Source organism: Eupeodes corollae, chromosome 2, assembly GCF_945859685.1.
Source record: "Eupeodes corollae chromosome 2, idEupCoro1.1, whole genome shotgun sequence".
Taxonomy (NCBI): domain Eukaryota; kingdom Metazoa; phylum Arthropoda; class Insecta; order Diptera; family Syrphidae; genus Eupeodes; species Eupeodes corollae.
Window position 1 is genome coordinate 79,846,636 of NC_079148.1, and position 238,138 is coordinate 80,084,773.

The following is a 238,138-nucleotide window of genomic DNA, read 5'->3' on the forward strand; positions in this document are numbered from 1 at the left end:
TTTTAAATTTGTTTTTGATAAAAAAAAGTATTTTTTTAAATTGTTTTTAAGTAAAAATCGAAGATATACAAACATTAAAACTCGTGGCTGTCATAATCTAATTACACACTATATTTATGGTGATAAATAATGAAATTCACATAACCGATCGAGACCAAAAGCACAGCCATCGGAAATCGCCACTAGTTGACCATACACCAAAACTCGAACTATTGTATTGCATTTCAATTAACCGTTGATATCAGAACGGGCATTAAAATTGCAGCAAGAACACAAAGCAGTGCTGCATATGGTTCAACGCACTACGATTTCCTCAAATAGGTATGATGAGTCAACAATCCTGCCTGTCCATGATGAATTAGCTGGACGTGAAATGTTTTTTGAAGTGAAGTGTGTATAATCACTCATTTTTATTTTACTTCTATAACCTTAACTCAACTTCGGTCCAGTCTTTCAGAGTGAGATTAAATTTAAATCCGAGTCAAGTAAAAAACTAATTGTCAGATAAACCTAGATAACTTGAATATAAGCGTTGACTATTTATATTACGACAATATTTCTTTTCCATTTTATTTAACTAGTGTTTGCTAATTTACTTGCGTGTTTTTCCAATGAGCTGACAAAATAACTTTTTTATAATCCTTCTTGTATAGATAATTTTCGATTGGTTTTCGTCCTTTAAAACGATTTTCTATCGACCCTAAGCACCACAGACAGTGCCATCTGTTGCACATGTATATATATTTTGTATCCCGTAATCTACGAACAAATTCCTTCCATCAGTTCTGATTTCATAAGAATTCAATTTGAAAAATTGAAAACAGGAAAAGAAAAATGAAATATAATTTAAGCCTAGTTCAGATTGTACATGAATTGTAGAAAATATTTGTTTAATGTATTAATTAACAAAAAAAGTATTTAAATATTCAAAATCCATTTCCCGATCAAAAAATGATAGCAACAAAATATGTCACCAAATATTATTTTATGATTAATTTGTAATCTCTTAAACGAACCTGACTTTTCACGAAAAACTTTATGCAAGGAAAAGAAGCAAAAAATAAAAGTGTATTTCTTTTTATTGAAATAGATTTGGACACGAAAGCTGATCCCAAAAATCAGAAATGAATGAACTCAAACTCAATTGCCAAACGAATTGTGCCATGGAGCTGGGTATCACCTAAGCTTTGTATATAAAACCCATAGTAATATTCACTTGGATTCTTATGGGGTTAGCATCGAATGGCTCCATGGTAATACTAAAGATTTTGTATTCAATAATCTAACCAGAATAGGAAAGCACATCAAATTATCACAAAAACTTTAAAATATTATAATAATTTACTTAAGTACATACATACATATATACACTCTTTAGACACGTCCTCTGATCAAACTCAGACAGTCAATTTGCTTTTATTAACAGAATTACCGATTTCTTGGTTCGATTGCCGTGTCGTTCGTAGGTCCTGTGTCTTGAGAAAAAAAAATCATTAAAAGTGAAAAAATTTATCATGGAGGTGGGCAAACCTCCGTCTATTGTTCCGCCAGACAAAACATTGTCAAAATGTTTGAAAAACAAAAAAAAACTTTGATTTTACCCTCATCCCTATTAGATAGATGCCATCAAGTGGCGCTCCCCATCAAGTGCATTTCCAACCTAAGAAAAATAAATGGAGACAGACGCAACCGCGACAGTTACTGGTGCAAGCGAGAGAGTCATTTCGATGACGAGTTTCTACTACCTGAGGACAGCGTAGTAATCGGTAGTACTGTTACTACAAAAATTGATGCAGTGCACAGTGCGTTGACGGGTGGACAAAAATAAAAAAAGTAAATATGAGATTTAAAGCTACAAACAATGCTTTGGAGTCCAACTAGAACATTCTAAATAACTGTTATTGTTTGTTTGGTGGCGGCTTTAATATCAGCAGTCAAGGTAATTTTAGCTTCAGTTGGAGTTTGTAGGTAAAGATTTTGTTGTGTCATAATCGATCTCGTCTAAGAAAATTGCCGCTGTTATCATTTTTTTAGTGATAAATAATTATGGATACCTTTAGAGTTGGTATGAGTTTTTTTATTTTTTAACTAAATTAGTGTTAAAATTAATTATTCAAAAAGAGCCTTGTTTTGAGGCATGAAAAATTCATTTAGGTTGAGTTTAAAAAAAAAAAACATCAAAATATATCGAATACATATACTTTCTAAACAAAAAAGGTTTCAATGTTAACATTTCAATTAAAATGCTATTTACATTGATTGGTGGGAGTGTTTGTAATACAAATTCTTCAGAAAAATGTTATATTTGCGGTGCAACTCCTAAAGAGTTGAATACGGTAACAAAACACCAGAAGCTTACAAAAGAAGAAAACTATCGTTTTGGTTTGTCCACCCTACACTCTTGGATAAGATGCTAGAACATTTCTTGCAGGCTTCCTTTCAAAACCTGGCAAGTGCGTGACTCAGAAAATAAAATTGTATTTGCCCAAAGAAAAAAAGATATTCAAGAATCATTCAAATCTAGAATGGCTATTATCATTGATAACCTAAGCCAGGATTCGGATCAACAAATGATGGAAATATTGCAAGACGTCTTTTTAAAGATTCGGAGACTACTGCACAAATCACTGGACTTGATGAACAGCTAATAAAAAAGTTGTCCATCATTTTAAGAGTCTTGGCTTCTGGGCTTAGTATTGACGTAAAAAAATTGTCTGCATTGATCGATGAAACAAGAGATCTCTATCTTCAACTTTATAGCTGGTATTATTTGCCAATCAGTCTTCATAAGCTTTTGATTCATGGCCCGGATATAATTTAATTTTTTGATGTACCCATTGGTCAACTTTCGGAAGAAGCTCTAGAAGCTAGCCAAAAAGAATTTCGAAATCACCGCAAAGCTCACACTAAAAAATCATCCCGAAAGTTTGCAAACGAGGACTTAATGACTGTATTGCTGATGATGCTAATCTGATCCTACTTTATCACAATATGGGACCACACATTCAACATATATATACAATGGTGTGTCTATGCTTAGAAGTATACTTGTAAATATCAAAGATACATTCACTGATATTTTGGCCCGAAAAAGACGCCTATATTCAACAGATAGCAACGCAAAAAAGGTTGCTAATGAAAGTAACAGCAGTAATCGTTTCCTAAAACTGGAACCTGATTATGAGAAAGCTGTTAACGGTAATCCATCAGCCGTAGGGTCAGCAAATCCGTTAATCATTAATCAACAAAGAAACATCAAATCGCTATTGCCTGTGGAGAGAAAGAACTGGTGCCCACAATATAGCAAAAGGAGTCTCATCCAAGGATCTTCTTAATTTTATAAGTGAGTCTAACTTTAATTCTGATAAATTAAAGGTTAGATTAAAGACCATATGGTCTAAAGAAAATGGAATTCCATTGAATATGGTTGTCTGTTTTCAAGGGGATAAGGAAAGTCTTCTCCAAGTCTTTACTGAGACAAAAAATTAGGTGGAATGCAATAAGAAGTTCTGAAATGAAGCAGTGCAGTGTTAACTGCGGGACTGCAGGGCATTCAGCCAACTACAATAGTTGCCCAAAAAGATCGTTATATCTAAAAAAAGAAATGAAGTGATTTCACGTCATGATAAAAATAACAAGCTCTTTTTAAATAACTCAGTAAGTACCAGTGCTAACAAAAGGTTACCACAAACTGGTAGTCAAAAATAATGATAAGAAAAAAGCAAAAATTCCCTCCCTTGTTTCACCGATGGCAATGATGTTTAGGATTTCATTAATGAGTCACAGAAATTGTTTGGTCTACCAATTGGGCAACTTATTTCAAAGATAAGGTCATTCTGGCCTATATATAAAAAAATGAATGAAAATGGTTCTTTTTGTTGCATCCCTTTCACCAATACCTATAAAAGATGCTACGATATTATTAAAAACAATTCGGTTGGAGGCACTGAAATCCTCGTTAAAAACTTTATCAATTTTTCACCAAAACATTTTTATAATCAAAACATTTCAGCCCCTATTGCCTCAATCTCAATTAAGGTCTGTTAATCAACCAAATCTCTAGCATTATGTCCTGTTTATCACTAGTCCTTCTCTACTCGCAGCACTGAATGATCTTCTTTCTTGCTTTTCAAACTACGGTAAGGGGCATCATCTAGCAACAAATCGATTTTTTTCATAAATTGCTTGTTTAATACGTCTAGAATACGGTAGTAAGGATACGACTTCGGGCTATGTATTAAAAAAGATAAAACAAATAAAAGAATCGGTGGAAAAGGACTAGGTAAACTTACTGATAAAGTTATTCAGAAAATTTGTAATGAAGGTAATTTGAAAGTAATGTCGGTTAAGGGACGCCCTATAGGTCGCGAAACCCGAACATCGCCGATTAAAAGGTAAGTTGAAATTTTTCATAGTTAAGAGGACTTGAAACTTTAAAGGAGTTTTTCTCAAAACTGTGTTTTTCAAACTTTCCTCCATCGTATCTCAAAAACGGCTTCACCGAAGGACTTGAAATTTGATGGGTTGTATTCAGCATGTTTTTTCAAATGTCTCTCAAAAGTCCAATTCAGTATATTCATTTGATGATAGTTCATTCCATGCATTTAGGCTCACAGATTAAAACGCCGTTTACTTTTTTTTGTTTCAGATAAGCTAATCAGCCAATCGTTTAGGAAGTGCGAGCCCATTTTTTCGAGGTGAACTTGTTCACACCGGTGTAAAAAAAAAACACCGGTGTAACTCGTGTTGTTTACAATATTTTTAATTCAAATTTTATGTTTATACTATCGAACTATGTTAATAAATCATAATAAACTTAATAAAGTTGTATCTATTTTCTGGTCATACAAAAAAAATCCTAAAAATTCCTTAAAACACACATGGGATGACCCTCTTAAAGTAAACCCACATGCAGCTCAAGATATGTCAAAACAAATTATTGATGTACAAAACATTGATTCACCCTCTTATTTCTTGTGGTTTCCTGCTGTGGTTTTATATAACTCCCAATGTGGCTATTTAATTGCAAGGGTTTGATTGAAAAATAATTAGAAATTGTATCTCAAAAAGTCGAAGACCGGCAGGTCTTTGGTTCGATCCCTGCCTAAGCCATCTTCCTTTCACGGGTACTGCCTTTTGTAAGGAATTGACAAATTCTCCAAGAGTAATTCTTGTCATGAAAAGTGCTTTCTCAAATTAGCTGTTCAGATTCGGCTTCCAACTGTAGATCCCCTGACAACTGTACTCGCACACAGGAATGGTTGAGAGCCTTAAGTCACAGTCCCTACCTCTCAACGGACTGTGGCGCTACCCAATTTATTATTATTCAGATTACAAATATGTACATATTTACTGATGATTATGATCATTAAAAAAATGTTAAATTTTTATGAAGCAAATTTTCTTCTATTTAAGTTATTTTTTTTACAAAACGTGTTCTTTGAAATTACACTTCCAGAAATAATTTTATGAAAAACAAACCAAATTGCCAAACAGTCATAAATTGCTGAACACTGTTGTGTTATACATTCTACTACAATTTTGGTTCGAAATGTCATAATTTTACATGTGCCTTTTTTCTTGTCAATCAGTTGTCATAAAATTTGCGATTGCTCATTTTGCCATATTTCTTTTTCTATTTCTATCTCATATTTGATATTTTATTTAACTTTTCTGCTCTAGACTGGTGAATATTACAAATTTTATAAAAAAATATATAAATTCCTATATTCAATTTTTGTAGATTGAAGAGACTTGTCAAATATGTCTGGTCGTGAGGGTGGTAAAAAGAAACCTTTAAAGGCTCCCAAGAAAGCTGAAAAAGATGAGGATGAAAATGACATGGCTTTCAAGCAAAAGCAGAAGGAAACCCAAAAGGCGCTGGAGGCAGCTAAGCAAAAGGCTTCACAAAAGGGACCTCTCATTGGCGGTGGCATTAAAAAATCAGGGAAAAAATAATTTCAATTGACTCCGTATTATTTAAAATAAACAAAACTTTGTAATAGACACTTTTTATGATTAATTTATTAGTTTTTTAATGTGAAGTCGAAAATTATTAACCTATATACAATATAATTAATCCTGCATTGTGACATTCAAAAGGAGAATAATAATTGCAATAGAACTAATACACCTTTAAAGTATTTTCCATGGATATTGCACATTGGTTAGGTCGGTGTGAACTTTTTGAGCATCGGGAAAACTAGACTGTGTTCCTGGGAATTGAACTGAAAATGATGCAACTGCACATGCGCCACCAATTTGTTGGTGTAAAGGAAAATCAGGAAAGCGTGCAAGGTAAAATGCTAATGCCCCGATAAATGAATCCCCAGCTCCAGTTGTGTCTATGACCTTTTCTATTTTTTGGGCCGGAATATGAACTATTTCTTGAGTATTGGTCTTTTTCATATATACAGCACCATGCTTTCCAAGAGTTATTATTACAGTGTTAGCACCCATTTCGATCATCCTTAGTAGTGCTGCTCGAGAATCTCTACAAAGAGGTTATTTTTTTAGCAAACGAGTTATCTGGCGTTCTAGCTTACCCTAAACTATTTATAGGAAAGCCCGTCATCAAAGCTGCTTCGGTTTCATTTACGCAAAAGATTTTTGAATATTCTAGAAGTTCTGATGGTGTATTTTCTAAGGCTGGAGCCCCATTCAAAATTGAAATGCCTTTAAATTCCCTGAGAGCTACAATAGTTGCTTCTATTGATGATTCCAGTTGGCAAATTAGTACCTGTATTAACGACATAATTATAACATTTCGTTAGGATGATCAAAGTCCACTTACTTTGGATTCTGTGAAGAGATCAAGTGCTTTGTTCACATCGTTCTCTGAGAGAAGTTCATTAGCACCAGCAACGATAACTATATTGTTTTCTCCTCCTTCGGCAACACAAATTTGAGCTATACCTGTTGTCTAAGATTAATTGATTAGAGAAAAGTTATATTTTTTGTAAGTGCATGGGTACGTAACATTAGTAGGTATCAATAGATATTATTACCTCATCTGAACATATTTGAACGTGATCAGTATTTACGTTCTCTTTTTGCAGATGGTCAAGATATGTTTTTCCCCAGGCATCGCCACCAACTTTTGCAATGATAGCAGTTTTTGCACCCAATTTTGCTGCAGCAACACATTGATTGGCTCCTTTTCCTCCAAATCCTGTTGCAAATGAAGTTCCATGTAGCGTTTCCCCGGCTTTTGGTAAACGGGGGACATAGCTATAGGTTATTAAAAAAAAACTTATTAAGAACAAAAACAGGTGGACGTAAAAACAAATATATATTTAACCAAATGAAATCTACAATTGCTGATCCAAATACAAGAACTTCCATTGACGTAAACTGAACAAAAAAAAAGAAGAAAAAATCACCCTGGCAGATTTTATGCAGGTTGTTATCTTCTCTCACTACACTATCTACTTGTGTTTCGAATTAGGTACCAATTTGTTAATCTACTTTAGTCAAGATAATGATGAAAATATTTATTGTTTGCGTTTGATGTGACATTGCTAACATGCATGATTGTTGTTTTTGCCATTTGACATGAGTGCGTGTTGTTGTCGGAATATGAGCTTGTAACTATACCTGCTAGCAGAACTTATATTAATTATTTCTGTATGTAAACAAAAGTACCTACATAAAAGTATCTTTTCTAAAGTTAAACAAATTTTTTTTAAGAGCCTAAGGCAGAGAGTAAATCCAAATGAGGAAGTTCTGTGACAAATAATAACTACATTAAAATACACATTTTTCGTCAGATTTTTTTGTTCATGTATAACAAAAATATTTAATTGAATTATCAATGTAATTGAACCATTATAATGTTATTGTTAATGATATCCAGAGCATGTATTTACGTAACCTTTTCGTATATCATCCAAGACAAAAATTTAAGAAAGTATCAGAACAATTCTTGGTTCAATTCCATAATAAAGGAATCAAAAAATCAACGTAGATCTGCATATAAAAGATGAAAAACATTCAAGTTACCCAAGTTTTATAATTATTTTCGTTTGTATGTAAAAAAGTAAATTCCAAAATACAACAAGCTAAACAAATTATAGAACACCAAAGACTTGATAGTAATTCTCCATAGTCAGTTTTATGTACAAATTTGTGGAACATGGTAATAAAAAGAAAGAATTAAATGATATTGATCCTTATGAGTTTAACATAAAATTCTTAAAGTCGGAACGAACTTTCACCAATTTTATTGAACTTACTGTCAATCCAATAAACACTAAATTTAATTAATTTTTTAGTTTAAATAATTTCTTTGTTTAAATAACTTTCAAACTTTATAATTTTGCAACTTAAAAGATTAAACAATCTAAAGTAAAAGATCATTTACGGATTACATGTTATTGAAAATATCAATTGCTTTATTTTCATTACAAGTTATAACAAATACATATGCAATCAAAATAAAAGTAAGCATTAAAAAAAGGATTCTGGGAAAAAAATAAATATATATACCAAAAGAAGACGTATATTTTTAAATTCATAATTTTGAATAATATTGTATTCAACCCTTGGATGCCTTTATTTTTGTATGCTAATAAAATAAAAATGTATTTAATATTTTTTTTTACTTTTTGTTAGTTTATTGCGACTTCTTCAAGGGTGGATATATTTGAAAAAAAAAATTAAGTTAACAACTTATCACATTATTTTTTTTGCAAGTGGTTTCATTCATTTAAAATTTCCTTTGCATGGATGGAGCATACCCAATGAATTATGTTATTAAAATTTAATATTACAATTTTTTTAAAATATGGTCAACAATACCAAACTTACAGCATATAACTTTTGAAAAACGAAAGCTTAAAAATTATTTTGTTTACATTTAAGAAGAAAAGATAAAAAACTTTAATTGGTAGATTGTTCGAGGGTAAAATAAATAAAATAGTTTGATTTGAGAACAATTAAGTGGTGATTCTCATCGGCTTTGTTGATCTTTTTGATGATTAAATGAAAACAATTTTCATCTGATTTTTCCCAACGTTTCGACGGTGATTGCCGTCTTCTTTAGGGGATGTATTGATTTAAATATTACAAAAACATTAAAACAATTTAAACAATTAAAACAAATAAAATTTAAAGCGCTTCCGACTTTGAAGACTTGTCACTGTTAAATGTAATAGTGTTTATTTGATTCATTAAAATAAGAAAACAAACAAACCAAACCATTGAAGGGAATACGTTTTTTTTTAGTAAAGTTTGATTATTTGTGGATCAACAGTATCAAACAATTATTACTGATTACTTTCTAATGTCACAAATCATGTAAAAATTAGATTTTAAATCATTACCAGCGAACTGCATGATTTTATACTAATATGAAGTGATGAAAGTGTTTTGTTTCTTAATTTTCGAGTTGAAACTTTAATATATTTGAAAATATTTGCAAAGCGTAAGAAAAATGTGTAAAATGGCAAAGTAGATTTACCATTTAACACATTTCTTGTTAGTTTTTGACATTTTGAGAAACATTATGTAAATCAGTAATCAAAAAACAAATTCTTTTTACTCCTTTAGACGTTTACAATATAACCCAAACTTAAATTGCGTAAGGCAGAGCAATACATTGGCAACAGCGTTTATAACAGGTCGCACAAAAAATGAGACAGCAAATTGATAGCAGAATTGAATTTATGGCGTTCCCCCAAAATGTTACTGTTTTAAGTTTGTTGCACTACTATGAAGAAAAATTAATGATATTTTACCTTGGATAACATTATTCTTGAAGTAAATAAGACCATTATAGGAAAGAAAAGGAACAATTTTTGTTTTTCATATAGAATTTCATTTAAAGTAAATAATTTGTGTACTCAGTTAATTTGATCTACTTAAGTAGTCTAGTGCGGGTTAGGTCTTAAATAGTACCCGAAGTACTCCAATCAACTTTATATCCGACAGTTGGTAGTTCCGTTTTAGAAGTCTGATGGTCGTAATTTCCACCATTTTTCTTTGTTTCCTCCATCACTTTACGAACCGCGGTCGTTAACTGAGCACGCGAGTTGTCAAACACCCAAAAAGAAAAGTTGCAATTTTCTTTGAAGTCCTTTTAATTGTTTAAAATAAAATAAATTTACAGGTATATATAAAATATTCTAAAAATAATTTATTTACTTTATTTAGTGTTATTGTTAAATTGATTATTATAAATAGACCAAGTGTAAATTTTCAATCACCGTTCTTTATTGTCGGTTCGGTATCTACTTGCCTAAGTGGTTGGTTATGTAACCTTTTTCCAGCATTTTTTTTAACATAATTAATTTAATTTTAATGCAGTTTGAAGAGAGAGTATATAATATTCATTAAATGCAAATGTTTTAGACGAGGAATTAATTTTTTTTTCAAATGAATCTTGGATTGAATTGAGTTCTAGTTTCTTTTCTCTGTGTGAGAAAAATTACTGCGGCGTGGACAATTTCTGAAAACTTAGATTTATCAATTACCGAAAGAATATCTTAGTTATACTACTCAATAGTTACATATTAAATTAAAATCTTGTAAAACCTTTTTTGGGTTGAATTTTTCCATGTGACGTTCGAAAAATCTGTAAAAGTTAAGCTTGTGGAATTTTTAACATTCGGCCATTTTAACTACGTCAGCCCGGCAGAATATTGAATGGAATTGTCACGGGATGGGTTTCTCTTCGTTTCGTTTTTGCTATGTCGGTATTCAGGCAACACAAAAGATCTTGCCCTAACTGCTTTTGCTATAGAATTTGGTTTGGATTTTTTGCAAGTTATGCTGTAGGCTGGGGGAACAGTAAATTAAATTTTATAGTTCTTTAAAGTTTCATAAAAAGAAAATACGCATATTGATTGAGTGGTAGTTTGGTTCAGATTTCCAACTTGGTTTGGAACTAGAAGCAAGCGAAGAGAAAAAGTGGATGTGTATTTAAATTTTTGGCTACGTAAACGTAAGATATACATACATGTAAAGCGAACACTTTTTCGCTCTCTTTTGGCAACCACCGCTTAACAACGAAGCAAAGAGAAACTTTCTATTAAATGATCACATTTTGCTGGCAAGTTGAAATTGAAAATAGAAAAGCCTTGAGAACGGGAAATAGGCATGTGGCCTTAGATTTGTTTGAGGGCAACTTCGTATTTGTATATGGGAGCAGCTTATTCGCCCTTTTGCAAATTCAAAAGGTCAAAGTTCTACAATTTTTTTTTCATTATGCAAAAAGTAGGTGTCCTTCCGTGCCGATATGTTGATGTTCTTGTGCAATAAATATGTAATCTGTTAGCAATTTACTTTTTGTAATAGCTCCCCTATAAACTGTTTATTGTAAATAGAAATTGCAACGGGCAAGTGGCCAAAACAAAGTTTGTCTAAACTTATGTAAGTTTTTATTCGGTTATGTGCAAGGAGATAAATAATATAAATTGTATTTAGGACTTTTGATACCTAAACATAATAATATATGTCCATAAATATATGCACAAATATGCAAGTGTGGAAATTTATGTTGATTGTGCGAAAATGTTTTTTTTTGCAAAATAACCCTACTTATTTTATTTCGGCATTACGGTGACATTTAAAAAAAAAAACATGTTATGTGGTTTGGATTTTTTTCAACGGTGCTTAATATTAAGCGTGAAGCTGCAAAATTATAAAACATTCTTCCTGATTTCCTAATTTGAAAAAGTTCAAACTATAGATTGTTAACAATGTACCTGTATTAACTAATTAAAATTTTAACAAGTTTGAATTATATTTTTTGTCTGTTTTGCAGTTATCAATAAAATACAAACCTATAAATATTTTTTAGATAAATAATATAATTTACTTTTACACAACTAATCGGCATCGGAAAAGAATACAAAAAAGTGTATTATCAGCATTCTTAACAAAGCTTTTTGTAGTAGTAGGTACCTCAAGTTTCGAATATTGTGGCAATATTAAGGTTACACATGGAGTTGATCCTTTTTTTCCATTCGTAGAACGAATGAGTAGGCTGAAAAAATGTGTTGTTCTTGTTGATACTAATAATTATTAATATTATTTATTTAATGTGTATAAAGGTACAGACAATATTTGTACAGCATTAGCTACCAGAACTTAGTAATACTATTAAATAAATGTTAACGCTTATTAAATGGGCGGTTGGAAAAGCTAGAGGAAACAAGGGGTTTATCTGCAGTCCTCCGACCGCCCCCTAGCGTAAATAAGGGAGAAATAAGGTCGCATGCTTGTGTTACTTCAAGCGCCTTGAAAACATTTGTAACATTTTATTCGGAATGACCTGACAATAAGGAGGCTAAATTTGTATTAAATAAACTATTTGAAATGAAGTTCACTCTTTGACATTCTAATAATGTTTAAAGGTGCTCGCCAGAGGGAGCAGTTGGGCGGATCCTCTCTAATTAAAAGGTGGATATGGGTAATTTGTATCGAAGTCTTAGAAAACATTTATTCATTTTGGCTATCGCGATTGTTTGAAAGTTGGTGATTCAGTTTTCGGATTGATTTCTAAGTAAAAATCGGTGTATTACGTTTCTGCCGCTGTTTTTGGGAGTTGGATTTTGTTGGAGGTTATCGATTGGTTGCGTCTGTGTTGCATATTTATTTCGTTGTCATGCCTGCTTTTTCTTTCCCATTTATGAAAATGTATCCTGGTACCCAAATTAGATGTAGCTTTGAAAATTGTTTAATAATGTTGTTTCTTTTTTTTGATGAGGGATGATTGGTGCCATGCATTGCGAATGGCGTTAATATTTAAAAGGTTTTAGAACAGTTGTTTTAGTGATTTTAGACAATTAAATTGTGTAATCATAAAAACATTGTTGTAGTATTACCTAAAAAGTAGTATAGTACCTATATAATCTGTAGTTTTATTATCATTTTCATATGAAAAGTATAAACAAATTGTCGATGTGATTTGAAAAGCTCTTATAAAAATGTAAGTTAAGTTGACGGTGTAAATTTAGAGTTTTTACCAGAGGCATACAAAATAAAGGGAGTTTCAGTCAATTGACATAATGAACTTGTCACTAATTAAGGTTCTTATTGAATTTCAGTTGCTTGAGAAGAATATGAATTTGTTCGAAATTATGTGTTTTCTGTCTTCCAATTAATTTTTCATAGGTTGCGCAAGAGAAAGATTACGAAAGATAATGACATAAATCTTTGAGAGCCCTAAAAAATATAAGTCAATAGAAATGTTACTAATGCAAGTATTGTTGCAAGGTAAGATACATTGATGTCGTTAAAAATATTTGCATAAACATAGGTACATAAATAAGTTAATATATTAAAAATCAATATCTTTTTACTGAGTAGATTTGTGGAACGAAAAGATACCTTAATGTTTTGTTATTGATTTTATAACTGACTTAGTAGCGTATCCGGAGCATATAATATGTACGTTTGTATGTCTATAGTTCTTATTTTTATTGAAAAATTAAAATTGACTTGCAAATAAAACCCAAATTGATCATAATTGCATATGTATATGTATTAGGAAAACAAATAATTTATAAGTGGATAGAGGTATAATTATTCTAGGGTTAACTTTAAATCAAAATATGTTTTGTCTTAATTTTTTTTAAAAACCTTCAATAATTTATAGACCTGTAAAAATATGTTGAGATAGTCATTCGCTTTAAATATCTGTCCTTTGTTCGCCAAAAATCAATAATCTCATTCTCGATGTTAGGTATTTTTTCAAGCTCATTTTATGTCAAATTATAAAAGAAAGAAACAGGCTGCATTTTTCAATATATAAGCTTTACTTCCTGGTAGATACTTACCGTAGACTTAATTTATGACATAAAATGTATATGGCTGCTTTTTTCTTTTTGTTAAAGCCAATAGAGAAAGAGGACAAATCAAGAACAACCAAAATTCACCTTGCAAAGCTTTTTAACAAAAACAAAACTGTTTAAAGCTCAATTTTTCTTTGCTTCTGCTCCACGAAAACCTCGAAGAGAAACAAAAAAAAATTGCAAGTCGATTTTACACTTGCGTAATTGTTAAGATCCCCAATTTCCAGTACTTTTCTCATAGAAAAGCTTATTCTCTCCAAAAGCTTAATTTGTAATCCCTTTTACCTTCAATCAAACAAAATAACCATTTTCCATATAAGGTACTAAACTTCACAGTAAATTATGCAATCTTAAAAAAAAAACAACTACAATGTTTTGAAAAATATTTTTTCAAGAATAGACTAAAAAAATGTGTATACCTATGTATATTTGAAATAAAAGAGAGTATAACAAAGCTTTTTGCGTTATTGCCAAAAACCACGCATTTGCCATTGGCATACTTTTTTGAACAAATGCGCATGTAAAAAGTAGCGATAGAATAAAAAAGAGAGAGAAATTTAAACTTGAAGAATCTGCTTCTGCAAATAGATTCAAGAACGGTTCGGTTCTCTCGATATTGTATAGTTTGTTGTATCTTGTATGTCTATAGTCTGTCTTGGTTAGCAATTGAGAATTTTTCAGATAGTGAATCAGTTGCCGGACCGAAGTCGAAGTGTTGTGAATAATTTTTTGCTGCTCTGTGATAAACTAATAATATAGGTATACCTACATAACATAGTAATTAAACGCATATGACTATTTGATACTACTTTTTTCTACTTTTAACTTGTTTTCGAATTAAAGAAAAAAAAGTTTTAATAAAATAAAATGGAAGAACCAACATTTGAATACGAAAAAAGCAAATTTGGTAGAAAATAGCCCATCCTTAACGAAGATTGAAAAAAAAATTTTCCATAGTTATGTAACAGCAACCGTGTCTGTGCGTGAAAAAAAAATTAAACTGCATCTGTTTTGTAGGGAATGTGTTACTTTCTGAAAGGAATTATGTATTTCTAAACATTCGAAAAGAATATAAATTAAATATAACCGAGAGTTTTTGTTAATTTTAATTACACGTGGTTAGTGAAAATAACCGAATAACCTGTCTAAAGCTTAGTTACGTCACCAATAAGCGATTGGACGTTGTCTCTGGGATGGCAGGTGCTACATATGTATCTAAACAGTTATATAAATGCTAATAAAATTTGTTACATTATCTTATGATTTTGGCAAAAACAAATGAAAAAGAAACTTATTTTACATCACCAGTGACAAAACATTTATTTGCACTTGAATTTGTTTAATGTCATGGGGTTTTTGAAATGACGGTGTAGGTATTATATAAAATTATCTATCAAGGTTTTTGAGATAACTTTTTCATGTATGGTCTGTTGTATAATATACACATGAATTTCTTATTAATGAGTTGCTATGCATGAACTTATTACTAAAAGAACAAAACTACATTTATTTTCAATCGATTTTTTCACCTACTATATCTTCGCTATTTAAGACCAAAGTAAACAATAAATTATTTCGATAATATTGTATTATTTTTTGTATGTACCTACTAGATACTATACAATATACAAAGTGTGTGGTGCCTTAGTTTGAAACTTATTTTTATTAAAAGATCACGCACAAGTATGTCATAGTCAGCTTGTCACAGCGTGTTATTCTTTTGCAAATAGTTCATACATTGTACATTATATGTATGTTTATATTATTAATATGTATTTGGTCCAAAGTTTATGTTAAATATATAAATGGATTGTCGTTGAATGATTCTTCTTTTTGTGCGTTTTCTAATCAATGGGTGGGATACAGTATATATGTATTGTTTTATTGTTATAAAACATGACTCGATTTTCAATCTGAAAAAATTACTGTTATAAAATAAAAACTTTGCGGAATTCCTTGATTAAATTGAAGATAGGGGGTAAAGAAAATCAAAAGCGCACAATTAGTGTTCTGGTTTTTTATTTCAGATAAATAATAAACAAGTTTAAAAACATAGTTTATTACGATAAACCGAAATATGAGTATAAAAAAAAATTGTAGAGTAATTATTTATTCGCAAAAAATATGTAAACAAAGGAAATTGCATTAGATCCTTTATATCTATTCTCTTGTGAAATATTTTTTTTATCATTTTTACGTTTGTATAAATTGCAATCAAAAATTATATGATATAGCATTTAATCATGTAATTGAGAGGATTTTTATTAGGTATCTAGGTTTTGTTATTCACACAAATTTATCTATTGTTTCAATAAATTCTGGTTAATGTCTTTTTTGGAGATAATCTTAATGGCTGAATCACATACACGCTTCAGCTTCGGCTTCGCCTGACGTTTACGAGTTCAGCCATAGGAATTCAATGCATGCTATCACAATGAAGCTTCGACCTCACGTTTTGTTTGACAATCGTAAGAAAAAGAATGTAATGTAACGTAATGTGACTCCAAACGGAAGCTCTAGTTCAATTTTCTGAACATTTGCTTTGTCTGACAGCTCATCAGCAGTAAAAAAAATGTCAACAAACAATATATTTGCTCTTTGGAGGGATGAAATATAGAAATGTCATTCAAAGCAACCTCGAAGCAAGCCTAACGTAACGCAGACGAAGCCGAAGCTGAAGCGTGTATGTGTTTCAGCCATAAAATGGACATGATTTTAACGAAAAGATATTTTGATAACTGAAGATTTAAAAGAATTTCAATTTAATAAAACTATACAAATCTTTTTTCGCAGCAAAATGGGTAAAAATTTCGATCCCGTGAGTTTCGCTAAGGATTTTGCCGCTGGTGGTATTTCCGCAGCAGTATCCAAAACTGCTGTTGCCCCAATTGAACGTGTCAAATTGCTGTTGCAAGTTCAACACATTTCAAAACAAATCTCACCCGACAAACAATACAAGGGCATGGTTGACTGCTTTGTCCGCATTCCAAAAGAGCAAGGTTTTGCTTCATTCTGGCGTGGTAACATGGCTAACGTCATCCGTTATTTCCCAACCCAAGCTTTGAACTTTGCCTTCAAGGATAAGTACAAGCAAGTAAGTTCTTTTAATTTATTGTTTTGTTAGTAAATAGTGAAATTATACTTTAAACTGTTCAAATAGGTTTTCTTGGGAGGTGTTGACAAGAACACCCAATTCTGGCGTTACTTCATGGGAAACTTGGCTTCCGGTGGTGCCGCTGGAGCAACATCATTGTGCTTCGTCTACCCACTAGATTTCGCCCGTACTCGGTAAGGAATAAGAATAATATATATATATTAGAAATCTTTTAAATTGAAACTTTATATATTTAAAGCTTGGCTGCTGATACTGGCAAGGGAGGTCAACGTGAGTTCACAGGTCTTGGCAACTGTCTCGTAAAGATCACAAAATCCGATGGTATCGCTGGATTGTACCGTGGTTTCGGTGTATCTGTCCAAGGTATCATCATCTACCGTGCCGCATACTTCGGCTTCTACGATACTGCCCGTGGCATGCTTCCTGATCCTAAGAACACACCAATCTACATCAGCTGGGCTATCGCTCAAGTAAGTCCCACAACATTATATATACAGTTATTTTTTCAATGTTAAAATGTGAATACTAATTATTTTACTTGTTGTTCTAAAGGTTGTTACAACTGTTGCTGGTATTGTTTCTTATCCATTCGATACTGTCCGTCGTCGTATGATGATGCAGTCTGGCCGCAAGGGAGCTGATATTATTTACAAGAACACTATTCACTGCTGGGGAACAATTGCCAAACAAGAAGGTGCTGGAGCTTTCTTCAAGGGCGCTTTCTCGAATGTCCTCCGTGGTACCGGTGGTGCATTCGTGCTTGTTCTCTATGATGAAATCAAGAAGTTATTGTAAATTAATAATGTAACAACTACGTAAAAAAAAGTAAAAACTAAAAACATAAAAATAGTAAATAACGAGTTGTTTGAAATCATTATTTTCCTTCAAATCAGCAATTAAGGATAACTAATACCTGTTACTTATTAGTTATTACTAAAGGCGAAGTGAGAAACTACCAACAATTAGGGGTGGAATCGGCTAAAGTGATTTTTTAGTGATTGTTGATAAATGACAATCAAAACGATCCAATTTGATAGTCAAATTGATACCTAAAAAGCTGTCACAAAAAAATGTGATAGTCAAATTTAAACAAATATGTTTATTCCGAATAAAGCTACCAGACGCTTACACAAAAGACTGGAAAATTTTCTTAGTTCACTTTGTTTCTTAAAAAAAACACATTCCTGTGACCGACAAAGCTTATGATATTTGAAAAAAGCGAGAAAAGTAAGAATTTTATTCAAAATCAGCCAATTTGATACTTTTATTTAGATTTTTATAAGAATCAATTTAAAATTTCACCAAGGCAACAACGAATTTTGACAATTTGACTCTGAAATTGTTCAATCGAATTGAAATTGAGTTGAATCATTTTACACAGACGGAATGAAAATGATAGTCAATTTGACTATCAAAAAATTGATAATCAACTATCACCTTAGCCGATTCCACCCCAGATTATGTGACCCTGATGAGCGAAAGCTACTTTGTTGTTTTTAGATTTATAAGAACTGAATACCATGAAATTAATTTTATGGAATGACGGGAAGCTGTTTTAAATTAAAATTATCGTTGCGGTCACGTTTACTATAGTTTTTTACTACATCGAACATTCCTTGAATTTATCGAGTTTAATAGTACTATCTGCACGTAGAGCCGGTTGCCTTTAAACCAATTTGTTTGAATCCCCAATTTTCTAGAATCCAATTGGTTGGTTTGTCGGAACCAAATCGATTTTTGACAAACGAATATCCAGCTTATCAAATGTTGACAGACCTTGAAACGTATTGTAATATGTATATACTCTTTATCTCTTTTAATATCGTGTTATAATAAAATAAGGGGCAACATCTAGTGATTAATAGGAGAACTCGCTTTGTTAAGCATCTAGTGATTAAGAGAAGAACTCGCTTCGTTAAGCATCGAGAAACATCTAGTGATAGGAGAACTAACTTCGAGAACATTCAGAGCATACAAGAACCTCGAAGGGGAAACATCTAGTGATTAAGAGGAGAACTAGCTTCGTTAAGCATTGAGAACAACCTAGTAGTTTCTCGAACCGATTTGAGGTATATAAATAGGCGCTCATAAGCGAAGCGAGATTATTATTGGCTGTGAACTGCGATCTACATATTTTTTGTGGAACGTCTAGCGAAGACATTAAGGGAGAAATCGATTGCAGTGGGGAGACTTATAAATGCTATAATTTGCAATAGAGAAAGACTATAGTGAACTAACGAAAGTCTGAGTGCGAGGGGAATACACATTTGTTTCTTTGTGTTTGTATTTTGGTTTGGTTGTATTTTTACATACGCAAAACGGTAGACTTTCTATACAAAGATGATAAGACAAAAGTAGGTGAATTGCGATTTCGTGGAGAAATTTTATATTCTTGGTTGAGATTTTATATTTTTGATGATTTGAGAATTGTATTAGGGGATTATAAGTTGAACTATTATAGGCAAGCAAATAATGTGTAGGTATTGTATTGTTATGAAATAACAGATAATAAATATTTTTTTTTTAAATTTGATCGCCTAATCCTTTCTTATAGTTTGTTTTCAAATCGAGAATAAAGAAGTTTAAATCTTCAAAGTCTTAGAACGATGTTTTTTTTTTTTAATAAACAAATTTGTTGATTGATACTAAATGCAATTGTAAAACTGGTTGCACAATTATTGACAAATGACAATTTATAGCGAAATAAAATATTTTGAAACATGTTAAATTTTGTACACATATAAAAATATAGTAAACATACCTACCTATTATCGCATAATTTAAGTAAATTTTAGCTTGGAAGTTTTTTAATGGTAGTGAATTTTTTAAATAGGATGAGGAACTTTTAAAATCTTTTGTTTTAAAAATTAATACAAATAATTGAGTTTATAAAGTACCTAGGTAGTTATAACTTCCGGTCAAAAAAGTGTTTCAAGGATAAATTTGAAGACAGTTTTACTTAAGTTCTTATGATATTATGCTATATGTAGGCATTTATTATAATCTATCTACAATAGTAAGTTCTCAAGAATGTAAGGAAATGCTTTCTTTTATTTTAGTAAACCTACCCTGGCCCATTTTTAAACTTATATAAACTTTGTTTAGATCTTTAATTTTAGAGAAATATTAGACTTTGCAATTGTAATTACCTACATTTGATGACTTTGTTCCAGTAGTAAAATATCTAAATTTTAGCAAATGCAATTTTTTTCTGTCAGATCAATGTTTTTAAATTTGGAGTAATTTTTCTATACATTTGGAATAAACATAAAGTTTAACTACTGTTTTAAAATATCGGTATTAATAATAAAATTAAACTCCAAGACAAATTTACGAAAGAAACCAAACATTTAATGATGCTAAAGATAACCCGAGATAAGTTATGTTGAAAAAGCAGTTTTAAGCAGTTTTAAGTTTTAATGACGATTTCAAATAAGAGCGCCCTTTTATTATTTGGCGGCCATCTTAAATGAGATCTGACTTTGCCAATAGGAACATATTCGTGGTTTCTTTGTTATTTCGAGTAGTAAAAAAGAATTTCATCAATAATTAAATATAATAAATACGTTCACGGAATGACGGACTATTAATGTACGCTCTATGAATAATGAATAAAAAGTTACTTAACATTTAGATATAATTTTTTTGGCGAAAAATACTCTGACAACCGGCTTTGTTATTGTTCTCTTCCTCAAATGCCGATTGACACCGAATGGCTGGATTTACTTAAAATTATTTTTGATGGACTATCTTATGTTCACTGAAATGACTTGTGCGGTATTGAACAAACTATTTTTATATGTATTTTGTGTCAACTAAAATTTTAACCACCATTTTAAAATTGCTATGGTCATAAAACCACCCACTCATCTTTTTTAGAGCCCTTTTCGCATATTTTTGCTTCATTATCTGTATAAAAAAATGTATTTGAAGTCAATATCTCTACTTGTTCTTTAGCTATGGACGACGAAAAAACTTCGCGAACGTACTGACGTAAGAACGAACGTATACACGCACGCACAGACATCTATCTAAAAACCTTTTATTTCAAATCTGAAGACGTTGAAACGGCGAGAAATGTCAATATTTTCAATTCGACAAATCGGACTATTACAATAACTTTCTATGGAAAGTTAAAAATGCCTTCTTCTACACTACATTAAGGAAACTATATCTACTTACTAATAGTTAATAAGTTAAAAAAAAACTTTTAATTGGATTTTTTCTTAAAGTCACACATCATAAAATAGACTAGCTGAAAAAATTGAATTAAGGTACTTACAACAGCAAACAACATGTACATATCTAAATACCTAACTATAGACTACATTTTTATGTTGTTTATGCCCTCTAAGGTGTATTGTTATTAATTAAAAATTATACCTGCAACAAAAGTAGGATTGGAACATAAATAAAAGACAAACATTTCAACTAGGTATCAAATTATCTAAATTACCTGGACCAACATATAGAATTAATTTTTGTTTTTATTTTAAACTACATATTTATAAAAACTGTACCTGCCTTATGAATGTAAATAAAAACAAAAATCGGTAAAAGATCCTTAACAGGTGATGTAAGCATACAAACATTTCATTCATCCCCTTATTGGACACAATGTGCAGCCATTTTTGTTTTACTCTACCGTTTTTCATATAAAAGTGTATTGAAATAAAGAAAAAACAAAAACAAATTCATTGGCCTTCATATGGAAGCTTTGCATATAAAAACATATACAAGGATAGACTCAAATAGAATGAAGGAAATTGTGTAGATATTTTGGGTGGAAAAATAATTATCTCCCTTATTCTGCTGGCTGCTTATGGAAATAGAAATAATATTTTTCTCTCGCTCCCCCGAAATGTCTCCAATTTCGATACTAGCGCCAATAGCTCGGCATCCTGTTGCCCTAAAAAATTTTGCTCATGAAGCCTAGTACATACTTCATCGTGAAGTGAACGTTCGCCAGTGGAGAAAGTGAACTTTTGACATTGCTCACTGGTACACACTTGTGAGTACACGTTGTGAACATGAACAAACCAAATGTCAAAGCTTCACCAACAGTTCCCGTACATTTTGCACGTGAATTGCCCGTGAACGAAAACTCTCCACTTTGTTCTCCACTCAGCTTCACGAGCAAGTTCACGGGTGAACCAAAAACTGAAATTTGTATAGGTTCACGAGATGGTTCACAAGTATGTACTAAGCTTGAGAGTACTATAGTTTTCATATACAAAGGTAAAGGCTGTTTGAAAAGTATTAATTGAAAGTGTTCAATAAATAAGTTTGGAACAATTTAAATAACGTAAAATTGTGTTTTATTTTCAAGTGTGAATAAGCTTTAATTGTCGAACCAAGCTGAATATTACATTGGTGTCAGAAGTGGGATTAAAACTTATTGAGAATAAGAACAGTAAGCAGTGATTAAACTATTTTGTGTAAAGCAGTGAAGTTAAAAAAAAAAATGAGTAAAGTTTTGAAAGACTTAACTATCCCTGAGCTAAAGGCCGAACTAAGCAAACGTGGCTTAAGTGGGACAATAGTAAAAACCGAACTCGTTAAACGGTTGCAGGAATATCTGGAGCAGCAAAATGAAGACCGAGATACGTTTGCTTTCGAATAAGAAGCAAAAGTGGAAGAGGTAAATGCAAATGTTGCCTTATCTAACATGGTGTCAGTTCTTTTAGCCAAATTTGAAGAAAATAATAATGATGTCCTGAAACAACTAGAAGCCCAAAGAAGCGACCAAAAGCTAGAACAGCAGAATATTTTAGAGCAATTCGACGAACAGAAAAACCTTTAAGAAAGAAGGGGTGGAATCGCCTAAGGTGTTTTTTGATTGTCACCTTTGTGATCATAAAAAGTGATCAAACTTATTTTTGCGTCTGTGTAAGGTGATCACCAAATTTTGTTTAGATTTTGGTATCACTTTAAAAGAAAAGTCAGCATTTAACTTTTCTCGTTGAGCACTCTGTCTCCATACAAAGCTGTCGTGAGCACTCCCGCCATATTTTGCATTCATTGCCAGAATTTTTCTGTTCTCGTTGCAGATCTAGATTGTAATAACCATTCGATAAGGCAACAAAAATAATTAATGAATCAAAAATGTCTTCCTTTTCTATTGAAATACATGTGAATCAAAAATGTCTTCCTTTTCTATTGAAATACATATGCTCATTTTGCGAAGGGCTAAGAATTATAATATGACTCCCATCAATGCAACAAAATCCTACCTCCAGGAATTTGATATTTTTCGTAGAAGAACATTTTTGTTGCTTCTGAAGCCGCTTGATTAAATTTGATTGTTATGGGGCACAATTTCCTCTCCATTTGTTTTAAAGTCAAAGAAATAACCTCACATACAGTACTTAGGCCCGTTGGAGCTGACCAGTCAGCGCCAACTTGCCTTTGGTATCCACCACCTCCAAGAAAATTTAAAGTCACGGCTAATAGAAGTATAGAAAGAATGTGTGTTGACCGCATTCCAGCTAACAAATCCAGAAGAAGAAGTAGGATATGTAAAAATGTTTCCTTATTCAATCGAAAGTTTTTAAGAATCTGTTTAATACAGAATATTATTTATAAATAAAAAAACAAGTTATAATAAATAGGTATTTATATGTGAACAAATATATAGCATATATGCGTACTTACTTTGGACTTGAAAGATCAAGAATGTTTATTTTATTGCGGAGGTTAATCCTCAAGAGCCGGACATTTCTATTATGATTAATATTTTCATTTTCAGCATTTTCAGAAGGTAAAATCAAAGGCACAAACACATTTATATTGTCTTGAAATTTCAGCAAACTAAAAATAAAAATCAATTTCCAATGAAAGTCACAACTAAAGAGCTGTCACCAGAAAAAGTCACCAAATCGTGATTGTCACCGGTGACTTATCACCTTACACAGACCGAATTTGTTGATTGTGACTGTCACCTATCACAAATCATCTTACCCGATTCCACCCCAGATTTGCATACTTCGAAGAGAAAATCAAAACTGTCGACGAGCGGGTCGAAAAACAAAATGCACGTTTCGAGAAAATTGACAAACAAATTGAAACCATCACAAATGAATTAGAAAAAGTACGAAAGATGAAACCTCGAGAAGCTTCTGGTGAGTGCTCAAGGAAGAGAAAAGTGAATCCTCCAAGCTTTGATGGGCAGATTCCGTGGTCAATCTACAAGAAACAGTTTGAAATAGCAGCGTTAACAAACGGCTGTTACGATCACGAAAAATACATTGCTCTTACACTTGCTTTAAGAGGATCTGCTGCTGAACTGCTACAAACCATCCCAGCAGAAAAAGAGTGGTGACTTCACAGTTCTGACAAACGCAATCGAACAACGGTTCAGGAATAGCCACATGACGAGTTCAGCTATACAATAGGACACAGAAAAGAGTTGAAACTCTGCAGCAGCTTCAGGCAGATATCGAGCGATTGGTTTACTTCAACTTGGCTTATCCAACAGCTGGTAACAAAATAATAAATCAACTTGCTGTTGAAGCCTTTGTGAGAGCTGTGGGAGACATAAATATCCGAAGGCCTATACGCACTGCCGGATAGCGAACACTACCAGAAATATTGGCTTTCGCTCTGACGATGAAAGCTGCAGAACAAGCTTCCCAATCCCGGTTGAGTACTATGCTGGAACTGCAATAAGGCTGGGCATCTACAGCGACAGTGCAGATTACCGCGACGAAGAACCGCATGGCAACAGAAACAGAAAGTATTCAACTGGTCAAAGTAACACCAACAACTTTGCTATTTATGGCTGGAGCAACGACGAGTTGAATAAAGCTCAACAAGAAGACTCAGATATCGAACCCATCCTCGCATGGAAGGAACACCAGGAAAAGTCAGAATAGACTGATATCTCCGATAGAAGTCCGACTCTGAAGGCCTATTGGGCACAGTGGGACTCGTTTCATGTCCAAGATGGTGTCCTTCGACGTAAATGGGAATCTTATGTAATGCAGCTAGTCTTACCGAGATTGAGAGTGGCTAAGTCCAATAGTAGTTGTTCCTGTTGGTTTACCCTATCAAGTTTAATGTAAATGTTACTCTTCGGTTATACATATGTCAAAATCTTTATGTATGTAAATATTTACTATTCTGCTTATAATAAATCTCTCTCTATCTGTGTCACTCATCGAGTTAACAACGTGTTTTAATTTTTCAATTTTCTTATAGGTTATGGGCCCAGAATATCGAAAAAGAGGAAAAGTTTCAATAATTTGATTAATTTGTCATTTTTGTTTTATATAAAATTTAAAGTTCGTTTTTTATTAAATTAAATAAAAAAAAAAACAGGTAATATTCAAATCGGAATCGAGTAGTAGCATTTCCATTGACAGACTGCGAGGTAGGGACAACTACCTAACGTGGAAAATCTTGGCGCAGGCATTCTTAGACTTGGACACTCTCTGGACAACTACAATTGCGTATGAACTGGATGGAAATGGAAGTCGTAAAACTGCTGTGGATCCCGAAAAAGACAGAAAAGCAAGAAGCAAATTAAAACTTATGATGGATCCCTTGTGCTACGTCCATATTCAAGGGGCCAATACGGCGAAGGAATTGTGGCAACACCTAGCAAGTGCCTACGAGGATAGCCTTTACTCAATTATTACTTTTTAAATACAGTCTTTACTTTAACGCAGTTCACAACCAATAATAATCCCGCTTCGCTTATGAGCGCCTATTAATATACCTCAAATCGGTTCGAGAAACTACTAGGTTGTTCTCGAGGCTTAACAAAGCTAGTTCTCCTCTTAATCACTAGATGTTTCTCTATGCGAGTTCTCCTCTTAATCACTAGATGCTTAACGAAGCACTATATGTTGCCCCTTATTTTATTCTATTATAACACGATATTAGAAGAGATAAAGAGTGTATACATATTACATTGCCCCCTCCTTAGGATTGATCGTCCGGAACAAATCCATCGTTCTCATCACCAATGTATAGCCATGTAGTCGGTCGCGATGTACAACTTTAGGTTTTCCTCTGACTCCCTTTTGTATCCGGTACACGACATCGTTGATTTTTTTAGTGACTGTATATGGACCTTCCCAGTCCCGTTGAAGTTTCGGTGACAACCCTTTTTGTCGACGGGGATTGTAAAGTCATACTCGATCTCCAGCTTGAAACTCTGTTGTTGTCGCTCGTATATCGTAGCGTGTCTTCATTCGGTCACTGAACATCTTTATTTTTAACCTGGTATTGTCGTGGATTTGAAGGAGTCTTTCTCTGAGGTCATCAATGTAGTCATCCTCGGCTTCCGGTTCGAACGTGGGACATCCGAATTTTATTTCGCTTGGCAGTCTGATGTTCCTTGCTATCAAAACCTCAGACGGCAGTCAGTTGAGCTATGTTTTGCACCATCAAAACCAGTGGAATGTGTCGATCCCAATCTCACTGGTTGTCGTCCACAACTTTGCAAAGATGTTCCTTTAGGGTTAGGTTGATTCGTTCGACCATGCCATCAGATTGTGGGTGAAGTGGTGTTGTTCTTGTCTTCTTGATGTCAAGAAGCCCACAAACTTCCTGAAATACATTTGATTCAAAATTCCTTCCCTGGTCAGAATGCAGTTCTAATGGAACGCCGAATCTGCTTACCCAGATTGGTCTGCGACTGTTTTGGCTTCTTGGTTTGGAATGGCGTATGCTTCAGGCCACTTGCTGAAGTAATCCATGACGACCAGAATATAACGATTTCCATTATTTGTTTCCGGAAATGGACCCGCCACGTAAACTGCAATACTTTCGAAAGGTGCTCCAACATTATACTGCTGCATTGGGCTGTGGTTCTTTTTGTTCGGGCCTTTGGTGGCAGCACAGGTATCGCATTTTTGGCACCACTTCTCGACATCTACCCTTGTATGTAGCCAGTTAAATCGTTGTCAAACCTTTTCTAGCGTCTTGTTCACTCCTAGATGGCCAAAACCTTCAATCTCGGTAAGACTAGCTGCATTACATAAGACTTTCCATCTGCTGATTCCCATTTACGTCGAAGGACACCCTCCTGGACATGAAACGAGTCCCACTGTGCCCAATAGGCCTTCAGAATCAGACTTCTATCAGAGATATCAGTCCATTCTGGTTTTCCCTGGTGTTCCTTCCATGCGAGGATGGGTTCGATATTTGAGTCTTCTTTTTGAGCCTTCCTCAACTCGTCGTTGCTCCAGCCATAAATGGGATCGGCTCTGGTTCGTTGGACAGTAACCACCTCTTTTTCTTCTTGTCGTCTGCAATGCTTACAGTCTTGCTTGCATGGTCTCCGAGACAGTACATCTGCATTTGAGTGAAGCTTTCCCTTCCTATGTTGAATTTCGTAATCGTACGTCTGCAGCCTCTCAATCCACCTTGCCACTTGACCCTCTGGATTCTTGAAATTCAAAAGCCAGTTAAGTGCTCCATGGTCAGTTCGGAGAAGAAACTTCTGTCCATAGAGATACTTATGGAAGTGCTTTGTTGGCAAAATCAGTGCAAGAAGTTCTCTTCTGGTCACACAATAGTTTCTTTCCGACTTCGATAGTACCTTGCTGTAATAGACAATCACCTTTTCTTTGCCAATATGTACCTGTAAAAGTACAGCACCTATCCCGACATTGCTGGGATCAGCATCAATTATGAACGATTTTCTTGGATTTGGGTAGGTCAGCACTGCTGCATTACACAAGCGTTGCTTGTGCTCTTGAAAGCTGCGCTCGCACTCACCTGACCATTTAAACTGCTTTCCCTTTTCCGTTAGCTGATGTAGACTCTTGGCGATTCCAGCAAAGTCCATCACAAAGCGCCTATAGTAGGTGGCTAGACCCAGAATGCTTCGGAGCTGGTGTTTGTCCTGTGGTGTTGGCCAATTCTTCACGGTGTCAACCTTATCAGGATCTGTTTTTACTCCTGTTGAGAATGCTGTCTTTTCTTTGTCTTCAGGATGGATTTCGACATGCCAGTAACCACTTTTCAAGTCAAAAGTTGAGAACCATTGTGTTCCTTCCATTGCGTCTAGAGTATCACTGATCCTAGGTAGAGGGTAGCTATCCTTCTTGGTCACATCATTCAACCTTCGATAGTCCACACAAAAGCGGATTGATCCGTCTTTCTTCTTTACCAGGACCACTGGAGACGCTCAAGGGCTTTTAGAGTTTTCGATCAGACCTTCTTCCTTCATGGTGGTTATCAGTTCTTCAATCATACCTTGTTTGGCTAGTGAAAGGCGTCTTGCAGCTTGACGAATCAGCCTTGCATCCACGGTATTGATTCGATGTTGCAATAGTTGTGTTCTTCCATATTTCCCTTTCGATGACGAAAAGATGTCTGCAATTTCTTCGAGGAGACCTTCTGCAGTTCTTCGTTGTTGGTGGCCAAGATTATATGACTTGAGAATGTTCATCTTTATTTAGTTCAGCTCTTCGGACTTTAAGAATTGCCTTAACTCTTCTTCGTTGATCCTTGTTATCGCTGATACAGATTCGCATTGTCCGACAATCTCACCTTTTCTAAGCTTAACTTCATACGGCTTGATGTTCAGTATTCGTACCAGAACCATGTTCTTTAAAGGCCTCACCAGAGTCTTCCCAATGGTGACGTTTTGGGAGAACTTCACAGATGCTGGTTCCACCATGAGGTATCGATGGCTGCCAGGCTTACCCTTCAATTTCGTCCACACGTCTATTTCTGAAGAAGAAGGCAAAGTGAGATCTTCTTTGATGACGGTTTTCACAGATGACGAGGTCTCATACGAGTTAGTGCCATATATCATCGGAATCTCGATGTTTCGAAATTTCACTTGGTTCCCGGTGTCCAATATCACTCCGTGATCTTTCATGAAATCGACGCCGACAATGCACTCGTCGCATATATCTGCTACCAAGAATAGGTGAGAGAATTCCAACTCTACCATCCGGATCTACGGACGTACCTCCCCATAAACTTTAGCGGTCTCTCCAGTTGCAGTCCTAAGACGATAGCTGTTGGTGTTGTGGAGCCATGCCTTCTTAATGAGGTCTTGCCGTATGATGGACGCCGTGGCACCGGTGTCCAAGGTCAGGCTCTTGTTGTCACGTTTCGTTTGAGAAACCTGGATGTTGTTTCTGGGGCCATCGATACCAGAAACCAGCTTCTGCCCCTCAAAGTTGGTTCTTATTCGTTTCCCGGGTGGGAAACAACTTCGGAAGCAATGTAAATGCCCAGTCTTATTGCAGTTCCAGCACCGTGCTGGTCCGTCTGACTGACTCCTTTGCACAGTAGCCTTCTGACCAGAACATTCTTGGACTTCTATTTCTCTTACGCGATGCACGTTTTGGGAAGCTTGTTCTGCAGCTTCCATCATCAGAGCGAAAGCCAATGCTTCTGGTAGTTTTCGCTTTCCGGCAGTGCGGATAGCCCTTTGGAGATTTATATCGCCCACAGCTCTCACAAAGGCTTCAACAGCAAGTTGATTTATTATCTCGTTACCAGCTGTTGGATATGCCAGGTGAACCAATCGCTCGATATCTGCCTGAAGTTGCTGCAGAGTTTCACCTCTTTTCTGTGTCCTATTGTATAGCTGAACTGGGAAGACTTCTGCCATGTGGCTATCCCCAAACCGCTGTTCGATTGCGTTTACAAGAACTGTGAAGTCACCACTCTTCTCTGCTCTGATGGTTTGTAGCAGTTCAGCAGCAGATCCTCTTAAAGCAAGTGTAAGAGCAATGTATTTTTCGTGATCGTCCCAGCCGTTTGTAAACGCTTCTGCTTCAAACTGTTTCTTGTAGATTGACCACGGAATCTGCCCATCAAAGCTTCTAGTATTCACTTCTCTCTTCCTTGAGCACTCACCAGAAGGTTCTCGAGGTTTCATCTTTAGTACTTTTTCTAATTCATTTGTGATGGTTTCAATTTGTTCGTCAATTTTCTCGAAACGTGCATTTTGTTTTTCGACGCGCTCGTCGACAGTTTTGATTTTCTCTTCGAAGTATGCAAATCTGCTTTCTTAAAGGTTTTTCTGTTCGTCGAATTGCTCTAAAATATTCTGCTGTTCTAGCTTTTGGTCCCTTCTTTGGGCTTCTAGTTGTTTCAGGACATCATTTTTATTTTCTTCAAATTTGGCTAAAAGAACTGACACCATGTTAGATAAGGCAACATTTGCATTTACCTCTTCCATTTTTGCTTCTAATTCGAAAGAAAACGAGTCTGGGTCTTCATTTTGCTGCTCCAGATATTCCAGCAACCGTTTTTACGAGTTCGGTTTTTACTCCTGTCCCACTTAAGCCACGTTTGCTTAGTTCGGCGTTTAGCTCAGCGACAGTTAAGTCTTTCAAAACTTTACTCATTTTGTTTTAACTTCACTACTTTACACAATAGTTTAATCACTGCTCACTGTTCTTATTCTCAATAAGTTTTAATCCCACTTCTGACACCAATGTAATATTCAGCTTGGTTCGACATTTAAAACTTACTCACACTTGCAAATAAAACACAATTTTACTTTATTTAAATTGTTCCAAACTTATTTATTGAACACTTTCAAGGAATAACATCTACAGTGTATTGATCATCATCTTCCTCAGAATCGGAATCAAACGTTCGCCATCGTTTCATGTAATCTGCTGCCGTCGAAGTTTGGTTGGGTCCCTCATGTTCTACCCGTGCTTCGTGAAACGGTTGAATTTATAACGCACTGTACCTTGGGAATGAACTGGTACCATTTCAGTGGGTTTTCAATGGAAAGCCGCGTTAATACTTGAATGATGGTTTTGTTCATCCTTTCTGCTTGTCCATTGCCTCTCGGGACGCCAGTTGTCACTAGATGATGCTCGATATTTTTCTCCGAGCAATATGCTTCAAAGTCGTTAGACGTGAATGCAGCTCCTTTGTCAGAAACAATTCGCCGAGGGTGACCAAAAACTTGTGAGAGTAAGTTCAAACGGTTGATTACTTCGCTGGCCGTCGTGCTTTTGACTGGATAGATCCACATAAACTTGCAGAAGGCATCAACGATGACCAAGATGTAACGATAATTTTTTGCTGTGGATGGAAGGGGCCCGAGATGATCAAGATGAAAAGTGTGTAATGGCTGGTCCATCTTGGCAATGGGATGAAGAAACGACTCCTTCTTACCATTCTTTTTGGCAGCGAGTATACAGGGGATGCAATTACTGATGACTTCAGCAATCTTGCGGTCCACCTGTGGAATAAAAAAATCATTTTTAATAAGTTTAGAAACCTTACCGAGACCAAAATGTCCCCTTTCGTGAAACATTTGAATGATTTGCTTCTGCAGACTCTTTGGAACTACCAAAACGTAAACACCATCCACGAATTTATACAGCACATGATAGTCTTCGTAGGTACCAAACTTGGCAAGGATTTCTTTAATAGCACGGCAAAATTCATCCTTCAGTTGAGCATTCTTGACTGCTTTCACAGACCCGTCCTCTATTGCGAAAATACTTGATGGATGACGGCTTAGGGCGTCGACGTGGCGCATAGCTGTCCCGGATCGGTGATGAACTTGGCAATAAAACTCCTCTAACTGAAGTGCCCAATTTGCAATGCGACTATTTAGATTCCTTTTCGCCATAGTGTCTTTAAACGCTTTGCAGTCGGTGAAAATATCAAATCTTAAACCCAGCAAGTAGATTCTCAATCGTTTAAGAGCTTTGACTATCGAGAGAACCTCTAGTTCATAGCTTGTAAATTTTTTCTCCGAGTCAGTTGTTTTAAAGCTTAAAAAAAAGACTGGATGGTACTGACCGTCATCGTGTTTTTGGACGAGTACAGCCCCGAGTCCTTCCTTAGAGGCGTCGGTATGCAGCTGACTTTGTAAATCAGGATTGAAAAGTTTTAACACCGGCTCTTGGCAAAGCAACTCCTTCAATTTTTTGTAGGCATTTTCTTCGGAGGGTCCCCATATAAACGTGGCATCTTGTTTTGTTAGGTCGGTTAATGGCTTTGCGATTGTAGCGTACCCTGGGATAAATTTTCTGAAGTATCCCGTGAGCCCGAGAAACTGCATGACTGACTTGATGTTTTTTAGCACAGGAAAATGCTTAACAGCAAATGTTTTCTCTTCCGATGGTCTTATGCTGCCGTTCCTGATAATATGGCCAAGGAATTTTACTTCCGTTTGGAGAAAGGCACATTTACCCCAGTTAATTATAAGACCATTTTCTTCAGATACCTTCAAAACTTCTTTTAATTTTTGTATGCCTTCTTCTTTGGATCTGGCAGGGATAATCAAATCGTCAATGTAGGCCAAAACTACTCCTCTGCGTTTCAGATCTTGAAGAACGACGTTCACATACCTCTGGAACACAGCAGGAGAATTGCACAAACCAAAAGGGACCTTATTAAATTCAAAATGGCCGTCAGGTGTCACAAAGGCCGTGTATTTCTTGCTGCTTTCTTCTATGTCGACGTGCAAGAACCCATTCTTCAAGTCCAGAATAGAAAAAACTTTCGCATTGTATAATTGCTCCAGCACCTCCTCTATAATTGGTAAAGGGTAACGATCTCTCAAAACATGCCGATTAAGTTGTCGAAAATCAACACACAGTCGCCGCGAACCATCTTTTTTGCGTGCTAATACAATGGGACTAGCGAAGTCGGAGTTACTGTTGCGAATGATCCCGTCTTTCATCCACTCGGAAATTTGCTTGTCTACGACTTCTTTCTCAAGGGGAGCTAACCGCCGTGCTCTCTGGTAAATTGGTGTTTCCTCATCCAGGATTATTTTCATTTGCACACTTGTTCTTTCGGGTCGCTTTGGAGAGTACTTTGCAATTGTATTTTCGACTTGACTTCTGAGTTCTGGCTCTGGGATGCTTTGAAGTGCGTCTGACAGCTGTGATTCGCAAGTGGAAATTAGGTTAATTCGAAACATCGGATTATCAGAATCGGCTTGCTTTTTATAAATAACAGGTTGCCCATCTTCGATGACTAAACATATTTTTGGGAGTATATCTTTACCTAGTAAAAACTCATAAGACAACCAATTATCTGGTACAAAATGACATATCAAATCATAATACTCGCCTGAGATCTCAATATTGATTTTGGAAGCACCTAAAGTTTTAGCCGGCTGGCTTCCAAATGCAATGGTGTCAACTCCTGGATACTGCATGTTATCGAAACTCAACTTTTGTCTTAGACTCTCTCTGGCAAGAGTTAGATCGCTTCCTGTATCGATAAGTGCCTGGAATTCCTGTCCTTTGACCTTGATCGGAGTAGTTATATCTGGAACTAACAACCTGTTGACTTTAGCACTTGTTGTTGCGTTATTCTCTGAACAATTTTTGGCAATGTGCCCAAACTTGTTGCATTTGAAACAACGACAGCCTTTCTCCTTGTTAGGACATGATTGAGTACTATGAGAAAGAGCCCCACAATAATGACATCGAGACTGCTGAGTTGTTTCTTCTTTTCTGATGATACTCTTGTAAACAGATTTATTCGCCGTTGCGTTTTTGGATCGGATTCGATCAGCTTTCATTCGCTCGTACGGCTTAAGTTCTGCCTTAAGCTCCTCTAAGGTCTTCGCATGATAAAGGATACCTTTACTTAAAACGTCGTCTGGTATGCCAGCTATGATATACTCTAATAGATGAGCTTCGTCAATAGTTCCTCTAGAAGCTATCTTTTTCATTCTATAAAAGTATTCTAGAAATGATTCGCTGTCGGATTTTGTTGTCTTCTCGAGTAATTTATGGACATTTTCATGCTCCTGTTTGCCGAACTCTTTTACCAAAAATTCCTTCAAAGCATTCCAACTGCTGATCGTCTTCTCTGACTCCAAAGCAAGTTTGGCCGCACCGAATAACAATCGCCTACAGTACAAGAATTTTTGGACGTCTCCCCATGCGCAGACCAAAGACACACTCTCAAAGTCGGAGATCCATGATTCGATGCTTTTTCCATTTTCACCACTATATTTTTCTAGAGCTTCTTCAACGTCTTTAAATTGAAAGGAATTATGGACCTCAGGTTTTTGTTCAGTCATCTTTTCGTGTTTAGAAGGTAATTCTTTGACGTTTTCTTGAAAAAAAAGTACTTCACTATCTTCGCTTTTGTCTTGTCCTTTGCTTGTGGTTGAGTTTGTTTCGCCTTCAAACTCCACCTCGCTTTGCTCTTCACTCGTTTCTTCGTCTTGTCTAGTTCTCCGTTCCAAAAGATTTCGAACACGCGCTACTAATTCCGTTTTTTTATTATAGCGGATCGATAAGCGGCTTTGTCTCAAAATTGCTGGTAATTCTTTTACTGTAAGACTTTTTAAATCACGTCCGATCGGCATGAAGAAAAAAAACAATGACAAAAAAAACTTTAGCTTATCGTTTACAGGCACTGTGTAGTCTGATTATATAAAAATAATATGTAGGTGAGGGAACTTCTGACACCATGTAGAATACTATTCCCAGAAAACCAAATAAAAGATATTCCTTTAATAGGTATAATCCAATTTTAATGAAAAAAAAAAGTAAATGATTAACAATTATTAATAAAAAAAAAAGAAAAGAAATCGGTTGAATAGGTTAGTGCACAGTGCCGGTCGTTGCTTAACTCAACGGAGTGTCTCTCTCGTGTCTCCTTTTGGCTTCCTCAGTGATAGTTTTTACCTTTGAGCCAGGGTTACCACCCATATTTATATTTGAAGAATAAAGACATTTATTAAATAATAGTTCAAAAGGTAAGAAAAACTGGTTATTGTGTTTTTTTATTTCTATTGGTACTGCAAAGATTTGATATTACAGCTTATCATTATTTAACCCTGGGATTTATATTGAAATCCCCCCAACACCATCAAAACATCAAAGAAAAGGTCTCAGATGCAGAATCTGCAACAATTTTGGTCACATTGCGAAGAACTGTCGGAAAAGTCAAGGTCAAGCAAATAAAAGCAAAAATTACGAAGCTTTGAGTTGTGTTTTGTGGGCAGCGTGCACACAGGATAAAAGAAACGCATGGTACTTCGATTCGGTGGTTGCGGCAAATAGTGGAAAGATGCAGGTAAAAGGTAGTGGAACGACAACACTGAAACCAGCATGCAGTTCGTCAGCACTCAAAGTGAACGATGTCAAATTCATCCCTGATTTATCAGTTAATCTTTTGTCAGTCAGTCACATCGTCCAGCACGGACACACGGTGGAGTTCAACAATAAAAGTGTCAAAGTTAAAAACTCGAAAAATCAAGTGATTGCAACTGGTACGAACGCTTATGAACTTTTTAAACTTTACTTTACACAAAGTAGTACCCGTAGCATGATGGTTAGTGCGTTGGACTGTCATGCAAGAGGTCTTGGGTTCAATCCCTGCCTGTGCCACCATAATTTAAAAAAATAATTTTCGCGGGTACTGCCTCTTGCGAGGAATTGACAATTCCTTCAAGAGTAATTCTTGTCATGAAAAAGTGCTTTCTCAAACTAGCCGTTCGGATTCGGCCTTAAATTGTAGGTCCCTTCCATTCCTGACAACAGTACTCGCACACAGGAATGGTTGAGAGTTGTAAGTCACTAGGCCCTGGTTCACAACGGACTGTTGCGCCACCCCATTTGATTTAACTTTACACAAAGCCGTCAAAAGATGTTGCGTTTGCGAAGAATGGGGAACCTAAACAAAGAAAGTTTAGACAAATTGAACAGTGGACTGGCCACTGGAATCAGTTTCACGAATAAAACTGAAAAAGATTGTAAAATTTGTGCTATCGGGAAGCAAGCGAGGTTGCCGATCAACAAGTGAGGCAACAGAGACAGTTAACTGCTTGAGGTCGTCCACACAGATATCTGTGGGCCGATTTAAAATACATCGCTTGGTGGAAGTAAGTATTTCCTGACTTTCGTGGATGACAAATCACGAAAAATGTTTGTTTATTATCTCAAAACAAAAAAAGATTTCCGTGCGCTCACTGAAAATCAAAGTGGCCATAAGATTAAAACCCTACGTTCTGATAACGGAAAAGAGTTTTTAAACAACAAATTCCAACACGTTCTGCGTAAAAATGGAATTCATCATCAAACAAGTAATGTGCATACTCCGGAACAAAATGGCCTGTCCGAACGAAACAATTGGTCAATTGTTGATAAGGCAAGGTGCTTGCTCGCTGATTCCAAATTGCCTAAGATTTATTTTGCCGAAGCTGTTGGATACTCGGTGTACCTCCTGAACCGGTCGCCTTCAAAGGGAACAGGTAAAACACCAGTAGAAGCGTGGAATGGTAAAGTACCCAATCTAGCACACATCAAAGTATTTGGCATTACGACGATGGCACACATCCCAAAAGCAAATCGAAGAAAATGGGATCCAAAAGCAAAAGAAACTTATCTTGTTGGATAAGACGAGCACACAAAAGGCTACCGTCTTTATGACCCAGTAAAGAATTGTGTGTTCAAAAGCAGAGACGTTTTCTTCATCAACGAAGACTCCAATGTTGCTGAAACTTTAACATCAGAGATGACAAAACCAGTTCAAGTTAAATTTCATGATCACGAAGTCGTCGAAAAAAAAGTTGCAGAACCTGTTATATACCAAATCAACGAAGAGGATGACAAGCATTTTTGAAGATGCCAATTCCAGTGATTCTCCAGACGAAGCAGCTATTTCTAACTCTAACCCACTGCAGCAGTAGGTGTTGAGGCGCGGCGATAGGGAGCGCAAAATACCAGGCAAGTACCATGATTTTGTTTTAGAAAACGATTATTCCTCCTCATTTTCTGACCCTCAAAATAGCGAAAATCCAGAGTTTGACATATCAACACAGCATACGAAGCAAAGTTCATTATAAGAAATGGAATCACTTCATGGTTTCTCAGCACTTGCAGCGTCTCCTTCGCACCAGAATCGACCAAACTTGGTTGCGAACCAGAATGTGTCTAAGTCCAGCGATGTGAGGCGCACATTACAAGGCATGTACCCTGAAAATGAAAATCTTAAAAAAGTTCAATTTACTGCTCCTGATTTTAGACATAATAATCCAGAAAATGCTAAAGAAACAATGCTTCGACGAGATGCACATTTGTGGAGACTAGCTATGGAGGAGGATATGCAGTCGTTAATTGGAAACAACACCTAGACGCTGGAAGAATTGCCAAGGAACCGAGCAGCAATAAAGTGCAAATAGGTTTTTTACACTAAGCTCGATGTCACCGGACAAATTGATCGCTATAAGGCGAGACTAGTGATTAAAGGCTACCCACAGCGAAAGGGGGTAGATTACGACTAAACGTATTCCCCTGTCGTTCGTCACAGTTCGCTGCGTTACCTTTTTGCTCTGGCTGCTGAGTTCGGATTAAACATCTCACAAATGGACGCCATCACAGCCTTTTCGCAAGGACAACTCGCAGAAGAAATTTACATGGAACAACCCAAATTCTACAAAGACAAAAATAACCCTTCAATGGTTTGTCGTTTAAACAAGGCTCTTTATGGCCTTAAACAGTCCAGCAAAACTGGAATCAAAAATTAGACACTGTACTCTAATCATTAGGATTACAGAGATCTAAATATGACCATTGCGTATACCATTCAACAAACGAACATACATATAATACTCTTCGTTGCAGTGTATGTTGACGATCTCTTGTTTTTTACAAACAACGAGAAACAATTAAAAGTGATTAAAGATGAATTACATAGATGGTTTCAAATGAAGGAACTGGGTTCAGCAAAGCAAGTGTTGGGAACGAGCATAACCTACAGCCAAGAATCGATTGCACTGGACCAGGAGCAACACATTGACAAGATTCTTGAGAAGTTCAATATGAAAAATACCAATCCAGTAAAAACTCCAATGAACTCAAGTGAAAAACTGTTCTTAGAATCCAACTTATGGTCCAAATAATTCTGTAGAAGCTGAAGAAATGAAGAGCGTCCCATACCAAGAAGTCATCGGCTGTTTAATGTACCTTTCTCAATATAAACGCCCTGACATATGTTTTGCCGTCAACTGTCTCAGCCGATTCAATTCGAAACCTGGACCCCGTCTTTGGCTTGCTGTGAAGCATCTATTACGATACCTGCGAGGAACATCATCATTGAAGCTGCAATTCAATAAAGGTGGACACGATGACACCGATGCGGACTAGGCATCAAATATTGACGACCGCAAATCCACAACCGGATTCGTTTTTATAGCTCAAGGTGGAGCTATTTCTTGGTGCAGGTTACGGAGGAGTGTTGGTTTACCCTATCAAGTTTAATGTAAATGTAACCCTTTGGTTATATGTCAAAATCTTTATATATGTAAATACTTACTTTTCTACTTATAATAAATCTCTCTCTATCTGTGTCACTCATCGAGTTAACAACGTGTTTTAATTAGAGATGGCAGAGTAGATTACGTCAGGTAATCTTCTCGGTAAACTACGTGTAGTTAATTGAATAAACTACACGTTTGATTTGTTTCATTTCCTACCCTAAATTTGTTACGTGTGCTACCTTCACAAAAAAACGTTAAATTTCAAAAAAAACGAGTGAATAAGTAACGACTAACGATTGAAAAACACTGAACTATACATAAGAACCAAATATGTTGCGTAAATGAATTAAATCAAGGAATTCGAAGTTTTATGAAAGAAAATTGCAAATTTAATAATCATCGGTTTTATTTTTGTCGTTCATTTTAAGAGCATAGTGTATATGATATCTTGGTTAAGCCATATTCCGAATTTCCGAGTGTTCGTTTTTTACACTTTCACAGTTATATTTTCGATGCAATTTGTCAATTTGGTGGTTGAATGGACATTTCAAGCTACGTTTTGACGTCTACCGCTACGTCTGCTACATTTAACTACGTTAACTACATTTAACTACCTCATTTATGTAGCAGACGTAAAAAATGTAGTAAATAAAAAAAAATCGCATTTCTGCCATCTCTGCTTTTAATTTTTCAATTTTCTTATAGTTCCAAAGCCAAATAGTGAAATAAGACTTTGTGTTGACTACACTCAACTAAATAAAGCTGTGATAAGGCCTTACTTTCCAATGCCAAAAATAGACCTATCACTAGCTTAGATAAAAGAAGCAATTTTTTTCAAAAATTGATGCGAATAAAGGATTTTGTCAGATTAAACTCAGTCATGAAAGTCAGTTCCTCACTTGTATTATGTGTCCATTCGGACGATTTATTTTTAAAAGATTACCTTTTGGTATTTCTTGTGCCCCTGACTATTTTTTTTTTCTTTTTCAAAATTCTATAAAGTTCTAGATGGAATTAGTAATTGTATCTCTCACGTGGACGATGTATTCATTTTTGGAAAAGACAGAAATGAACATGATGCAGCACTTGAAAAAGATTTGTAGCAAAGTTCGTCCAAGATCGCTCGAAAAATTCAAGAAAAAGCGTTTTTGCAGATTAAAGACAGTTTAACAAAAACTCCAACTCTTGCTTACTATGACCACGGTCTTATTTGCTTCAAGCTGACGGTTAAAAGACAAATCTTTTGCTATTATATTTTAAAAATGGTTTCGGAGAAGTGTCTGGTTCGACTAAAATTGAGCCGAGAGGCCCAAATTTTAACCACTTTTTGCAGTATGGGACCATGCTGAGGTCTCAGCAATAACGTTATAAATTAATGTGTCACGGGACCCGATCCATTAATTTGCACGATTCGCAAAACCTTGTTCAGGAAGAAGTTATGAACTGGAAAACCGAGTGACATTTGTCACCAGTTATATAAATTGATACTATAACGGGCGGCACCGAGAGGCTACCCTATTTCAGCTTTTTGTTGAACGAGTTGGATAGCTGTATTGAGATTAAATTAAATTAAATTGGGTGGCGCAACAGTCCGTTGTGAACTAGTGCCTAGTGACTAACAACTCTCAACCATTCCTGTGTGCGAGTACTGTTGTCAGGAATGGAAGGGATCTACAATTATAGCCCGAATCCGAACGGCTAATTTGAGAAAGCACTTTTACATGACAAGAATTACTCTTAAAGGATTTGTCAATTCCTCGCAAGGGGCAGCACCCGCGAAAATAATTTTTTTTTTAAAATTAAAGTGACAGTCAGGTATTGAACCCACTACCCCTTGCATGACAGACCAACGCACTAACCATCATGCAACGGGTACTACACTACACGGGTACTGCTGTATTGAGATAGCTGTCAAAAAATAAAAACAACTTTCAGCTGTTCACAAAAAGCAGGACGATAGTGAATTGATAGGTGCGTAACTATTTAATAAATAAGAGATAACCCTAATCTGTAATCTATGTTAAATTTCCTCTTAGCTCAATTGGAATTCTAAACGATTAATAATTCACGTTCAACAGAAAACTATCCTACAATACAACTTCAACAAACATTTTGTATCTTTTTGTTCATCAACAAAAATACATATTTAAGTTTCTTGAAATTCAACCATGTGTTGAATCAGCTGTTTTGTAACATACCTACATACCCCAGAAACTCTTTGATACATTTGGATTCCTTTTTTGACATCTCAGATGTTTTTGACCAGCTGTTATTTTACACGTTAAACACTTACAAAAAGGTATCCGGATACCCTATCTGTCTGAGATTGATTGATCAAATGCAAAAAAAATAAACATATATCAATCGTTGTCAAATAATCTCAGTTGCCGTTATCAAAGAGTTAACAGGAAGTCTATGGAGTTTTAAGAATACAAGGGTCTGTAATATAGTCAAGGTATAGGGGTCAGTTATAGCTATCATTAGTTTTCATTGTAATTTTTTGACAGGGTAAACTACCTATATTACTCTTGCGAGGAATTTGGAATTTTACGGGTTGAACCTAGCTATTCAATTTTGTTTTACTTAACTTTATAGATAAAACTTTCAACGGCACCTTAAGGCTACGGCAAACGATACCAAAAATTGCTTAATGGTTGTACTATAGAATTTATATGCAAAGCTGTCATTGAAGATAATTTAATTATTTAGACGGAACATTTTTCTCTGACAGAAATCTGTCATTTTAAATGTGTGAAATTGAAACAGAAATCAGTGGGACGATTTGTTTCACTTTTGGATATAACAAATCAGGAAAATGATTTTCCACCCTGAAAATAGAAAAATACATTTTAAGCAAAAACTTCTGCACAGCGAGTGGTTTTATAATTTGATTTAAGTGTGTTTATTACAACTTTTCATATGCAGATGTAAGAAATCTTAACATAAATCGGCTAATGTAACTTAATACTCAATCAATATTGCGTGTGCAGTTTGCCCATCTAGGGCTTTATTAAAGCAATAGAACAAATGCAAATGTGTAACCTGGTAAAGTAAGAGAAGGGTTGGTAAACAAGAAAAAAAAGGAACAAAGTACATAGAAAGAACACGTACAAATTGCTCTTGTAAAATTAATTTTAATTCCAGTGCAGCGTAATTTTTTACCACATCAGACAAAAATTAAGTAATTTAATAAAAAAATATAATATACCTAATACCTATAATATTTTATGGCAATTCTAATTTTTAAAACGTGAACAAAAAAAAGAAAAGAAAATTGATGTTTTGTAATGTTAATAAAATATCTATGTACATTATATACATATTCCTACTTTACCTACATAACTTTTTGGAAACCTCTAAGTTTTTTTTCAATTTGTAGTTTTTAGAGCTTCAGAAAATATTATAAATAACAGGTTTTATGTCAAAACATCGAAAGTTGAAGTAAAAAATAGTATAAATCAACATTTTCATTTCGTGTTAACAATTGGCTTAAAAATAATGAATGTTTTCATCCCAAAATAAAAAAGTTTTGTCTTATGACTCGTTGTTTTTGATTTTTTTGTCATTCAAGGTCATTGTGCGATTAATAAATTTTAGAAAAAAGAAGCTAAATGTCTACTGGCTTCCCAATACCATCGGCACCAGAAGTGCCTAACACAGAATACACACCTGCATCTTCGCCATCATCGTCATCAAGTTCGTTTGGCTCACAATCACAAGCAATACCAATTGGATTTAGAACACTGATTGGAAACGAAAAAGAGGCCACCTCATCGGCCGATGGGGCATCCGCATCAGCTAAAGATTCTGCAAGCGATAAGAGCGAAGAGAAACGCGATGACTCTATGTTTGAGTGTAATATTTGCTTGGACACGGCAAAGGATGCCGTAGTCAGTATGTGTGGGCATTTATTTTGCTGGCCATGTTTGCATCAATGGCTGGAGACACGTCCTACACGTAAACTATGTCCAGTTTGCAAAGCTGCTATAAGCAAGGAAAAAGTTATTCCATTGTATGGCCGTGGCAGCACAAAGCAGGAAGACCCAAGGTATCATTATTTAGTTTGTATCATTACGAATTTTTTTCAATAAAAGAAAAGCGATAAAGATCCTAAATCACAATACAGAAAGTAGAAATATTAATAAAATGAGGTGAAAACCCATTCAACTTAACTACCTTCTGGCCTATTTCAACTAGCGTTAAGATTTTAGTATTTGCATACTCCCAAACATTGTAGGAAGAGCGATAGCATGTTTAATAAACGAGTTCTGCTATTAAGTCTTGTTAGAAAAGTAATGTAGAGTAATGACATATTTATATCGGATATTAGAATCATATAGATTGTTTTCCTATAGCAATTGACAACTTTTAAAAAAATTTGCAAGAAATTAGCTGTTAACAAAAGTTTGTGTTTTATTTTACGACGATATTTATGTACCATTTATAAATTATTGTAAAATATTAAATCTAATTAAGATTTACATACAGTTGTGTTCATAAAAATAGCAGTGCTAGTCACATTTTATTAGGTTGTCAATTATTTAAATAACGGAAATTCGTATACAAAAAAATATTATGTTATTTGATCTAACGGTCTTCCGTTTTCATATTAGGGACTTTAAGCTTAAAGTTATACTCTACTTTTCCCGGTGAACACACATTAGTAAGTTCATAAAAATAGCAGTGGTTTTGATTTTATAATTAAAAAGTGTTAAAAAAACTTTTTTTTTATTTTTTTCGTTAAGTAAATGTTTTAATATTTAAAGTTTTAAGTATTTGTAACATACTAGCATATAAAAAATTAATACATATAAGCTCAATAGTAAAAAATGGGATGAGCAAGACAATGCACCGAAGAAATTCGAAAACTTATTAGAAAACAGCGTTTCGAGGGAAAAACCTACGAAAATATTCAAGACATTCTAAAATACGGCATACTATCCACGGTACACTATAAAAACAGTAAAGCATGGTGGAGGAAAAATTATGATATGGGCTTGCTTTTCATATTACGTGGTGGGGCCTATTTATCCCATGGGGGGTATAGGGGATGCAACCGAGTATGTAAAAATTCTCGAGGAGGTCATGTTATCCTTTGCTGAAGAGGAAATGCCGTTGGTTTGGGTATACCAACAAGACTATGACCCAAAGCATACGTCAAAAAAGGGCAAAACCGTTGTTTGCGCAGAAGAAGTTATCCGTTATGGAGTGGCCCGCTCAATTCCCCGACCTTAACCCCATCGCAGATTTGTGGGTGGTTGTTAAGAACGCAGTTCATAAAGCAAAACCCTAGAATTCGAAAAAATTGTGGGAAGCAGTGCATGATTCGTGGAACGGAATACCAGTCGAGAGGTGTCAGGTTTTAGTGGACTCGGTGCCACGTAAATGCGAAGCATCATAAAAAACAATGGTTATGCAACAAAGAACTAATTGTAAGCTAACATTATATGTATTCTTTCATATAACTTATTGAAGTTTTTCTTACTTCTTACATAATAAACCTAGGACTTTGTCATGCACTGCTATTTTTATGAACAGCCATATATTTGAAAACGGTTTTTACTGTGACAAAGCTAACAGTAAAAAATCGATAATTTTTATTTTTTGTTATTATGAACAAATATTTTAGTTTGTTATTAGAAGTTTAATGAAATATATTATGACGGTGATATTGAAGGCCTTTATGTTTTATTTACAGAGCACTGCTATTTTTATGAACACAACTGTACATGGGTCAGTAACATAAAATCAGTTGCAAATTTGTATAAAAGTCTTCTTTTGAAATTCGAAAACGTTGAACAAATCTATAATTGTTTAAATTATTTTATAACAATAAGCAAGAAAGGTTACTTTATCTATCTTAGCAATGGTTTTGACGATATTACTTTGACGAATATTGTATATTATTGAAACTTCAAGCTGATATTTAAGTTTTTGAAATATCTCAAATGCTTTGCATTTTATACACAAAAAAAGTTGCCAACGCCTTATTAAAACACCCGATAAATTACCGTTTTTATGTGTTTTGCCATAATTTTGGGAATATGATGCTCTTTTTTGTACGAGGCATTAAAATATATTGCTCTAAAAAAATGTATTTAGCTCTCACTTGAATAAAAACAAGCTTAAAAGCCTTGCGCTATGGTTACTTACATTTTTTTATTTTGAGAAGGCTTTCTCCAAATTAAAAAAAAAAACATGTAATACCAACAATAATGAATGTTAGAAACTGAAACTAATGTTTATAACTCACTTAATATTTTGAAAATTATTTTCTTCATTCCAGAAACAAGGTCCCACCCAGGCCAGCTGGTCAGCGAACTGAACCTGAACATCAGCAAGGTTTTCAAGGATTTGGATTCGGTGATGGTTTTCATATGTCTTTCGGCATTGGCGCTTTTCCTTTCGGCTACTTTGCGTCTTCATTTAACTTTGGTGAACCAAGACCGGCCGGTAAATAGATTTTGATAACGTTAATACTTTAAATATTAAATATGTATGTTTTCAGCAAATCGTGGAACCACACAGTACGAAGACGAACAGCAGTTGTCCAAATTATTTTTATATTTAGCATTTTTGTGCATTGCATGGCTTTTATTTGCCTAGCGAGGTTATGTTTTCAATTTTCGGTTGTCAAACATTAGAGTTCGCATTCAAAAGATAATATGTAATCATAATAAATTCTTTATAAACATAAACTTATACATAAATAAACGTTTTAAATGGGAAAACAAGTAGCTATCGAGAGCAACAATCCCAAGTACATTAAACAAATATAAATAATAACAAAAGATAATTATTGGAACTTATTTTCACTAATACTTTTCATTTTTGATTGAAAAGTAGTGGTGTTACATTCATATCCATTTTGATTCAGCGATTTAAATAAAAAGCAACCACCAATACCACTAATGGGATGCTTCATGTTGTTTGTGGCTTAGGCCAGTTGGCAAATGTTTTGTACATTACATTCAAACATTTTATAGAACCAAACATGCTGAGTGCTATCGTCGGCGAAAAATTAATTGGATTAGCTGACAGGGTATCATTTATAAAAATGACGCAGAGGGTCGAATACAAAACGGAGCACTGGCATTTATGTGGGTTTCAGACTTACAAACTAAAAACCTTCCAACAGAACTTATGTTGAACAGTTCGAAAGATAGCCCGAGGGAGAAGATTCACCTTTTTTGAGGATTGGCGGAATAATTTCTGTTTTCTTATTACCCTGAATTGGATATATAAAAAAGCATAAGTGGTTTTGCTATCGAGGAAGAACACACCTCTTTGGATTTATGAAAGTGTAGGTAATCTCGTCACAATACTAAAAAGAGGCTAAGAAACGACCCACACTGACAACATCCCATCCCGTCTGTCGATTTGTCTTGCTTAAAAGTTTGTCTATATGTACTCGTATCAATTTTTACCAAATTTGCGTACTATTTTTTGTAGATTTTATTTTTTATGAAAAAATGGACTGTTGGATTATTATATGTATTAAAATTACCGAATATCGAAAACAATATTTTCTGTGAAATAAAATAAGTTTGAAGCCAATATTTTTAATTTTTGAAAAGCTATTTGAGTCAAAAGTAAATTTTACCAACTTTTGTTAAATTTTTTTAGGTTTTAAATTTTTTGTACAAAAACTGTCAATTGGATTTTTTTCAAAATTTTACTGAATGTTGACAACAATTTTTTTGAAAGATAAAAGTAAATTAAAGCCAATAAAGTCGAAAGTTAATTTTTACCAACTTTTATTCATTTTTTTTTTTTTGTAAAAAAACGATTTTTCTCAACATTTTTCAGAATGTTGAAAACAATATTTCTTATAAGATAAAATATGTTTGAAGCCTAAATTTCAAGTTTTTGAAAAGATATTTGAATCAATATTCAATTTTTACCAACTTTGAGTAAATTTTTTTTTCGATTTTGTTTTTTTTTTTTGAAAGATAAAAGTAGTTTAAAGCCAATATCTACAATTTTTGAAAAGATATTTAAGTCGAAAATCAATTTTTACCAACTATTATACATTTTTTTAGGTTTTTATTTTCTGAAAAAAAAAACTGTCCCTTCGATTTTTCTCAAAATTTGTCCTAATGTTGAAAACAATATTTCTTATAAGTAAAAATTAGTTAGAAGCTATATCTCAAATTTTTTAAAAGATTTTGAGTGGAAAATCATTTTCTACCAACTTTTTTTTAATTTTTTTTTCGGTTCTTCATTTTTTGTAAAAAAAAATGTCAATTGGATTTTTTTCAAAATTTTACTGAATGTTGACAACAATTTTTTTGAAAGATAAAAGTAAATTAAAGCCAATATCTCTAAGTTTTGAAAAGATATTTGAGTCGAAAGTTAATTTTTACCAACTTTTATTCATTTTTTTTTGTAAAAAAAACGATTTTTCTCAACATTTTTCAGAATGTTGAAAACAATATTTCTTATAAGATAAAATAAGTTTGAAGTCTTAATTTCAAGTTTTTGAAAAGATATTTTAATCGATATTCAATTTTTAGGAACTTTGAGTAATGTTTTTTTATAAAAAAAAAAATATCAATTCGATTTTTCTCAAAATTTTATCAGTTGTCAAAAACATTATTCTTCGTTGCACAAAATTGTTTTGGAGATGAAATCATATTTTAGTCGTAAAATTTTGGAGGTGACAATTTTTTTTTCAGTTTTTTTTTTTTGATTTATAAAAAAACCGTTAAATGGTTTTTTTTCAAAAAATATACTTCTTTGATATCACGTTACAGTATATTTTATAAAATATAATTCAAGTCTCTAGCGTTCTTGGTTTTTAAGATATTTAGGGTTAATCAAAATGTTCACCTTTTTTTCAAACTGCTATGGTAAAAAAACCACCCACGCAATTTCTTTGAGAGACCTTTCTGCCTTATTATCTGTATAAAAAAAATTATTTGAAATAGATATCTCTTCTGGTACTTGAGCTATGGACGACGAAAAAAACGTCGTGAACGCACGCAGACATCTTTTTAAAAATCTTTTATTTCGACTCTAGGGACCTTGAAACGTCGAGAAGTGTCAAAAAAACCATTTGACAAATCGGACCCATTACAATAACTTCCTATGGGAAGTTAATAAGAAAAAAAAATTGGTCCCATAGAAATATTAACATTCTTAAAAGCTGGGGAGCGATCAATAGAAATACATAATTGAGTGTCATTGACAACAATCGTGTGAACGTGTGAAGTTCGTTGCTAGACGCTCTTACATGTCACGTAAAAATGCAAGATGATAATACTTGGCAGACACGCCACCATTTGTTCTCACAGCAAACTAAATTATTCAATTTTTGTACGTACTTGGGCAGTAAAGCCACTTAATACTTTTATGCCTTCATAGCAAATCAAATCCTTCGATTGAAAGCGAACAATTTTGAAATTATTCACAAAACCATTATAATTCAAAAGGTACAAATTTGAAGATAAAGAGATGTTCTATTTGGACGTCAAAGTTTCTTTATCTAAATGTTACACTTTAAAATCTCAAACGTTCTCGTAAGAAAAAAAATCTAAAGCGTTATCTACATAATTAATATTTTATTTTTTATAATTGTTTAACTTCTCATCGAAATTACATTAAAATATTTTAAAAGCAATTGATTTAAATGTATTTTTTATTGTTTTGTTTAAATTAAAATTGTAAGTCCGATAGATTAATAGGGTCTTGACCTATTTCCTCCGTCATTTCGCATGGGTCCACCTCCACTGTTTCCATCACGGCGGTTGTTACCTCTCATGCCACCACCGCCACCTCCGGAGCCACCACTGAAGCGGTTAAATCCACCACCGCCTCCACCACCGCCGCCGTTCCTATCTCCTCCTCTGCTTTGATAACCACGGTCTCCACCGTAACCACCTCCACCACCGCCGCTTCCCATGTCAGATCCACCACCTCCACCTTCGTTTCCTTTAGGTGTCTTGCATCTTGAATTTCAAAGTTTTTTTTTTAATAAAGATTCATCTTAAAGTCTAAATGTTTTTTTACCTATTGCACTCGTTTCTCCAAGCAAAGTTAGTATTACTACAGCTCGAACATTTCCAGTCTCCATCTCTTTGTGGCATTCCTGGGGCTCCACCGCCACCACCTCCGCCCCGACCGCCCATACGACCACCTTGGTCTCCTCCGCGACCACCTCCTCCTCGTCCTGAGTCACCACCGAAATCATTTCCACCGCGATCAAAGCCTCGACCACCACGATCACCACCAAATCCACCTCCTCCACCGCCTCCGCCACCACGAGGTCCTCCGCGCCCACCTCCAAAACCGCCGCCACCGCGACCTCCACCACCAGATTTACTCCAGTTATTTTGTCTTTGTGCAAGTGAAACTTTAATAATACATCCATTGAAGTCGCGTCCGTCGAACCATGAAATCGCCGACTGAGCTGCGTTTGTGTCGTCATATGTTACAGTTGCTTCACCTTTCGACTCTCCCGTTTCCTTATGTTTGTACAACCAGATCTTTGGCTTCATTGTCCTTTTATCTTTCTGTTTTTAATTAAAATTTTATATTTCAAAAATTGCACTTTTAAAAGAAAAACAAATTTAACTAACCTTAATAATGCCGATTGCACCAAAAAATGTTTCAATCTCCATTTCAGTGGCACTAGGATCCATTCCGGATATAAAAATAGTATCCTCTTGGGTTACCATATCACCACTACCACCACCACCACCACCGCTGCTACCACCACCTCCATAGCCGCCTCCTAGAATTGTAGATGTGTTAGATATTGCAACATTTGACTATATATCTTTAAAAAATAATCTTATTTTTCTTAAAGTACCTAAACTTTAATACATTAATCGCACCCTAAGTTAAATGCGTAGAAAATTTGTTTGACATATAAGATGTATGTTTTAGGAACGGTCAGTTTTATATAATCATATAGTTTGAATCTGTAATGATTTATATTTTTACCGCTGAACGTCGAGAAGATGCAGTTGCATGCAACAATTTTGTATCAGTACTATTACAAACTCAATCTTTACTCATTTTTTACCGGTTAACCTTTTTTAAGAGTCTTATTAGAAACATCGTAATATTTAACATTTGGGGGAAATCATCGTCATTTCGCCAAAATATACCATTTTGATAGAATTGTTACCAAAATTAATACTTAAAATTTTCCTGCACTAGAAAAGGACTTACAACAAAACAAAAGTACTCTTGACACACTAATAAATAGATGCGGTATGTTATTTACGACGAAGAGTCAAATAATTGTGGGGTATATAATGTATGCAATGCATTATCAATTTTGTTTACGTATTTAAGCATTTAATTAATTGTATTTTTCTATTCCAAATCACACCAAACCTTCTTTTGGTAATATGTATTAAATATTGTTAATGATTGGTTTAAAAAATATATAAAATTCTTGCCAGTAGATCCAAATAGTGCTCAGACTAGCAGGTAAATTGCATCTATTTATTAACATGGAATAATATTTAATAAGTTTTCTACATACATAAAGACGAAGGTAGTTTACTAAATTCTGGAACCCAACACGACAGATACAAATAATTTTGTACTCGACTTCGATTTTTTCTTTTAAAGAGCGATTGAAAAGACGAAATTAAATGTTCGTTTTTATTCTCAATTATATCGTTTTCCTGTAATTTTATCATTTTATCTTTGTCAGTATAAAAAAAATAAAGAAAATCTAGTTTATCTTCCAAAAGAAACTAAATTTTCATTTTGAAGACAAAATTTGCTTGGAAACTGAATACAAAGTTAATTTATGTAGATTATAGAGTTTCGATTCTTTTTGAAGTATAAACTTGGTTGAAATATTAAACTTAAAAAAATATCAAACCTAAACAGTTGTTTACATTTAATTTGCTGTGCCACCGTAAACTAAACAAAACTAAAACGTTTCGTTTACACTAACACACTTTTTATTCAAGAAGAACCATTTATCAGCACAAACAAAACTTGGGCCACAATTTCATAAGTCGACCGAGCGGCTAGTTTGGTTCATTTACTCGATGATTGCCTTGACAATTGTCACATTTTTAAGATGGTTTTATCTTGCAAAATAATTTTAAAGTCATTTTATTTACCATATTGGCTTTTAGTAAATGTTTAAGAGTGCCCGTGGACTAAATATCTTTGTGGAATTGCAAACCATTCCAATTTCTTACGACTACAGTTAAATTTAGGTGCCTTAAATATAAAGAAAATTAGTAATTTTAGCTACAATCAAAATACACTGGTCAACGAGGTTATGTAGGTTAGTGGCAATCCGCCTATTTTTTTTTTCCAAAATTGTTGATGGCTCTAGTTCAAATTCCATTTCAACATCAATTCTATCACGTAAAATTTTTCAGATTAATTGAGACTATGTAATTCATGATTTTCCAAATCTACAATCCCTTACTCCAATATTCCGTTAAGACTTAACAGTATCTTATACCTTACCAGCCATTCACAAACCTTTAAACAACCCTTAAACGAAATCTGATTCGGGATCAGTTTTAACTCTAAACGAATTATTCAAAAACAGAAAGGAATTAAATTTAAGGTTACACAAAGCTTCCGTCGATAGAGTCAAATGAAGACCCCTACTAATTTAATAATTAATGAGAAATCGCGAAAAATAAATGAGATACAGACACGATTTAAACTGTTTCTAGAAGATACAAATTCGTACTTTGCAAAATCATTATACAATTTATTTGTAACCCTTTGTTCCAGAAGATGTCAATTACATTTCCAGAAGATGTCAATTACATTTCGCACAAATGGATTTGTTTTTTGTGATGAAAGTACTAAGTTTCTGGTTATACAGAGAACCCAATAGAAAACAAAGGATTAATAGTTATGTTGTGTTTTAACTTAGCTTTAAAAAACAATCTTAATCCTTCAATAAAAGTATTACCTTGTCTGTACAATAGAAACAAAAAAACGTTCATTTGTCGACCATTGTATTTTTTTTATGTGGATTTATTTAATAATAACTTATAATAAAATATAATATATTTATAAAATATATTATATAATAATAAAATGTTGACACGATTTAGTGCCGAAGATATTCGGAAAAGCTAAAAACTAAAGCCATATCAACACCAGTTTATTTTTAAGCACGTATATTCGATTATTAATCGTAATTAAATGTCGTAATGAATCATCTATTAGTGTTTTTTTTATATAAAGTATAGAATATGGTAAAGAAGCAAGTGTACAGTATAGAACAGCCAGCTTAACAGTACTTGCCTATGTGAACCCACCGTAAGACTCTTCCAAACAACACGAAACATACTGTTACACAAGGTTCAACATGGACGTTCTCATTTATCGACATTACCATATGAATAATATTAACAGAGAATACGTTGTCGTCGACGAACGTACACATCTCATTAATTTGAAAGAGCTTTTAATGGTGGAAAAAACTTAAATTATCGCAATATAACATTCTACTCCAAACAAAATACGGCCCAACCATTTTATTTCTATGAAAGAATATTTCATTAAAATTACTTTAAGTATTATTTGTCATAAAACGAAGACGTTAGTGATTTACATCAAAAAGTGGGAAATATTTTGATTGTATTTTCCATTTTTGTTTTGCCTAAAATATGCCAATATTAAATTCTTCACGATTTACAAAAAAAAAAATTACTTATAAAGGATTATAATTTATTTATTTAATATTATATTCGAAAAGATATTAAAACTATACTTTACTCTGAAGCGAATCGCTTGTATATTTTACCTTTATTGTAGCCGTCCTTGTTGCCGCCTCCAGCTCTAGAATATACATTGAATACTCATTTAAATGCATAAAAGATTTTTGTATACACAAGCAAGTACCGTAGAAAGTTGTTGATGTAGTGTAGATGGGGAGAGGAATTATTATAAACCTTAAAGAACTTTACTCTTTGTTTAAATAAAATACCTTTTTTTAACAAAACAAAATATACATACGTTAATAAACCTTTTAAAAAATAACTTCATAGTTTACCATTGCTTTTCTTCTATTATTTCTTTTAAACTATTGCTTTACCAAATAACCAAATACACATTTAAAATTCCTTTTGTACCAGCAGTTTGATTTTTAATTTAATTTACCACATGAATAATTTTTGCTTCTCAACTTCACTTGCCTTTTGTTTGCAGTATTGTAATTTGTTAAGTTAATTACTTTTTAAAGTTTTTTTTTATATATATTAATATCCCTTCAGGAAAACATTTTCTAAATATAACTTATTCTGGTTAATAAATTGCATTTGTTGGAATTAAAACAAAAATTATCTTAAAGATTAATTTTAACCATAGTAATCTGCATTCATTAATAAACTTTAATACTTTTCTTAAAATCTACATTGTTAGTTTAGAATATCAACGTTGGTGTTGATTTGTTAAACTATTTTATTAAAATAAATATTTTGATGACAATAGTATACCACATCTGAAATAAAATTATACATTCCAGAACCCCAGTGCATAAGTTTTTTGAGAAGACAACTCTCTGATTTAATATATTGAACATCGAAAGAACTTTTGGGAGTATCCCACACGCTCCGAGTTCCAATTCCATGTGCAAGCTTAAGTCTCCCAGTTATAATTTAATTAATTTTCAACAACAATTCTTTTCCTAAACTCGTAGAGGTCATTCTTGTTGGAAACGAAATCTGGGGAGTCATTCCGTAATTTTCAAAACGATTATCATTAACGATATCGTCAATATTTGCTTCACGTAACTCTGTCACTAGCATCTCGTCTATCGTTTTGAGTATAAGATAACTTAAATGTCAAAATGAACTCAACGAAAGATAATGCTTGTTCGATAACTTTAAAATGATATTAAACTTGGTTTTTGTCTATAGGGTTGTGAAAATTTGCAACAAATTGCTTTTTACCAAACTTACCAACTTATTTGGTGGTGTTTAATTGTTACTGTTTTTTCTACTATAATTTCAACATCTAAGTTATTTATGTCTGATATCATTGACATTATAAAAGGCCTCTTTTAAAAAACTTTGAACAAAAGTATGATAGTTTAGATTATTTTACAACAAATGAGAAAGAAAAAACAAAAATGCTTATATATAGGTTGTAAGAGATAGAGGTCTCTTAATTGTCTCCATTTTATCATTTTATTTTTGTTTTCTGAGTTTTAATTTTCAAAACTCAATTATTTGACGATTATTGTCTTACGTGAAGTGCGAGTCAAAACGCTATCGTTTGACGATACTCGTTTTACGGAATGACCCTCCTGAATAAATCTAAGGATCAAAATCAAAGTAAAAATTAAAAAAAAAAAAAGGAAATAATTACATGTGCTCTTCCAAATCCATTGGGTTTCAACAATACAATAATGCTCGGCAGAGTTTGATTTAATGATTAACATAAACTTTATTATAACGCTCTTGAAAACCCAATTCTATCAAATTCATTATCCCTTTTAACTTTATAAATAAAATTGATGTGTTTCGTATCAAAAAAATTATTCACAATAATAATACCATTCATAGTCGATCACCAAATGTCTAGTTGATGGTCATAATACCAGTTCAATTTTTTCATATCTATCAAATATCACTTGATGTGGCTGAGAAGCTGCTTTAATTGACGATTTCAACAAGAAATTTAGAAAAACTCCTAATGGAACGCTGATTTACCACCCCAAATTCGAAAATTGTGTTACTATTACCTCGTATAGATGGAAAATTGAATCAGAAATCAGCTCCGTGGATACCTGAATAGTATCGTATCGAAAATATGTTTTTGTTTGTGTACAATGAATCGACAAAATGACGAATTTACTTTTGAGAACTTATAGCTGAGCCAGATTGTCATTTCAATTCCATTTAAATTGATATACCTGGATTGAAATCTCGAATCCTTAATAACTGATAACAGTGGTATATAACTCTCAATGCCAACAACCCTAGTATGGAATGCGGTGCGTTTAGGTTAAAGGCCAAAGGGTATATATTTGGGATGTTATTTAAATTTGAGCATGACAGACTTAGATTTCCAAAGAAAAACCCCTGATGCTTCAAAAAAGCATGGTGTGGATTCTATTATTATTGAAAATAAAACATTTGGAATTAAAAGCAACTAAACTGGTGTATTTTTACTTTTTTTCTATTAATTTAAATTAATCGAGGTGGGAAATAAAATGTTTAACAAATGTACACCTAGTAAAAATACGTAGTTGGGTCTATAATGATAAAATGTACAAATGAACGGGTACAATAGACGCTTTTCTTTAAGCTTAGAGCAAGGAACTGAACTGTCGAAAAAGAGCAATGTTTATTTGTTAGTTCATACATATCGCACTCCGCTTGTACTTGCTCTTTCAATTAGAAGTAGTTTGGAGTGAAGTGACCGAGCAAACAGAGTATAAAGTTAAGCGCAGATAACTTCATGTTTATCTGATAAATAATTTGTGGTAGAGTTAGCCAATGTGTTAAGTTGTATTTCGCTAGTGAGTTTATATAGTTTTAAACCGACGTATAGTATATTTGTTTATAAAATGTCTATTATTTAGAATCATCGCGTTACCAGATTTATAACAATACATAGACATAAAATTACATTTTTTAAAAATATTTATCTCCCCGGATAAAAACCGACATACTTTCCTTTGGATGCAACCTATTTTGTATATTAATTTAATTTGATATTGAATAATATTTACTTAGCTAAAGATATATTTTGACATAAAACTTAACACTACACATACCTAGTTGTGTTCATGAAATATATAAATGCAAATTCTACTTTTATTTACCAAGAAGTTGAAAAGCAAAAATTTAACTAACCATTTACAGAGTAATTTTTTTAATTCGTGTTTACAAATAAACTAAATTTTAACTTTTTCGTAGTTTTCTCTTCTCAGAATACACTTTTAAAATGGTCTTAGCTTGTGACTTGTAATATTTTTTTATGGGAAAAATAAGAAACCAAGGATAGAAAACATGTATGTACATACCCGTAGCCGCCGCCGCCACCACCTCCGCTTCGGTCGTTCCAACTACCACCGCCACCACGGCCTCCTCCTCCTGATTCAACCAAAATGTTCAAGAAAAAAGTTGTTTTAAAAAAGAACATGTATTTTTTATACAATGTAATTTTTAATTACCTCCTTGACTTGGTTTATTGAACGATGGCGGCGGTTCATTGTAGCCACCACCATTTTTCGGTGGTTGTTGAAAGTTTGGCGGAGGAACAGAAAAATTGTTATAACCTCCACCGCCACCGCCGCCTCCGCCATAATTTCCTCCTGCAAATTAATAAATAATTACTTATCGAATATTTCGAACATTAAAAACACAATTTTTCACTTACGATCCATCACGTATTTAGTTTTTTTGATTTAATTGAACACAAATTAGAGAAAAACTCTAAGAAAATTCGCAATTTTCTGCTCTTTAATCTTTACAACACGCGTCCAACGCCGCACAATTTTGGAAAAGAAGTGAGCTAAAATGGCGAAAACAAAAGCGATGCAAGCAAATGCTGAATTGCTGATTATGATTAACCGCCATTTTCTTTGATATGTTTTTTGATGACAGATGGTATCTTAAGCAGCATTCACATGAGCTCGACCAACGAACGACGAATGACTTACAAAATGTGAGTTCATATACGTTTGAAGACATATTTCAACACAAATTCTTAACTATTTCTATTTGATTTATGATGCATACTTATACTTTTCAATAACATTTATTAATAAATTTAAGAAAACAAATTTATTCGTCGCGAAAAAAATTGAAGTAGATACGAACTGTCAAACTTTATTCGCGTTCCACATTATCCACACTCGCAACGAATAAAATAATCGCGCGTACTTAACCTACAAAACTCATTCTTGTTTTGGTTTCGGTGATCAAAGTCAAACTTTATTCGCGACGAATTAAAAACTCTCATGTGAAAAAAATGTCAAAATGGACGAATATTCGTTCATTCGTTAGTCGTTGGTCGTGCTCATGTGAATAATGATTTAAGGTGAGTTACTATTGTTATTGCGTTGGTGTCTCGATTTGATCTAGTCTTCCAATGTTTTATTTATTTTTCGGAACTAGATTTTCAGATATACAGCCTTGCCATAATTACGCTCGCAGAAACGTTGGGAGCTCAAAAATCTAAATGGCTTGTCCGAAATGTCCAATGAACTGCTCGATTGTGTATGGTTAGATGTACCAATTGCTAAACACAATTTTAGGCACAGTGTCGGATTCAATTTTATCAATAAGCTAATTTGTCAACATTTACACTACTTTTACTAATTAGACTTCTTTACATTCGCTTTCAAAAGGAGACCATTGAAGTGAAAAATAACTGAAACACTAAACACAAATATTTATTTGACAAAAATTAAGCTTTGAAATGACGATTTAATTATTGTAGACAAACATCTTGGAAGATGTGGCTGAACCACGGAGTCAAAAAGTGTATACGAAAAATATTTGCAAGTAGTCTAGCTGCTTCCTATTACTTACAAATCTTCCCAACAATAAAACTAAACGGGGTGTTAGCCCTTAACCTGACTATTCTTTTCCATTTACTTTTATAATTGAATAATACCAAAATCAAAACAAATCTTCCCAACAATAAAATTAAACGTGGCGTTAGCCCTTAACCTGACTATTGAAATAATTATTGGTATGGTCAAATATTTAGAGTACAGTTAAATATTTTATTGCGCTTTAATTTTAATTTTTTAATTATTATTGGCAGGACCTAAAATAAACTATCATCGAGAAAACTAAACAAATAATAACACCATGTCAAAATATTTTTTACAATCGTTGGACGTCAATAATTTGGAAAGGGCACTCTAATGTCATCTTTATATATTAAACCTATAGTATTATCATCGTGAGTTTTTATGGGGTGGCACCCAGTTTTGTTGCTTAACTTTTATATAAAAAAGTTACACACTATAGAATTCATATACAAAGATGTCATATTCAAATGGAATAACAGAAACTGTTATACTTTGTAATGAAAACACTATCCAGTGTAATATAAGGGGTTTTTCTTTTTTAGCTCAGAAATGAGTCCTGGAACAGAGTATGAGCATGCTCTGAATATCCTCTGAACGAAGTGTGTTATTTTCCAAACACAACTGAGGACTTAGCTGTCAGTATTTGACATTTGTCATTTTGCTTGTAATATTCTTTTACAAAAACAAGAAACTTTAATTAATAAATAAAAACTAAGGCTAGGCGCGCACATGTAACTTTTAGTTTCAAAACTGTTTGGTTTCTATACTGAGCACTATAGACTTATATGAGAGTCCACGCACATGCAGAAAGAAACCATTCTGTCGCCCATTCGAGTAACTTTTTAGTTTGTGTTTTGGCACGATGTTTGGGCAACTAACGTTCGAACTATTTGGTTTCGAAAAGTTGCATGTGCGCGCCTAGCTTAATTGTAATAAAACAACCATTTCATTTATTTTTTGAGAGAATCGTGGATGAGGATTCTGAATCTTGTGTTCAGCATTCGACTTGGTCTGTTCATTTACTTTTTTTCTGAGCTCATAGAGGATGGTCTAAGCAAGGTCAAAATATGTTCCGAAAAGAAAAAAACACAAGTTGGAAACTCTAGACGTTCAGTTTAAAAAGAAACATAATTTTTTGTTCAACACTTATGACTTTGTTCTGAACCAATAGCTAAACCATTACAATCAAGTTCGGTCGTACTGGCTGTGAAATAATAAATAGAAACACTTTGCTTTTATAAGGCAGTTTGAAGTGTTACCTCAAGCTTTGTACTCGCTTAAGATTAGAAATGTCATAAGCTCGATTTCAACGCCCCATATATATTTATTTTCTATATTTTTGGGTTTGTTTGTTTTATTTCACAATCTGAATGTCTTTCCTGCTGTTGTGAAATTTATTTAAAAAAAGAAAGAAATTAAAAATGTGTAAGTACACTTAAGTAAAATTTCTTTTGAACGCCCGAGTTTTGAAGCAAAATTACGTTTTGCAAATTCTTAGATCCCACTTTATGTCACATTTTATCGTAAAGTCAGTAAGAAGTCAAAATCCCGACAGACTTAATGCGTGCTTGTGGTTTAGCCATAAAAAAAGAAAAACGCCAGTAGAGATAGGTGCTACTCTTTACCAACTAAAAGCCCAAGAAAAACGTAGATCGCAAATTTAAAATATAATTTTCACTGCTGCATGTAAACGAAGAATTAGTTCATTTAAATGATGAACACGTTGTACCCAAACAGCTGTTTACTGTCAATTAGCAAGTTTACGTGGACTCTGACAACACCTAGAGTCATAAATTTTGTTCTTCTTTTTGAATTTTAAACTAAATTATAAAATAAATCTAAACAAAAATGATTCAAGTTACAGATCTCCAAAGTGAATATTAAACAAGATCTATTGTGTATTTCCACACCCAACCACAAATATGTTTTTATATATTTTCAGAAATCGGCATAGGGCTTTCGTGCTTTGGAGTTTCATTTCTCTTCCTAGGTGTTATGTTTTTGTTTGACAAAGGTCTACTTGCAATTGGCAATGTAAGTTTCTTATATTAATTTGAAAGTCATTGTACGAAGCTTATTAATTTATAGATACTCTTCTTAAGCGGCTTAGGATGCGTGATTGGAGTGGAAAGGACGTTTAGATTTTTCTTTCAAAAACATAAACTCAAAGGAAGTGTATCGTTCTTTGGTGGAATTACTGTAGTGCTTTTGGGTTTTCCTATTATAGGAATGATTATTGAATCCTATGGATTTTTCGTCTTATTTAGGTAAGAATATGTACATTTTAAAACGGTTACCACAGATTTGGTGCCTGTTTTATATTTTCTGTTTTTTTAGTTTTAAGTTTTAATCCGATGCATTATTATTAGATACCCTTACTTTTTGTTCTGTTATTTGGCAGTTTAACACCAAAAATTAAGTTAGAAATAAAAGTATATACCTATATTAATACATCTGTGTTCCAATCCAATCTAGTTCAAATTTAGGTAAGAACAATAGATTTATTTGTTAAATTGAAAAAAAAAATTGTTTTGAATTCCAGTCTTACGGAAAAGTTGTATGTTTTGAATAAGAAAGTGTGACAAACATTCTACAAACTTTTAAACAAGTATTAAGTATTAAATTTAGTTTGTGTTTCGTAAAGCCAGATAAAATTTAAATGCAGTTTAAAAAAAAGGAAGCTGAAAACAAATTTAAACGATGTATTTATAACCGTATTTTTTTTTTTTAAATTTAATAATTTCAAAATATCAAGAGAAATACTTTAGCTCTTTATTTAATAAAAACACGACTCCAAATAAATTGTATTGTATTATAATTGTATAAATACACTAAAACAAAATTATTTCAGCGGATTTTTCCCAGTAGCGGTCAATTTCCTAGGAAGAGTTCCAATTTTGGGAAGCATTCTCAGCACACCTTTTATCAACAAGGTATTTAAATTCAAATCACAACTTATTAACAAAAAAGCAACGCAAAAATGTGTAAATCTTTTTCTAGATTATCCAAAAAATTGGAGGCGACACAAACCGAACGAGGGTATAGTAGATGGAATTTCCAATCCAATTTCTCAAATAAAACAAATTGAAATTTACATAAACTTTTTGTAGTAAGTGAGTAGTGCGGTGTGTCTTTCTGTGTTCGCTTATCAGTTAATTTACTTTCACTTATGACTCGAACCAGTCAATGATTTTAAGGGTCTTCAAGACAACACAATCATGGGAAACAGTTTTTTTTTTGTTTTTCACATAATATACAGTTTGTACAAAAATATAAAAATAATAAATTGTTCAAAGCCATTCCTTACAAAAGTAAAAATAATTCCTTATTAAAAAAATTAAATGAGTTTGCTGTTTTTGCATTTGCTATTTTAATATGAACTTTTCTCAGAAAGAACCTTTTAAAATTTTAATAAGTATACTCTTAAGGGTTACATTTTCATTTAATTTATTTTCTTTCAGAAATCCTGCTTCACAGGAAAACACTCTGCTTAAACGCGACGATTTAACATTCATTTCAAATACAGTAGTTTTCATAAAATTTTGCTGGAATGCCATGTTAATATGTTGCAGATAAAGACTATCTGTAAAATAAAATGAGTTAACAAAAAGATCAAAGAAAAAAAGTACATTTAATGTCAATTTACCAATTTCAAAGAACCGACCCAGACTCCATTTAATAAGTGTCTCCAGAGGAAATTCAATAATTGTTCGTTGTATGCTTTTTAATATGACAGTGACAAGGAAAATTGCCAAGCGCAACTGAAAGTTTAAAATTACTTTGTGTTAAAATATTTACTACACGTTTTATTTAAAAAAAAAAACTTACCGTTGTAAAAACTGTGTAATACACCAAAATCGTGGGGAGAAGAAAAACCAAGGAAGCGAAAAACATTGTAGCTAAATATAATTGACGGTTCATGTATTCGTGAGCTTCAACTCTATCTGCAAGAAAGAAAAATAAAAATATACATGCTTCTGTTTCTACATCTGTTGAAATTCAATGCTTTAACAAGAATGTATGTACATATTTCGATCATTTGAATCCGGAGCACTTATTGACTTTCAAAAACTTTTTATATAAATCCAAATCAATCATTGCAAAATTATGAAGGTAGGTACATACTTTTTAGCGGATTCCGGCGTTTTCCCAACACAACTTTCCATAATACTTGGAGGCCTTTGATTTCAACTTTGTATAATCTATTAAAATATAATTAAAAATTAAAAAAAAATTACACTAGCGTTATGAAGTCCTTACACTGCTGTATAAATATAAAAGCTATGAGCATGCAAGCCTACAAGTCCTATAAGATCCGCTAACATTGCAAGCTGAAAGGAGAATCCCATCAAACCTAACAAGGCCATGGGCACGAAAAGCTGTCTAACAATTGGTTCAATTAGTTCTGTAATAAAAATTAATTCGAATCTTACACTTTTGAGCAACCACAAAAAGTCTTACCAAGAAAAGTTGCCCACAAATCTATGTGATAGGTGAAGCAATCCAAAAAGAAATTATTTAAATGGTCATTCAATTTTAAGCCAATTGGACTTCCCTTAAGAGCTCCTAAAAGCTGCCTTAGCCGCTGAATGACAAACTAAACCGCGAATGAATAAAAATAGATGTATGTAATGGTTTCAAAAAATCAAAAATTTTAAGTTTAAGTTAAATTTTACTTACGTGAGAGATTTGAATAAGATCGTCACCTGGTTTTGTTATCAAAAGCAAGAGTATGATCATTAAGACCAGGCCCAATATTTTATCCAAAATAATATTAGCCGTTCTTTTCCTGAAACATCAATATGTATGCGTACTTTTAGCAAAAGATAGATAAATATTTTCTAACTGACCGTGTGGACTTGATCATCTTCCAATTTGTATACTGTTCATACAGAACCAATTTTTTGAAGAACCAACATATTGGCGGATATTCTACAGCAGCAAAAGATCTGTGAATGCATTCCCATATAAATGATAGCAGAAGGGCAAGAATTGTATGCCGACTAACAGCCTTATTTGGCTTATTTTGGAATGAGACAAGTAGATCATATAACATTCGAGTGTCTCCAGGATTTTGGTCGTACTTGCATTTTTTCTGATCTGGATAGTGTAATTGCACAATTTTCTTTGAATCATAAAGGCAGACAATTGGAACCGTTGTACTGGGAGTCTTAATATTAAGTTTAGTTAAATAAATTGATGGATGATGCGAGTCATAGGAAAAGATCATGGACACATCTTTATTTATTTTCTTTCCCAATGGCACAACATAGCCCAGATGTCTTAATTCATTTTGATTTTCATCTGAGACGACAAAATATGAAATAGACTTTTCGGTTATTTGTATTTCACCAAAAATTTCACATTCTTTTTGCTTGTAAAAAACATTTTTTGGTAGAAAAATTTTCACAACACTCATGTTTTGTTTTTAATTTTGTACTTAGTTTGACAACTTTGTTTTTCTGACGTTTAGAATTAATAACCTAGGGGCATTCACTGGGCTAGTGACAACTTAGTCAAGTCATTCTGATTGGCTAAGTGCATTTTTTTCTTATTTTATGTATACATTTTTTGCATCCATTTTAGTTATTTTTTTTAAATAAGAAACGAGTGAAATGAGGGAAGAACATTCTGTACAATTGTAGTACTTTCATACAATTGAATTTCTATGAGTTCAATAGTACTATTTTTTTTATATTTATTATAAAAACTAAATTTATTGGTTTATGGAAAGAAAATAAAGTATTATCAAAATATTTTAAATTCCTTTAAAATAGTTTCTATTTAGATACATTTCTAGTTGTTGCAATATTTCAAAAACATAAACTGAAATGTCATTGTCCTTCGGGACGTCCGAAATTTAGTGTTCAATGATTGTATTTATTCATTTGGAGTCTAGGTGTACACGATTTCTTCATTAAGATCAATCAGGCAGTACTCAAATCTGGGACTACACATTAGTGGGCCAAAAAACATAGTACATGGTGGAATCGACTGAGAGAAGATCAGTTGGTCAAAACGATTTAATTTTAAGATTTTTCAATATTGAACGAACTGTCAAAAGTCTTGCAATAGCATTTATGGCTGAAACACATACACGCTTCAGCTTCGGCTTCGTCTGCGTTACGTTAGGCTTGTTTCGAGGTTGCTTTGAATGACATTTCTATTATTTCATCCCTCCAAAGAGCAAATATTCTGTTTGTTGACATATTTTTACAGCTGATGAGCTGTCAGACAAAGCAAATGTTCAGATAATTGAACTAGAGCTTCCGATTGGAGTCACATTACGTTCAAGCTTCATTGTGATAGCATGCATTGAATTCCTATGGCTGAACTCGTAAACGTCAGGCGAAGCCGAAGCTGAAGCGTGTTTGTGATTCAGCCATTTATTAGGTGATAATTACCAATTTTCTATCAAAAAAAAAGATTTCCGTCTATGTGGTTGGTTGATTTTATCGAAATATTAAACAATTTATTGGTAGAAAATCGGCTGATTGCCGAACATTTTCTGTCTTCCTCTTAAAAACAATTTTAGAAAACAACAACTTGGTAGACTATAAAAGGTCGTAAAAAAACGTTTAAAAAATACAAATAAAAAAAGGAAAGCAATAATAAAGCAGGCAATATAACGACTAAAGGACAAACTATAAAAGACATAACTTAGCATATGCGCGCATAAGTAAACGTGCGAATACAAAGAATCTCAATACGAGTGAACATAATGGAGACTAGCTCCGTTTCGTTCAATTTTTCTCAGTTTCGTTAACTTAAGCAAGAGCGTTCCCAGTCCCTCGCCGCATAAGTAAAATCTGACATGTAGATACGTGAGCAAAATTGCATTATGGCTACCCGCAGTAATTTCACAAACTTAAGTGAATTTTCGTTGGGTTTTTGACATAAGCTTATGCCTATTATAGCTGCGCCTTAACTTGGCGGCTCTGTATATGAAATCTATGGTATTATCATGGAGCTGTTTTTTAACGTTCGCCGTACCAAGGTTTATATACAATATTTAAGTAAAAAAATACTGCACTAGCTAATGTCACCATAGCCGATAGGTACCACCCCTCCATAATATAGCGACGACAGTATTATAGATTTTATATATATTATGTTTTTATACAAGTTTTATTTTAATAAGTAATGAAAATAACTAACAAAATTCTACAATAATTATAATACATGAGGTAAAGAAGAATCTAAGCAAAAACAAGTATGTTAGGATGAGAATGAAAAATTATGGAATGTCCGTGATTTTATGTTCCCGCCAGAATCTGTCCCTTCACAATGACCCTCTGCGTCCAGGGCTGGTACGTGAGGTCTTCTGTCATTCCGTAGGTCAGGGATGTCGTACCCTTAGGGTGGTAACACCTCCCCTTTTAGCTGGTGGTGAGGGAGGAGAATATCTCTTTGTTGCTCTACGCTTTCTATTCGATCGTCTCTGGATAGACGGTGGAGTGATGATTGCTTCTCGCTGATCCGAACCACTTGGATTGTTGTCCCCAAGCTCCCAATCAAATCTTCTGCTATGTTGTGGGCACTCCTCTGAGGCAACTGCTACAGGCTGTGAACTTTGGCTGGCGGCTATCTCCGGACTTTGGAGTTCTGGAATTGGTTTCATGTTGAAATCTTGCAAAAGTGTTGAAAGAGGTATTTGCGCTGTTGGTGTCGATGACGTCTGTGTGGATGATCTCGGTCTAATTTGATTTGTGTGAGACCGCACTAGTCTATCTCTTGTGTTGATGCGAACATTATAGTTGACTGCTCCAACTCTCTCCAGTATTTCACCTGGAATCCACCTGCTTTTGTTTGAGCGATACAGCTTGACGAAAACTGCATCTCCTACAGCGAATGATCTGTGCTTTGCTCCATACTGTCGATTGAAACTCAGGTTTTGTTTTTTATTGATGACTGGCTGGTTCAACTTTGGTTGAATTAGAAGATCCAACGATGTTCTGATTTTTCTGTTATACATTGCTTCAGCTGGTGACGTACTGTTCGGCGTGTTGCGGTTTGGAGTTGTCCTATACATGAATAAGAACTGTTGCAGAGCTTCCTGCATGGTTACCTCCCCTTTAAGTTTTTGAAGAGATCGTTTGAGCGTGCCGACAAATCTTTCGGCTTGCCCGTTCGATTGGGGATGAAACGGTGCAGTTTTCATGTGAAGAATACCTGCTGATTCACAGAAATTTTTGAACTGGTGGCTGCAAAACTGAGTGGGGCATATCCTTACATTGCCATTGGCTTTACGAACGGCAACTATGGGTGCTGCCCACTCCGAAAAATCTATCGGCGTTATAACACCCAATCGTTCCAGTCGGTTCAATTCTTCTTCGACTTGCTGAAGTTCTGCATACGGAACTGGTCGTTTCGCTCGATATATTGGTGTAGCATTCTCTCTCAGGTATAATTTTGGCCTGAATTTAGTGCAATGACCCAGGGCTTCAGTGAAAATGTCTGCAAATTCTTTTTTTATCTTCTGTATATGAACGTCTATAGAAATTGTTGATGTTGATGTTAAACGGAGTATTTTGGATATGTTACTAAATGGCTGATCCCATAGACGAAATTCGTCTATCCAATTTATTCCAAAAAGATTTAAATTTGGAAGGTCAGCTACACGACAAGACAGTTTTGATGTTTTATCACCCAGTTTAACATCTGCAATGAAAGAACCAAGCATGGTAATTATTCTACCCTGAGCATCAATTACCGATTCTGAGTTGTTGTCCAAAAAAAGCTTAGGGCTCCCCAACTTCTCCCAATTATTCTTCGATAGAATTGTGACGTCAGCTCCAGTGTCTAATTGAAGATTGACTGCTAATCCATTTATATGAACTTCTATAAATTTGCGATTTGCGTTTTGAAGTGTGTTGACTGCAACTACATTTGATTTTCGTTGTCTTTTGTTGGATTTGCCTTTGGGTCTTGATGATTGTTGATTGGTGTTTGCTTTGGCAAAGCAAGAACAGTAACCCTCTTTGTGACCAGTACGCTTGCATGATGAGCATTGGTGGTTCTTGAATGAGCAGTCTGCAGCAAAATGCATACCACCACATCCCCAGCATGGTGTACGCGGCAATGTCTTGATAGATGTGGAACTGCCTGATGTGGGATGACTGATGGGTAGAGCATTGTTGTTCGGCTGTTTCTTTCTGCCGTAAGAAACTGCATTTGCTTTGAGTGGTGCAGTTTCGAGCAATTGAGAATCTTGCTTTAGTGTTGCAATTCTCTGACATTCCAATAGCAAGTTCGAAAGCGTAATTTTTGTTTCGTCTCCTGATTGCAGCTATGCAAGTAATCTTGTTCGGACATCTGAGTCACATGAAGCATGCAACCCTTTGACAAAAATTAAGCACTTAAATTGCTCACTTGTCAGCTTTCCAAGTTGAAATTGCTTACAGCTCTTATTGACTCTACTAGTGTAAGCTGTGTAGTCTTCACAACTGCTTTTTGTGATTTGTAAGCAGTGGAAGCGCGGGTTAAAGATTGTTCATCGCATTGACGACCTACTATAGCGATGACACAACAGGAGGCAATGACCAGCGCAACTATGATCTACTTCAACGAATACTGATGACACAACAGGAGGCAATGACCAGCGCAACTTCGATTTGTGTTATTGTTTTTATTTATTTATTTTAATGCTGACATATTTAAATGTTATTGATTGACATAATTTGTATATATTTTGATTTGTAAGGAAATTATTATTATATGTAATCGATACTTTGCAATAAAAATTGTATTATGTGTAATGAATAGTTTAAGTATAAAAGAGACATAATTGTCAACAATAAATGCATTCGTCAGTAACAACCAACCATACCAAGGTGTTTTTATTTACGAATCTCCACAAGAACAAGTTCAAGTGCTTGGATCTTGATTCCTCTTAATCTTATTGTTTATGTACAGTAAGAAAAGTCAATAATTGTATTGAACAATTTGACTTTACAAAACATTTGGTGACCCCGACTTTAAATCGTCAACCTAAAGATTTGGTCAGCGACACATTACGTTTTACTAGCATCAATCCATAAAAATCTGACAAGAAGGTTCACAATGGAAACCTGGACAGAAAAAACAACCCCCGAGGGAAAAGTAAAAACACCTGAGGAAGAAGAACAAACATCGCACGAGGTGCTTACTCTCATGCGTCGCCAAAAGGAACTAATGAACTCATTATCCCGGCTCATTAACGGTCGAGTTAAGGAAGAAGTTCCCATTCAATGCCTGGAGGCAATGAATAAACTCTGGAGCCAAATTGAAGAACTACATTATTCAATTTGGGAGAAGTGCGAAAACCCACTTACAGAAGGTTACGACATGAACTCTTATTCAGAGTTTGAAATAAAAATTCTGAAGAACCGATCGTCACTAAAAGGACCTACCAATAATACAAGGAATGATCATCTGTCAGTGCAGCTCCCAAAGATGACAATCCCGAAGTTTGACGGCGATTATCTAAAATGGCAGACGTTTTCTGACATCTTCACCAAGATGATACACCACCAAGATTTACCGCAAATACAAAAAATGTGGTATTTAAAAACAAATGTGTCTGGTGATGCAGAACGCCTGCTAAGGCACTTGGAACTGACAGAGGAAAACTACACGATCGCATGGAAGACTCTTCAAGACCGATTTAGCAACAAAAGGGCCCAGACGTTGTCCCTTATTCAAAAAATTTTGGGTTTGCCGCAGCAAAACTCCGAAGTAAAAACCATGAGAGAGTTTCATGATACAATTCATGAATCTTTGGCAGCTTTGAAGGCTCTCAGCATCGATACAGATTCGTGGGCTCCTCTGCTCATTTATCTATTAACAAAGAAGTTAGATCGACAAAGCCATCTACTATATGAGCAATCTGTCAAGAACCCTCGAGAACTTCCAACAATAGAAGAATTCCTCAAATTCTTGAAGAGCCGTTTTGAGGCCCTAGAAGCTGTTGGGGGAAAAGACCGAACCAAGGTGGTATCCAACATTGCTACCTCCAACATCGATAACTGCAAGGTATGTGGCAATAAGAACCACCCAATTTTTTATTGCGAAAAGTTCCTGAAGATGTCAGCCGCTGAGAGATTAAGATGGACGCAAAGACAACGATTATGCGTGAATTGTTTCAAGGCCGATCACACAGCAAAAACATGTGTGTCACGAAGCTGCTCCAAGTGCACAGGCAAGCATAACACCCTGTTGCACTTGGTACCAAAAATTCCGCGTCCATCCAACGCACCTACTGGCGCAACTACTTCAGAGACTACAACTGCTAAACTTAGCACAACGAAGACTTCAGAGATTACAACTGCTAAACCTAGCACAACGAAGACTGAGGCTTCGGCACCAATGACGGTAGCTACGATTCAAAAGCTTAATGACAACCAGGACTACGTGCTGTTGGCTACAGCAAGAGTTATCATCACCGCAAACAATGGGCAATCCTGTGTGGTCAGAGCGATTTTAGACTCAGGTTCATTGATCAATCTGGTATCAGAGAGGCTTATCAAACGCCTATCTTTATCACCCAAACCATCATCTCTATGTAGCGAAGGCATCGGACGAAGAACACGAAGCTCCACACAACGAGTCAACATCAAACTTCAATCGTCAATTGGAAAGTTCAACTGCAGAGTGGAAGCATTCATCCTTCCAAGCATCGCGTCACCTCAACCTACGCAGAATCTGGATACAACAACCTGGTCCATTCCTGAAAACATCAATCTCGCAGACCCAAACTTTCATCAATCCGACAAAATTGATGTTCTGCTTGGAGCAGAATTGTATCATCAACTCATACGTCCAGAACAAATACGAATTGGTGACAAGATGCCATTGTTACAGAACACCGTCCTTGGTTGGGTTGTGGCAGGAAAAATTGAAAACGTAGCTTACAACAATGCCACTTGTGCAATCTTCTGCGAAGACGATTCTACTAATGACCTCATTGAAAGGTTCTGGAAACTGGATGACTTCGAAGACTCGCCAAGATCCATGACGACAGCCGAGAAATTCTGTGAAACACATTTCACTCAAACAGTAACCAGGTCTAATACCGGCCGCTTTGAAGTTCGACTACCATTCCGAGAAAATGGTGAAGCCTTGGGTGACTCAAGGCAATTAGCACTCAACCGTTTTATGTCATTAGAAAGACGACTAAACAAAAACCCAACATTAAGGAGCGATTATATCAAATTTATGGACGAATATGAAGCATTTGGACACATGGAACAAATCATTCCAAACCGATATCCCAAAACCTCACTTCTTCATCCCTCATCACTGTGTACTTAAACCTGATAGCAGCACAACAAAACTACGTGTTGTCTTCGACGCATCGGCTAAAACCTCTACGGGTCTATCTCTCAATGACATACTCCATACTGGACCCACAGTTCAAAGTAAACTTTTCTCGATCCTACTCCGATTTCGAATGCATAAATTTGTGTTTACAGCAGACATCGAAAAAATGTACAGACAAATTCTCGTTCATGAAGAGGATCAGAATTATCAACTCATCGTGTGGAGGCAGCAGCCATCAGAAGACATAAAATACTACAAGCTCAAAACCGTCTCTTACGGAACCTCAGCCGCCCCCTATTTGGCAACCAAATGCCTGCAGTTTTTAGCCTCTCAAAGCAAGCTAACACATCCAATAGGAAGCCAAATCCTATTAGAGGATTTCTATGTAGACGACTGCATCAGCGGATCCAACAGCATCACTCAGGCAAAGGAAGCTCAAAAACAACTAAGGTCAATCCTGGACAACGCCGGATTTAAACTTCGAAAATGGTGTGCAAACCATCCCCAATTGTTGAATGATATTCGCCCGGAAGATCAGGAAATCTGCCTTGACTTCACTGACGCAAGCCACTGCACCATAAAAACACTTGGACTCGTTTGGCAACCTAAATCAGATGAATTATGGGGGAGGGCTCAAATAAATGATACTTCATCAATCACCAAACGTGTGGTAAGTTCAGAGCTCGCACGAATATTCGATCCATTGGGACTATTTGGCCCCGTTGTAGTTCAAGCCAAAATCTTCATGCAAAAACTTTGGCATTCAAAACTTTCTTGGGGTGACGAGCTTCCACAACACCTCAAAGAAGAATGGTTCAGCTTCAGGAAGGACATAGCAGATCTCGACCAAGCGAAAATTCCCAGACACGTTTTCAAGGGAAACCCTACGTCTATACAGATTCATACGTTCGTGGATGCTTCAGAGCGAGCCTATGGAGCTGCGGTATATTTACGTTCAACATACCAAGATCGAACAACTATCAACAGGCTACTGTGTGCAAAATCGCGTGTAGCCCCAATAAAACAACAAACACTTCCTCGACTCGAACTATGCGCTGCAGTATTAGGAGCTGAACTCACCCGCAGAGTACGAGAAGATGTGCGACTTCCAGAAGCGGCAGTATTTTTTTGGACAGATTCCCAAATTGTTCTTTCCTGGATAAACTCAACGTCATCTTCATATCACACCTTCGTAGCAAATCGAATCGCAAAAATACAAGAACACTCATGGGGAGCCCTGTGGCGTCATGTGCCATCAAAGGAAAATCCCGCAGACTTGCTCTCTCGAGGAATATCTGCACGAAACTTCATGTCTTGTCACATGTGGCTTTATGGACCTTTCTTTTTACATGGAAATGAATCAGCGTGGCCACAAATATCTCCAAGGGAACAAGAACCTCATTCAAATCTTGAACGAAAAAGAAAACACATTGTTGCTATAGCACTACAAGACGATCCTCCAAGTCAATTCATCTACAAGATACAACATCGAAATTCATTCAAGTTTCTACAAAATACCATTGGCTATATGCTCCGGTTCATCAAAAGGGCCAAGAAACTCAAGGTGAATCCGGAGGGACAGAAGGCGCTTTCACCCAAGGAACTTAACGAATCTCTCATGACTATTATAAGACAGATACAATCCATTGAATTCAAAGGCGAAATTCAAGATCTTAAAAGAAATAAGGGCCTATGCAAATCTAGTGCATTTATAACTCTGGCACCATTTTTAGACGACAACAACGTTCTTCGAGTAGGAGGACGACTAGAAGCTGCATCAATATCATTTGATGCAAAACATCCAATATTACTCCCCTACAACGAATCAATTACAAAGTTGCTTTTCAAATTTAAACATGACTCACACAATCACTGTGGACCGCAAACCTTATTATCCATTCTTAGACAACAATTTTGGCCAATTAAGGGGAAGATCACAGCTCGACACACAGTTCATAACTGCATTAGATGTACAAGAACCAGACCAAATCTAATGACCCAAATAATGGGTAATCTTCCTGCCGACCGAGTTACTCCAAATAGACCATTCCTTATCAGCGGTGTAGATTTCTGTGGACCTCTGTGGGTGCACTTCAAAATCAGAGGTAAGAAACCACACAAGGTTTACTTAGCAGTGTTTTGCTGCTTCTCAACTAAGGCAGTGCACTTGGAAATAGTAACAGATTTAACCACTGAAGCCTTTATTGGGGCCGTGAGAAGATTCATTAGTAGAAGAGGAAGAATCCAGACGCTATATTGTGACAATGCAACCAATTTCGTCGGAGCCAAAAATCAGCTTGCCGAGCTCAAGGATATATTACACACAACAGAAGCAAGAGAATCCATCATCAAGGCCAGCAGCGATAAGGGAATAACCTTTAAGTTCATTCCACCAAGAGCCCCCCACTTCGGCGGATTATGGGAAGCAGCAGTCAAATCAGCGAAACATCTCCTACTCCGAACAGTATCTACAGCCTCATTAACCCATGAGGAACTAGAAACTGTGGTCATCGAAATAGAGGCAATTCTGAATTCAAGGCCACTAACTCCACTGTCAACTAACCCAAATGATCTTGCCGCACTTACACCTGGACATTTCTTAATAGGAGAACCTCTTACCGCACAAATTGACCCCGATATAGTTCCAGAGACCAAAAATCTAAGAAATCGGTGGAGTACCATCTGCTACCTTAAACACGAATTTTGGAAACGATGGTCAACAGAGTACCTCAATCAACTCTAACAAAGAAACAAGTGGAACACGAGCCAACAAAATATAAGAATTGGTGACCTAGTCATCATAAAGGAAGATAACATTCCAACCCTCAAATGGCCGTTGGGAAGAATTGTCGACATCTTTAAGGGACAGGATGACATAGTTCGAGTGGTTAACGTAAAAACACAGTCAGGAATATTAAAACGACCTATTCATCGTCTAGCTCCACTCCTTGACGATAGCGAAGATGTCAACCAGGAACAGGAAGATGAGGACACACAAGCAGAAACATCACCAAAACGACGGAAAACATGCAATACTTCATTAATCACAACGGTAATTCTATCATTATTCTTGCTTCCAATGGTTATTGCATCACCGATAAACATTACAAGATTCAAAAACAATCCTGGACTATACTTCGAAAATCTTGGCTCCACCAACCTGATTGCAAACGAATGGAACCTAGTCACATACTATGACCTAGCACCCATCCGAGCTGAGCTTGAGGCATTCAACAACGGAACAAAGGCTCTCCAATACTTATGTAATCAACTACAGCTTAGAACAACATGTAATGCGATGGTTACCTACCTAACGAATATGAAGATATCACTCCAAGGAGACACCAACTTAATCTCAAGACATCGAAGTACTAGAGCAGCAATAAACGTTGTGGGAAACGTAGCTCATACGTTATTCGGGCTACTGGACTCTGACTATGCAGAAGAATTGTCTAAAACAATCGACCATATAAACAATAATGAGGCTCTTTTATTATCGATGTTAAAAAATCAAACGTCTGTCATCGACTCAACCATCAACATAATAAAGCATGATCAGCTGAAGGTTCGAAATCGCATAAACATGCTTCAAAATCAAGCCAACGAGATTATTGGAAGAATCGGAAACACAACTGACCAGCTTAGAGTATTTCAAATCTTCACTACACTCGCAATGCAACTAATGATGATGGCATCTAATCTTCAAAGGATCGAAGGCACGATTCTTAAGACACTAACGGATGTACACTATGGCAACATCAACCCTCTACTGCTCTCACCTACTCAACTTAAGGCTGAAATCATGAACATAAAAAATCATTTACCACTGTCACAAAAACTACCATTCGAGCAAGAAGATTTGCTCCAATTCTACAAAATATCAACAACGAAGGGTGGTTCCGCAGGAAAACACTTAATTTTCGTAATCACCATTCCACTCGTTGAACAAGAAGCTATTCCAAATAACACCAGTTCCTTTGATACTAAACAACACGCTTCTGAAAATCAATCCAGCCATAGAAATCCTGGCCATAAACCGTCATAGAGACCAATATTTTCCAATGACTTCATCAGAATTCAAGGAGTGCAACAAAGGAAAGGAAATGCAGTTTTTCTGCTCAAACCGAAAGGCAAAATATCACTCCGGTTCACAAGCGTTCAACTGTGAATTCTCTCTTTTTATCAACGACACCGCAACATCATGTAACATTGTTAAATCCATCAACAACATTCTATGGACCTAGTTGAACAATAGAAATCAATGGATATTTGGAGCACTTAAAAATATTCAACTTACAGCTGTATGCAAAACCGAAACCCTTCAAATGGAGCTCTATGGAGCTGGACTGCTCTCAATCGAGAACGATTGCAGAATCCGGAACAATCTGGTTACAATTCAAGGAACCCAGATGACCATAAGCAATGTACATTCATCCTTCATAAGTTTTGGAAACTTATCAGCAATAGCGAAGCCTAGTGATGTTCACGCAGCTTTAGATCTAATCCCAATTTTCAACAACACTCACGTTGACTCACTAACAACACTCCAAACTCAGCTGTCGACATTGCAAAATCAGAATCTCGCAAACCTCAACGAAAAAATATTTACTAACAACATTCACCATTACACAATCAGCTATCTGGCTTTAATCATAGCAGTCTGTCTTGGGATCATATTTCTGTTCAGAGCTCGGAAGCAAGGGACGTCAAACGAAATTCCCCTTCCTTTACCGCACAAGACTCAATACAACGTCTCAGAGGTATAATTCTTGAATGAGTACCCATTCAACGCGGGGAAGAATGTTCATCGCATTGACGACCTACTATAGCGATGACACAACAGGAGGCAATGACCAGCGCAACTATGATCTACTTCAACGAATACTGATTGTTTTGTAAAGTCAAATTGTTCAATACAATTATTGACTTTTCTTACTGTACATAAACAATAAGATTAAGAGGAATCAAGATCCAAGCACTTGAACTTGTTCTTGTGGAGATTCGTAAATAAAAACACCTTGGTATGGTTGGTTGTTACTGACGAATGCATTTATTGTTGACAATTATGTCTCTTTTATACTTAAATTATTCATTACACATAATACAATTTTTATTGCAAAGTATCGATTACATATAATAATAATTTCCTTACAAATCAAAATATATACAAATTATGTCAATCAATAACATTTAAATATGTCAGCATTAAAATAAATAAATAAAAACAATAACACAAATCGAAGTTGCGCTGGTCATTGCCTCCTGTTGTGTCATCAGTATTCGTTGAAGTAGATCATAGTTGCGCTGGTCATTGCCTCCTGTTGTGTCATCGCTATAGTAGGTCGTCAATGCGATGAACAAAGATCGACTCCGATTGTCCAAATATTTTGCTAAGTTTTTCGATTGTAGTACTAAAATCGAAACTAGAAGGTGTATTGGGTAAAATTAAATTTACATACCGGGAGTACTCTGATGCACCCAACTTTCTTAAAAGTAGTCGAACTTTAGCATCCTCTGTTAACGCTCTTGCATCTTCTTTAAACGTGGTCGCGAAACGTTCGAACCACTGTGCAAATGTGACTCCGTTCTCTTCATCGTAATGAAAATCTTGGATGTTTTTTGCTAGCACCTCCATCGTATATTCTGCGGTCGATCTTTCCTTCTTCATATTAAATATGTTCTCCGAGAGGCGCTCCATGAGGGCAGATTGATTAGTCATCATCACTTGGAAGAACGATATGAAATCTTGAGGAATCTGCGGCGGTGGTGGTGGCATTTGGAGGTTAGGTTGAAGTGGATTTTGTGGCGCAATTTGTTGTGGAGGTCGCTGCTGTTGCTGAAGACGTTGTTGCATAGGAGGCTGTTGCTGTAACTGCTGCTGTTGTTGTGGTGGAAGCTGGTTTGGAGGAGGCTGATGTGGCCGTTGATTTGAGTCTGGCATGATGGTTCTTTAATTTTATTCAACGAATCCTCGTCGCCACTATTATGTTTTTATACAAGTTTTATTTTAATAAGTAATGAAAATAACTAACATAATTCTACAATAATTATAATACATGAGGTAAAGAAGAATCTAAGCAAAAACAAGTATGTTAGGATGAGAATGCAAAATTATGGAATGTCCGTGATTTTATGTTCCCGCCAGAATCTGTCCCTTCGCAATGACCCTCTGCGTCCAGGGTTGGTACGTGAGGTCTTCTGTCATTCCTGAGGTCAGGGATGTCGTACCCTTAGGGTGGTAACAATATACAACGTTGGAGGTATATTTCAACTTGTTTTTTGTATGACTTCTTTTTCGTTATTTTGCCAGACGGTGACATCTTAGTTCTATTAATTTTACAGTTTTTAAATTCTTGCAAAATTATCAATTGACAAAATTATTTCGTGGAAATAACTTTTTGTTTTCACTAAACTATAAAAAATTTGAGGCCGATGATGATTTCGCCTGGAAAAAATAATAGAAAGAAGTTACTTTAACTGTTATTCAAGCGTAAGGATCAATTTTTTTGAATGCAAATAGGCCTTTTTGGATTTGTTTATAAGTTTGTTAGATGATTTATATTCGATACTAAACAAAATTTTTAAAATTCATTCGTGGATTACATTATACTCTCTTTGAAAAACGACGGTTGAAATTGCAAAAATTTTAAACTCTTCGAACAAGTATTGTGAATGTAAGTATTTATTTCGTTACATTCACGCATAAGGAAGAAACAAGATGTAGAAAAAGATAAACTTATTCGCGTTTTGATGCACTATTTTTAAGAATATGTAAGAAGTAACCAATCATTTAGAGAACTCCAAAATTAATTAAACGGATGGGATCAGTGACAGCTGAAACAATAAGAAACCAACTTATAGAAGCAAGTCTTCCTGGTAGTAGTCCACGAAATGTACCATTTTTTAACCAAGACAAACATTATACAAAAACTTCCCTTTGCAAACAAACACTAACACCGTTCTTATTGGAATAACGTTCTGTGGTCGGATAAAGCGAAGATCAATTTGTTTACTTCCGATGGAAAAATGTATGTGAGAGTGCCAAAAGACAAGAAGTTTAACTCAAAATACACAAAGTGAGGCACGGTGATGGGAACTCAATGATTTGAGCGTACTTTTCAGCATCTGGAGTAGGTCCAATATTTTGGATCAGAGATAAGATGTGCAATCTTGAACTCAATTATGGTAACATTAACTGGGGAGGTGCTAATCAAATGGGAATTTATGCAGGATAATGACCTGAATCACCCCTACAAATTGGCTAACAAATACTTACAACAAAACAAAGTCAATGTTATGGAATGGCCATTACAATCCCCCAGCCTAAACCCAATTGAACACTCATGGGGCATCCTAAAGCGAAGGATCGGAAATAGTAAAGCCAACAAGAAAAAGACGAGTTATGGTGGAAAATTCAAAAGGAATGGTATTCTATTTACGTAGAGACATGTGCCGAATTGGTGAATTCGATGGGGCGAACAGTGGAGGAAATTATTAATAATAAGAGTGCCACTACAAAACACTCAAAGAATTTGAAATACTTTAACCGTTAAGTTACTTTCTCGCTACAAAAAGAGTACCATTCTAATTTTGTTTTTTATCATTATTTCCTAGTATTATATTTAAAAAAAAATGGTTGTATTTAAGCAATAAGCTGTTCAAAATTTGCCTACTCTTCACAAATACCTTTTTCTGTGTTAAAAAGAATGAACACGAAGCTTGTTCCTATTATTGTTTCCAACACTGTATGCTAGATATAGACTACTAGCAGACTAATTCCACCTCTTTAGCTATACTAGCTCTTTTTTAGGTTTGGTGGAAAAATTATAATTCATTTTCCAAAGAAAAAAAGGATAAATATGTATGTTTGACAAAATACAAAAATCAAGTTTCTCCATACTTCTGCTGAACCAACAGAAGGGCCAGTAGCGTTAAGCAAAGGCCCATATCTAATGGGTTGTGTCTTTATGATCTCTGCAACAAAAATGTGAGAAAAATGGCCCAACCCAGATGATTAACAACAACTAATCCAACTGATAAATCAAAAACATTTGCTATTTTTTTTTAAATCTGTTTAATTCAATATTAAAAAAGATTAGTCGTTTATAAATGAACAAATCATGTATTTAAGATGGCGCTACAATTCTGTGTGAACTGGGGCCTCACCCAATAAACTTCTCCATGTAGTTCGGTCCATTGCTAGATGTCTCCAGTTTCACACTCCAAGTTTGGTGAGGTCACTCTCCACTTGTGCATGCCACCTGATTCGCGGTCTTCCTCTACTGCGCTGTCCTGTGGGTGTGGAATCGAAGACTTTCCAGGCCAGAGCATTGGTTTCCATGCGCTCTACGTTACCCAGCCATCTAAGTCGTTGGACTTTTACCCTTCTGGCTTAGTCTACGTAGCTGTACAGCCCGTACAGCTCGTCGTTCCATCTTTTAAAACCTTTATGGAGCAGCGTGAATTCTCCATGGTAATCCTGCACAAACGGACGAGCTATAACTAGACATGGCTCTATACAGGTCGTCCCTGTAGATGCTGTCATGTGCGGCTTTGAAATCGATGAAAAGATGGTGGGTGTCGATTTGGTGTTCTTGGGTTTTTTTCAGGATCTGCCGTAATGTGAATATTTGATCGACTGTGGACTTTCCTGGTCTAAAACCACACTGTTAAGAACCTATCCGGTTGTTGGCGATGGGCTCTAGACGTTCACATATTACGGCAGAGAAAATTTTGTAAGCGATGTTAAGTAGACTTTTTCTTCTATAGTTAGTGCAGTTTAGAGAGTCTCCTTTTTTCAGGATCGAGCAAACAATACTGAGGTTCCATTCATCGTGCATGCTTTCTTCCGACCATATCTTACAGATAAGTTGGCGCATGCTCCTAACCAACTTATCTCCAGCTGCTTTAAAGAGCTCAGCATTCAAGCCATTCACCTTCGGTTCTAGGTTTCTGCACTTGTGAATTTCGTTTCACCTGTTCATAAAACTTTGAACTTTATTCCTACTTTTGAACCTCTCAACATCTTCGACCACACGCTTCTCATGGTCTCTCTTTTTCCTTCTGAGAAGTCGGTGTTCCTCTCGCCTCTTCTGCTCATAGAGCTCATGAGCAGCTCTCATCTTTTTATGCAGCGCTGCTTTGCGTCCCTGGTGTTCGGCTGCCGACATTCCTCATCAAACCAGGGGTTCCATGTTGGTTGTTGCTTAAAACACAGCATTTCAGAGGCGGCTTCTCTGATTGCATCTTGCATCTTACAATAAGAAACTGCATATAAAACGCCATATCTGCATTTTGCGAACTGAATTTCTTAAAGCTTCAATGAAAATAGTTGGTGAAAGGATCTTTTAAGATAAGAATGCATATTAGATAAATATTGCCATTTTTTGACATAAAACAACAATAAATGATAAAATTGTATGAGGTATTATTTTTGTTATTTTAGTATTAATAATAACAACTTGGCGTTACTCCGATTTCGATATACACATGTTTATTTAACAATATCCCTTTATCTTTATCATAGAGGTTTAAACAAATTTGAAATTGTTTACAAAACATCGATTTGTTTCTGTTTCCGATTTTGTTGTTTTCATTCAAATTTATATCGATTAAAAATATTATTCTTGATGTTTATTTTTGTTTGCCATTTACGAAAAATATGAAATAGAATTTATTTATTGAAACAAAATTCTTCAATTTTAAAAGAAATACGAAAATCGTATGTTACCTACACGTAACTCAAAAAACTATTATGAATTAGTTTTAAATATCTAGATTTTCAAGTTTTTATATTTATCTTCATATAGTATAAAGTTGTAAGTCACTAGCCCCTATTTCTCAACGGACTACACTAATTTTGCCAAAACCTTTGGTAACATTTCCCACAATATCATTTGCATTAAATTCAAAGCTCTTGTCTTTCCATCAAGATTTGCTTTATGGTTGCGATCATACTTACAGAATCGAATCTTCACATCTGGGGTACACCAAGGAAGTCATCTTGGGCATCTAATCTTTGTCCTTAAAGTAAATGATGCAAGTCTTATTTTAAAAGACTCTTTTCTTTTCTCTTTTAATTAAGCTTTCTTACCCATCTGTTTTTATCAAACTTCAAAATTATCTGAATCTGTTTTGTATTTAGTGTGCCAAATATTTTCTGGAATTCAATATAAGCAAATGTAAAAATATTACCTTTCCCCAGAAACGATCAACAAAAATTATAGCTTTCGAAATGAAGCTATCCAAATCGTTGATTCATCTCGGTGTTATCTGTGAAATAGAAATTTATCTCAACTCCGCATTGATCATAATCATTAACAAAGCCAATAAAACGATGGATAAAGCCTATGTAATTAAATATCTATACACCTATCGCTTTCGTAAGACATACTGTTGAATATGCTTGCCTAGTTTGGTCACCTTATTACGAAAATTTTTCCCGCCGAATTGAAAACGTTGAAAGGAGATTTATTGGTCTTACTTTACGCGGTATCCCATAGGATATCATATAACTTACCATAATGGTCTTAATCTGATTAGTCTTCAATCTCTATCTCAACTAAAGAGTGAAATTTATACTAAATCCTTTAATTTTCCGTTACAATATATAAAATAATACAAACTTTACTGTTTACATTTTACTTGTTACTATTTTTATTATTGAAAAACCATCACTTTTTTCTTCCCAGTTTAGGATTCACAACACCATAATTCTTGGAAATATGGTTAACTGGAGCCTTTTTGTTATTCTTTTGTTTAGCTGCAGCCACATTCTTTCGTATGCTACATCTTACCGAAGCAGCACCAGTTTGGTTTTTACCTAGTTGGTGGAATTTTTGTCGTTCTTCTCTAATTTGTTTTAATCTTTTCTTTTCATCCAATAGTTCCTTGTAGTTTTTGCAAGCTTTTTTTGGGGGTTTAGCACCGAGTTTAATTGCCTGGACTATTTGCATTTTCTTTTTATTCTTGGCTTGCACTCCATTGAGAGCAAAGTTGATGACTTCATGTCGTGCTCTCTTAATGTCGAATTCCATGTCGTCTTTTTTCTTTGGCAAATTATTTGAAGAAATAGTTTTTTCGTGCTCACGTTTATTGGCTTCTGGCTTCTGCTCATTTGTTTTCGGCTGTGATTTAGGTTCTTCAAATACAGTTGCCTTAAATACTGCTTTATTCTTTAAAAGCATTGCAGCACGAGTAGGGACAATCTTTAATTCTTTGTTGTCATTCATTTTATTGATAATAAATTAGAAAAATATAATAATTTAATAAAAACAATTTTATCCATGGAACTTTATAAACTTTTGTAAACAAAACATGTGTTTAGTTGAGATGGAAACTTCAAACCTTGTGCCTTTTGACAGGCAGTATTACCAGTACATATTTTTTAAATATACCAAAAAGGAATGGATGTTACCAGATTTGAATTTCCATTTCAAACTGATAGAAGTTGTTTTTCATATTTGGCGTTTTTCTTTTTTAGTTCAGAGCAGAGCTTCCATTTTTTGTTTTAGTGCTGCTATACTTGTTTTTATTGAGGAACTCATTGAATTTGTTTAGATTTAATTTACAAATTATTTATACATTTTAATAATTTTTTTTGAATTCAAGATAGGTGCTTTTTAAATAGAATAAGCGAAAAAAAGCGATTTTATGTATTGTATTCAAATGCAAATGAAATTGTACCCAAACTCGCACCTACCCCAAGTCCTTTAGTAGTCTAAGCAGGAGGCAGCATGTCGCGCATTACATACCTCTCCGTTAGTATGTCGTTCTATTCATTACGTGCGTTTTGTTCGCATTTCATATATAGTAAAGTGAGAAATTCCCAACAAAACGATCCGCAGTGGCTAGATTTTTGTATTTAAAAATTGGTACAACTGAAAGAAGATCTGTCAAAATAATAATAAAAAACTTTAAAAAGAGGGTTTGTTCGTAGACTACTACATTTACATGTGGTGTTGAAGCGAGCTTGAAGATCGCCTCAATTCTTTATATACCTGAATCGAGTTGACATTTATCTATTCTAAACTGAGATTAACCTTTTTTGGAAACATAGCAAAACATAAATATCGTTTCTATTATTTTTTCTTGCAAAATAAGCCCAGTTAGGCTAGGCGCGCACATGCAACTTTTTCGAAACCAAATAGATTGATCGTCAGTTTCCCAAACATCGCGCACATAAGCAACTCCAAAAGTAATCAACGAAATAAACCAATATACAGAAAACATTTATTCACTATTTCTATCTCATATTCAAGAAACAAAATAGTTTCAAATTTGTCCTACTCTTTTGCTTATGAAAGAAAAGAGTAGATATATTGTTAGAATACAAAATTATACAATATATATTTTTTGTTTTTTGAAAGTCAATAAAATTTTCTCGGCATGGATTTTTACGAAATGGCTCTGATATGTGCGTTTGAATTAAAAAGAAGGAATAAACCTGCAATCAAAAGGCAATATTGGGTTCACCCGTTGAACTCACAACGCCTTGTAAAAGGACAATTTCAAAAAATTTATCTAGACCTATGCTTTTTTCTATTGCGATAAAAATAAAACATCTTTCAATTTTGCTTTACTTATTTATTTTTAGTGATAGAAATATAATAGATCTTTAGTAACTAACTTTGTACTTATATGTATATGGAAAGATACATCAAATAAATGAAATTCTTATTAAACGAATTATAAAATGACCTTATTCATTTATTTATTATTATTTATTTATTCCTTTTAACTTAATAAATAATCTTATAAGAATCTCTTACTTTACATAAATACTTTAGGAAAACTGATTACTAAATCACTTATTTCATCAATCACTTGTAAGTCATAATCAAACTGCTCTTAAGCGTATATGTATCCTTCCACAATTGGAGTGGCAGGAAACCCAACTCCAACAACCGCTACCTTACGAAAAGTTTGTGTACGACCTACAGCTCTGTAAAATAAAATAATACAATTTATATACATCACATTTTACAAATAAATAATCAAATAATATTCTACTCAAAGTGACCGCTTGGGATAACTAATATATTTTAAAAGAGAAAAGAATTATATTTGTTTATTATAAAACCAAATATTTAACAGACCACCAAAAAAAAAAAAAATATTTAAAAACAATGAATTTGTTTTGGATACGATTGACACCTATTAATAAATCTTTACCTTTGTTCCAGCAATATAACCACCAGCACTGCCAAAGCTATTTTTAAATTTTCCCATTAGAATATCAACATACAGCGACCATTTGGTCCCATCGCTACCACACTATGCGTCTCATGCAAATACAAATAAGGTTTGTATTTCTTTTTCAATGCAATAACTTTGGACAATCGAACACTCCAACATACTTCACAACGGGTACTGCCTAAAGCAACGCTGTTCAAGCATCTTGTTTCTTTTAAAGTGAACTCAAATGTCGAACCGTAATCCTTGGTTAGCGATCTTTGAGAGTTACCCCCCCCCCCCCCCCCAGTGACACTGCAAATTGGGAAAGTCCAGCAATCTCGGACCTTCCGATAGACATAGCGCGAATAGAAGCTCTCGAAGGCATCGTATAGCGTAACATAGCCCTGGAAAAAATGAATTTCAAATCGTGAATTTCAAATCGATTCAAATCGTCATCTTACCTCTCGATTATTTTCTTTAGCTACTTTTGGAGCACACATCAATTGATTGATGTAGCCTAATATCCTGAGCAGGTAAAAGCCAAGATATACTAGGAAGGCTGTGTGTAGAGGAACCTTTTCGAATGAAGATTTGCTTCGATTAGGATCATCATAAAATCCTCCTCTTCCTGAAACTGCTGCTCCTGTGGGTGCTTTTCCGTTTCAGTGTTGTTTATGTTACTCTTTATTGTATACATTTAGATTTGCAGTCTGGTTGATAGCATTCGACGGCGACAGCGTTGTTTTACTCTTGACATTCTCATTTGTGAGACGCGAAACTTCATGTGAAATAATTGTGCTTTATTCCATTTTTTAAACGATGACGCACTTGATTGAAGTACATAATAATCTGAAAATAAAAAAAATTAAAAAATATGTTTTGTTTTGAGTTACAAATAATAATAACCATCGCCTTTCAGTGCATAAATACATTTGACGTTTAAAAAGTAGCAAATTAAATTATGAAAACAAACTTACGAGAAGGATATATTATTCTGCGCGTCTGAAAGTATCCTACTAGCCTCGTCACACTTTAAAGAATCATTCGACTGAAATGCACTTATACATGCATGCCAAAGAAACTATTTAGTTGCATGTGCGCGCAGTTACGTGTATCATAGTAGGATACAGACATTTTGTATGGGTTTAAGCAACCAATAAATTTTCGCAATCAATGTATGAAAGAGAAAACTAGTGAAATTGAGATGTAAGGTGGTGCTGGAAAACATTGACTCATTTTTTTTCTCTCTTGCACTTAAAGAAAATTGTTCAACTATTTAGTTGAATGTGCGCGCAGTTACCTTATGTTCCTTGTGACACAAACTAAGGAATTGGTTTGAGGTGATAGTTTAGTTTGTGTCAAAACACAAACTAAAAAGTTGCTCGAATGGGCGACCGAATGATTTCTGCATGTGCGCGGACTCTCGTATAAGTCTATAGTGCTCATATTAGAAACCAAACAGTTTCGAAACTAAAAGTTGCATGTGCGCTCCTAGCCTTAGTCCATTTTCACTAACAAAACTAAATAATATCAACAGTAATAGATTCGTTTTTTCCGCAATGGGAAACACACATGATTCCAAATGCAGAACTACTCAACGAACACAGCCATCGAGATACAAATGCAATATCAATCGTACCAACATTTGAGAACGAAATCACATAAGATCCATTCGAGGCTCGTATAAATGTCAAAAACCTATCCATAGTGAGATTCTATTCTAACTTTTATCGGTGTTATTCTCACTATGGATATTGTTTTTGTTATTCGTGTAAAATCCTACTTTACTATGGATAGATTTCCCAACAAATCACTTTTATTATCTTGTACTGTGGTTCAGAAAACAAAATGTTCTTGCTATTTCAATGGAATTTGATAGATTTTGGCATCGAACTCTTATAGAAAATGCGAGAGCATTCGTTTTTAGATTCTTATCCTTGTCATTTGGATGTGAACTACCAACAAGTTCATTTAATTCTGATCTTCACGTAACCTTTACTAAGTGGTCTTTATCCCCTCTGATCTGGCTATAATTTATAAGGTTTTTATTCATTCAAAACTTGAGTATAATTCTCATATGTGAGGTAGTGAATTGAAAAGAAAACTCTAAAAAGATAGCAAATAGCTCTCTTACTGAAAAAATTGTTACTCTTGAACTCCGCTTTAGATCTCATGTCTATCATTGTTTTATCAATGTGGAATGCTTCACAAGGATCTAAATTTCCCACTCATAACAGTTTGCCAACACTTGAATCATGCTGTTTACTTAACAGGTTGCTCGCGATGAGAGCAGCAGGCTTCTGTTGTAGGTATCATTATCTTTCATCAATAAAAACAATCAATTGAACTATTTTTGTATATTGTATATAACGTTCATTGACAAAAAAAATGATGACTGAAATGAACCGGGAAACTATTTGTGACAGAAGTCGTCTACCATTGGACTTGTATAAAATCAATGCTATTATCATGGAGCTGTTTTTTGTTAAGTTCACCGTAGCCTCAAGGTGGCGTTGGAAGTTTTATATATAAAGTTAAGTCAAAAAACTCCAATAGCTAACGTAAACGTAGCCACAAGAAACCACCCCCATTAAAAACCAATGATAATAGTACTATACATTTTAAACAAACATGTCGGTAACTTATTTGCGAAGAGGTTTCTCGGCGTGTTAGTATTAGTTACCCATGGCATAGACAAGCCTGAGTGCTTTGCCTCGTAATTACTAGAGAGAAAAACTTTCATGGACAAATCTAATGATATGACATAATAGCTAAGAAAGCAATTTTCAATTTTCACATATTCTTTAGGTATGTCAAACTAAAATGCTTAATTGTCATTCTTTTAGAATAGCAATTTTAAGAAATTTCTCCTGAAAGATAAAAAGCAACATTATATGCAACTAGTAGGTTCCAGCTTTTATTTTCATGTGATTATTTTAGATTTTCTTTTGTTAAATGTACAATTTTTACGGAAACCAAAAAGAAAATCTTAAAGAAGCTCCAACTACTCTTTCACACCATCGTATAAAAAGGATTTTTCTTGTAGTATGGCAACACAGAAACAAAAAAATAATAGTCAGCTGACAACAGAACGATTATTCTTCGTTAAATAAATTGCGTTTACATTTGTGAGTAGCTAGTTTTTCCTTACCATACCACGGCAGGCTCGGTCAGTAGCCATCGCCATCACATCATCGTGTTACAGAAAATAAATAAAAGAAAAAAAAAGAAAATTGTGCAAAAATAAATTCCAGACGCAAATTACTTATTTAAAATGATGTCTACTGATCAGAGCTCCACGATACACAATCCCCACAAAGCAATTGCTAAGGAATTAAAGTTTAAAGCTAATGAATTTCTCAATTCTCGACGAAATGCGAACAATTTATTAGATATCATTGGCCACCTCGAGGTTTGTGTGTAAAAAAAAATATTCCTTGCCTAGTTTTTTTTTTAATTTGTTTGTTTAAATTTTAATTTTAAATAATTCTTGTGTATTATAAATTATTTTGTCGCTTTCTATTCTCGTTCAAGCAATGTTTATCGCAGAAGCAACCAGTCAATTCGTGCATTCTTACACTGGAAGTTATATTCACAGAACTTCTAAAGCGACGAGAAATGTGCATTGCTATAACACCACTTAAACCAAAAGGTAAGTAAAGTCTTTGAGTGATAGTGACAGTATTTTAAGCAATATCAGCTTTTTATTAAAGCAAATGATACGAATTCACTACATGCTACAAGGCACGTTATTGATCACATTTTGTGTAATAACTTTGAGCACGTTTAATCACAAATTAGATATCAGTACATACAATTGAAGGGATTTATCTTAAATACAGATATTTTCCTTAATCACCCTTGTATCATTTCATCCTGTAAAAATTGAAAGACATTCAATTGAAGACAGGTCAGAAGTTACTTATGAGTTGTAAATCTATGCATGTTTTCATTTTTATTATTAAATCGCACATCCTTTAATTTGTTGCTGAGGAGGGGAATATACATATCTGTATAAACAAATTTAAATCCAAAGAAGCCTTCGCTATGCCAATATTCTATGAAACCGGAATGAGTTCTAACATAAAAACAGTGTTTATAAAAATAATATAGGAACCTGCAAACATAAATTGTACCTATGCTTCGTAGTAATTCTATGTGAGGTTAGGATTTTTGCAGAGAAGAGCTTGCTAGTTTTCATCTCATATACCTAGGTTATGTTGCTTATATTGCTATTGTTGTATTCCCAACTCTGCACTGTTGCAAACCAATAGCTGTTTAATCGTGCTAAAGCTACAATGTCAAACGTTTTAAAAAAAATAAGCTAGGAAGCACAGGTTTATTTACTCTCACTATTGACAATAGATGAAAAATGGAAGAAGCAAATGCTGCATATCTGGAGTAGTTTATTCATTGGTCTAAATATTTGTGATTTTTATAGATTCCATTACAGTCGAGAAATTTGAAAAAAAGCTTCAATGATAACTTAATTATTTCACCTCATAAAAATAAATAAATTAGTTGGCTCAACAGACCGCAGAGGGCTAGTGACTTACAACTTCGAACCATTCATGCGTGCGAGTCATGTCAGGGATAGGGGGGACCTACTGTTTTATGCCGAGTCCAGCTAAATGTCTATTTTGAGAAAGAAATTTTTATGAAAATAATTCCTCATGCAGCATTTGTCAATTCCTCGCTTTACTTAATTACGAACAAAAAAGCTCAACCTTTTATTTTATTGTTTTAATAAAATTCTACAAATCAATCAATAACAAAGTAAATTTGTATAAATATTTATTCTAAATTTAAGATCAAAGTCCAGAAACAAAATACAAAGAATGGCTTCAGGAGCGTTTCGAAGAGACTCTTAAACTTATTCTCGCCTGCATCAACATAGAAAAACCAAACGAAAGCTTACAAGCTTTGGTTACCAGTATGAAACTAATGTCTTGGGAAGGCAAATATCCTCTTGAACAAACAGACTCCTACTGCTTTCCCAAATTTCGATTGCGATACATTTTATTAGCTATGCTGTCAACTGAGAGATCTAATAGACAATTGATCAATCGATTCAAAGAGTATGCCGATTACGTTGACATTGTTTATTATTCTTGGAAAATGATACCAACATTGGCGACAAAAGCTGCTGTCGAAAACGAAATGTTCGCAAACAATTACCTTGATTTAATCGATGCTCTTGCGGTGAAAAAAGAAATGCCTGATGATGCAAAATTATTGTGCTCGTTGGAATCACCGCGACCGGAAAACTATGAATATCACTCAATGAGAAGAGCTATCAATAAAGTTTGGAATTGCATAATGCAGTGGGACATGAAAGAAACCATACACAAGCAGGTTCTAATTGTTTTGCTGGAGAGAATTTTGCCGCATTTAGAAAAACCTATACTTCTTACGGATTTTCTTATGGATTCGTTAGATTTTGGTATGTTAAAAAAAATAGAGAGTTCTGTCCAAATTTACTAGTATCTTTGTTTCAGGTGGTCCAATTGGTTTGTTGGCATTGCAAGGAATTTTCACACTCATTCAAAAACACAATATAACCTATCCGAACATCTACGAAAAGCTGTATTCAATGTTTGAACCTGAAATCTTTCACACTAAGTTCAAAGCACGACTTTTTTACTTGGCTGATATATTCCTGAGTTCATCACATCTACCAGAGAGCTTAGTAGCTGCATTTGTAAAGCGACTAGCCCGGCTTTGTCTTATTGCACCACCCCAAGACGCCATAATTATCTTATATTTTATTGGAAATCTAATTTTAAGGCATCCAGGTCTAAAGCGATTGATTTGCTCACAAATGTCTGTTGAAGGTTAATATATCAATTGCACTGGTATCTATTGTTGTCGTTGGTAATTTGTTTTTTAATCTTTTAGTGTCTCGAGATCCCTTTATTATGGATGAAAGGGAACCCACAAAATCAAATGCTCTTGAAAGTTCTCTTTGGGAGATAGTAACCATGCAAAAGCATGCCTTACCATCCGTTGCCACGGCAGCTAAGTTCATATCACAGCCATTACCAACTACAGAATGGGATCTATCATCTGTGCTAGAAGTTAAAGAAGACGACGTAAGTTTGAATTTCAATTATAACTATTTTTCAATAAACAAATTTTGAAATTTTTATTTAGATCTTTGATCAGGAAATCGCTAAAAAAACAAAACATTACGCTCTTGCGTTTGAGAGGCCAAATTCAATGTTTCTTACAAAAAACGACAAAGTGAAACAATATTGGAAACTTTTTTAGGAACTTCCTTTGAAGTGGGAGATAAATACATGTCCCAGCTCAGCCCATAGCTTATTAAGAGTATAAGAGAAATATATATTTTTATTTCAATTGATTCAAAACACAAAGACAGACATAAGAAACGGGGAAGAACTATAAGATAAACGTTATCCAATAAAACCTATGTACGTATTTGTATTTCGTGTAGACAGAGTAAGAATCTTTAAAGTTAGATTATAGTTATTAATTATATGAGAATTTGCCTAAAAGTTGGCCGTGATTATAATTTCAATTTATTATTGTTTTGTTATCGTTAAATTTAAATAAAAAAGCACGTGGATATATTGCCACAAAAAATAAAATAATATGTAGAAGACAGAAACAATGTAAAATAAAAACATGACTAACTTCATTACGCTTTGATACAAAAAAAAAAAACAATTCTTTTCAATAGATTTTCAGAAAAGCATGCATATACAAGTTTATACGTTTGTATTCCAAATTTATAAATCTGCTTAAACTTCACAAATAGATTATTGATTTAAGTTCTGAAAACTGATTTGATTTGAAAATTCACGCATTTTTGTGTGCAGTACGCACATAAGAGTGTAACTTATCACTGTGATTTTATCGTAATGAACTTGTTTCTACTGTGGAGAAGTTTATTCCTAGAAGAGTTAGTTCTGGAAAGAATTATGCAAAACTCATTCGTCAACACTAGAGGCATTGGAAGATCAACGCATAATGTAAGCTCGTTTTTGAGAATTGCAAGACCAAGTATCTGCTGTCATCAAGAAAGGACATTGAACTCGTCGGGTGATTTTCGACCCCGTCTGCATGGATGGAGAGTGCGGAAGAGAAGATAAAACGCCAAATTGTTTGGATTGTATAACTACACTGGAATAGTAAAAAGAATAGAAGTGCAACGACTCAGATGACTGGTCATGTAGAGCAGATGGACTTCGAAGCTTCAGCTGGGAAGGTCATCGAATCAAATCCCGAAACTCAGGAGGAACAACTAGCTAGGGACAGAGCTGGCTGGAGACATATTCATTCAAGCCCAGGTCCGTCCAAGACTGTAAAGCCGCCTTAATAATTCATAAATAAGTAGATGAGTTCATCCATGTCTTTTAGTAGATTATATTTTTTTTGTTCAATATTCTTGAAAATTTAAGCCAGGGTTGTGAACGAATGTTGAGTATATTTAAAGAGTATATCCTATATTAATTTATTTTATAGTGTCTGTTAGCGGAAAAAAAGTCTTTTGACTAAAATCTTTCTGAACCGGGCATTACATTACATTATAGAATGCTCTCCAAAAGTATATTCATATTAACTAACTTGGATAGAGGCTGTTATAACTATACATTTTTGTTTTTCATTTTTTAACATGTCAGAGCTTTAATTTTCAGAAAAATATGCATGCGATAAGTGGGTTCAGATGTAATGTGGTTTTTTAGGCAGAAACAAAACCATAAAAGGGGTAGCTGCGTTAATAAATAGATGACACCGAAGTTTGCTACTAGCAGTCCTTATTTAGTATGTCAATGGATTTAAACGATTATTAGTAAGACATTTTATTGAGTTGGTGTTTTGTTTTCCATTGCAGTTTTAAACAAAAGTGAACTATTTGATAAACCCCACATAATGCTGGCTAATAAATTGGTTTTTTATATTATACATTTGTGACGTGATACCAAATTGGTATAAATTCAAAAAAAGTTAACCAACGGTTCTTTTATCAAAGAAACCAATACCAATACCAAAATAAATTCTTGCATCCAAGAATAACATTTTTGACGTCTGGTAAAGTTCTTTAGAAAAGTCAAAGGGACAGTTTTTTACAAAAATTCAAAACATGAGAAATAATACTAAAAGTTGGTAAATATTGATTTTCAAATCCAAAGCCTTTGCACTAATTCTGTCGTATAAAAACATTTTATACTCCAGTTTATGTTATTCGTAGATAATTTTTAAACGATAGTCTGGACTCTGGAGTCTAAAAATAAACACGATAGATCCTACATATTTGTAAGCTGTTTCAACTGTAAAATTAAGCAACTGATTGAAGAGAAATCTATCAACACTTTAATGTTTTGCTGGATCTGGAAATGTGGGTGGGACACCCAAAGGGAGCGAAAGCTCTACTTAACCCGAATCGACCCTTTGAAATTGATGACTACGATTTCTATGGAAGGTATCGAAGATAGATTTTTAATGAAAGGTTTGCCTATATCTGCAGGTATGCAAATCTTAACAGTGGTAAGATTTTTGCTGCATACGTAACTGTACCACAATAGGTAAATATTTTGTTACAACAGGCGAGTTTTATGAAATGTCTCAACCAACAGTCAACAGAATAGTTTCAAGAATTTTAATGAAATTGGCTCTGCACCTACCGCATTTTATTTGTTTCCCGCTTCAAGCTCTTTTGTTATAGGTTTAAGTCACGGAACTAAAATTTAAATGGTTTATCAAAGAAAGAAGTCAGCGCACTTCAGAAATAAAAAGTTATGGTCACTAATTGAGGTAAAATAGGTATACCGCAAGGAACAATATTGGAATTCCTTATGTTCACCGACTATATGAGCAAAATAACTCAAAAATCAAAGCTTGTAATGTTTGCAGACGATGGCCTCTTACAGTGACAAAATCTAACACAATGATTAAAATAAATAAATCAAGATCGTAAGAGAGTAAAAACTTGGAAGATAATGAACAGGCTGGAAAACTAAAATTCTCCTGTCACTCCTTGAAATGGCTTAACCAATTTCAAACAAATTTTCGGTAGATCTGAAAAAAGTTTTTATCTGTTTTTTATATTCATAAGTGCTATGGTTAAATTGCATCAACATCGTACACGTTGCAACGATCTTACGATAGTATTCAGTGACGCTATGTATATTGAACAATTGATTGCTATTGAGGATCTTTGCATTATCATTGCCAACTTATCACTCAGTATGTAATCACCAAATTGAAATGCATCGAAATGGCAGCGATTGTTGCTCGCAATATCCCACTAATGAATCAAGTACAGACAACCATTTATCATGCTTGTAGTTTCGGCAGGACAAGGTGGAAAAGTTACTCCAGATGAAACTGGATGCATAAAATTACCGGTCGATTTTTGCACGATTATTGATTTACAATATGCTCCCATTGACCAGATATTTCCCGATGTACACAGACAATATTCCGGCAAAAAGAGCAGCAGCGAAAAATGTGGATGTCAACAAATTAAAAGATACAACATTTGTTACCAGGAGACTTGGTGCCATACAGTTTGTGATGTTACCGAAGCCATAATTCTAAATGGCAAATTCCGAGGTGAAAATATATTATTACCGCGGAATCCATAATATACCCACAGATGTGCCAATTCAATTTAAACGCCTTCAATTTCCAAATTTCCAATTAGATTGGCATTTGCAATGACTATCAATAAGTCTCTAGGCCAAAGAATATCTGTCTGCGGCTTACATTTAAGCACTTCATGTTTTTCACATTAACAATTACACGTGGCATGCTCTCGAGTGGGCAAACAATTCAGTTTGTTTGTATTGGTGAAAGATGGGATCACAAAAAACATTGTACACTCTGTTGCGTTGAGTAGTATTGTCATAATTAGCGATATGTTTATAATTTTAAAGAAATAATTTTTATAAATTAAAACAATTTGTTTGGTAATCATCAATATTTGAATATTTTGTCACCGTTTACAATGCTCTATATCTCTCCCACTTATATACCACATCCTTACACACTTAAAAAAAGGTATTTATTTCTAGAAAAATATTTTCTTGAAATTATTTTTATGACAAACAACGTCAGCTAGTCTGTCTATAAATAATCAGCTCTATCATGAATTAAATCGTAATCGGAAATTTTTACGAATCCCGAAAAACTGTATTATAAAATCCGATCCTAATGCAAAATTTTATGAGATTTTCCACTAGGAACGGATTTCATGATACAGTTTTTCGGGATTCGTAAAAATTTCTGATTACGATGGAATTCATGATAGGGCTGAATGTACTAATTAAAGAAGTGAAATATCTTGGCATAATTCTTGACGATCAACTTAATTTCAATGAACAAGTTGTAACATAACAAAAACAACAAAATAACAAGAATAAATTATATATGTAGACAAATTGGTGTTTCTTTTTTAACATTCGTGCGTCGTGTTTGAAATTTTCCGTAGAGTGCCGAGATGAGTATACTTTGGTTTTTTTATACAATATAAAATTCAGCATTGAAGACGTTTTGTATGAAAGAATTTGCATTGCTCTTAATTTTTGTAGCTAACAAATTAAAAATTTTTGTAGATTATTTTCATTCAACTTCTAGATGCCCCAAAAATGTCTCATTTACAGTGTACCTTAAGTTAAACTAAGCAAGAATCGCTCATGTGAACAAGCCCTAAATAGCTACGCACTGTTTTTCTAGTCACCACTTGGTGCCCAGCCAGAAGAATTTACAAATTGTCAATTTTGACATTTTGCTGCCAGTATGTTTTGTTTTGACTTTTTTACAAACAACATAAAAAGATTATAAAAATGATGCCTAAGCAGTAAGTATGCCTAAATTATAATTAAATATTCTTACTCAACACGTTGCTTTACTTTAAAGATATGGACTTATTATTCCTGGGAAGCAAAAACCAATAGAAACTCCCAAAAGCGACCTTACCAAACCATCGATTTTTGAAGAAAGCAGCGAATCAGATAGTGATCATGCACCTCCGCAACTAAAAATGAAACCTACTCCCTATGGCCCTAGTTCTACTGACAGAAGACTTGTAATAATAATTATTAATAGAGATTTGGTTTTTTAATAGCTTACTATTTGCAGGCGAAAAAATTGCAAGAAAAAGCACTGAAAGAAGATCCAACGGTGTTTCAATATGATGAGCTATACGACGAAATTGAAAATAAGCGCGACGAAGCGAAGAAAGCCAAAAGTAATGAAATAAAGAAACCTAAATACATCGGGCGGTTGCTTCAATGTGCGGAAAAAAGAAAATTGGAAAATGAAAGACGAATCGAGCGAATGGTTCAAAAAGAACGAGAGCAAGAAGGTGAAGAGTTCAAGGACAAGGAATCTTTTGTGACGTCTACGTACAGAAAAAAATTGGAGGAAATGCAGAAAGCTGAAGACCAAGAAAAACGCGAAGACTATCTAGAAGCTATTGGAGATGTAACGAAACAGAAGGATTTGGACGGCTTCTACCGTCATTTGTATGAGCAGAAACTAGGAAAAAAAGATGCAAATAATGAAGATGTAAAGGAATTGGAAAAAGTCACTTACAAGCCCATCAAATCTGGAAAGCCACGAGCGTACCGAAAGCGACGATCTTCTGTGGAGGAAGAGGAAAATAACGAAAATACAAGTCAACCTAAAAAACGGTCACATATCCAATCAAATCTGGATGCCGACTCAGATTTTAGTATTGATTCTTCTTCAGATGAAGATGAGGCGTCTAAAAAAAAGCAAAATAATGTAGTTGCGGATGTTTCCATCAAAAAAGAACCCATAGAAGAAGTAGATGTAAAAGTACCTACGGCTGATGTACCTTCTTCTGCTTCTGATAAAGAAGAAGAAATAAAAAAGAATATTAAAACTGAGAAAGATAATACTGAAACCGAGCCGAAACCATTTGTAGATAAGACTTTGATATGGAAAAAGCGTACCATTGGAGAGGTATTCGATGCTGCTTTACAAAGATATTTCCAGCGTAAAGCTGCAAGAAATGGATAATGGATTCGTATGGGCCAAACAAGCTATATTAAATACATTAAAACATCAAAATAACTTCACACATAACACATTTGTATTCTTTTTTGGAGAAAACACATTTTACCAAAAAAGAAAGAATTTGTTTTTTATGCGCAATAAAATTGTTTTTATAGGAGATTGGAAATAACGTTAGTTAATAAGTAAATTGAGCGGACAAAGTACCCCTATTTCTTTTCTTCTGTTTAGTAATTATTTAATTTTTTCTTGATAGGAACTTTTAAAAATTAAAGTCAATTTTGTTTACAAAAATGGATATGAAATCTTATAAACGATATTTTCAAATTACAAACAAAATCTTTTTGACATAATTTTATCAACTAATTGTATTAGCACATTTGTGTGCATACTATACTTTTCTTCCTTGTGGTCTTGAAAGAAGTGCAACCTTACAACGATAGCAGAAATCTAAATAGACCATACAACTGCAACTCCCGGAATTAATTTTTGAATAAAAAACTCGTTTCCTTCACAAAATTATAAATACCTATTATTTTTAGCAACGAAAAAAAATGATCGCAGATGATTTTAACGGCTATTGGCAGGATCTTAGTTATTGATAAAATGGTCAACACGGTTTTGTAACTGACAAACGAATGTGTTGATTTTCCAAATCTATAAGCGTTAAATAAATAAAATTTTTTGAAATAGGCGTACAGAAAAAAATAAGGTGAAAAACGGGTATTAATTATATTAATTATCGAGTTCTGAATTTAAGAACAGCAACAAAAACTTTTATAAAGTTTTAAGCATTGAATGTTTCAAGGTTTTTCAAAAACTAACATATCAACAATTTTAAATAGGTATATTTCCAAAACTTGACATGATGAGAAACTAAACCATTTACATCATTGACTTACTAGGTTAGATTTTTGCAGAGGAAAACCGTAGTACATTCGAATTCAGAATATCTTTTGATTCTATTTGAAAAAATATACTTTATTGCAACACAAAAATGCTAATTTTGCGCCCGACTCTTTAATTTATTTAAGTGGCATCTGGTGGTTTGTAGATGAAATAATATCATCTTAATATGTTTAGCGACATCTACTGATTTATCATCTATATCAATTCTGTTCCCAGTATTGTTTGTGTCCGACTGTTTAGTTTATTTTTTGCGGTTTCTGGTAGTTTTTGAAGAAGTTTAACGACATCTAGTGATTTTTTCATATAACCAAATTTTGTTAACAGATTTTTCCGATTTTTCAATGTAAATTGAAATGTATGGAAAATCCTGCATCGGGTTTCGATTATGCTTTGTATGTAGTGAATTAACTAAAGTCGGAGTGCGAAACACATTTGTTTCTTTGTGTTTATATTTTTATATACGCAAAACTTTCTACACAAAAGCAGGTGAATTGCGATTTCGTGTAGGAATTTTATATTCTTGGTTGAAATTTTATATTTTTGATGATTTGAAGATTTTATAAGGGAATTATAACTTGAAAGGCAAGTAAATGTGTTGTTATTGTGTTGTTATGAAATAACAGATAAGTAATGATCGCCTAAACCTTTCTTACAGTTTGTTTTCAAATCGATCATAAAGAAGTTTAAATCTTCAAAGTTTTAGAACGATATTATTATTTTTTTAATAAATAAATTTGTTCTTATTTACTTATTTGTATTTAATGTATAAATTCGTAAAGGTACTTACAACAGTAAACAACATATACATACCTAAATATATACTACATTTTTATGTTGTTTACGCCCTCTAAGGTGTATTGTTTTTAATTAAAAATTATACCTACAACAAAAGTAGGATTGGAGGATAGGATTGGAGACATACATTTCAATTATTAAATTATTCAAATTATCTGGACCAACATAAAGAATTACTTACCTATCTACTTATCTCAAACAAATTGCTAAGTGTATGGATATTATCACTGTCCGGATACTAGGTAGTATTAATTCCCTATGAAATTTTATGAAATGCCTTCCTATACCTTTATATCTTAAATTTGAATTTGATATCAAACCTACATCCTAAACAAAAATTACCTTGACATTTATCTACAAAAACAAAATTAAAGTTTAAACAAATCTAATCTTCTAATATTGCAGAAAAACTAAAAAAACTAAAATACCTACCATCCCAAATATACATAACTATATCCAAACGTATAACTACCCCCATATTCTTCTTCTTTACAAAGATCTGCAAGACAAAAATCGCATCGTAGCTTTGTATACACAATACAAACTATTGTGCATATACTCGTATGTATGTATAAAGATCGTACACAAGGAGAAGCAGACTTATGAATGTAAATAAAAACAAAAATCGGTATAAGATCCTTAACAGCTGATGTAAGCATACAAACATTTCATTCATCCCCTTATTAGGCACAATATTGAGACATTTTTTTACTTTGCGGTTTCCATATAAAAGTCCATTGATATAAAGCAAAAACAAAAACAAATTCTTCGACCTTCATATCGAGCCCTTCCCGCAAATTTATTGTAAGCGCCAAAATTAATTTTATCGTAAACAACAAATCAAAAGCTTACTGCTGGTCCTTGAAACAACTTGTACCCATAGTCAGTATTGAAAATTAGTAATTATCCTTAAGTTAAGAAATAGCAATAGCCTCCAAGGTTCTATGTGTTACTAGCAAATTTTAATAATTAAGTTTTGTTTTTTATTGAAAATGTCGCTTACGATAAAATGGCGGGAAGGGCTCGATATTTAAGCTTTGTATATGAAAACATATACAAGGATAGACTCAAATAGAATGAAGGAAATTGTGTAGATATTTTGGGTGGAAAATAATTGATCTTCCTTATTTTGCTGGTTGCTTATGGAAATGGAAATAATATTTTTCTCTCGCTCCCCCGAAATGTCTCCACTATCGATACTAACGCCAACGACTCGGCATCCGGTCGCCCTAAAAAATTTTGCTCATGAGAGTACTTTAGTTTTCATATACAATCAGCCCAATTCTAAATGGCAATTCCCGGGGAAATATTTCCCTTTTCCCTACTCTCTCATTCTAAATAAAAAATTCCCGGGGATTTTGTTCCCTTTTCAAATTTCCTTATTCTAAACAAGTTCGAAATTGGGACAAAATACTCCGGGAAAAAAGTAGCTATTCTAAATGTCGAAAAAAGGGAAAATACAAATTCATTTGGCGCGTGTTTGTTCCCGACAATTGAGCTGGAGAGTTACAAAATAAAATGTAAGTTTTTCTTTTTTTTTTGCAATAATAATTGATAACATTTCAAATATGTTAAGGTCAAAAACAACAAACAAGAGTCAGCTTGAAATGCCACGGTTCCAAAGGATATCCGGCGTCTCCTAAAAAGATTACCAAGTAAATAAAGAAGGGATACGTGACATACATAGTACTAAAAATAACTTACCAAGAAGCCAAAAATTTCTCATGCCATTAAAATACTCCTGCTCAAAATGGGCCCTTAACGCGCTTATATTCCAAATGAAAGAATCATGACACGCGCCTGGATGGGAGGCATCAACGTATTGAATTCTTAGTTCATCATCACAAACTAGCATAACATTTAGGCTGTATGTTCCCTTTCTGTTATAATATAAATGTTTGTTTACAGATGGGCAATGATCCGAACGTGCGTTCCATCAACGCACCCTACAATGCCAGGAAAGTTATGTTTTGAGTAGAAGGCCAGCGCAACTCTTCTTTTTTCTGCGGCCGCTGGGCATACTTTTATCCATTCTGGACATAGTTGCTACTCCAAAACGTTTAAGACTTCGGCAAGCACTTTGCTAAAACTAGGTTGGGCCAGTCCAACATTGTGTCTTTTCCCACCCCCGTTTGGTATCCTCCTTGAGCGAAGAAACGCAAACAAGCACTCAATTTTGTTATTGGTGGAATCGCAAAACTTTTTTTAGCTGGATCACAGGACCTAGAGAGAATATCCAGCAAATAATTGAAGAAAACCTTGTTAACTCTATAATACTTTTGAAACCTAAGAATCAAGTTGTTTGATGAAACTATAGAAAAACAAATTTAGAATAAATCTTTGTGAATTTACAAGTACTTGCAACCATTGAGCCAACTCCAGAGGGTTCGAACTGTCCCTCAAGGATCTTCTAATAACCCTTGGGCTTTGATGTTCTTCTAACTGCTCTTCAAACAAGATTCTTGCTGCAATACTGAACATTTTTTAATTTAATTTACTTATATATGCATTTATTTATGCATAAATATCAATTTCAAAATGTTTGTTTTCCTTTTCTGAAACTTTTGTACACCTATGTACATTCTTGTGTCAAATACTTCGAAACAGCTGTTTCGAACATAAAAAATTTTCGTTCCCGAGTTCGAAGGGAAAAACTGTCTCCCGTGGAATTCGGAATAGGAGAATTTTACTATCGGGAGATCAAGTCTCCTGGGGAATTGTTTTCCCCGGGAATATTAAGAATTGGGCTGAATGATACAATGTACAGAGATGAAAACCATAGTACTCTCATGGTGGAAGTCGAATAGGGCGGCATCTACATATTTTTTGTGAAACGTCTAGCGAAGACATTAATGGAGAAATCGATTGCAGTCAGGAGACTTAAAAATGTTATAATTTCCAATAGAGAAAGACTATAGTGAATTAACGAAAGTCTGAGTGCGAAAGGAATACACATTTGTTTGTTTGTGTTTGTATTTTGGTTTGGTTGTATTTTTACACACGCAAAACGGTAGACTTTCTATACAAAGATAATAAGACAAAAGCAGGTGAATTGCGATTTCGTGTAGGAATTTTATATTCTTGATTGAGATTTTATATTTTTGATGATTTGAGGATTTCATTAGGAAATTATAACTTCAACTATTATAGGCAAGTAAATATGTAGATATTGTATTGTTATGAAATAACAGTAATAAATATTTTGTTTTTTAAATTTTGATCGCTCCTCCGAAACATCTCCACTATCGATACTACCGCCAACGACTCGGCATCCGGTCGCCCTAAAAATGTCTGCCCATGAGAGTACTATAGTTTTCATATACAAAGGATTATGTAACTTCGATTAAAAATAGATTATTATTATGTTGAATAAATGTTAAAGACATGACGTGTTCTGTCGTCTGACTGAGGGGCATTCCTGTATATTTTATATTTACAATTTAAAAAATAATTTGTTTTATTATTATTTTTTTTAAATTTTCATTTCAAATCAATCATTTCATTTTTAATCCTATTTGTTAATAGGACTTTTAGATTAGTTAAATCAAAATAGACAATTTTTTTTATTGAATATTAAAAAGATTTATTTCAAAATCCTTCGCTCCGTTTTAATTTTTGATGGAACAAAAATTAAGAAAGAATCGATGGCGAAAATGTATTTTTTAAACCCCACAAATTGCTAAACTGATTTGAAGGGAAGTATGTATGAGGGGTATGTTGCTTCCCTGCAACCCCTCTTCGACTTTAATGCTTCGGCACACTATGGGATTTGGGGTGATGAGACGTGGAGAGGTTAGGTGAACACAAATTTTTTTGCATTTAGAGTAAAGTGCACAACTCACTGCTTCTTCTGAAAATTGGCCTTATTTGACTTGGCTTTATTCAATAGCACCAACACTTGTATTCAATTAAAACCATATCCATTTCTTATTCATAATTGGAACATTTGTCACTGGTAAGTATTTTTTTGTATGTTGCGCACTCTCAAAGGGTTATTTTTTTTGAGCTATGGAGTTTAATAATTTGTATTTTTGTTGTTTATTATTATTATTTTTAATTTTGTAATTAGTATTCTATAAGAACTGTGTACTCTGCTTCATAAAACATATGTAAATAAATAAATAAATAAAAATTAAACACAGTGCGAGCAGTTAAAAAGGAAGGAAATGAGTAAACATTTTCCTTTCTAAAAAGGATATACCGATGCACATTAGTTTTTAATGTCTGCACATTGTAATGAGTGAGAATTATTGAGTCTGGTAAAGCGTTCCACTTTCGTGTATAGTAAAGCTAAAGAAATAATCCCTATACTTAACAGTACGTCCAAAATTGGGCTCAGGGGTAAACTGATGAACATTCCTTGAAGTGCGAGTTTTACAGCTGAATTGTTTGAGAAGAGGAATGCAACCAGAACATTTTTTGTTAACAAATCGATGAAACAACCAAAGGCAATAAACATTGGACCTGTTATCGGTTTAGTTCTATCGTCAATTAATTTTAAAGCTCTTTTTTGGGTTCTATCCAAAAGACTTACTGTTGTTGCGCCGTCCTAAATAATAAATATTGCAATCTGGTAGGTATTTAAATACAATTTTATTTTTTGAAATAAAGCATCACGTTGTTCGAATCCCATAAAAGGCCAAACTCATATTGTCTGTCAACTAGTTTAAGTGAACGTTCCATAATATCTTGGGATCGACTTACTTCTCGGCTTAGAATTTCACCCTTAGGAGGCATTACACCGAACACCTCGGTGGTAAAGTGACGACGGACAAGCTCGTGCAAATCAATCTCATCCCTAATGGCATCATAAAAAATCAAAAGCATTTTGGGAGCTGTTCTTCTATAAACTATACAGCCCAGAAGAGTTTTTAAAGCGTGGGGCTCTTCATCCTTTCCATAACGCTGGCCGTGACCAATGAGGAATTTAGCCTAATCCAAACCGAGTAATATTTTTGGTTTGGCATTCACAAGACTACAGAGTGGCAGACAACGGAGATGGGGAAAGGAACTCTTTAGACTTTCGACATCAATGGATTGACTTGCAAGACATAAATTCTTTATTGTATGTATATACATTTTTTAAAATAAACCTTTTACGACTTCCAACAGCAGACACGGATAAAGAAGTCCGTCTTAAATCCTCAGGCCGACATACACCTTTATAGTCATTGTAACGTTAGTTGCTCTGGTTGACCATCTAGTCGAAGCTCGTTTAAAAGGTCTTCCTCAACCATCGATAACAAGGACCCATCGTCCAAGAAGGCATAGGTGTCCACAAACAAATCACCATTTCCATGAATTCGTATCGGAGCAATTTTAAACATTATTTTGACATCGGCCCCAACATGAGATGAATGGATATGAGGCTGAGGCACGAATGGAACTGCTGAGGAATTTAAGTCGCTATTTGACGTCTGCGAATGTAATAACGGATGATGCCGTCGATTACAACCATTGATACCGCACATACTTTTCTTCGAACACGTTCTCCACTGATGCTTTGATGGGTCTAAGCATGAAAAGCATATGGATTTCTCTCTCACAAACGTCTGCCTTTGAACCGGGAGCAAAGCTAAAAACTCCTCACTTGCAGCAAGAACCGGATGACGGCGACGAGTGTAAAAAAGCCCGAGAAGATTTTGCCGCAACAACTTGGTGTGCCTTTTTCTGATCAGAAGATCCATGCATCTTTGCCAGATCAGGAGGTAGAGCAATCACCCTTTGTGTCAAGAACTCAGATAAAATTTTAAAAACTGACCCACTGTAAGACTGATTTAGTTTTTTGCCACTCCTGATAAAGTCCCGGACCTAACTTCGAAGCCAGATTATTGAGCACGTACCCGTTCATTAGATCTTCTTCTCGGTTCATCGATTTAATGTCGGCCACGAAACCGTTGATTTTCACTGCCCAGGTTCTAAGCTTGGGATCGGATTTTGACGTAAGCTTCGGAATATTTAAAAGGTCTGATGTTAAGTCTTGAACCAAAACATCATAACGACCAAATATTGTGCGAAGAGATTCCATTATTGCGCCAGCATTAGAAGAATACTTCAGTCGATCACTTACGAGTTGGAACGCTTCTCCCTTCAATGCCTTGCGCAAAACGAGCCACGTTCTCTTTGGACTTCCTTATCTTCCTTCGATGGTCGTCGATTTAAACACTTCCTCAAAGTGCAGCGTTTGCACTTCTCATAGGACACCATTTGATCATCATCTGGACGTCTACAACTCGCCAAAGCGCAACTGTGCAATTGCTTGTCGGCCATATCAAAGCAGGGAACTCGACTTGTATAACAGGCAACTCAAATAAAATAAAATAATGTTGGTGTGCCGTTCCAAAAAATAATAAATATTGCAAGCTGGTAGGTATTCAAATACAATTTTATTTTTAAAAAATTACAACTTAATTTTTGATTCCAACTAACCTCAAAAAAATATATTCACAATTTGGTAAGGCTATGTAATGCGTGCAGCAACATGAATTGCAAAATGAAAATTGAAATGTTGTAAAATGTGGTTTTGGAATGCAAGATAATTTGATTCTGACTGAACGTGCTCTTTCTAAAGGAAAGAGACGACAATTATAATAAATGAAAACAATTAAAAAAAATGAAAAAATGTGTTCAGCTTCCTGAAGACACCATCAACAGAACTGTGTGACTGGATGACACATTTATTTTAACTCCAAATATAATAGTTATATTAAAGTTATGGACGAATGAAGTTTTTTTTTAATTACAGCCAGATCAAAAGGGTTGAAAAACTTCTTGCCTCGACGGAGGAAACCTGAACACTTAGCAGCAGATTTGGCGATGTCAAATATGTGAATCTCATCAGCGAAAGAATTAAGAGGGTTAGAAGTTTGAGACAATGGATTATTAAAAAAAAGGGAGAGAGATAAGACGGAGTGTTGGGACAAACCAGTGTTTATTTTGTGGATATCAGAATTGAACCCGTCCAATAGTACTTCAATTTAGCGGTAGAACGGTAATTTCTAACCCAACAAAGAAGAGATTCACCAATATTAAATGCTCGCTTTTCGTTAAGATGCCAAAATCTATGAAATGCATTTAAAATGCTTAGTGCAATAATCTTTCTTTCTCCAAGATTTGTTACACCTGTGGACCAATTGCTACGAAAGCCATACTGCCGGTCATTAAGAAGCTTTCGTTTTTAAAGGTATTTCTTAAGCTGATTTAGCGTTTCCATGAACTTGGAAAAATCGACATACTTCTAACCATCGTCCAATTGCATTAGAAGGGGAAGAGGATTCGCATTTTTTAGGAACATGTTTGACAAGTGCTGTTTTCCAGATGGAAAAGCTTACACAATAGTTTTGCTAGCGTTGAAGAACAACTGTTCAGAACTTTCCGGGCAACTTTCCGGATTTAACTTTTCGGTGTTTGACTTGGAACTAACAACTAAAAGATAAGTTTCATTTTATAGTTTGGACGGGAAACTACCCAGCAATATTTTTTTCATCGGGTTTGAATGTAAAACTACATTTTTGAATGGACGACTCCAATATGAACAAAATGAACCATCTTTTTCAAAATACATTTTTGGAAGCGTTGACAAAATAACCGTCAGTTAAAATACCCGTAATTTGGGGTATCTTCTAATATGAATGGAATGTAATGTCTAATATATCTGTGTCTCTCGTGAACACTGTGCTTTCATTTACTTCAGGTCAGGTGCTTCCCCACTCATAACAGAACCTGCAGATAGCACTGCTCTATAATCCCAGGATGTTCAGGTGTCTATTAAAATTGCGGTGACCAGTGAGGAGGCTTGTTATTAATCTAAGACTCTATCACTTAAAGTGATACAGGATAAACATTGTTGATGTTTGTAATTCCCCAGTAGTGGTTTAGAATATTTTATTGTAGGGAAGTGTTCATTCTAAAGTTCTGATCTTTTGGCCAATCTCTGGTATGATATTGTTTTTAATTAAATTTTCGATAATGAAAGCATTTTTCCAGTAATTGCATCTTTGTTCTTTTATTTTGTCAAGGAATCTGCTACCGTACTTCATTGCGTCGATCATGGTGTTGGTACCCTAATTTCACGAAAAAAGTCGTCTGAACTTTTCCATTATTTATCAGATTCGGAAACTTCGAAATATTATTCTAGGTAGATATTACATACATAGACTAAAACATCAGTATTTTTTTTTTAAACTTGATTTTGATGGAAGACTAATTTTCTTTATATACTAGATATATGTATGTATGCAGTATACCTATACTATATCGACACATACGTTATGTCTGTTTCCTATTCGAATATTGTATTTCACGCCCGAATTTTCTATAAACAAAACATAGTTATGTAAGCCCCGTGTTCGAACAACTAAGCACATCATAATTTAAGAGTCCGGACAAAAATGAAGCAATAAGCGATTGCTTATAATTTCAGAATCCTCATCTCCTGCTCGACAACCCATTCTCACCATTTATTTAAATCAAGAGTCTACACGTCATCCAGTTGCACGCCTTAAGGCTTGGGGTGCCCTGGTCTATGAAATCACTCCAGCGTAAGCATGGTCTTCCGCTTTGTTGCCTATCAGACTGCTTCCTTTTCACTCATAAGAGGTAGGTCTCTAGCCACTAGAGTCTACAGAGCTTAATTTTTGCTCATCATGAGGGGCCCAAATATTGTCAGCAAGACCATCCTCTCGAACACGCCTAAGAGGTCGGAGCTGTCTCGGATCCATATGTGAGTACTGGCAGAATCATCATCTATAGTGTTTTTCAATAAGGGCGGGAAGATGTTGTGTGTAGATGTCGTGGCGTTGGCTGTGTAGCACGTAACGCTGTCCTGCCAGAGCCCAGTCAGCGAACAAACGGCTTTGTCTATGGTCATGAACTTTGAGTTCCTGGGTCAGTTCGATCTTGTACGGATGTAGGCCCAATTCCCGACGCAAAATTCACCAAGTTGCAATCTGCGAAACCCAGAGTTCTTGTGCGCGGCAAGGAATAGACTGCCTCGGGTTATGCTGTACACTGGTCACCACGTCTACCGTAAAATTGGTGCAATGCGTGCAACGTTCGTGTTAACGAACACTCATTTTGATAATAAAGTTTTATCATTTAAACGTGCCGTTCAATCGTGTAACTTGCCTTGATGAATAGACATAAACAACTGAATAATAAACAAAAGAATTGACAGATGTCACCTAAATGAAATAGCCACAACGGGGCGCTAAACATCTACCCGGGCCAATTTAAAAACCCTATAGTACAGCAGCAGTTTAGAGCAACCGCCCGTGTATTTCTTCTTTTATGTTCTTATTGGCTACTACTTTTAATCTAAGGTATTTGAAAGATAACACAGCTTCAAATTCTTCTCAGCTACCTTGATTGTTTTACCAATTGTTGTTCTCGCAGTCGACGTCACCATTGTATTCCGTTTTTCCTTCTGGACCTAGTGACGTCACGTCGGTCCCTTTTGTTGACGTGCTTTCCCAAACACCAGGTTGAAGAGGAGGTAGGCCAAACCATCACCTTGTCGGAGTCCATGTTTTCTGGCTCAGGCCAAGAAAATTCTTATTCCGTGGTAAAGTTGTCCCAATAATTAAATGCTCTTATAATTATTTACCTTCGTAATGTATACAAAATTTAAAAAATTACTTTTATATCATCTGAACCAAAAGTTCGCGATTTTTCAAATGTCCTTGCACGTATAGGGGAAATTCTATTTACTTCATTTTGTCCATGCATAATTTAAAAAATCAAGCGTAATTGTTTTGAACCATGAAACTCTAATGTTGGTGCAGTGCAGCTGTACTGATCCAGCCTAACCAATTCTATGTTAGGAAGATAACAACACAACCCATAGCTATCTTGTTTGTAAATATTAGTTTTTAAAATCACGTGGGTGATTTAAAACTACCCCTACCCACTGGGTGTTTTCATAAAATGTTGAAAAAAACTACATATCCATGTACTTATTGAAAATTCATATTTTGTAGCCGAGATATTAAACAGAAAATGTTTCCATTTATTTCACTATTTTTGTCTTCATGTAACCATACTCCGAAAACACTGTCAAAAGTGGACTGGACATTGTGTGCGCAATACCAAAACATGTTCATCCTTAAGATGGGGAAAATTCTGTAAGGCAAAAGTTCCTGTTTTTTTCAAGGGCTCAATAGAGTTTAGTACGTTTACCAAGTGTAGTGCCGCACACACATATCTTATTTTCTTCCTTCTTTTGCACTTAATAATAATATAGATACTCTCGCTTCGTAGTTCTGCATATATTTGGGTTAGTTTCAGTTTCAATAAAGAAAGAATTACGTTTTTTAATGATTTACAATAATAACAGTTGCTTAATTACATAAAATTAAAATTAAAAAAGAAACATCTCGTGTACCTTAAAAAAATCTAAGTATTCTATAACAAAGATATAAAAATCTCTTCCTTACCTGTTCTCTTATTTTAAAATCCACTTGTAAATAGGGGAAGTGTTATTCTGCAAAATCTCATAATATAAGAACAAATATTTGCTGCAAGTGATTGTTGGAAGAATGTGGCCAAGTTGATTCTTCTCCTGCACCAGCAGAAGTTGTTGAAATCTTTGAAATTCCTTTACTTCGAGTAAACATCCTTTAGGTTTTTAGTATAGAACGTTGCCTGGAACGTGTCGGTCGTTGTCGTTATACTTTCTCCTGTTTTCTATCTCCGTAATACTATTAATCAACAATTTGTTATTAACTTGTCTGCAATTAAATAAATAATTTAATATTGTTTTTTTTCTAAATGTTTCAACTCATGAATGAAAAATCGTACACCTTTTACTAAAATCTCCGAACAAGAAAAATCACCATCCTTCAAAATACCACGTACGAACACCAAACTTGGATTACGAACACGGAAACGAAAAAATAAATGTAATGGATGTGATAACACAAATTTGTGCATACATAAGCAGTTTGAGATTTATGTGAAAAACCAGTGAAAATTTTCTTACTCTATTAATTTTGTCCTTAAATCCTTGCCGAAGAAAGTTTGGCTAGCAAAAAAAATAATCTTATGAAAAGTTATTAAAAAGCAGTGCAGTTGAGAGAATAGAAAAAAATGCTTTGTTATGATTTTGTGACCTGCTCATGAAAGTTTGTAATCCGTGCGACATCACCGAAGGATACAGAGCAAAAGTACGTACAAGCTTAATGTATAAAGGATGAGGAATTATTGCAGTGCAACATCAGTGAATACAACAATACACTCGGTCGCCCGCAATACTATTTGATGTCTTTAGTCAATGTTACTTATCTTTGCCATAATCAAGGAATAATTATAATTTTCGCGAAACCCTTTTAAGGCATCGATTTGAACAAGAACAAAAATCACATTTTTATGCTCGGAAACATACATACATACATAAATGGGCTTAACAATAGAAGACTTCAAAACTGTATTGAATATTATGTGTTATATTGTTGCTTGTTGCTTTTTGTACTTAAGGATGTTTCCTTAAGTGCATTACGTCCTTTGTTTTACTATGAGCATTATGGTCTCATTCAAGGACAGTACCATTATCCGGAATATCCGGTGGGTGGTGGAAAATTGTAGGTAAGCAGGTTGGCATAGGTAGGTGATGTGTGAGGACTGAGGACTAAAGTTAAATGACTTTTGACTTTTGGATGACATAAATATGAAAATTGTGTAGAAAAACTATAGCTACTCGAGTTGGTATATAAGTTGTATTAAATATTCATCTATCTTCGGGCAGAGTGGGTATATTTCATTTGATATCTGAAGCCCACTTAGTTTGTTTATGTAAATGCAAATTTAAAGCACCTTTGAAAAGTTGCTTGTTATATAAATGTATCCATGTATGTTCATTTGTAGTTGTGCTCCATTCTGATGATGATGTCCTTTGGCGATAGCGTTGTCATCATCAACAAGAAACCCTCATTGTTTATTCAGCTTTGTTTGTTCAGTTTTTCTGATTGTTCTTAAGCTTTTTTAACTAAAATATGTGATTCCATTTTGACACTTTGTTCTTCTATAACTATAAATTCAGTTGACGCGAGTGCGTAGCTGATGGACTTTGGGTGAAATTTTTTTGGTGTTTGAGTTTTATTTTATACGGAAGCCTATTTAGAATATTCAGTGATGTGATCAACGAAATGGTGTTGATTATTTAGTAGGTACTATTATGAATATGATAAATGTTTAGTGCGACGCGACGCAATAATATTTTTGTATACTGTACATATATTCTACATAGTTGCTGTTCGTATAATTGTCAAAATGTGGGACTTTGTCTACGGTCATTACACTAAGAGTACCTAATTGAGAATTTGTCTTTCTTAAACTAATGTTTTAAAAGAGATTGATTGTTTTGTTCTTTCGTTGACATCTTGGAAGCAAATTCTAGTATAAATACATACATGCATACATAAATATAAAAAAGGAAATAAATAACAATGAAGGATCTCAAGTTTTTAAATGTATTACAAATTGAGTTTATGTCATTTGTGTTTTTTTCTGGGCATAAATGTCAAATATAGCAAGTAAGTTATGAAGGCTTTCTATAATTATGCTAGTCTTGATTTTAGATAGTAAATGGGTGTGTCAGACCAATTGAAACCATGAAATGTTTAATTTTACATAGAAAGCTATCGTATTCGGTCCGATTTGTTGAATTAAAAATGTTGACATTACTCGACGTTTCAAGGTCCCTAGAATCTAAATCAAAGATTTTTAAAGAGATGTCTGTGGGTGCGTGTGAACGTTTGTACAATCGTTCGTTCGAGATAACATGTTTCGTCGTCCATATCTCAAGAACCAGGATAGATATCGACTTTAAAACAGATAAATAACATCAAAAGAAGAAGGAAGGACTTTCCAAAAAATTGAATGTTTCTGTTAGTAGGTATAGCAATTTGAAAAAAAAACTGCAAATGTTAGTTGAAATATAAATAAATATCATACGAACCAATATCGCAAGATATTTCCACTAAATTATATATTACAAACACTATAATGTAATACTAAATTGTTATAAATTTAAAATAAAAAATCAATTAACGGTTTCTTTTAATTTCATATTTTTAAATGAACATATATTATAAAACATTTGTAAATTTAAAACATTTAAGATTTTATGCATGAGTTTTAAGAAAAATGTCTTCGAATTATAATTATGAACGAATTACTAGCCAAGAACTTGCTTCTTGAAACTTATTTATTCATTAAAATTTATATTATAGGGTTGATTTATGTTTTCAAGAGTGATTGGCAAACATTTTTTTTACAACATTCTTTTTTAAATTCGAATCAACTCCAAAACATTATCAAAAATTTGCTTCAAATTAAGATTATAACTTGATCCATGAGAACTTCGCTACTGTTGAGAAGTTATATCATTCTTTTTTGGGTTTTGAAAATATAAATTGCATTTGAACTTCGTTGATCTCATAGCTCAAATATTACAAAGATAAATATTTGTTCTAGGCATTTCGAACTTGGACAAAATGTGAACATAATCTTTGGGACTTTATGCAACATGCAAATGTACTGAAATTAACTGAAAAAATTAATTTGTTTAGCTTTATACCCATTGTGTGTAACCCACATGATATTCGAGAGAAGTAAGTAGGAGAAATCAGATCGAATTCATTCAACGCAAAAAGTGCGTATACGATCAAGTGTACCACTGAATTTCTATGGTCTGTCGAGGAGCTTAAGAAAGCTATTTCCCTTAGTGCCTATTCAATAAACTGATTAAGAGCCAATTATTTACTTTATATCCGCGGTAGCGCGTTAATCGTAACCACCTTATGTGATTGTTATAATTCCATGCTTTTTGCAGTAGATATAATAAGTCCGAAATTATTAAGTGATATACTATTTGGTTAGCTGACGAATTTCGAAAATTCAAGTCGAGTACAGCTTACAGCTTTTGGTTTGATCTCAATCTTAAAAAAAAAACAAGTAAATTAAAACATACGTTTTTCGATTTAGAATTACACCAGGAACTCATGAGTTTTTGTGGTAGTAAATATGCGATGTCATATAAAAAGCAAAACAAAAATGACGATTAAATGTTTGCATTTCAATAATATGTGTGTATAAATTTCACTTTTTAATGTATACATATAAGGGGAGTAATCTCTTTTAGGTACTTAGAATACTTGTAAATCTCTCAAAAAATATACCTAAATGTAAATGTGTCTTCCTTAAATTTCCTTTTTAGTATACTTTATTAGTATTTGACCAAATGTTTGTATATGTATGTACATAAATATTATAAACAAATTTGTAATGTGTGAAAAGAATTAACACGAACGAATTATAAAAGTTTCGATAAGATCAAAGTGCCCTTGTTTCTTGTCTGCTTTTACCTTAATAACATTTGTAAGAAATTTTATCTAAAGAGCTTCTAGCACTTAAGAGTATATTTGTGTTTGTTTTTATTTTCCAAGTTGTTTCGCACACATTTAACCCAAATGTTAGGAAAAAGTTTAAATCCGATTTATACGGAGTCCTGGTATACATAAATGGACATTTCTGACATAAAAGCTTTTTTGTTTATTTTGAACTAAAATTTTGAACGTAGGCACATCATACTAACATACAGTGGCGAACAATAATCTACGTACGACCATTTTTTGTAGCTTGTAGACTTTATAGCAACTGTTAACAAAATTGACAGTGGAGTTGTGTTTAAAATATTAATTTTGATGTCATTCCACAAAGAAAAAATCTGTATTATAAGGAGTTTCTTCCTTTATTGATAAAAAACGTAAAAGCGCAATTTAAACTAAAAACAGATGAGCATCAATATATGCCCAACGCGGGCAACTACAAAATCCTCGAAAGGAGCCAATCACTGACAATTTGAGCCGTATGTTTTGGATCATTATATTGAATCACGCTCTATAAAAGCGCTTATTGTGGTATATCTGTAATTAATTAATATACGGGCTACTTAACCTTATTTGTTCATATATACATATGCCTAGCCTACAGAAAAAATGTGAAGGTAAATTATTGCGATTAATGTTTTTCGAGATATTTGAAGTTAAAGTAGTATTCCAGGCAATATTTCTGTATGGATGCCAGGTTTGGGGGAAATGTGTAAAAAATGATCTAAAAAAACTACAAATATCACAAAAAAAGCTTCTAAAAATTATGCTTAACCTTCCACGATATCGTTCCACCATACATGGAAAGCAAATGTTCAATTGATATCTCTTAAAATCAATAAACTGACTAACAACTTCTTGCTAAATTGTAAAATCTCTGAAAGTCCGCTTATAAATCAATTGATTCATTAACCATCTTTCGAATATGTTTTTGTTAGCTTGAATTATTCGTACCATTGTTTAAATATTACTCGTTTATTTTCTATATGCTATATGTTCATTATTAATGTATTGTTTGTCTATACTTATCTATTTATTAATTTATTATTTTTTTTATTTATTTTTTTATTAATTTATGTTTAACGTCTTTTATTTATTTATTTAACAATTTGTTGATTCTTACTAACAAATTATATTTATCACATACGAGATATAAGTAGAAAATAATTTGATGAAAACATTTGAATAAGTTGCTAGTAAGAGTTGTAGCGTTAAATTCTAAGGTAATCTCTTTACACTGAGCTTACTGTTGACTACTAAGTATTAATATTAAGGACTGACATATTTATAGAATTGTTTGCACTTTTCTAACAAATCTTCACAGTCACACAGATTTCTAAAATACAATTTTAATTATATTATATAGTAGGTAAAATAAGGTAAACAAGATTCCGAAAAAAAATTTAAGAGTAGAGGCATTACATAAAATTATTTTAATACAGGAATAATTATGTATAACACCGAAATGTTATACTTTTAAAATTCTTAATAGTTAACTTTTGATTACCGAATATAATGTATCTCCCTTATACATATACTTTTTTGATGTCTCTATTTTCATATTTACCTAAGCTTTTATTTTGTTTTCCTCAATAATGTTAAATTAAGTTTCCCGCGTGTTTAATTGAAGGACATTTACAATATAATCGTTCTACTTTGTGTAAAAATCCATGCTAGTTATTTTTATATCCGGTTTTTTTAAAATATTTTTATCGAAAGCTCAAAAGGTCAACGATTTTTATGTTGTTAGAAAAGATCAGCTATATTTTCTGTAGTATAGGTAAACAAAAACTTATGCTCTCATGTTGTCATATAATGCTTGTCTGATAATAAGTATGCAAGTTATTCCTATAGAAACTCTAAATTACCCTTTTTTGTGCATATTTATCTAAATATTTACATTTTAATATTACACAGATAGAAGTTTTTTTCGTATAATGAATACAACATGTTTAGAGATGCTAGGTTTAGGTCGGAACGCTATACAAAATTATCATTATATCATTAATAGTATGTTAATAAAATGAAGCTATAGTAAAGCGTAGCACAGTCAATTCCAGGATCTTTAATATCAAATTTTTGAAATAATCAAAATATATACAAACAAATGTTAAGAACGGGTATTTAAATTTAATAATTTAATTCTAAATTATGAAACAAATAAAGACTCATAGCGTACTTTGCAATATTATCATACAATTTATTGTATTGTTGCTATTGTTGCAATAGCATTTTTAAAGGGACATATTTTAAAAACCTAAAGTTATAGAAATATTTCGCTGGTTTGGATAAACGTCATTTTTCCTTAAGTTATTGCGGATTGTTTTATTTAATACTTAAACAAAAATAAATCTAATACCCATTGCGTGTTGGATTGTGATGCCAGATGTTTTGGTTTCAATCCCTGTCTGTGGCACAAAAACCTTCCCCTTGCGAGGAATTGACAATCATGGTAAAGTAATTTTTGCATGTGCTTTCTTAAATTATCTGTTCGGATTCGGCATGACTGAAGGTAGAACCCGCTAAGACCTTGAGCAATATGGAAAGCATGACGAAGCGATCTTGTAAGCATTCGGGTTGCAGGTTCGTGAGGCGTTGGATCTGTTCTTTCTCTAGAATGTAATAAACTTTCTTGTTTGTAAGATATATTGGTGGTGATACAATTTAGTTTTATCTTTGTTTCGATTTATAAAAACAACCATTGGCTGTTAATTTTCAATTTATTTTTGTTGTGTGTGAGGTTATAATGCCTAAAATAAAATTTGTTTGAAGTTGATTGCATGATTATTTTATTTTTCTTAAATTGTTTTTCATAGAAAAATCACTAAACAGCTCAAATAAAATTTTTTTGAAGTCCATATCTATGTTGGGTTTTGATTTGAGATATGGAGGACGAACAAATTATTCCGAACGCACGGATGTACTAACGTGCACATGTACCTACGCATAGACACTCTCTTACAACCAAGGATATGTTCCACGAATAATTAAATGTCAAGAAATGTCAGAATTTATAAATTGGGCCCATTGAAATAACCGTTAGTAACGGTAAAATAAATTCATAATTAATATTTATAAAACTGAAATTACGTTTTAAGGAAGGCTTAATACTTTGATTTGTAACTGATAAAGAGTATATACATACATAATCTACATGGATAGAAAATAAACGAAACTGGCGAAGGAAGTTATGTAAGTGAAGATACAAGGCTTGGTTGCGGAACTAGGAGCTAAACTTGATATTATTTTTTTTTTTAAACAAGAACAAATGTATCACATTTCAATTAAAAGCATATAAAAGATAATAATACTCTAAAACATAAAATGCATGGAACTTAAATCATATATGTAAATGTACAAAAATATTATCTAAAATAAAAACAAATAGTCAAAATTGTAATATGGAGAAAAAAGTCACTAAAATCTTCAAAACTAACCACTTTTTAGGAATAAAAAAATGCAGTTTATTTAAATAAAATTAATAATATAAATTTGTAACACAGAATTGTGTTCATACATAAGTTATTAAAACAAAATTTTCAGAATATGCCCGAAGCGTTCTGTAATTAGTAGCAGCTTTTCTTGCTTTTAATAAAAATAGCAAAATCATTTAATTCGTTGGTCAAAAATTAATCTTTGGTAATCAATACGTTGCCTTTTTTGCTGCTTTCGCTTTTCAGGCTTTAAAAATAAGTAATCAGTTTTAATATAATACCTACCCATAGAGAATTCTAACGTAAATTAAATTATTAACAATTAAATATGATTAAGCCAGACGGTAATAGGAAAGATACAAATCATTGATCTTCGATTACCAGTATGATATTTTTCCTAGGATGAGTTTTGTTTTGGGTACGAGGTGCCCCTGAGGTATGGACTGAGATTGGCTGCGTTCCCACTGCCCACAAAAACATTCCACACGGGTCATCCCTTGGTTTATTTGATCATAAGACAAAAAATGTTAAATCAAGGGAAACTAACTTATCTAAACAAATCATTTGTGTATATCATGATTTTATTATAATAAAAATGTATGTAAGTATTTCATCAAATTGTAAATTTGTATTTCATAAAAATACAACACGCACTGTATAATAAAATTCTCTTCCTATTGACACGTTAAAGGCCCAACTATAATAGGCATAAGCTAGCATTTTCGCGCATAAGTAAACGTGCGAATACAAAGAATCTCAATACGAGTGAACATAATGGAGTCTAGCTCCGTTTCGTTCAATTTTTCTCAGTTTCGTTAACTTAAGCACACTTAAGCAAGAGCGATCCCAGTCGCTCGCCGCATAAGTAAAATATGACGTGAGCAAAATTGCATTATGGCTATGAAGTAATTTCGCAAACCTAAGTGAATTTTCGTTGGGTTTTTGACATAAGCTTATGTTTGCTTATGCCTATGCCTATTATGCCACGTATCTACATGTCAGATTTTACTTATGCGGCGAGCGAGCGTATTGAGATTCTTTGTATTCGCACGATTACTTATGCGCGCATATGCTAGCTTATGCCTATTATAGTTGGGCCTTTACTTTTAAAATTGGTTCATTGTGGTGAGAAAAGGGAGACTTACTTACTAAAAACTATACATGATGAGGATAATTAAATACAAAATAAAAATTCTTTAAATTCTTAAAAAAAGTTTAAGTGCTGTGTTTTTATGTATATATTTTAAAACACGAAGTGAGCATTTTTATTGATTTCCAAATACAAAATGCATGCAGTCCTTGAAAATCTGCGGTGTTTTTGTTTATTATTTTGATACTGTATTCTTGAATACTTTATCAGACTTTAGTTCTATGTACGACCATATATGTAATATGATGTTGTATGTATTTGTACATTTTCATACAACGTAAGGTTAAGGATTAAAAAAATGAAAAACGTTGCATACTTTGCTTTAAGTGAGATCGATTTTTGAAAGCAACAAGAGATATTAAAATGATGGTGAATGACAGTTTGCAAAATTCAAAAATATCATAGATACTGTGCACATTCTTTTAGCAAAATATACAGAATAAATAAAGTTTGTGGAGATAAGTCTAATGTATGTATACATATAAATATCATACATAGGTAATCGATTTTAGCAATTTGAATACTAACAAATACGCGATTTCGCCTTCAATGTCAACAACTCTGAACATATATTTATATATGTATTTCTAATGATATATCCTTGCAGGTGTGGTGTGTTGGTATATTATGTTGCAAAACAAAAAGATAGTGAAATTAAAAATACAAATATGGAATTATTAATTTTTACTCGCAATATAAATATGTATGTATGTAAGTAAAAAACAGTCTCGTAAAATGTATAATTCATTAATTTTTAAGATGCAATGAATAGAATTCATAAAAGTTTCAGTCAGATAATCTAAAATTCTGAATGAGATAGTGTTATGACTATACATTTTTAACAACACTAATTGAAACATTATATTCACGTTTACATCATTACAGCTAGCATTGTTTATTCTTATGTTCACCCTCTATAGATATTGGATAGAAGTTCTTAAACGATTAAATAGGTTATAAAATCAAATTACCTGAATTAGCAGCTTAAAAGTAGTTGGTATTTAGTTACGATAAAAAACTGCCTATAAAGAATTTGAGCAAATGACATAAAATGCTGCCAGGTAGAAACGATTATATTTTGTATGGAGAAATGATTTTGTCTTGGATTATCATGTTTTAATATGCTAAATTCGTTTATGTTAATAGCAGCAAATTGTTACTCAATTTGCGTCCACCACGTAGCGTCGTGAGCAACGCTTTGATCCTTACGATTAATTTTTGCATTTAAAGAAAAAATCACCCCTGTCTGATAATGGCATTAAGGTCACATTTCAAGTTCACCACTGTGGGACAAGGCTATCTTTTTTTTTGTCTCCACATATCGTTCTACAACAAATGATTTAGGATTTTCAGAAGCTGAATAACGCACATCATTGCACAATTCTCTCGGGGATGGTCTGAAGGGCATTTCCGCACGCCAAAAGAACCAGATGAAATCTCGTTCTAAAATTCATAGTAAAGATTTTCGTCAAGATGTTTATGTTAACCAAGCAACGATAATCGATGCCCGGCGTGATTCCACCGACCTTACATTGCGTCCGGTTTTACCTACATTTAACGCCAATCTTTGTGCACTACAGCACAGAACGTGTTTCTACGTTTTACTTATTTGATTCCTACTGATAGATCTTATAAGTCACACATAGCGCACAGTTTCCTTAATTTTAAAATAATTATATAAGTAATGAAGTTAATAAGATCACGGTAAACCATTAATCTCTTATTAGGAACATTTAACAGTTCAATGTGTTTATAAAAACATCGATTGATTTAGACATAACGCATTTAACTCAATTATTAATTAATCTTATTCACTTCCCATAGGAAGTTATTGTAATGGGTCCGATTTGTCAAATTGAAAATTTTGACATTTCTCGATGTTTCAAGGTCCCAGAGTCGAAATAAAAGATTTTTAGAAAGATGTCTGTGCGTGCGTGTGTACGTACGTTTGTACGTTCGTACGTTCGCGACGTTTTTTTGGTCCTCCATAGCTCAAGAACCAATAGCTCCAAAATTTTACGACTAAAATATGGTTTCATCTCCAAAACAATTTTGTTCAACGAAGAATAACGTTTTTGACATCTCATAAAATTTTGAGAAAAATCGAATTGACATTTTTTTTTACAAAAAATAAAAATCTAAAAAAAATGAATAAAAGTTGGTAAAAATTGATTTTCGACTCAAATATTTTTTTAAAACTTTGAGATATTGGCTTTAATTTACTTTTATCTTTCGAAAAGTATTGTTGTCAACATTCAGTAACATTTTTAAAAAAAATTAATTGACAGTTTTTTTTACAAAAAATTGAAAACCGAAAAAAAATTAACAAAAGTTGGTAAAAAATGATTTTCGACTCAAATATCTTTTCAAAACTTAGAGATATTGGCTTTAATCTACTTTTATCTTTCAAAAAATATTGTTGTAAACATTCAGTAAAATTTTGAAAAAAATCGAAATGACAGTTTTTTACAAAAAATTAAAACCCGAACAAAAATTAACAAAAGTTAGTAAAAAATGATTTTCGACTCAAATATCTTTTCAAAAATTTAAGATAATAACTTCTTACTAATTTTTACTTATAAGAAATAATGTTTTCATCATTAGGACAAATTTTGAGAAAAATCGAATTGACAGTTTTTTTTACAAAAAAAAAAAATTAACAAAAGTTGGTAAGAATTGATTTTCGACTCAAATATCTTTTCAAAAATTTGAAATATTGGCTTCAAACTTATTTTATCCAACAGTCCGTTTTTTCATAAAATAATAAATCTACAAAAAATAGTACGCAAATTTGGAAAAATCGACAGAAGTTATCAGTGTGGGTCGCATCCCAGCCTCTTTTTTTTATTTTTATTTCTATGAAGAATATTACTAATACACCGTAGTAATCAGAATTGCAAATTAATTGATGAATAAATTCTGATAATATCAGATCCTGAACATTGGAAACTTATTTCAACCTAGTTCTTGCAGTTAATTTAGTAATTAACAAGAATAGTATATGTTCTTTTTTATATTTTTATTAAATTAATTTATTTGTATTTGTTTTTTCATTTCAGATCAGCACTTGTTTTTTTCATATCTAGTTACACTCAATTACAAATATTAATCAATAAAATGAAGGAAAGATACCACTTTAAAATGGAGATCTTAAAAGTAAAATGAAAAAAAATATTTATCTCAAACACACATTAATCTATACGAAGTTTAAATAAAAGCAATTAAAAATCGAAAAATTAATAAAAGTTTTCATATTTAATCAAAAATAAAAATTAATAAAAAATAACGTCTTGAATAGAAAAAAACTAAATCATAAACTTAAATAATGCCCCAGACTAAATACGAAAAATTATAAACAAAATATAAAAAAGATTAAAGTCAATGCAAAACAGATTCAACAACAAGAAATTAAAAAATATACATATATACGTACTGATTTAATTTTCTTAATTAGTTTCTAATTTTAATTTTAATACTATATATAAAGAGTAAGACACAGCGCTATGCAAACAACATCAACAATTACAGAAACAGCAATCGCAATAAAAACAACAACAACAATAACAACACCACCATTCAATATATATTTGAATTTTTTATAAACTACCCCTTGAAGCCTAAAATCCCAGCGTAGTTGATACAAAAACAAAATTCGAAGCGCATGAAATCGTTTCGACTGGATCTTAGCTGACAGGTTGCGGCCACAAAGGTTTCACGGATTCAAAACATAAAAAGGCCCTTGAATGGGTCAGCACTAAGTAACATAAAATTCAGAAGATACTCAGAGGCTAATAAATCTTTGCGTCAGAATTCCTTTTCACACTCACTTTTTCTATCAACCTTAGAGCAAAAAAAAAAATAAAAAAAATCAAACTATACACTCTTGTCAAAAATGTTCTACCTAAAAACCATTATAATGAACTTACTACAAAAACCATTACATGCCCTCTGCTGGATTTTATTAGGATTTGGATCGATACCCGTGCTTCCTGGTAAGTTATCTATTATTTTTATATATTCGTAGTTGTAGTCATTTATCATGTACTGTATATATTTTGTATGTATATATACAAAAATATGTATATAATACTAATTTATGTATACATACATTAAAATATTGTATTAAATTACAATGTGTCCCATTTTATGAGTATATCAAGATGTCAACCAACCCTTCTTATACCTATACGGAGAGCTACTTATTATTTCAAAACAAGCTTTTTTGAATTTTTGAATAATTGCATTATGTTAAGCTTGTTTAAAGTTTCAAATGGCAACATACATAAATATGTCACATTCAAATAGAATTCAATTAAGAGACTTGGATTTAATATATTAATATCATATTGCTTTACGAAATTTTGTATTTATAAGTTCGATTCGTAAGGTTTGCATTCATTTATCCATTGCTCAAGCTTTAAAAGATTTATGTTTTAAATGTAATATTTTACGTATTAAGACAAAATTTTGCAAATTTCCATCGCCATCAATTCAAATGATATTAACTAGAACTTGGAAAAAAGCGTTGGTTCTATTAATGTTGTAATTTCAAAATGTGTAACATCTAATGAAAATCTCATTGTAAAGATTGATTGTAATATACCAACTTGTACGTTACTAAAATAATAAATAAAAGGAGTAAATAGTAATAACACTGCATTTCCATTATATTTACAGTTTGTTTTGCTGGGCCACATGAAAAAAGATTACTCCATCAGCTACTTGACAGCTATAACAGTTTGGAGCGTCCAGTTGTCAACGAATCCGATCCATTGCAGCTGAGTTTTGGATTGACGCTCATGCAAATAATTGATGTCGTAAGTATTTTGTTGTTATAAAGCACATATGTGATTATGGATATGAAATCTAGTCAAGTCAAAATCCTGAAAACAAAAAATCGAAGAAAAACCAAAATCTAAGTAACTAAGAATTCCGAAAACTCACCTAAGATCCCGTAATACCGAAAAACCATTTTCTCCTGAAATTCAGTTTTTGATGCACCTTCGCAGCAGATTAAATAGCTCGTAACCCAGAAAATTTCACTTTTTAGGTAGGTAGTAGTGCACTGGTATTGCAAGTTACTTTCCTGATCAAATGAAAAATACCTTGTTAACCTAATAAGGGAACATTCAATGAACACACGGTACGTGTGATATTTGTACTCGTAAGAAAGCAACACTGAGCTTTGTCTTGTTCCCAACACATGGACCAAATTTAGTAATCCCTTATTTCAATAAAACTTTGTACTACGTTTTAGCTACATAGTATTAAGGTCCCCAATTATTGCATTATTTCTTACAGAATTCCGTTCACTCTAATACAATTCACAAATATGCTGCATTTAAGTTAATACATGATTTTTTTAAAAAGTTGTTCAAAATCAATGTATTTTTTTTTGCAAAAGGCTAGTCGTTATCAAAAATAATAATGACCCAATTAAAAAAACCGAAAGAAGATGAAATGAAGACACATAAAAAACGAACTTGAAAGGACACAAATTATAGCCTATTATTATTGTTATGTGTAATCTCGCTTTCGAATATCTACATATGTATACATATGTACATCCATATCATACAAATAATTTTCTTAAACAATTTTTGAGTTGAAGTAGCTTAATTGACGGGTAAGTAAAAGCAATGTGAATTTGAATGGAAATGGACACAGATATAAAAGTATTTATAAGTCGCTTAGAGACATGGCCTTGAATTCAAAATTAAATTTCATCGAATGCAATGGCTTAGAATAGAAATTGAGCTTTTTTACAAATAAATTGGAAAAATTATTGGTATTATTGGGCTATTACCTCAATAAAAATGAACATTTCCGTAAATGTCTACATCATTTTTTTGCACGTCTAAATTGCTACATATACGCAAAAAGGCAAAATTATTATTGCCTGTATCAAAAGCAAAACATGCATACCAATTTTGTGACGGTATAGCCATCGGCAGAGGAGTTGTGAGTAATGTTTCTATCAGCGCGGGCTTCTCAAACTGTCTATAAATTAGCAAATTATATAGGCATAATTTATTTGATATGCCGCATGATAGAATGATTAAGAAAAAATTTAAAGACAATTTTCCATCAAAAGGCTTTACAATTTAAATATATACTAATCAAATATATCACGAATGAATGTTTATTAACCTAAAGTCTTAGTTACATGGTTAAGTTGATTCAATTATTTAGTTGTTTTAAACAAAACATTTCGTATGAGATTTTTAACTATTTCAAGCCATTGAAAAATTTAATTCAGGTACTTAAAACATAAATACCATTTTGAGTATTACAAGTCGAGTATATAAAGTAAAAAAAAACAACATTTATTTAGACGTTATTTTACAGGTCAGTGAACAGAATTTGTTCAAAACAGAGTGAATATGACGGTATCATATTTTAATGCTAATGAAGAATTTATTTAATCACATTCCATTACAAAAGAACAGCAAGATAAAGAACACATGACAACAGTACGCGGTAGGTTCCAAGAATATACCCCATCTTCCTTATAATCACGCTCTTTGATTCTATATTTAATTTTAATACAGAATCATAAAAACATTGAATAGCTTTAGAAAATATCGGTTTATTGTTTTTGAATAGAAAATAGATTTTGATGGTTGGTTTAATGGATCTTTTACATAGTTCGCTTAAACGTTTCCTTGTATCTAAAAGAAATTCAACCAAATAATGTACGTATTGTCTAAATTATGCCACCAATATTTTAGATGTTACCAGACTTTCTTGTATAAAATGAAAATTCACACATGTAAGCTAGTGTAATCCAGACGAGAAATTTGTCTGAAACCATTTTAACTTTCCAAAGATGAATGATATCTTTTTTCGTAAATCTTAAAAGAAGCAATCAATAGTATTTCTCCAAACTACAAGTTTAAAGCTATATTAGAAATTTTGTTGAAAGAAAAAAAAAGTTCTTACATTCCTTTTCTCATAATATATTGGGCCCGCGACTCGCTGAAGCTTTTAATTAAATATTCACGAAATATGTATATTGTATATGTAGTTCAGAACTTTGATTTATTGTTGAAATTTTCATTTTTGTATGATTATAATTAAACACATTTTAGAGAAGATACAATAGAAGTAGTTACAAATAGACAAATAGTGAGTTACAGTTTTGCGTATAAGTAAATATGACATCAAGTTGTATTGTATTTTTACTCCCTTCACCTTCTTTTAAACAAGAAGAAAAATTAATTTTTATTCGATTTCCTCCTTGCAGGATGAAAAAAATCAACTATTAATTACAAATATTTGGCTTAAACTGGTAAGTAGAGACAATTTTTCTACGCTAAAGTAATCATTTTTAATTAATTTATCGCTTTTAATTAAACTACTTTTATGATAACCTGTACCGTAGTACATACATTTTCCCCATTTTCTATTGCTTATTTAAATTTTATTTAAAAAAGGAATGGAATGACATGAATCTTAGATGGAACTCTAGTGAATTTGGCGGAGTACGAGACTTACGTATACCACCCCATCGTTTATGGAAACCTGATGTCCTTATGTACAACAGGTAAGCCATGTTATGCCATGCCATAGTAAAAGAAAAACATCCTTCGCTTGTTGTGTTTTAATCTGGAGTAGAAAAATGTATACTTTTTTGGAACAATGTTTCTTAGCAAGGATGTCTCATCCTTTGTTAAACACAATTATACGAAAAACGAAAACATTATGAAACAAGTTGAACGACGAGGACAACTGTGAGTTAAGTTCAGGGATCTCATTAAGCTTTTCGTTGCAATTAGTGATGTTAGAAATGTTAATTGTTTAGTTTAAAAGTTGAAATTTTGGAAACTTGGTTATAATTTGTATATATGTGTGTTCATGTTTGTGTTTCTTTTCAAAATTGAAGCGCTGATGAAGGTTTTGATGGTACGTACGCCACTAATGTTGTAGTAAGAAATAATGGTTCGTGCCTTTATGTGCCGCCGGGTATATTCAAATCAACGTGCAAAATTGATATCACCTGGTTTCCTTTCGATGATCAGCGATGTGAAATGAAATTTGGTTCATGGACATACGATGGATTTCAGGTACTAACTATAATCGAATGATGTATACTCGAAAGAGTAAACATACTACATACATATACATTAGAGTGACCGCAATAAATCGATTTTCGAAATTGGGTCGGGGGAACCCCATAAAATGATCAGTCTTTGCAGATTTTTAGCTAGCCAAAATTTCAGCTCGATTCGATAACGCTAAATGCTGCCGACACGTGCTCAAAGTTTCAAAAAACTCTTTTTTCTCTGTTTTGCGAAGTAAACTAGCCCTAGCTCCCAAACAACTGTCCCTATTCTCATTATTTATACAGGGTGTCCCGTAAGTAATGGATAACCCTGAAATGCCGCATAGTAGACTTTATGACCGTCCTGAAAACTAATAAAAAAAGTTCTATCCCAACCACAAGAAAAGTTATATGCATTTTTTTGTTCTTTGCTTTATTTTTTTCTTACTTTACATTTTTTGAATACCACGACTACAAGTGAATGAGTTCCATCATTTTTTTCAGGAATATTTTACATTACTTGGGCCAACACATAAGTAGAAGAAAATTATTATAACTGTTGGACTTTGCGGTTTCTACGATGTTGTCCTAATAATAAATCCAAGTTTTCAACTTCTAGGGCCGAATACATTATTGATAAAAATGTCAAAAAAGTGCAGCTGCCTCCACACGATTTCTTACTTCCTCTAAAGACCTCATCGGCTTGCTGTATATGATTTCCTTAATGCATCCCCAATGAAACAAATCAAGTGGATTTAGGTCTGGTGAACGGGGTGGCCATAAAATTGGTCCCAGACGTAATATCCATCTGCCTGGATATCTGGCATTTAAAAATGCCCGTACAGGCACAGCAAACTGTTGGACAACCATCATTTTGAAGCCAATGGGATTCCTTTAGTTCTTGAGGCACTTCTTCCAGCAAGGTTGGGAGATCGTCGTTTTGGAGGAGTTCCAAATAACCTTGGGCAGTTAAAATCAACGGCAACTCAAAGGGTCCAATTATTTTCCCATTGAGAATTCCAGTGCAATAGTTTATTTTGAATTGGTATTGAGACCTGTCTTCCCTCATGATGTTTGGGTTTTGTAGTGCCCAGAAGTGGAGATTATGGAGATTAGTGTAGCCATCTCCTTTAAATGTCGACTCATCGCTCCAAAGAATTTTGTCAAAAAACTGAGGATCTTCTTCAATTTTGACTATCATTCACTTCCTTCCGAGAAACAGCTATGGACTCTGCGTTAGGGTACCTTTCCCTATACAGAGTCACAGCTTCGTTTGCGTTGCCTTTGCACACTCCATAAATGAAATGTATGTTTGCATATTCTTATGCAGAATACAAAATACGCGGCATCGAAAAAGTTCAATCAAAAGTCTTAATTATCAAAAAGCAGGTTCAGGAAAACAGCTATTTAGACCGTTAATTTTTTTGAAGAATGAACAATAAAAACTATATAAGTAAGTGTTCGTCGTGGTCTTAATCTTATGAATTAAGATCAAATTACAAGAACTTTGGTTCAAAATTTAAAAAACATACGAATTTATGCGGTCTCACTTTCTCAGGATCTTACAATTTACTATTAAAAAAGAAAACAATTAAAATTAAATCAAAAGACTTTTTGTTTGAAGAAAATAACAAATAAACTAATAGCAACCAACAAAATATTTGATGGGTTTGTTAAAGCCCAATAGAACAGGTAAAATTCAAAACAAGCTAGAAAATGTAACCGTTTTTTGCACTTTTTGACATTTTTATCAATAATGTATTCGGCGCTAGAAGTTGAAAGCTTGGATTTATCATTAGGACAACATCGTAGAAACCGCCAATAAATCAAAAGTCTGCTATGTTCAACGCTTGGTATTATTTTAACGTTTACTGTGCTAATTTTGAAAACTTTTGTTTTACTCTAGTATTGCAGATTTTTACCAATAACTTGCTATTGACTCTAGATATAATAATAAGTAATACCATTTTGAAATCTGCATTAAACGCGCATTTTTTTAAATAGTTGGCCATTCAGTTAATGCATTTTTTTTTATACCAGCTATGATTTAACTTTTTCAAAAACTATTTGTTTTCACATTTTGCATTGAAATTCAATGTTAAATAATTTGTTTCTCTAAGAAGTCCAACAGTTATAATAATTTTCTTCTACTTATGTGTTGGCACAAGTAATGTAAAATATTCCTAAAAAAAATGATGGAACTCATTCACTTGTAGTCGTGGTATTCAAAAAATTTAAAGTAAGAAAAAAAAAAGGGATAAACAAAAAAATGCATATAACTTTTCTTGTGGTTGGGATAGAACTTTTTTTATCAGTTTTCAGGACGGTCATAAAGTCTACTATGCGGCATTTCAGGGTTATCCATTACTTACGGGACACCCTGTATAAATAATGAGAATAGGGACAGTTGTTTGGGAGCTAGGGCTAGTTTACTTCGCAAAACAGAGAAAAAAGAGTTTTTTGAAACTTTGAGCACGTGTCGGCAGCATTTAGCGTTATCGAATCGAGCTGAAATTTTGTCTAGCTAAAAATCTGCAAAGGCTGATCATTTTATGGGGTTCCCCCGTAACGAATTCGACAAAAAAAAATTTCTTCGGGAGTTGCGGTCACACTAATATACATATTTATGTACATATGTATAGTACAAAAATTAATCGATATACAACATTTTCAGCTGGACTTACAGCTACAGGATGAAGCTGGAGGCGATATATCCAGTTTCATTACAAACGGCGAATGGGATCTTTTAGGTAAGAGGAAAATATTAAGGTATCATGTACAAAATATCAAAAAGACTCAAAATCTTTCAAAATATAATAATAACATCAACGCATGGAAAACATTTTTTTTAAATGAATAACTAAAATAATATTAACGGTAAGATAAAATTTAAAAATAAATAATAACTGTATTAATACAGTACATATACTTATAAAAACTCAATTATAAATTAAAACAATACTTCATTTATGTCCTTCTTTTTTTGTATATTATACCTACAGGTGTGCCAGGAAAACGAAATGAAATCTACTATAATTGCTGCCCAGAACCTTATATTGACATAACATTCGCCATATTGATTCGACGCAAAACTCTTTACTATTTTTTCAATTTAATTGTGCCGTGTGTACTTATTGCTTCAATGGCACTTCTAGGTTTTACACTGCCACCAGATTCTGGTGAGAAGCTCTCACTCGGTAAGTCGGAATTCATTTTCCTTATGTCTGCATCAATTTAAATGGTCGTAAAACGTTTTAATTAAAATAACCAAACATTAAATATTCTATCTTTAAATATCAATGAAATGATTATAAAAAATGTTGTTGTAGTGTTTTATTTAATTTTAAACAACAAAAAATAGCTATTTACGCTAAATCACTAAGAAAATCAAAGGTGATTTTTTTTTTATTTTTGAATAAATATAAAATTCAATATAAAATAAAAATAATTGAAAAAAAAATATATCGCTGAAATAAACTTGAAATGGACACCTCAAATTATCGGAGGACATGTTAATGTTTCTATCCGTTGATAATTATTCATTGAAGTCAAAAAAGTGTACAATTTTAAAAGACTTTCCATTCCTCAATATCTTTTATTCCTATGACATGGTCGTACAAAAAGTGCTACCAATATTCTTCTCTAGCCAAAGAGATCTATTAGGACTTTCTAAACTATTCCTTATATTGTTGGTCATATGGGATTTACTTTAAGTAGCTGGTAAGAAGTCAGAGCAGTTTTTAAAGCTTGGTATTTTGTGACTTAAATGGGATTCGAATCTTACCCTCGATCTCTTTTCATCAATATGCGTTTGATCAACGGCCTATGTACTTTGAATTGGATCCGTTTGAGTTTTCTGACCTCTCAAATAAATTTTACTAAGTGTAAATGTAGAAGACTTTTAAAATTTTGCAAATATTTCAAAACTTTATAGAAATATTATGTATGTTTAGAAACATCCTATAGTAAAATATAAATAAGTACCTTCCTCATGCTCGAAATAATAAATTATAATGCATATTTAGAAGCCCTTCTCTGCACCATTTCCAAATAGCTGAATGAGCAAAACCGTAACCCAAAGCATTATTAAGAAACAAAAAGTACAAACAAGGTTCTACGCAGAAATATGGTAGTAGTTTTTTATTGCATGTCAACTAAATCTAAGTTTCAAGGTAATTTTTTGGTGAATTTATTTGATTTCAAATTTGTTTTTGTTAATAGACTTTAATGTTGTATGGTCCGTTTAATTCTTAAATGTGAGCGTTGAGTTTTAAATATTATCGTCAAAATAAATATTTGTTGTTGCAAAATAATAATAAAATCAATAATTCAATTTTATAGGAGTAACAATTTTGTTGTCACTGACAGTCTTCCTTAATATGGTGGCTGAAACAATGCCAGCCACATCTGATGCAGTGCCTCTACTAGGTAAGTTGTAGGGCTTTATTGCTTCTCAACTTTTATTTAAGTTTGTATTTTTTGTTAACAATAATTTCCAATTATTTTCTTATATTTTGATTTAAAATTAATATTATTCACTATTCATATGACTTTCTTGGAAAAAAAATATAAATAAAACAATTTGATTTTACTCACTCATTTATTTTTCACGAGTTCACTTAAAAATCACAACCACCTTGATTTAATTTATAATTTATTTTATTTTAATTGTAATATTTTTCTTTTCATAAAAAAAAGAAAATTTAATCAAAAAAACTAAAAAGAATGGTATACACAATATATACATTTTTATTAAAAAACATGTTTAACCATTGGCATTTCATTCAAACACTTCATAACTTTATATAAATCGCAAACATCGAAATCCATTAAAATTATTATACAATATTGTATTTTTCTAAACATACAAAGGAACTTAAATACTACTTTTTACCCAAAAAAGCTACTACCCTCTAAGTCTAAAATTAAAAAAAAGTTAAGTTAGGTTTCGCCATTAAAAGGAAAAGACATATTTTTGACAAATTATTTAAGATACATCTTTATATAGATAGTGTAGTTTGATAATTCTATTACAGCTTTTTTTTTAAATTTCATCAGTGCTGTCAATATTGTATTTTTCTAATATTTTATAAAGTTAAACAAATAACATTATTATGTTAATTTTCAATTTCATATTCCAATAAGAAATTATTTGAGCTTTTATTATAATTTATCTATGTAAGTAAAGTTCTGGCTATCCGACAATAAATAAATATATTGTTTTAAGCTCACAAAGAAGCACTATGCAATCCCCAAAAATTTACGAATTATTAATTTATTTTAGAACTATTAAGTAACGTATCCAGTACCGTTTGCAATTATTCAACTTTAAACATCGATTGATATATTTGTAGCGTGATCATTCTTCAATTGATTTTTTATGAAAATTATAAAAAAAAATCAGAATCTTCGCTTGAAACGGATTTTTTATTTTTGTTTTAATTTTAAATGTATGTATAAAAATCATATCTATTAAAACATTATTTTAAAATTGACTTGACAGATTTCAGAATGCGTTAGCATTTACAAACACCTAACTCAGCTTAATTTTCAATTACATAATACATTGCTTTTCCATTCTAAAAGACGCGACGGTTTATAAATATGTAACTTCATTTCAATTCATATGTTGCAATACAATTTGTTTGTAAGAGAGAACGTATAATTTACGGCACTGATGCTATTTTATGATTTTTGAATTAACAAATGTATAATACACGTTCAAAATTTATTAATTTATGTGATTTAAAATTTTTTAAAACTGGTGAATTATTTAAATCTTTGACAAACTAATCACTTTTCTCTTGCATCGGTTCACATTATTTTAAATTTGTTTTTAACATAATATTTGTTAATTTAATTCATACAATTTGTTCGCATTTAATTTTTTTTTAAATTAAAACTTTATGAATTATATAAAAATGGTATTATACACAAAATACAAAAATAATTTGTTAAGAATAATTTAACATATAATAAAAAATGACGATATAAGGTAAATAAATAAAATGTAAATATTTTTGACATATATACATTACATACTGTACATTTGCCCTCCAATATATAAATTATAATCACCTGTTTTAATTATCATTAACAAATAGTAGAGACCTAGCCGGAATGCATCATTTTAATGTTTTATTTTCAATTTCCTTGCATACTCGTATAGTTAACTTAATTTTTCAATTAAAGTTTTCTTTTCCATTAAAAAAAATATTTTTACTGTATATACCACCTATTAAAAATTAACATACCTACAAAATTTGAAATTTAAAAAATTAATAAAACTTACTCGTAAGCTTTGCCCATATATATAACTTACATAGCACCTGCAACATTTACTTTCATAGCTCTATATGATATCAAATATATACACGCGATATCAACATAATTCATTTATGCCGAAATTTCGTTTGTAGTGTTAATTTATTCTCCCCAAGAATCCTACATAAAAAAGCTTACTCAAAATTTATTTCCCGCCCTTTAATGATTAATAAAAATCAAAAAATTCATTCAATATTCAACAAATGGCACACAAAATAATCAAATAAAATAATTCATTAAAAAGGAAAAATATTCTCGATTTTTAGCCTCTTATGATGATTGCGGATAATTGGTTGAACACAAAATTATTAGACGCGTAAATTATGCCTTCATTGTCCGCATATATAAAAAAATATATGTTAAAATTACAAATCTATAGGGAAACTAAGGGCTCAGTTTAAGGAAATCGTTTCAAATTGTTGATATGTCGCGTAATAGTTTTTTCATATAGATTCCATAAGAAAAGCTTTCCATTGTGTCTTCTATATTTATTTAATTAAACTCATTATTATGATTTGCAACGCTTCTGAAAAATAATTTTGACAAAAACTTTCAATTCCCCCAACACCATTCAAATAAAAAAAATGTATGCTGTCGAAATGCCAGCTAAATTAAAAACATAAAAAATATTTCATTCATAAATAATTGAAAAAAAAAAAAATAGTAAAGAGGCAGCGACAGATTTGACTTAGAATTTGGTCAAACTTCTTTTATGATATCAACGCATTAGCTGGCCGAATATGACCGAAAAAAGAACTTGTAGCCCTTTCTTATAATGACAGTGACAAAAATGATAAATTGATCTATCCCAATACATAAATAATATACATTATGTGTACATATCTACTCGTATGCACAATATAAATAAATAGATTGGGTGGTGCAACAGTTCGTTGAGATCTAGGGCCTAGTGACTTACAACTCTCAACCTTTCCTGTGTGCTAGTACTGTTGTCAGGGATGGAGGGGACCTACAGTTTTAAGACGAATCCTAACGGCTAACTTAAGAAAGCACTTCTTATGAGATGAATTACTCTTGGAAAATTTGCCAATTTCTCGCAAGAGGCAGTACCGGTGGAAAAAAGCGTTAGATGGCACAGGCAGGGATCGAAGCCAAGACCTCTGGCAAGACAGTCCAACGCACTAACCATAATGCCACGTATGCACAATATACCTAGTATATATTTTTTAAACTTGATAAGTTGATATTACGTTATCGTTTTGAAATAAATATGTCTTAGTGAATTCATAAGCAAAGAACGAACAGCCTTTTATGAATAGAACATGAGTTCTGTCAATCAGAAATGGTTTGAAATATAAACCTCAATCATATCGTAGATCACTTTGTTATATCGAAACATCCTATCAATAAGAGGTTAAACAGCGTTGTGGAAACATCTGATTCTTCTTTTTAAAATTGAACATACGGCACACAGCAACTCAAAAAATAAATTGAACACTATGCTGGTTCATTTTTATTTTTATTTTCATTTTATGATTTTAAAAATAAAAATATTATTTTCATGATTTTAAATCATAATTATTAAAAATAATTGGTGTTCAGGAACAAACAGTTCGACTGTTAACAGTCAAACATAAGCTAATAATATGTCATACATTTTATTTAACCTTTTAACAAAAGATGTCGCAAATATCCCACGACGTTAGCAGATTTTACTATAAAGTTTTTAAAAAACCTTGAATTTTTATCTGGTAGTTCTCAATTATAAGGTGTGCAGAACGAAAATTTTCAAAAATGTTCACAATTATTATTATCGCAGACTTTTAAATGTTCTGGTACCAGTAAAATTTCGTGCTCTTTATGACTCTGGCTTTAGATCTACTCGTATATATGTACATATATTTAACACTGTCCTTAGCTCAGGGAAAACAATTGAAACCACAAAATATTATAAATTTTCGTTCGTTTCTTAACGTTATTAAAACCGAAGCGTTTTGAAACTCGAGCAATTTGTTTTATTATTGGGAAAGAGTAAGCGAAATAAAATCAATAACGTAATGATGTAAAATTATTTCTTGGAAGAACTGATTTAAAAAAAGAAAATTACAAGCAGGGTGTCTATATAAATAAGTTTAAGGAGGTCAAACTTTTTTTTTGACAAACTTAGATAAGAATAAGGAATGCATATGCACTTATTTTTTTTAATCGCATTTCGCTCTATCTTTTTTCGTTTGTTTTATTTGCTAATAATCTTTTCATTAATTTTAAATCATTTTTATAAAAAAAAACAGATATTATCCTCGAGGTGAGCGAGGAGAAGAAAACATTCAACTCAATTTTGCTATTTTCACTTCACTTGCTAATAATTTTAAATGCTATCACATTGTTCGAAACAAAAAACTCATATTTTTGCTCCTATGCTACTTTGTTATTTTCTTTTTTCATTTTACTTCATTTCTCAAAATCAAATATGTTTTAAATTATTTTCGAAGAGTGTTGAGAACAAGCTCTTTTGTAAATATGTATACGAGAATCTGAAGTATATTTTGGTCGCTCAAAGGCAATTTGTCTTTAAACTATTGTTGACAAAACTATAATAATTCTTTTCAGAGTTAATAGAATTTCTTTAAGCCTTAAATGACTACACAAATAAATAATACAAATAAGTAAGATTGAAAACTGTTTGGCCCCGCATAATGCAGAAAATACGTTATGGAGACATCAAAATTCACGACAACGTAATAGGTGTATTGAATCAATATTATATATGTTTCAAATGACACCTCACAAAGGAATTTTCTAATAGATAGACATTTTTAAAGAGCGGTTTTCAAGTCATTTTGCTTATTCACAAAAGTTTTTGATTTAAATTTTGTTTCTTAGTAAAATTCGTTAGCCGAAAAAAATATTTTAATTCATTGTTTTCTTTTAAGAGTACGGTTTTTTTTTAATTTTTTTTTTTTGAAAGATAAGTCATTCGTGTTTTAGGGGTTATCAATAATTTGTTACATTTAAATTGAGCCCTAAGTTTCTAAAAAAAACTACTTTAAAACACATAATTTGAAAATTATCAAATTTGTTATGCAGAATCAAAACATTAATATCAAATCACATATCATTACCTTCATAATTTTAATCAATAAACTATAATACTCATAATATGTTGGAAAAGGTTTTGTTTTTTTTTTTAATTTTGTTTGGCTTGAAAGTTATAAAAAAAAGTAGTAGTGGTCAAAATGTTGTGAAATTCTTTTATACTTTAAAGAAAACAATTCAGTAGAACCTTCCCCAGTGTTCTTTTAATCATATAAACATATACATTTGAATTTGAAAATACCAAATACAAAATTGGTCTGTTTTGTTAAAAGTATTACTTGATGAATATTTTAATCTAATCTATACAAATTTTATTTGTAACCAACACTATATGAAATACAACTAACTATGAATTTTGAATAAACTAAATTTGTGCATCTTACTTGTATTTAATAAACTTTGGCTAAAAAATCGATGAATGTAATAAAACATTTTAAAATAATCAAATACTTAATGGCAATATCTTACCTATTCAGGAGAAAAAATACAACTTATCTACTTAAATTAATATTTTTATTTGAAGGTCAATTAACATACATATGTACATACATATATGTATATTTTTGTGCATTTAAAATATCAGTTTCACTTCGGAATAACTTGAAAATATTTGCACAGACGTTGGAGACATCACGATATGAACATACAACAAAAAGTCGCATTGCACGACAGAATAGATTCCAGGTATTGTGTTGGAAACTCCGGTTTCGGCTCATAAAAAAATTCGTGGGGTTAGCATTGTAGATCTGTTAATTTTCTAAAATTTTGCTTCGATTAATCTTATTTATATGAGCAAGTACTTGAATGTAAAAGTGGTTTCAACAATTGTTGTTGAAAAGTTAAAATAGTTTTTTATGGTTGCTCATGTGGATAATATCCTAAAACTCTTTTGTTTGTACAAAAAAACGATGAAATGCTAAAGAGAATGTAACGAAAAACGAAAATGAGGACGAAATTCAATAGAGTTCCTTCCGTTAGAAATGTTTGTCAACCAGATCGGATTTTTGGATCAGAGTTCTACTGGATGATCAAGAAAAGAAACCAGAGTTTTAACTGTCTAATTTGCCAAGTCAAACTATTCATTCATATGTATGGTAATGAAAAAATTTAAACAAAATCTTTTATAATTTGAAGTATTTTGAGATTTTACTATTGAATCAGGACCATCTTTTGTTTCCTTGAACTATTTTATATTGCTTACTTCAATCTAGCAGGACATCAGATTTTAAATATTATATTCGAATCAAGTATAAAACTAAATATTTGTAAAAACAAAAATACTAAAAAATTAACTTTAAGCAAAAAGGATTTGTGCCAGATTACGTGGTTTGTATTTTATCATTTATAATCACAAAATAGCATAACAAATCCTTTTTATTTTTTTTTTATTGCTTTTTTTTCAATTCGTAACCTACAATACACCTACAGCTTACTACTTCACATCAATAAACTTAACCGCACACACATAACACAATACAAACTTTTATGAATATAGAAAAAAATCGTCGACTAAATACTTCATCTAGTAGTCGAAAGTATTTAATTAAATAGTTTTTTTAGAAAGTAATTATATACATAATTATTATATTTTTGTAATAATAACTTTAAAATGTTGCTGAACACTTTGGTACTATAGACAGAACAAAGGTTGGAAACAGGTTTGTATGTTAATATTTAATATTATTTATACGTTACAAAAATGAAATCAAAATACAAAAATGTTCCATTGTTTCGGCTGCTGAACCGCTCATAATAATGATGAATTATGATTTCATAAATATTCAAAATAATATTTAAGACTTTAATAATAATATACATATATGTATTCGTAAGGTTACATACATATATACAAAATCTTTTTAAATTATGAAAAAAATAAAAAAAAAATATTATGACAATGGTCATCTTAATTTCTGGCTTTGCAGTTTCAAAGTTTCGTTTAAAAAGATTATTTGAATCTCATGTTTAGACTTTGTAGTTTCCTAGATCGTCTTAACAAAGATCAAGTCGAGAGTAGCTCGCTTAACATCTACGTTTCTTCCCCCGATTCTTTTCTAAAGTTTTAATAGCGCTGCGTGTTCCTGCCACGTTAATCTAATAAATAAAAAGATACATTCAAAAACTTAAATTAGCCCATAAGGCATAAACTTCTCATTACAGAGTTCCTGTTAAGTTAATCTTATAAATAAAAAAGAAACAATATGAAAAGTGTATCTTCAAAAACTTAAACAGCCCATAAGGCATACATACATATCTACAAGTAACTTCTCATTACAAAGGATGACCCATTTTGTTGTTCCGAAATTATTTTTTGTTTACATTTCAGAATTTTTCTTATTTGTATCAATTTTCAATCAAAGAAAAACCAGCAAGAGTTTGATTGCCAGTTTCTACTCGTACTATTAAGGCTCATAAACATTGCCTTAAATAAAACCATAAGCCGTACTTTTACGTGCGATTTCACAATGCTTTGTTAAAATTAAGTTTATTTCAAGTCAATATCTTTTTTAAGTAAATAAAAGCAAATACATAATATTTGGTTATAGCGATGAGAATTGACAGCGTCCATTTATTTTTTAAGAAATATTGATCACTATTAGAACAAATTGATAAATAGGGATGACAAAACTAATATACACATTTTTCTTCAAAGCCAAAGTTTATTATCTAATGTTATTTTTTTTGAAATAAAATATACTTTAAAATTGTAATACTATTATCTAAATACATAAAACAAAACCAATTCATTTTTCCTTTTAAAATTAAAAGTTGGTAAAACAAAAAGTTTAATATATTCTTCCCGCGTGACCTATTTCTTTTCAAAAATGTTTGTTTTTTTTTTTGTTTTTCAAGATGGAAATGTTTTCTTTAAATTATTCAGAAAAAATCAACTGATATTTATATAACTATACACACATACCTACACATACAAATGTAAGTATTTTTAAGCTTAAGCGGAAAAAGGCCAAAAAAGCTAACCGCAAGTTCATACTCATAATTTAAACATAACTTTAGTTGATATATTTCAAGCCAACATTATTTTAGGACCTATGCTATGTTATGTTTAACCATTTTTAAAATGTAAATATTTTTGATAAATATGAACAATCAATTATGTATATTATTAGATTAAATATGACAAAAAAAAACAAAACCATACAGTTTATAGAGATTTTATATATGTTATTACTTTTTGATACGAACACTTAATTTAAAATGTATGCATAAATAAAATATATACAAAAAGAGAATATTAAGTAAAAGTTAAAACATTTTTTTCTCTTAAATATAGAAACATCCATAAATACCTACTTCATTGAAGTCATGTTTTTCCTAAAGAAAAAAACTTATAATTCTTTAAAAATTCAAGAGAACGAAAGAAAATAAACAAAAAGAATTATTCGTCATTGTAGATTTTATTCTTTTTTTTCTTAATAAATTTAATATAAAAACAGAATTTGTATATTAGTATTTTTTTAATTCTTTACTTTGTCATAGATGTTTGAAAATTTTGATAAAATAACTAAATATACAAATATATATTCGTAGTGCGTAGGTATTTTTGATAGACATGCATATGAATTTATGTATATATACATACAATAATAATAATTGATACATACGTTTAGACAAATTTAAATTCAATTTTTAAAAACAAAGAAATTGGTTAAAAAGAACAGGTTATTCTAAGAGCAACAAAGATTTTATTATAAAACTAAAAATATTAAAGCACATTTCCTGGGTTCCTATCAATGCCGTAAATATTGATCGCCAAAACTTGATAGCTACTTCATAATGTTTATGTATGGCAATACAGGGATGTTCGAGCATAATTTAAAGCTTAAGTGATGATTAAATGGAAAATTTTAAGTGATGGAATAAAAAATGAAGAGCAATTTATGGAAAATTTATATCTTTCCCTGAGCCAACTACGACTAACTATTTTTTTGAATTCGTGTTTATAAATCGTTGATGAACAAAAAATTAAAGTTTTCGAATTCAAATTTTGTATTTGAAATAGTTTACATTTATTCAAAAACCTACACAAATTTTTTACAATCTTTTAAATGTTTAAAATCATTTTACTTAATTTAAAATGCGCTTCAAGTACAGTCAGCTTACGCTAACGAATCCAATGTCAAGATGTCATTTGATATATGTTTCTTTTGTATGATTCTAAAACATGGTTAGTCTACAAGTTTCTTAAATAGTTTCAAAGTACTGATTCCGCTAGTTATTTAAAAATATATCCCTTTTTTGTAACCATAGCAAGTTGATTTGTTCATATCCTTAACAATGCGATTAAGAATTTTTAAGACTCTTTATGTTTTCATGGTGCAATGACCCTGCTAAAGTCTAACATAAAAAAGTCATATATTTTACAGCAATAAATTTAACTCAAGGACGTAAGTAATCTTTTATTTGTATTTAAACTGTTTTTCTATCCGGAAATTGTATGAAGGGTTGTGTCGTTTCAATAAAAAAAAAAAAAAAAAACGCTTTAAAAATTTGGCTCTAAGAAGTTATTCTTTTCAACCAATTTGTTTTAAGATATAGTTATTGTTGCCTTAATCAACACGTTGAATTTATTCAGTAGGTATGATGGCTCCAACAGTTTAAATATCTTTTGACCGCATTTAAGGAATGAACACATAATCTTCCTTTTTAATATTTTGTTAAACAATTAAAAATATATTTAATACTAATAATATAGGAATCGAAGAAGGAAAGTTAATGAAATAGAATCTAGTAATGAGAGTAATTGATTTGGAATTCTGTTTAAAAATTATTTTTAAAAATAATGAAAAGTATTCTATAAACATTTACAAAATTAGGTCTATTTGAAAATGAATGTCTTCATATGTAAAATTATGTATGTGAAATTAGAGATTTAAAATGAAACATGTATATCATATCGATAATTTATGAATGCTCAAATAAAGAATTTAAGTACATCCATACATACGTTTGTATATTATATTCTTTTGCATATATTTTACTCAAACATCAATACATTTTAAGAAATTTGAAAAATAGGCGTTAAGTTAGAATGTTTGTAATTTAGGTCAAGTTATTATAAGTAAATTCATTTTCGAACAAACAAAAGGGACATCTTTACTTCGAAAAATCATAACTGCAAGGCAATAGTATTATTTAAGCTTATATATAAAGATGAATGAAAACAATAAATACATCAAAGAGAAAACCAATAAGCCATATAGAGAAATCCAAATTGTACAATTTTGTGTAATTTTTGTGTCCTTCTAGGAACTTATTTCAATTGCATTATGTTTATGGTGGCCTCATCAGTTGTGTCAACCATACTTATCCTCAATTATCATCATAGAAATCCAGATACGCATGAAATGAGTGAATGGGTAATATAAAAAATATATCACATAACAAAACTACTAAAATTCACACCACCATTACATACAAAAAAAACAAAAGCTTATATCAGCCAACCAAAACTGTTTATACTTACTTAGAGATATTTAGTAAAATTATCTATTCACAAAACATAGTATTACTTATTAGAAATATTTAAAAAAAAACACACACACTTTAGCAAACAAACAAAACACGTAAAGCAGTATAATTCAATGGGATTAATTGCATAATTAAATTACTATTCTAATATAGTAAATAAAAAGAAAACTATTTAATTTTTCATTATGAATTTGAATTTGTCCTATAATCTAACCTTTTAAATGCATGCTTTGAAAAGTCTACAAACACGCCTGTATGAATGTAGCATTTTGAATAAATATTGAAATCTATACAAAAATATACTTAAAATCAAATCTCCTTCATAGATTCGAGTTATATTCCTCTATTGGTTGCCTTGTATATTACGAATGCAAAGACCGGGACAAGTGGGTTACGAATGTCCACCGCCTCCGTCGAGCTCGTCTTCAGATAAAAAACAACAAATGCAAAATGTTGAACTTAAGGAAAGGTAATCATTAAAACAGCCAACATGATCGTGTGCCACATATTGACTAAAATGCCCAGATGTGATCTTATGTTCATACATATGTTGATTTAGATTGGTTGGAGTATTGTTATATAATTTTTTATTTAATATCGTATTTGATGATTTATAACATAAAAGTTATTTTGTTCTTAATTTGATAATGTTTATTCTAGATCCTCAAAATCTTTGCTGGCCAATGTTTTGGATATCGATGATGATTTCCGTTGCAATCACAGATGTTCCAGTGCTACGATACCACACCAACAGGCTTACTACCGAGCTGTATATAGGTATGGTAAAAAGGGTATTACTATATACAAAACTTAATTAAACATAACAATCATGATTTGTATCATGTCATCAATTTCCTTGTATGATTTAAATTTTCTAACTAAGAATGTAAGGTAAGGAACATTCAAGTTGTTCAGATGAAAATAAGCGAATATGTCTTGTGCTCAGATATACATGTAAGATTTCAAGTGGAAGTACCGATACCGGTCTTTTAGTAATTCAAGCATTTGCGGAGTATAAGTATTTTAAAATGTATGTCTTAAGTATTTGAGTAGTATTTTCAAGTAATTAACAAGTACTTTTTTTTAAGTTCTGAAAGCTTTTCTGTTGTATAGGTTACAATCAACAACTTAAGACTTTTAAAAACCATTAAATCGAAATTTAAACCAAAATTTGAGTAGGGTATTTCACTAGTGAACTGTCGAAACTCATTTAAAAAAAAAAAATAATTTCAAGTTTTCATTCTTTTCTACTGCTTGTGATTAATTAAATTTTTCTATTATAAAAAAACCTTTGATAAAGACATTTCTCCAATTATCTGTATTAATAGGCAAAAGCTCTTATATAGTGTTTCAGGGAGTGAAACTTAAACTTTATACATGCTTATTAACTTCCCATAGGAAGATATTGTAATCGGCCCGATTTGTCGAATTTCAAGGTCATTAGAGTCGAAATAAAAGATTTTTAGAGAGATGCCTGTGCGCGCGTGTGTCCGTACATTCGTATGTTCGGGAAGTTTTTTTCGTCGCCCACATCTTTAGAACCAGTGAAGATAACGACTTCAAATACATTTTATTTTACAGATAATAATGTAAAAAAAAATTTGCAATAGCAATTTAAAAACAAAGTGACCATTTTTGTTAACCCAAAATATCTCACGAACCAATGAAGCTATAGCGACTTGAATTAAATTTTGTATTGTATATTGTAACGCGATATCAAACAAGTTTATTTTTGGAAAAAATTTAAAATTAACGGTTTGATTCTAAATCAAAAAAACTGAAAAAATATTTGTCACCTAGATTACTTTACATCTCGAATAGATAGTTTTTTTTAATAAGAATAAAGACGTAAAAAAACACTACTAAAACTCAGTAAAAAATGATTTTCGACAAATATCTTTTCAAAATTTTGAGATTATGACTTCAAACTATTTTTTTTTTTTCAAAAAATATTGTTTTCAACATTCGGTAAAAATTTGAGAGAAAAGAAAAATAACAGTTTTTTTTTACAAAATATAAAAACCTAAAATAATTAGCTTCATTAATCCAATTTGTATTTGTTTGGGAGAAATTGTATTTCGACTAAAAATCTCGTTAACAAAAATAGAAATTACTGTTTTTAACTTTTTAAATCTTTTAGAATAATTCAACTAACAACTTTTTTGACAATACACGAATTCCTACAAACCTTTTAAGCAAGACAAATCGACAGACGGGTTGGGAAATTAACAGTTTTTTAAAGAAATATCAATATGAGTAGAGCAGAAGGATATGTTTTTGATAGAATATATAAGAAAAGATAAAATAGTTAACACAACTTGAGATGACTTAAGAGTTGTTGCCTTTTGAAAACATTCATAATGGTCCGTGAATAATGCTATAATAACATCAAAATTAACCTAACAAAGATCATGTTTTGAAAAAGACACTCTGTTGGAATATATTCTTTAATTTCTAGACAAGGTGATGATGGAAGTGTAGGTCCAGTAGGAGAAAGTAGAATCCATGAAGCTATCTCCCATACTTGTTTGAGTTCATCAGCAGAATACGAACTTGCGCTTATTCTGAAAGAACTTCGGTGGATAACAGATCAGGTAGAAATATTGATTCTTTTAGCAAAAAGTCAAATAAGTCATAATAAAAAAGGCACAAAGTAGTCTGTTACTTGATCTATCTGAACTTGTTTTTATTTATAAAAAAATACTCTAGTTAAAAAAGGAAGACGAAACCGGCGATGTAACGCGTGATTGGAAATTTGCTGCAATGGTAGTCGACCGCCTGTGCCTTATAATTTTCACGCTGTTTACAATTATCGCAACATTAGCTGTATTGTTTTCCGCCCCACATTTCATTGTAAGTTGAATTTGAGCGCCGTATATAAGAAATAAATATTAAAAATATTTAACTCAAAGATGGGCTTATTTATACGAATGACTATAATATTATTAATACTTAATTTTTTTACAATTCTAATACAATTATTTTTCTAATTTTTTCTTCAATGCTTTTCCTAATTAATTCTTAAAATTAGTTTTAAGTTGAAAACCATTATCTCAAACAAGCATAATAGGAAAATGTTCAAATGACAAATTATAAATTTTGTTATTAGATTGTGCCTAGTTATTATAAACATAAATATATTTCTGTAATAAAGTTTATATAAGTTTTATTTAAGCTATCTACATCAATTTTGTTTGTTATTTAAGTTAATAAACGAAAAATAAGTGTTACATTAATTTTTCTAAACGAAATAACGAATAAATGAGATGAAAAACACATAAAACATGGTTGGTGCTGTGATAACGGACAATTGTTAAAAAGTAAATGAAATGTTATAATTAATTTTACAACATAATTACAAATTCTGTTTGTTGTTTTTTTTTTATAAAAAATTGCATAAATGTATCATTTATCTGCTTTTTGATAATTATTTTAACCATGCATAAATAAAATGAATATTAATCGCAATTAGTGAACACTTTTAAATAAACTATTTACAAATTTAACAAAAAAAAAACAACAACAAAAACGTATTTATAAGCAAAAATAAATAAACATTTAAACAAAACAAAAATACATTGATAAAAATTAATATTTAAACAAAACAAAAATATAATACAAAATTAACATAGCCTAAAAGTTAACTATTTTAATTAAAACGAAGTAATATAAAAATATTTAAATACGTACATTGATTTCTTTGGCAAACACTAAGATTTAGTGTTTCCGAGAAGATGAGAAATAATAAACATAAATTAAGTAGATAAATTATTATTTTACTAAAAAATTGGATTAAATCACTTTTACAAAACAAAAAAATGGGATAATCGAAAATAATGACAAATACCCTTAACTACGGAATTTGATAGTTTAAAATCAAAAAAGAATTAAATAAAAGCAATGTATGCATGATTTTACAAAACAATTAAACGAACAAAACACAAATATCATTAAAATATTGAGTAGTGTAGTTAACATCTTCTATAGAAAATTGTTATGAATAAATAATATCATTGGTTCAAATTGCGGTTGATGGGTGACGGTCATGGCTTTTTGTGGATAGCTCAACTTTAAAAACGTTCAATCTTCGAACGCCAAATCTTAGACAAAGAAACTTGGAAGGAATTATTGTTTTATTTTGAGTGCCTCATATAAAAAGTAATGGATGTTAACTGCTCCATTCACTGCATAAGAACCCACGCACTTAAATATATTTTTTTTTGAGATCTAAATTTGAAATTTCAAACAAGATAAATTATATAGTTTTGACAAAAATTTATTGTCATTTTCTATTTTGAATAAAATCAAAACAGTTAGATTCAATATGTCGTTTTACATTTACGAATAATTTATTTATCAAGCTTCAAGCATGAAGTGCGAACTGCGTTTGAATTTAAGCTTAAATTTCAAAATTTGTGTCTCAACTTGTTTTAAATAAATATACATTTGTATTTGGTTCGTTTAATACCTAATGTTTATATTAATGTTACCTGTTATTTTCCGGAAGGTTCAAATCCTATCAAATATCCAAAATGTCTTAGTGTTTCTTCTATAAAAGGAATATTAAGCTTAAGATTTTTTTTAACAAACTCTCGGTTCTCTTTTTTGAATAACTATTTGCAATATGATATTTATTTTTCCTTAAAATATCATATTGAACTACGATTGATAAGTAATAAGTAAACGAAATATATACAAATTTCACACTTTTTGTTACCTCCTTTTATTCACAAAAACACTTATCATTGTTTAATAAAATGATACGTCCAGTCACAAACATCCAAAATGGATCGGATACCATATATTTTTTAATTTTATCTACGAAAATGGTATGATCTTATAAAATACGTAACCTTATTTAAGGATTTTACCTTTCATTGCAACGAAAAACTTTTTTAAGCAAAAAATCTCTAGGTTAGCTTAGTCAAAAATCTAAAAACGGTTGTAACATGAAAGAATTATTGTGAGTACTTAAGATTTTCTTTTCCTAAAAAAGTCCTTCCTCCTAAAGAGTTATGTATGTCCAAAATAACTACGTTGAAGCTTTTTACTCTTATCCTATCAAAACCCTATCAACAGCATTTTGATCATTGATATATTTTCTTGTATCCCCAAATCCACATCTATAGATGCATTCACAGTAATAAATACGAATATATTTGTACAACCACATAAGCTAAATACATATATTACAAATAAATCATAAGTTAAACAAAATAATAATACACAATGACGATAACATAATGTTAAAGAAGTGAGCTAATAAACATTTAAAACATAGATATTAAATACATAAATTAAACAAAGATCTAAAATAAATCAAATTAAATGTTATCAGCCGTTAAACATTTTATAATGAATCAAACATATGTTATGGTTGAAAGCATTATGTCATATTGACATAAATATTGTTAGTCACTGAAAATAAAATTAATGAAACAAAAAAAAAAACACATACACTAAATCAATATTATAAGTCGTGAATACTCACAGATTTAAAAGTCAGAGTTATTGAATTTCGATTGCGTCTATACAAAGTGTTGTATTGTAGTCTTGAGATAACATTTTTTGGGCGTACTTTTGACGTAAAGTGACATACCCAGATTTGGTGGTATTTCACATACATATATTTAAAACAAAATAAATATAAGATTATTGTCTTCCTTGCTTAATACAGGATATTATATTCCACTTAAGAATATATTTTGTAAATTTAATTTCCAAAAAAAAAAAGAAAATATTCTTTAATTTATTTTTCTTTTGTGTATTTAAAATATAATTGTTTTCATTTTTTACATAGCAAAACATAGTATTTGAAATTTAAACACTCAGGAGAGAGAAATTAAAAAAAATATATACATACATATGTAGCTTTAAGTGAGCTCTCAAATAATAAAAGACAAAAATGTTTTTATTTCAAATGAATAAATACATCAGAAATGGTGAAAATTTTGTTCATTATTATTTCCTGAATTTAAAATAAAAGAAACAATATTTACATATGTATTTGAAATATGATTTAAAATTTAAAAAAAAACTTGCAAATCCAACATCTATCGCACCACAATAATACTCTTAAAATTGAAAATAACCTAAAGTTTACGAATAAGCATTAGTTGCAATATTTCAAGAACACAAAACTAGCACACTATGTTTTTTAACCAAATTTGAGGAAATTAATTTCTCAAGTTCTGTGACTTCATGTTCTTAAAAAAAAATTGAAATAAAACCATAACACACACCTACACAATCTGAGGTTATCATATTTATAAAATTTATCAACAACAAATAATAAGAAATGACACAGAAAACTGCCAACAAGCAATCACTATGTACTTATCATAATAAAAAAAAGGATAATTTAGTTCAATATATTCCAATGCAACAATTTGCCAAATTTTATTAATCTTTTTTTTTAACTCTTAATCTGTAATACTTTTATATTTTTATTTTATTTCATATAGTTTTATTTAACAGTGGAAACCAATCAACAAAACAGGAAATTTAAAATCAAATATAAAATAAAACAAATAAGGATTTAAAGGGTTTTTGAATTACATATGGTTTCAATTAATAAAATAAGTAACAAGAACTAACGAAACATGTCATAGAAAAATTGCATTCAGTCATTTAAAAAAGGAAAAGAGAGAGAGTGGAGGAAACAATTCTCTAATTCAGATTTCATTATAATTTATACAAATTTGAATGTAAAGTATTTATTATTTTAAACTACAATTATTATGGTTCAAGAGATATAATGTGCAATCGGTGAGTGACTGTTTTTCTTTTGTTAAATATATTTGAATTATTTAACAAAAAATCCCAGAAGCAACGTAGACACATGTACGACAAAATGGAACAACATAAACAGCCGAGAGAAAGGAACTATGAAGTGTTTGTAATGATAAAAACTTATTTATTTTAAGATTATTGTTTCTTTATTTAGGTGTATTAATTACCGACAAGTAAAACATTTATATGAATTTCATTGTAGAACAACAAAATCGCAAATATGTTAACAGTATGTTAAGTTTTCTCAGAATATTAAGACTATGTAAATAAAACTCATCAATTTTGCATTAGTTGAAAACTGAAAATTGTGTTTGAATTTTTTAATATGTGTGGTATGAAAGCAGTAATGGTGAAGACAGGTTTGCAAATGTAAGAGAGTGTTGGACAAAATGGTTATCAAATGATTGGTCTCAAACAATTGTGATTGAATTTAAAATAAAATTAACTAAATCAACACTTTTTTAAGGGGTTTTGAAGTGTTTGGAAAAAGAATATAGATTTTCTCATATGAACTTGCAATTATTTTTGCAGATATGTTTTTTTTTCAAGTTCCAAGTTATGTGTGTCAATCCGTTTAAATTAGAATTATTTTTCTATTTGACTTCAACTAAAAAAATAAATATTCTATTGTTTGATCTTTAAATTGAAGGAATGACCTTGTTCTAGGAAAACTATTGAGTTTCATTTAGATTTAATAGGTAGGTATGGCTGGTTTTCTTATGATATAACATTTTAATAGATAAAAGATAATTTTAAAAAACCTTCATTGAATTTCGTATTAAGATGTTTAGTCTGTGTTATCTTGAAAAGTAGCAAACAACTCCTAGTTTTTACAGCCGCGAATGCTAAATCTTGACTTATGACTTATTCTTCCGCATATCATTTGTCATTTGATGATGTTGAAACTGATTTTTGAATCAACCAATATTCCATTGTAATTGAAAAAATTGTTAAGACTATTTTTCTTATTAGATTTTAGTTATTCTATTTATATTTTATATTATTAAACTTAAGTGTTACATTCGTAAAATGAAAATGTTTGGTAACTCTAATCTAATCTTGCAACTATAAACTAAAATCTTAGCTATGAGAAGAATAAACAAATAGAATGTGTTGTTTTCAGTTATCCAAAAATTGGCCCTTATAGTACTTAAATTTATCTTTCTCTTGATAGTACGACCATAGTTGAAATGTGTCCCTTTATCGTTCAGTAAAAACGTGTACACATTCAAGTCGGCCATTCACGATACAATCACAATATATAAAAAAAAACTGCAGAAACCCCAACTAATGCCGTAAATGGAGTTTTTTGTGCAAATAACTGTGTAAAAATCAAAACAATTTAGAATTTTGCTCCAAAGTCAATTTGAGCAGTTATTTGGTGTCGTGAATGCTCGGCCTGAGGCACATCATGTAGTTATAAATAAAAAAGACGTTTAAGTTTGTTATTGTTCTTCTTTTTATTAAATACATTCTACAATACATTTTATTTCAATAAAATTAACGATAACTATGTAGTACTTCTTTAACATAAACCTTTCAATGTATATTATTTACATACATATATATTTTGTTATTCTTTAATAATATTGTTTTATATCTTCTTAATATTATATCTTTATATTTTTTTAACTTTATGCTATTAGCATAGCCACAACTTTTTTGTTTTGTAATAATTTTTTTTATTTTTTTGTTCAAACAAACATTAAATATTTATATTTCAATATAATAAAGCATAGATATTCGAGTACCTATGTAAAGTTTTATTCTCTTTTTTTATAAATGTCAATTATCTAATGCAATTATTTTTTTCAGAAATTTAATTTGTTTTTATAATAATATTTTTTAACTATCAAATAAACAACTTTTATTTTTCTAACATTACACACGTTTTTAAAAGCAATCAATATACCACAATGGGTGTTTCCATAAATTGGTATATTACTGGTATTGGCATACATATTCGTACAAAATGCCAATTGATTTTGAAAGAATTTCACAATTTTTGTTTTTAAACTTTGTTACTTTTGCAATGTTTTGAATAATATATGTATATACAAATATATATTTAAATATTATCATTGAAATAATTATTTTGTTTGCTTTGATAAGATAAATAACAAAAACAAAATACGGTGGTCTCATTTTAATCAAAAAGATTTACAAAATTAGTTGTCAAAAACTCCATAACTGTCATTTAAATAATTATAAATATATTATTTTTGTATTCTTTAGCATAATATTTGAATTGGTTTTAATTCGTTTTTTTTTTATTTAAAGTATTGTTTTTGTTTGTTATTTTCTTCACTTAATTTAATTAGAGTGTTATGTTTTCTTGAATCTAAGAATAATTTTGATTTATGTATATTTTTTCCTTAGTTATGTTATTAATAATCCTGATTAACGCAGCACAGGGATTAAACTGTTCTGCATAAAGTTATGTATTTTTGTTTGTATGTCTATCCAAAGCATAATAATTTGTAAATGTTCATTAGCTCTAAACCTTTTGATCTTAGCATTACGAAATTTGTTTAAAAGATTTTGTTTGTTTTTGTTAATCTTGTCATCTTCGTGATTAAAAATAATAATCAAAAAGCAGCGGCGGATATTATTATTTAACGTTTCATTGCACATTTCCATTAAGAATATAATGTACATTTCGAAGAAAAATTAACAAGGAGAAGAGTATAAAAAAATCTTTTCACTTTTAAACAAGAATTTTACAAAAAATTATAGAAATATTGCAAAAAATTATTTTAAATTTAAATATAAGAAGAAAAAACATAAAAATAGCAATTTAAGACAGATTATTCTGAGAATATAAAAATATAAATTATTTTATTAAAATATAAAAGTATGATTTGTGCATGTTAAATGTATTTAGTTGCATTCTTATTTTGTTTTATCTTTAATTTACATTTTGATTTATTTAATTTTAACTTATATTTAAGTAAAACTCAGTCAATTAAAAACACATGCGATAAATCGCACAGCATGCATACATTTTACATGATTTTAGTTAAACAAATTAAATTATTATTAATTTACACATGGAAGATCACATTATGTAGTCCAATTTTACAGAATCCTTTATACTTTTATTTTTTTCTATTTAATAGACATAAACAGTTTACTTTTGTTCTTATAACTTATGTAATCTGTTTAAAGATATTTATATATTTTTTTAACCAGGGATAATAGACAAAGAGCATTATTGTAAATAATTTTTTAATAAAACACCATATTAAATTATATCGTTTTATTTCATTTAATGTGTCTTGTCAACCGTTTTTTTGTCCATTTCAAGTCATTATTATGGTTTGTATGAAAATTAAAGCCAACAAATCGATTAAGTCGATATTTATTGTCGTAACAGAAAATATTAACAGTATATTATGTGTATATTTAATCCATTTCCAAAAAGTTGAATTGTTTGACATACATACTGGGGCTCTAAAATTCATTGTATGCCAAGCAATACAAATTTTGTAGTCCATCTGCTTTGTGTTAACCTTAGAAACAATATTGACATAATACAAATTAAAACAATAAAAAAAAAATATTTTTTATTTTATTTTTCCTGACTTTTAAGTGTGTGAACATGACTAAGGTAAATGTAATAGAAACTTTCGTTTGTAGTGTGAATTATTATTTTTTTTTTATTATTTATAACAATATAATACCTGATAGATAACTTTATTTATTTTTTGTTTTGTTTCTTATTTTAAAGAAATTTGATTTCTTTTTCTGTTATTTTGTTTATTATGTAAATAAGAACGTGTATACATTTTATAAAACTTACTAGAAATATGCGATGAATTATAAATTTAAGCTTTTAGCAAAGACAATTTCTTAAGTGCATTTTTATAAATATAAAACTAAGTCCTTTTTTGGCTTAAACATGTTCATTTAATATTTTTATGTCGTTGCATAAAAATATAGTTAACAACAAAAATCTATTTGCCCTACATTTTAACTTCTACTTTGTGGAGTTGTAAGAATCTTATTCACAAATAACCAAGTGTAGCATAGGTTTTCACAAAAGTTGTATCGCTTGAAGAAACGTCTCTGAAAAATAAAAAAATTGTTAGAATGCATTATTAGATTTTTTTTTTAAATACAAGAGAACATAATAAACATAACAGAAATCAATTGAAGTCTTGTGACGATTAAGTTATATAATTTTATATTTAAAATTGTGAATGTCTAATTTAAAGAATACAACTGAAAAATAATCTTTAAAATAATATAATCTGAAAAATAATCTTTAAAAAAATATTTACATAGTATCTACATAAAATTCGTTTGCTTGATTGTTTAATCACAATTATTTAAAAGGATCGTATTCAACAGTCTTGCGAGTCATACAAACCAACTCTTTTTATTAAACCAAATTAAATTGTTTAATTTTTATTGTTGTACAGTTACAACTAGAAAAACGGCTGTACCTTAGGTTCTCATACAAAATAAAAATTTAAAAAAAAAACTATTTAATCTTAAAGTAAAATTATAATTTTGATTTATTATCAATCATTATCTGCATATTTTCCTGGAACTGTTTCGGTCTCGCGGAGGTATAATATTAAGGACCACAATCTCGTGATATATTTATTGTTTGCACATTACCGTGTTTCACTGTCCTCAGTAGAGACTACCAAGAATCTTGGCTTTAGTTTGTAAAAATGTGTATAAAGCTTAGCAATGTGTGTTTGCAATAAGGCCCTGTTTTTGTGTGCAACCTATTGCTGACGTAAAAATAATGTCTATTAGAATACAAAAATAAATCAATTAGCAGACATAACCACTTTCGCTCGGGAAAAACTAAGGACAGATCCAGTTTTTTAATGAGTGGGGAAGGAGGGAGTTTCACGCACTTAACATAAAGACGAGTTTTTAAAAGCCCCTTTAAAATGTTCTTTAATGTTTTGTAAGTAGGCTGACAAAAATTAAATAACATAATGTTTCTTAACATTTACAAATTTAAGGGCTTAAGTGGCAACTTTAAATATTAGGTCATTTTAGTACACTGTTGTCCAGCAAGCAATGGTCTAACTATTCAATTTGGACGATTCCCTATAATGAAAGTAATCCAAGATTCCTAAATATGCCATATTTAAGAAGCTTAAAGATTTTTAGTGCATTTCACGCAGAAGTTTAAGAAATTGTATTGAAATTTCGGATCGGAACTGATGCTAAAAGACAAATTTAAAAAAAATACTTGTTTGCGTGAGCCTTTTGAAAATGTTTTATTCCTAAAGGAGTCAACAAAACTAATTAATTAATTACAAATTATAGACAAAAATGTCTGGTTCTTGAATTTAAGTAAATATGTGCATTAAAGTACATAATGTCTCTGAACATGAAATTTAATCAAACTAAGGTAAACACATAAGCTGCGAAGAAACTTTAGTGTGGCACTCACAAAATTACAATTTGCAGAATCTTTTTTTCACTTCAGTTCACGAGAGATTCAAAGCCATTGGAATAAAGTGGAAATAAAATAAAATTTGAATTGTCTTAACTGTTACACAACGAGTAAGAGCAGATGACATAAAGACCATGGAAAAAGGTACTGCCTCTTGCGAAGAATTGACAAATATTTTAAGAGTAATTGTGCTTTCTCAAATAAGCCGTTCGGATTTGGCTTGAAACTGTAAGTCCCCTCCATCCCTGACAACATTACTCGTGCAGAGGAGTTGTTGGGTGTCACTAGGCTCAAGTTCTCAACGGATTGTTGCACCACCTAATCAATTTTTATTTTTAAATGTACAGTTTAGAGAAATGCAAATCAAAAGCATTAAAAACTCAATTATATATTCCAATACATCATTGAAAAAATATATTAAATATTACATTATTTGTAAGACCAACAAATCGTTTGGTCCTACGCCCAATGTCCTTTTAAATAAAAATAAATACAGATTTATTTCATCTCTGTAATATGGCACTGCCTATAGTCTGGATTCATTATTCTACTGCGTTTATTTAACAAACATGAGTTCTGTATTTTACATTTCCTCTATTTTGTAGAAATGAAATGCAGATACTCGTACATGTTAAGCTAGCAATATTGTGCACCTTTATTTAATTCTTATAAAAAATTAAGCTAGTATGATTTGTATTTACGACAAACACATTACAAATTTCATTTAGTTAATTTAAATACTTACTCATCCTCCCATGGACAAACAGTTTTATGGTTTGCATCACTCTCTGGCTTAGATTGTGCACCAGCAGCATTATCAGGTCCAGTCTTATCAAGGGACTTCCGATTTTCCGAACTATGCTTTTTTCGCTTTTTCTTTAACTCCTCGGTCTCTGGCTTTTTAACTGGTTGCTCGAGTTCATCTTCAACTGGATCAATATCGATTTCAGCAAGTGGCGCAAGCGAGGGCGCAGGCGTTGGTGCTGGTGCAACACAACCAGGAGTTATAACATCGTCAATGTCATAGTCATAGGATTCAGTTCGGCCCTCAAACTGAAGACCCTCATGGTATTCATCGGTAGTTGGTGAAAGCTCTTCATGAAGAAGAGCTTCCTCATCGCACATCTCTTCTTCTCTAGGGTCTACCGATGAGAGTTCAAGATCCTGATCAATTTTTATGTTTTTAACAATACAAAGTGCTTGATTTTGAGTTGCACTTGAAGGAAGCTCTATGGGTATATCGGCCTCAATCGGATCAAGGCAAGTTATAACATTTACTGTATCAGATTCCGTTTTCATTGGAATTTCGTGTTCTTTTAAATCTATTAAACTTTCGACTTGAATTGATGGAGCCTTTTTAAGGCTACTAGAGGTGTTGGCTATTGGTAATTTAGTATCGTTAGCTGGCCAATTACTTGAATTTGACTTAGCAATCTTACAATTATTCGTTGCATTTTTGGTTTCATCTAATGCCATGTTTAAGTTACTGATGGCAGGAATGTCAAGTTGCTCAGCAGGTTCAACTGCCAAAGGAGGATTGTTTACTTCAGGAGTTGGTATATCGAATTTTACATCGCTCTTAACAAACGATTCAGGTATCTCAACAGAAGTAGAAGCGAGATTTTGTGTTTCGGAATTTGTGTCCATTTGTATCAACTCAATTTGTACTTCAGTTTGTACGTCGTCTTCAGTTGTATCTTTAGTTTTTTCATCGGGATTGTCATCAGGCATTATTTTTAGTTCTTCATCGTCATCTATTTCAGCAGTCGAAATTAATGTTTCAGCGGATGGTTGAATAGGTTCTGATTCGATAGGTTTATTTAGAACAGCAGATACATTTTCACTATCTATGTTAGTTGTTGATTTTTTTAAATCTTCAGCAGAAGAAAGAAATGAAACATCTTCGGTATAAATTGGAACATTAAGAGATGTTGCTTTCATAGATCTTGCATACTCCGATATTCTACAAAACACATGAAAAGAATATTAATTAATTAGTAAATGAATAAGACGAGGTACATACATGTATCTGTTTATTATTTCGTTTGGATATATATTCTTAAACTTTAAAAAGGACGATCTAACTTTATTTTAAACAAGAGGATTATATCGGGCAATCGAAGTTTGTGATCATTTTTTTTTATAAACATCCAAGTGGAATATTAGGGTTGGTCAAGGTCAAATGTATGCAATGAAATACGTTTACCATTTTTGTTGTTGTGTATTCTTTAACACCCTTATTTTCGAAAACAACATTAAAATCTCGAAAAGCCGATTACAACCCAAAGTATTTAAACTTAATCTTAAAACAACGTGGCCCTTCTGAAATGAAATTAATAGTGTTTTTTTTTTAAAGTAAGTGTGTTTTTCATACAACATGACTTTGTTTAAAGATACTTTATCTTTATATTCTTGCATGTATATATCTAAAATTTGTGTGTGTAATTGCATATTCATAATTATTTTACATCTGCAATAAAACGAGTATTGTTAAATTTAGTTCAAATGTATCCCTTTTGCATCCATTTTATACAAACATTAAAACCATTTCTAAGTTTTTTAGAACTTCAATAACAAAGGTTTTATTCAAACTATTTTTAACTAAATTTCGAGTTTAGGGTTTGGTACATTTTAAAGTATATTAACACCTTGACTCCAAATATATATATATTTTTATAATTAGAGAGCACTAAAAGGGTTTTGTAGACCTTTAATATGCCAAACACAATGTGTGAGAATTAGGAAAAGAGGGAAGGGTTAGATAGGAATTGTCGGTGTACATTGGTTTTAGATTCCTGAACATCAACCAGGTTTTTACGATATGAAGGGTTGTGTGGTTTTATTTTTTTAATATTCTTTGAAAAAAACTCATCGTGTATATTTGTATAAATATCAGTAAAGCTATTAAGTAGGAAGTTAATAATATGAAAAAAAGTTTGGTGTGTATACCGCTAACTTGGTACATTTTCCTTAAACTAAAATAAATAACTGTAAAATACAGACAAAAATTACTAAAATTATTGTTGCTATTATTTTGGCAAACATAGATATTATTTATGTGTGTTAAAATATAAACATCTCTAACAGTGAATTATTCGCGCCTTACTCTATGAACTGAACCGATTAATTCTTCTTTATTTTAAAAATAGTCACCACTTATTATACAAATTACCTTGGTGTCAAGGTTACCGAAGCTCTTCGTTGTTCGGTAAAATTAGGCATCAATCGTTTTGAGCTGCTTTCACAACTATCCACAGTATTTTGTCTAAGACCACATGATCTTCTCATTCGATCAGAAACATCAGATATATCAGATGAAGTACTGTACAAAATTAAAAAAATTGATATAGATGCACCACATTTTATAACTTTAAAACAAAAATATTTTGTACCTTGGTAGTCGTTTGGAGGTTGTTTGTGGGATTTGTATTTCCTCCTGTTCCCATGGACATACCGAAAGCTGTATCGTAGCTGAAGGATCTTGTATAGTTTCAGCTTCATCCCATGGACATATAGCACTCGCTGATTCCATAGTTGTTTCTAATTTATCCACGGCAGGCTTCACACCGTCCCTTCAAGTAATATAAAGATATAATATTTGAATAGAAATTAGTGAATTCTTTGTTGGAAAATTTAAAAAAAAATTTTCTCCAAATCGCTTAAAAACTTTGAACGTTAAACTTAAAACAAATGAAAGACACCAAATAGAGATATTATGTATTTAATTTTAATTTTTTCTAAAAAACATCATAAGGCCTACATCACTCTTAACAAAGTCTAGAAATTAAAGCCTACACAAGTAGATACGTATAAGTTTAAGTACATACACTTGAGGTGTTTAAAAGGCATGAGTGTGGTTCAATGCTAAAAGTATTACTTGATGCTCTTCTTTAAAAGTCAACATATATCTAACTATTGCCACTCAAGCCTATGTCACACAGTGTGCTTCATAAATAATGACAACAGCACTACCTCTTAACCTAAAAACATGAACGACTATAAAGGGGCAGATGATTATAGGTAGTTACACTGTACGATGTATTTATGGCACAAAATAAAATCTAACATACCTGTAGGTAATCTCACACAAATTGCTCTGACTATGAGAATGAGGGACTTTGTTGCCTGCGTCCTTAATTCCAATAACCGCTAATTCATGAACTGAACCCGAGAGACTTCTGTCACTACCTCTGCGACGCGTTAAATGTCCTGGAAGCGGCACAGGAGCACTAACTCCCGAAGCTCCACTTACGTGTGATTGAGTAGTAGATAGAGTTGTTGCAGCATTCACCGCCACCTTCTTTTTTACACCGACTCCGCCAAAGTTAAAGAATCTCTTTTTATGCAATGGCTGTATACCGGTGGCCAAGAGATTTTTATAATGTTCCGATCGAATAAAACGAGGATAACAATCCTTTTTTAATAATAACATATAAATGTGTTCAGCAGCTGCGTCAAAGGTGAACCGGGAAGGATTTTTTAAGCCTTTTTGAACTATTTCCATTGTTTTTCCGTCGATATTAATCTCACAAGGTGCTCCAGGCTTTAAAAATTCTCTGTTATTAAAAAATAAAAAGTACACAAATTAAATAAATTTGTGTTGTTAGAAAAGTATTTAAAAATATTTTTTAGGAATGAATCGCTTGGTAACCATATCTATATTGCTTTTATTACTAAATGGTGAACAACATTGCTTTTCGTGCGAAAAATGTTTTTATATTAATTTATCAATTTATCATCATAGGATCATTGTCAAAATTAGACTAAAACTATTTTTTTGAATAGCATCACCATAGCTTAAATTTTTTGTATACCAAGCTTTCTATTTTATGAAAATTAAACTTACTCATAAATTTCGGTGACTTTTTTCGAGACTTGTGAATGAGCCGAACGTCTTAAACGATTAACAGCTATCCAAAAACGTATATTTTCATGAGAATATTCTTTTTCAAGAAATGCAGTGAATTCATGCAGGCCAGTTGGATCTGAGACGAGTTCTTCAATCGAAATGGCCCATCGCCGCACTCGTTTCTCTGTTGGAATGTCGACAATTGTATTGTTCAGCTGCCAAAATGTTATGTCCTCAGATACCCATGGATTAGAAGGAAGAACTGGTTGTAAGAAGAAATCATAATCAGCAAAGGTCTCTGAATAGCTGACTAAGCTTTCACAAGCTTGTGACATTTTCATTCGCGTGCGGGTGAGAGACTTTTGAAAATAGTCTACTTCGCGTTGAAGATCTTCAACGGTTTTTTTCTTAGATTTCAATCCTTGTCGATCTCGAGATGGTACTGGACAAGGTTCCAAAGGAGTAAACTGGCCGGGAGGTGGACGGTGGACACGCCAATAAGCACGCTCCTAAGTAATATAAAACAATATGAATAACATTTTTGAGAAAATTATTATTTACACACCTGTGAATCTCCAACAATTTTGTCACCTTTTTTTCGTTCTTTTGCCAGTCGAACCTGTTCATCAGCTTGCATAGAAATGAAATCCCATTTGCCTTTGAGATTTTTGTGCAAACTAGCCAATGCTTCGCTTTCGTAATCCTCTAAGGCGTGTCGTTGTTTATTACGCAGAGATCGCTTTGCCAAATATATGGCATACTCTACATTATCAGGTGCTTTATGTTGCCAAGGCCAATAGTAGGGAGTCTGGAACCGATAGAGTGATGAGTCGTCTTTGACTACAAGAGTTTTCGTGTCATTGACAGGAAAGAAATAACCGTGCAGACACAATTGATTTGCAATATTAAGTGCTTCAGATTCTTCAATCATCAAACGATCCATTAGCCATTCAATCAAATCGTATCCTTAAAATTTGTATATAAGTTAGAAGTGTCATAAAAAGAAGAAGAACAAATGTTAAATAAATGAAATCTTACCCATAAATGCATAAGGGATCGATGTCAAAAACATTTTCTGCTGCCTCACTGGAACTCCGTGCTCCGGATCTTGCATTTCTCGCACCAAAGATTCCATCTGAAATTAACATAAAAGAGAATGGTGTTGTTAATAGTTAGTGAAGTTGGTTGGATAATGGATCCATCAGTTTTTCATGGGTAAATAAGCTGGTCTAACAACATTTGTTGCAGGACGTTTTAATTGAGTGTGGCTAACAATTTAGATGAAATTAATTAAATTTACTTTAAAAAAATCACCTTATCAAACGCTAATGGACGAGAAAGTTTTTCGATAGTTTGTTGACTTCCAACCGATATACCCATGAGTGCTGAATGTTGTTGTTGAGGTTGTTGATGTTTTGCAGATTTTAAGAGGGTTAAGTTTGGTTGTTGATGTACTACTAATTGCCTATCTTTGTCCGACGATACACCGCCAGGTGGCTCCATGACCACAGGATAGTAGAACTGTGCCTTAATTGGCACAATTTGGGAATAAAAATTATTTAAAAAAAGTGATTTATCCGAATTCCATTGTATCTTTGTGTATAAAAATATTTGCTGAAAAAAATTTAAAAAAAACTACTTTAAGAGAAATTCGTAATTTCTTTTTTTATTAATTAAAACTTACAGTGCCTCATTTTTAGTTAAAACCGAATTGTTGTTTTTGGTTTAATTTGCACAATGTACTTGTATTCTTTTAAAAAGGCAACGTATTTATTTAATAAAAAGTCGCACAAACGGGGCTGCGACCTTAACAGATTATTGTTAGCTGGTTCCCGATCCAGCCCCAGGCCCATTTCTGGCTTACTTCCACGTAGGATCTGAAAAATATTATTTTGATAATATAAACTCATTTAAAATCGCAAAATGTTAATGGAAAATATATTTAATCTTCATTTTAAAATGTTTAATTTCTAATCTTTTTGCAGGGCTTCAGAGTGATTATCAGAAATTCTCAAACGCGACTACAGATATACCATTTAGAATTGTTTATAACTTATTACGGTTTTTTCATCAAATCTTAAAAAATAGAGATTTTTTAGCAGATTTGTTTTTGGAACTTTAATTTATATAGTTGTTCATTAAAAAAAAAAGATTTCCAGTGGTGCTATTGAAAGTATAACTTTTTTTCAATTTAAGCAGACTTGTAACTGATAATTTGGAAAGTTACTTGCTGGTAAATATTAAAGTAAAGAGTTCTTTTTTTTTTAAATATTTATTTAAAATGTGTAATAATTTTGTTCAAATAATCCTTTTTACTAGTTGGTTTTGTTGTAATTAATTAATCTTTATTTTCTATTTAAATAATAAGTGAAGCACAGTGATGCCCTCTGGCCTATGCACACGTTAGATAAACAAATATTGATTTTTTTTACAAATTTTACGAAATATTTTAAGGTTAAAATGAGGCTGGGATGCGACCCACACTGATAACTTCACATCCCGTCTGTCGATTTGTCAAACAAACTTGCTTAAAAGTTTGTCTATATGTACTGGTACTCAGATGTCAAAAACATTATTCTTTGTTGCACAAAATTGTTTTGGAGATGAAATCATATTTTAGTAGTAACATTTTGAAGGTGACAATTTTTTTTTCTGTTTTTTTTTATTTATAAAAAAAACCGTTTAATGGATTTTTTTCAAAAAATGTACTTCTTTGGAATCACGTTACAATATATTATATAAAATTTAATTCGTAAGATATTAAGAGTTAACCACAGTGTTCACCTTTTTTTCAAACTGCTATGGTAAAAAAAACCACCCACTCAATTTTCTGGAGAGCCTTTTCTGCATCTTTCTGCCTTATTATTTGTATAACAAAATTTATTTGAAATCGATATCTCTTCTAGCTATTGACGACGAAAAAAACGTCGCGAACGTACGGACGCTCGGACGTACGAACGTACGTACACACGCACGCACAGACATCTTTCTAAAAATCTTTTATTTCGACTCAAGGGACCTTGAAACGTCGAGAAATGTCAAAATTTTCAATTTGACAAATCGGACCCATTACAATAAAGGCCCAACTATAATAGGCATAAGCAAACATAAGCTTATGTCAAAAACCCAACGATAATTCACTTAAGTTAGCGAAATTACTGCATAGCCATAATGCAATTTTGCTCACGTATCTAAATGTCAGATTTTACTTATGCGGCGAGCGACTGGGATCGCTCTTGCTTAAGTGTGCTTAAGTTAACGAAACTGAGAAAAATTGAACGAAACGGAGCTAGACTCCATTATGTTCACTCGTATTGAGATTCTTTGTATTCGCACGTTTACTAATGCGCGCATATGCTAGCTTATGCCTATTATAGTTGGGCCTTAACTTCCTATGGGAAGTTAAAAATATGAATGCACATTTTATTTTCAAAAAATATAACCATTTAAGTATGTATATAAAAAGTTGATACATACATATATAAAAAACACACGTAAAGTATATTTGTAGGTACAAAGTATAACAAATCTTAAATTCCAACATCACGACTAGGTTTTTCCTTTTATACCAATTAGTTTGCAACAGTGGTAATTCTTTGTTGTTGAAGGTCCTTTGGTCGTTATCCATTTAGCAAGCATGTCTTATATTTTTATATGCTTCATCTTCAATATGTTTAGAAGATTTAATGCGATTTTGTTACCACATCGCAATATTATTTTTTTGTTCTGAATTGTAAGTTCTTTTAATAAAGAGAGGAGGAAAAGTTTATCTTGAGATGTAGAAACCAAGGCCATATATTCCTGTTCTGTACTGGAGTGCCACAATCGTTGTTTAATGTATACAAAAGCATATCGTTTTCATAAATAGTAAATGCAAAGATCGATGTTCAAATGGTAGACATGTGCATTCAAGAGGACACAAGCGTCCACAGGTTTTTCTCAAAACCCACCTCTGTCTATCAACTCCTACTCTCACCTCCCCGCGGTGAACATCGGGTGCCTAGTACCTCAACTGGAGATTGGGTTCCAACCCCAGTGGAAAGTTGTTGGGGCAGCAAACGAGAGAGGGGGGGAGAGGTGTTTCCACTAAGGCACCTCTCCTTATCCAGGCGGCAGCGGACGTATTGTCGAGATAGAATCAACGGTGGCGTCTACAGTTCCAGTAAGGTCGAACTACTTAGTGAACACCTTATAGGGCTTCTTCGACATATTCTGAGCCCAGGCCTATAAGGAGCGGTTCATCCGGCTCCCCTTCCTTGGAGTTATACTAAGGATCTGACCCTCCAGGTTGGGGGTTGTGCCGTCGGGGTGACTTCCTGGCCACGTAAAAACATCATAGTTTCGAAGCAACAACAAGCCTCGGATACGGACGGATTCACTGTTGACAACCCACGCAAACGAAATAAGGACAACGAACTTCGGATATCTACGTGGAATGTTAGGTCCCTTAACAGACCACGTGCAGCCGAACAATAAGCGGAAGCCCTAAACTGCTGCAAGGCAGATATTACAGCCATCCAAGAAGTGCGATGGGATGGACCGGGTAAACGCAAACTAAAAGACTGCGATATCTACTACGGCGACTGCTACCGAGAACAAAGACAGCGTCTATTTGGGTCTGGATTTGTTGTTGGAACTAGGCTCAGGCAAAAAGTCTTGAGTTTCAACAGTGTGAGCGAGCGCATCACGACAATCCGCATCAAGGCTAAATTCGCCAACATAAGCCTAATATGCGCGCATGCCCCAACAGAGGAGTAAGATGAAGACACCAAAGACATATTCTTCGAGCTCTTGGACAAGACATATGAGCAGTGCCCTGGCTATGACATTAAAATTGCCTTAGGAGATTTAAATGCCAAGCTAGGAAGAGAAGACATCTTTGGTGGCATAATCGGGAGATACAGCCTGCACGACACTACCTCCGACAACGGATTCAGGCTGGTCGATTTCGCTGCGGGGCGAGACGTTCTGGTAGCTAGTACGCAGTTCACGCATCTTAATATCCACAAGGGGACATGGAAATCTCCTGATCAATCAACCGTCAACCAGATTGACCACATTGCGATCGACGCACGACACTTCTCCAGTATCCAGGATATCCGAACATTCCGAGAGGCCAACATTGACTCGGACCACTACCTCGTTGTAGCCAAGGTACGGCTACGGATATCCCGATCCAAGCCAAAACAAGGAAGTGCTGTGAGAAGATTCGACGTTAGACGGCTACAATCGCAAGAGACTGCCATGTCCTTTTCCGATCGAGTCTCTAATAACCTCCTAAGGAGTCCTATGCTTCCTGCATTAAGCATTGAAAACCAGTGGCAACATTGCCTTGCAGCCATCAGAGATGCCACCTCTGAAGTGCTAGGTTTCACACGGCCACCACAGCGAAACCCCTGGTTTGACGACGAATGCCGGCAAGCTCACGCAGCGAAACAAGAGGCATACAAAACGGCGCTGCACAAAAGGACGAGAGCTGCTCGCGAGCTCTACGAGCAGAAGAGGAGACAGGAACACCGGCTTCTTAGACGGAAAAAAAGAGAACATGAGAAGCGCGCGATCGAGGAGATAGAGGGATGTCACAACAGGAATGAGGTTCGTAAATTTTACCAAAAAGTAAAAAAAACCTCCCAAGGGTACCAGCCACGAACCGAAGCCTGTAAAGACGATCAAGGGAACATCGTAGTAGAACCACAGTCGATGCTGAGAATATGGAAAGATCACTTCTCCAAATTATATAACGGCGATGACGAACCGAATTCCGCTGTAAGGGAGATAGAACCACTCAACCTCGGCGACGCAGATCAACAATTCCGCCTACCCGACCTTGACGAAGTGAAGATAGCTATATCTAAACTTAAGTCAAACAAAGCTGCTGGAGCTGACGGCATCACCGCCGAACTATTCAAAGCAGCAGGCGATGACTTGGTAGGGAGCATGCACCAACTCATCTGCAAAATTTGGTCGGAAGAAAGCATGCTCGATGAGTGAAATCTCAGCATAGTGTGCCCGATACATAAGAAAGGAGACCCTCTAAACTGCGCCAACTACAGAGGCATCAGTCTTCTTAACATTGCGTATAAGATCCTCTCTGCCGTATTATGTGAACGTCTGAAGCCATTCGTCAACAACCTGATTGGTCCTTATCAGTGTGGCTTCAGACCAGGAAAGTCCACTATCGACCAAATATTCACACTACGGCAGATCTTGGAAAAACCCAGGAGCTTCAAATCGATACCCACCATCTCTTTATCGATTTTAAAGCCGCGTATGACAGCATCTATAGGGAAGAGCTCTACCGAGCAATGTCTAGTTTTGGCATCCCTGTCAAACTTATCCGTTTGTGCAGAATGACGATGGAGAATGCACGCTGCTCTATCAAGGTCGGAAAAGATCTTACCGATGCATTTGATGTCAAAAAAGGTTTTAGACAAGGCGATGCACTGTCATGCGACTTCTTCAACATCGTTCTGGAAAGAATTGTGGAAAACTCAACCGTCAACACTAGAGGCACAATCTTCCAAAGATCCATCCAATTACTCGGATACGCAGATGATATTGACATAATTGGAAGATCAAAGCGTGATGTCAGTGGAGCGTTTTTGAGCATTGCGACGGAAGCGAAGAAGATGGGTTTAGTGGTCAATGAGGGCAAGACCAAGTATATGCTGTCATCAAAAAAGGACACTGAACGACGACGTCTTGGACAAAACGTCACCATGGACAGCTATAACTTTGAGGTACTTAAGGACTTTGTCTACCTAGGCACCGCTATTAATGCAGACAACGACACCAGCGCTGAAATCAACCGAAGAATAACTCTTGCAAATCGCTGCTTCTTTGGACTTAGAAGGCAATTGAGAAGTAAAGTCCTCTCTCGAGCATGTAAAATCACCATCTATAAGACACTCATCATCCCGGTTCTCATTTATGGCGCTGAGGCCTGGACCCTGTCAAAGAAAGATGAGAGCGTCTTAGGATGCTTCGAGAGAAAAATTCTTCGGGCGATTTTTGGTCCCGTACGCATAGATGGAGAATGGAGGAGAAGATATAACGACGAGCTGTACGGGCTGTACAGCGACACTGACCTAGTTAGCAGAATCAAAGTCCAACGGGTTAGATGGCTAGGTCATGTAGAGCGGATGGACATCAACGCTCCAGCCCGGAAGGTCTTCGAATCCAATCCCGAGGGACGGCGCAGTAGAGGAAGACCGCGACTCAGGTGGCGCACCCAGGTGGGAGAGGACCTCAACCAACTTGGCGTGCGAAACTGGAGACAGCTAGCTAGGGACCGAGCTGGCTGGAGACACTTGTTGGTTGAGGCCCAGGTCCGCCCCGGACTGTAGCGCCACCTTAAGTAAGTAAGTAAGTAATGCAAAGATCTGTTTTTGATTGTGTAAGTAAGTAACTTTTTAAATTTGCAAAATTTTCCTTGGAGATCATCAAATTCTTTAGCAACCTCATATAGACCTTCTTGAAAAAGTTAATTTTGCAAGAAAACAGAACAAATTCATTTTATCGATATTCAATTCATATCATAGTGCTAAACCTAGTTGTAATCGATGGGTACCTTACGACTAAAGAAAATGTTTCCTGGTATTTGCCACTTTGGCGAAAAACTATGGTTTTATTTGTTTGATAGTTTAATTTTTTCAACACTTCAGTCTTGTTTTTTTGGAATGAAAAAAGATGAATTTTATTATAAAATCGTCGATTAAGACAAGTCTTATGGTCCATTGATTTGTGCGGACCATTTCTAGAACAGATTCAGCTTAGTATCGCTGACTTTGAATGAACATTTTTCCTTTGAAACATATGACGCATTCGGTTTAAGGTAGGTTTAAATCAATCTTTTTAGTAGCTTCTGTAATCATTACTTTTGTTGTTTAATTGTTTGGATGGCCCACTTATTTGTGCCACAATTCATATTTGTTTTCTTAATTTTGTGAACCTCAGGCAAAGCACATTGCTGTGATATTCTGTTGAAACGAAACATGTTTTTAACAACATTCGTCTTTACTGTTTTTTCACTGACTTCTTGTGGAAAGTCATTGAAAACCCCATTTTGTATAATTTTTGAGGCAGATAAGAATTTAATACACAAATTTGCAATATAAAAAACGTCCAGAAGACTACATTTTCCTTTGATCAGCCTATTAAAACTTCCATTCCCATTTTTCGAATACCTTTGACTTTCATCTTGGAATTATTACCAACGATAACTTCATAACTTAATATGGCCATATTCGTTACATGTGTAACATTTGAGTCCCTTGTATTGCCAAAAACTAGAATTGCATTGCTCAACTCATTTTTACGCCCGCCAGCAACTTTATTTTAATGGTACCTCCAGAAATGTTGATACCAGAAACATTGGCTTGTGTTGAATTACAATCCCAACTAAAGCATTGAGCCTATCCACTTTTTTATCAACATTAAGCCCTTTAGACCCTAGCTTGTAAGATGAAGTTATAAAACCAGCCTCCAAAATCGTCGAAATTTTCGCTTACTTGAAGTTTTTCAGTATTCTACTTCATTTCAGAGATTTTCCTAGTTTACCAATTTTTTAAATCTAATAGAATTGTATTTTGTGATAAATCCCATTATCTGTTCTATTGAGATTTGAAATATAAATATACATTTTATTTTCAACAAAAATAAAAATGTTAGTACTCGTATATCACCTTTATCAGTACAAAGTATTGCAACATTTTAAATTCCATAATTCCTATACAAAATCATAATGTTTAAAAGGAAGGACTAATTTTAAACAAATTTATAATATATGTAAATATAAACGTAAATGAACATCAAAGCAAAAAATATCTCTTAGTTGGAAAATACAATTTCAAAAATAATTTAACAAGTTAATGTATACATAATTTCCTTGAAGTGTTTCCAAGAAAAATAATATCAAGCTTTCAAAGGTAGTCACATTTGATTACATACGAGTTATGTACTTTGTTTTAAAAATAATATTTTGAAAAACTATTTTCTTAATTAACAAATGTCAATAACAATCAGTCGCAACTATGCAAGTTAAATTTGTGTACATGGTTATGATTTGCTTAAAACATAGGAAGAGTATCAAAGATTATTCGTAAGGTACGAAAAAAAAACATTTTTTATAATACTAGCTGACCCGACACACGTTGCTTTGTCATATAAATAATTTCTAGAGAGTATTTTGCTAGCAATAAATAACTTATTGTAAGTGTTTAAGGATGTGGTATATAAGTGGGACATATATAGAGCACTGTAAACGGTGACAAAATATTGAAATAATAAATCACCAACAATTTTTTTTATTTATTAAAATTAATTCTTTAAAATTATAAATATATCGCTATGGCTTCGATAAAATGTTTCATCAATTTTTTAATTTCTAATCGCGTGCCGTTGCACAACAGTGGTGGGTTCAAATTACGAAGCAAATTACCGGAAATGTATCTTCAGATTTAATTCATTGACATCCACATTTTTTGCTGCTAAAATTGCTCTTTCTGCCGGCCTCATGATTTGTCTGTGTACATCGGGAAATATGTGGTCAATGAAGGCATCTTGTGAATCAATAATCGTGCAGAAATCGGCCGGTAATTTTATACATCCAGTTTCATCTGTAGTAACTTTTTCGTCGCCTATATATAACAGTTGTTTTGAGAATGTTTCAGCGGATGGATCTTTAAGCATTTGATCCCATCAGCGTACGTTGAACGCGGAATAACGGTAAGTCTTTGTCTGGAACCATCTGAAAGGAGTAACAGAGTGCTGCCGAATAATCTGTGGTTGTTTTTTATATCTTTCAATGTCCTGTTCAACGCCTCAAGGGAATGTTTGTGTTCTATAGTGCATTCATCCCAGATAATAATTTTACACTGTTTTAGCACTGAGGCCATGGATGATTGTTTTTTATATATATAATATTTTGAATATTTAGTCACAGTTTAAATGAGCTGTTCTGCCTCCATCCAATAAAGTTACCGCAATGTCAGAAGATGCGACAGCCAATGGGATACGATTATTTGATCATATTTTAGCAAAAATTAGCGAAATAAGTAATGTTTCGCCAGTTCCACCTGGTGCATCCAAAAAATAGAATCCACCTTGTCCTGCCGAAACTGCGAGCATGATGTGGTCATAAATGGTCCTTTGTTTTTCATTCATTAGTTTGACATTGCGGGCAACAATCGCTGTTATTTCTACACAATTGTATTGTATTTTAGTTCATGATTCAATTTAGTATCTATTAAATCAGATGATTTTCGATTTGTTGAATTTATACGAAATGGCTGAGTGGTAAGTTGGCAATGATAATGCAAAGATCCTTAATAGCAATAAATGCTTCACTGTACATAGCGTCACTGAATACTATCGAAAGATCGTTGCACCGTGTACGATGTTGATGCAATTAAACCATAGCACTTAGGAATATAAAAAATAGATAAAAATCTATTCTCAGATCTACCGAATGAATATGCAAAATTTCATTGAAATTGGTTAAGCCGTTTCAGAGGAGTATGGCAACTAACACTGTGACAGGAGAATTTTATATTATAGATAATATTATTATATTATTATAGATAATATGATATATGTAAATATTTGTATGATTCTTATCATGGTCACAGTAAGAAAAAAAAACAAGACAATGTGGTCTAGGCTCTCTTGTGTTTTTATTACCTTCAAGAAAAAACGAAACTGAAATTTATCTGCTGCATTGGTTGCGTAAATCGTAAAGCTTTATCTTTTATACTGACTAAGCTACTTGTAAATTATTGCTAATGCGAGACGCTATGAAGAAGGCAGGAATATGTTATTATTACTATAAATAAATAAAACCATTCTTAATAGTTAATTGAAGATTATTCTCGACGAAACAAAAATCTTTGGATTGGAGTTATTGCGTTTAAGAACAAGAAAAATCTAAATAAATACACAGTTTTTTCAGCACACAATTGAAAAACATTAAAAAGGAAAAAAATAGATGCCATTTTTATTCGGGATAACCAAGTTGCTAAGTTTTGAAAGGTCATGTTTTGGCCTAATACCATATTCAGTGTGGACTTTCCTTTACAGGACACCCTTTATGAATATTAATTGAAATTGCATTTACAAATTTTTTGATAGACATTATCGTAATGCTGTTTTTAATGTCCTCGGAAGTACATATTTAATTTACCTCGAAATCATGAGAGAAAATCAAATCAGAATATTGGTGAAGACATCTCCTGCGGTTTATTTGTTGAAAAACCTCTTTTTACTTATACAGCACGCGTTAGTTTAGAGTTAAAAAAATGTGGAATCATTAAGCTATATTATATTGATCTATTTAAATAAAAGAAATACCCCTTACTTAATTACCTATACTTATCCGAAGTGTTAGTTGTTGCCATATTATTACAAAGATACAAAATAAAACTCACCAAACATTAGCCAGCCTGATTGATCAGTGGATTTATTCCGAGGCCCTTGAATTTCACACCATGCAAAAATATTTTTAAAAATGTATTCGTTATGCAAAATATGTTGTCCTTATTTTTATTTGTTTGTTATTTGAGGAAAATCCATTGGGTATTCGGACCTATTATTTTTCTTAATTGTTGATTTTATCCCTGATTTTTATATAATTATTTTAACAATTACGATTACACTTCCTTATTTAAAAAAATCACACACACTTTTACCATAAATTTCGTTTTGACACTGAATCTGAAAATGCCTGTAATAAAAAGGCTTTGTGAATGGTGCTATATAAACTGTGGAGGGTATTGTACGTAATAGGGATGTTATTATAAAAAAAAATTCTTTCAAAAACTATTTTTTTTACCAAATACAAATACTTTTATAAAAAAATTAAAACTTTAAGACCATGGGTTCAATTAAAAAGTTTTACTAGACTTCAAATTGTCATCACAAGAGTTATGAAACAGATTTAAAGATGCTACACTCATCGTTCGTTCAAGCTTTCTATCACACTATATATACAAAAATTATAAGATGGCTATATGAACCAACACTATTTGCATCTAGGATATGAGAAGAGACGTGTATATTGCAGATTGTACATAATTTTATTATCAGAAGAAGCGTATCCTTTCTTATGTGTGTGGGTTGATGCGAGATGCGTTTTTTACTTCATATTATCGCCATAGTTAAAAATACTAAAAAAACGCGATACTGACGTTAAACTAAATCTCAACCACAAACTAACAGCTTTTCAAGACAATAATTGTGTTATTCACGATTTTCTTTAAATATACACATTTCTAGAGACATGCGCTATACATATTTATATGACTACTATGCCCTTGGTTCCAAATGTAGGTATGTAAGACAGCAAAAACTTGTCTTTTCTTTGCGGATTATCTTAGAAAACCGAAAACTGAGAAGAAACCAAGAACTTTACTAATTTTTTTTATTGTTCTTAAGGGTCAAAAAGTACATCATAATTATTAAAATAGTTTTCGTCGTTCATTGGAATAATTAAGATGAAATCCTTTTTCTTAACATCTCAACATCAAGTGTAAAAAATAATTCACGTTCAATGTCAAAGCCATCCACAGTAATAATTTTTTTTTTTAACAGAAGAAAAATTAAATAATAAAATTAAATAGAAAAAATAATTGCGCATTATATTTTTCAGTAGGCGAGATCAGTCTTTTTCCACATCATGGGCTTGGAATTTTTGCTTTTATCTATTTTTTTTAATCTAGGATAAAGTTGCACTTCATATACGAAACCAATTAGTTTTACCGAAATCCGTTTTCAAAATCGTTTTTTTATTTTGTTTAAATTCAAGCATTAAAAGCAAAATTAAGTGAAATTAGTTAAAGGAAAATTGTATACTAAAAAAAAATTATTCATCTCGTAAACAGCTGCAGAGCAAATTGAGTGACTTCTTGTAAAGAAATTTTGTCCGAACTGGGTCTGGCCTGGAAAATTTGTATCTATTTAATGGAAAAATAATTTGGACGGTTTGTTTGCATGATTCCTGCGTAGCAACATGCTCATTGTAAACGCGCACATCCTCTGCATGTGAGTCGAGAGTGTGGAACGTATTTTCCATGACGAGACCGAGGTATTTTTCCAGCTAAATTTTCTCTCAGTTTACAATATATTTTCTAATATCTATGTTGAGTGCGCAAATACCAGAATATCCAGATACCAGATGATTGCTATAACTAAACATACACCCACAATTTGATAAGAAGGAAGTTTTTTTTTGTTTGATTCCATGTACTTTAGCTCTCACAGGCGAATATAAGATACCAAGAAAATGAAAAAAGAAATACCACGAGATACGAGCATAAACAAAATTCCAAAAAAGAGTTTCAGCCTATAGAGAAACTTGCGTAATAAAAACATTCGACCGGATTTTTGTACTTTTTATAAATATTTACGAGTAGAGTAACTTCAACGAAGAAAATTAAATTTAACTTAATAATAAGATAGACAGAAATGAAGTTATTTAAATGATAAATTATATATCAAAAACACGTGTAATCTTTAAAATTCTTCTAGCGAGAGTAGTTATACTATCAAAACCGTTAACAAATGTGTAGTATAATCTTCACTGTTGTGTGTGAAATGATTTATGATCCACAAGAAATCTGCTAAAAATCAAAAACTTATATTTGGCATATTTTTCAAGAGTTACCAATGATGCTCAAACTGAAGTTAGTGCCATTGGTTTCTGTTTGAAATGGTTGTAATTAAATTAACATTTATATCAAAAATAACAGATATGTTTCTATTCGTAATAAAACAAGAAACAGATTTTTAGAAAGAAACTGTAAACCTCAAAGAACTTATTATTTTTTTTATAATAAACACACACTTAAGGGGATATTAATACCCTTATTATGCAGAGGCACAGTGCACTAGGAAGAGGAGAATTAATAAACTAGTACCTAATATATCCCTTTACCCGAGCGTCGAACTTGTCGAGTTGTAGAGCCTGAGTAGGGTCAATGATTCTCGAGAATTTATCTCCAGATGAGTCCTGAAACCAAAGGTCGCTCACATACCTTCACCCCTCCTTCGATCACTTCCTCTCCGATGATCAGCCTAGCTAAGGGCCCAATTAAAAAACTAGCTCAGGTGTTAATGGAGTATCCGGATACCTGCCGACCTCCGGATTAACCAGCCTTATCTGTATGCATGGATCTCTGTACAGATGGACCACCCCTTATCCGCTACTCGTGGGATTCATATGAACAACTTCATAACAAAACAAATTAAAAAAACAAAACAAAATTCAAAGACCGAAGCGGTCAGCAGTACGATGGCAAAGTTGTCTGCTCCTCATCCCTCTTCCACTGGTGCTGACATGGCTGTGGACACTCACAGTAATGAGGCAGTTGTGAAGAACGGCTCCTCTACTACCACAAAGAGTAAACCTCTCGACTCATCAACACCGCGAGTCGGAGGTAGTAGGGCTGCGGTGCCAGGTCATTCTCCCACCAAAGCCAAGAATCCTAAAGAAGGTCCTGGGGGAGATGGGAAATATCTCAGACCCTCCAAGGCTTAATACAAGGACATGCGTTGTGCTAAGAGGACGTTTGGTGAACAAATAGGCACTGGAGGAAACTCTCAGCACGACGCACGCTGAAATAAAATGGGCCAAGAGCTTCTTGGCTAAAAATAACGTAAAGACCAGCCAAGACTCAACGTCGGACCGACAAAGGTCTATGGAGGGTAGTGTTTCACTACCCAAACGCCCCAAAGTGCTAAACACTAGCACTTCTCTTGACCCTCGAAAGGCAAATATGTCCTTCAGTGACGTTCTGAAGAACAAAATGGTAGTCGCGATTATGGATAGAAGCGACGTAGATGGCACGATATCTCCAGAGAACTGGATACTGGCCAAAGGACAGCTAGCCTTCAGTTTTGTTGAGATCATGTCTGACAATCCGGGACCACCGCCCATCACAAAAGATGGCATCAGGGACACATCAAGTTGATGGTCTGTGATGATCGGAGGTCGTGCTATCTACTGACGCTGGCGGTTGGATAACTTGGGGAGGTCTGGCCTGGTGCTAAGCTGTAGGTTGTCGCAAAGGAAGACATTCCTTGCAGACCAAGGGCTCGCATCATCACGGTTCCTGCCATATTCAAGGAAGCTGAACACGACCTCAAAGTAATCAGGCTCTCCAATCCAACCCTTCCTACTCACAATTGGAAGGTTGCGAAATTAGAGAATCCAAAGGGACAGTACAAGGTTGCAATTGTTATCATCAGTGCAGAGTCCCTTTTTCCTCTGGCGCAATCAAAAAGTGTGATCAGGTTCGGCATTGATGCAATACCGCTGAGTGTCTACAAAAAAGATGGGGCCGAGGCACAAACCCTTCCCCACCCATACAAGCGGAAACGTCTGCTGAGGAACCTGGTCACATTTCCTTCTTTGGAAGGCGACGGATCCCTTGTATCCCCAGTAGCAGTGGAAACTACTACCACCGACCAAGGTTTGGAGATGACAGCGGAGATGAGGACATTCTTTTAGAATCGTCCTCTGATATAGATGACTCCGACATCACTATGCTGGAGGCTGATCGGGAGTACGGTAACTTCCAACACTCCATAAAGGCTTTGGCCTCCCTTCTTCTTCGCTAATTCAGCAGCGATGAAGATATTGTCCTGATTCAAGAACACTGGATTGTTAAATCAATTGTTCGAGGAATCAGGACTCCCAAATACTACGTGCTTTATACATCAGGTGAGGATGAACCCAGATCTTGCATATTAGTAAAACGTAACCTAAATATATATTTACTCCCTAATTTCAGCGATCGAGATATCACCGCCGCAAGTCTGCAAACAGACATAGGAACATTCTGGCTGGCGTCAGCGTATCTCGGCCACGACCACCTTAGCCCTCTCCCGGGTGACACCCTGGATAGATTAACATCTGAAGCGCAAAGGCTCAACATCGGCCTCATCATCGGAAGTGATGTTAACGCCCACCATACAGTGTGGGGTAGCACGGATATAAACGACAGGGCTGAGTCTCTTTTCGAATATAATCTAAACACAAACCTACTCATAAGTAACGTTGGTAAAGAGCCAACCTTTATTACTAAAAATCGACAAGAAGTTTTAGGTATAACTCTTGTCTCCGACTTCATTAATAATTATATTTTGAACTGGAAGATATCTATAGATCACTCCTTTTCTGATCATAGATACATCCAATTTAACTTTATAAATGAACCACCTTGTCAAACCCCCTCCAACACTGAAGATCTTGACGACAAAGTCAATAATCTAACATTAGTCCTAAATATATAGCTCTAGATACTGCATGTCCTCTTATACAAGTAAGAGGTAAAAAGAAACCACACTGGTGGAACTCAGGGCTAATAACACTTCAAAATTCTCTATAAAAATCCAATCATGCCAAGCTGCTTCAAAAACGCCTCTGGCTTCTGGACCAATTCAAGCGAAACATCGCTCAACTTGCTACTAGACGTTCACTTTCCTGGTAGCTCTAATATTATTAATAACATTGTACCAAACATTTGTGACAATACATTATATCCCCCACAAGGTCTAGTCACTAGGGAAAAACTCAAATGGGCTATTAACAGCTTTAAGCCATATAAATCTGCAGGTCCGGATGGTATAATTCCAGCTGAACTTCAAGAAAATGCAAGTTTTCTAGTACCCCTCCTAGCAAACATCTTCAAGGGATGCTTTAAATTGGCATACATCGCGATGTCTTGGAGACAAGTCAAACTCGTTTTTATTCCAAAAGCTGGAAAATCCAGCCACGTTAACCCTGAAGACCTAAGTCCTATCAGCTTATCATCATTCCTTCTCAAAACTTTTGAACGTTTGATCGATATCCAATTAAGGGCAAATATTGATAAGTCCCTCCTTTTAAAGGCTCAACGCGCCTACAACAAAGGGAAATCAGTGAAAGGGCTCTACACAGTATAGTACGTACAATCGAATATTTTTAGTTGCCTTCTGAAATATAGAAGGTGCATTTAACAATGTCGACACATCTGCAATTGCACGTGCATTGACCTCTCTGAAGTCGATCAACGAAAACCGGGTGATTTTACTGCACAAAGGGGTGTCAGCAGAGGTACGCCACAAGGTGGCATCCTATCCCCTCTCCTTTGGAGCTAAGTAATAAATGAATTACTAATTACTCTAGAAAGAGAGGGATACAGAGTGTTTGCTTATGCGGACGATGTTGCTATTGCAGTAACGGGTAAACATCCCAATATACTAAAAGAACTCTTACGCTTTAAATAAGCTCATCAGATGGGCAAATCGGTGTGGACGCCTAGTTAACCCACAAAAAATCGACCTTGTCCTCTTCACAAGGAAATACAAAGTCCCACTCTTTGACCCTCCCTTCCTAAACGGTGTACCACTTAAATTCTTTGAACAAGCAAAATACTTGGGTGTCATTTTGGATAAAAAATTAAGTTGGAAACCAAATATTCAAGAGAGATTAAACAAGGCCACAGTAGCAATGTTCTCCTGTAAAAAGGCCATTGGTAATAAATGGGGCCTACAGCCCGCATTACACACTGGCTATATATTTCAGTCATAAAGTCCAACGAACAGCCTGCCTGTATATGGGAGGAGCACTTCGCTCTACCCCTCCGCCTGTTTTCCATCTAATGCGGCTTGACATTTTCAGCAAGCAAACGGCTGCTAATACAGCCATACGGCTTCAAGCCTTCTCTCTGTGGATTAATAATGGAATTGGCCACACCACTATTTTGAACTCGTTCAGAACTATAAACAGTTTAATAACTATAGCTTCAAAGTGACTATACCTCACAGGTCTTCTTGGGAGAATACATCATTTTTGAACGATGATCCTATAAACTTTTATACAGACGGATCAAAAACGGAGGATGGGGTTGGTTCAGGCGTATACTCAGATGGACTAAACTTAAGTTTCTCGTTTCGTCTACCCGATCATTGTAGCGTGTTCCAAGCTGAAATCCTGGCTATAAAAGAAGTCCTATCATGGCTTAGAGAAAACGTTATATCAACTAATGATATACGCATCTTCTCGGATAGCCAAGCTGCGTTAAAGTCCCTAGAATCTGTCTCCACTGACTCACTAACAACCCTAAATTGTCGATCATCTCTTACGGAGATGGCTACACAGTTCAACATTCACCTTTTCTGGGTGCCGGCCCATAGAGACATTCCAGGAAACTGCAGAGCTGACGAACTTGCAAATGCGGAACAACTTTACCTCTGCTGGCTCACAATACTAGCATAGGTATCCCCTTAGCTACATGTAAACTCATGCTTAAGCAAGATACCATAGAGAAAACAAACTTCAGGTGGAATAACACAACCACCTGTGTAGCGACTAAACTAATTTGGCCTAATCTTAGCGCTAGGCACTCAAAAGAATTAATCTCTCTGAGTAGATTGCACATTAGCTACGTTATTGGTGTCCTGACTGGGCACTGCTCGATAGGAAGGCATGCTATTCGACTTGGAGCCCCTTCAAATGATTTTTGTAGGAGTTGCATGGAGGAGGAGGAGGAGGAGGAGGAGGAGGAGGAGGAGGAGGAGGAGGAGGAGGAGGAGGAGGAGGAGGAGGAGGAGGAGGAGGAGGAGGAGGAGGAGGAGGAGGAGGAGGAGGAGGAGGAGGAGGAGGAGGAGGAGGAGGAGGAGGAGGAGGAGGAGGAGGAGGAGGAGGAGGAGGAGGAGGAGGAGGAGGAGGAGGAGGAGGAGGAGGAGGAGGAGGAGGAGGAGGAGGAGGAGGAGGAGGAGGAGGAGGAGGAGGAGGAGGAGGAGGAGGAGGAGGAGGAGGAGGAGGAGGAGGAGGAGGAGACAATCTCTTATCTTCTGTGTCCTGCCTTATCACAAAGACGTAGAATCTACCTTGGAGACTACTACTTCAACAATACCAGCGATCTAAAAAATTCTGACATTATTTGTCACCTACGTTTCATTCGGAGCTCCAATTGATTCGTCGAGTTAAGTTAATCAACTAATCCATAAGGTATCACAACGGACCATACTTTGGTCTGAGTGTGTTGGACTTCCCAATTAACAGCCACTTTAACCTAACCTAACCTAGTATATTACAACTGCATATAGCTATAGTTACATAAACCTCATTTTTCTTAAAGGATCACTAATTCGACAACTAAAATCGAGCGTACCCTTGCCCTCATATTAAGGCCGACTCGGTTTAATTGGCTTTTGCGGGTGATTTGTTAACAGGTCATATTAACTGCGTTCACTTTCAGACCGATAGGATATCCGGATACCTTTTCGTCAGTGTTTTACGTGTAAAATAACAGCTGACTCGTCAAAAGAAGAATCTAAAGGTATCCAAGAATTCTGGTATATGTGGGTATCTGACAGAACAACTGATTCAGCTTGTAGACTTAGTTTGAAAGAATTGATTTCAAATACGTACATATGTATCTTTTTTTAGTAAAAATACGGTGAATTGTAAAAATGTTGCGTTCATTTTCCTTTTACAATAATGGACCTCGAAATCTAAATATTTATCTGCTTTTTGTGAGTAGCTGAAACTTATGATCCAAAAGCAACGATAAAACAGCAAATAGTATATCGTCCGTGGTGCAAGAAACATCGGTTGTGAAGTAAGAGAGAAATGTTTACGTTTATCTCAGATAAAACGATCTGCATTTAAGTTGGTCTCTATTGACGTACTTTCTGACCGGAATGTTTTTATTACGGTTATCCGTATCTAGGAAACCAATAACATTTAATAACATATTCAGGGAGGTGAATCTTAGATTCCGACCAAATCCTCAACAATTGCAGATGATCAACACCAACACCAAAATACCAATTGCTATAGATTTGTATCCGTGGCATGATGGTTAGTGCGTTGGACTGTCATGCAAGGGGTCTAGGGTTCAATCCCTGCCTGTGCCACCTTAATTTAAAAAAAAAAAAATTTGCGGGTACTGCCTCTTGCGAGGAATTGACAAATCCTTCAAGAGTAATTCTTGTCATGAAAAAGTGCTTTCTTAAAACTAGCCGTTCGGATTCGGCCTAAAATTGTAGGTCCCTTCCATTCCTGACCACAGTACTCGCACACAGGAATGGTTGAGAGTTGTAAGTCACTAGGCCCTGGTTCACAACGGACTGTTGCGCCACCCCATTTGATTTTTTTTGATAGATTTGTATCAGGTACATAAGATTTTAACATTAATTTGTATTTATTTTAAACAAAAACATTATGATTATTTATTTAAGTTTTGATAAAAAAAGCAAAAAAAAATGCAAATGCAAGTAAATACAATTAACTTTAAAAAAAATATGAATTATGAAAAGGAGGTGAATTAAGCTTACTAAAATTGGTAAACTTAGGTTTTATAATTCCATATGCTAAGAATTTTAAGAAAGTATCAGACAAATAAATAACATGATGTTTTTTTTCTCACCGATATGATATCATGTATCATAAAGCGCGACCTAAGAATTTACAAAACGTAATATATAAGAGAAATATACAAATTTAATTTAATTGTCATAAGTGTTGTTCTAAAAAAATTAGGTAAGTATGCTTGTTTATTTTCAATAGCTTAAACAATCTAATCAATCTCTGCTATTTCTAAAGCGGCATATACATTGTTCAAATGCTTGTCAAGCAAGTGAGAGTGTACTAGTAAATTTTGTTTGACGTGTCATCATGTTTGACATCATGCATAAGCTTTCAATCATTTATTTTAATTTTGAGGTGAATAGACTTGCTTTATCGGGAGAATTATTCTTTTTCGAATTTGATCGTTTCATTTCATTTAAAAAATATAAAAGATAAAATATGAGTGACACTGACGACTGCTGCTTTGCTGTGCTACTAGCTCTAGCATTTAAAAAGAAAAGACAGGTTCGGAAGACCTACGCATGGATGAGGAGACTTATGACAAACTTCTTTAAATGATTAAACCCAAAATCATAAAAAAAGATACTCAAATGCGTAAAGCTATACCAGTCAGTCAACGTCCATCGATAACTCTTTGTGTTCTAGCTACGGGTAATACGTTTGCGGATTTAAAATTCATCAGTGCTATATCTGAGCATTCTATTGGTCTTATTGTCAACGAAACACGCGAAGCAATTTTTGAGGTCCTAAATGATCAGATAAAAGTAAATAAGTAAAACAATATTATTCCATACTATTTTTGTTGTATTTCTTTGTTTTCCATAATTAATTTCCAATACCCGATGTTTCCTCTTCGACAAATATTAAAGATTGATTGAAGAAAAATCAAAACATTTTGATTTTGCTTCAAGCATACACACATTGTATACCTGTTTCATTTTAACTAAAACTCTCTCACATGCTTGACAAGCATTTGAACAATGTATATGCCGCATAATTTATTCTGAAAATAATTTTATTCTTATATTCTGTTCTGAGCATCGAAGCAAATAGTTTCCTTATTTCATGTGGAATATTGTGTTTTTTTTTAATTTCATTTTTCATTAGCATAATTATTATAAGAATATTAATATTAAAGAGTTGTCAGGATCTTCTATCTCTTCAAAATCGATGGTAAAATAAAAATTTAGTATCACTTTTAGATGACTTTTTTCTACATTTGTGGCTGTTTATCGGCAATAACGCCGCAAATTTTGTCCTTCCAGAAGTCAATTGTTTCGGGCTTTTTGGCTTAGATTGGGTACTTCACAGAAAATAGTCAAGCGGCGTGAAGTCGCATGATTTTGGTAGTCAATTCTCTGATTCGTAATGTTAAACTATGCGGTTACCAAAAGTTTCCTTCAATAAATCAATTGTGACACGAGCCGTACGACACCGCCTCGCCGGCCGTTTTGTTCCTCACTGATTGCAACGTGCTGACCACCATCGTTTTTAAAGAAGTACGGACCAATTATTTCACCAAACCATCAAACACGCCCAAACAGTCAGTGTTTATGATTGTAAACTACACTTGAGAATTATCATCACTCCAAAAGCGATCTTCATCGCTAAAAAAAAAATCGTATACCAAATAAAGAAATTTGCCAATTTTGGAAAAGCTGTTCAAGCATCAGTTTATTCATGTTAAAATACCAACCCAATTGAAAAATAACCGCTAGTTAAAATACAAATTAAATGCACCCATTAGTCAAAACTCTTTTTGCAGTATTTAAAAACTTTTCAAGCTGAGGGTACCAAACCCTTAAAGTCATTTAGTTCTCTTTTTAATTCCGCTGGCACAGGTCCATTGCAAACAAAAAATTAACAAATAAATGTGTTATGGAGGAAAAAAAAGAAATGTAAACGGTTGCCTCTAATATTTATTGTGCATTGACAGAAATATTTTATTTTGTATTGTATGCAAAATATTTTATAAGACTTTTTTTAAGGAATACAATAGTTACTAATTGTTTTTTATTACTTCTTGGAAGCAATGTTGTACTAGAACTGGAAGTCAAAGGTTGATTCTTCAGCGGAATTATATAGAAGTATGTTTTCCTTTTTTATTATGTCCATTGGGGATATCTGAAACACGAAAAATAGTACACTAATCATTAATTGTTTAGTACTTGTTATATTTTGATTGTTGGCCAAATTTAAATTTTACATTCATCAATTCGGAAAATATTGTAGATATCGTACACTTTACGTAGAATAGCAGAACATTTTATTGTCAATTTTAAAAGGTCAAAATAATTGTGTAAAACAAAATGACACGCACTTAAATATTGGAACGATTTCTAAACTTATAATCTTTTTAAAGTCTTTACAAACATGATATGCTGGTCAATGTTAAAATGTTTTAGTATATTTAAATTTTTAAAAAATGTATTAACAAAAAAGTTTTGAATTTTTTTAAGCAATCGACAAATTATATGCTTTAAATTAATTTATGTCAACTAAAGTAAATAATATTAAAGTTTACTTACATTTTGAATATATTTCTTATCAATTTTAAAATTTTTGTAAAGTGCAATTTTTTGCAAGCTTATAACAGAATGTAAACGGGTTTTAGGGTTTATATCCAAAAGCCTTATAAGTATGTCTTTTCCGTCCGGGTTAATGGAATCGAATTCCTCTGGGAAGAAGTTTTTTTTCGATACCGAATTATTTTTGTCGTCATCGGATGAAACTGATATTTTCATGACTTCCTCGAAGTTAGGAAACTGTAAGTACGAAACACAAAATAAATCTGATTAAAACTAAACTAAAGAGGTGTTAGCTTTTTTACTATCGACTTCGAAAAATGCAAAATGCAATATCTACAAGCGATTACAAATGTGATTTCCTTTTATCATGTTAAAGAAATTATGAACATAAAACTAAACAAATTCCGGAAGATCCAAAGTGTACATAATCGGATTTTCAATCATCAAACCACAACATACATGCTACATATGTATAAATTATATGCATAAATATGTACAAGTATATGATAATAATAACACAATGCTGGCTGGTACTTTTCCACTCAGGCTGGTTGTTTTGGCTGATCCCACAAGTTATATTTCCTTATCTGACTCATTCCCTAATTTACCCAAATTGATTAACTTTGTAAATAGCTTGGTAATTTAATTTCCATCAATGCAATAAAAAAATTATACTTGCATTCCAATGTGAGCTTATTTTCTTATGAATTGTGATACGTCATGACGGAAATTTTTTGACCCCCTGCGAGTGAAACGAGACTCATTATCCAATTTGATTGTATTCAATGGAGGAACCTTACACCAATTTTTTTATTTTTTTTCTTAAAAAAAATTGTTAAGAGTCCACGTGACCTTTGCAACATGAACTCAAAATGAAAAGAGCAATCAGAGAAACCAGTGTTTACAATCTAGCTTTATCCTAAGCCTCTTCATTTGTTTTTGTTATTAAGGTTGTACAGAAAAACTTAAAAAGTACCTTAATAGCGAGTACCTATGTTCCTACTAGTTCGTTAGTTGTTGTCGTTCCGTAACTTAATCTTTCGATTTTATACTACTTTTCATCTTTAAAATTTTCTTCTTGCTTCTTGCACAATATTATTTTTTTTCAATTTCGCGCTCTATTCGTAGCTACGTACACAATATGCAGTCTCTTAAGTTAGGTACATTCAAAAAAATGATTCGTTCTGAAATGTGTCTAGATTGTGTATACTTTAAACTTAAAAAAAAACATTCTCTTGATGTATAGACTTGGTTTTCGAAAACCTTTTTCTATCTACACACTTCAGCATTCAGCGGCAATCTACGACTAGAAGCTCATTATAACAGCATGTTTAAATACGCAAACGCTGCACCCGGTTCTAAACAATGACTTTCATCGACTTTATTTAGATTTAAGTCGATAGACGAAGAGTTAAGGTTTTATATTTTGCTCATCCGATTAAAAGATTAATTATTGCCATAGTTAGTTCTATAGAAGTCAAAATGTACAAATTCAAATGTACGCAGGCGTTAAAAACTCCGTCTCAGTGAATAAATAAGAGGCATCAATTTACCATTATTGACTTGATGAAGACATATTTAATTATTATTGACAATCTGGTAGAAAGATTGCATTTGAAGTAGCTGAATATAATGTTAATAGGAAGACAGATCATAAGGATCATCCTATGGAACCCGTTGAGGTCAAAACAGTTTGTTTTTCACTTATTCGGCTTAGCGATAAAAATCCTTTCGAAAGTAATAACAATATTTTCGTTGTCAACACTCAGATCTTCAACCTATAGTTTTCTTCCAAAATATGTTATGTTAGTTAGATTAACCTCTACTGAGTAAGCATTTTCGACAGCATAAAACTATTTTGTTGGTAGATGGTGTCACCTTTTATCCATGATTGTTTCAGCTATTATATCTTCAAAGCAAATTTGCATACAGCAATCCATATAAGAATTTAATTATGGCCTTAGATATATATAGTCTGAAAGAAACCGTCTATTCTAATATTATTCAAAATGTTAATTAAACTTTATTTTCTATTCATTGTTTTTATGACTCTGGTGATCGTTATAACTTATAAAAATAAGTTGCAAGGCTACTTTTTTTTGTTATCCTTTTTTAATTTCACATTTGAATTAATATGTCAGGTTTCTTATTTGTGATGAAAATCTAATAGCAAGGGAGCCGACCGTATGATCACCTATCCAACCGGTAGACAGAAAATACAATCACAAATCTGCTTTTCGGACGAACTTTTGAAATGATGAAAGGGACCTACAGTTTTAAGACGAATCCGAACGGCTTATTTGAGAAAGCACTTTTCATGACAAGAATTAATTTTGAGGATTTGTCGATTCCTGATGGCAAAAGTAGTACCTGTGAAAAAAAACTTTAGATGGCACATACAGACAAGACCGCTAGCATGACAGTCCTACGCACTCACCATAACGCCACGGGTACTGCTTTGTTGTTGTTTATATAAGCAAAATGTTTCCTAATAAAGTTTCAATGTTTAGCAAAAGGCTCTATTCGATTGTTCTTTTTTGCAATCTTTATATACAAAAAGTGAATAAGAAAAGACTAACCAATTGATCTGCACTGTGTTATCATACTAATTTATATCATTCTTACCTTAAAGTGGATGATGATTTACATTTAGCATATATTCCACTTGTTGTCGTTAGATACAACAAAAAAAAGAAAAAAATCCCATCCGGAATATTTACCCTCTGGGCTTCCCTTTGTCCATAAATTACTCAATCCCACTCCCACAAAAATCAACCGTCTTAGATTTACCGCACTTTATCACCATAGCCGTACTAAATTCATCCGCCTCATTGTTGCTGTATATAATATAATAGTTACACTATACTAAACTTCACATAGGGTATATTATTAATCAAAGCAACAAAGAGACTCAAAAGACACAGCATAACAATAAAGATTTCATCCATGGCGTATATATTCTGACTAAAAATGGAAAATATCTTCAAACGGATTACAAACCTACTACCGAGCACACAGCTTATACGCGATCGTGTATTTCAAAAAAATATTTTAAAAAAAAAAGAATCCTATAGTGGAACATTCTGGAGTTAGTTTATAACGTTCTTTTTATAGCCTGTAGTTTAAACTTTATATACGGGTGAGTTCAAGTGATTTAAGTTTTTTCTTTGGTGTGTTTAGTGCATAATAATGTATAACATTTTAAAAGGACTGTTAATTAAATTAATCATTTATAATACGCAGTTAAGTCTGTTTAAATATATAATTGCGTGTAGCGCTACAATCTAGTTAAAACGATATTATTAAATCATTTGGAATATCTTAAAAACTTTCAATCTTACGAAAATGTCCATTTCTGATGCACTGAATTCGAATTATCAGAAAATTATTGGATATTAAAGGATATTTTATCAAAAACAATGTCTTTATAACGATTAGAAATTTTGCTGTCGCTCTTAGTTTTTTTAAACAGCTATTTATTTTTGTGGTGTAGGTTTACATTTTTAGATAAAAACTAAGGTATATAATGACTAGTTAAGATTTTTAAAACTCTTCCAGAAAATTCTGTATCTTGACTGTCCCTTTCTGCGGAAAGTTGAATAAACAACAAAAAATAAAAGTAGTTGATATGAATTTTAAGCGTACACCAAATTTATTTAAACAAATATTTTCTTTTTAAATTTTCCAATAGTTAAAAAAATAAATAGAACCAACTTGATTGAAAAAAAATATGAAATTGTTTTAATTTATTTAGAACTAACGTTTTCAACTTTGGATTTTCAATCAATTCAAATTAACAGATTTTTTTTTGAAAAGTGCACCATTTGAAGTAGTGTACGATTCTATTTTTTTTTGTTTTCAGTTTTTAATTTAAGACCATATTTTAGATAGATTAAGAGAAATATTTTATAGCTACCTTAACGTTCCTTTCCTAGAAATAAATCAGTTGGTTAATAATTCGTTTGGACTTAAAGTACTACAAATCTTTACCTATTGAATTTTATTGCCAAGGTTAACTAAAAATTCTAAAAAAAAGGTAGTCAAACAAATGTTTGTTATTCATAATAAGGCAAAAGGTTGTAGTATGAATAGGATCGAGTAATCGCGTTTATCGTATTATAAGAAACAAAAAAGATAGAGCAAAGTATAAATTAAAAACTTGTATAGTTAAGTTTATTTTGGTGAAACATAAAGTATGATTGTTTTTTTTTATATAATAACACTGTCCGACAAGGTTTTGTTCCTGGGAATCAAATAAAAATTTTTATCGGTTTCTATAGTCTTAATCGAATCCAACTTCAAATTATTATATTAAGCGTGGTTTTTGAGATATTACTTTGTCATGTATCAAAAAACAAATTCACAAGGCTTTTTTAGTCTATCCATCTATTTAAATTCATGGAGTAGCGTTTTTCGATTAAAGTCGTGATGGTTTTCAAAATATATCATAACATTTAATTGAAATACTTATACCATATCATGAAATGTTCGAAAACCCGGCATAAGTTGTTTAATTCTACTTGTCTCAAATTAATCTTAAATAAATGTTGAATTCTTTGTGCTAAAACAGTTTTTTTAAAGAAGAAGGTAAAGTGTTTTTTTGTTTCTTGTAACGAATCTATCGTCTAAACAATTCTATCATATCAAGTTTTTAAATTATATATTACAAAATATAAATATAATATATAAGATACCATAATTATTGCTTAGGATTAAGAACATGGCAAATGCGTCGTCTATCGTGTCTGAACATAATATAAGGACCATTTCTTTAGTCAGTTTGAAGAGAGTATGTAAATCAGAACTAAAAACTAATTCAAAAACATTTTTTTTAACTATGAATGTATTAAATACAAGATTGGCTCAAAATTTCAAATAAATATTCATAAATAATGGAAATTTTTAGAAACTAAGTATGATTTAAATTGTATCTAGAAGACAACGATTTGTATTTAACAATATGACCATTAAATTTATTGTTAAGCGATATATTGAATTTTAACTAAGCTTTGGTTATCTTTAGAATTTTCAAAAACCTGATGTGATAAAAAAATTTAAAGGCAAGATACAAATTCAGGACATAGTGTAATAATTCGAATAGTGTAATAATAAAATAATATATGTTTAACTTTTTAAAGAGGTTGAACATTAGATCAATTTTAGTTCTGTTTAGTAAATCTGAGATGAATACAATAAATCAATTATTTTTAAGAAGAATTTTCAAAACTTCTTGTCAATTACCTAAACTAACTAAATATATATGTATGTACGTAGATACGCTTCAAATATTTACATATCCTACTTGAAATAAAAAAAAGTTAAAAACTTTAAAAAAATGTACGTGATTTGTTTTTTCATTATCAATAATTATTGCAAATAGCTACAAAATAAAACTGCCACTCCTTTTCTATCTGCTTGCAATTTTTATTTGTGATTTGCATAAAAAGACGTGTACTGAATGCGTTTGTTTCTTAACTACTTTTCGTTGCGTCTTTAGATAAGAACTTTATTAATGATTAAATTTGTATACCATATACTACACTTCATAGTTTTTAAAAATTTTAATATTTTTGCGCCATTTGTTGTATCGTTATTATTAGATTTTGTATATACCATATTATCTTAACGTTCTACGACTGTCAGAATACCTAATCAGTTTTCGAAATAATAAACTAAAAATATTATTTAAGATAGGGTTTACCTTTCTTAGATCTGCGTTAGACATGTTCATAAAGTTATATATGCGATCGAACAAACGCAGACGATTGCAGAAGATATGTTCAAAAACATTATAAAAGACATCAGCGTTGCACAGCTTATGTGCATCCTTATTATTTTGACTGCAGAAGCAGCGAAGGGATTTAAAGTTGGAAAATTGTAAAAAGCGATTGCTTTGAATGTATCTTGGTTACGTGGCAGCAATTTCTTATTTTTGTCTGACTATTCAAAATCGTAATTAAGTAGACCTAACCATGTTCTGCAGAATTAGTGTGTTCATTAATGCAACAAAGCAGAAACCCGATTGCAACGCAGATTTTCGACGTTTATAAAAACACACAAATATGTACAATTTAAATGTATATTAATGAGATTTCAAATATGTATCTTAATTTTGCTTCAGGTTTTAAGTAAATGCATGTTATAATTTTGGATTTTTTTTTCTTATAAAGTTCGGGTTTAGTAGTGATTTTTCAATAGAAGTTTGCTAATAATGTTTCGGTTGACTTCTATCATTGCTTTAGCTATCGTTATATATGTACATAAAATCTTAGTCCATTATGTTCATTAAACGTTGCCAATGAATTAAAGTCATCAAAAAAAAAAATAAAAAAAATTGTTTACAGAATGTTTTGTTTTCCCTTCAAATATCTCAATTTTAATGCTGACATATGAAAGTGTCTTTAAAGGTAATGGGTTCAAGTACTTTTTAGTTTCATATGTAACAAAAGTAGCCAAAAAACTTCATCAGTGAGAAATACTAAAAGAAATACTATGACTGTTAGTTTGTGAGGTGTGATTGTAGTTAAAAGAATAAGCTCATAGAAGAAAATTGATGATTGCGCATAGCTTTGACTTATTTCTTTTTAAGACAACTCACCTGCGTCATTAAAAGAAAAAATAAATGTTTTAAAAACTTTGTAACTTCATTCAAGCAAACACTTTCCACTATCCATCTTCAATCTCCTATTTTTACTCCTTGTTTTCGGATTGTTCTATTTTTTTATTTAGCCTACCAACAGAAAAAAAAAACTAGGGCATATTTATGGATGAGATTTAAATATTGCTACGACCAATTGTGTAGGTAGTTGAAGAATATGTACATACTTAAATTTAATTCAAATGTGTTTTCTCAAAGGCCGAGTATAAAATACAATTGATCAGACACAACTCTTGAGCAGAACCAATTGACTTAAATAGCAATTTGTAAATCTATTACGAGGATTACAAAGAAGAAAATCAAGGAATTAAGTTTATTTAAATTTCATATTTAGAAATTCTCATTTATATATTGACTAAAAGCTACATAATAAACATTTTGTCGATTGAATCTAGCTTTCGTATATGAAAAAAAAAACGATTTCTTTTAGAATTATCATCAACAATGAAATTAAATAATGACAATAATAATTATTCAAATTTATAATTTATAATTTCAGAATGAATTTCCAAATTGTAATACTGCTCTCAGTAGTTGCGTGTGCTCTAGCATTCCCTGTTCCTGATGAAGAAGTATCAGTTCTTCAAAAGGCAGCTGAAATGGTTAGTGAAGCAGCAACGGAGGCCGATGAATTGATAAAAAAATCATCCGATAGTCTAAGCACAATGGAAGAGGGGATAAGTGCCGTCCTAAGTAATATAACAGCAACAGCGGACAGTCTCCCGAAACTTGATATTGAATCCAAGCTTACAAAGATAGCCGACGAAGTAAAAGAAGCTATAGAAGACGAGCTTCCAGAAGCTCCTAAATCTTTGCCAATTAAAGCTAGGGAAGACATAGAACCTGTTGTACCAGTTGCTGGAGTAAGAGCTGAACCAAAGGAAGGTGTCGAGATCGGAGAAGCGAAATCCACAGCTTCATCACCTGAAGCAGAAGAAACTTCTAAGAAAGAAGAATCAAAGACGGATTCAGATGCCATTTCGAGCACAGAATGCACAACACTTGCTTCGGCAGAACAGAAAACCGATGTCCCAACAACCGAGGCAAAGCCAACTGAATCAGCAACTAAACCAGAAGCAGCTGGCGAAAATAAAACAGATAACACAATCCCAAAATCCACAGAAACTCCAAAGCCCAGTTCAGAAGTTAAACCAACTGAAGCGCCTAAAGAGAAGCACGATCACACTTCTGAAGCAAGCAAATCTGATGAATCAGCCGAATCGAAAGAAAGCGAGGAATCAAACGAAAGCAATAAATCTAAATAAAAGCAAGTCCATGCCTCTGTTAAGGATGCATCACAAATATAATTTCCATTATTTAAGAAAAAATATTTTTTCAACTTCATATAGCTTAACACAGCATACAAACGGAACTATTCATTTGAACAAGAATTTTTTTAACCGAATTGCATTATTTAATAGGGTAGCTTTTATTAACTAACCTGTTGTTTTTTCCCTACACAATTTATTTATGTAAATAAATATAATTTATGAAGTGCCTTAATAATATTAATAATATCTAATTATACTACTTTTTGGGGATTGTACAACGTTTTGAAATACAAATCTACTAAAAATATAGTTTTGTGAACAGTTTGTAATATAATATTTAATTTAAATATTATATATTTAAAAAAATAGTTATAAAGCATTTTAATATAAAACTCTTAAATGAGTTCTTGTTATGCGTGAGTACGTTATTGTAAAAAAAATGAGGATTGCAAAGGAATACTACTTTTACTCAACTCTGTATGTCCTTTAGACTGAAAGATTTAAAATAAACGAAAAATAAAAATTGTATTTTCTTTAATTTAAGATTTAATATGAAAGCAATTAAAATCATTGCTTTTGAAGAGACCGCAGGGGTGATGGATTACTGACTTACTTACTTAAGGTGGCGCTACAGTCCTGTGTGAACTAGGGCCTCACCCAACAAACTTCTCTATCTAGCTCGGTCCCTAGCTAGATGTCTCCAGTTTCGCGCTCCAGGTTGGGTGAGGTCACCTTCCACTTGTGCGCGCCACCTGATTGGAGGTCTTCCTGTCAGCGCTGGTGTTGTTTTCTGCGTTTACAGCGGAGCCTAAGTAGATGAAGTCCTTGACTACCTCAAAGTTACGTCTGTCGATTGTGACGTTTTGACCAAGACGTCGGTGTTGTATGTCCTTCCTTGACGACAGCATGTACTTTGTTTTGCCCTCATTAATGAGGGTGATGGATAGTTTGACAATTTATTTTACAAAGAAACAAAATAAGATCAACGTACGTCAACAAGGATTTTGATGAGCATCAAGATCAATCTTACAAGACAGGTTTTTAAGATTAAAATTTTTAACATTCGAAAATAATATACCTTTGAGGCTTTGTTATTGCAACTTTTATTATCTGTTTTTAAGGATCACAAAAAAAAACTATTTAGAAATGTTTAGTAATTTAGTTGTTTCAAGAAAAATATAAAGTAATGCGAATGTTTTTTAGTTCACTTGTTCCAAAATTGAAATGCGTGCTACTTGGGAAATTCATAAGTACTTTTTTTTCAGTAACATTTGTTATAGTTTTCCAAATCTGTAAACTAGTGCTTACACTTTGCCTTTAAATAGTCTCAGTACATTGGTATTCCAGTATAACGAACGATATAATGTCCAGAGTTAATTCGTTATATCGAAACTTTTTTTTTCATACAAATCCTTAGGTTAATAGAAAGTACATTTGTATCTATCATTAATTTATTTCAAACTTCTAAAAAACAATTCTTACATACTTCACTTAACAGAATAAAAAAAAACATATATAATATAACTTCATTTAAATGCCTCTGCCCGTAAACTTCTTAGAACTAAGACTTAAGAATTTTCAATTCCATTTTGTTCTGCCCATTGGATGCAACTGTCAAAATTTCGGATATGATTCGGATTTCAGTCTGAAAAAATTGTGTAAGACTTCATAGCTTACAAAACAGTTTTTGCAATTTAAAATTTACCTCTGAGAAAATACTTTTCATAGAAGCCACCGTATTTGCTACACAATCATATTATCGTCTTGATTACGGAGAACTGATAGAGGAATATCATCCTGCTAATCAAATTCCTCACCTTTTTTTACTCGTTATATAGAATACCTAATGGACTTGAAAAAAGTGTTCGTAATATCGAACATTCGTTATATCGGCATTCGTTATACTGGACCACCACTGTATCTTATTTACTTTCGAATATATTCTTATTAGTTTTTAGTAAGCATATGTCCTACAATAAACCTAAAACGAACGCCAAGCATTTATGAACAAATTATAATTTTTTCAATCAAGATCTGTGATGCAACAAAAACAATTTCCATTCAACTTAATCGAGTGCAAAACTTGTAAAAAAAAAGCACATCCCGGAATATATCGCCAGAAACATGAAATAATGATTAAATACAAAATTTAAGATGAAATGATGATTAAATACAAAATTTAATATCTATCGTTTTTAAGGAACTACGAAAAAAGAATAAATGCAAAATTTTGTAAATTTGAATCATATTTTCTTATTTGCAGAATTTTTAAGTTTCGCTTTTTTTTTAAGCAACTCGAGAGGGGAAGATAACTTTTGAAAACGAGTGCAGAATTTAATATTTTGACCTCAGCCGTAAATAAATTAAAATCTTGCAAACATACAAAATTTGAACACCGGATATAACCGGATGTATATGATATATAAGTCAATTTTATATTGTATATATTCTTTGTATTAACATTTTCTTAACGCATTCTCTTTCGGATGCAAAAGGTACCACTCACCTGATTACCTGATGACAGGTAATTCGAACTGTGGAGTGGTACTAAGATCTTTAGTTAAAAGTTTATTTCGAATAAACATGCAACATCAAATCACCTTTTAACATTTATATTCTAATTTATACCTTTATATTTTTGTTGAATTAATAGAAAACTTACTTTTTTAGTGTACATCTGAAAAATTATCACTCCAAGTGCCCACCAATCTACTGAATGTCCGTATGGTTCACTGCGCAGAATCTCCGGTGCTGAAAAGATAAAATACATTTTGTTTTATTCACAACTTACCTGTATAAGTGAAAATTATTTTAGGGGATATTTTTCGAAAACAAAAGTCTGCTATCAAAAATCCCTACTATCAATTTGATTTGACTATATAGTCTAATAACTAGTTTATTTAATTGTCTCTGTGAAAGGTAGTTTTTCAAAGAACATATAACTAAATACAAGATAAACTGCATATTCCCACAAATTGTGAGACTCGGAAATGAAATTCTCACACAACTTTTATTCACATATATTAACATATATTTTATTTTTTTTATATAAAATAATCACAACAAATACATTTTTATATCTTTTATTTACACTTACAAAATAATTTATACTTTAGTTTTAAAACTAATTTAAATCTATTTTAAATCTAACAAATAAGTTTTTTGTCTGTTCTTTTCACGCTTAAATTATGGTTTCAATACAACCAATGCTCGTACATTCAATTGATTGTTTTTTGTATATGCATTTAAATATTTTTAAAAATTGTGTTTTTGAAAGAAAATAAACAAATAAATAACATACATTTATTTTGTGTGGATATTTGGTATTGATATTATTTATTCGTTCGTTTTATGTTTCCTTTTTATTCTTAACCCAGCAGAAAGTGCAAATTAAAGTACAATTATGTAATTTATTTGACCAATATTTTTATATGGAGTAACAAAAAATCATTTTGATCATTCACAATTAAATTTAAATTAATTTGTTTGAGCGACATTGACTTAAACTTTTAAATATGTACATACAAAGAAACAACACTTTTTTTCATTACGAAATAAAATCGGAAGAACTCACGTTTACTGAATTAAAAGAATATTTGCAAAAAAAAAAATTAGCAATAGAAAAATCATAGTCGCTATTTTTGTCGGGCCCAATATAGAAATTTGTTCGAAATCTTATAAGAACAATGTCTGAAACTTTCGTTTTAAAATATTAATATTCCGTACTCACCACGGCACTTTAAGTTTTCTTATATAATATATACGGGCTTTTATAGTGCCATCTCTCCCAGAGACGAGTTACTTCGCAGAACTCAGCACTTTACAAAACTATTTGTTACTTAAAAATGGTTAAGTGGCCCTATGGCCTAAACAAAACGTAGCAAGCCAAAAAAAAATGTTCATTTTTGACCTAAAGCCAAAGAGGTCACCTACTACTCATGTTTAATGTCAGCATAAATGTTTTTCAACAATTCTAATCATAGCACATCAATAAAATTAATTATTTTAAAACGTTGTTTCCTATCAAACTCCATCGCCACTTCATGCATGCGAAAGTTATGTGTTTCTAATTGCCTTATAAACAAAATCTTCATTATAGTTTTTGAAGTTCAATCACTTCTTATAATTTATAACATAATAAGTGCTTTTGTAGGTCAATGGCTCTAAACTTCCCAATATGAAAAATGAACATCACTAATTCAAGTGTGTATGTATGTACATACATTAATTTAAAAATCAAAATTTGTTTAATTTTTCTATTACTATCCGGGTGTCTTTTTGTAATGCAATTTAGATAGGTGATAACTTATAAATTTCACGATTAATTAAAGCTAACGCACAAACCACCAATAACGACACTTAGGATCTTTAATAATTACTTAATAGGACAGAAAACAAGTAAGTACGTTGTTTGTTTTGGTTAAAGAAAAATATAAAACGACAAACCGCTTTGACTTTTAATATATTTAATTTAAAAGAGAATTTAAGGTTTGAAAAATTGTGTTATTTTGTTTTTTGTTATTTCATTTTATTGTAGTTTATTTTTTACTTTATCGAACTAACAATACCAATTTTAACACTAGTTTAAGAGAAACATTATTTTGGAGAACTAAATTTGTGTTGCTCTGTGATATGAAACATACTGTTTTTTTTATTATTTTAAATAATTTTTTTTTTCATTTTCTCTATTTTAATTGAAACCTAATTGAAAAATAAAAAGAAATAAGTATTTCAAAAGATTAATTTTGTCAAGCATTTTTTGTGATCGGACACAAAGAAAATGTCAAAGAGCTGAATAAATAAAATCAATTCAACAACTAACAATCGATAAAAATAAAAAACCACTGATTTTTTTGGAATTGAATGGACTTTGGTCAGTCATAAAGCTAGCGTCTCTCTTAGTATTTTCTTCATAGTGTTGCTTACTGATGGGGTATTTGTGCCCGACGTATTATAATCGAACTTGAACAAATAGGGTTGAACATCCGGATATGATGTATCAAAAATAAGATCTATTTCATTTTGTATTGGTGTCTTGGGGACATAGTCTTCGCGATTCATTACTTCGGTAATGTATACGACCTTTTCGGTTAAAAGATCGCTGACATTTTCACGGGACAATTGGCGGTCGTCTTCGTTGTCATATTTAATTAAATCCAAACGAACTGTCCACACTTCCCATGGAATACATTCCTGTTGAAAAGGCCAGCGACTCTTTTTCTTTTGAAAGAATTCTAAGCTGATTTGACCAGAACCGCTGCTATCGTTGCTACGAAGTTGTTCACTAAAGAGATTGATAGCCCGCTTAACAGTGCGATTAAGAAAGTCCGAGGCACAACATACGTAAGTAAAATCAATGAAATCACAATCTACGTCTGTGTACCCGACTGTGCCAATTGAATATTGGGTTTCGCCGGTATACATGTATTTGCCCAAGCACCGATGAAACAACACTGTATGAAAAATACTAGATATGGCTTCATCAACCTGCCGACCTTCCATGGTCAATTCGAATACCTGCGATCGAGCATTCATGTTGTCTTTTTTGTTTTTTACGGACAAATAATGACGAGAAACCTATACAGTTCTCATTAGAAACGGCGGTCTTCCTTCTTTCGTCTTTTTCTTTTAACTTATAACAAAGAAATCTTGATCACGAGTTATTTTTAACACATTAACAATACAAATTTCTGAGTTTTTGGTTTTATGATTTAAATCAGCATACCCATGTATTGATGAGTGCCACACATTGTCCTTGTTTTGGCTCCTAACTTTAACCATTTACTTAGACCAAAATCGGTTATTTTTATGTGAAAATTGTGTGTTAGAAGAATATTTTCTGGTTTTGCATCGCGATATATTACTCCAGCGTTGTGAAGAAAATCTAAAAAATTCAAAATAAAATTAAAATCAAAATTCAATCTTCAATGAAATGTGCTTACCAATTGCAATTGCTATCTCCGCTACATAAAGTCGAATGAGTTCATTTGTAAAATTTGATATTTTTGATAAAAGCTCACCGTTGGAGACGTATTCGCACACTGAAAAAGTTATTTTATAAGAACATAGAGATTTCAAAATTTCTTAAATTAAATTAAACATACGTATATACAAATGACGACGATCTTGCCAAGAATCAAAATGTTGAACAATAAAGGGATGATGACCACAAAGTTTTTGAATATCTGATTCTTCTTTAATTTGTTTTACACAATTGTTTTTAATAACCTTTTAAATTAAACAAAAACAAAAAATTACACAATAGAATATGAATTTGTTAATTAATGTACTTTAAATTACCTTGGACTTTTTTATTGTTTTAAGAGCTAGTGCATGCTCTTGAGGCTTGTCCTTAGGAAATACTTTGAACACACAGGCAAAAGCACCTCTAGCTACCAGGTGTTCAATTTGGAATTCGTCAACTCGATTGGTGTTCTTAAAGTGGGAATCGAACATACAATTTGTGAGCGGTCTATGCCAGGTTTCATGGGAACGGGATATATCAGATCTGTAACAATATTTAATTTATAATTAATTAAAACAAAATAAAGACGTTTTTTTTTGTTTAAGGGAAGATGTATTTAAACTTCAAAGAAGCTCTTATCAAAGTTTTAAGGATTTAAAAATTTTGAGGTAAAAGATTAACTTTTAATTGCACAGTTACAAAAAAGCTGAAGTAAATAATGTTATCCAGTCTACATTTAAAAAATATTAGTCATCTAAGATAATTGATTTTTTTTTATTCCCACTTCCCCATGTATTCACTTCTTTGAATATAGAGATAACAAACATTTTCTTAAGGAATTTCTTGTTCAGATACGGAATGGCGCCCAAAAACACAAGAATTGTTGAGAGTTGCAAAAACTAAGATTTACAATGTGTTGCACCCAGAAAACTAACAAAAATAAACAATACATTTTTTTTTGCAGTTTTAACATTTTTTATAACAATTATTAATTTTATGCGATTTTACAATTCTTAAATAAAATACAAAAAACTATAACTTACGTGCTTTGAGTTTTTTTGCTTCTAAATGGGTTTGCTGATCTGGTGCAGCAATTGCTGACACAACTATTTAAATTCCAAGCAGAACTCTGTAAGAAATAATAAAATTGTAGTATTATTTTATCCTTAATTATAGTTTAGACTTTTGAGAAGTAGTGTTAAAAATTTGTATGACTAGTTGCAGTCTTCTATTTTGTATAGTTTTATTTTCAATAATTTTATTTGTCCCAGAAGAAAAGAAAATCACATAGGGAAAGTTTTAAAAGAACATTGAATTAGTGATTAGCAACACTCAACCATTGTCTTTGCGAGCAATGGCAAAAATGGAGGGGGGTTCAAATTGTGTTCCTTCATAAGAAACAAGATTACAATGATGCCAAAGAAAATAAAACTGATGTGGACTCCTGGTCATGTAAATATCCGTGGCATTGAGGAAGCCGACAAAGCAGCAAGTTCAGCAAAAAAGCACCAGGGGTGTCATTCCGTAATTTACGAAATGATAATCGTCAAAACGATTATCATTAACGATATCGTCAATAATTTGGTTCACGTAACTTTATCACTATCGTCTCGTTCAATCGTTTTCAGTATAAGTTCGTTGAGTATATTATACTATGACTGAAATGTCAAAATAAACTCAACGATAGATAATGCTTGTTCAATAGCTTGAAAATGTTATTAAACTTGGTTTTTCTCTATGGGAAATTTTGAAAATTTGCAAAAAATGTATTGTTAATAAACATGCCACTATAATATCAAAATATTTGTCCAATGAGTGATATTTTTGTAAATCAGCTGCAGTAATAAACCCAATTTTGTCGAAAAGAAGGAAATGAAGACTCCATTTTATCCACAGAAATAACTTGGCTTCAAAAATATTGTTTGTTTCCAAAACTAATTTGGATTAGTGCTTGGTGCAAGAGCGATACTACAATCGTTGCCCGTCCAATATACCAATGTTCCTCCGCCCCAAAGTTTCAATAGTTCAGCAAATTTTAATATTGAATGTATATACATTTTGTATGTAGAACGACAACCGTTTGGAAAATTTATTGTTTATAATATCATCATAAAGTAATCTTATTTTTTTATATTTCCTGTCTTCACTTCCCTCCCTTGGACCAATTGGGTTTATGGCTGATTTACAAAAATATCAGACATTGGACAAACATTTTGATATTATAGTTTTATCTTCGGCGGCAACAAATGAAAACACAAAAAGTGACAATAACAATAAACATCACAAAATAGGTGGTATGTTTATTAACAATACATTTCTTGCAAATTTTAAAAATTTCTCATTGAGAAAACCCAAGTTTAGTAGCATTTTCAAGCTATTGAACAAGCATTATCTATCGTTGAGTTTATTTTGACATTTCAGTCATAGTATAATATACTCAACGAACTTATACTGAAAACGATTGAACGAGACGATAGTGATAAAGTTACGTGAAGCAAATTATTGACGATATCGTTCATGGTAATCGTTTTGACGATTACCGCGAAAATTTCGGTAATAAGCCGATATGTGCCTGTAGATTGTAAAAGTTTACACAATGCAGTTGCGCTACAATTGAGTAAAATGCGTTTTTTTTTACAAAAGTACTAAAATAACATACATATCTCTGGAGTGGTAATATTAATCCAATGGAAAAAAAATGGTATGGGCTGAGGGTTTATATCCCCCTTTGTTAGAGAAGAAGAAGAAAGAACACGACGGCAACACCTTTATAATTGTGATACAACTTTTTTGAGAGCAAAACAAATATTCTTTTTGTCAATTTTGTATGTTATTGACAACAATTTTTATTTTCATTAATCAATGTCCTAGTCAATTATTGACTTAACAATGAAAAACCAAATCTAAAGGAATTACCATACCAAACAGTGGAACAAATTTTAACATCGTTTTGGTGAAAGTAACATTATTCCACTTGATATTCAAAGGCTTACAAATAAATAGTTTGGCAAGTTCTCTTATCGGCAATGCGTGCATTTGGTTTTGTTGAATCTCTTCTTCGATGGATTAGAAATTAAAAAGCTTCTTCTATTATTTAAGGCATGGCCGCAGAACATGAAGAGATTTGTCGTTTTTGTAGTATTGAAAATGTTTATGAAATGGTAAAAATCGTCATTTGGAAAAAGAAAGTACTTCTGGAGAATATAATTCAAATCCAATATTTGAAATCTTTATTTAAAAAATGTACCACATAAAGTCCATTATTAAAATAACTAATGGCGTTTATAAAGAATTGGCTTAGATTTGTATAAATGTCTCTTTTTAACGATGATGATGATGGATTTATATGTTTAAAATATATATTTTTATCAGATTTTGAGATATCATTTGAAAACATTTCTGTATTATTTGTTGCAACTGGGCAATTTGAGTTATGGCAGAATTGTAACGAACATTTCCTAATAAACTCTCGATTCCGTTGAATCCCAGGCCTCCAGATCTCAAGGACCGATTTTATTTTTTGGGATAGTTGCAAATAGGAAGTTTACGAAACAAATTTTGATTTTTTTGAAAGAATAAATTAAAATATACATAATTCAAGCAATCCCGAGGTCAACATTGCAGTTGATCGCTCATGTGTCAACGATCATGGGGAGGCTATTTGAACAATATCATTTTAGACAACCATTGAATATTTTTAAATAAAATGTAATAATCTTTCAAACTATGTATATGAATTAAAATAAAATAAAAGTTATCTAAAAAAATGTATTCGAGTTTCTTAATGCGACAATATTTTTTAGCCACCCTGAATTGAATTAAAGATATTAAATTAAGGTTAACATTATTACCAAAACTATATAGGTATGTACCTACATCAGTACAGTTTCTCAAAATATCAAACATAGAAATCAGCCCAAACGAAAATATTTCAAAAGGACCCTTAAACCGTAAATAGATGTCTACTTGTCGCAGATTTTGAATATATATACCATATTTTTGTTTTATGCTCTGGGACCAGCTTTCTTAGGGAAATGAGTCACTATTTTAAATTGTTCTGGGCACCCAGCAAAATCGAAAAACTATTTGTGTTTTAAATAGATAACTTAAGATTGCATTTCAATATGCGTACTAGAAGTTCGTTTCTGTGTGATTTAAATTCTACCTGAATTGGAAATGGATGATTCCTCATATATTTCCACTCTCAAATATTGTTCTTTTAAAATTACAAAAATAAGAATAAAAGAAAAGGCGAAGGTAATACATAATTCTACCTGTTTCCTTCTTATTTATTTATGTGGAAAAAACCGTGCTCAAAGGATTTTTAGCAAAAACTAGAATGGAAAATAAATTATGTATTGTATAGTACACAAAAATAAAAAGTATAAAAATGATCAGACTATGTTTTGAAATGGTGTTTCAATTAAGGCCACAACATTAGTTCAATAAACTATTCCACAAAGCATGTTTACCTACTTGGTCTCCCAAAATATGACAGCACCAACATTTTTAATAAACTGCGTATGAATTTATTATAAAGCTACATACGTGCTATAATATACGTATTTCTAAAATTATTTTTCAGCAGGCAACTAGCAAAAATATGAAAACAACATTGCGAAAATAAAAAATACCTAAGACAATGCGTATCAAAAAAAGGATTCTCTCAGTTGGTATGCTAAAGTTAATACAATAATTGATGCAATCAATTTTGAACTTATACAATGGACAATAAAATCATTAAAGTTTAAATAAAACAACTTATAAAAGTGAACATGTGTTACCTGATGACTTCTATTTAAATTGCTGCAACTATCAGAATTAGCAATCTCACATTTCTGTTGTTTTAGATCAATCTGGCTTTGGGTCTTTCTCTCAAGTTTGTTTGCAGTATTTTCCATTAAACTTATGAAAAATCATGCAATTCTATTATCTTAACAAAAATATTAATTTCTTTCCAGCTTTAGTGAGTTTACATAGTTAAAAAACAAAGAATTTTAACTTTTGCTTAGACGGGAAAATTTTTTCACTATTTTTGCCTTTGCCTTTTCGTTTTCACTTCTTTCTTTTTTCACAATACAGACCACAGACACAGAACATAATAAATAAAAATAGAGAGACGTATTTTTCCAAGGTTCGTTCTGTTTCTTTTTCTGTCATTTATTGTACCTGGACTGGGAGTTCAGGTGCTCTTGCTCTTACAAGTTATAACTCAACAGAAAGAAAATGTCAGTTCAACTTGTATTTCAAAATAACTCAATATAAAGACCGGAAACCAATCAGTCATTCTAGTTTGCCCACAAGCTGAAACGTCAATTTTAATGCAACCTTAATTCTAATATCAATTCACCACTGCTAAAGTCAGTTCACCACTTATATCATAGAGAAATATACTTACCAAGAAAACCGACCGGTAGCCGTCTTGCCTGAAACACCCTAAAATTTTATTTGAGGTGAACTCAATCAAATTCGCTATCGGTGAATACATGTGAGTGGTGGAAAAAAGCAAAATGGGGGATTGGGCTAAAAAACAACTTTTGGAATTTTTGTGACCTGTCACAAATGACAATCAATTTTGCAAAACAAAACAATGTGTTTTGGATTTTAAGAGTAAGTTTTTGTTAATTGTTTTGATATGAAATATAATTTCATATTTTTCAGGCCAAAAACACTTTTAATGAAAAGAGTATATACAAGTTCACTTCATTGAATAAAAAGTAAGTCAAATTGCAGTGAAGGAGGTGCAACAATAATTGATTATTCTATAGTCTATGTTTCATTTTAAATACTACCAATAACATACCATAATCCAGCAAGCAATTTCTCTGAACAAATTTTGGAGGACAAAGCAAACAAGCCGCTGATTTGCAGGCAAGTTTTTTGTATATTATATTTCTCTTAACAAAATAATATCATTGTTTTAAGCGATAGATACTGCCCATTGTGTTTGTATGTACATCGTTGACGGTGGAGGTGTCGTCATCTCTACCAATAGTCAAATGCATAGTCGTATGCAACAAAACCAGCAGCAACAACACCACCAAGTCAAGGATACCATTCAATAGTCGACCGCTAACGCTCTCCTCCCAGCAGCTCAGTGTTGGTGTTACCATGATTTAACACCAGTAACAGAAACTGCCAACTCGACATGCCAAGAAATATTATGCAAGCCGCAACAGGGCGCGGAGTAAGTACGAATCGAAGCATTCATATCATGGTCAACCCGCTTAATCTTCTAGATGTAACTACCTTGTTGCCATTGAAGGATGACAGGGATACTTAGCTGGCTGACACAGATGAGGTAGCTGAACAGAATGAAGCAACCTGCTGAGATAAATCACCTCCTAAATGAAGGGATTCGGAAATCATTGGTAAGTCTTCCGAATGAAAATTAAAAAAATAATTTCATCACTTGTGTATGTACTATTTTAGAATTATCTGCAGTTTTGGTAAACTTAGAAGAATTCCCTGAATTCGTTATGCATATTGCAAAGCCACATTTTTTCAATCTATGGATCGACTTGAGAGCCCTCTTCTGGAAGTGGTACAATTATAATCTGATCCATTTCATTGTGCGTTCGTTAACCAGAAGGTTCATGATGGCGAGACTACTTCAAAGTAAATTCTACATAAACAAACTTTGAAAGCACTAATTAATGTTTTTTTTAGCAACCAAACAAAACGAAGTGGTATTGCAACAAGTCATACAATTTGATCCGACGACATGCTTAGAATCTCATTAATTGATAATTTCCTAAATAATATCATTTTCGTTGTTGTTCCTTTCAATGGATATTCTTTTGTTTTTAAATTATTTCATGAATTTAGGTAGCCGCAAAAAGCCTTATAATGTATTATAAGGTTGGGTGCCGAATAGAATTTAAAACATATTTTTATTAATTCCACTTTATTTTAAGAACAATAGATATATTTCTCTATGACTTATATGGAGTGTCTTTGTTGTATTTCATTACACCATTTTAGTGGTGAATAATTCCTTGCAGTATTTAATCATCTGCCGTTCGACCAGCTTGGGTCGAGAATTTTGTAAAAAAAATCATACTTGTTTGCGAAAAAATTAAATACTTTAATATATACATGTTCAGAATAGGTAAACGCCATTGACAAACTACATTATGTTCTGCCAATAGATTCATATTCCCATAGAAAATCCCCTTTAAAAGTGATTCCACCTATTTAGTTATGCCTCCTTATAGGTTTGGATGCAAAAATAATAATTCATTTTAAAACGCTATCTCTTTTTTTTTTCAAAAAAAAAAAAAAAAAAAAAAACAAATAAAAACCAAAAGACATCTATTATTATAAAGTTTGATAAAATAAACAAAATACAAAAATCATATATTCATATATTCTAATGTCCAAAAGTGAAACAAATCGTTCCACTGGTTTGTGTTCAATTTCACACTGTTCCAATGTCAGATTTCTGTCAAAAAATGTTCGGTTGCATTTGAATCAGGATTTTTTTTTCAATGTCAAACATTTTCAACGAACGCTATAAACGATCTATCAAAAATCTTCCAATGATTGGTTTCAATGATGGAAAAAAATAGTACTTATAAGGCTAGGCACACACATGCAACTTTTAGTCTCGAAACTGTTTGGTTTCTAAACTGAGAACTATAGACTTATATGAGCGTCCGCGCACATGCAGAAACCATTCTGTCGCCCACTCGAGCAACTTTTTAATTTGTGTTTTGACACAAACTAGACGATCACCTCGAACCAATTCCTCAGTTTATGTCACAAGGAATTATAGGTAACTGCGCGGATATTCAACTAAATCGTTTAATAATTTTCTGTAAGTGCAAGAAAGAGAAAAATTTAGTCAAGGTGAATAAATGTTTCCTGTGTATTGATTTATTTCGTTGATTGCTTTTGGAGTTGCTTATGTGTGCGATGTTTGGGCAACTAACGATCAAACTATTTGGTTTCGAAAAAGTTGCATGTGCGCGCCTAGCCTTAAGGGATTTTGTTAGTTTACTTGTAGGTAACTAAAAAATAAATGTCATCTGCATAATATGAAAGATATGTTAAGAAAATGTGATAAATTCATTAATCTGTTATGTTGCTCATTTTTGTTTTCAAATTTGTACACAAACTTTTTTTTTTCAAGTTGGCAAGCGTGGGTATACCTATCGTCCACTTGAATTCACTTTCATTTCCAATATTGAGGTATTAGCTATACTAAACACAAACACGAAGTGAAGAAAATGCAAAAATATACCAAGAAACGGAAAGACGAACGTCAAAATCATGCTAGGCATAGCTTCTACGTGCATACCGAGACAGATTTATTTCTACTCTAATTTGTATTTATTCCTTTCTCTTTCGCACTTCATTGATGCAAGGAAAAACATGCGCCGTGTAATACCGGACTTAGCAAACTACTATTGAACGCAGCCATTTAGTTACTGAATGATCCCATTTGGTAAATGGGTTAAAAAGAGCAAGTATCAAACTCACACACAAAAACACTCTATTCTTCTATTTCAACTGCTCTGCTCATTCTTTATCTATATCTGGTCCGCTTCATATCTGTTTATTTTTTCGTGGTGAGTTCGTGTCAAAAGTTTTTCTTTCCATAATAGAAACCAACAAAAGTATAATCCAAGAGGAATTTTAAAATTTGTATACACAAATCAAAATTCAAGTCATCGGCACAATGGACATGAGTTTGGATGATATCATTAAAACCAAAAAAATTGCACCGCATTTTGTTAAAAAAGTGCCTTTGTAAGTATGAAACAACAATTTTCTGAGTGGAAAAAAATGTTTAGTGAGTTTAATAATTCTCGTTTTCCAATAAACAGTAAAAGTGCACCTTATATCCCTGGAAAGGTCTTCACCAAAGACAACCGAATCAAAGATGCTAGATTGAAGATTATCGAACGTAATCGTGCTAAAATTCGTGACGCCCGCGATAAGTTGACCGAAATAACAAGATCTGGTGGCGATGCCCGTCTACGTCTGGTCAGGAAACATGGTATCGTAAGTTCCAGCCATAGAAATAGGAAATCACCAGTATCAAGGGCTCTTAGCAATCGCAACGCTAAATTCGCCCTGAACGATCGAAACCGATTACCAGATGTTATAGGAATACCCCGTGGTTACGTCGATTATGACAATATGGAAAGATTGGAAGAAGGTAAGACATTTTAGGAAAATCGACTAGAAACTAAACGACACTCTTTCTTTAGAGGAGTATGCAAGTTCAATAAATCGTGCTGTTACAAACGAGTTGGCGTACGATAACTTTAGAACTGAAAGACATCCAAAAGACCCGTGGGAAGCTAATGGTGGTGATCCTTTTGAACTGTACAATATTCCAATATCGAGAGCTCCTCCAGAAATTACTCCTGATGACTCGATCCGAAGGCAATTTCGGCCATTGTCGCCTTCGAGGACAATAAGGCAATTGAGTCCTCCGTTTTCGCGACGCTACATCCCTCAGCCAGCCTCCCACTTGTCCTATGAAATGCGTTCCCGATTAGAACACGCACCCGATCGCAATGTTTCGATGGGAATATTCTCAAATCCCTTGAAACCACAAAATAGTTCCCAAATGTCGGGATACCGAATCGTAGTGAGCAATTTAAACACAAGTGTGACCGAGGGAGACATAAAGGAACTTTTCGAAGACTTGGGTGAGCTATACGAGTCTCGTTTGGTGCGTCCAGGCATCGCGGAGGTCATCTACAAAGACCTTAAAGATGCAGAAAAGGCAGTCGAGACTTATCACAATAGGCAATTAGATGGACAACCTATGAAATGTTTGCTAGTGAATCCTCGTGCATCAAGTAAACCCACTGCTCCTGCAATTAAAATTATAAAGTAAATAAATTAAAAACAACAAAATCAGTTGTTACCATCATGTCTCACCGAATCATTGTATTTGTTTTTATTTGCTTGCAGCTCAAATTCCACAAATCGAGTGCCATCCGGAAAACCGCCCGTAGAAATTGATATAGACGCCTTACATAAAGTCCTCTTTCGTCGACATTAAATTAATTTAAGCTTAGGAAACCAGTTTTTAGTAAGAAAACAGTCTACGAATAAACAAACAAGCTTATATTTATACACATAAATAAGAAACATGACTTAAAGAACATTAAAAAAATTTGAATGGTTTTTGCGTTTACGTTAGCGAGAGCGTTTTAGAAAACAATGTACTTTTTGATTTGCATTCATAATTATAATAAATTTGAATACCTTCTAGGAGTTTGTGAACAAAATAATTGAATTGACATTTTTGTTTTAACATCTTCTCTGTGAGTAATACAAAAAACTCAATTAAAGTGTATCATAGTTAAAAGGGTCTTGACTGAAAAGGTAAAGTATCTTAAGTCTCCTTAAATGAATGACTCTTATTAAGAATTGAAAGGCGCACAGTTCTGCCAAATTTATGTTATAAATAAATTAAAATAATAGAGAACTAGGGCCTAGTGACTTGTAACTACCGACCATTTCTGTGTGCAAGTAATTTCAGGGATAGTGGGGTAGTGGGGAGCTACAGTTTTTATACCGAATCCAAACGACTGATTTGGAAAAACTACGCCAACGATTAAGCCCGATACACGATCTATAAGAAGGCATTGAAATTTTAAAAATTCACTCCATGAATGGTAAATTTACAAGAAATGTTTTCTCACCCTGTTATTTCTTGAAGAGGTGATTACAATTGGCAAACGAGACCTTGTGAGATCTGCAGACTCTTTTTCTTTTTGGGGTTCACATGAGAGAATAGAAAAGAGGTATATATCCTAATGTTCCACAATTAATTCAAGAATTAAAAGCTGAAATTCGTGAAGTTGTCGAGGACATTATGTATAGCGCAAATGTGCGAATTGATCATGCAAAATGTCATGATACTACAACCGTAGCTATTTATTTGATTTTAAATGGCTTATATTTCGTTTTGCAATGAACAATGCAATGAAGCATCATTGATCTACCTAAAAAAATACTAATTTTTGAATATCAAAATAAAGTTTCTTAAACTTTAAATTTACAAATTATACACTCCACTTCAACATTTTTGAATTTTTTTCCAAATGTTGAAGGTTTTTGTGCCATCTGCTGATGCTAAAAAAAGCAATGCGATTTTTTTCTAAGTCTAAGTGGCTCTTATCCTCACTTAACAGCAGCTTGAAGACGAGAAATTTTAAGGTGTGTATCTGTAAGCTCATAAGATTTAATAGTTAATACAAATTCAAGTCATAAATTATACTTAAGAAACAAACACAATACTTAACAAAAAAGGGAAAGTTGTTCGATTAGAGTTTTCAAGACTAATTTCTCTGGTAAATTTTTCCATTTCTTGGCCTTTGTAACCTTTGTGTTAAGTGTGCGACTCTACCTTTCATGTTAAGGGCTATCGGATATTTTTCCATAGAATTTATTGATTTTTGGGATCGAATGTGTCACCAAATTTTAATTTCGAAACATAAGTTCCTGGTTCGTATGGTAGCTTTTCAAATATTTAAATTACGAATAGAACAATAACACTGATAAAACTCGGAAATAATTATTCCAGGATTTTCAAAGTATTATCTGATGTTCCACAAGGAAGCCATCTTGGGCTTTTTCTGTTTAATATTTTTAAAAACGAAAACACCATGTCTTATCTATGCAGCTGATATACAAAAAAAAGATGATTTAAATTATGTAAGCTAATTGATGTGATGTCCAAATAGTAGGCTATGGATCTGGCCCTCCAGGTTGGGGATTGTGCTGACGGGGTCACCAAAGAAAAATATTCTAGTTGCGAAGCACCAACAAGCCTCGGATACGAAATAAGGACTACGAACTTCGGATCTGTACGTGGAATGTTAGGTCCCTTAACAAACCACGGGCAGCCGAGCAATAAGCGGAAGCCCAAAACTGTCTTTAAGAGATTTTAACGCCCAGCTAGGAAGAGAAGACATCTTTGGTAGCACAATCGGGAGATACAGCCTGCACTGCACCACCTCCAACAACGGATTCAGGCTGATCGATTTTGCTTTGAAAACCAGTGGCAACATTGTAGTGCAACCATCAGAGATACTGCCACTGAAGTACTAGGGGTCACATGGCCACCACAGCCAAACCCCTGGTTTGACGGCGAACGTCGGCAAACGCACGCAGCAGAGGAAAACCGGCTTCTTAGGTGCAAAAAAGGGAGCATAAAAAGCGCGCGATCGAGAAGATAGAGAGATGTCACAACAGGAATGAGGTTCGAAAATTTAACCAAAAGGCGCCAAATACAGAGGCATCAGTCTCCTGAACATTGTATATAAGATCCTTTCTGCCATATTATGTGAACGTCGTAAGCCGTTCGTCAAAAATGATCAAATATTCACATTACGGCAGATCTTGTAAAAAACCCTGGAACTTCAAACCGATACCCACAATCTTTTTATCGATTTTAAAGCCCACTGTGACAGTATCTATAGAGAAGAGCTCTATAGAGCAAAGTCTAGTGTTGGCATCACTATAAAACTTATCCGTTTGTGCAGAATGACGATGGAGAATGCACGCTGCTCTATTAAGGTCGGAAAAGATCTCACCGATGCATCTGATGTCGGTTCTCATTTATGGCGCTGAGGCCTGGACCCTGTCAAAGAAAGATGAGAGCACCTTAGGATGCTTCGAGGTGATTTTTTGGCCCGCCTGCATAGATGGAGAAGTATTAACGACAAACTGTACGGGCTATACAGCGACACTGACCTGGTTAACAGAAATAAAGTCCAACGACTTAGAAGGCTGGATCACGTAGAGCGAATGGGCATCAAAGCTCCAGCCCGGCAGTTCTTCGAGTCTAATCCCGAGGGACGGTGCAGTAGAGGAAGACTGCAACTCAGGTGCCGCACGAAGGTGGGTAAAGACCTCAACCACCTTGGCGTGCGAAACTGGAGACAGCTAGCTAGTGACCGAGCAGGATGGAGACGCATGTTGGTTGAGGCCCAGGTCCGCCCGGACTGTAGTGCCACCTTAAGTAAGTAAGTAATTACATTCCAGGAAACGAATGAGTTTTTTGTAGCATGATTCGAAATGGGAAATTTACGTCTTTTCTTTCTTCATTTAGTTCTAAAATTTTAATTATAAACTATCTCTAAATTAAAATTTGACGGTTTTTTACCGTCACTTTTAAGAATGGAAAGTCTAATATCGATGAGTCCTAGGAGCTTAATTACCGATATCTATATCTGAATTCTCAATAACACTTATCGACAAAATTATGCTTTTTTTCTTTTCCACAAACAAACTAATACTTGTTTTAAATTCTAATCACGCCTTTAAATTAAATTAAAATTGCTAAAAACAACCAAAAATGGGGTTTTCAAGGCTAGGTTAAAACTTAAAATATCTCTTAATTTTTCTTTTCTGGGTACAATTTAAATGATTTAAGTATCTTGTTGAGTTTCTGAAAATTCTCATTATAGTCCGGTCAATTTAGACATTTGACCCACGACAAATTCAGGGGAAGCTGAAAATTCTTAAAATTGTTTAAATTATAATTATAAACATTGTCTTAAAAGTCCCAACCGATCCCATGTAAGGAAAAAATTTTAGCGGGGTAATAAGGTCCAAAAAATGAGTTTTTCGCGATTTTCTTGAAAACGGTAAGTTTTATCGCAAAATTACCCCAGACATAATTTGTAGATCAGGGAATTTCCTATAAAAAAGGTATCAATAATTTTTTCCCTAAAAGCCACCGCTTCTGAGATATAACGATGCAAAAAATTGCGAGCGTCATAATATGCCTAAGTACCTCACCCATATACTTTCTGTAGCTGTAATGTAATGGTCCCAGAGCTACTGTCGTATTTGATGGCTATAATGATTGCACGACAAATATTAAAGCAGCAGAACAGCGTCGTCGAACTTTGGCAACATCTTCATCTTCCGACATTTTATTTGATGAATTTATGACAGTTCCTACTAGTCAACAGAAATTTTTGGCAAATACTCACAACAAGTCTCGATTTATTTCAATGTTAAAAGAAAAGTTTACTGCTGAGAATATACTGGTTAAACAAGCTCATAACGACGCCGATGTACTGATTATCGAAAAAGCAATAGAACAAGTTAACATGACAAATATAACGATTGTTGTGGGTGAAGATGTAGATTTACTCGTGTTACTCACTGCTCGAAGTCCAGCTGAAACAACTATTTTCTTCTTAAAACCAGGAAAATCTCAAAATCAATCAGAGTTTTATTCATCAAAAAGTTTGTCGACTTTTGCAAAGTGTCGAAATCACATACTATTTTTACACGCCATAACTGGCTGTGATACGACATCTGCATTTTACAGGAGGGGTAAAACAACTGTATTCAAAATGTTTGAAAAGCAAGACTTACTTGCAACTGCTGAAGTTTTTAAAAAATGTAATTCAACTCCAGAAGAAGCTATTACCAACGGAATGCACTTTCTTCTTCGTATGTACGGAGCTCCTAAAAAAACTACCTGCTTAGACAAGTTTCGATATGCATCTTTTGTCAAAAATACTCGAAATAAGAAACAAGTACAATTAGCTTGTCTTCCTCCAACCTCAGTCTCTGCTCATCAACATCTTCTTCGGGTATACTACCAAGTTCAAGTGTGGCTTGGTTATCAACTAAACCCAACAGATTGGGGTTGGAAGTTGGTCGATAATATATTAGAACCAATTCAGAATTTGCTTCAACCTGCGCCGGAAAAATTGCTCAACACTATCTTTTGTAACTGTAAAAAAGGATGCAATGCTAAATGTGGTTGCAAAAAAGTTGGGCTGTTTAGTTCTCTGGCTTGTACGAATTGTCAAGGCCAGTCTTGTTCTAATGTAGAATCACCAACAACAGAGGATTCATTTAATACTGACGAAGAAACATGTGATGCTTCACTTTTAACACAATTCACCTATAGTCAGGATGAAGAAGAAGAAGAAGAAGAGGAAGAAGAAGAAGTGATTGACGATTCCGAATCCGACGAATAAACTATTAATTTCTAAATCTAATCACAACAGACCCGTGGAATAGGCCTATTGGGGAAACCACGTTAAAAAAAAACGCGCTAAGTACACTACCTCAGAGGTGGCGTGGAAACGTGTGCGTTTATGACGCTTGCAATTTTTTGCATCGTTATATCTCAGAAGCGGTGGCTTTTAGGGAAAAAATTATTGATACCCTTTTTATAGGAAATTCCCTGATCTACAAATTATGTCTGGGGTAATTTTGCGATAAAACTTACCGATTTCAAGAAAATCGCGAAAAACTCATTTTTTGGACCTTATTACCCCGGGATCGGTTGGGACTTTTAAGACAATGTTTATAATTATAATTTAAACAATTTTAAGAATTTTCAGCTTCCCCTGAATTTGTCGTGGGTTTACTGATTTTTTGGTCTAATTTGACCGGACTATTAGTTATGACTATGACTTTTTATTTGACTACATCAGGCCCATCACGAATACAATCGGAAATTTTTACGGTTCCTAAAAAAAACTATTATCAAATACGTTCATAGTGGAAAATCTCCACACGTCGTAAAAGTTTTCGATTCAAATGGAAAAAATGTATACTTTCATAGTTTTGAATAATACGTTTTGGACTTAATTTTCAGTGCCCATTTCGAATCCCAACTTAATTTTAACTAGTTGCTCAACTTTTAAAAATACCCGTTTTCAGGATTATTTTTATAATTTTTTAATATATTTCAAAAACTTGATATAATAGAATTATGTAGAGAACAGATTCGTTACAAGAACAAATCTACTTTCAAACCCTTTTCCTTTTTACTGTTGAAAATCATTTTAGCATAAAAGATTTAGCGTTTCTTTATGACTTTTGTAAAACAGGTAAAATCTAACAACTTATGGAACCCCATTCTAAAAGTGTTCCCAATATTTAGCATAAAATTAAAATCAATGTTAGTATGATGCAAATACAAAATAAAAACTTTATTAACATGAAATAAATTTTGCAATTAAAAATGTTTTTTTTCTTCTGTTTTTCAATCAACCGAGTACATTCATTTGCATTATGGTGCATTTCAAGAAAGAAAAATAAAGAAAGCTATAAGTTAAAATATGATTGTTTTTGTTTGTTTGTTTTATTTTTGAATTAACATAAAAATTCACTTCCCGAAACATGACAATTCAGGAAAATAAAAATATAATCGATTCAGCATTCCAGCAGCGCCCATCATGTACTTAGAGTCCGACGGCTCTTACAGGGAGACAGTAAGCTCTTTCCGTTGCAGTTTTCTCAGTTGTTGTCTTGTTTGTTTTTTTTTCTACCAAGAAACAATTGCTCCAATATCTCCTTGGTTTGTCGGCAAAGCAAGCTGACACATATCTGCTTAGTGAGAGAGTTCATAACGCAGGCTTCCACATCTGACTGACCCTCTAACGTTTTGGGTTTTGTTTGTGAGTATGGCGTTTAATGTTTTGTATTAAATACGCTGATGAAGGAATGCCCACTCATTAAAGTTAACCGAACTTTTGAGACGCATTTAACATTTTCTCTAAACTTGTCTGTGTTCTTTCCTTGCTGATTTCTTGACGCTATATTTTTGTATTTGTTAATTTTTTGGTTTGGTTTTGTTTTTGGTTTTATTTATAAATTGCTTCTTCTAAATATTTATATATTTTTTGTTTTGTTTTCTTTGTTTTATTAATTATTGTTCTTCTTGTTGTTGTTTGTTTGCATTGTTATTTTCCCAACACGCTTGTATCACTTTTTGTATCTTTATTATGTACTCTTATACCAGTTACCACACAATGAATGCAACTGGGTGCTGTTTCTGTTGTCGTTAGATTATTTTAACCTTCCTCCATGCAATCAATACGGTTGAGAAAATTGGCTTTGGTTATTAAAGCCAATGCTAGGACGGTCTCCAACGTTTACCTTAAAAAAAAAAAGAAATTCAATATGTAAATTTTGTTATACAGGTAATAAGGCAGAGAGATGCAGAAAGGGTTCTCAAGAAAATTGCGTGGGTGGTTTTTTTTACCATAGCAGTTTGAAAAAAAGGTGAAAATTTTGTTTAACCCTAAATATCTTACGAACCAAAAACGCTAGAGACTTGAATTAAATTGTATATAATATATTGTAACGTGATATCAAAGAAGTATATTTTTTGAAAAAAATCCATTTAACGGTTTTTTTTATAAATCAAAAAAACTGAAAAAAAATTTGTCACCTCCAAAATTTTACGACTAAAATATGATTTCATCTCCAAAACAATTTTGCGCAACGAAAAATAATGTTTTTGGTAAAATTTTGAGAAAAATCGAATTGACAGTTTTTTTTTTTTATAAAAAATAAAAATCTAAAAAAAAACATTACTCAAAGTTGGTAAAAATTAAATATCGATTCAAATATCTTTTCAAAAACTTAAAATTTAGGCTTCAAACTTATTTATCTTATAAGAAATATTGTTTTCAACATTCTAAAAAATGTTGAGAAAAATCGAATAGACAGTTTTTTTTACAAAAAATAAAAAACGAAAAAAAAAATAAAAAAAGTTGGTAAAAATTGATTTTCGACTCAAATATATTTTCAAAACTTTGAGATATTGGGTTTAATTTACTTTTATCTTTCAAAAAATATTGTTGTTAACATTCAATAAAATTTTGAAAAAAATCGAATTGACAGTTTTTTTTTACAAAAAATTAAAAACCGAAAAAAAAATTAACAAAAGTTGGTAAAAAATTATTTTCGACTCAAACATCTTTTCAAAAATTTAAGATAATAGCTTCTAACTAATTTTTACTTATAAGAAATATTGTCTTAAAAATTAGGAGACATTTTGAGAAAAATCGAATTAACAGTTTTTTTTACAAAAAATTAGAAACCTAAAAAAAATGTATAAAAGTAGGTAAAAATTGATTTTTGACTTGAATATTTTTTCAAAAATTGTAGATATTGGCTTTAATCTACTTTAACTTTTCAAAAAAATTGTTGTTAACATTCAGTTAAATTTTGAAAAAAATCGAATTGACAGTTTTTGTACAAAAAAATTAAAAACGTAAACAAAAGTTGGTGAAAGTTGATTTTCGACTCAAATATTTTTTCAAAAATTTGAAATATTGGCTTCAAACTGTAAACTTAAAAAAAAAAAATAAAACTCTAAAAAAAAATACTAAAACTTGGTAAAAAATTACTTTCGACTCAAAAAGCTTTTCAAAAATTAAAATTATTGGCTTCAAACTTATTTTATTTCACAAAAAATATTGTTTTCGATATTCAGTAATTGTTATATAAAAATCCAACAGTCCGTTTTTTCATAATAAAATAAAATCTACAAAAAGTAGTACGCAAATTTTGTAAAAAATGAAAGCAGTACAAAAAAACAAACTTTTAAGCAAGACAAATCGACAGGATGGGAAGTTATCAGTGTGTGTCGCATCCCAGCCTCTTTTTTTGTTTATAATTAAAAGGCAGGGGTTATTAAAACCCTTAACATGTTTAAAGTTTGAAGCATTGCGAGCTTCAGGGAACTAGAGAAGGACTAAAGAGGAGATACCGGTGCACATTGGTCTTAATACAGGGAAAAACAGAGTTTTACATTCTCGATGTGCGGTTAAAGAAAGAAGTGTGTGTATTAGGGCTGAATTTTTTGAAGTAGGGTGGATGCAATGCAACTGGCTAATTCCTCAGAACATTTTTTCCGTATTACAAAGGCAACAAGAAACAATTCGACAGTGTTCGTTTGAAGAAAATGTTACGGTTGTAGTTCTTTTTTTTTATTTTATCCAAAAGACTTCAACTTGTTCTTGTTGCATCTGCCCAAATATGTTAACTATATTCAAGTTTGGACCAAATAAAGACTTTGTAAATTATGATGAGATCATAAGGTGTGATTGTCTTGCACCGTCGGCGAAATCCTATGCACCTAACAGCATTTTAGGCAATGTTGAATATGTGATCATTCCATAAGATCGGTAATCGGTGATGCATATACTCAATACTATAAGTTGATTGGTTGACTCGATGCATTAAATTCTACATATTTAATAATTCTCCATTGGACTATGATGTCGAGATAGTAATTTAATGAGCTTATCATACGCTGCTATTGAACTGGCACATTTGAAGGACTAGGATGTTAATCTAGAAACGAGTATAAAAAAATGAAGGTATTGTCGCCGGCGAAACAGTTTATCGTTCATGAATATTTTGAAAAGTATCGGAGACAAATCGGATACAACTTTTTATGAATGTGTACAAAGGTAGTTTCTAGTCCAACAAAGAATAGATTCATCAACACCAAAAGCACGCTATTTCAATAAGGGAGCTTGTCGCCAAACTCTATCAAACTCTGATTCCGTATTTATTAGGGTCAGAGGTAAGAAGTTTAGGGCTATGGCGGATTGAGGAATTTGAGTTGGCTCGTCGACAAACTGAGTTACTTGATTTATGATGGCTCTAAGTTAACCCATTTAGATTAAATTCCGAATGATTGAAGTCTTTACCTATATGAGTTTCACTCAATGCCCAAATAGCTTGCTAAAATCCACCTTAAATTTACCTAGCATTATGATATTCGAAGGCTAATGAAAACGTCAGGTGAAGTCAGAATTTGTTCTAATATCTTTTCTTTCTTTCTAAAAAGTCAATTACAATTTAACAATGAGCGGTGGAAATGTACCCGAATATGGTAAATATTTCGTCGATGACAAACACTTTTGGGGGCATTTTTATTTATGCAATACAAACACATAAGTAATTCAAGTCCTCATGCCACCAAAACAAAGCAAAATTAATATTCTTAACTTGTCTATGACAACAAAACAAAAATAAGGCGACAATTTAATTTAAAACAAACAGTTAACGAAACGTGATAATTTGCAATAAAAAATTAGAAAGAAATCTAGAAAATAAAATAAAAATTATACCAAAAAACATAAAACTTACGTTGAAAGCAACATCCTGTGATAGGATGCCATCCATTTGGGAAATTTGTCCAAAATCTTGAGACAAATCATGTTGTTGCGAAAGTGTAAAGCCAGGTTGTGACATATTTTGGGACATAAGTTGCTGAGTAAGTGGTATTCCGGTTCCTTGGCTATTGCGGTTTTTCGAAAATAGTTTATCATTATTTGCCGAGCCATCACCCCGTGAGTTCTTTGGCATAACTCGTTCGCCGATTGCTTGACGTCGTCCTTGTTTTGCAGCTTGAATAGCCTGTTGATGTTGGTTATAAAAACGAGGTGGTATGTTGCTCATATTCATGAACATGCCTACAGGAACTGGCATGTTATTCATGGCCGCTTGTGCTCGTTCCGGGGATATATAACTGATTGAGTCATGGTGAGATCTTCCAAACATATCCATGCCCATGTTGCGTGCTGGATATCCTCCCAAGGGATTCATTGATGCTCCAGATGGATTAAAACTATGACCAATAACACCTAAATTAACATTCGAGTTAGGTCCAAAATTACTATAGCCACGCATTGCCGAACGATCATACATTGATCCTGGCACCATTGCTTCTTTGGCATCGCACATCATGGTGCTCATAAAGTGTGCACCAATATTCATGGTATTAACAAGTTTTTTGGGCTTCTGAAACTGTATGAGTGATTCCTTTAGATTATTTAGCGAACCTTCGACCAAAACCTTTCGGTCCTTATAGAAATTCAATAGATGATTCCAAAGAGGCTGCTTAGATAGAACTTTAGGATTACCAACAATAATTGTTCCATACTTTGAGCGAGTAAGCGCCACATTCAATCGACGAGGATCGTTCAGAAAACCAATTCCCTGACGTTCGTTGGAACGAACGCACGACATTATAATTATGTCTTTTTCACGGCCTTGGAAGGCGTCAACACTAGCAATTTCGATTTCTTGATATAGTTTAGAGTGCAGACTTCCTTGGTATTGCATGTATTGCACCAAGTAGGCTCTTTGACCTTCATATGGTGTAATAATGCCAATTTGTTCAGGTTTAACACCAGCTTTTAAGAATCGGGTTGTTATTTTCTCGACATTAGCTGCTTCGGTACGATTTAAATAGGATGTTCCTGAGCCGGCAATTTCTTCTGAACCTTGTGTGACAAGGAAAAACATAGGTCGATCTGCTTGCGGCCATGGAAAATCGATTTTCAGCTTACGATCTTCAGCACACACTCCATTCTGTAAACTTCCCTCATAAAAGAAATTTGAAGGGAATTGCGAAAGCTCAGGATGCATACGATACTGAACTTCTAAGCGGAATGGCCGAATTCCAAGCACAACCAAGCGTTCAAATAAACTCTGAGAAAGACCAGCGCGAGCTGCTTTCTTACACATTACTACGGGGCCTAGTTGACAATGGTCTCCTACTAAAATCAATTGCTTTGCTCCAAGAACCACTGGAACCATACATTCAGGTTCAGTAGATTGCATGCTTTCATCGATGAGGATCGATGAGAACTTTATGCTTTTAAGACGCGGATCACCAGCTCCCACGCAAGTGCAGCATATAACATCAGCCGCCTCGAGAAGTTGAAATTCCGCAGCGCGCTTGAGCATCCGATAACGTTTCTCATCGGCTCGACTTAATTCTCCTGTTTCATCCTTAAGCTGTTGCAGCTGCTTAAGTTCAACGTTAGTTTCCATGTTACGAATTTGATTGTGCAGTGCTAAGAAGCTTACTGGGCTGTCAATGGCTTCACGGGATTTAGCACACACTCTGACAACTTTCAAATTAGTTCTGTGAATTTTTTCGGTAAGCTGATCGACTGCAGTGTTACTGGGCGCACACACCAACACGGTGCCACCATTTTGCTTCACCAGCTGATAAACTATGGTAGCCGATGTGACTGTTTTTCCGGTTCCTGGTGGTCCCTGAATTAGAGACAATGGTCGCTGAATTGCATGCTTAACGGCATACACTTGCGATCGATTCAAATCAGGCAAATTTGGTGCACTAAACAACTTGGGAACAGGCCCACGGAAAACATCGTCCCAACCATCGGGACGGCCATGTCCCAAAAGGTGAGCATAAATGTAATGCGAAACTGAATTGCGATCCATGGCGAAGACCTTCAAGGCCCTTAACATTCGATCAAACGACGTGCATTTCCAAATAAAATCCACTGCGAAGCTCGAAGTAAATTTAATTGGGGCACCAGAATTGTTTTTCAATTCCAGGCCGATATCCTCGCCATAGTTATCGGGTACTTTGATAACATGACCAATTTCATTCCATGGCTCATGCAGTTCTCCTGCATAGCGAAGCCTCAACTCATCACCATGCATCAGTTTCATATCGCTATCGGTTTTGGCCAAAGTAAAGTAGGCAATTGTCTTTTTGTTCAAACCTACATCCCAGCGAACCTCAATATTTTCTTGGGTCTGAGACTCTTTTAATTTTTTATCATATTCCGCTTCCAAACGCACCAATGGTCCGAAAACCTTTTCGTATTGATAACCATCTTCATAACGCAACAGCACTTGAGTTGGTTCGGTATCGATGCCTGGTTTTTCTAGGTCTTGGAAAGTAGCTTCAATATTTTCCTTCCAGAGTTCTTCAAGCTTATTTATCTGTCCAGCTGATATTTGGCGAGCACGTAATTGCTCTTGATCCGAAGGCACTTTCACTAACCATGCGAGGAAACAACGATCGCTTATTAATGGTTTCCATTGTTCCTGATCCCAGTTCATGTCCTTGAGGGAATTTTGTGCAGCACACGGTTGCCTAAAAGATACATTTTGAGGTTTCAATATTACATAAATATTTTAAAAGCCATGATTTATAAAATGTTTTCCAATTTCAATCGTCAAAACAAATAATTTGAAAAAAAAAACCTTAAATATTAATTTGGTTAATATGGCCACCATGTAAGGTTTTATTACCACCACAAAGACCACGTTTAATTGTAAGTTTAGGAACGTATTAATGGTCTTAAATGTGATTATATTTTTTGAGTCGAAAGTTGAATAAAAAAAAGAAATTAGTATCTGAGATTTTTCAGTCCAAAGATAGACATAAGCGCAAAATTTTTTAAGGAATGAGTTGAGACAAGTTAGCTAAGGTTGAAGTGGCTGTGTATGGTGGAGTATCTAGGCTTTTAATATAAAGACATGTTTCAAGGGCTTAAGTGCCAATTTTGGAAATAATATTTAGTTAGAACACTTATCTATAGCTTAAAGCAAGCGTCAAATCATTCAATCATTCCCAAATTCCAACGTTTTCTAAACATGCTATATTCATAACCTAACATGTATTGTTCAAAAACAGGGAGTATACATAGCAACCCTCACTATTTATTAATGCAACTATTATTTTCAGTCTGCCTACTCATAGATTGGAGAATTTAGCTAAAAAAAAAAAAACAAATTTTAAAAAAATACTGTTTTGCGTACAACTTTTGAAAAGAACTTAAAAATAGGTGGTTCTTGAATTTAAAAAAAAAAATGTGCGTATGTCATTTCTCTTGAAATTAAAAACAAACAATTTAAGGTGAACAAATAAGTTGTGAAGAAAGTATAGTGTGGCACTTACATATTACTCGTGGTGATTTCTGTTCGATTTTTGAGATGCTTAAAGCTTTATATTAAATTAATAGATTTGAGAGCGGGTGCGATTGATTTAGGTTGATTTGGATTCTTTTGGTCTTGAATTATTTGTGGAAGTCCAGAGGAGTTTTAAAAGGTGAATAAATATGAAAAAGCTCCCAAAAGAGAACAACAGTACGACACTGTGCCGAAACAGTTCGTACAAATGTTACACACTTAAATCAACAACAAAGAATGGTGTGCGAAATTTTGATAGGAATGGTGAGCAGTGGATCTGATGAAATTTGTTTTCATGATGGTCCCGGAGGAACTTGAAAAATATTTTTAATTTCATTGCTTTGTAGAGGATCCATTGCGAAATGATGTAGCTATAGCGTTGGCTTCATTTGAAATAGCTGCGACTTTGTTAAAAGGCGGTCCAACTGTAGGTGATGCCTTAAAATAACTATTAAAGATGTAAATTAACTAAACTACAACTTGCAATGGCCTAGATATTACATGTATGCAAAGTGATTGTTTGGGATGGATGTATTTTGGCCCATTAAGGTTTACATTTCTAGTGGGACCATGATTCTGTTATCAGTTGATTTTTTAAACACATGCCTGAAATCATCATATTTGTGTCGGTACGTAAAGACATTCCAGTTAACAGCCAACAAGATGAAACCAGCAGTTGCTGGACATTGTATATAATAATGTCGCAGTATCCGAGTACGGAGTTTTTAAATGCACTAGAATGGCCTGGATTACAACATCACAATTTGCTGTTAAAGGTTGGATCAGTTGTCAGTTATTAGTGATGAATAACGTCATTGGGCCAACGATCATAAAGGTTAAATACAAACGAGAGGATGATCCCGCGTATACCTATGATTTTAACGGATTTACCAATCGATTTTGAGCGTTTAAAATTTTTAGTAAGTCTGGCCTTTGTGATGGTCACAAATAAATCGCAAGGCCAGTCGTTGCAAGTTTGCGAAATCAATTTGGTGTATTTTTATTTGGCGCATGGACAATTATACGTCGGAGGTTCGCTCGTTCGCACCACAAAACAAAACATACAGTTTATCAGAAAGCTTTAATAGACTGTATCATAACTGTGTGAGTCTATCTTTATCCTTATAAATAGCCAGTATTTCAGGAAAACTTTGTTTTGTAAGTAAGGAAAGGAACTTCACGTATTTCATTCATACCGAGTATTTTCTTGTATTAATAATGGATTCCTTTTTTCGTTTTATGTTTATTTTATACAAAAGTTTAGGTATTTTATTAATCGATTGAGGCAGTATGGACTGTTATAATCCAAACGTTTAATGGCAGCCTCGCTACCTGAGAAAATCCGAATATCAGATGTTGATATCACGTTTACTTTAACTTTCAAAACACATCTACCGAATCAAGTATGATAAGATCACCGAGATTATTGAACATTGATGGTGAAAAATGGAAGCACCAACCATTCCAAGAGCTAAATTCTCCACTAAAATATAAGTGCAAAAAGCTATGCACAATTTTACATAAAATTAACTCATACTTCTGGTTACGGAACGTTTAAGCCTAACCCGACCTGGTTATAGACACGGACAAATCACATGTGCACTAACAATATTGTGTTACTTTATTGTTCATTATGGAAATATAAGACTTGTATTTATTATTTGAAGCATACTGTAGGTACTAAACTGGTTTTAAATAACTAGCGACGTGACGTGTTCAACTTAAAACACACATAATAAATTGTAGCTTCTTTGAACAATAAAACTGTAAATACCGAAATACCAATTTCCCAATTACCTGCATAGGAGCACAACAACCGAATCTGCTTTGGCTGGTATAAATCCCAAAACGAAGACGTTGCGCACACCACATGAATAACATTCCAATACTGTTTCCCCCAAGGGTCCATCACTATGCAAAGTTACTTCGCGGTGTTTGGCACGCACTAAGTGATTGACAATATGCGATCCAGATGTATTGCCTCGTCCATTACAAAACCATTTCTTGCAATTGTTGCACATGACCACCGTGCCGGGATCATGAATGCCACAATACTTGCATGCATGCGGAGGCAGTTCTCTCACTGCCAGCGCACCATCTTCGTCGTCTTCTTCAAATTGCAGAGCAGCCATACCGTTGGTAATGCCCGGCAGCTTCGAATGAATTTCCAATTTGCGTCCGAATGCATTGCTCTTAAAATTCAAAATGAAAAAAGGAATAACAATCAAGGATTAGAGTTTTAATTTACCTGGCTGGTTGTTGCAATTGGATCTAATTGAGAGGATTGAGTCTGGGACTGAGAGGGTATTGTGAAATCGCGAAAATCAAAATCTGAAGCTTGGGTATCGGCACCGATTAGATCATTGTCCTCGGTGTCAAGGAACGTCAAGGTCTGTGAACTGGGACCATACGTGTCCACACTCATTGTAGATTGTAGATATGACAGTAAATTTTACCACGTTCTGTTGCGACTTCCGATGGAGACTGTGACGGGTGTGTTGTGTCGTAGCACCCTGAAAAAAATTTAACTGCGAAAATTTCTGAAATTCGTGGGCGGTTCAAAATTGATGGAAGAATGGCCCTTCAAATGTCACTTCACAAAAATATTTTCAATATATTTGTATTTGCTTGGTTGTCTTCTGTCCGATTTTAGTTCCGGTTTATATCAGGTATTTTTAATGATGAAATAAATGCGCGAAAACATCCGACTCACCAAAAGCATTTTCCGCTGATAAAAATGACCAACGAAAAGAAATATATGGAAAGTCTACATTTGTCATCTGTCAAAATAATTCATTGGCCTCGAAAGAACAACAAAGCATGTGAGTAAGAGAGATGTGAGTATACTTGTTCTCGCTCTTTCTACTGGATATTGGCTTTAAGAGAATTTGATATGAAAAACAGCAACCTTTCCATGCAATTTGTACTCACCATAGCTAATTCACCACCTTATGGATAGTGATGGATAGATACTTCCAGCAACGTAAGGTTGCATGCACATTGGGACTTATCAACAATAAGTACCACACATATCCTAGGGTTAAATTCTAACAGCGAAATAATTTAAGTATTTACTTATAACCTAAATAAACTGTATCTACTTATATCGCTGTCATAAATATAGTACTGAAGTGACCTTAGTACCTAGTATGTGTAAAAATAAACAAAATAAAAAAAAATTCATTTGAACAAAATTCAGTTTTGAAATGGATTGGGATTATTGAAGATAAAATAATCTTGGAAGACGTGTCCGGAGCTTTGAAGCAAAAGTGTATAACAAAATTGAGCGATTCACAAAATACGAAAATGCAAAGTTTTTTTTTTCAATTTTTTCAATTGCATTCGCTAGTGGTCTAGCTGCTTCGAACAGTAGCTTCTTCATTGAATTCGTCCAATTTGCCGATGTACTCATTTTCAAATTTTGTTTCTCAGCGTATTCTAAAATGAAAGACATTTACAAAAACACAAATAATACTTACTTTTTTATAAACTTCTGCCACCTACAATCACAACAAATATATTTTTTGTGTGCTGTCAAAATGACAGTGCAAACCGTAGAGTAATATTTAACCGTGCGTCTGTAGTTGAGTTTCCCCACAATAAAATTTAACCTTGAGTTAAATAACTTGACTACAACCATTTTATTATTGGTATGCCGAAATATTTCGGCCCCAGTTAAATATTTGTGTAAGCTTTAATTTGACTTTTGGTTAAGGACTTAAGGTCCACGAAGTTATCAAACGTATACAGTCGCAAATGCCCGAATTAGTCATGGACATTTTTATGTAAAGTGTAAAGTAATATTCACATGAGCGCGACCAACGAACGCCGAATGAATTACAAAATGTGAGTTTATATACGTTTGAAGACATATTTCAACACAAATTCTAAACAAAACGATAGCAATATAGTTTATATTTGATTTATGATACATACTTTTACTTTTCAATATAATATATGATTAAATTTAAGAAAACAAATTTATTCGTCGCGAAAAAAATTATAGTTGATACGAACTTTCAAACTTTATTCGCGTTCCACATAATCCACACTCGCAACGAATAAAATAATCGCGCGTACTTAACCTAAAAAATCATTCTTATTTTGGTTTCGGTGGTGAATGGTGTTCGGCTGTGGCTTCGTTCGCGACGAATTAAAAACTCTCATGTGAAAGAAACGTCAAAATCGACGAATATTCGTTCATTCGTTGGTCGTTGGTCGTGCTCATGTCAATAGTACTTAATACAGCTGTAGTCGGAGAGGTTATTAGTCTGATATTATATTTCATTGTTACTTTTTATATTGGTACCTTATTGCAATGAATTGTTTTTTCTTGAAAATACTCGTTATTAGCTAAATTGTAGCTTACGCTTTTTTCAAAATTCAGCTAAAACCTGAGCTGAATTTTGACTGAAAAACTCCAAAATTCTGTGACTATTTAGCTCGGAATAAGTGTTTATCAGTGGGCTAAATTTTGACAGTTCAATATGACGTACAAATATGAATTTTTTATAAAGATGCATACCGCTCGGCTAAAACGCTTTGCTAAAATTTAGCATGACTAACTTTTGGAGATAAATTAGCATGGAAGTTAAATTTAAATTTATTCTAACCTCTTATTATTGTTTATCTATCACTAAAACAGAATGATTATAATATTATGGGTACAATATCAAGCATGCAACAGTTCCGAAGAGTTGTCATAAAAGTCGAACGCTGAATGCAAACCGCAAGTGAAAATTGAATATCAGTCGAAGCAGTCTATTAAGTGAAAAATCCAAAAAACTTAATTTTACTATTTTTAATTTAGTCAAGAAAAACATTTCATAGTTTTGAATGTGCAACCTGTTAATGGTTTGAACATTATTGTTCCGAAAAAAAATAGTGTAGACTTTTTAATGACTTATATTTGAGTAATAAGCTTTAGTTTTCATGCGCTTTTCCCAATAAGAAGGGAGCGTATCGGAATCCCGCTTTTAGAAACCCGTTTTTGAAATTCCATCTTCTAAAATCTTCTTTTAAAATCCCGATTATTCAAAATTCCGATCAATCTCGATTTTTTTACAAAACACGAGCATTAAAATATAAAACGACAGGGGTTTGAATGTTAAATTACTTGACTAAAATATAAAAATATCGTTATTTGTTTTGTTTTTACTGTACAAAAACATTAGTTTTTGTTTACAATATTAATTCTTGCACAAACAATATGCATCCTGTAGCAAATATACCTCTCGATAACGGTTTCACCGCTATCGTTGACTTTGTTTTTTTTTGTTTTGTTTTAAGAGAATACTACTATACTGCTTTATATTTTTATTTTTTGATAAGTTATATTTGTTAAAGTTTACAATAAAATGTATCTAGAAAATCTCTCATTTTTTAATTTGTGTTAATTTTGATATAATTTACATTTTGCAATACAAATTAGTTGTTAAATTTTTATATAGATTTTTCAATTAAAAATATTTGTTAAATTTTAAATAATCGCTCGATTTTTTTAAAAATTAAACAACTAGTTTTTATTGCAAAATCGGGATAATATAATAACGTGATTATATAATACGAGACTAAAAGAAACAAGATTACAAAAAGCGGGATTTTAAAAAATTCGTATTATAAAAAGCAGGATTATAATGAAACAGGATTTTTAAATCGGAATTTTAAGAAACGGGGATATAAAAACCAGGATATCGAACCCAACCCCAAGCAGAAACACAAGGAATTTATAAAATTTAGATCAGTAAAAACAATACATTCTCCAAGTTTATTGACTTCAAATGATATTCATTACAAATACAAATATATAAATAAAGTAAAATAGATATTTTTTGAGAACTTTGTTAGAGTTGTTGTTTGTGCACCATCTGGTTTGATAATTTGTTCAGATTTATTAGTTGATGGAATTCCAATTTACTCGTACAAATATCTAATAAGAATATAGTTTATGTTTTCATTTATAAGTCAACGTATCGTGCAGTCTTCACGATGTTCATACTTTATTAGTCACTAGATTAAATAAAAAAAATATGAACTTTATGACGTCTAAATTTAATAAATGGTCTAGGTCTTTACTTTAGGTGAACTTTGAATATATGTTTTAAAACAAGGTTTCTTATTAATGTATCCAGAAAGGCTATCAAGCAAGAACTGATTTTGGCCAGTTACCGAGTTTAAATTTGGTACCAAAGGAAATTTAATGCTTTGATGTACATCATTGACCAGAACATAACCATTAGATGCAGTAACTTCATTAGTTGACCTTATATTCATTTCCGCCATGCTTTGGACATCTTTGTCGTCTAGATGTGTACAATCAGTCTCTTTATTCTAAAAAAAAAATTAAACTTGATACTCATAGTATATAAATCCATTTAGGTAAATTTCAGTTTATAGCACAAGGTGGCGTTTAAAGTTTTGTATAAAAAAGATTAAGTAAAAAAGCTGAACAAGCTACTGTAGCCGTAGCCACTAGGTGCCGTCCCTCTTTAAGCTTGCGATGATATAGATTTTATATAAAAAGATGTCATTAGATACTATTAAAAATTATAACATTAATCCAAAACACTCTACATAAAATAAAAATACTTTGTACGTATCACCCCTCCAAAACCAATTGTTTACATTGGTGTATTTTTGTATTGTCGATGAAAAGATGTAATTTTAAATAACACATTTTGAGCTATTTTCACGAATGCATAAGGTCAAATCTTCAGTACTTTACGCACACATAGCTTATAGTAAAACAAGATGGCTACCGGTGATTGGTATCATATAGAGTGTTCTTAATAACAATTAAACAATACCTCTCTTTCTTGGTGGTTCTGCTTCAGCTTCTGGGATTTGGCAGTTTTCGGGGAAGCAACAGGTGCCAAGTGAGTGGCACTATCCATAAAGACATATACACCGGATGCAGCATTTGGCTATAATTTAAAATGGCGGAGTAAATTCGATCAGATTAAAAATGAGCTTATGACATTGGTCAGGTTCAGACAACATAAGGGACTTCATTTGCAGTGACCTTCATTCCTTGAACGTAAATTTAGACCAAGCAGCTAGTTGGTTTTTCAAGTGTCATGAAATTTAAATTCAGAACTTTACTTCACAAACCTCTACTTTAAGTTCATAGTGCAAAAACAACCAAAAACATTATTTCTTTTCCAAATAGAACCTTTTAGAGAAAGCATTAATTGAAGTTGTGAAGAAAATAAATAAATCATGTAGTAATAAAATTCACCTTTCAGTTGAATGAAAAAACACGATCGACTGTCATTTTGATAGAAGTATACTTGACTTGACGGGTAGTACCCGTGGCATGATGGGTAGTGCGTTGGAATGTCATGCAAGGGGTCTTGGGTTCAATCCCTGCCTGTGCCACCTTAATTTTCAAATTAGCCGTTCGGATTCGGCCTAAAAATGTAGGTTCCTTCCATTCCTGACAACAATACTGGCACACAGGAATGGTTGAGAGTGTTAAGTCACTAGGCCCTAGTTCCCAACGGACCGTTGCGCTTCCCAATTTATTTATTTATTAGACTTGACTTAATAGTTAGGGAAGTTTTTCTTCACTTACTTTCCAGTCAATTTTCCATTAAAGTTGCCTTAATTGAAATGTAATTTTTTGGCAGCTGGCCAATCATAGATACTAGAAACTTGCCTAACTTTCAAGTCCCTTATGTCGTGTGAACCTGCCCATTAACTTACTTTATAGGAACAATTATCCTTCTTACGATTGGAACATTGCAAAAACAATATCTCTCTATTTTGGGCATTATTACTTGTCGGGCTCGGAAGAGAAACAGAGGTAGGGGCCAATTTAGAGATGGAAGCTTGATCCATAGAGATATATTCATCGGATGTAGTAGTTTGCTAACATTTTATAAAATACAATAAATTACTCTATTGGAAACATTGTGTAGATATTTTTACTTTCTGTGTTTGAAGATTTTCCTGTGAAACTTGGGGTGGTGTGAAAATGTCCCAAGGTATCCTTTCTTCACAAACTGCTGTGCAACCGAACTTGTAATCACCGAATTGATTTCTGTTTCTTTTTCCATCCACATTAGGTAAAATAATTTTGATATTCATCATATCGTGAATTCGTTTCTTTATAAAAATTCCTAGCACAATAAATGCAACAATTCCAATTATAGCAGAGCAAGCAAATATAAAAAGCGTAGTTGTATCTGAAATAGAAATAAAAATACTTAATATAATTTAGGTATATGCATTTTCTTACACCTTATGTCTTCTTTTAAATTAAGTGAAATTATAATAGCAATATAAGAAATACAGTCATTTTCATGCAGTGAATTTTAATAATAAGGGCTCTTATGAAAGAAAAAATTATAAAAGGCTCCAATCAGCACAGCTTCACGATGTTCCTGTTCCTAGAATCGCTGTGCAGAATCATTGCAACCACCACTGCAAAAAAATAATTATCGGAATCTGTCATTTACTAATGTTAAGAGTAACTATAGTTTTTTTTTTTTAATTCATTGAAATAAAAAAGAAATTAATATCGGCTTTTCGTATTTGCACGTTTAATATGGGTACTTCTTATTTACAATGCCAATGTGTGTTCATCTCTAACACAACCGGGATCCGGTCGGGGCTTAGGGCCCCGGTTGTTGGCTGACGTCAGTTGCGCACCCCTAGGCTCCTGGCTTCCTGGTCTTCGACATCCTTTCAGTAGAGGCATGGTCTTCCCCGCTGTCTTGTAATATAAATTGTACCGTAAAGAGTTTTGTGGGATGATTCTTCTTCGCTCATACGTAATAGGTGCCTAGGCCTACCGGAGGCTACCAAGCCGTATCTTTGTGACTATAACTCATTGTTATATCTCCTCCGGAATTGTGCTTATGCAACACATAAATTGACATTGAACGTATCCAATTTCTTATCTCTTTCAACTGTTATATTAAAATTATAGCAAGTTTTTAAATTTGCAATACCAATACTTAGACAACTAATCCAATCTACTTATCTAAATCTAGTAAATAAGATTGTTAATATCCGTGGGTCATATAATAAATTAGGTGGCGCAACAGTCCGTTGAGAATTGGGGCTTAGTGACTTACAACTCTCAGCCATTCATGAGTATGAGTCATGTCAGGGATGACGGGGACCTACAGTTTTATGCTAAATCCATTCCACACAAGAGTCACCCATGAAAATCTTTAGGTGACAAAAAATTGCCTTGAATAATGGGTACGGGAGGTATTATTAAGTGGGTTTTAATATGCCTAAATTATCAATAGAAATCAAATATTTTATGTAGGTACTTACTGTTTTCAATTTTAGTTGTGGCAGTTATTGGATTGCTAATTAGTCTTAGTCCTGTTTTCAAAATCGATGTAATGGTAATTTTGTACGAGGAAGATGGTTTTAGTCCTCTTATGGTGTGATATTTGGCTTGTTTAGGAATTATTTCTTTTTCACAATAGTTGGTATTATCTTCGCAATACGTCACTATAAACATTTCAATAATTGGCATATGCCAGCATTCTTCAATCCATTTAATTGTTATACTATCTTCCGTAGGTATCACTGGATAATCGAACTTAATTTCGAATGAATCCATGTTAGTATTTTTACTACACTTGAACCACATCATACCACTGCTATAACTGTTATCGTAATAATTTTCTGACAAAGCAAAATTAGTTGTACTTGAAATGTTAGTGGTGTAATTGAGGGTTTTCCTGTCTAAGTATATAAATTCCATTGGTCCCTTTGAAATTACAAACATTTAATATACATATATAAATATTTAATAATGTGCCAGTTGAAAATACATCTGATAAATAATTACCTTACACCGATTTTGAGATTCGATTTCAGCACTACACCAGAAAAGAGTAAAGCTGCTCAAACCAGTGAAATAAGTTGGCTTTGACCAAAACAAAGTATAAGTTTGATTGTATACTTTTGTAAGTGCCTTCTTTTGTTCTTCATGTTTGATATTTGGGTTACGTGGACTTATTTTCAAAATACTTGCAGCTGATGAGAATCCTTCTTTGTTTCGACTCCTCAATTGAAATTCGTATTCTGATGTATTTTTCCAATCGATTATAATTGCAGCAGAATTTGTGGTTATTGTCCTTAATGATTTACTAATAAAGAGTAAAAACAAGATTAAACAAGATCACTAAAAACAAGGAAATAAAATAGTTATCAGTAATTAATCATTTCAATTATAATATTAGTATTTATTGTGAAAATATCATCAAAATCTGCAACTCCAAGAGACAGACAGAAAGAAGAAGTTTATTCATTGGCACCACCGGAATCATTGCAGTTTATGGTAAACCGGCTGTATTAGAGCTGTTAGCTTTGGTGTTTGATAGTGAATCTGAATAAGTCCAAAATTTTGATTTTCAAATGTCGAGAGAGAGAGAAACTAGCAAAGGCAAAAGGTGCAGTTAGTGCAACTTGGAATAGATGTATTGTATTTATAACAAAAAAATTGCTCATAGCAGCAAGTTCAAGATATTGGAAGCTGTATCGGAATCAATTATTTTTTACACAGCACAAACTTTGGGAACAAAGCAGTACGAAACAGTTGAGAAACTTCTGCTATTGAAAGATTTTTTCATCTGTAATCAAATACACTCAACTATGTTATTATACTGGCATCAGGATTATCACCTCTGTTCATTCAAGTCCTAAAAATGATGAAGATTGGTACTAATAGGCTTCGACAGATAGCATATCACCGGTTGAATGCTTAAATGCCCCATATACAAAAAATTATTCCTCAGAAAACGAATTTTAAGGTTTGAAACATAATATCGTAATCTTGCATTTGAAAATTTCGACCTTTGAATTTTTATATACATGAATGGAATATTTCTTTTTTTAAATTTGAAGTCCTAGGGTTAAGAACATTTATGGTTATTTAAAAAACAAAAAAAGTTTAGAAAAAGTCAAAAATGGATATAGAACCCTTCCCATACGAATGTTAAATCTATGAAAACCAAACTGCAAATTTCTTATGGATATAGAACATATATGCTTTTAACATTGGGAATTGAACGATAGCAAAAATAATAATAAAATATAACATTTCTAGCACTTCTAATTTTTTTAAATCTATTTGTAGTGATAAAAATATAAAACAAAAAGGAATATTAATATAATGGCTTAGCTCTTCCCTATATTACATTGGCTTAATTTTAAGTCGATAAAAAAAGTATGAAAAATGACAAAGTATTTTTACACTTTACAATTAAAAATACGCAACTTGAACTTTGGTTCTTAAAATTTCCTAGAAAAATACATTCAATTTTTTTTGGAATTGGTTTAAAAAATACTTCAGCATTCATAGTATTAAGTTTTTGTATTTATATAGTTTGTAAACCTGAAGATATAGAAATAGTCTTATTAAAAATATTTTGTTCCCACTACTTTTTACCTCGTTTTTATTTTTTAAAAAATATTATGACCTTTTTTGAGAAATTATCCTTATATATTACTTAATCAGCCCTGAAAACTATCAAAACCAGAATTGAAGCATCGAAAAATAATCAATAAATATTTAATTAATTTTAGACAGCATAATAAATAAATGATCTCGAAAATGTTACTTCTGTTTATACTTTTCCAGCTGATTGCACTTTTGTCAATGGATATAGGGCACATACGCAGGAAAAATGTCACTTGGTTTCAATAGATTGTGAGAGGTTACATGCTCTATATTTCATGTGGATATGAGGAATTTAAGCATTAAGCGCCTGTTTTAAAAACTTTAATAGAAAAACTGCCCACCTCGTACGAATTTTGGATATGCGACAAATAAGCACGAACAGAACCGAAAATATGTGGTCTATGGAGCAACACTGGTTTTTGTAACTTTATTGATAATAGAGATAGAGCAACGGGAATAGCACCAAACGAAAGAGAACATACGATAAGTATAACTGCATCTTTAACTCAGTTTCCCGAAAAAGTGGTCTGTCGGCCATTTAAGCATTCAGCCGGCGGTATTATGTAATATTTTCTTAAAAAATTATGTTATAAGAACTCAGCCTTAATAAATTCAATTTCATGTTTAAAATTAAATAGAAAATTACTTACATAAATTGCCTATTTTCCATAATGTTAGAAATTTCATACTCAAAATTTGGACCGTTATGTTCATATTCTGGCATTTGTTGCCAAAATAAACTAATGATTTTCTCCTTAGGGTGAACGTAGAAATTTCCAATTCCAATGTAAGGAGGTTTATTTGGTTTTTTTGATGATGTCGTGAAAGATTCTTCAAATGTATTACTCCACATTCGCTCATTATTAAAAGTTAAATTTGCCTTGACACGAATATTCACTCCGTATTTAACAAAGGGATATAGATTAGCAATTTTAACCCAAAAGTGGTTACCTTGATTTTCAATTGAAAAATCATTTCGAGAAAACTCAAATCTATCTGATCTTAATGAGATACTAAAGAAAAGATCACCGGTTGTGTTTTTAGTGTATGCATCGCGGTTTAATATATCCCAGACAAGTAATACGCCATTGGAAGTAATGTTTGTTAATTTAATATTTCGTAACTGTGGTTTAACTTTAAATAAATAAAAAGAATCTTTAGAGGCTCTTAATTGGATTTTATATAAAAAACTTACCTATCTTATATTGCTGGACTAATTTCTGCTCGGAAAAAGATCCCATACTATTTGATGATTTTAATGTGAAGTTATAGTACAAACGCTCAATTTTATATTTTGGTTCGGTAAGATTAAAGGCGTATTTAGGATTATCACCATAACTTATTTGTTTTGCTGGTAACTAAAAACAAAATATTGACCAAACAGGTATGTTTCTATTTGAATATAATATATGTACATATGTGTATACATTAAAAAAAAAATATTTTTAGATGCTTTATGAACTTGTAGAAATTAGTTTGAAAATTCAAATTTGGAATGTACTGTATAGTAAATTATAAATATACAAACAAATATTCACTCCGTATTTAACTGGTGATTTTAATTTTTTTTTGCATTTCTTTGTGTTTTACCATGCTGCCTTTCAAACTAAGAACAATTAAGTTATTAAAAAAATAAATTAGGTGGCGCAACAGTCCATGAAGAACCAGGGCCTAGTGATTTACAACTCTCAACTATTTCTGTGTGCGAGTAATGTTTTCAGAAATAGAAGGGACCTACAGTTTATATGCCGAATTCGTACGGCTAATTTGAGAAAGCACTATTCATGACAAGATTTACTCTTGGGGGGTTTGTCAATTCCTCGCAAGAAGCAGTACCCGTGAAAAAAGTTAGGTGGCACAGGCAGGGATTGAACCCAAGGCCCCTTGCATGACAGTCCAACGCACTTTTTTTTTTTTAATTCATTTTTATTAAATTATTCTTAAACCTATCTTAAAGCTAGACAAAAATTCATAAAACTAGCCTAATTATAAATAACTTACAACTAACTTAATGGTCCTATACGGACACTCTAAGTTAAACTATAACACTAACTGCTAATGCCTTTCGGCCCTAAGATCTATTTTAACTTCAATTCAATTTTATTTATTGTGTATTTATTAGAAAATTATGAGAAAAAACTAGTATCAAGGTCCTTTTTTATTTTTACTTAAAAACTACTTAAAATAAGGTCCTTAATATAAAACTTAAAACTAACTTAAACTACCCATTCTACCTATAAACTACTTAAAACTAGAACAACCACAGCAGCAAATCTAACGTTTTTTGTCTTAGTACAACGTTGGATATACCATCGACACCTGCTGACTTTTTGTTTTTTATTGAGTTGAAGATGAGCTGAAGCTCAACCTTCGACACTAACAAGGGACTTGGTCCCGTTTGCTCGGCGATTATGGCATTTGCCAAGGAATCGTCATTGAACCGCATGAAACCGCGGTTCTCAGATCGCCAATGTGTGATATCATTACGGAGGTAAAAGTGATTAAGTAGGGCTCTGTTTTCCACGTCGTGGTTGGGGCGAATGCTAACATTCACCTTGTTCACTTGCTGGAAAGCAGCTCCAACCGCCTCCACTTTTTCCTTCGGATCTTCAACGCACTAACCATCACGCTATGAGTACTAACTTATTAAGTAAATTAAAAATGGTCCTTAAAAAAAATAATTTAGAATAAAAACAGTGTACTTAGACTTAATGGGTTAAAAAAAAAACAATCATGTGTAACCAAGTATCATACTATATAAAAATTAAATTATTAATAAATAATTTTAAATTATAAAAAAATTACCTCGGATTCATCTAGAAGAAAAGAGTAGCGCGTGTCAATACTTTCATAATTCAATTCAACTATGCATTCCATTTTGAGAAAATCTACGACCACACATATTAATTCTTTTACATTTTTTGGGGCTGTACCTGGAGACATCAAAAAAAAAAAAATGTAATAATAGTGTTTTCTTTTAAATATATTTTTCGTTTTTCTATCTATTTTAAAAATGTTTAAGAAATTAAAATATTCTATGCGTATTAGAGGTTTTCGTACCGCAGAAAAAATTTTATACAATTTTGCCAACCCTAGTGAATAAATACGTACATATACTTATATCATTGAGTATAAGGAAATTTTAGTTCAGTTGAAATAAAAACAAAATTAGAACACACCATCTCGAACCCTTTAATTAAATTGTTTCACTTCCTGTCAAACAGCCAAAAACTTGTTATTTATATTTTGTATTTATTTTTCTATGAGCTGGCTGCTTTTTTTTTCAAGTTCAAGAAAGAAAGTACCCGCATTATCTGTTGGCCAACAGAAACCCAATGATATTTATTATTTCAAATCGGGTTCGGAAAGTGAGGAGAACATAAAGATGGAGCTTTCAACTCTTAAGAAACTTCGAAAATTTTCTGATGATGATGTCAAACCCCTTCAGGTGGCCAAAAAGACAGTGCAAGAAGACAAAAAAGTTGCCGGCTGCTTTTTTTAACTGAACAATTAAGCATGCATTTTATTTACAAAAGTGAAAAATTACGTATTAAATATATGTAAACTCTGTGAGTGTTTGCAGAGAAACAAAACTTACCAACAGAAACGTATGTAACTTTGAATCCTTTCTCATAACATTTGCAGGTAAACTCATAGCTATGTTTTTTATACATCGCATTCTGGATCGTCACTTCTTTAATACTTGTGTTTACATCCTAAAATAAAAACAAACTTATAATCAAAACATAATACCAATGCTAAAATATAATTAAAAAAAAAAAACGGAACTAACCAGCAGAATAATAAATTAACTTAAAACATTCATTTATTTTCGTCTAGTTTATTTATTTTAGTGCTTTTTGTTTTTTGAATATTATAGACAAAAAAATATTGTCAAAATGTTTTGTTGAAGAATTCTGTTTGTTTTCAATGAGATAAAAACTAACTTATTTAAATGAATTAAGCACAAATTGAATGTACTTAAAAAAAATGCTTACAATTTAACCGAAAAATGTTATTTACTTATGTGTAAATTAATGAAGTTACGATATAAAAAGAACATACTTTTAAATTTGGAATTTGATAATGACTTTTTTCAACAATGCTCAGACAATGTGCATTGTTTATAACGCAGCATGTAACGTTAAAATCATCTCCAGTTTTGACATCGATAAAAACATAGGTCGGTTCTAATGATGATAAATCTGGAAATAAAGACAATTCAATACAAATTAAATTACTTTCTAGCAAACTTTGTCATAAATAATTTCTGTGAGATTCTTGTAGAACTGGAAACGGAAGAACTTATGTAGGCAATCCTTTTTTTTTGTGTGTCTGTATACATCTGTACTTGAACAATAGACTGTTGTTTAAAAAACAACAATAAAGTGTATTTGAGAACGCCTAAAAGAACAATTTGTTTTTATTATTTTTAATAACCACTTGCTAATATTGTCTTCTTCCTATTTCTGCCTTATATGATGTATCTTCATGTTTAAGATATCATTTCAAATAATATCGATCTTTTTTTGGCATTAGACTATCTTATAAATTTGTCCAGCTCTGACACCAATATTTAACTTCTATAGGTAATTTTAATTTACCACACATTGACTGGATTCCATCTTGTTATGTTACTCAAAGAAAAAATCATATAGCTTTCCAGTTAACTTCACTTAAAAGAACCTTTCATTAGATAAAATAGCTGCTATCAGAATGCTTTCACAACAAATTTCCGTGGTTTCTTTGTTAATAGCCCTGAAGAAGTTGATGAAGTATATTTTCATAATCTTCACTCCTTTTCGCAAACTAGCTGCAGTCACATTCCTGTGCTTCAGAGCACAGTTCTTGATCTTTTATCTGCATTAAATGATGACTGCTCGGCCGGTCCCGATGGTATTCCCGCAATAGTACTAAAAAAGTGTAGTAATGCTTTACGTTCTTATTCAAACTTTTTCTAAAAACAGGCAAATTTCCCAGCATTTCTTTATATTCCTAAAGTATTTGAACAAGTTATTTGTGAAAGTGTAGCATTTTTTAGTAAAAATATCATTTGCGAACAGCAACATGGTTTTGTGAAAAAAAGATCAACCGTTACTAATCTCCTCACATTCTCAAACATACATAAATATGTTCAAACGCTTTAGAACAAGGTTATGAAGTTGACTGCGTATACACTGACTTTTCTAAAGCTTTTGACCAACTTAGCCACGGAATTATTTTATTTAAACTAAAGGCTCTTGGTTTTCCACCATTTTTCTTAGCTTGTCATTCAGAACCTTTTGTTCCTCAATCTGGTGTTCCCCAGGAAAGCCATCTTGGCCCTTTTTTGTTCATCCTGTCTATTAACGATGTATCGTCATGCCTACAATAAAGTCCACCCATGATCGTATTCTTTTACAAGCCGACGTTGATAGTTTCACATTTTGTTGTGGACAAAATAGCCTTCTACTTAACCCTTTAAAATGCCAGACGATAACTTTTACTAAAAAACTAATCAGTAACGTATTTGACTACTGTATATCACAGCAAAAACTCTGTCGAGTCTTCACATTTAAAGATTTAGGTGTTCATTTCTGTTCCAACTTAGAATTTACACATCACATTCATTTTATTGTTAATAAGGCAAGCTCTATGCTTGGTTTTATAAAACGCTTGGCAAAGGAGTTCAACGATTCCCATGTTACTCTTTCTTTGTGTAATTGCCATGTTCGAAATCATCTTGAATATGCTTTGCAGGTATGGACTCCCTATTACAAAATTCATTAAAAACGTATTGAATCAATTCAACATAATTTAATTCGCTTTGCCTTAAAGGGTTTTCCTTGGGATGATCCTTATGATCTGCCTCCCTATAAACATCGTATTCTACTTCTTCAAATACAATTTCTTTATCAAAGGCGTGTTAATAGTGACTTAATATTTTTTCATCAACTCATTAATGGTGAAATTGATGCACCTAATTTGCTATCTTGTGTACATATGAATTACCGAGGCGGAGCTCACCATCTGCGTACATTTGATTTTATACATATTGACTTCCATAGAACTAACTATGGGAAGAATGAAGCTTAAAGTCGAATGAGCATTTTATATAACTTAAACTGTTCATCGATAGATTTAAATTTAAATAAGGTGGGATTAAAATCATTGTTTAGAACCAGTGCTCCACTATCGTAAACGTTCTCATTTTATTTTTAACTTCCCATAGGAAGTTATTGTAATGGGTCCGATTTGTAAAATTGAAAATTTTGACATTTCTCGACGTTTCAAGGTCCCTAGAGTCGAAATAAAAGATTTTTAGAAAGATGTCTGTGCGTGCGTGTGTACGTACGTTTGTACGTCCGTACGTTCGAGACGTTAACGTTTGGTTAACCTTAAATATCTTACGAACCAAAAACGCTAGAGACTTGAATTAAATTTTATATAGTATATTGTAACGTGATACCAAACAGGTATATTTTTTGAAAAAAATCAATATAACGGTTTTTTTTTTGAATCAATAAAACTGAAAAAAAAAATTTGTCACCTCCAAAATTTTACGACTAAAATATGATTTCATCTCCAAAACAATTTTGTGCAACGAAGAATAATGTTTTTGACATCTGATAAAATTTTGAGAAAAATCTAATTGACAGTTTTTTATAAGAAATAAAAATCTAAAAAAAAACATTACTCAAAGTTCGTAAAAATTGAATATCGATTCAAATATCAAGCTTATTTTATCTTATAAGAAATATTGTTTTCAACATTTTAAAAATGTGGAGAAAAATCGAATTAACAGTTTTTTTACAAAAAATAAAAACCTAAAAAAAAATTTATAAAAGTTGGTAAAAATTGATTTTCGACTCGAATATCTTTTCAAAACTTTGAGATATTGGCTTTAAATTTACTTTTATCTTTCAAAAAATCATGTTGTCAACATTCAGTTAAAGTTTGAAAAAAATCGAATTAATAGTTTTTTTACAAAAAATAAAAACCTAAAAAAAAATTTATAAAAGTTGGTAAAAATTGATTTTCGACTCAAATGTCTTTTCAAAACATTGAAATATTGGCTTTAATTTACTTTTATCTTTCAAAAAATCTTGTTTTCAACATTCAGTTAAAGTTTGAAAAAAATCGAATTGATAGTTTTTTTTACAAAAAATAAAAACCTAAAAAAAAATGTATAAAAGTTGGTAAAAATTGATTTTCGACTCAAATATCTCTTTAAAAATTTTAAATATTGGCTTCAAAGTAATTTTATCTCATAAGAAATATTGTTTTCAACATTTGGTAGAATTTTTAAAAAATCGAATTGACAGTTTTTTTTACAAAAAATAAAATTCTAAAAAAAAACAATACTAAAACTTCGTAAAAATTTACTTTCGACTCAAATAGCTTTTCAAAACTTAAAAATATTGGCTTGAAACTTATTTTATTTCACAGAAAATATTGTTTTCGATATTTAGTAATTTGTATATAAAAATCCAACAGTCCGTTTTTTCATAAAAAATAAAATCTACAAAAAATAGTACGCAAATTTGGTAAAAATTGATACGAGTACATATAGACAAACTTTTAAGCAAGACAAATCGACAGACGGGATGGGAAGTTATCAGTGTGGGTCGCATCCCAGCCTCTTTTATGTTCTGTAATAGTTAAATGCTAATTTTGTTTTGTATTTTGTGCGTGTGTTAGGCTATATTTGTATTATTTTTTACTAACAACTAACACATGCACTTATGATGAGCCTGGGATCGTAGTTTGACGCTTGCTATAAGCTTACTACTTTCTGAAATTCTAAAGTGTAAAAACTATTGATACAAACAAACGAAATGCAAAATATGTCCTTATATGTACATATGTATATACAAAACTTATAGAATTTAAATGTTGATATCTTGCCCCAACATTATAATAAATCTGATGAATAAGTCTGAGTGAAAAACTTTTCACTATGCGTAATTTTTGAAAATAATAATAATTTTATTATACAAATTAAAGTTAAGATAGAATCTACCACGCATAAATCGAAGAATTGGTTACAATGTATGTATATTTATTTGTTTTTATTACCTATCGTTATTTTTTGTATGTGTAAAATTAAAATTAAAGTAAATTACTTTCCAAAGTGCGACATCCCAGTTCATTCGCGTATGAAAAACCAAATGTAATGGTCAAAATTCCAAGAAATCTAAAAAAATCAAATATTAAAATATTTATAGAGTAAAACAATTAAATCAATATAATTCAAAAGGAGGAAACCACAAATATCGAAAATATGCCTTAGTACAGAGAACCTACAATTTGAGAAAATTTACTACAAACCGATTGGAATATTCTTTAAAAAATTGTACAGCTAAATCTTAAATGATAATTTTGATAACTACCACATTTATTGATTATATTAATTATGGGAATAATCCGCTTAGAGAAATTGCATCAGAAAGAAACACAAAAAAGAATCAGATAAAAGATAACAGATTCATATTAAATTCTGTTTTTTGAAAAACATTAACATTTTCTGGCTGTTTGCATTTAAATGTTTATAGCCTTTTTCCCATTTAAAGAAGTGGCAACAAAAACAGAATATAATATTTTTGGACAAAACCTACGTTGAAGTGTTAAAGTCCTAATGAAATGCATTAAAAAAAACAGTTATACAATTAAAAGTTTTAAAGCAGCAAACTTTTGTTTATTGCTGACAAAACACTGTTCTAAATTTTTTTTTGTAAGCATGTAACGTCATACATTTTAACGCATTGCGGCGGGTAAATAGTGAGGGTACACGGAAAGAAATTAATTACGAATTGGAAGATTTCAATTGGATAAAAAGTGTTAAGCATAGTTAATTTGGCCATACTGAGAATAGTAACGTCGACAATAGTTATAGACGATATGCCAATTCCAGTATGGGAGTCAGGCCCATACTGACTGGCGACATGTACAATGCTCCTAGCAGAAAAGTCTATACATTATTGTTATGTTCCTTATACTTACACTATTGATAGCAATCCAATAAGGATTATCACGCCTTAAACTATTGCGGGAAAAATTAGTAGTATTGCGACATCTCCTATACAGTATGGGGCTGAAGGCAATGCTGTCTCGACAAACGTACTATGGCCCTATGTGTTACAAGCAAAGATTTTGGTACCATACAGTATAGTACATAATCCCATACTTATAGGAGTTGTAGCAATACAATGTATTAATATCAGCGATACCTTTTTAGTATGGGACTATATGCCATACTAGCATTGCCATAAATGCCATACACTTCTTTAAGTGTAACTATAAACAGTCCTGCTTGGGCACAATATAGGATTTGAGTAAGGTTGGCGACTGCATTTCATATTTGTGTATTATTTGATTTTTTGAACTTATTTCTGCTTTGCTTTTTACATTTCTGTCTGGCACAATTTCCAACATTTCTGCATGAAACAAAACACCGCTTGCCTTGCTATTATTCTAAAAAGTGTTTACTTTATTCGTTGAAATATGTAAATAAAAGCTTAAGATTCATAGACATTAGCCAGCCTCCTTTAGAACATTAAAGAACATTTTTAAGCAGTGCCAAAAACTTGTCTTTATCTCTGATAAAAAAATATGCTTCGAAAAAAATATGAAAGAAAATGTTTAAAAACTTAAAAGTCGAGTTATGATCATTCGTTAATATATCTTTATGTATTTTCCGATCAGATGTTTCATTCTATGCATAAGTACTTTGTATTAAAAAATTGGATTTTGTTTTCTACACTTAGCGATTATAATTTTTGGACCGATGACTCGCATTAATATGTGACGTACACCTACCTGCCGCCTTTTCCGTTGTAACTTGAAATAAAGTAAAAATTAACAAGCCCGTATATGATATAAGCATAATAGCGAAATTGACAAACCATCATTATAAATAACAAACATAACACGAGAAAAATCAAGCCCATACTTGCTTTGTCTTGAGAAAATAGTTTCTGTTTTAAAGTTGTATCTGCTTTAAGTATCACTTTCATGTTTCATTTTCATGACAATTAGCTTTGAATTTTGACAGAAATATTCAAATTATATTAAAGAGATACCCGAATCTTCCCGCAAGATTATTGTTACTTTATATTTATGGCACATTTTACATTATAGTTATTCAAACTGCAATTTTATTATTTCTCTCTCAAAATATGTGATAAAAACTATGAAAACATGAAAATAAAAATATTTATATACCCTGCTACACATTCAAGTATGTTGAAAATTATTCTTTTCATTTAATTGAATTCTATTTACACAACCGAATTAAGTGAGTTAGACTCCAATACTGATTCTATTAAACCCTGAACTTTGTTATCAGTAATAAACATTATACAAAAACATGTACTGAACACGTATACATAAATCTTTAATTGTGAATATGCAAATAAAAAAAATCAATCTCATGGGATTTGAGTGCAATAAAAAGACATATTTATTAGAATTCCTCCGAAGCTGTGTAAAGAACACATGCCAGGACGGTGTACGTTCCTCAATTTAGCATTTGAGGATTCAGACTTCGTAAGACGGTTCGTGTAATTTTTTTTTTAACGCAAACAGATGTTTAAAAAAAAAAAACAAAAGGGCGCTGCACCGTGACAAGATTCAGATAACCATAATTTAAATTATAAAATACAGGATGGGCCATGTTAAATTACATAATTTCAAACTGCATAATTTTTGAAATTGAAAAATGAAATGAAAACTAGTTGAATAAAAAAAGAAATGAATCAAATATACAAACTATCCCATTTAAGATGAGCTTTAAATAGAATGTTATTAAGTTATCGTCTAAGCTCCTGCACTGCTGGCGTTTACACTCTGTCAGTCGTTTGTAGAAATGTGTCATCATAGCTCTCTCTCTTATCATCTCTCTTGGATTGTCAAAGTATTCTTTGCTTTTGAGTCGGGAGATAAACCTGCCTAGAAACTTTTTCCCGTTGTTTCGAGCGCGGCCCAGTTGAAACGAAGGGGTATGAGTGGATTCTTCTTAAAAATGCGCGTGAAATTTCCAGAGTGAAACCACAGTTTAACGGGTTTTGACTAACCTCGGCGAAAGTTTGTTGGCTTGGTCGTTTTACTTAAGTTTTTCAACCATAGTAAAATCGTTTAATTTGAAATATATTTTAAACTAGCGAAGAACTAACACGACTTTTTCATGTTGCCGAATATACGTTGCTCATTCCAACGAACCACTGTGGCTACTCAACTATTGCATTGTCTGAAAAATCACCACGTAGCTTTTACGTCTCCGTAAATTATCTATGTGTATAGTTTTTGGGACGCGTTTAGTATGGCCCACCCTGTAATATATGAATTCATCTTTTGAATGCCTATTCAGATTTACGTACATATGTATATAATGTATTAAAGTAAAAGTAAAGCCTATGTTAGAAGTAAATAGATAACGTTTTAGAATGATTTTGAGTATTAGTACAGATAATAGAGTTATATAAAATCTTCTTTTCTTTTTTCGTCAAAGATCAAGTCAACTTGTCAAACTCTGCATAGAATGATCCATTGAAGTGTATTATACTGTGATCCATAGATTTAATTGTCTTTTGGCAATGTTTCTATATTTTTCCATGACCCAGGTGATTTAGTTACCATAAATATACCCCAACAAGCAGGCAGGAGTATAAGTATAAAACATTGCGTTTAGTTATGTTTTCGAAATGTTTCTAAAATATTTCACAACCATAACTGCTCG

At 32.8% G+C, this 238,138-nt stretch overlaps 20 protein-coding genes and 2 long non-coding RNA genes across 35 annotated transcripts; 11 read left to right on the forward strand and 11 right to left on the reverse strand.

The window, feature by feature from the left end:
- Positions 1–6,002: 6,002 nt before the first annotated feature.
- LOC129947464 (ribokinase) lies at positions 6,003–7,512 on the reverse strand. Its single transcript, XM_056058026.1, has 5 exons — positions 7,301–7,512; positions 7,008–7,230; positions 6,794–6,922; positions 6,546–6,739; positions 6,003–6,493 (listed from the first exon to the last, which is right to left on the reverse strand). The coding sequence occupies exons 1-5, from the start codon at positions 7,342–7,344 to the stop codon at positions 6,136–6,138; spliced, it is 948 nt and encodes a 315-aa protein (XP_055914001.1). The 5' UTR covers positions 7,345–7,512; the 3' UTR covers positions 6,003–6,135.
- A 2,443-nt stretch (positions 7,513–9,955) lies between these two features.
- Positions 9,956–17,768, forward strand: LOC129944685 (ADP,ATP carrier protein). Of its 2 annotated transcripts, none has more exons than XM_056054291.1 (5): positions 9,956–10,108; positions 16,590–16,890; positions 16,957–17,084; positions 17,150–17,381; positions 17,464–17,768. In XM_056054291.1, the coding sequence occupies exons 2-5, from the start codon at positions 16,594–16,596 to the stop codon at positions 17,704–17,706; spliced, it is 900 nt and encodes a 299-aa protein (XP_055910266.1). In that variant the 5' UTR covers positions 9,956–10,108; positions 16,590–16,593; the 3' UTR covers positions 17,707–17,768. The 2 variants fall into 2 exon arrangements, with proteins under 2 accessions (XP_055910266.1, XP_055910265.1); XM_056054290.1 differs by lacking the exon at positions 9,956–10,108 and adding an exon at positions 14,397–14,555.
- Positions 17,769–41,115: 23,347 nt separating this feature from the next.
- Positions 41,116–44,888, forward strand: LOC129947179 (E3 ubiquitin-protein ligase RNF185-like). Its single transcript, XM_056057627.1, has 4 exons — positions 41,116–41,273; positions 41,664–42,140; positions 44,379–44,545; positions 44,601–44,888. Exons 2-4 carry the CDS (start codon positions 41,704–41,706, stop codon positions 44,696–44,698), a joined length of 702 nt encoding a protein of 233 aa, XP_055913602.1. The 5' UTR covers positions 41,116–41,273; positions 41,664–41,703; the 3' UTR covers positions 44,699–44,888.
- Positions 44,889–47,635: 2,747 nt separating this feature from the next.
- Positions 47,636–55,584, reverse strand: LOC129945772 (RNA-binding protein cabeza). Its single transcript, XM_056055692.1, has 7 exons — positions 55,427–55,584; positions 55,221–55,361; positions 55,071–55,140; positions 51,843–51,877; positions 48,673–48,827; positions 48,104–48,606; positions 47,636–48,042 (listed from the first exon to the last, which is right to left on the reverse strand). The coding sequence occupies exons 1-7, from the start codon at positions 55,431–55,433 to the stop codon at positions 47,772–47,774; spliced, it is 1,182 nt and encodes a 393-aa protein (XP_055911667.1). The 5' UTR covers positions 55,434–55,584; the 3' UTR covers positions 47,636–47,771.
- Positions 55,585–58,304: 2,720 nt separating this feature from the next.
- LOC129947545 (vesicle transport protein GOT1B) lies at positions 58,305–60,100 on the forward strand. 2 transcript variants are annotated; one of them, XM_056058141.1, is made up of 6 exons: positions 58,305–58,464; positions 58,534–58,625; positions 58,680–58,858; positions 59,443–59,524; positions 59,592–59,630; positions 60,053–60,100. In XM_056058141.1, exons 1-6 carry the CDS (start codon positions 58,440–58,442, stop codon positions 60,083–60,085), a joined length of 450 nt encoding a protein of 149 aa, XP_055914116.1. In that variant the 5' UTR covers positions 58,305–58,439; the 3' UTR covers positions 60,086–60,100. The 2 variants fall into 2 exon arrangements, with proteins under 2 accessions (XP_055914116.1, XP_055914117.1); XM_056058142.1 differs by lacking the exon at positions 60,053–60,100 and adding an exon at positions 59,702–59,937 and having other exon boundaries at positions 58,306–58,464.
- Positions 59,934–62,042, reverse strand: LOC129947543 (uncharacterized). The gene is made up of 8 exons (XM_056058140.1): positions 61,442–62,042; positions 61,272–61,380; positions 61,053–61,188; positions 60,852–60,996; positions 60,717–60,793; positions 60,420–60,535; positions 60,238–60,352; positions 59,934–60,174 (listed from the first exon to the last, which is right to left on the reverse strand). Exons 1-8 carry the CDS (start codon positions 62,008–62,010, stop codon positions 59,978–59,980), a joined length of 1,464 nt encoding a protein of 487 aa, XP_055914115.1. The 5' UTR covers positions 62,011–62,042; the 3' UTR covers positions 59,934–59,977.
- Positions 62,043–66,653: 4,611 nt separating this feature from the next.
- LOC129945066 (uncharacterized) lies at positions 66,654–68,882 on the forward strand. The gene has a single exon (XM_056054727.1). The coding sequence runs from the start codon at positions 66,654–66,656 to the stop codon at positions 68,880–68,882; it is 2,229 nt and encodes a 742-aa protein (XP_055910702.1).
- Positions 68,883–69,057: 175 nt separating this feature from the next.
- On the forward strand, positions 69,058–72,936 carry LOC129945067 (uncharacterized). The gene is made up of 2 exons (XM_056054728.1): positions 69,058–71,561; positions 71,640–72,936. The coding sequence occupies exons 1-2, from the start codon at positions 69,058–69,060 to the stop codon at positions 72,934–72,936; spliced, it is 3,801 nt and encodes a 1,266-aa protein (XP_055910703.1).
- A 948-nt stretch (positions 72,937–73,884) lies between these two features.
- LOC129947192 (hydroxysteroid dehydrogenase-like protein 2) lies at positions 73,885–75,127 on the reverse strand. The gene is made up of 2 exons (XM_056057644.1): positions 74,351–75,127; positions 73,885–74,281 (listed from the first exon to the last, which is right to left on the reverse strand). The coding sequence occupies exons 1-2, from the start codon at positions 74,830–74,832 to the stop codon at positions 74,224–74,226; spliced, it is 540 nt and encodes a 179-aa protein (XP_055913619.1). The 5' UTR covers positions 74,833–75,127; the 3' UTR covers positions 73,885–74,223.
- Positions 75,128–79,516: 4,389 nt separating this feature from the next.
- Positions 79,517–80,246, reverse strand: LOC129946153 (uncharacterized). The gene has a single exon (XM_056056233.1). The coding sequence runs from the start codon at positions 80,120–80,122 to the stop codon at positions 79,565–79,567; it is 558 nt and encodes a 185-aa protein (XP_055912208.1). The 5' UTR covers positions 80,123–80,246; the 3' UTR covers positions 79,517–79,564.
- A 4,965-nt stretch (positions 80,247–85,211) lies between these two features.
- On the forward strand, positions 85,212–88,757 carry LOC129947410 (nucleolar complex protein 4 homolog A). Its single transcript, XM_056057950.1, has 6 exons — positions 85,212–85,479; positions 85,602–85,719; positions 86,878–87,510; positions 87,566–87,901; positions 87,966–88,159; positions 88,221–88,757. Exons 1-6 carry the CDS (start codon positions 85,342–85,344, stop codon positions 88,335–88,337), a joined length of 1,536 nt encoding a protein of 511 aa, XP_055913925.1. The 5' UTR covers positions 85,212–85,341; the 3' UTR covers positions 88,338–88,757.
- Positions 88,758–92,740: 3,983 nt separating this feature from the next.
- LOC129945625 (nuclear speckle splicing regulatory protein 1) lies at positions 92,741–94,285 on the forward strand. The gene is made up of 3 exons (XM_056055466.1): positions 92,741–92,892; positions 92,952–93,120; positions 93,174–94,285. Exons 1-3 carry the CDS (start codon positions 92,879–92,881, stop codon positions 94,077–94,079), a joined length of 1,089 nt encoding a protein of 362 aa, XP_055911441.1. The 5' UTR covers positions 92,741–92,878; the 3' UTR covers positions 94,080–94,285.
- An 11,657-nt stretch (positions 94,286–105,942) lies between these two features.
- Positions 105,943–144,681, forward strand: LOC129944532 (neuronal acetylcholine receptor subunit alpha-7). 4 transcript variants are annotated; one of them, XM_056054027.1, is made up of 15 exons: positions 106,228–106,939; positions 117,805–118,737; positions 119,423–119,562; positions 121,992–122,036; positions 122,182–122,291; positions 122,631–122,811; positions 125,464–125,539; positions 125,792–125,986; positions 127,131–127,217; positions 137,439–137,548; positions 137,987–138,129; positions 138,321–138,437; positions 140,119–140,254; positions 140,370–140,513; positions 140,692–144,681. In XM_056054027.1, exons 2-15 carry the CDS (start codon positions 118,638–118,640, stop codon positions 140,695–140,697), a joined length of 1,590 nt encoding a protein of 529 aa, XP_055910002.1. In that variant the 5' UTR covers positions 106,228–106,939; positions 117,805–118,637; the 3' UTR covers positions 140,698–144,681. The 4 variants fall into 4 exon arrangements, with proteins under 4 accessions (XP_055910001.1, XP_055910000.1, XP_055910002.1 ...); XM_056054026.1 differs by lacking the exons at positions 106,228–106,939; positions 140,692–144,681 and adding an exon at positions 105,943–106,050 and having other exon boundaries at positions 140,370–140,522; XM_056054025.1 differs by lacking the exon at positions 140,692–144,681 and having other exon boundaries at positions 106,227–106,939; positions 140,370–140,522.
- Positions 144,682–147,370: 2,689 nt separating this feature from the next.
- LOC129945545 (uncharacterized) lies at positions 147,371–166,275 on the reverse strand. Its single transcript, XM_056055353.1, has 11 exons — positions 166,150–166,275; positions 156,411–156,603; positions 156,041–156,340; positions 155,765–155,861; positions 155,292–155,692; positions 154,724–155,235; positions 153,948–154,433; positions 153,270–153,449; positions 153,050–153,199; positions 150,623–151,840; positions 147,371–148,520 (listed from the first exon to the last, which is right to left on the reverse strand). The coding sequence occupies exons 3-11, from the start codon at positions 156,227–156,229 to the stop codon at positions 148,460–148,462; spliced, it is 3,294 nt and encodes a 1,097-aa protein (XP_055911328.1). The 5' UTR covers positions 156,230–156,340; positions 156,411–156,603; positions 166,150–166,275; the 3' UTR covers positions 147,371–148,459.
- Positions 166,276–176,978: 10,703 nt separating this feature from the next.
- LOC129944041 (serine/threonine-protein kinase S6KL) lies at positions 176,979–196,658 on the reverse strand. Its single transcript, XM_056053199.1, has 9 exons — positions 196,286–196,658; positions 192,545–192,630; positions 191,837–192,044; positions 191,641–191,764; positions 191,479–191,577; positions 191,262–191,420; positions 188,199–188,287; positions 177,608–177,844; positions 176,979–177,203 (listed from the first exon to the last, which is right to left on the reverse strand). The coding sequence occupies exons 1-9, from the start codon at positions 196,400–196,402 to the stop codon at positions 177,120–177,122; spliced, it is 1,203 nt and encodes a 400-aa protein (XP_055909174.1). The 5' UTR covers positions 196,403–196,658; the 3' UTR covers positions 176,979–177,119.
- LOC129944042 (protein bangles and beads) lies at positions 180,584–186,064 on the forward strand. Its single transcript, XM_056053201.1, has 2 exons — positions 180,584–180,746; positions 184,765–186,064. Exon 2 carries the CDS (start codon positions 184,766–184,768, stop codon positions 185,528–185,530), a length of 765 nt encoding a protein of 254 aa, XP_055909176.1. The 5' UTR covers positions 180,584–180,746; position 184,765; the 3' UTR covers positions 185,531–186,064.
- On the reverse strand, positions 185,899–188,189 carry LOC129944044 (uncharacterized). Its single transcript, XR_008781383.1, has 2 exons — positions 187,242–188,189; positions 185,899–187,181 (listed from the first exon to the last, which is right to left on the reverse strand). It is a non-coding gene; the product is annotated as an uncharacterized LOC129944044 (long non-coding RNA).
- Positions 188,604–191,241, reverse strand: LOC129944043 (autophagy-related protein 101). Its single transcript, XM_056053202.1, has one exon. The coding sequence runs from the start codon at positions 191,069–191,071 to the stop codon at positions 190,415–190,417; it is 657 nt and encodes a 218-aa protein (XP_055909177.1). The 5' UTR covers positions 191,072–191,241; the 3' UTR covers positions 188,604–190,414.
- A 346-nt stretch (positions 196,659–197,004) lies between the features above and the next one.
- LOC129947404 (uncharacterized) lies at positions 197,005–198,494 on the forward strand. Of its 3 annotated transcripts, XR_008781714.1 has the most exons (6): positions 197,005–197,111; positions 197,163–197,218; positions 197,270–197,688; positions 197,741–197,872; positions 197,934–198,119; positions 198,171–198,494. It is a non-coding gene; the product is annotated as an uncharacterized LOC129947404 (long non-coding RNA). The 3 variants fall into 3 exon arrangements; XR_008781712.1 differs by having other exon boundaries at positions 197,163–197,688; XR_008781713.1 differs by having other exon boundaries at positions 197,163–197,688; positions 197,767–197,872.
- Positions 198,495–200,020: 1,526 nt separating this feature from the next.
- LOC129945403 (uncharacterized) lies at positions 200,021–201,766 on the forward strand. The gene is made up of 4 exons (XM_056055140.1): positions 200,021–200,255; positions 200,333–200,667; positions 200,720–201,353; positions 201,435–201,766. The coding sequence occupies exons 1-4, from the start codon at positions 200,185–200,187 to the stop codon at positions 201,523–201,525; spliced, it is 1,131 nt and encodes a 376-aa protein (XP_055911115.1). The 5' UTR covers positions 200,021–200,184; the 3' UTR covers positions 201,526–201,766.
- Positions 201,767–207,412: 5,646 nt separating this feature from the next.
- LOC129944536 (regulator of nonsense transcripts 1 homolog) lies at positions 207,413–217,757 on the reverse strand. The gene is made up of 4 exons (XM_056054034.1): positions 217,243–217,757; positions 216,792–217,186; positions 211,404–214,176; positions 207,413–208,391 (listed from the first exon to the last, which is right to left on the reverse strand). Exons 1-4 carry the CDS (start codon positions 217,417–217,419, stop codon positions 208,326–208,328), a joined length of 3,411 nt encoding a protein of 1,136 aa, XP_055910009.1. The 5' UTR covers positions 217,420–217,757; the 3' UTR covers positions 207,413–208,325.
- Positions 217,758–220,700: 2,943 nt separating this feature from the next.
- LOC129947583 (cytokine receptor-like) lies at positions 220,701–236,709 on the reverse strand. 7 transcript variants are annotated; one of them, XM_056058202.1, is made up of 14 exons: positions 236,221–236,337; positions 234,528–234,598; positions 230,488–230,627; positions 230,021–230,138; positions 229,228–229,355; positions 227,618–227,780; positions 227,073–227,556; positions 224,809–225,109; positions 224,283–224,727; positions 222,924–223,180; positions 222,699–222,863; positions 221,801–221,917; positions 221,070–221,324; positions 220,701–221,003 (listed from the first exon to the last, which is right to left on the reverse strand). In XM_056058202.1, exons 1-14 carry the CDS (start codon positions 236,310–236,312, stop codon positions 221,001–221,003), a joined length of 2,739 nt encoding a protein of 912 aa, XP_055914177.1. In that variant the 5' UTR covers positions 236,313–236,337; the 3' UTR covers positions 220,701–221,000. The 7 variants fall into 7 exon arrangements, with proteins under 7 accessions (XP_055914177.1, XP_055914178.1, XP_055914181.1 ...); XM_056058203.1 differs by lacking the exon at positions 236,221–236,337 and adding an exon at positions 236,626–236,703 and having other exon boundaries at positions 220,701–221,324; XM_056058206.1 differs by lacking the exon at positions 236,221–236,337 and adding an exon at positions 236,354–236,616 and having other exon boundaries at positions 220,701–221,324.
- Between the last annotated feature and the right edge of the window lie 1,429 nt (positions 236,710–238,138).

Coding starts and splice junctions, on each gene's coding strand:
- LOC129947464 (XM_056058026.1), bottom strand. CDS start 7,344: ATGGAAGTTCTTGTATTTGGATCAGCAATTGTAGATTTCATTTG. Junction 6,923..7,007: donor TTCAAATATGTTCAGATGAG/GTAATAATATCT, acceptor AATTAATCTTAG/ACAACAGGTATAGCTCAAAT. Junction 6,494..6,545: donor TTTCCTATAAATAGTTTAGG/GTAAGCTAGAAC, acceptor ACCTCTTTGTAG/AGATTCTCGAGCAGCACTAC.
- LOC129944685 (XM_056054291.1), top strand. CDS start 16,594: ATGGGTAAAAATTTCGATCCCGTGAGTTTCGCTAAGGATTTTGCCGCT. Junction 16,891..16,956: donor TCAAGGATAAGTACAAGCAA/GTAAGTTCTTTT, acceptor CTGTTCAAATAG/GTTTTCTTGGGAGGTGTTGA. Junction 17,382..17,463: donor TCAGCTGGGCTATCGCTCAA/GTAAGTCCCACA, acceptor GTTGTTCTAAAG/GTTGTTACAACTGTTGCTGG.
- LOC129947179 (XM_056057627.1), top strand. CDS start 41,704: ATGTCTACTGGCTTCCCAATACCATCGGCACCAGAAGTGCCTAACACA. Junction 42,141..44,378: donor ACAAAGCAGGAAGACCCAAG/GTATCATTATTT, acceptor TCTTCATTCCAG/AAACAAGGTCCCACCCAGGC. Junction 44,546..44,600: donor TGGTGAACCAAGACCGGCCG/GTAAATAGATTT, acceptor GTATGTTTTCAG/CAAATCGTGGAACCACACAG.
- LOC129945772 (XM_056055692.1), bottom strand. Junction 51,878..55,070: donor GGTGGCGGCGGCGGCTACGG/GTATGTACATAC, acceptor TGTATATTCTAG/AGCTGGAGGCGGCAACAAGG. Junction 48,043..48,103: donor TGGAGAAACGAGTGCAATAG/GTAAAAAAACAT, acceptor TTGAAATTCAAG/ATGCAAGACACCTAAAGGAA.
- LOC129947545 (XM_056058141.1), top strand. CDS start 58,440: ATGATTCAAGTTACAGATCTCCAAA. Junction 58,626..58,679: donor GTCTACTTGCAATTGGCAAT/GTAAGTTTCTTA, acceptor ATTAATTTATAG/ATACTCTTCTTAAGCGGCTT. Junction 59,525..59,591: donor GCACACCTTTTATCAACAAG/GTATTTAAATTC, acceptor ATCTTTTTCTAG/ATTATCCAAAAAATTGGAGG.
- LOC129947543 (XM_056058140.1), bottom strand. CDS start 62,010: ATGAGTGTTGTGAAAATTTTTCTACCAAAAAATGTTTTTTACAAGCAA. Junction 60,794..60,851: donor TTTTATATTTATACAGCAGT/GTAAGGACTTCA, acceptor ATATTTTAATAG/ATTATACAAAGTTGAAATCA. Junction 60,536..60,716: donor ACGCCGGAATCCGCTAAAAA/GTATGTACCTAC, acceptor TCTTTCTTGCAG/ATAGAGTTGAAGCTCACGAA.
- LOC129945066 (XM_056054727.1), top strand. CDS start 66,654: ATGGAAACCTGGACAGAAAAAACAACCCCCGAGGGAAAAGTAAAAACA.
- LOC129945067 (XM_056054728.1), top strand. CDS start 69,058: ATGTACAGACAAATTCTCGTTCATGAAGAGGATCAGAATTATCAACTC. Junction 71,562..71,639: donor ACCAAAAATCTAAGAAATCG/GTGGAGTACCAT, acceptor ACTCTAACAAAG/AAACAAGTGGAACACGAGCC.
- LOC129947192 (XM_056057644.1), bottom strand. CDS start 74,832: ATGCCAGACTCAAATCAACGGCCACATCAGCCTCCTCCAAACCAGCTT. Junction 74,282..74,350: donor GGTGCATCAGAGTACTCCCG/GTATGTAAATTT, acceptor CGAAAAACTTAG/CAAAATATTTGGACAATCGG.
- LOC129946153 (XM_056056233.1), bottom strand. CDS start 80,122: ATGAATGACAACAAAGAATTAAAGATTGTCCCTACTCGTGCTGCAATG.
- LOC129947410 (XM_056057950.1), top strand. CDS start 85,342: ATGATGTCTACTGATCAGAGCTCCACGATACACAATCCCCACAAAGCA. Junction 85,720..86,877: donor AACACCACTTAAACCAAAAG/GTAAGTAAAGTC, acceptor TCTAAATTTAAG/ATCAAAGTCCAGAAACAAAA. Junction 88,160..88,220: donor TAGAAGTTAAAGAAGACGAC/GTAAGTTTGAAT, acceptor ATTTTTATTTAG/ATCTTTGATCAGGAAATCGC.
- LOC129945625 (XM_056055466.1), top strand. Junction 93,121..93,173: donor GTTCTACTGACAGAAGACTT/GTAATAATAATT, acceptor TACTATTTGCAG/GCGAAAAAATTGCAAGAAAA.
- LOC129944532 (XM_056054026.1), top strand. CDS start 118,638: ATGTTCTACCTAAAAACCATTATAATGAACTTACTACAAAAACCATTA. Junction 118,738..119,422: donor ATCGATACCCGTGCTTCCTG/GTAAGTTATCTA, acceptor TTATATTTACAG/TTTGTTTTGCTGGGCCACAT. Junction 137,549..137,986: donor CGCATGAAATGAGTGAATGG/GTAATATAAAAA, acceptor TCTCCTTCATAG/ATTCGAGTTATATTCCTCTA.
- LOC129945545 (XM_056055353.1), bottom strand. CDS start 156,229: ATGGAGCCACCTGGCGGTGTATCGTCGGACAAAGATAGGCAATTAGTA. Junction 153,450..153,947: donor TTGTGTGAGATTACCTACAG/GTATGTTAGATT, acceptor TATTACTTGAAG/GGACGGTGTGAAGCCTGCCG. Junction 148,521..150,622: donor GTTTGTCCATGGGAGGATGA/GTAAGTATTTAA, acceptor TTTATTTTTCAG/AGACGTTTCTTCAAGCGATA.
- LOC129944042 (XM_056053201.1), top strand. CDS start 184,766: ATGAATTTCCAAATTGTAATACTGCTCTCAGTAGTTGCGTGTGCTCTA.
- LOC129944043 (XM_056053202.1), bottom strand. CDS start 191,071: ATGAATGCTCGATCGCAGGTATTCGAATTGACCATGGAAGGTCGGCAG.
- LOC129944041 (XM_056053199.1), bottom strand. CDS start 196,402: ATGGAAAATACTGCAAACAAACTTGAGAGAAAGACCCAAAGCCAGATT. Junction 188,288..191,261: donor TGGCACTCATCAATACATGG/GTATGCTGATTT, acceptor TTATCTTTTCAG/CACCGGAGATTCTGCGCAGT. Junction 177,845..188,198: donor TTCAGATGTACACTAAAAAA/GTAAGTTTTCTA, acceptor TCGTACTTACAG/TTTCCTAACTTCGAGGAAGT.
- LOC129945403 (XM_056055140.1), top strand. CDS start 200,185: ATGGACATGAGTTTGGATGATATCATTAAAACCAAAAAAATTGCACCG. Junction 200,256..200,332: donor TTTGTTAAAAAAGTGCCTTT/GTAAGTATGAAA, acceptor TCCAATAAACAG/TAAAAGTGCACCTTATATCC. Junction 201,354..201,434: donor CCTGCAATTAAAATTATAAA/GTAAATAAATTA, acceptor ATTTGCTTGCAG/CTCAAATTCCACAAATCGAG.
- LOC129944536 (XM_056054034.1), bottom strand. CDS start 217,419: ATGAGTGTGGACACGTATGGTCCCAGTTCACAGACCTTGACGTTCCTT. Junction 217,187..217,242: donor CAATTGCAACAACCAGCCAG/GTAAATTAAAAC, acceptor TTGAATTTTAAG/AGCAATGCATTCGGACGCAA. Junction 208,392..211,403: donor CACAGGATGTTGCTTTCAAC/GTAAGTTTTATG, acceptor TTTTTTTTTAAG/GTAAACGTTGGAGACCGTCC.
- LOC129947583 (XM_056058201.1), bottom strand. CDS start 236,312: ATGATGGTTTGTCAATTTCGCTATTATGCTTATATCATATACGGGCTT. Junction 234,599..236,220: donor TACAACGGAAAAGGCGGCAG/GTAGGTGTACGT, acceptor TGATTTTTTTAG/ATTTCTTGGAATTTTGACCA. Junction 224,728..224,808: donor AATCTCAAAATCGGTGTAAG/GTAATTATTTAT, acceptor GTAATTTCAAAG/GGACCAATGGAATTTATATA.